This window comes from Chaetodon auriga, chromosome 3 (assembly GCF_051107435.1).
Source record: "Chaetodon auriga isolate fChaAug3 chromosome 3, fChaAug3.hap1, whole genome shotgun sequence".
NCBI lineage: Eukaryota > Metazoa > Chordata > Actinopteri > Chaetodontiformes > Chaetodontidae > Chaetodon > Chaetodon auriga.
This window is the reverse complement of record NC_135076.1, coordinates 11218242-11501307: the sequence shown is the minus strand read 5'-3', so window position 1 is coordinate 11501307 and position 283066 is coordinate 11218242. Positions and strand designations below refer to the sequence as shown.

General features: G+C 42.5%; 5 protein-coding genes across 11 annotated transcripts; 1 reads left to right on the top strand and 4 right to left on the bottom strand.

The window, feature by feature from the left end:
- Positions 1 to 13867: 13867 nt before the first annotated feature.
- On the bottom strand, positions 13868 to 54709 carry dnajc6 (DnaJ (Hsp40) homolog, subfamily C, member 6). 7 transcript variants are annotated; one of them, XM_076724231.1, is made up of 19 exons: positions 54401 to 54709; positions 48343 to 48487; positions 40335 to 40470; positions 31943 to 31992; positions 30581 to 30729; positions 29101 to 29223; positions 27343 to 27476; positions 26858 to 27052; positions 26613 to 26730; positions 25978 to 26057; positions 25608 to 25801; positions 23763 to 24140; positions 23188 to 23256; positions 21791 to 21892; positions 21468 to 21605; positions 21044 to 21379; positions 20577 to 20725; positions 19963 to 20139; positions 13868 to 16927 (listed from the first exon to the last, which is right to left on the bottom strand). In XM_076724231.1, the coding sequence occupies exons 2-19, from the start codon at positions 48353 to 48355 to the stop codon at positions 16826 to 16828; spliced, it is 2643 nt and encodes an 880-aa protein (XP_076580346.1). In that variant the 5' UTR covers positions 48356 to 48487; positions 54401 to 54709; the 3' UTR covers positions 13868 to 16825. The 7 variants fall into 7 exon arrangements, with proteins under 7 accessions (XP_076580346.1, XP_076580345.1, XP_076580347.1 ...); XM_076724230.1 differs by having other exon boundaries at positions 23113 to 23256; positions 54401 to 54657; XM_076724232.1 differs by having other exon boundaries at positions 21044 to 21376; positions 54401 to 54657.
- A 1569-nt stretch (positions 54710 to 56278) lies between these two features.
- Positions 56279 to 63707, bottom strand: ak4 (adenylate kinase 4). The gene is made up of 5 exons (XM_076727110.1): positions 63126 to 63707; positions 62140 to 62259; positions 60260 to 60432; positions 59064 to 59182; positions 56279 to 58496 (listed from the first exon to the last, which is right to left on the bottom strand). The coding sequence occupies exons 1-5, from the start codon at positions 63265 to 63267 to the stop codon at positions 58370 to 58372; spliced, it is 681 nt and encodes a 226-aa protein (XP_076583225.1). The 5' UTR covers positions 63268 to 63707; the 3' UTR covers positions 56279 to 58369.
- A 7160-nt stretch (positions 63708 to 70867) lies between these two features.
- jak1 (Janus kinase 1) lies at positions 70868 to 107336 on the top strand. Its single transcript, XM_076724239.1, has 25 exons — positions 70868 to 71157; positions 78173 to 78384; positions 79328 to 79451; positions 82661 to 82814; positions 83227 to 83381; positions 84233 to 84501; positions 85290 to 85405; positions 86145 to 86327; positions 86980 to 87137; positions 87479 to 87593; positions 88709 to 88907; positions 91285 to 91394; positions 92197 to 92349; positions 92515 to 92602; positions 92697 to 92824; positions 92993 to 93131; positions 95257 to 95408; positions 95544 to 95694; positions 96439 to 96527; positions 96746 to 96938; positions 97523 to 97647; positions 98098 to 98270; positions 98554 to 98671; positions 99249 to 99359; positions 99738 to 107336. The coding sequence occupies exons 2-25, from the start codon at positions 78180 to 78182 to the stop codon at positions 99855 to 99857; spliced, it is 3528 nt and encodes a 1175-aa protein (XP_076580354.1). The 5' UTR covers positions 70868 to 71157; positions 78173 to 78179; the 3' UTR covers positions 99858 to 107336.
- An 880-nt stretch (positions 107337 to 108216) lies between these two features.
- raver2 (ribonucleoprotein, PTB-binding 2) lies at positions 108217 to 185609 on the bottom strand. Its single transcript, XM_076724240.1, has 16 exons — positions 185037 to 185609; positions 170098 to 170164; positions 142823 to 143130; positions 141840 to 142004; positions 131013 to 131204; positions 125819 to 125939; positions 121499 to 121581; positions 121303 to 121401; positions 120390 to 120501; positions 117862 to 118214; positions 116171 to 116279; positions 115180 to 115361; positions 114316 to 114423; positions 113826 to 113927; positions 112256 to 112474; positions 108217 to 110389 (listed from the first exon to the last, which is right to left on the bottom strand). The coding sequence occupies exons 1-16, from the start codon at positions 185454 to 185456 to the stop codon at positions 110249 to 110251; spliced, it is 2781 nt and encodes a 926-aa protein (XP_076580355.1). The 5' UTR covers positions 185457 to 185609; the 3' UTR covers positions 108217 to 110248.
- A 10095-nt stretch (positions 185610 to 195704) lies between these two features.
- Positions 195705 to 276846, bottom strand: cachd1 (cache domain containing 1). Its single transcript, XM_076724237.1, has 27 exons — positions 276311 to 276846; positions 245129 to 245191; positions 237998 to 238146; positions 230236 to 230342; positions 224400 to 224526; positions 222935 to 223079; positions 222543 to 222759; positions 222187 to 222336; positions 218475 to 218759; positions 217518 to 217667; positions 214321 to 214444; positions 214054 to 214171; positions 212149 to 212317; positions 211863 to 212005; positions 210853 to 211034; positions 210105 to 210215; positions 208465 to 208587; positions 207708 to 207807; positions 207446 to 207562; positions 206743 to 206903; positions 206379 to 206465; positions 205253 to 205369; positions 204541 to 204692; positions 203803 to 203964; positions 202827 to 202904; positions 202559 to 202660; positions 195705 to 197365 (listed from the first exon to the last, which is right to left on the bottom strand). The coding sequence occupies exons 1-27, from the start codon at positions 276557 to 276559 to the stop codon at positions 197115 to 197117; spliced, it is 3939 nt and encodes a 1312-aa protein (XP_076580352.1). The 5' UTR covers positions 276560 to 276846; the 3' UTR covers positions 195705 to 197114.
- Between the last annotated feature and the right edge of the window lie 6220 nt (positions 276847 to 283066).

Here is a 283066-nt window from a genome sequence, read left to right as displayed (position 1 = left end):
ATCTGCCATTCTGCAAACTACAAAACCTTTACGGTCTCGTCAGATTTTGTGAAATAAGCCTGAACGAAGTGGTTATATGGTGAAAGTACAAACTAGACTCAGTTACATCTACTGGTCATGTGACCACATAAGCTAACATTCAGAGCACTGACACTTGAATACATTCAGACAGTTTGTTGCTCTCTCAGTCTCAGTCCCCAGAACAAGAATGTACGTATCCAACCACATTCATATCTTCTCCTTGCTGTTAATTATTATTTATTATTTATATTACCACTCTACATACAGTATGTACATTACTCTGCACTTTACTGCTTTTTGCACGTGTGGTTTGATGTGAAACTGCATTTTGTTGTCTAAGTACTATCTAGTGCACAGTGATTGGCTGAGAACAAAATACACTCATCCTTAAAGATGAATATCGTGATAATAAACAGACCTAAGTGAGAAAGGTTTCAATTGCTTTTCCATGTGTGATATAAAAAGTCCATTTTTGCACGTCAGCACAGAAACCGAGGGTTTCCCACTCGCTCCCATGCTCAGATTTCTTGGTGACAGCACTTTGCGGTCACTCTGTCTCAAGACAGTGAAGCCTAAAGAGTTAAATTCATATTTTGTCTTACAATATTGGAAACAAGCTGTAAATATGGTACTGTCATATCATCATATTGTTACCTTCCTTTAAAGTTAATATAGCAAACTTGTTAGCAAACAGCTGCTTATTTATACATCCAACAGTTACAGAGCAATATTAGCTTTCATTTAGAATTGTGTTTGTGGCCACCTGACAAATGTCAAAAGATACTCCCTCTGTTTTAGCTTGGTTTTTGGCCGCTACCACCTCCCGAGGGAAATATGGCTCTTTAGCAGCTCAGTGCTACCTGTGTCTGCCTGCTGTCTGTTGCTGACCATTACTTTATTTTATCAAAAGAAAGGAAAAATGGTAGATATTGTACTTTTCCACAGTTCAGGGGCTGTTTATTGAATTGCGAGAAAAGATTTCCAGCTGCAGAGCTGCACAGGAGATGCAGCACCTGCCAAACACCAAGTCCTGTGAGAGACGAGACAGCCGGAGAAAGTGTCAGAGAAGCAGAGGAAGAAAAAGGGTGAGTCAAGGTAGCATGTGCCCAAACTGCCATATGGCAAAGAAACATTCAAACCGTCCACATTTACTGACATTTACATGTGCTGCTTTGTTTTTTTACTGTTTGCAGGAAAGGACAAACCCTTTCGTACACTTAGCCTTTTGTCTCAGTTTGCCTCTTATTTTTCCACCCATAGTCCTCTTTGTCCAAAAGATTAGTTGATTAAAATTGGCCCAAACTAAAGCAACAATAATTTGGACATTTGATTACTCATTATCAAGCAAATAACGTTTCTCTGTTTTACATCACTAAAACCTGATTATCATTGAGTTTGGTGCCTTTTGGGCATTTTAAATTCATCGACTAAACAATCATGAATTGAATTAAACTTGAAAAATAATCAGCATTTGGACATTTGGAGCCTTACTTTACTCTTTACTTTCACTTGTCTTTCCCCTTTTCCCTCCTCTTTCTCTGTTTCTCTAGAAGTTTGCCTTTGTGTCGCAACACAGCTGGAGCCGAATTGAGGTTATGTGCGCACTTATGACACAATTAACTGATCCGATCCAACCACTGTGTGTGTGTGTGTGTGTGTGTGTGTGTGTGTGTGTGTGTGTGCGTGTGCGTGTGCGTGCGCGCATGTGTGAAGGCAAAAATGGCACTCACAACAGTTAACGAGACAGCCGCAGCTAATAGCTTTAATGAGTGTCATTATTAACAGTACTTAAGAGCTGGCACAACTCCGAGTCTGAGAACACAAGGAGCTGCATTGTTGGGGTTTGTGGATGCGCAACATGTGAACAACACACATTAGTGCCAGATGTGAGTGGATAACATCTGGAAGTGACACCAGCATGGCTTAAAGATGAACGTTTGTGGGGTAACGCTGAGCACCAGACACCAAAGCAAAGACCCTGAGGGCTGAGATGAGCACTTCTTATTCATCTTGTGGTTCCTTTCTTTCTCTCTACCCCGCATGAACGCACGTCAGCACAGTGTGCAGCAGTGTGTGTGTGCGGTGATGTGATGGAATGACAGCACTGTCTTGACTCTCAGCTTGTTCTCTGCGCTGCTATAATCATATCATCAAAGTGTGATGGAGTCACTCATAAAGCCACAGTCACAGTCTCTCCCTGGGATACAATCTCCACCTTGTTGTCATCTGCACACACACACGCACACACACACACACGCACGCACACACACACACACACACACACACACACACACACACTCAAACATTCGACTGCTCTGTCACGTATTCCACACCAAGTAGATTATGTGCTCATACACTCACACAGCTTTCCTCTCGCTTTCTCCTTTGAGAGACGAGTGCAATTAGAAAGGAGCACCTCTCGTATTTCCATCTTCCCAGGGAAAAAACAAATATGGAAAGAATTAGAGAGAAAGGCTGAAAGAGAGAAAGTGCTGAGGCGTCCCAATGCCAAGCATGTGCGTCATCAGATTTTATTATCTAAAACCTAGTGAGCCATCCTCCCCCAGCCGGCACAATAAAGCGATCGTTAGGGCGTAGGGGGCTGTCATCTGGTGGCAGATGGAGGCTGTGTTTGCTCTGCTATCACCTTGCTAGAATTTTGTGACTGCTTTGAGACAAATCAAGCTCTTGGAGGAAATGATGGACAATTTTAACTAATTGCTCCTTCCTGCTGCTTTGAGATGCCCTCAGAGAACCAAGACATTGATACGGTGGTGTAGATCTGTCCCAATCCACAGTATATGTGACAGATCAAGGAGCTGGTCATTTATAATACATGTATCAATTGCTGTAGATTATACTCACATCAGTCTAATCCTAATACACACTAAGGAGCAGAACCTGAACCACGGAATAAACTACAGTGGGACTGTACTTGTTGGAGCGATAAATGCTTTTAAGATTGTTCTCTGAAATGTCTTGGATGAATTATGATTGACGGGCAGAAGTAGGGGAAGTGAACAGATGCAGACACGTGGGAGTTTGGTTTCAGATCAAGCCGCTGGGAGTCTCACATGTCCCTGACCACCGACATGTCTCCGTGCATGAGTGGATGTTTTCACTCAGTGCCCACTCATTCTGAAGCAGTCTGCATGAATCAAGCCACAGACAGTAACGCCGAGGCAGCGGCTCTCTCTTTACGTCATACCCCTGTTCTCTTAATGTCTCACTGCGTCTTCACAGCAGTGGAGAGAGCGTTAGTTTGACAGATCAAATCATAAAAATCCTCATATTTTTCCAAATGAATCCTCTGAGGTCATAAAGCCTGTTGGGGAAGGATCATTTGAACATACTTGATCTCAGTTTCTGACAGTGTTCTTGTGAATGAAACCGCTCCACCTGCTCTCACTGAATCATACTCACCTGACTGAGGACATAGAAACACCTGTTTGTTTTGTTTATTTTCCATTCCAATGTTTTCTGAGCAAGCCTGCTTGTAAATGTGGTTTCAGTTGTTTGTTTGTAGCCTGAAGCCATTTTTGCTTATTTTCTTCCTAATAAAGGTGCTTCATCACCACGGCTCACTGCGGGGCTTGGAGACATTTCAGTCTCCTACATTAAACTTACATAGTTAAAAACTGGGATTTAAAAAGTTAAAGTGCAGTGCAGTCCAGCCATACTAATGGCATTAGTTCATCTTGTGTTTCTCAAACAGCCTTGTTTGTTCAGCCTTGTTTTTCCCGCTTTTCATTCCTGCCACATTAATGCAGCTTGACCTTCAAACACAGCACTGATTGAGGGGCACTCTGTCATGTGTATGTGTGCAACTACATGTACATGTGTGCATTTCTGTGTGTTTCCATGCTCTTTAATAAAACAGTTTGCCACAGGAAACAAAACAAAACACATAATGAACCTGAAGCTAAATGGTAAGTAAGGGTGAATTAGTGCAGGAGAAATGGGAATAGTGAGAGTGCTTGTATGTGGAGGATAAACAAAGAGGTAAACAACAGAGAGGACAGCCATAATGACGGAAAATGGAAAATTTGATTTCAAGTACACGATGCAGATATTTTCCAATAAGCATACAATAGGTCAAGTCTAGAATATTTGCACTGCTGCACCTCTAAAAGCATGATTATCATAAACCACAAAGCAACAAGGGAAGTAAGTAGTTTGTTGACAGACCCATAGCTCCAGTACATTTGGTCATGATGTGCTCATTTAGCTTGTACATGTTGAGAATCCAAGCTGGTGATTCACAGGGGAGCAGACAGGCTGACAAACAGCCAGTTGGTTGAAGTGATCAACATACTGCACAAAAACATGAAACACTCATGCACAGTTTGGCCTTTAGAGGCCCGTGTACGGTTGTAGTTCAGGTTGGAACTCAGTGAAGTTGTAAAAGAAGACACTTGTACAACCCTGAGCTCAAGGTCACTGTGGCATTACATGGAATCTGTTGCCTGGGGTAAAGTGCAGTGAGACCAAGGCCACGGAGCCCAAAGAGGGAACTTCAACTCATCATGTGTTCATCTGTATGTTGTCAGATCACTGTGATCTTGAATAGCAATAAGCATGTATAGAGATTGGATGGACAGACCTAGTTACTGATTAAAGCTTTCTTCCCCCCTTCCATTTAGCAAAAACCAGCTTGTCTAAGATTTGACTGGAATTCCAAAACAGCATCTGATTTTGTACCTGCAGACAGAATTTTAAAACCACTAACCACTCATTTTTAACGTGCAGACAGACATGTAACATACACAAGAGTGGGGTCAATCTCAGCAAACTCTCAACAACAAAGCAAGAAAGTGTATTTCCAAAAAAACTTTCCCTTTAAATATAGCCTAGTAAGCATTCACAGTGTAAAGTCTGTCTAAAAAATACACACCATGTTCAAGTTTTTAACTGTAAACTTCACCCCAGGTTGCTGAAGCCCACAAATTCCAGGAAAAATCCTGAGATCTTAGTGTCCTTAGTTGAAGGTACAGCCTGCCTTGAGTGTGAACATGAGAATCAACTGGATTAGCACAGGTTAAAGAATCATTTACACTTTTAGCTCCTGTGTAAATTCAGCCCTAGAGGTCCAACTGAGCAAACAGCACAGTACAGACGCCCCCCATCACCATGGAGATCTCTGTGATCATAATCACACCTGTTGCAGTCCTCGCTTAAAGCAAATGGCCAAATGTGCAGCAAAATGCCCGCTGCAAAATGAGCATGTCTGTTAGCTCTGACACAGATTGAAAAAGCAGACTCTACGTCTGAGAATTCAACACCGGACCGTCGATCGAAGCCGGCCTGGTCATCTTTAGCCCGAGGCTCGTCTCAAATGTGTCTGTGGCCAAAGCACCTGGTGTCAGCTCGCTGTCTTTAGTGAAGCCTCAGACACTGCAGTCTGAACACGAGGCCTGTTTTCACTGTTGTGGATCGATGGCTTGTTTTGAACTAAAGCACAGACCTGGAGTACATGTTACTGTGAGAAGAAATGTTTTCAATTTTAGATATGAAGAGTGGCTACAATCATACGGGTATATTGCTGTTGTTTTTCAAAGACAGAATATTTCTGATATCGACTGAGGTATGGCAGAAGACAGAAGGCTGGACCAGATTATTATCTGATCATCTGAGCCAGCAGGGGGCTAGCTTAACCTGGTTCTGTGCAAAGGTAAAAATCAAAATTTTTAAGACCCTCAGTTAGGTGTCATGGTTTACTGGTTAGGTACAGGTTACTGGTTAGGTACAGCAGAAAAAATATGTATAAGTATAAGCTCCTTTTCATTTATTTAGACAGTAGTTTAAGTGTCAACAAGAGACCAGCTACTAATTTGTATAACTTTCATTTTGAAAAATCCCAGCGTATTATTTCACCGCCCACAGCAAGGTTTAAATTGCCTGCTCCGGTGAGATTTGCATTGAGTCCTGTGTTATCCACAGGTAGCGCTCCACTACCAGAAGCCCAAACTGTTCTCAAACAATTGATTTAAAGAACGCAGCAGGTCTTCAAGCTCCGGCGATTGATTTGCCAGTTGTGCTAACCTCAGCACATGTTGCGTACAGTGTAAGGCTAACAGTTTCTGGCAGAACTCGCACTTGTGAAGTGGTCCATCATTACATGCATCAGTCTACATACTGCGTAGATCCCTGTGTCATGACGATGAGGCAGGAATACATGAACAGTTACAGTCCTAACCGATTAGACAAGACAAGATACAATGTTAAGTAGTCGACTTCAAAGTTGTTGGGAGACCTATTTTTGAACTTTGGAGAGAGCTAGGCTACATGTTTTCCCTGCTTCCAGTCTTTACGCTGAGCTGCACTAAATACATCCTAAAACTTGAGACCCCCCCCCAGTTTTATGACTAAAAGAAACGATACAATATTGTCAGCACAGGCATTAACATTTAAAGCAAAAAATATAGAGGTGGAGGAACAATGTAGATGGAGGAAGCAGTCGATAGACATTTAATCACAACAACAAGGAGTTCAGGGTGATTCGTCAGAGAAAGGGAGACATATAGAAAGACTGTAGGAGGCAAACTGCTGTTTCAAAATGACAGAAGACACACAAACTGAAGAGAAACACACGGTTGAGCTTGTACTGTTTGACAGTTATTATCACCATTGCCTCCACTGACTCAGTGTTAAAACAGTAAGCAAACTAACAATGTTTTGATCCTCAACTGCAGTGTGAGTCACTGTGGGCAGCTTGCGTAGGGTCTCATTCCTCTCAAAGCTTTTGTTCCATGTCTTATGAATTGTTGTCATATTGAGAAGAATTACTCACCAGCTGTGCCACGCCAGCCGATCCTCAGAAGTACAACATGGAGAATAAAGTTCACCTTCCTCCTGATATCCTGATCGCCTGTAATAGCAGACTAAGAACTGACATGTTGAAGTCCCACAGACTGAGAGCTTTATGTGGAGCAGTGTGTCTCTGGGCATGACTGGCTATTTCGGATACATGGTGTCAGAATACACACCAATCACCCACAACACGGCACACACGCCAGGATGTGCATGCATGTGTTCGCAATAATCTCTATCTGCAGGTGTGTATGCACTGTATGTGTACATGGGGATTAGACTCTACTGGATAGGAGCCGTTTCTATTTTCGTGTGCATGTACATGGACTGATGTGTATATTCAAAGCTGTGGGCACAAAAGGATTTGACAGAACCCTTGAGAGCTTAGTGACAAGCCTAGCCTCTGTCAGTAACCACCTCAAATTTTCCCCTCTAGTTGAGGTACAGAGGGGTTTTCTGTGTGCCCGTGTGTTTGTGCATGTGACGAAGGATATTTGATCCCGTAATTCCTCTGACGCACTGTAGCCAAGAGCTGCCTTTGGGATGCAATGCTGCACCATTTACAGCAGCCCCTTCCTTGACCGCATTGATCCTGACCAGGCAAAGCAAACTTTCTGGGATAAAACCCTGTTCGTTATGCCTCTGTGCCGGTGGCAGCTGTGGTCAGAGGTATGTTTTCGGGTTGTCCATCTGTGCGTTCGTATGTCTGTACGTGTCCCCCCGTGCAATTCTTGTAAACATGATATCACAGGAATGCCTGGAAGGGGGTTTCTGCAAATTAGATAACCAAAGGTGGATGGTCAAGGTCACTGTGAAAACACATTTTTGGTCATAACTCAAGAATTCATATGTTAATTATGACAACTTTTCACACAAATGTCTCAAAGGATGAAGTGATGGCATTTATAACCAAAAAGTCAAAGGTCAACTTCACTGTGACGTCATAACGTTCTGCAAAAACACTTTTCTGGTCATTATTCAACACCATAACTCAGAGGCAGAAGGAGAGACTGTGACCATGTTTCACATTTGGTCAAATACTGAGTTGGTTACTCTAATCTTGGGTGTCCACCTTCAAACTGTGCTGATTGTACAGATTTTCTGTAGTCGTAGTCTGTAGTTCATTGTAGTCGACCACAAGCTCATTGGTTCTGCTCATATTGAGCTGCAGGTGATTGTCGTTGCACTATGTAATGAAGCTCTCAATCAGTCCTCTGTCAGTGAAGACAGCATGTTTGTCACTGGAAATCATTCACTCGAATCAAACATGTCAATATGGTGATCATTTCCATTTCACCAAAAAATACACTTAATACATTTTCTTAAATTCCTTCAAAGTCTTCAGCACATATGAGTCTGGACAGACATGGATGTAAACCGCAGCTTGACTGGATGGTGGAGGCAAACAACAACAAGGTGGTTCTAGTTAACTAACTGGGGAACATAGTGGAGCCACATATTTCCCTCAGTAACTGGTGGAGACCAAAAACAGAGCTAAAAAAAAAAGAGTGCCTATCAGACATACATTGATCTTGTGGCAGGAAATATGGCAAATTGCAAGTAGCAACAAACCCCAACAACAGCCATTCTATTATTAACAGCTTTTAAATGCCTGTAAAAGTTATTATTGTAGTGCCATTGTTAGTTTCCATCACAGCTGCAGTTACATTTAACCCATGCTCATTAAAGTGGCAGAGCCAAAGGGGTTGGGAGGGGAGGGGGCACTATTTTTAAACTGCCAGTAAGATACCAAAACTCTGCTGACTACTGCAAAGTTGACCTACATGACACCTGAGGTGGTTTGAAAACACTAAACAGCTTTAACTGATTTGCATGTGTTGTGCCTAACACGCCTTCAGTCTTCAGTGCTTAATTACCACTGATTGAGCTATAAAATCAAATAACATCAACTATTTTCAGATGTCAAAACGTTACTGTTAAAACTAATCAATATCCTTCACATGGGTATGTTTCACATAGTCCACCATTGTTGTCAGAAATACAGCATTGTTTTGTGGAAGTTCATACCCTCTGAGCTAAAATCATCACACTCGTGCTCCTACTCATGTCATGTCAGCTCCTCCAGGAGGGCCCTGTGGCTCACGGGTAGCTCCTGCTTCTCTCTGCAGAGAGGAAGCTGTCTAGTGTGCTAGTTTTGGAATGGATTTGTCGGTCCAGCCCTCATTCTGAGTTTGGACTCTCCTCTGCACAGAATGCCTGGAGGACTGTCGAACAAACAGTGACCTCACGTGGGCCCATCCACTTCACAAAAACCAGTGGGTCATCACCTGATGGAGCCAAGGTATCGCCATTGCTGCTGTCAGTCAACACAAAGACACCCCACCTGGTTGACGTGACTTTCATGTATTGTGTCACTCCAGTGCCCACCTTTGCCACCACCGTCCTCTCATCTCATCTCATCCTGAAAGGTTCTTCCAGAGGTGTTGAAATGCTTTGCAAGAATGTCTGATGTTGTTCATGAGGAGCTTCTGTGTGAGGAGTTGCCGCTTTGTGATAATTTGAATTATGTTTATTTTTTAATACTTTGAAGGATGTTAGTGCTGTGCTGCTCAGTAAATCAGCTCACAGTCTGTCTTCTATAGGAAGGAAGCAGCAAAGACAACTTTGAAACTACATCAAATGTTCTGTTTCTGCTTCCTGTGTGAATCCGCACACCCAACGGCATCTGTGTCTTGGCATGCAAGACGTACATTCCTATTCAGTACGCACAAACATGCACACACACACACCCACACACACAAATACCAGTATCCTTAACTATTATTGCATCACAGAGAGCAGTAGAAAAATGCTCCCTTCTGTCAAGTCACTACATGCAGTGAGGAGAGTTAAGATAGTAGTTTATGCTGCGAAATCAGAGCACTTGACAGTGTAACAGATGTGTTTAAAGCATGGCAGAGGAAGTCTATTCAATTGTGTGGAAACATATACTGTCAGTGGGTTATTCTGCAGCAGTATTAAAACTATTATCTTTTAAAACATAATAAAAGCTTTCATCTTCAAGAGTTTTACAGAGCTATGAAACCCCAGGAAATGCAGGTCATGGACACATAAATGCAATGTCACCGAGGTGCTCCAGCATGTGGAAGCCAGAGAGGACTCTGAAACACATGGTATGGACTCCTGCCTCCTGATAACCATAATGAGAAGTATGTTTGATAGCAATAACTTAAAGCAATGGACTTTAAATGAGGCTGTTTTCTTGTTTATCCCACGGTGTTGGTGCCTTTGTATCAAGCCGTCCACGAGAAGCTCTGTGGCAATGTTGGAAATTTATGACGTCCATAAGGTGAACCCTAATGACTTTGATGATCCTATGATTTTACCTCCAGCAGGTCAAAGTTTCCACTTATCCAACATCTACTTAATGGACTGGCACAAAATTTAGTACAGACACTCGTTGCTCTGAGATGATGACTCCTCCTGGTGTTGGTGATTCCCTGACTTTTCCAACAGCACCACTCTGAGATAACATTTTTGGTTTTGAGTGAAATATCTCGACAGCTATTGGAAGGATTACATTAGGAACACACATTCATGTCGCACATAAGAAATCCTAATGATTTTGGTGTTCACTTATTTTTCATGTGGTGCCATCATCAGGTCAAAGTTTTAATTGATGTATGATAAAACACCTTTAAACAAAGTGTATTCTCATCAGCAGAGACCCGAGAAAGAATCCAACACCAAATAACCAGAAATGTAAGTATTTCTTTTAACGACCAGCATTCACTGGAGAAAACATGTTTATTTATGTTCCTGCTGAGTTCCCAGACTGGAGCAGCATCTCTGGAGACGTGTATTTCCCAGCCAGTCAGCTGACTTTAAAATAACAAAAATACAGTGTGCTCGTACAACAACTCTTTTTAAAAACTCTTTGTGTTTGTTTTTATATTCTTAAAGTAAGCCAAGCAGTCTTGTAACTGTTTCGGTGACGTGCTCGGTTTCACAGGAACACAGTTTAACACAGTCAGTCACAGCAGGTCTTTTATCTGGTGACCAGTGAAGCACTTGGGGGTTAAGTGCTTTCATGGATAAATGGACAGTAGTGCTTGACAGAGCGAGTCATTATTTATTCAGTGTCTACCTCCACGACTTCAGAAATTTTCTCAGGCAGCAGCCCTGATGCTTAAAAGCAATGTTCTCTTGGTTAAACACCATCTGCCATTTTCTGAACGCAAGGTTCCCACTATCCTTGAATTTATTCAAAATACACTGCCTCTTCCAGTAGCTGCAGCAAGTCAGTCTTTAGCTCGGCTTTAAATCCGACCCCTTATTTTAATTTAAGATAATTCAAGATGCTTCTTGATAAGGATTTTCCTCAGATAAGTGACAGATTCATGCCATGAGAAAGATTTGGTTTAATTCGGCTTCAATATGGCAAAACTTTGCTTAAAAGTCAATTAATCAACCCTGCAAGGAGACCTTCCTCTCTTGATGTCAAAGCATTGAAAATCAACTTTGTTTCACACCCTTTAGGACGTATGATATTCTAAATGAAAGCATGTAGTGCAAAATGAGAATAATTTCTCATTCACTGTATGTTATCTAATATAATCAGAAGACTAACAAACACAAATGCTTCCCTCAGTGTGCAGGTTCAGCGATCGTCACAATCCAGCTTCTTTGGACAAATTGGTAGAATCAGGTGCATTTTTTTGTTTCAGACTCACCTAAAAATGGATTCAATTCATTTTTTCATCAATCTACACACAATACTCCACAATAACAGACCAAAGAATGGGTTTTTGGGGGTGTTTTTTTTTTTTTTTTTTTTTTTTTTTTTTGCTTTGACACTCTGGTGCATCCTACCTCTACCAACAGTCCTTAAGCTGCCTCTGCAACTTGATTGGAGTCCACCTGTGACTAATTGTATTCATTGGACATAATTAGGAAAGGCACACCTCTGCCAGTATAAGGTCTCACAGTTGGTGGTGTATGTCAGAGTGAAAAGCAAGCCATGAGGTTGAGAGAATTGTTCATAGAGCTGTGTTACAATACAAGCACTGAACTGAAACTCCACAAAGGTGTGGAGGAAACCAGGCCCTGTGCATCACCCAATTATTGCCAGCATCATGCTGTGGGGATGTGTTTGTGTGACAGGAACTGGGAGACCAGTCAGGTTAGAGGGAGAGATGGATGCAATAAAACAGAACAATCCTCAGTGAAAACCTTTTCCAGAGTGCTCAGGCTCTCAAGCCGGGGCGAAGGTTTACATTTCAATGAGACAAAGGCCCAAAACATACCTGCAAGAAAATACAGGAGTGGCTTTGTGAAAACCCTGTGAAAGTCCTGGAGTGGCTCAGAGTCCAGACCTGAACCCAATAGGTCATCCCTGGAGGATCTGAAAATGGCCGTGCACTGACGCTCTCCATCCAGCCTGATTGCTCTTTAATGAATCTGTCAAGAAGAATGGGAGAAACTTGCAGAAGAAAGGTGCTTTAGGTGTTTTGTTGAAGCACTGCTGACAACAGTTAACTAAATGAAGTGTACTTATGTAAATCTGATATTTCAGTGGTTTTAATTAAACAACAAAACTCCAAATTTTGTGTGTGTGTGTATAGCTTGAGGAAAAAATGAACTGAATCCATTTAAGATGAGTCTGAAACATAAAATATGGAAAAAAAAATGGATCTGAAAACTAACTCCCTGTGCCCTGTTTTTCATAAATGGTATTATCCTCTTAGACATTTTATCTTAAGTGTGGCAGTTAGCAGCAGCTGCACTTTTTAATCTTTTGAGGTAGCAACCATGAACATGTTTATGTACCTGACTACTTTTGACTTGTCCCCAAAGGACATCCATGTCCCCGCTGATGATCAGGCTGCTTATTTCAAACTGTGTGCTTGTTCTTTCTACATTTGTGAAATTTCAGCACCGGAAGCCCAGTCACAGCGTGGGGGGTCTGACAACTTTGTCTTAGGTAAGTCAACAAGAAATGAATGCAATTCTATGTAATGTCACAAGTGATGGTGTGTGTGTGTGTGTGTGTGTGTGTGTGTGTGTGTGTGTGTGTGTGTGTGCCATCTTGATGTCTAGATGAGACTTGTGGTCTAATGGTGTAAAATACCATGAAAAATAAAACATCTTCCTGTGCGTCAGCAGAGCGAGCTAGAGGAGGGAAAAACTGAAGAGTGCAGCGGTAACCTTATTTCACAATGAATCACTGATTGGGGGGGGGGGTTGGGGGGGTTCAATTACCCCAAATTTCCTTCTGGATAGTCAAACACTGACACTGCAGTCCTGCTTTTCCCGGCTCTGAGCCCCAAGGGAAAACTTATCAACCCCATAACTGCTCACATATGAGAGGATGTGTTGATGTAGTGAACAGCAGCATGTAGTTAGAATCTAGTTTCATTACCATCAGTGTTAAAACGCTGCATCTCCCCTGAAACCACCGAAATAACAAAGCAAGACAGCATTGTAGTGTCTGGCTGGGGCCTTTGTCACATTTCAGATGTTTTTAGCACTTCCACCCAAGTGGGATTTCCCTCTCTCAACGTCTCAGATGGTGTCATTTCAATAATGATGAGAGGCTTAAAGAAGCAAAATTATCCAGTGTTTGGGTTTGTCTTTTTCTTCATGCGCCCTCCCTCTTGTGACACTATGAAAGGGGCTTGATGTTAGTAGCTCACCTAAAACATCCATCAGAATAAAGTAAGACTGGCTCCAGCACTAGCAAAATGATGCATCGCTGTGTCAGTAACAATCTAATAATGACACAATATATAAGTCACAGGGCCAGTTTTACACAGGGTCAACTACTTTTACTTTGATACTTTTAATGTTTTTTGGTGATAATACTTCTGTACTTTTTCATATGAAGGGCTTTTACTTGTAATGGTGTAGTTTTTAGATTGTTGTACTGCTACTTTTACTTCAGTAAATGAACTGAGTATCCACTCGTGAGCAGACCGCACACCTCATTTAAGACAATACTGTGGTTGATGTGTTACATGCTGCTGCCCTCTAGTGATCAAAATGAGAAGCACAGAGACACCCAGAGCCTGCTGAATGCTGCCCACCCCTCCTGTTTTCTGTTTACTATTTATTTTTGTGCACTGCACTTGATCATTATGTACATCCTGTAACGGTAAACAGAACTGAAAAGGAGCACATGAACAGAACTTTTACACAATTTAGTAATACTTGAACAGCAGACAGGCAAACACATAACATACAGTAGTCTGTATCCAAATCTGATCACTTCCATACATACCACGACTTCAAACAACACACATCCATTGACTACAATATAGAGGTTAGCTTCGTAACATAGCCGCAAGATTGCAGATAGAGAATTCAGTCGGCGAGGGAGCTAATGAAGATTATTTCACATGTAAGTCCTCAGTGTAAATAGAGAAGCACACACTACACACCTCCTGTGTGTGGTAAGTCACCAAAGAAAGCAGTAGCCTCTAGATCAGAGTTCAGCGTCTTGTTCAGGGATGTGATCCGTTCTGGGTCCCAAACCAGCTGAAGAAACAGCGCTTTATAGTAGGCATACTCTTTTTCCACAGCATCCAGTCTTCAGTGTAGATGACAAAAGTGGGAATACTGGGCAATAATGAAGTCCAACAAAGGGGAAGAAACCATGATGTTAACCAGGATTAAAGACAGCAAAAATCATTTAATCCTTCATCTAAAACTCCAAACCAGAGTGAGAGAGCATGAAAGCAGTAATGATATTAAGAATTCAAGCAGTTCATGAGCATGTGAAACGTGTTGAAATTGACTTTAAACACATCTTTGAACTGATAACGCATCAGAATAAAACAGCTCTTCCTGGTGTGACAGTAGAACTGTCAGAAACACAAAGCTGGAAGATGAGGAGGTTATAGGATCATATTAGTGTCCAGTGAAACATCAAACTCCTTCAGTTTCCGCTTGCTAATAAGTAAATATATATTTTGTTCTTGCATATGTTTGTCTTTGCCTGCAGACTTCATCCCAGGACTATGAAATACTTTTTACACAAGAAGAAAATGTCAATTTCCATCATACAGAGGAACAATCGCATCAGTCAGCATATCAGTGAAATTACATGGAGAGAATTAACATCTGTTCTGGATTCAGACTATTAGAAACACCACCTTCAACATGTACAGCTCCTGAAAAAAGGCTGACTTTGAGCCACGTGTGTGCTATCTCACTCTTGATATGAAGTAGTGTCTTCCAGACAGATAGCTGCATGATCATTATAAATAAAAGCGGTATGACAGAAATGTCTCACAAACGTAAACAAATTCTATGAATAGATTAAAAAAACATGTTGCAATCGCTGCAAATCAGTGTTTCGATAAAAGCAATGACAGCAGATATACAGCAGATTTATGCTGGATCTGAGTGAAATTAGAGATAGGAAGCAGCGAGATGCTGTAAAGCACATTACTTCACTCTTCAGCCTTACACTTCTCACATCATCTTATGAGAAAAAAGGTATCCGCAACCTCAACCCACAACACGTCTATGGGGTCAGTAGAAATGTCAGATGTGCAGCACTGCAGTGTTGAAGCACATGAAGTGCCATTTCAGTGAGTTAGAAACAGATATTGCAGACTGTGAAAGGCTATACACACAAAAACTGTGATGTAGCCTTTCAAATGATTCCCTGGTTGTGCTAGCTCATCAGCCAGTTGATGAGTTAATGGCCCAAAACCCCTGAACACATCATTTACATACACTAGCTGATGACGTGCAGTTTGTTCAAACCAAAATGCACCAGGTCGGACACACGAAACAACACAATGAAGTTAATAAATAAATAACAATGGCTTTCCCTTCAAAGCTGCACCGAGGAAAGTTGTCAGTTTGTGCTTTCACAGAGCTCCCGTGGAAAAAATACACGTTCCTGTACGAGTGAGTACGCACGAGGCCTCAAGGTGCTTCATATATGGAACTGTACATGTGCTGATCCTAAAATACAGTATACAATCACCACTTCCCTGCAATCATGGAAACACACAAGGCTTAATTACACCAGACACACCAATGATAAATGACATGAAGTCAGGAATTTCAATGGTAGCAGCCTTCTAACCTGTGTTCTCACTGCCTTTCTTCAGTTTAGTTTTTCATGTTCAGCTATCCTCAGCAGACTAAATCCTAAGGCTAATGGAGATGAAGCCAACCTGTAATCAGAGTTACTGTCTAAAGCAGTCCTAGCAGTTGGCTTTCATTCTCTTTGCACTTTCATAACACTTTTAGACAGATTGTTACCTCCAAACAGCCTATTTTTGACTAAGAAAAGGTTTGGCTTCGGTTCACTTTCACTTCTATCAGTGAAAAACATCCAGGACTTGATATGACAGAACTCATCGTGAGTCCGCTTTTCACACTACATACATATCAAAATCTACTTCCCCAACAGAGTGTTTGTGGGTAAATAGCATGATCGCTGTTAAATGCTTTTTGTGCCTTACAGACCCTCTGGCGCTCTGAATGCTGTATTTAGAGCAGTCTGTGAAATGCTTTTCAGTTTACTCCCTGATGTGTTTTTCTCTTATCTGTCTTACACGTCCATCGTCTCCGTGCTCTCTTTTGATCTGAATCCTCTGAATCAAGCCTTTCTCTGTTTTTCCAGACATCCCGGTGACGTCTGCTTTGATTGGTGGGTTGCTTCAGGGCTAAGAACACTCGACAAGAAGGACAATGTTGCACCACATACATACAGTAGGTAGGTACATTTGAGCTACGGGGAGTCATTAGTTCAGTTGCTGTTGTTGTTTTCTGGGCACTGGAGTTCTGTAGTCTTTTGCCGTCTTTGCAGATCAACTGGATGTTCTGTGTTGTGTGTGTGCATGTGTGTGTGTGTGTGGTGAGAAGAGAAGTACAGGTCAAAGCACGAGTATGAAGGCAGATGTTGTCGGGTGCAGCTGTAGTATGAAGACCAGAGGTGGTGACAGATTTTTAGAATTCGATGGGAGAATCAGCAGGGACGGCCGCTCCTCGCTCACTTCCTCTCGCTATTTACTCAGTAGAGGGGTTTTTGTCCTTGGCTTTCAAATTCTGACCAGGCGTCATTTAGTTCCATGAAAATCATCTTGGCATATTGTTCATAGGGCTGTCCTGTCGCCTGTGAGGGAAGACAGAACGATGCATAAAGTTTACATTTCAACAGCTGCAATATCAAGAAATATGTGCTTCTGTCCGTTTACTTGGCTGCAGTTAAAAAAAAAAAGGAAAAACAAATCATATACACACACGCATATTATCAATGCATTGAGTCACACACAGGTGAGGAAGCGCTGGAAAAAAAAAGGTAGGCGACGAATGAACTGTGGTCAAAAGCAAACAGCTCAGAGACAACAAGCAGCAGCTCTGAAAATGGATTCCCAAACAAACAAACACACACAAAAAAGGAGTTTGTCAATTACAGACAGACTCTTCAGCTCAGATAAGTGACTCTTATTCACTTGAATCTATTCCTTTATTACTTCTGTATTGTGTTTCTATTTCATGTGTTGCTTTTATTGTGACGCTACTAATAATGATGATGATCTTTATTTCCTCTTAACAATAATCAACATCTATGTGTGTTTAAATATTGGCCTTCTGGAAGTACATGCATGCCTCTGTGTGCATCTACTGCAGTGTATCAGGAGAAGACCGTTTTTATGTCTTATATTTCTATTCATCTACCTTCGGCTGTCCTAAACAAAGGTGTTTCTCTGGGATTATGCAGCCAAGTCACATCTGATATAAAGTTGCCTCTCAGTCTGCCTGTTTTGATGATTGAAAGCTGCCACATTGTAATGTTTAATCAGTGGGTATTGATCTTGTGATTGATCATGCACCCCTGGATTTTGGGCTGTGCCTACACTCTGATAAAAGGGAGGGCGAATAAAGGGGTGAGAAGTCTTGCACTTTCTGATCTCACAACAGATCTCAGAGCCATAACCTGAATCCTCTGACAGTCAGAAGAAAAAGGCTGCCCTGAAGACTGAAACCACAGGTGAGGCCATTTTACAAGCTGCTGTTATGCTCGCCTTTCCCTTGCTTTGCCATTTGTAAGGCCAACCTAGCTTGCTGTGCCTTTGTGAGTCATTCTCTGTTCACTGGATTCTTTTTCACATCTGCGAACAACCTTCCAGACTCCTGGTGATGGTGCTGATGTTCTGCTAGAGGCCGCTGACTCGCTCTGCATGACAGAAACACATCTGCAAAACTGCTCTGGACTCCAACTGTGAACATCCAGAGCCAGATATTTTCGCTCCATGGCTCCCACTGCAAGAATGCCCCTGATCCCACACCTCCTGACACTGATCTTAGTGGCGTCGACCATGGGAGCGCCACAGGGCAGGAAAGCACCAGACGTGGTAGATGATATCAATATTTTTCTGACAATGGCATGGCAGGTAGCCAGCCACATACACCCGAATTCCAGCTGTTATGTCTGTGGCCTAATGCCCTTCACAGCTGGAGAAGGTTTACCTCTAATGGCCTTACCTGCTTCTGACTGTGACACCTGCCACCTGATGCATATTCCCATGTCTCAGTCTTATTCTCACCCTGATTGTGCCCGAATGTCCAAAATGAGACCACTTAACTGTTCTGGAGGACATGCAAACTGCTACAGATGTCTCAAAACCCCCAAACCTGTTCCCATACTGATGATTCCACAGCCGTTCCCTTGGTGTCTGCAGAATGACGGCGACACCCCCGTGGGAGAATCGGACTGCCTTCGTACATTCAAATGGGACCCAGAACAAACCAGTTTTGACTTTAAATCAGTGGATTCTGCACCTCAGCACTGTTTGGAGACAGCAGGCCAGGCTCGCCTCAGTGCTCTTGCTCACCGCACTGCTAGCTGCTCCATCTCCTCTCCTGTAGGAATGTACTGGGTATGTGGGAACCTGGCATACCCATATCTTCCTGTGGACTACAAAGGACGCTGTGGCTTAGCATATGTCGTCCCGGCTATGAGAGTGGCTCACTCCCTGCCTCAGAAACCTCTTCTCAAACGAGCACGGCGTGGAGTTTCAGATGTCTTTGGAACTCATCATCAATCCCCTTTCAAGAATGCACTTGGTCCCCTTCTTCCTTTTTACGGAGTCATGTCGGCGTTAGATCAAATTGCCGATCTGTCTCATGCAATAGAAGTTATAGCTAATGAAACTGGTAAGGCTCTCATGCTGATATCGAGTGAACTCGCCTCTGTTAGACTCCTAGCTTTACAAAACAGAGCAGCTTTGGATTTTCTATTAGCAGCTCAGGGAGGAACTTGTGCTGTTATTGGTTCTGAATGTTGTACCTTTGTGCCTGAATATAATGCAACGATTGGTGATATAGTAAATCACCTTCGAGATACTGCTAACTCTGTACACCAGGACAGCAGTTCTTTATTTGACTGGTTGAGAACTACTTTTGGATCACTGAGTTATCCTGTTATTATGGTGATGATTGGGTTGGTTTTATTCATTGTATTACTAGCTTTGTTAATTTCATGTGTGAAAAAGTTCCTGTTCAACTGTTAACCGGCATTACTGATCCTTCAGGGACACATTTTACACTGTGTCTATGCGTGTCTGTATTTGGCTGTCTTTTCTCAGTTTGATGCTTTTTTTTCTACATGCTGTGCATGCGTTGTCAAATTGGTGAAATTTCTTAATTTGCTTGGGTTGCGTTATTTGCATGTGTTTTCCGTGGCAGCAGTGCATTGAGCTCTCAGGGCCACTGTAGTAATGTCACCATGTTGGCGAACAAATCTTCTTTGAAAATGATATTTTGCAAACAAAGGGAATGTATAGTGTATATAACATATAAAACATTCAATATTTTCCCTCACTAGCACCGCTTTATGGTCATTTTGTGCCAAAGAGAGGGGTTACCACTTCAACACTTCTCTACATGTCGTATTTTAGTATTAAGAGAAGAAGAAAAGAAAAGAACATTTGACCGGATAGAAACTGGATAGAAATTTGAATTATTCTTACTGCTTTTAACACATTTACGGGGACCCCAAACACTGAGGAAATGAAGGCAATACAAACAAAACACAAGCGTTAACAAAAGAGAAGTTGTTCGATGCAGGGACAGACACGCCTTGTTTTCTTGCCCTTCATGCATAAAGACCCTCATTTCCAGTCCTCCAGTCTTTATCTGTCTCACCTTATCTGGGTGGACAACCAGGACTGCTTTGCGGTAGACCTTCTTGACCTGGTCTGGAGTAACCAGGTCAGCCATGCCCACAGGCTTCCAGCGCGTCTCTCCCTCCCACAGCACAGTATGCATGGTGGACAGCAGGGCACGGATGTTACGCTCTTTCCCCTCAATCCAGTCCAGAATCTGGGTCACAAACAGGAGAGCGAGTGAAGTAGAACCATTAGCCAGTGATGACCAGATTTGGAACAATATTATAATTAGCAGAAATGCTTTCAGTGAGTTTGGCTCTGATGAAATGTTTTAAAGGAATAATTAGAGGAACCAAAGTTTGGTCATGGAAGACCTACATTGGTTGCTTCATTAATTCTGGAATAAACAGAGAGGCTTTAACAGCCAAAGGTTTTTGAGTACACTATCCTTCGTCTGGGAATCACTGAACTGTTTCTATTGTGCAGCACTGAATAAACAGAGGACAAAAACCCAATGAAATGATGTCAAACTGTAACTCTACTCAGATGTAGTGATGCAAGAGTCATGGGACTTTGTGCTGTTTCTCACAGAAACTTCAACAGCAACCTACTCTTATTAGTACACAGATGTTACCAGAAAACAGCCCCTGCCTTTAGTTTCTCGGGGTCCATCTCTTTGGCCATCTCCTCCTTCCTCATCTCTGCTATAGTCCTGGGCCCTTTCTTCTCTTTGGCCCCTGCAAAGCCTTGACCAGACAGCAGGTCATCAAAGTTGGCATCCGAGGCCTTGGGCTTAGAAGCTGGCAGAGAGGGACACAAACACAACGAGAGAAAACACTTTTTAAAGCTACTTATCTTCCTGCACTACTGGATGAAATGTGCTGTGAACAACTGACTGAGAGACACATCTGTTCTCCACTGAAGAATGAATGTGTCTACACAAACAAAAACCTGTACGGGAATATAAATATAGTGATTGGCGTGATGATATTGGGAGAATATGAAAAATCCTTGAAATATCCAGGTTTTGTCAAAGAAGAAACAAAATCAACTGAATACTGAAATCTGGCCAACATTTAACAGAGAACACCAAGTCTAATTCCACATCTCTTGCTCACCCATGCTAGCCTGTGCTTTGCCCCCTGCGCTGGGCGAGCCCCCTCCCATTGCAGAGAAACTGACGTTGTAGTTGGGTCGGTTCTGGGGCGATGTGTGAGACATGGGGGTGTGGCTGGGGCTGGGCTTTGGCTGCGAGGCAGGGCCCTGTCCTTGGGGCTGCCATCCTCCACCGCCTCCAGCACCTGGCTGCCATGAGGGGAAGCTGGCTCCTGCGTGGGACTGCCACCCTTCTGCGTGCTGGGGAGATGGAGGAGGTCGCGATGGGGAGCCCATGGGAGGGATGGAAGGTGTAGCTCCGGTAGGTGTGGTGGGTTTGCTGGAGAAGCCAGAACCTGCTGAAGGAAAGGACAGAGATTATGACACAATGTATGGTGGTGAAAATAACAAAGACTCATGTACTTCAGAAGATTTCCAGTGCCTGACCTCCAAGGCTTCCCCCGAGGTTGCCTATGTCAGCAAACGGGTCCAAGGTGTTTGGCTTGGTTTGGTGGGTGGGGGTGCTGTGGAGCGAGCCTGTGGGGCTGGTCGTAGCTGACCGACTGCCCATACCAAAGCCTGCTCCTGGATTAATCAGCAAACAGCAACAACAGGAGAAAACACTTCTAGTTCTTTTGATCTTTAACATCAGATTCCACTGATACACACAAAAAGTTGTACCTGGTTCCCGAATTAAAGTACGAGAGAGACATTCAATGTTGTTTGTCTTTCTGTTAGTGTGTGCGTGTGGTCGGGTTACTGCTCTCTACCTGTGCTCGTGGTAGCAGGTCTGTTCCAGTCCCATCCTCCCATGGCGTTTTGCTGCTGAATGTTGACAGTTGGGGTGGTGGGTGGGACAGGGGAACTCCGGCCTATTCAAGCACATAAAGGTTTGTCAGAGACTGAGCAGTCTGAGCCCACACAGCCAGAGAGAAGAATAGCAGAGTTGAGCTCATGAGAGGCGTTAGAGAGGCTGTTGGATGTCTAAATGGATCTAGCTGTTAGTTCTTGGCACTATATTTACTGCTGATATCTCGTTGCCTAAAAGGTACTAAGGTAAAGGGCACAGGTCATGTACATTTTTTTTTTTTTTACAGATTCAGACCTGTTTTCACAAGCAGTACTGTGAGCTCAGACTGGGTTCAGGCCAGCAACAAGCATAAAATAAATATATATAAAAATAAATGTTACTCTCAATTTAAAAATGAGTAACACTGATTATGCATGCACACACTGCTCTGCAAAGGTATAAAGCAGTGGTGGAGGAAGTATTCAGATCCTTCACTCCTTCACGTAAAAGTACTAATACCACACATTAAAATACTACTGTTAAGTAAAAGTCATGTATTGTGAGTTTTACTTTCGTAAAAGCAAGTTTAATCAGGAAAATGTGCTCAGTGCAGAGAAATGTCCCCTGTGACTGTTAAATATGGATTAATGTAAAAGCAGATAAATGTAGTGGAGTATAAAGTTTAATATTTCCCTCTGAAAAGTAGCGGGGTAGAAGTCAAACGTGGCAAGAAAAGAAAAAGTAAAGTACAAGTAGCTCAAATGTACTGTATTATACTTATGCACAGTATTTGAGTGTATGTACTTCCTTACATCCGACCACTGAGTCTAAAGAAATGTGGAAATGTAAAGCAGCAGTATTTCCCTGCCGTGTTTGAAGTTACAGTACGGGCTGTGGGATGAGCTCAGGCTGAAAATGTTGCTGGAGGTGAAATATCAAACCCATGCAACCCATGTGCAATACTAATCAGAGAGGCTGCAAATACTCATGATACCCACTCAAACCCATTCACCGCCAAAAACATAGGACAGCAATACAAAAACGACTTCTCTTGCAAAGCAGGTGTGTGAGGAAGCAGTACGCAGAGCAAAGCCAAGAAAATGCAGGAACATATGAAAAACATGGTGCAGTTGAGTGAATCTTAGGAAAATAAATAAATGAACAAACTGCATGTTTATGTGCGAAGGCGTGGCAGCAGACTTTCATCCCGTCCAGTATAGCATGCCTTACCCTGATGTGGACTCTTTCAAAGGCTCTATTACATCCAAAATGCTGTGAGAGAGCAGTAGCAGCATGCCTTACCCAAGCTTGTAGGCTGCAGGGTGGGTGATGGAGAGCGAGCAGCATGCAGGAAGGGGTCTGGCTGCCCCACGTTACCTGGTCCAAGGAATGAACCCATCATGTCCTGAGGTTTAGGCATGGGACCCGCCCCAAAGGGATCAAACGCTGAGGGAAACAAACATAGCCACTGTCTCGCTTGTTTCATCCTTATTTCTTTGGGAACACGCTCATTTTTTACCCTTAAGATGACGCAATTTGAAGTGCTGGACTGATCAGACAGAACTGTTAACTCATTACACTCATTACAACTCTACTGGCAGGGTTTGTCTGCATTTAAAAATCATGCACTTACATACTAAATTTGGTGTAAAGTGGCAAATGTAAATTTTCACGTTTCAGGTTTCAGATTTTATAATATACACATGTTTTTACCTTGACATATTTACAGCATGAATTCTTGTTTATGCATTTATGTTTTAAGATGCAGAGATTTAACTGCATATCATCTGATGAAAGTAAGTGGACCTTGAGTTGAGACTGCTTTGTCAGACTACTGTTTGTGAGTTCAAGTATAAGCTTTCATGCTTAATTAACTATATCAGTGTTTCTAAAACTACTGAAACATACATACATTGTGCAACATCACATGTGGATGTTTTGTTTTATCTCACCTGGTGGCGCAGGAGAGGGACATGGCGAGGCAGTGTTTGGGACTACTTTATGTGGTGTGGACTGGGCAGATGACGGCCCACTGGTTGGCTGGGGTGGCGCCCCGAACAAGTCTCCTAAGAGGTCAGTGGTTGTGGCTGCAGTAGACAGGGGCTGAGACGAAGGACGCGGGCAGTTGATCGCCTCCCCATCGAGGCCAAGAAGATCCACTTCCTCGGCGGGTGCATGGGCGGCAGGCATTGGAGCAGGGGGGTCGGGTTTTTGGGGGGCCGCGCTGGCGTTGCTTCGCTGGCTGGAGAGAGAGAGCATCTCATCATCCGAGGGCTCGCTCTCTTCGCAGTGGCCCCGGCCGTCTGGACCTCCATGGGGCCGGCTTGGCTCTGCAGCAGGATGAGACAGAAATAGAAGGAAAGAGGTAGAGAGAGAAAGAGACAGAGGAAAAATGTAGGGAGTTACCAAATGAAACAGCCGCATTCAAAGTGGAGAAAGTAGAGCGTGGAAGAAATAACAAAGCAGGGAATTAATTGGGGCAAAGCAGGCGGAAATACAGAGTAGGTTAAGAGAGAAAGGGACAAGACTGGAGTAGGGAATAATGGGCAACTACGTAGGTCATCTCTGCTACAAGCACCACCTATTCTCCTGATACTGTGTGCTATAATACACTATGCTGCACACTTTGCAGTTTGGTAGCTGCTTTCAGCTCAAGTGATTGGAGGCGATAACTTCTCAAACATCATGATAGATATATTTACAGGAACCCAATCAATAAAATATAGAGTATGCTTTTAAAGAAGGGTTGGGACATACGGTTTGAGTGCAAACCTCACACAGTCTGAAGCAATAGTTCGCTTTGGTAGAGCATTTTTAATTTGGACCACTTGCTTTAGCTGCACTTTGCTTCCTCTAGCTATTATGACTGGGATGCTTTTTTCCCCAGTTCTCCTTATTAACAAAGATTTCATAAAAACATTTCTCTGGATACGGGGGAAAAAATCCACTGGTCTCCAGTAGTCATTTATTCTGGGAGGTGTGTTATGGGAATTACTTGCACAGGCAATTTATTCAGGCCCCCAGATGACTGATATTTATGCCAGAGATACAGTAGATTAAAATCATCCACCAAACTGATATGTCACTGCATAACAAGGATGTGGTTGGCTTAAATTCAATCAGTACAGATCGCAAATGGGAAAAGCCCAGTGATTTTCCAATAACAGAAGATAAAATTGTCAATATGGTTAATGAGTATGATTGAATTAAACCAAATCCTGGTTAACTACTGTCACTGTGCAGCTCTGCAGTCTCCTCTACTGTCTTACCCTCCAGATCCAATCCCTCCATCTCATCTTGCAGGGACAAAAATGAGAGTTAGTCCATTAGTTTGTTCCTGTGTCTGCATGTAAACATATGTGAATGTGTTTTTGCATGGCAGCACTTGTGTACCATCTGCAGTGGTGGAAAGTAACACCACCGCAGATGGTACCCAACCGTATACAGTAGTACTTCAAATTAGCAGCCAACTTATGACACTAAAGTACCACTAACATATTAATTCATCAATAATGATCCAATGATATAATAGTGAGGGGGACTTTTCTGCATTATGTGTACTTCTACTATGACACTCTGAACACTTTGTTTTACGTCTAATAGAGTGTGTTTTAACTTGTTTGTGGATATGTACTTGTTTCCAAAAAAAGACTTTCAGAATAATGACTGTTTGTATATAATGACTATAATGACTTGGGTATACATTTACTTTAGGTTTATGATTGTTTCTAAGACAGGCTAAATAGTGAGCTGTTAAAGAATTTGGTAAGAGCTAACTGTTCCCGTCCCCACAGTACCAGCTATGGCCAGTGCGTCCTGATGCTCCTGGTGGCAGGAGAAGAGCACGTTGGGGCTGAGGTCTTTACAGGGGAACTGCTCCCACGGCGGCGTCAGGTCTTTTTGCTTGTCCACACCCTCCACCTCCACATCCAGTATCACATGGAAAAGCTGGGGATACTTCTCAGGAGAGTCACATGCATCCAGCTCTGGTCTGAGAGGAAAGATTATGTTTACGAGAGGGAAAATATGTGTGTTACAGTGATAGGCAGAGAGAAGGGAAGTAGACTTGAATTGACAGGACTGTTTTTAAAACATGTCTCTAAAAATCATGATTTCAGTTTTTCTGCTGCACTCACACAAGCTGCTAAATAGAAGAAATGTCCTTACTTGTTAAACTTTAGCATGGTGGTACCAGGAGCAATGAAGCCAGTGTGGAACTGGATTTGGAAGATCTGGGTGTTGGACACCTAACAACAGTAAAACATGTAAGTTTGGATGATGTGATATTTCAGTGTATCATGCTCAAGTGCATCAATAGTCAAATAGTAGTAGTGTCTTATTGCATGACTGTAAGCACAATGATCTGAAGAGTCTGAGTGGTATCAAAAGGCACATCAGCAAGCAGTCAGTCACACTGTAACCCATTTACCTGAATGGATTTATGGTTGAAAAAGAAGGTGAACTGTCAAGTTATTATCTAAGCTATCTGTTGTGAAGGTCAGTTAGATTTTAGCAGCTTCTGCTTTGACTTACTGTAAAAAGTATTAAAAACCTGCCTGCAACATGTCACTTCTTGCTTCTTCTTTGCTCCTCACATTTTCTGGGTTTCTGCTTGGAATCAAAATAGGCTACAACCACACCCTGACACACCCTGAGATAGTTCAGTATGATCTAGTGCCAAGATTTTTCCAACTTTGCTGTTTTTGTCGAGATTGATTAGGATGTTGACTTTACCAGCACACATGCATGGTTTGTAGTTTGGTCCCTCAACAGTTGCATACAGCAGATCAAATGAAGTTTACCTTGGCCTGCAGACGCCCTCCAATGGTCGACCTCATGTGATAGACTGAAACAACGACATCTCCTTGCACACTCACACCCAGAGGGAAACCTACTTTACCCTCCTGGAGCCTGTGCTCTCTGGACACAGCAGGGAGAAACATGAACGTTATTACAACAATGTCACATAATCAGTGAATGTGGTCGACATGAAAACAGCAACTGTTAATCTCACTGTGTCTGAGTGATTTAAATGTCCCCATCCTACCTCATCCTCTCGTACTCCTGCGCAGTGGTGAAGATCTTCGTCTCTCCGATGAGGACGTCGCAGAAGGGCCGACAGCCGCTACGCTGCTTGTTGAAGCAGGGGACCGGACTCATGGTGAGGGCCTTGATCACCAAGGGCTTGGAGTGGGGTAGACTGGGCTTCTCTGATACCATGCTACACACATAGCCTATGTACCTGCATTTATAAAGGAAAGGATCCTTTTTTATCCTAAAGTGAGAAATGATGTATATATACAGCAGCTGCATCTACAAGCAGAAGCTCAGCAGAGTTAGAGGAAGACGATCACATACTTTGAACAATGTCCACAATTATTCTATTGCTGCCATTCCCATAAACTCTCAGTCAACTGGGACTGAACTCTGAAATTGAAGTTTTCTGTCCTGTCTTTCTGTCTCACTTCCCGTCTTCTCTTTCTCACTCTCTGTCACACACACACATGCACGCACATGTTCAGGGATGCAAACCTGCGGTGTGAGGGCCAGAGGCCAGAACCTGGTCTCTTGGCGCTGAGCAGCTGCATGGCAGGAATCGGGTTGTTGAAGAGGTGGCAGAAGCAGAACATGGCACAAACCAAAACACCCGACGGAGCGCGACCATCCTGAAACACGCACAGCAAAGGAGACACTGAGACAATTTATGACAGGCTGAGCTGTTTTATGTTTTAAAGCTACACCAATGTACTTTTTGGTCTTGTCTGCCATCCATGTTAACTCCTGCACTGCTTTCACTGACAGCTCAGCCTGACAGCCATGACAGTATCAAACATGAACATGTGTAGATGAGTGACTCAAACTGTCTGAAAGCTTGCTGTAGATCCACACTATAACTCAGCTCCAAGGTGAACTGTTAAAGTAGCCAAAAGCTCCCTCACTTACTACAAGTCAAGATGTGTAAATGCATGTAAAAACTTCTCCATTCAATTCAAGTACACACACAAACACACCCGCTCACAGACACATAGCACACGGCCGATAGCGTTAATATGACAGCAGGGCTGATGTTAGTGTAAATAGAGATCATACAGTATAACCAGATTGGGCTAGCTCGCCTACTTGTAAACAAGGAAAAGCAGTCAGTGATTTGGGTTCTCAGCCAAATTATGTGACTGTTCTTGTGATCTGAAGCAGAGAAAACAGTTTTTAGAAGGGAACTGTTTGGTGGAGGTTATGCAAGATGGAGCAATTTGCCAAGCCACAGCCAAACCGCAGTAACTTGGCAATAACATGCTCTGCCACATGCCAGTGTACAGAACCGCTTCCACTGAATTAGAACAGGCCGAAAGGCCTAGTTTTAGTGAATTCTTCGGGGGCGACTCTATTCCAAAACATATGTAGTGCAAAGTATTTTGTGTTATATTTGTGCTTGAAATATTGCTGACATTATCAAAGCCTTAGTGTGTCATCATATGTCTACTAAAAGTGCAAATGGTTGCCCAGGAAACTTTCTTGAGTTTTCCAAACCGATCTCTGTCAAGCAAAATGCATGTAAGACTTGATATCTATCCCTGTCACTGTAAAATCTCTTCTACCAAACACTTAGAGAATACATCAGAGAGTAGCCACCTATCCTCTCTAATTCTCTGACCAACACACTGAAACATGACTCACATCCACACTTGCACTCAATTTGAACCTCCAAGGCTAACACACTGGAATAAAAAGCTCCTCTCTTCCACTTTGTCAAGGACTAAATTCTCTTTTCAATACAAAGACCAACTACAAAGCAAAAGCAGAGGTAGAGAAAGTGTCAGCGCTGATAGGAACTAAACAGACATGATGAGAGCAGTTTGACAAGCTCCAAGCCGTGCTTCACTGTAAAAACAAGGCAGACCAACATTGCCACATCCAAGGCTGGCAACAGGGAGAGGAGGGAGAGCAGAGAAGTGGGGAGAGGCTAAACGTGGAGTCCCTCTCACTGAAGGTGTCCCCTATGTCGTAGGAGACACCGAGGGACTTTGAGTGTGTTTCAATTTGTCTTTAGCATATTAGGAGTGCGGTGCAGAGACTTAAAACTGGGTAACATGACAATTAAAACACAACTCCAAAAACTTGATGTGATGTTGGACAGCCAAAGCACCACCGTGAGACATGGAGGATTCAGTTGGATGCAGTCTGCAACCTCACCATGAGATGCCACTAAACCCCACACACCGGACCTTTACATCAACTATCACTGCACAGGGATGAATATGATGAAGGTACTGGATGTGAGTGTCTTCTTACCGAGCAGGTGATGACACACACATTCTTGGGATTCTGTTTTAGCCAGTTGTGCATGTTCTTACACACAGCAAACAAGTTGTGAAGGCTGGGAGCCTGGCGAGAAGGCCAATTACACTCTGAAACCTGGAAAGGAGTTGGCACAAGAAACAAGAGAGGGAGGAAATCAGGGAGCGGCACGGAAACAGATAAAGAGGAATGGTAGAGAAGAGGCAGCTTGCAAATGAAAAAGAGCGAAGGCAGAGAGACAGAGGAGCGAGGAGAGAGGTTGAGAAACAGAAAGGTTTTGAAAAACAAAAAACAGACATAAGAGCAGGAGGGGAGAGGAGAGGTGGAGGTTAGCAACAGCACTGCAACAGCAGAGCAACACAACACACCAGTTGCCACGATGAGTCATCTGCTAGAGATACAACGACTTCCACAAGCAGACAGGGGGCCATCTTGGCCAAGTTAACTCCACAGCTTGACTCCTCAGCTTTCCTGGATGTTTCTGTCTTAAGGTGGCAGCCTTTTATCTATCGATCCCACGTGTGCCTTCACTTGAACACGAATCCAAATTCTGCTCTATGAATGGTTTGAATTCAGATGGGACAACCGGATGAGATTACATGTTATATTTAAAGACATCTCCGGTCACAAGCGGTTATGGCTGTAGTGAAGGATGTATAACGTACACTGTTGTTGAATCACTGCTGTTACATCATCAACATTCATTCAACTTCATCTGTACCGTCAGGAGTTCAGATGGTGTCTGTCTCAATGAAGCCTCCTTTTTGATGCCAATCGAAAAGGAGGTTGGGGTGGGAAGACGTTGTAAACACAACACAGCATGACAAGATATATTATTAGCTTTTGTATTGATATTAACATTAGTATCAATTTGGAGCTGCAAACACAAAATTGACCAAATATTAATTATAAAGTTGATCGGGCAAGCGTGTTTTTAACTCATCTTATTGGTCCACACCTGCTCCTGAGGGAAACATCTGGCTCTTTGGCAGCTACATGCTTCACTATGTTCACCAACTTTGTCTGTCTCAAGTAGCGTACAGCGGCTTTACCCCAACATTATCTGAGCCGCTGAAAATAGCTGCCACTGGAAGCAACACTGGTGAAAGTGATGTGTGAACCAAAACTGAAGCTGCAGGTCATAAGACCGAAACAATAAAAAAGACGCTGCGGGGAACTGCAGAGTCTGGTCAGGAGACACATGACTTACTGCAGCTTTAATGACAGAGGCCCAACTGGGGAAATCAAATTAGAGGCTCCACTCGGTGTGTTTCCACAGTTCAGGAGCACATGTGGCGATAGACCCCACTTAAAATGCTGTCAGATGAGGATCAAATGTATGAAGCGAACTGTACATAAGTCCTCACATCTCACTTTAGTGTTGTAATAATGCAGCAACCACTAACAGCTAGGTTCAAACGAATACTCCTGCGACAGCTTCACCTGTAGCTTCATGAGGCAGAGCCACACTCACCCTGCTGGAGAATTTGGCGCCGCGGTAGTTGCGCTGTGATAGATTGAAGACAGTGTAGTGGTCGGCATGGCGACTGTCGAGGAAGGAGCGGATGTCCTCTACGTGGTTCTGGTAGCCAATCTGCACTGACTCTGCTGGGTAGGTCATCACTGGAAAATAAATCCATTATTCAGCTGCTGGGTGAGACGTGTTCAGGTTGAATTGGTCGATGTTCGTGTGCACAGTGTGTTTAATAGGTTCACGCTCCGACTGTGTCCTTTACCTTCAGCCCTCTCTGCTTTTATTCAGCCGTAAGTGAACTGAAATCTGGTGAGCAGTTCCACATGTAGGGCCCTCAGGGGGCAAATGTCCAGCTGATGTGTTCTCTGAAGGACACACTGCTGAGACCTGAGGGTGCAGGTGTCTATTCATCTGTATGCGTTTGTGTTATGTGTATAATAATACAAGTATAAGCCCTACTCACATCAGACGGTCACCAGGGGGCCTCATGTGATTGAGGCACATTCGCACAGCAAATTTGTATTTTCCTCGAATGTACTGACATCATCCCACAGATATGATGTCAAGGTGCAATCTGCTTACAATGAGCCTCCAGAATTTGCACCGTCAAAACGTTCATTTATACTTGCCAATGCAGTCTCTGTAATTCTCAATCAGGACAGAAGCAGCAAAAGGCATGAACAGAACAAAAAAAACCTCAAGAAATTCTTTTTAAATACAATTACAAATTGCCAAGATGCCAATTCGCACTAATATTATCACATGATAATACAGACATGCTCTGTGTTTGGTGATACGCACTAGGTTAGATCACAGACGACCTCCACAATTATTGCAAATCACTAGAGGTCCACAGGTAACACCAGTCCCATGCAGTCCTTTTAGGAGCACACATGAACTTCCATTACGGCGGCATAACGCACTCTAACCTTCACATCTGTAGAGTTTTGTAAGAAAACCACTTCCCTCACCAGCTTCTTCCCCTGAGCGCTGGGACATGAACACATTACTGCCAGCTCTGTATTCTCATGCACCAATCAGGATTTAGCAACGCTCACATTTTCATCTATTGGTGGTTTTTGGGTTGTTTGGACACTGTCAATCAAATCTGATCAGAAAGCTGATTAGTGAGTGTTAAATGCTAAATACATAATAACTTAATGCATTAGATTGTTGTCTTTTTAGCCATGGGTGAGTTTTTAATGTCATACAGAATCACTCAAGACTTGAAGCTTTTTAATTGTGGGTTTTGGACACTGTGCACCAGACAGATGTTTGTCTAATTAATTTTTTATTTTTCCATCTAGAAACACAATTCACACATGCACACAAAGTCCATTCACTCCAGCCTAGTGTGTTTACCTATGATCCGTGATGTGATGTAGGCAATGTCCAGCTCTCCTTTAGTGTACCTGTAACACAGAAAGTAACCTTTGAAGATTATTTCAAACATTTTTTCAATGAAATTCTCATGACACATAGAAAGAGAGAGCAAGAAGAAGAAAAAAAGATTAGAAGCAAAAGCTCTGATGACCTTCAGCTATATTAGCAACACAAATAATGTGTGAGTCTACCGAAAGCCAAAAAGATTTGCTCAGAATTTTTGAAATCTGTTGTATTATAGGTATACTTCTTAGTTATTCATCCATTTATATCATGTTTGCATTATGAGGAGCACAACAGGACTACAACCTGCAGTTTATTGTACAACCCTGTGTTACAGAATGATAAATAAACAGACCTTGTACCTCGAATACTATTAGATACGGCAGGCGCAAGTGTCGATGATTTTCAGACAGGCATTTAGTCAGCAGAGGGAAAAGATTCCCCACTCCTGAAAAATATCCAATCATTAAAAAGAGATCGATACACGACTGTCCAGCATCCAAAAAGCTGATCAACCTCTCTGCCTCTCGCTGTCAAATGCATTAGGCTGCATGTCATGCATATCCAAGTCATTAGACTTTATAGGCTTCGGAGCAGAGGCTTCCATGTGTCTGGCTGTGGGGAAGTTGTCTTTCTCGGGCTCACCGCTCTCGGTTGAACTGCTCCAGATCAAAGGAATACCATATGTGAATTCTTCAATTGAGCATCGTTGCCTTTCATTGCCAAATTTAGCTATTCCATATGGAGATTTACTTCCACTCAGCAGCTGCAGTGCACACACACATACAGTAAATCCACTACTGCTGCACCATGGAAGTGCTGGAAAACGGGGTGTTAATGAATAGGGCTGTGGCGAATAGTTGGAAGCTGCGTAGCCTCATTCATAACATTGACATTTGAATTCTAGATCAATACTCGAATGGTGCACAGCTTTTGTTCTCCATGTCTATTCATTCTCTTTAAAGCTGACATTTCTGCAGAGTTGCAGATAAAGATTAGGCTACAGCAATATTATCAGTAAATAAAAACTCATTCAATCCAATTAATCACTTTCGTCAAATTGCAGATTTTGTTCATTTTGGAGCTTGGATAGAAGCACGTCCATATGACAGTGACATCACATACTGGTCCTTGTCTCGTGCCTATAACATCTCAGTACACACAGCTCATCATTGCATCTACCAATGCAAGTTAATACTCTACCACACAAAGCAAAAGCCAAACATCAACCACATCCAGAAAGGCTGCCGACTCATCTGAGATGGACTGACATTTCAAATTGCTTTGGACATCATGGATATCATGTCCTCCAGGCTATAGTGGAAAAGATCCATCCAGATTGTTTCCAGAACAAAGGTCAAAAGGCAGTGTTGGTATGGGGGTGTGTCAGTGCCCATGGCACCGGTGCACATCTGTGAAGACACCATGCATGCTGAACGGTACATATGGCTTTTGGAGCAACATATGCTGCCAAGTAGACAACGTCTTTCTCAGGGACATCCTTGATTGTGTCAGCAAGACAATGCACATATTACAACAGCATGGCTACGAAGTAAAAGAGTCTGGGTGCTAAACCGACCTCCCTGCAGTCCAGATCTGTCTGTCAGTGAAAACATGTGGGATATTATGAAGAGCAAAATATGATGGCAGAGACTCCGAACTGCAGCAAGTAGCATATCAAGAAAGAACGGCACAGAAGTTCACTTTCAACAGTTAGTGTCCTTGGTTCCCAAACACTTGCTAAAAGCTGATGGAACACAGTGATGAACATAACCCTGTCCCACATTTTTTGGATTCAGAATAATGTGTATATTCACAAAAAACATTTCTTGTCTTGTCTGGCAACCTTTTTGCATCTTGGATTAGAAAATATGATTTGATCACCCAAAAGTAAGAGCTGATGTGAAGAGTTACTTCCCAAAAAAAATGCTTTTACCGAACAGCAAGCAAGAGACAGCTCAACTACCCACTGCACTGTGGGTAACACAGTAGTAGGCTAATGTGTATCAGACTGACTTGAGTTGTTGCCTACTGTGAAAATCCCCCAAGCAGGGCTGATCTGGGGCAGTCATCTCTGTGTGGTCATGGAGGAGTGCCATATGGCCCTGATGCAATCCTAGACCTGGTTATGTAATGTAGTGCTACTCAACTGGTCTGCTCTGAAGTGAGAGCAGGCGAAGTGCGTCTTGGGATTTTCTCTCGTGTTCTAGATAAATGCATTTTTTTTTAGATACTTTTTAATTGTTGAAAAAGCAGACTCGGTAAAATAAAAGACAAACAACCTGAGTTAAATCCATCTTAGAGAGAGGGGGGAGGAGACTGTTGTTGTGTCTTTAAGCCTGGATAATGAAGTAATTGGACCACAGTTCAGGTTTCTATTTTCATGCAGTTGTGTGTGTTTATCCCTGAGTCTAAATGCAGAATGCAGGTTCCACAGTGACGTGAAAAGTGAGTATCTGGACTGTATACTGCCATTAGGCCAGGATACAGATTACTTTTTTTTATGCTTAATGTGAGGTTGTGAGAGCACAAGTTGTTTATTAACTTTCAAAAGAAGAGGAATGCTTTAAGAATGCATGAATTTCTACCATTCGAGCGATTAGTTGTCTGCAGGATACTGTCAATGTAGTGAGTAAATCTGTGGTTTCACCTGCATCCTCCCTCAAATAGCTAGTTGGCTAATAGAGGAGAGAAGTAGGTCAGGTGTAAGGTTTAAATGGTCATGGCCAATAGCCATGCAGTATGCAAATAAGCCATCTTCCTGACCTCTTGAGGTTAGAACTGCAGCCAATTAAAATGTACAGCAAGGTGTGCTACAGAGAATGAATGAGGGGAAGGACACCGCTGAAAAAGACCCTGCCACTGGGGAATTTTCTTCCTTTTTATGGAAATTGCTCAGTAAATGTTGTCCACCTCCAATATGATGGATGACATGCAGAATAATGAGTAGAATTTAACACTAGACTGGTTTTCTATTGGCTGTGTACTTGGATTTCAATGGATAAACTCTCAGAATTAAGATTATAAACAGCAAAATAATATTCATCCTCCCATTTTTACCATATGTAGCTTTCTAGCCAGCTCACAATCAAATGCTTTGCAGGTCACATTTTGTGGCATAATCAAACATTTTCCCTCACTGACGTTTGAAGAGTTCTACATATTTCTTGTCTGGCTCCACAAAAACTGACAGAAAGCGAAAAAGTACGAAGTTTTGGATAAAAAGCATCTAGTTTTAAATACTATATGACTCAGTATCAAGTGACCTGTGTTTGTATAACATGTGTTTATACAGTTGGATATTCTGACACCAGCAGTTGGTTTCATTAGAACACGTAGCGACCTCTGCCAGCACAGACCTATTTCAGCACTGAAAACACTGACACGCACCTTTCATTTACAAGCCCAGTTCCAAAAGAGTTGGGATGCTGTGTAAAACATAAACAATACAGAACGCTGAATTTGCTAATCCATTCTGACAACTGAAAACGGTACAAAAACAACATATTTAATGTTTGACCATTTCAAACAAGTTTGGAGAGGAGCAGCTAAAGACTGGGAAAGTAGTGGAATGCTCCAAAAACACCTGTTTGGAACATTCCACAGGTAATCAGGTTCAGTGGTAACAGGTGATAGTGTCATGATTGGGTATGAAAGGGGCATCCTGGAAAGGCTCAGTCGATCACAAGCGAGGATGCAGAGAGGTTCACCACTTCATGAACACATGATTATATAAAGGAGATTACTACACAGGCTCAGGAAGACTTTGCAAAACATCTTGTTCTAATTGAATCGCTATAATTTAATTTGTTGTCCACTTCTGTTTTCACAGTTTCATAATTGCTTTCAGTAAAAACCTCAAAGTTCAACTACTGTCTTCAACCTTTACTGGAAGTGTGTTTAGCTCACTGCATAGCTGTGCGCTGACACACATAGTGAGGACAGAAGAGCGACGACAAACACACACACAGATACCCACAAGCACCAGCACCGACAGTGCCTGTTGTTTATGTTTCCTACTGGAGAGTAAACATCTGGAGCACAAATTTTAGGGCAGATTATATGAGTGGAGAGGTGCTCTGACGGAGTCTCCAGCGACTATATAGTCTCACACAGACAGACACACACATACATCCAAACAAACACAGTGTAAGTGGGTTAGATCCCAATGGATATTAGATTTGGCTTTTCTACATTCCCTCCATGCTCCTCTCCAAAATTCTCTTTCTGACAGCCCTTTTGTCTTTTTGAACACATTCTTATAGCATCTGCGTCATAATGGATATCAAGCAGAATAAGTGCTAACAGAAAGGCACTGGATATATAATGTTTGCACTGCAGCCCGCTGACTCCAGGGCCTGATTTAACGTGTTTGTTTCCAGCAGGAGATGCCTTCGTGTTATGATTTCTATAATTTAGCCACTGGAAAAAGACAGGAAAACAGTTACAGAGACATAATGCCAACGAGACATGAGAGACAAAAACGAATAGAAGAGAGAGAGAGGGTGGATGAAAACCAGTCAAAGTGAGCAGAAAAGACAGATGAATGTGTGTCTGGAGGGGGATGGTGGGGTGAGGGTGTGGGTGTGGGGGAGGGCGGGGGCAGTCTGGGTGCAGACCAAGGACACTGTGCCTTTCACAAACCCAGATCAGGCAGCCAGACTCCACCGCCGTTGTGTCTCTCACAGATAGAGGAGCACGGGGTTGATGCTCGTTGCCAGATAGGTTTCCCTGCAAGATTCCTCTTCAGTCAGGTAAACAAACAAGCAGGCTGCTTTCAATAATTCAGCAACAGCCTTTTGCCTTGAATATAGATTAGACAGGAGCAGCAGAGAGCAGCCAATCAAGTCCAGTTTGATGTGTTAAAAGAGGGCCGGGTACTCACAGGAGGTTCTGCCTTATATTAAGCTTGTTCAGAGGAATTTCTACTGAAGTGTTCCAGCAGTCAATGAACTGAGGAGGAAGAGGTCACACATGGTCAGCCTTTGGCAGAAATTTCTACTTTTTCTCCTACAAAAAAAAATTCAGGCTGCAACAAAAAAAAATCCCCTTCTATAAAAGCAGAAGTCAATGGGGTGAACAAAAATGGCAAAAGATTCAGTTCAACTAAAATAAAAATCAGGCCACCTGTTCAGAAAGGCTTCGGAGTTATTATGCTCTTATTTGGTTACGTCTAATTTAAACCTGCAAACCTTGAGTTGTGTTTTTTGGCCACTTTGGGGAAGCGCAAAAAGCTATCAGCACGAATGGTGTAGTTGCAAACTTTGTTGTTTGCTGTTTGGTGCTGAGCAGAGTGAGTGCAGCTGGAAGCAGGGTTGATGAGAGCAGTGAGACTGGATCAAAACAGTAAAGTCACTCACTGTAAAACCGAAACTTGGAGCCGAGGGAGAGAGTCAGATGATAATGTTCTGTGGCTTTCAGCAACCTCTTTCACATTTGATCCATTGTATCAAAAATATTGATGACTGACTCAAGTACAAAATATATGTATTTGCAATGTTGTTTTTGTCTTGCCTAGTTTTTACGCCGGTTTAAAAAGGTTAGGGTTAGAGGTCGAGGTTAGGGTTAGAGGTCAGGGTCAGAAGGTTGGGGTTAGTATATGAGGATATGAGTGTCACAACTATGCAGTCCAAGCTTCAGACTATTTTGTCAGTTCTAGCTAAAAATAAAATAAAAAAAAATCTTATTAAGAAAAATCAAGAGCAGTTACCTTGAAAAGGGTTTAATGGCCTAAAGCAAATGGTGCTTGGTAAGATTATCTATCTTGCATAAGAAAAATATGATTTAATGGTCCTAAAATAAGTCATTATGACTTCCATGAATTGCCTTTTTTCAGGGTGAAATAGAGCAGCCGACCTCTCAGGGATACATCGTTAGATCCTGCAGCTCTTTATTATTTCTCTCTAATTAACTGTTGGCTTCGTCTCCAAGATTCACCCTCATGGGGTAACACGGGGAAAACACCGATGATGATCAATGGGCAACAGGATGCAGAAAAACATCGTGTAAAGTTCCCCATCATGCTTGAAACAGCTCTGTATATCTACTATACTAGACAGTCAGTTGTATAGCTCAGTTCACAAGGTCTTTATTTATTCATGAGGGCAATAAACCATAAAGTACACTCTCAACCTTGGGAAATCACTCGTGTTGTCACAGCCATCTATTCTGTTCTCCTATTTCTAAATGAATCTATTCAATGCTACACATCCAACAGCAGAATGAGCTTGTCAGTGTGGCAGACTGCAGCAGGATAGCTGATGCTGACAAGTGTACGCTGCTAAACTGGCACGTCAGCGTACCTCCATCTACCTTTCCTTTCTGAGGCTTTCTGCCGGTTGCCACGGTAGCCTGCCTCCCACTGCCCCATTATCCCAAACACCCACTCATACATGCATATACAGAAGGCACAAACACACAGCAGCACACGCAGGGCCCTGATGAAATGAATCCTTCTGTATCAGCAGCGCACTGGCCATTTGGCACAATGAACTCCCATGAATAATTCAGCCGGGAGAGGAGCGATAGACGGCGCGGTGAGAAGAGGAGAGGACGGGAGAGGACAGGAAGGTGGAGCCGAGAGGAGGGGGGAGTGGCGGCCGAAAACTCGAGGGAACGACAGGACAGGAGGAGTGGGAGCTTGCCAAGATGTGAGCAGCAGAGGAGGGGAGACACAAGGGAGGAATAATCACCATCAAACTTGCTGAGTCAATAGTGAGAGAGGAGCTGTGTGTTTCTGACAATACAGAGGCCCCTTTGTGCTGCCCTGTGCAGATGCCTGAGCACAAACACACTGGGCCGGCCGAGCCGTGCCAGACTCTGCTGCCTCCCTCTTTCCTCCCTCCACCCACACTGCTCTGTTTCACTTGGAAAGCTGTCGGAGACTCACTTCACATTGTAATCAACAGCTGAAACAACTTTTAACCGATAATACACTAGTTAGATGAACATATCCCAAATCCAGCTATTTTAATATTTGAGCAAAGTTTCTGACAAGCATTCATTGCTCAGCATAATCATAATTATTCAATCAATCTACAGTGTAAGTAGAAAAAACAGATGCTAGCAGCGACATCATGTCATTAGCTCATCCATCAGTACTTCTCTCCTGCTTTGTGGTGTGGACTTCAGGGCAAATATGTCTCTCAACGGTAGCATTGCACTAGCTCACCAGTGGATTCTGGTCATTTCATGATACATTCTCATTGTTTGCTCTGGGAATGTGGGCTGTAGCAGCTGTCACATTGTGGGATATTGGTCTTCAATTTCTGACACTGTTAGGTTGTTGACGCAGGCTGTCCCTGGTCACCAAGGCTCCAAATTAGCTGTCAGTGTACAAGTCTCACAGTGCAATCTAAGACCACCCTATCCAACTGACAACCAAAGATTTGACAACACTTGACGGGAGACAGGCCACAATCATCAATTCTCATCCACAATAGTATCTTTGATATGAAGAAGGTGAAACCAGGCCCAAACGATATCATCCATTTGCAGAACCGAAGCTTTCAGATCTGCACTTCTGGACCTACACATCCTTTCCAACCTGTGCCATACAGGCAAGCAAATTGCAGGCGATAGCAGCAACAGTTTAGAAATACAAATGCAGCAATTTGCACCATCAGCAGGCAATGAGTGTCAACCTGTGTCCTTTGTCCTCTCACGCTGTTGAAGAGGAAAGGGTGAGAGGACGGAGATCGTGACCAGATTTTATTCATCTGAAGGAAAAAGGCGATAGGGATGAAGAGGCAGGAAGAAGAAAACACAAGAGGATGCAAGGTAGGTTGATGATATGTGTTTGAAGCTTAAAGCCATGTGATCACAGCTTTCACCTCTTCAGCATGCAGTTATCTCTAGATTAGAGCCCTCAGTTACAAAGCAGCAGGTTGAATCGTCAGAGGCATTTTTGTTTACAGTCTACCTGAATGAAATGTTTGTTTAAAATCACACATTTCCACATACTATGTCTCATTTTCTCTTATCACAACAGCAAATATAGGTAAGGCTCCTGTCCGGTGCACAAAGTGTACAACTTATACAGCACAGAAGAGCAGAGTCCGTCTAGAGTTTGAACCAATGCTACTGAAAAACCTGGCACAGTTTTTGGAAATATTGGATTTGAATGTAGGAACTCACTTCTGTAACATACAAAGTGCCAGGCCACAAGCAGGGCTTTGTCATCCCATATCATCCAAAAATATCTCCAAACCTCTGTCATTCAAAGCAGGAGCAATCATACAATAAGAAGATTGGCAGCATTTGAATATAGCAGCAGTCGATACTGTAGCTGCAGTGCAACAAAAACACAGTTGGGTGCTGTACTACAGTATTACAGTACATCATGCGTATGTGTGCAGAGGGAACTTACGTGGCAACCTGATGCATGACCTTAGTGGACGTGTCTTTCAGCGTGTCCTTCAAGTTGTCCTTGAAGTTGCTGAAGAACTTCCCGGCTCCTCCCTTCACCATGTCCAACAGTCCTCCGCCATAATTGGCATCCATATCTGGGGACAGAGGACCTTAAACCAATCAGAATCCAGAGGGGCACAAACACAGTGCATATACTGACGAAGCCAACAGAGAGGCACACTTCCATGTACATTCACACAATCATCCTATCTTACCTACTTTGTCAACAGAAAAACCATTGCTGCTGCAGATGATAGATTTCTATATTCATATGATGTCCACTGAATAAACATGATGGTCAATTTTTAACTAATTTAGAGGTTTTTATTTGACTTCAGTGATGAACAGATGACTCACTGCACAACACACCAAGTAAACACGTGTGTAGGTGTAAAGGAATGATGGACAAGGACGCAAGAGACAAGACACACAATGAAATGCATACCATCTGGAGCTGTGTATTGCTGTGAGTGTGTGTGTGTGTGTGTGCCCATGTATTACTCACGTTGTGGGGCTATAAATCTGTTTACACAGTCACAGTTGTGGGGACTCGCCATACTTGTGGGGACAAAATGCAGGTCCCCATAATATAAATCATTAAATTTTAGGGTGAAGACTGGGGATAGGGTTAGGTTAGGTTTAGTGTGTGTGTGTGTGTGTCTGTGTGTGTGTCTGTGTGTGTGTGTGTCATATCTTAGTCAGCGTGCCTCTGGTGATCTAAGAGTGCCTCTCCCTCCTCTCTCCCTCTTTCTCCATCTCTTCCCTTCATATATCCACACACAGCAACATGACTTGAGATGTAAGCTGGCAGTGCTGACAAATTTGCAGACAAAAGACATTTTCAGCATTTCCAGCTGGTGCACCTGGGTGCATCAAGAACTTCTTGTTCTCTTGTCCACAGGAAACAACCCACATACCAACCATCAATCAATCATGCTGTGCTCTAGCTTATCATGTGACATGGATAGAGCGGTTCTCTGAAGCCGTGCTTCTCACAGTCAGGGCCTTGAGTGTAATGTCCTACTGCCTGACAACAGCAGGTCTCGAAAAAGGAGCAAGTTTCCAGTTGGGACTGGACCATTTAGTTATAGACAGCTGTTTGCTAAGACAGGATGTAGCTATTTTCCAACATAATTACATTTTCTTTGGCCTGTGGCAGTTTGTGTGAAAGCAGGGTATTTAATGCTAAACGGTAGAATATAAAGAGACACAGGGAGTGCACTATGTGTCGCATTAGCCTGGAAGGCTAAATCTGGATTTCTGACCAATGGATGGGACTTACACCTTTTGATTTATAGTTCAGCGTCTCATCTTAGCTGCTGATAGCAGCAGATGTATCATACATGTTCTGTATCATGCTTTAAGTATATTACAGAAACACAAGCAGCCCAGTCTGACCACAGTATCTCTGTGGCGTACTCTGCACGGCTGTGTGTGTCGGCTTCCTAGCTAATGTACAACTTTGAATGAAGCTTACGATCAGTAATGGAAGGAATTAAATTAAACCTTGTTCAAATGGACCTTCTCAAAATCCCAAATTATCCAAGAGGCGGCTTCTTCATTGTGGTGACATTGTGACCTTGTCCTGGTTGAAATATCAACTTCAGCTGGGAGGTCTGAGTGTATCAGCCATGTTCATCCAGCCAATACTGAGAGTATGAAATCAATGTGAGGCAGATGGTTCATTGCGATGACACAGTATCGTGTCATTAGCTGGTAGTTGGCTGCAATTTCTGTGATGTATTTCCACTGAAAACATTACAGAAGAAGAATAGCTAATAGTCTGTTAGAGGCCATTCTTCCTTTATGCTGGTGGGTCGCTGTGCCTTATTCCACCAAGAGGTATTAGTATTATATCATGACCCCCTCCAGAGTAGAGTAATAGTTTTTTCAATTCAAGTTATAGTGTGTCCAGGTCAGGCCAGTGCAGGCTGGGTTCTGGTCTCTGGTTCATGTCCATGGTATCCCCTCACATACAGCGCTAATGTGATCAGCTGGATCAATAACTAGAGCTAGACAACATTGCTGGTGGAATGAAGGCGCACACTTTTCATTGATTTTAACAGCAGACTTTCACACTTACGCACAAACTCACATTTCAAAGACTGTCTCTGAGGATATCTGTCTCGAGAGAAATGCCGGCTGCTGAGACAGTTTCCTGATTAATCACAAACAGTAGCTGCTTTATATTTTCTCCCTCCTTACTCCTTCACCAACATTACTTGTCTACTTTTGATCCCGCTTTCCCTCTTGTCTGGTTTACTGACTCCATCCTGTCCCGCCCCCCCCCCACCCCCCACCACACGCAATTCTTCACCAAATTCCAGATTTAGACTTTTCATCTCCGACTGCAGAGGCTTGAAATGTGTGACAGGGATTTATTTCTGGTAAAGAATAAAGCTCCTGCTTGTTGAACTCATACAGCATATCATCCACAGAAATTTCCAAAAACTCGAACAGAACTTTACACACGGCAATCAAAACAGATGTTGTATCTGTTTAATGAACCGAATTGCAGATTTTAACTATAACTTTTAACTTTTATTTTAACTGAACGGGCACTTGCTGCATTAAAAAAAAGTTGGGATATAGAGTTTGAAAGACTTAATAAAAGTGTATTGGTAAATCGAGTAATTAAAAAACTTTGAGCTTGGGGTAAACCTGAAGACTAGTTGAAACCTGCAAAGACTGGACAGATGTTTTAGTCTCTCACAGTCAGGAAGGACCATAAAGCTTCAGCTGAGTAAATGCACTAGATCACTGATTCTCAATTGGTGGGTCGCTGACCCGTTTTCAGTGGATCGTGGGCCTTTCCATGGGCAAAAAAAAATGTTACAAAAAAAATCCTGTGCTTTTATTTTGGAGGGGATTTTTACTTAAAATAAAATTATATGATTCTATCAGCTGATGATCAGCACTGATCAGTCAGGTCCGATCAGTCGTCAAATCATGTTCATAATCAGCTCAACCACCGTGATGTCTCCCCGTCTTCATCCGCCCAAGGTCATTAAATCTCTTCAGCTGACATGAATATCTGGAAACCACTAAAACTATTATTACTATTATAGTTATAGGATTCTCACATGAAAGCACGAGCATTGAAACCCAACATAAAAGGACTGAAAAAGAATTAAAGTCAAGTACCGCACTACTGACATTATCACATCTGTGCCTTTCAACCTTGCAAGCTTTTATCTGACAGCAGGCCTGTTTTTTTTTTTTACATCCTGATGTACTGTCCTCAGCTTTTTGTGGTGAAGGTTTTGTGTGAGCGTATGCCATTTCATCTTTACTCATCTGTACAGCAACACACAGAAAAAGAAAGGCAGGATAACGTGCAGCAAAGGCTGAGTGGCCTAATATACAGAGAATAACCCCGTTAACTCTGCTGCTGACTGAATTAACTTCGAAATCATTTAATTTGTTGCTTGTATCCTGGGCTAACATCATACAATTACCAATTAACCTTCATCTAAAGGAATAGTGCTACAAGCTGAAATGTGTTTTTTTTTTTCTTTCTTGCCAGAGGTTAGATTAGAAGATCAATATCACTCTCATGTCTGTGCGCTAATATGAAGCTACAGCCAACAGCTGGTTAGCTTAGCAAACAGGCTGCAAAAAGGGAAGAACAGCTAACCGGCCTCAGTCCAAAGGCAACAAAATCTACCTTCAGACTTAATTTTTGTATGGATTAAACAAACAAGATAAAGCATGTGAACTCTTGATCTTTAGAGCTTTAGAAATACCTATTTCCTGCTGTCTCTTTGCTAAGCTAAGCTAACCAGCCGCTGGCTGAAATAGGTAGCCTGGCTCTGTCCAAAAGTAACAAAATCAATTAGAACTACAATTAGTCATTCGGCAGACGCTTTTATCCAAAGCGACGTACAAATGAATTCACACACCGATGGCGCAGCATCTGGGTCAGTTTTGGGGTTCAGTATCTTGCCCAAGGATACTTCGGCATGTGGACTGCCGAGGTCAGGGATCGCACCACCGACCTCCCAACTGGCAGATGACTGCTCTACCTCCTGAGCCACAGACGCCCAAAATCCACTTACCAGCACTTCTGAAGCTCTAAAGCTCACAAGTTCACATCTTATATCTTGTTTCATTCTTAACCTCCAACTAAACAAATTTCCCAGCCAGTGAATCTGACAGGATGTATGGGCAAAACCTGGATCCTGCTCCACCTTGAACTCACAAGCTATATGAGATCTGCCAATCATGTTTAGAGGCTTGCACAGGTAAGGAAACATATGTCATGATTAAGGAAAAAATGTGCTTGGAAGACATCTCACTAGCCTACAGGGAGAGCTGTTCCATGAAAACAGGACCAGGCCAGTAGCTCAGCCCTCCTCCCTCCCCAACCGCCCCCCCATCACTTTCTCAGAGTCAACCAATAGAAGCGGAGAGAGGGAGGGAGAGAGAGATGACTGAAGAAAAGAGAAAGACAGTTCTAGTTATGTCCACAGGGATCAGTGGGCTGTCTGAATATGTCTCCCTCCTCCCACAGCCCCAAACCGTTCTCCTTCAATATCTGGCTGGTGTGAATGACACAGATGGACGCATACACACAACAATGAAGCTTGACAAGCAAACACACTGCGCTGCACTCCGTCTCAGTGTTACTACACCATGCTGGGCCTCGTCGTGTCCTGGTCCTGAATGACTGTGGCGTAAACCCGGACTCTAATCTGCTTAATTATAGATGCTGCTGATGAGTCAAGAAGTGTATGATTAATCATCTACTATTCAGCTTCACCAGGGGAGAATGACACTGCTCTGAATGGCAAGGAAGCTCTTACAGGCAGCTAAAAGCATAGTACCTCAGTAAAAAGCTGTAATCTGCAGGTGCACGCTGACAGCTGAGTAGTGAAACAAAATTTTGTATAAAAGCTCTGAAATTTTTAACTAACTCTGTGCCTGAGCGTAGTTCTGTAGCATCCAAACAAGCGCATAAATGAGTCTATGTGTAAACAGGTATTGCCTCTTTTTTAGTTCTCGCCATCAGATGTGACAGGTCTGATTAATTTGTGTTGACAAAGTGACAGCAGCAGCATGACAGGGAATGAGGGAGGAGAGAAATGGAAAACAACATGCAATAAAGGCTCCCAGACGGACTTGAACCAGTCATATTGTGGTTCGTGGTGAGTGCCTTAACCCCAACAGGCCACCAGGGCGCCACAGCGCTGCAGTCAGGGTATGTGAGTCGCTGCATAGCAAACAGAGTCCATCACTTTGAGAGTCAGACTGGTTTTACTGCTATCAATCAAAATCCAAATAAAGCCACTGGCAGAGGAGACACCTGATCATGTTGAATGAAGCCATATCTAATTACTTTTATCACTTATCTTCAGCCTCTTCTTTAAAACTGTGTTTTCATAACACAGCTCTGTAAGAGACCATGAATCCTCTTTGAACAAGCAGACACAGCTAACAGCTATCTGTAACTGTTAGCTGTGAGAACTGCTGCTCTATACAGGATTAGACTTAACTGTTTGGAGACAAATATAAACTAGACATATAAAGTAGTTAGCTGCTAACTTGTTAGCATTAGGCTATGAATGTAAAAATGAGGTCATACGCCATCATCAATGTTTCCTTCAGTTCCACTGCCAAAGCAATGGGTTTGAACTTGAGTAACTGGCTTCTATCTGATCATCTCTAAACAATATCAGAGATTAAATCAGGTGTTTGTTTATTTACTTTTTAATGCCAAGGCTGTTTTTATAAATGGTGCTGTATAAATCAGTTATGTCTGCAGTGTGAATGAACCACACCTTTGCTCCCTAAATCTATGTCCTCCTGTACATCATATGCTTTATATCACTTCTATTTCTCGGCATATCTGTGTGAATCTTGCCTATCTAGCGGTGCTAGCTGGTCTGTGTGCCTCTGTGTCTGTGGCCAGATGGATGTGGGAGTGTGCAGACTGGTGCGCCAGCTACAGTGACAAACCTCGCTGATACAGACACCAGAGGAGGCTCTAATATGGGCTCCATCAGGTGAATACAGCAGCAGAGAGCCCAGCCGCTCACAGAAAGACAGAGCGGGGCACCTACAGAGCCCAGAGCTGCTGGCATTGGCAGGAAGATCAATGGTTTGTTTGAATGTGTCTCCCTCCATCTAGAGTGCCAACCTTTAGCCCTCACTATCAGGCTGAATGAGACAGACGGACACACAGACACACACAGGCAGGGACAAGCACATACGCACACACACACACACACACACACACACACACACACACACATAAAAGAGACCATCCATAAGGCCTGGCAGGCCAGACAGACATCTGACACTGGAGCCCATCCCCCCAGCCCCCCCACCCAGCCTCCCCAGCAACAATCCCAATCCCCTTTCCTCACTGACCCCTCCACCCTCCTCATCCAGCTTCTTTAGTTTCACACAAGTGTTCATCCCTGGAGGCTGGCTGACTCCACAGAGCCCTGCAGTGAGGTGAAGACAGGGCAGGTCCCACAGACTTTAAACTTGACTTTAAACACCCACAGTAACAGACTTCCCCATTAACTTTCACTTATTAAAGCAAACAATCACTGGTTTATGTTGTAATATTAGCAGCAATAGTTGTAGTGCTGATTGTATTGGACTATTGTCCGTTTGCCTGGAATCCGCACAATGCTTTGAGAGAAAAAAATGAAACTGATTTTGTAAACATGGATGATACACAAACACTGAGTCAGCTGTTTCCTGGAGATGAGAAAAAAAAGCTGTTTATAAGGATAAACTTAAGACTTGTGCCATTTATTTTCTCTCTCTATCACTATTCAATGTACAATTTCCTAGAAAGAAGAATCACATAAAGATGTTATTTGAATCTCTATAGACTTACATGTTGTACATGGTGATAATGACTTTAACGCTTGATGTGTATTTGTGACGTGTAATCTCATGTAGCACAGGCCAAATGTTTGGCATGATATATAAATAAAGACTAACTCAGTAGTAATAGCAGTTACAGTTACTGCAGTAGTATGATACTTGTAGCAGCAGCAGAAATGGTCTCCGCAGCAGTAGTAACATAAACTGTCACCATAAAACTTTACTCTTCTCAAGAGGTTCTGTGACAGAGGACACAATTGATCTCAGTGAGCATAAAGCGTCGGAGCAAATGACTTATGGCTCGATTCAATAAAGCACGTAGAGGATTTATCACCAGATTAATGAGAAACAGATGGATTATAGCATGTGCCTCTATCATCATGAGGACCATGTTTTTTTGTTTTTAATTGGATCCATGAGCCTTACAATCCATCATTCACAGCTGGCCAGATGACTAAACTTTGAAACTGAAAGAATTTTGTGCTTCTGCTGCCCGAAACTGAAGTAAGACGTATTCTTCTGACTATACAGTTTCACATTTAAAGCCCACATGGAAAAGTAAATCAACTATAAAATGTGGTTATTGTGGTAGATATCTCTGAAAATTGGCTGAAATGAGTTTTTATACATACGCTTCCATCTTTCATAGGTTTTAAATGTATTATGGACACTAGAGATGAGTATTGTGTGCTAATAAACGTATGTAGTGTGCTGAAAATACTATGGCAGTCTTTGCACACTTTTTGATACTTTGCACATCTAAAGCGTACCATTACCTTTTAATCCAGTCTGAGCTCTATCAGTACCTTCCCTACAGGAACATGTGCAGGACTGGGCAGCACCTAATGCAAACGATTTAACACAAAACCAACGGCACTAGGACACGTCTTCATCTGTCCTGCATACAGTAGCCCAATATAGCATTTAGGTGGGGTCTGGGAGCCACTCTGAGCCCAGGAGGGGACTCCAGGAGGTGCACAGCCACACTGCATACTTTCACTATTGTTAGCCATTGTGTTACAGGCTACCTTAATACTGTCTAAAGTCATCCCGTCTTACTCAAACACTCTCCAGGTCAGCGTACAATCGCCATCCCGGTTGCGGAAGGCGGTGAGGACTCTTACCTGAGCTGTCCATGGTGCTGCAGTCCTCCTCTCTCAGCGGGCCTGCCTTCGGTCCAAGGGTGGCCGCTATGGAGCCTGCGAGTGTGCTGCCGCCGCTGCTGCTCCCTCTGCCGACACTGAAGCTATCTCCGCCGCTATCGACCAACTGCAAAGATTCATAGCCATCGTAACTGGTCTTTTTCTTGTATGCCCCCAGCAAGCTCATTACCGAAGGACACACACGCACACGAAACGAAGAAATTAAAGACAAAAGAAGCCCCAAAGACGTAGCAGGCTACGCCGCGCCGTCGCCGCCGCCACCGCCGCTGCCGCCTGTGCTGCCACTAGCTTACTGCTGCTGGGTGCACCACATGTCCGCGGAGGAGAGGACGAGCGGTCTCCTCTGTTTTCTGGTGAAAGGAATATTCTGCCGGGAGGTCTCTCTCTCTCTCTCTCTCTCTCTCTCTCTCTCTCTCTCTCTCTCTCTCTCTCTCCCCCCCTTTCCCCTCCTCTCTCTCTCTGCTCTCTCTGTCTGTCTATCGCCTCCTCTTTTCTCAGCAGCACCGCATTTTACTACGACGCTGCTGCTGCTGCTGCTGCTGTAGTCCCCGACTGAGTAAGAGGGAAATCCACCCCAACACACAATCCTCTAATGTTATTGCTGCATCTATTATTCACACACTCTAATTGTGAATACGCCTAGAGGCCTATTTTTCCTCAAGCTCACCAGTACACAACAATTTCGGGTAAAAACTACAAAAATAAGGTCATGTAAAAATAGATTGGAATATAACAAAGTTAAAAAAAAATGTCAGTGAACTCACCATTGAGCGCCACTGGCATACGACAATCACTGGTGGGATGTCACTTATTTTTACTCGGGTACAGTCTTGAAGTATTTGTACATTACTTGAGTATTTCCATTTCATGCTACTTTATACTTCTACTCCACTCCATTTTGAATGCAAATATTGTGCTTTTTACTCCACTACATTTACCTCACAGCTGCATAACGTACTTTGCAGATTTAGATTATTAATATAACACATGAAGCTAACAATAAATTAAGAAATTAAAGGTAAACTATCCAGCATTATAAAAGTAATTAAAACTATCCCCACCTTTACCATTAAACATTAAAGTGATGAACATATTGATGCATCACTACATAATGAGTACTTTGGCTTTTGGTACATGAAGTTTATTTTGATGCAGATACTGTAAAATTCTCCATGTAGGAATTTGACTTCTGAAAGAGTATTTTTCTGCTTTAAATTTGAAGCCACCTTAAGTGATGTCATTAAATTTACTCACATGCCCCCATGTAAAAAGGCTGGGATCCCAGTTTTATTGTCTGTGTGGATTTCCCCTTTCAAGGCTCTTTTCAAAATGTCTGTGGGTGTCCAGCTGATTCTGATTGTCCTATGAAAGAGGTGGAAGGCAAGTGTTTCATCCTGCACAGTTGTTTCCACTAAATATTTGCTGGGTTAAATACAATATTTGCAGAATTAAGTAAGCTACACAAAGATTTTCATAATCAATTGATCTGCTGATTATTTTCTTGTTTAGTTAATCATAATGTCTCTAAAATGTCAGAAAATTGTGAAGAATCAATGTTGCAGAGTTAAAGTCTTAACATTGCTCATTTTGTGCAATGAAAATCAAATCATCAATCAAAGAAGATATTAAATGTGCAATAATATAAGACAAAAAAGCAGAAATTACTCACTGGTACCAGAAAATGTTTGACATTTTAGCTTCAAAAGTGACCCAAATAATTTATCAATAATCAGGTTGCCAATTGACCAGTGTAACCGATTCACTTAAATGCAGGACAGATGCACCATAGATGTAGAATGGATGGAGTCTGTTGTAACCATGACTGTGCACGGTGAACAGGCACAGCTGATAATGGCATTAAGTGTTCTATGAAGTAAAATTTGCAGCGTCATCTATTAAAGTATGACCTCAGGGAGTAGAAAGATATAAGAAATCTTGAGTTAATTTAAAGAACCTCTTGTTATGACCTGCTTTGTTGGGTATAAATAAGAAGCAAATTAAGAGTCTGGGCCCATGATAGAGCAAATCCCTTATTTGAGTCCTGTGCTGAAAATAAGCACAGACCCTTGGCCTTGTCATAGTTAAAGATTCAAATAAGAAGTGTCTTGTATTGCAGGACAACAGCACCATGCTTTGTCAGAAAAGGGAAACTCACTCTGCATCATGGGGAATTTTCTCAGCCTCTACTCAAGCAGCAGCTTTAAATGTTAATAGGCTCTTTGTAATTTCAATCCAACAGATTTTTAATTTTAGCTCCAAATTTGTCATTTTAGCTTCAATTTTGGGGTAATGACCCTGGCTCCATGCAGGACAAAACACTGACCACTGATGGCATGCTTCCTCCCTTGGCCTTGTCCCCTGGCAACAGAAACCCTGCATGGTTCTGAAAAGAGGACATGAGCCTGGGAAACTCTTTTAGGAGAGCAGACGGGAGCTCAAAGCCCAGCGGGAACGGAATGTCCAAAACGGAGGAACGAAACCCCCGCCATACCGGACGCAGAGCGCTGCCGCTCCATTGTAGCAATGGAGCTTCCTGTCTTGCTCCTAACTGTGTCTACCAGTATTTACCCCTTCTGAATGTGACTGCTCAGGATACAGGCAGCAGGTGCAGAAAGGACATCACAATCTCTGCCATGATCAAAGGTTTACACAGGAAGACACAACAAGTCCAATCAAACACTTGAATTGAGCTGAAACGATTAATTGATTAATTTTTTTTTTTGAGCCCATTAACTATTTTGTGAATCGATTAATCATTTCAGTCATTCTTCAAGCAAAATTGGCCGACATTCATTCCAGCCTCTCAAATGTGAAGATTTGGCTCTTTGTCACCTGAGCTCTGGGAAGTTAAAATGATCATATTAAAGATTAATCAATTAATTGAGAAAATAATCAGACTATAAGAAATGAAAATAATTGTTAGTTGCAGCCCTGAAAGAAGATATTGAAAGAATTATATCTTTCAGCTTGAGCTACACTGCAGACTTTGCATAAAAAAGCATATAAAACAATATCTAGGCCTATATCACACCTCTGATATAAACCACATTTCTAACCTCTATGGGTGTTGGCCAACCATTGCATAAATATGGGCACCTGGCTTACCATAAAAAGTTAATGTTCACAGTGCACCACTTGGCTGTGTGACCTGTAGTGATAACAGGGACAGCTGATACCTGCAGGTTGTATAATTCTAAGAAGAGACCACCTGATGACTTTTGAGGCATTCATTTATATCCCCCTTTTAAGAACTCCTGAGAAGCCTTCAAATGCAATGCAAAGTGCCATTTTTAATGTTTTATGACACCAGTGTAACGTGAAACTGACTGTGGCCTTGTATCATAAAAGACATATCACCATTTCCGTTGGTTTTACCACCATTCTCAATGAAGGATTAAGGATTAATGATTATCCTCATAACAGTTAAAGCAGAATCCAGGAATCTGCTGGATCAGCTGTAGGACTCACTTGACAAGACACCCAGTGGACTTGAATCTGTGGCTAAGTCTGTGAGACTTTAGCTCCTGTAATCCAAGGATTCCTGTTCTCTGTGGTGAAAACTGAAACAACGCAGATACACACTGGATTCATGTGTCTTCATAGAAAACAGCAGCATCCATGCTGCCCTGGTTTTATCGGTGAGCTGGCAGGTGGCCTACTTTAGGGACTGAAAACTATCCCATCTATCCTGGTGAAGGGCTGAGCATGACAGATTCTCTACCTGTTTACTTAGTCTAATTCTCTGCCTTCAACCATTAGAAAGGCTTAAACCCCTTGTGTGCCTGTTCTTTTAAATGCACCATAAACAGAAGCATTACAAAGAAAATAATCTATCCATGTAGTAGTGAAGTTCTATGCTTTAAAGACACAGTGAAATTAAAAATACATTTTCCAGGCTCTAATCCAATACATTAATCTTTCACTGGATCTTGTTATGCATCCTAAATATGTGTCAAAAATTATTATTTTTTGACTCTTCTTAGATTGAAATGTCATTAGTACAATTTTGAGGTACAAGGACTTTCTTTGGGTATTTCAAAATTCTGCTAGCTAATTTTTTTTTTCTACTCCACTAGAATTCAGAGGTGAATATTGCACTTTTTACTCCAAAACATTTATTTGATAACTTCAGTTACTTGTTCCATTTTTTGTTAGCATTTGGCATTTTTGGTACTTTAATCATATTTTCATGTAACAGTTTTGTATTTTTAGTTAGGTACAAAATGAATATTACCCTTCCTTGTAAAAACACTATTTCTTCACAGTGAAATTTTAAGTACTTCTGCAGCACTGCATAAAAAAGCTAACTGTTAGCTAGTGTGGTTAGCCAGCAGAGCATTATCGTAAAAGGTGTGTTTAGCTGGAAAAAACTTTGGTAACATATCCAACGGATAAGGTCGAGCAAGGTCTGATTTAACAATTTAACCCTGCAGGTGAATGAGGTTGGTGAAGGTTAACGGTGATGTAGCGCCACGCTACATCTCTCAGCAACTAGCTAAGGCTTATTCACTATGTCACGCCCACTTCTGAGTGGCCCAATGGAATGTGTTGGATAACTAAACCCCACCCACTCATACCACTGGATATATGTCACATTAAAGAAGCTAAACACTCTGACCTCACTTTCACTGGGACTTTAAAGTGAAAAAGAAACAGACAGCCCATTAAAAAATCACTTCCTGTATCTGTCTCAAATGGGTGTCACCACAGACCCGCCCCTTTAGGAAGCTAACAGCTGGTCCTGACTCTGTTCACTCCAATGGGAAAACTGAACATGAGCAGAGCAAATTATGACCCATTTCTGTCACCACAATAAATATTTGACCCATGTTTCACAAGCTGCATCTCCTCCCAACATTCTGACACCTAAATTTAACTTTTCAAATCAGGAGGGCAACACACTCTCCTGACAAGCAATAATCCATCAGTAATGCACTAACATTAAAAATGCCCTATGGGGATGGGTTTAGAGGTGACCACGCCCACTGAGAAGACAGGAAGTGCATACATTTTCATACCACTGGCGGAGCTTCTGAGGCATCATCCCATGTTACAGAGCATCTTTGATGAGGTGTCCGCCTACTATGTCAGCTCTTAATGCAGCAGAGGCTGTTGACTGCACAACACAGCAAAATGTGACTCAGAGCCTCAGATCACAACATGAAACCACACCAAGCTGTGTTAAGCTGCTCACGTGATGTGCGTGACGCTGGTGGTGATGTGACGATCGCTATTGGTCAAAACAGGAGAGGAGCTGTCCTCTCGCTGTAGAGCCAGCCCTGGGTGATGAAGACGGCGATTTAGATAATACTGATATTCAAGATCGAGGAAGAGGAATCAGTCATGTCCGAATGCTGACAAGGCTGTGTTTAAAAAAAAAAAGAAGAAGAAGAAACAAAACACCTGTCCTGTGGAAATAAAACACTGATTTGCGTACAGGGTGTTGTGTGCCTTTAACTGGTATCCTGTCATGCCGTTACCGAAATCATCATCTGACAGAAAAATCCACATGAAGTGACAACCTTCATGCTGTTAATTCAATCTGATCGGGTGATGTCATCAACCACAAGACTAAAGAAACAGCAGCAATAATTATCAGGAAAGATCAAACGTCTCGTTGTGTGACGGGAAAAAAAAATCGACACCTGAACAAAAATAACTCAAATGATGTCATTCATGATGCTCGTGTGCGTATCTAGCCACATACAGGCCCCGAGGACAGGGACAAGTTTGTGATTTTAGATTAATTCGTATCCAGAGTGGAGACAAACGGAGCATTTACCCGTGGAACAAGTGCATGTTGATGATAACCTCTCAGGCCACCGTGCAAAGATGCACTGTGGGGGGGAAGTGGTGTGTGATTTCCAGAGGTAGCCTGACATTATGTAACATCCACACACGGAACACGATGCTCTCTCTCCTTCTCTGGCTGTTAGAGGTGTAAGAAAGGGCCAGTAAAGCATGCCTCATGAATGACATCAAACTGAGCACAAACAGAAAATGCTGCGGATGACTTTACCTGTCAGAGCGCCTTCTACCATTCTCCCAGGCGCGCCGTCTTGTGCCGTGCTGGAGATGCGCTTTGAACCCCGGCTCTGCTCACAGACTCCGACCTTTGATTTGTCATTCGCTGCCAGTCAAAGGTCGAAGCGTTCAGCGTCCTGTGAGACACACTGTCCTGAGAAGATTCGCCGGCAGCTCCCAGTTGACCCGTTGATAAATTTGCTGAGGCAGCACCAGGCTACGGCATCATCATATAATCACATTTTGGCATATGAGCAACAAAACAAGGTCCCGCGATGGCGATGTGTAGATCTGTAGAACATGTGGATGAGCCTAAACGAGTTGATACAAGGGAAGGTGGATGTGGATGAATGTGTAGAGTGCAGCAGAAAGTGCGCCGCTCAGCGCATCTGCCTGCGCCGTCAGTGAGGCTGAGCCAGTCTGGTAAAACCTGGGCTGGACTTAAGAAACAGGCTGAATGTTAGGAGAGTATGCGGATTTACTGCAGGAAACTAGTCTACTCATAAGGACCGCTGCAGTAGCCAGGAAACCAACACAATGATTATTATGGAGATTAAAAATATTGTTAATTATTCTTTATCAGGCCTCAAAACGGCTGAGCACAGCTTCCCTACAGTAGAGGTCCCCATCAGATTAAAAATCCCTGAAACGCAACACCAGTTGTGCTGCAAGTGAGGCCTCGGACGCACTGAGATAATAGATTTCTTGTTATGCAAGTGAGAACTTAAACCTGCACCGTAGTTCATGCATGCACAAAGCACATCGCTGCACTTTCTGTCAAAGGTGGAGAGCAGATGACACTGTAATCCGTGACAGTGGAGCGAGAGCTCCAACCAGCTCTAACGCACATGGGGTTTATTTACAGATCTGAGAGGATTAGACAAGAGAGGAGACGATATACACAGCATTCCCATTTATATGCATGTGTATATGTGAGTGTGGTCATGTACTCACATTGTGGGGACATAAATCCGTTTTTACAGTTACATTGTGGTGACTCGCCTTCCTTCTGGGGACATTAGCAAGTCCCCATAATGTAAATCATTAGATTTTAAAATATAGACTTGGGTTAGCCACAGATTACAGTTAATATCCAGAGATTCTTTAAAGCTGTTGAAGTAAGTTTTGTATAGTTTCAGCCAGGCAGACCACCACTAAAAACCCCAACTGGACTTATCTGAAAGAACTGCCATTTTAATTATTTCAACACAAGTTTTGTATAAATCTTGATATTATAATGCCTAAACTTCAAGTGTTCAGCTTTTTGTGCTTACACCGCCCTCCTGCCTACAGAAATAGAACTAAGTAGATAGAAATAAATGTTAAAAGCATTTACGAATTAAATTAAATGAAAATCTGTGTACACCCAACCAAAATAACTGGAACCTGCTGGTAGTCTTCCACAAAGAGTGGTGGAAGAAGTGTTCAGGTCTTTTACCTGAAAGAAGCAATACTACACTGTATAAATACTCTGCTACAAGTAGAAGTCCTACATTCAAAATCTTATTTAGATGCAAAAGCATCATCAGTTATATAAAGTACAAAAAGTTAAAGTACTCAGTATACAGAATGACCCATTTCAGAATCATATATGTTATATTACTGGGTAATAATTACTGATACATCCATGCATGTGTTCATCACTGTAATGCTTCAGCTGTTAAAGGTGGGGCTAATTTTTATTCCTTTATGCCAACTTTAATATTGTGTATTTTGTGTTAATTATCTAAATTTGTGAAGTAAGTAGTAGCTAAAACCTGTCCTTAAATGCAGTACTTGAGTACTTAGTTACTTTCTACGGTCAGATCTTAAGACAGTATAAATGAATAATACAGCTGTGAGCATGTAGGGACATTAATCTCATACAAAGACTGTGAAAGCAGTGATGCGAAAATAGTTTTATTGTTCCTGGAATCTAACAGCATGGTTTGAAAATAGGGGAGAAAAAAATCCACTGTGGTGTTACAGAGCAGCAGTGGGCTGTGGTCACATACTGTACAACTTAAAGCGTTCAGACCATGCCCATTCATTCGACAGCACACGCTGAGCATTCAGACCCACTGTGCTAAATGAGAGGCTGTAAGAGAGGCAGCTCCTACAGACACATGCCCACCTTACCAAATCAACATCTACACACTTCATACTTCAGCTGAGTACACTGAGACAGGGACAAGTTGCTGACATCTTATTCTAATGTCACATCTGCAAAAAACATTATTGAGCAAAAGAATAAGAGTGTTTCCACCAAAAAAAACAAGGCAAGGCAGTTTTAGCCTCATGAAAGAATGATTAAAAAAAGGTTATTTTACATGTGATTGGTGACTTCTGGCCAATCCCTGATTCTGATGGTCATTCATAATGAATTTAGCTGATAACATGCTATGATTAAGTTTGGAAATGGCAGAGCCAGCATTGATACAGCTGGAAAATACAATCATAGTCTATGTGTTGGTCTTTATTGCACAGGTTAGTCACTAGTGTGCTTACTGAAAAGGCAAACTCGTGCAATGTTGTGCCATTGGGTGACAATAACGAAAAAAAAAGAGGCTATTCTGGCGGATGACAAAGTATTACAAACCTTTACCAATCACTTCCAAAATAAAAATTCTAGAAAGTTAACAGTTTACAGGTTGTCCACCCTGCAACAATGACTTATACAAACAGTAAGAAAAATAAAACTACATAAAAGTGACCTGTTACTTGCCGACATTATATCCAGCAGTGTTTAAAAAAATCGAACAAATGCTGCAAATCTGTACATTCAACAATCTGTGGCGTTCTGATGAATAAAATCTCAAGGCAACCTTTTGCATATATTTAAAGGAATGTAACAACACTGAAGGCACTCTATATTCTGTGCACTGGTCTTCATCCCACCCACAGAGTGTGCTGCAGAGTGACTGTGAGGGCTTCTTGAATCAGTCCAGCTCCCGCCAAGTAGATTCTCCTGCATGTTAACAGATACAGATTGCATAGTATTCTGCAGCATTTCAGTACAACTAGTAAAGAATAGCAGTTAATACAGTGAACAGCCTCTCTGTAATTGATGGATATATTCTTGAAACACTGAGCTGATCAAAAACTGTTTCTGCACAACAACAACAGGTACATTTGTAACAGCTGTCTCGTAGGCATTATATATAGCATATTAAACAGCACCCAGGCTAGAACAGGCTTCAACTTTTTAGAAAAACTGACCCAAATAATGACTGTCAAAGGCTGATATTGGCTTTCGATACGACCCATCGTGTCAGGACTGCCCTCAATTAATATGTCAATTAAGGCTGAGTGAGAAACTACAACTCCACTTGCACACAGAAGGGTAACAATATAAGGGTTTCAATCAACAATCAGCATAATCATTGAGGCAACAATTTGATATTGTTTGCGTGATTACAAAAATCAAATGCAATTAATCAAATGTTGCCGTAAGACACTTAATATTTTGTTTTTGGTTTAATGTTCTTGGAGCTATGTTACCCCTCTGTTGCAGGTTTCTGGTTGTAAAATAGTTATAATGAATCCCTTCTATGTATAATTTACTTTTTCCTTTGCTTTTAATCTCTGGTTTTACCACGGCTTCCCTGAATGAGCTAAGTTTTGAATTCAATGTGACAGAATAGGAACAGATAAAAAAAAGACTTTTAAAGAACTGCTTGGTGGTGAGTGCTGGTGTAAAATTGGAATTTACAAAAAAAAAAGATCAGCTGTAATATTCCTTCGAAGGATCTAAACATTTCACTGATAATACAGAAATCAACACAGCAAAGCTTTGCACACAACCATCCATGTGAAGAAAACAAGTGATCAAATCCCAAACTTGTTGGACGACTACAGTTTTGATCAGTGTCTTTGTCCATCACTCTAAACTTCAGAATCAACGAGACCATCATGTGGACACATCGCTCCACCTCCTCTGGCGACTCCCTGATGTTTCCCTGTGGTCTTTTCATTCAGAGCAGTGTCATGGTGTCTGTGTTTGGAAGGCATCTGATGGCTGTGTGTCCATCTTGGTGCTGAGGAGAGAGTTGATGTAAGGCCAGATCCGGTCTGTCTCTGTTCCGGAGAATGAGTGCAGGATTCCCTGTGACCTGAGTGAAGAAATAAGAGATCAAATAAGAAGCAAGTCTGGGGAAAGCTGCATTACCCACAATGCAACTCAACCGCCAGAAGTTCAGTCGGAGATTTGGAGGCACCATGTTCAATGTGGCTAATGTAGCCTTCAGCCATTAGCTTCATAGCATCAGCCAGCCAGGATTTTTTCAGGGAATGTTGAGACCGCATATTTTCATCAGCCTGCCAGAGGCTCAATCACTGTTGTGTTAATTCATTCAACGATATTATAACTCAACAGACATTTATTTAATCGTGTGTTCCCTGTGCTGTTTGCTCCCTTTCCTCTCCTGCCCTCTCCAGCTCTATCCAGGTGTGCTACATCTGACACTGAATCAGGTGCACCTGACCTAGGACTGAAGAGCTTAAAAGCTCTTGTGCCAGCATCAGATGAGAGGCTTCTGGTGTGGGGGTCAGCTGGTCTGGACCGAAGGGTGGGTTGTAATACTATAAAATAAATTGTTGATCACAAGAAAATATCTAAGGCTTGAGAAATCCTGAGAAGAGATACTGAGTATAGACATGAAAGGAATACATTTACTGACTTGTATAAGTCTATAACAGGCTTGGCCACATCTTTGTAGTGTCTCAGTCTGGCCATCAGAGCTTCTGGTTTGTCATCATCATGCTGAATCAGTGGCTCACCAGTGATGTCATCCTTACCCTGAGGAAGGCAACACAAGGTCACACATGCAACAACGCAACAAAGGTCAGCTCCAGACGATGCACTGAAATCTTCTGGCATCGAGGATTACAGCACACAGTGACATAAAAAGTCATGCTGCAGGTAGACACACATCTGCAGTCATTTCAATATCAGAAAAATGAGCTCAGTAAAGATAACAAGAGGATAAGTTCAACATTGGCTGTGAAATTTGGTAGAGAATTCCAGTTGGTGGTTGAACTTTGATCTTTCCAGCCACTGGAAATGCAAAATGTTACAGTCAATATAAAGTTCTATCATGTGATGCTGAGATCTTGGTTTTGAATGCCTTCAGTGTCACATGCAGTGTCCTCCCCTTTTTTTTCTGCATTTCTTTTAATTAAATGAAAAAATGTGAGGCCTTGTAAACCGGTGCCAGTGGTACACGCACTCAAGTAGCAAATAAAGGCTTTTACTGTTACCTAAAGCTTTGGACTGGCCTTCACTGAATATGAGGTGAGCATCATCAGCATCCTCTTTTAAAACTCCACTACAGACTTATTCACACAAATTCAATCAGCAAGTTAAAAAATTTTCAAAAGTTTCAAAAGTTAAAGTCTTTTTTTTTTACGAGTTTCTCCTCTTTATGTTTATAATGTATGTTCTGCATATTTGTATGTTCATTGTTTTATCAGCTCTTGTGTCTGTGAAGCACTTTGTAAACTTGTTTTGTGCCATATAATTAAAGGTTTACTAGACTGCATTACCATACTACTGTTAATAGATTTTGGTTAAGAAGGATAACAACACTGAATAATAAATGAAGTCAGTGTTATAACAAGGACCTTGTAAAGCCAAATAACAATAGGGTGGGATAGTGAATTAGGAGATTGTCCTTCATCTTGTTGCAATCTCTCATTCAGACAAGCTTCCACCCTGACATTAAATCCCGACCAACTCCAAAACACTGACACAAATCATTGCAGAGGAAGCTGAAAGGACGAAATTGTCCTCCAGAAAATAAAGTGCCACAAAAAACGTAAATCTCAAGCAGGACATTTTAAGCACTGTGACAAAACACTGGTAGACTTTTAAGACCTGCACTCGTGGCGGGTTGAAGCCCATGTTGTAGACTCTACCACTGGCTGGGTGGATCCAGCGGTCACTCAGTCTCTCCCTCAGAGTCTCGTAGGGGATGTTGAGGCTGATGACCAGGTCGAGCTGACACAGATTGTTCAGGGCTTGGGCCTGCGCCAGAGTCCGAGGAAAACCTAGACAGGGCGCAGAGGGAGCAGGAGGAATGAGCGAGGCATCGTCAACCTGGAACAGTTCATGTTTAGTGTTAAAAGCTGATGTATGACCTTTTTTTTTTTCATCAACTGCATTCAAGATTACAATACATGTGCTTTAAGCCATGCTGAACAATGTGAGTTAACGGGATGGAAGACATGCTGTGTATGAGTAATGGGCCACTTGACTTCATTTTCATTCCGACAGTCAGGGTAGCTAAAAAAAAAAGTATTAGATGGACAGAAGCACAGTTAGAAATAGTACATTGTAGTCTTCTATTTCACTTTTCTTGTGAGACTTTCCTCTTGCCCCACTCACCAGGAGAGGAGACGCCAGGTGGCCTACACAGCAGCAAACAGCACCAGTGAGGTCTTCAGTGCTCAAGGATACTTCAGCATGGCACGCTAACTGTGAACGTAGTTCCTTTCGTTAAGTCCGCTGTCTCTTGCAAACCACATAACTTTTTTTCCTTTTTTTTTTTTTGCTTTGGTATGCAAAAAATCCGCCTTGTCTTCAGCTTACTGCTTCCTTATATGTGGCCAGCGCAAAGTGGCACTGACATATACATAACTCTGTAACTTGGTTAAGAGCTGTTAAATCTCTCTAACCACCAGAGTAACATGCTGCCCACAAATGAGCGATGGGAGGGCACCAATTAAAGGGAGAGCGAGAAAGAGTCCGAAAGCCGTCAAGAAATTCTGTCTTTCTTCTAGAGTATATTCTCAGAGGATATTTACCAAAATGTGAAAAATGTGAAAAACACCATGCAAAAAAAATATGCCGTGGGCACTGACAACTCAGCCTGTCAGAGTCATGAGATAAACATGATGAACTGAGATAAATGCAAGCACGTGTGTGTGTGTGTGTGTGTGTGTGTGTGTGTGTGTGTGTGTGTGTGTGTAACCTTGTTTTGGCTGCTCTTTATTCTTGCTACATCACATTTATTTGTTTAGTGACCATGTTTAAAGGTTAAAAGCGTAAAACCAACCAGTTTGCTTCATCAATGTTTTGCATCTCCCGTGAAGATCATAGATAATATTCAACTTGGACGAAAGACATTTCATAGGTCACTAATGGCTCAAACTAAATATGTTACCAGCTAAGACATAAAAAAAACATGCAGTTTTGTATTTTACCACTTCTTTGACCATTTCCAACCAGTACTTGAACATGTCATCTGTTATCTTTGCTCTGACCTTTGATTTTGAATCTGATGTTAATCCTCCATGATGACTGAAGGTTGAGTAACAGTCGAGAGCATGCACAGATCTGCTGGTACTAGATTACTTACTGACTACCCACAGATGAAGGATAATGTAGAGAGGATTTTTCTGCTTTCTGTAAAGGGGGCACCACACACAGCACTTTGGGGGTCATGTTTCTGAATGTGCAGAGGTGTAAAAAAAAGAAAATAAAATGAGAAATGCTGGTCTCATGGCCCTGCCTCTAACATGGCTACAAGTCTGGGGATTTTGGGGGTGGCACCTGTAGTGGCCAATCAGATTTAAGGGGTGGCTGACAGTTCCCACCTCTGGCCATGACGCTGCATTATGAAGAATATTTTCCCTCACTACAAAGGAAGACAAAGGATGGAGGCTGCTGCCAGAAAAGACTGCAAAGCTGGTGCATCAGTAGATTGAAGTACAGAGCATGTACTTGCATAAAAACAAACCCTCTATTTTTCATACCATCCAACAGCCAGCTGTGGCCGCTCAGCTGCTCCAGCCTGGGCAGCATCAGCCTGGTCATCACATGGTCAGGCACCAGCATGCTTCTTTCTACGTAGGTGTTCACCAGCAGACCTGCCTCTGATACACAACAGACAGGTGAAGATAGTCAATGCATGTCTATTCAAAAAAACAACACAGGACAGAGACTGTTGAATTATCCAAGCTCAGAATAATAATAAAAAAAGCACTTCAGAGGCTCTTGCTAGTGTAACTATCTGACCAAAGATCGGAAATAGTTACAATTGTCAGTGCAAACTCCTGCCTGTAACCTCGCCTATCTTGCTGATTTAAAATGACACTCTTGTTGTGGATAATTAAATCGCTGAATTAATTATAAGTCACTGCATCCATCAAATAAGCACACCTACTGAACTCACTGGTTCAGAGATCCGAGATCTTGTTTATAGAAGCTTATAGAAAAAAGGCTTGGTTCCCCTTGTCACTACATCCCATCTTAACCGTAATGTTTCAGTAATGGCAACCAAGCACACATGTTTTTACTTAAGCTCTCTGCACCGAACTCCAATGTTATTATCAGTGGGCTACACGTAGAGATGGCACATTCTGGGATTTAAATTAATTCCAGTTGTGTAGCTACAATGAGGAAGTTGTAAGAGACACGATGCATGATTTTAAGTGTGTGTTTGGGAAAATAATAATAGTACAACGCTTGATTTAACTGGAGTAACGGTGAGTCACTGTGGGGTTGGACACTTACGCAACTTTGGTCTCTACACTAGATTGAAATCAAATCAAGAAAAACGTTAGTTTGCTTATTTATTAGTATAATGATATTAAGGGGAAGAAAACTGTGCAATCGTCAAACTCACACATTCTGCACAGACAATGACGCGTTGGATCAACTTTTCTGCAGACCTCTTCCTGTTGGCACCGCAGTCTTGATGTTAGGGCAGCAGAACATGAGCAGCTGCACAGTATCTTACCTGTATTTGCCGCTATGCTCTCTCGTAGAAAGTGGCCGCTGGACAGATACTGCAGGCCAAAGCTTTGCGCAATCCTCTTGGATATCGTTCCTTTCCCTGATCCTGGTGGGCCCATGATTGCAGCTCGGAATAACTTGGCCATGTCTTCCTCAAACTCAGGCTCCAACGGTAAAATCCCTGGGACGCACAAATGTTGTTCCTGTTTGCGCGCAAGGAGACGAACTACCTCTTAATTAAAACCCTCACCAGATGCGCGCATGAGCAGTCGAAAAGGCTTGGACGTCTTAGAAATTTGTCTAAGTAGAGTAAATTTTAGCCTATTTCTGGAGTCTGGTTCTTTACGCAGAGCCCACTCTCTGCGCACGCGGGGGCTATCCTGCTACGATCAAGCCAAAACGCGTCTTTTCTTTCTTTTTTTTCCTTCCAGTTCTCTTATGGGTACGTCACGCTCGTCTACGTCTTTAAGGACAGATACTTTTTTTTGCAAATGAATGAAGGAGTCGCCACAACGCCCTATTTTCCTGCGCACATCATCCAGAAAAAATGCGGATGACTGATCCACACGAACCTTGCGGGGAAAACTGGTCACTGTAGTTTTTAATGTACAAGTGGCGTACAAGAACTGTAGTCTGTTACTGACTGACTGTTTCCCTTAAGAGAAGGAAAATTGTGAAAAGGTCCCAAGGAGAATATTATATTTATCTAACAAAGGGAGCAGCAGGAGGAGGAGTAGGAGGAGGAGGAGGAGGAGGAGATGTTTTTAGGAATTTATCATAGAAAGACCAGAATGTTTTCCTTCATGTTGGGAAGCAAAAACAAAAAATAAATCAAATTAAATTGCGCTATCAACTCAATTCAGCACAACATATTCGTGGTTTAGCACAGTAAGGCAGTAAGGGAATGCCTTAGAGCAGGTTAAGACAAAATCTATATCAAGTTACATCGATGTGCATCTGGAAAATCAGATAATCCCGCCTTCAATACACGTTGTGGCTTGTGTTACATGTTGGTGCATATGGACACTGGCCAGACTGTGTGTGTGTGTGTGTGTGTGTGTGTGTGTGCTTCCTGTGCAGGCCCAGGTTCAGGCAACAGCTCATCAGTGGCACACAGCTGCGACTCTTCCGGTTCCTGACTGTCATACAGGATTTAACCACGGGGTGGAGCGGTTGACCAACACCTACACCCGCTCACCCTGTAACAGCTCGTTTCAAAGATTTTCTGGTGACAAAGTGTCATGCCATTAATTTAATACAGACCAGAAAAAGGCGCGGTCAGCTGAATGTCGTCTGACACCATCAAAATAGTGATAGTGGGTTTGCAATTTGCGAGTACATCATTTACAGCGATAAACTCTGGAAATGATGCAAGAAAAGTTGACATTTCTGTTCAGTTGTGCAACAAATATATTACAGTGAGAGTTACTGTGCATCGTGCATGTTACCCCACTAAGAGATAAAGTGGGCATTTCTTGCATTCCACCACTTGTTGACAGCATTTCTTTCGGGTCAGTGCTTCAAACATTTCTTGTGCTTCATGAGGGCTGGTATTCCCTGTGTTTCAGCACTGCTGGCAGCGGGCGCAGAAAAGCACATGAGTCGCTGTCATTCTGCGCAACGTTTGCGGACGGGAGGAACCGAGTGAGTACTTGTTGCGAACCATACGGCGGCGGCAGCGTCCCGGAGCTGTCAAATATTGCGCACAGCCTTCAGTCAGTGGAGTAACCAGACTAATCCATCAGACAAACAACTCGGAAGATTAGCCTTTTTCTTTCTTTCTTTTTTTTTAGCCTCGCGAAACTAGTTTTTGCCTCCACACCCGGAAGCCTGCTTTTAAAATCATTATCAATTTGTCACATGGCTTTGGAGAATTCAATAACAACAAAAAATGGCGACAATCACGTTGCTCTGTGTGGTCTTGCTGCGTCATTAAAAATATTCATGTAAACACGGGGGATTAAACGGGAAAATTGCAGGTGAGTGAGCCAAATATGTGTTGTATATTTAATGCGGACTGAACGCAATTAAGAATAAATGATTATATTTGGATCTTAGAGCATGCAGTTTGTTTTCGCCTGGGAAAGGGGTGTGTATGCTACGCTGGGCGTCAACGTTCGGCTGCACAACATTCAATACTAACATTGCATTTATATTTTACCCTCGGTCGCTTTTTGTAGAGCATATGTCGCCTAATTAAAGCAGGTGCGCATGTTATTGTGTAGCGACATAAATACCAGCGCTGTTTCGATTTGGCCAACTTTTGTTTATTTGTAGAAAGCAGCAACAAGCTTTGGCACAGCTTTCACTTCTGCTGCTGTCGTTATTCTCTGTATCGGAGCCATTGCCTGTTACCCCCACTGTCAGGTTATAAGCCAGTCCTCAGTTATTTACATTGAGGGTTGATGCAATATGGACGCGCTTTCTTCACGGGGTCTCTGTTTTTTACAGACATTCGTGACAGCTAACGGGCTATTGAGCGCCGACACTGTGTTTGTCCTCCGCCCTGTTTAGTTATAACACATGTTGCTTTGCTTTTCACGTCTGTCGGGGACATTTTTGGCTAGAGCCCTTGGCAGCGGGGCTAATAATGGAGTTGTTTACATGAAGAGCGGAGGGCGGACTGGCGAGGAGGCGGAGCCGCGACCTGCTCGAGAGGCTGCTCGCGCCGAGGGAGGCGGAGCCCGCGTGGAGAATCATAACAAGTCTGACGTCACTCGGCCTTGTGGTTGGTATGAATAACATACAGTAGTTTGTCTCCACCGAGTCCTAGCAGGAAAAGAGGCAGGGGCGGGGGGATCTTTGTACCCGTAATTGTTTTATGGGATGAGGCATTAACGAGGCCTCTGTGCAGGAGCAGAGTGGAAGAAACGAAATACTTTGGAAACAGACTGCAAAACATGCCCCTCATGATGACATGCGCAAGACTTGTAGAGCAAGCATCCTCCTCCCGTTTCCAAGAATTATAGTGTTGTTTGTAATGACAGATTCCCATCCAGCAGGCCTTTGAGTTCAAATTACACATGCAGCAGGGTTGTGCATTATTTACTGCCCACCAGTCAGACACAGGTAGGAGTTTCATCATATTCTGTGCAGCATAGTCCGTGTTTGCAGGGCAGAATCAGCCACTTTTACAATTGTCCTGATTGGAGTGTATGTGGGAGCCGACTCCAACTTCCAAAACTTACTGCTCATTCACTTTCACCGAATCTGGACTTTTGTGACACAAACAGTAGCATGGTGTACACAGGAAACCTGCATAATCAAAAGAAGGCATGAGGACTGATTTAACTTTCCCCTGGTTTGTCCAGGACTCACATCCTCTTTTGAGGGGACTCTGTTTAGTTCTGTTCCCCTAATCAAATTATGAAATATAGTTTATGTTTTGTTCCCATTTTGTTCCCACTCTAACTTTGTTGATTTATTTTCTTGTGGTTTTATTGTATATCCAAAAAAAAAAAAAAAAAGCAGATGTATGGAATTTTAAAGGTTTGGATCCCATTGTTCGAGGACAAAAGACTTCCTGCTTGTGACCAATGGTGGGAAGGATAATTCAACAACTATTGTATTCAAATGAAGCCTTTTTTTATTGACATGACTATATTACTCTGTAGATTTATCAGTCATAGTATTAGATACTTTTTCTTACTTAAAATAATTTGTGTTCAAATCAATGCTGGAAATGCAACTTGTGAATGTTTTGTATGAGATATCAACAAATACGCTTTAAAAAATGCCAAAGGAAAACTTTGTTATCTTTATACCTGTTGACATTATGGGTGGATGACAAATGGAGCAAAGGCCTGGACTGCTAGATTTGACAGGCTGCCCTGGTTCAGTTATCACAGTGCTGATGCTGTCCCCATCGAAGGTACAGTACTGTGATAACTGAAGGATGGCTGCCAACTTGACACGAATGCAGCGAGTCAGAGCATATTCTGCTAAACGAGCCAGAGGACCAAAGAGAAGAAAGACATGATTGCGGTGTGTTGATTTAGTAACGTTTGATGGGATGTCCAAAAGTCTGTGTGTTTTTATTGCCAAATAGTTGAGTCTGTACATAGATTGCACCTTGGTCAATGATAAATCTATGAGGCTATTTTTGTGTGTTTAAGAGACATTCAGCTCAAACTCTGTATATTACTATTATTTTCACTACTCATATAACTTCTGCTTAACTGTAAGAAATAAAGGAACATTTATTTGAATGTCTATGTACTTTTATTTATCTCTGCTTTTGAAAATTCAGTGGATGCTACGTGCACAAGGTTGCACCCATAAAACAGTCAACTACTGGGAGACTGAAGTTTTATATGGCTGTAAAACTAATGTTGTCATGCAAGCTTATCCACATTCATTTCCTGCTTCCTTAGCCTCATATTTCTAATTGCAACATACGTCCTAGTGTCTTATAGATATGAATTTTAGAATAAGGTGGTGTTCACTGAGTTTTTTCTTGATTTAGCTATTAAGGATTAGGATCTTCACTGGGCTGTACCTCACTGGGGGCTGACCAGGAGCATTATTCTATAAGCTGAAGTAGAAGACAGTCCAAATGGTTGTTCCACATTGTTATCAAAAGGGGGAGCTAAAGGTCTATTACTGATGTGCTTTGTGGTCTGAATAGCTACGTGTACAACTCTGTGTAGCCTGTTTCTGAAATGTAAATAATGAATATGTTGATGGCAAAGTTAATCAAAAAAAAAAAAAAAAAAAAACCTGCTAATTTGTCCCATTCATGTTAAACATAGTTTTGACAACACAAAAGAAGAATATCCAATTCATGGTATTTCAGTTCAAGCCTATGTGAATAAGAGCTTTTTCCAGTTAAACAGACCAGCTGATTCAAGACATGGACAAAATGTATAAATCACACCACCAACAGCTGCAGCCTCCATTTTGATACAAAATGATGCAATGTCATTAATGTTTTAGCCAATCGTAGGTCATGTTCAATGTACAATATCAATATATCACAGATCAAAGCACACACATACCGTGATCTGTGATGTCAGTATGCTGAAATAAATCATATTTTTCAGAGCACTGTTCTGAATAATACATACGCGGTTTGAGTCATGTCTGATGAATTACAGGTCACTCTGCACCTGTCCTTAGAATGTTTCATTTAAAGGGTACATGCTGCGGCTGCTGTGGAAATCCCCAAAGAGTCATGATACATATTTTGTTTTTGTCTCACTCTAACCTCAACCTGCTCAGCTCGCCTTGATTCACATGTGTTTTTCTGACTCACCCTGTGATATCTACATGTTTGTTGCTAAGCATATTTTTTAATGATAAACTGAAAAGTTTAATGAGGTTCACACGTCATGAAATACCTATTTTTTAACTCATGTTCAAATCTGTTAAATTTCATAACAGTATACTCAAGTACCGTTGACACTGACGGCCATGATCATGGGGTCAGACTTCAGTAATGCAGGGCAGCAAATGATAACTGGGATGTGGTACGGCAGGTCCCTCCCTTAAAATCCCCCCTTTTTTGTCTTCATGTCTGGTCTTTGATTGCAGGAACAGGAGTAGATTTCCATTGTATCACCACAGCTCCATGTCTATCCCCTAAGCTGCTCGAACAATAGACGAAGTGACTAACAGATGATAACTGCAGCAGTGATGTGATTTGGAACTGAAGGCCAGTCAGCAGTGCTGACATCAGTCATTCACAGCTTTGACAAGAACTGTCGCAGAGACTGACCACAGCAAGCTGAGGACTGATGTGAGAAAAAAGTGTGAGAAAAAACTAAAATACCAAACTAAACTTGGGAACACTTTACTGCAATAAAGTATGTATTTTGCTTTTATAAGCAGAATATAAACATTTAGCAAATGGTGTATAACATGCTGTAAATGTAGTTATAGTTGAGAAGTAGTTCTAAAGAAGATTAAGTATTTTAACAACCATATTTTAAGTTATGCTTAAATGGAGACATGAAATGACACTGAAAGACTTTTGTGATAACATAAAAGATCTGTAACTGTCCCAAAATTGCATAAAAATGATCGTGAGCTCTTTACCATTAAATGTTGGTCCTATGTTACAGAATTGTGAGTAATTAGACTTGAATGTAGCAGCTCGGGGATGCTGCATCTAGCAGACCTTGACTTTACTAATGATGATCAGTGATGCATAACTCATCTGTTTGATCTGTTTGTTTTCTTTCCACATTCACAGAACTATTCTTAGGTCATGAAATATGTCAATATCTACACCTGGTGTCATCGTTTGATTGTATGCTGTCAGTGGGGAAACTCCATTATATGTTTTTGTGGTGACATCATCTCGAGAGTTTGCTGACCCCTAGTTTTAAGCTGAGAATTTGCCACATATTTTTACACATTTCTTGGACTGATATTTACAAGGTTTCTGATTTCGCGTTTGTTACAAAATTCCCTTCAAAAGCAGAAACTGAGGAATCACTTGCAACAGAATCTCTTGGAATTCGATATAACATGTGGAATGTCAAAGCGCATTTAGGATATTGCTACTTGAATGCACTGTTTCCAGTAAACGGCATCATCTGAAAGGACAGTTATGCAAATTTGCGAGAGATGGAGCAGTGCATTTACAAACGTAGGCAATGACTGCATGTCGCCAGGCTTTGGAAACACAATCACAAATATGTTTTAAATATTGTAGCTTAAACAAAGACCTGGGAGGAACTACCTACACTTCTGCCACCTTCAGAATGACAAGGATGAATGAAATGCTCCTTGCTACAGTGTTAACAAAGTGTGTACAAATGTGAAGTCCATGAGAGTGAGAAGTCCTTATTTGTTCCCCTGCTTTATGCCTTCTTATTGTCCCTTCGGAATACATTGAGTTACATTCATTCCCTGGAGGCTTTCCTTAATCTACGCCCCCCAAAAGTGTTACTTCACTGGAGTGTTTGCCCTTCATATTGTACTATTAGGTAGATGCAGAGTTTGATGCTAAAAGGCTGTGTTCAAATTCACCAATTAAGGCTTCATTTTGTGACATCACAGCTGGTTCAGAAACCAGCCACGGTCCAATGTGAAATCTAGAAAAGTGTGACGTGCTGATGTAAAACCTCTGGTGCACATACACTGAGAACTGACGTCACAGACAAACGCGACACATCGTGTGTCACACAGAATCTTCAAAATTATAGATTTTCCAATGAAGGAGAATGAGAAGTTGTAATTTGAGTTTATTGAGCTTTTTGGTGGAAAAACCACACCAGACCCAAATAATTATTCAAAGTCCACTCTTTTAGGTCTAAAAAAAATGTTTAAAAAAATTGTATTGAAATTGGGAGTTTAGTATTGCCTTGGAGACAGTTGACAAAAACAATCTCACAACAGCGTCCACTGAGTAGATGATCTCGAGCTTTCGTATCGGTCATTTCACAGTCTTCAGCAGACTGAGTGGTGCAGTCATCATGGTAATGTTGCTGAACTTTCTGTCTATCTATCATATTTTTTGGCGGCTTTAAAGACCTCTAACCATGTTGGATTAAAATTTGAAACAGAATGTTCGTTTTTGACCAAGGAAACTGACTTAAAAAAACAAAACAAAAAAAAACATAATTTGCGAAGAAAAGTCTTACATTGTCCCCATTGAGTGAATACATTTGCAATCCTACAACATGGACAATACACGTAAAAAGGAACACGCCCCCCTCAGTGTCGAGACAACGACGGGTGGCGTCATCATACTGACTGACGGGCTAAGCAGCCAATCAGCTGCCGTATTCTACACAAGGCCACTGCGTAGTTTTCGGGAAAGGGGACGCTGCTTGTCAGGAAGGCTCGGAAAGAACAGAGGTGGACTGTGTCTCCGCTAAAGCTACCAACTATCAACAAATTCTGTGGAATTAACCCTATATTTATCTTTTTTCTGGATACGAGATATTTTTCCTCTGGCAGTTTTGGAATCAAATAGCCGACTAGCGATACTTCTACTCCTTCGAGCGAGGAGGTCCAACTTGGTTGACGCGTCAAATGTACTAAACGAAACGGAAATAACTTGCCAGCAGCCTGGCTAAGCTTGCTAGGTGAGTAGAGAACCGTGTATTGAATGATGCCATCGAAGAAAATGTCTGTCTTTTGGTCAGCTGAACACACACAATTGTATGTCATCTTTCTTCGTTGTTGTCAAGCGGGACAAACATCCAGCTGCCGTTAGCTTTGAGTTAGTAGAGAGGCTAAGAAGCTAATGTCAGCCAACGTCGGCATGATAGCAGCGAGTCTCCATCCATGTCCAGAGGCACAGACATAGCTGGTGGGCTGATGTACCGTGTTATTACGATTTAATCCAAATAAGGATTTACCCAAGAGTATATCCAAGTGAATAGATTGAGGATAAATTATTAGAAGATCTTGTAGTCTGATGCAATCTAATACAACAACGTCATCACAAAGACGCTGCCTTTAAATTAAAATAAAGTTTGACCACATCGAAGGACGGCGATGACTTACAAGATTCACAAGGACAATATTTGTTTCATGAATATTTTATTTGACTGGATGTGTTAGAATTTGTCCACTTAAACCAAACTGTCCCGACAGTCCTCAAAACTGAAAGTGGAGCAAGCGAAAAATATCCCATCACTTCGATGTGCTTTGACAAGAAAACTGCTGGTAGTTTTATATCTGAGCGGGGGGGCCACTGGGACCCTGCCCGACACAATAGAGATGGGTTAAGCAAGTTAAATTATTCTGTTCAAGAATAAAGAAGTTAATGGTTTGATTTAATGATGGTTTTGTTAACTGGAATTTAACACATTAACAGAATAGACGGACAGCGGCTCTTCCTGCTCCAGGGGTCACTTTTGTGTCCCTCACCGTCACAGCTGTGACCATCAGTCCATTAAACCATTAGTGTGTTTTAGTGTACTGACAGATTTCACTGGCAGTGATTTTGATAAGTGATTCGACATTTAAGGCAAACATAACAAAAATTAACTGGTTTCCTCCTCTCAAACGTGAACTTTTCTGTGTGTTTTTTTTTTTTTTAAATTACTCTTCCGTGATAATCAACTGAATATCTATGACTGTTGGGTTTTTCACTGTTGGTCTGACTAAACATGACAATTTGAACAAGTCACATTGGACTCTGGGAACTTTTGATGCCCCCCCCCCCCCCTTTTTTTGACATTTTATAGACCAGGCATCTAATTGATGAGTTGAGAAAATAGTCATAGGTTTTACTGATAGTGCCAAATCACTGTTAGCTACAGCCCTACTTGGAATACAAATAACGTACGTTCAAAATCCTGACAACGAAGGGTAAGTCAATTCACTCATTTGAGGTTGACAAAAGTAGGTGCTTCCTCCTGGGCCCAACACACACTCACACACAGTTTCTGGCTTTACCACCACTCACTCAAATTTCGCGTCAAACAGTGAGGGAAAGTGGTTTCTTGCAGCTCTACCTCAGTGTACCTTTGACAGAGACTTGAACTGTCAGACTTTGAACGTTTAAAGCACTTCAGCTACATGGTGACATTTAATGACCATTGTATTCATATCAGAAGAACAACTGGCAGTCTTATTGTATTTTTACTTCCAACAGTTGTATAGACCTAGATGTGTGGGTGTGTTTTTTTTTTTTTAACCCAGTGAACTTGGATTTCAAGTTGAGCTAGCGAACGGTAATTTTTCACCCAAATACAGGCTGTGGCTGATGTAAAATGAGTCAAAGAAAATGTCATTTGGAATTTTTTGTATGGATTAAAAATTTGAAATTCTTCATGTTCATATGATCAAAGTTGAACATTCTTCATAGTTTGATCTTCCCAAAAACTTTGAGGTTTGTTTCAGTTGAAGAAATAAGACCACTTTTCGGTATTCACCACTGTAACCTGACATTTAACATCAAAGAGCAGTAGATTATCACTTACTTGACATTTTCTTGTAATAACCAAGTGACCTCTGTGATGTTATGTCTTTGCCAGCTTGTTGTCTGTCTACTGGCACGTTGGCTTTGCTGCTTTCAAAAAGCAAAACATGGTGTACCACATATTGCTGAAATGAAACAAAATGGTCATTTTTTGGAATAAAATCTTGCCTGTCCAAGTTACAGCATTGTGTGTTTTAAGCACAGTCCTGCTACTTGAATTCTGTTTTATTTTATCAACTTCAGTGCCATGGCTTATTGAATTATTGAAGACCTACTCTGAGTTGACATTACCTTGGGAAAATGTAAAATACTATGATATTGCCTTATAACATGCCATTAAGGTAACAATTCACTAGATATTTTCACTGATTAGTTTCTGCTTTTCTGGTTTAAAATATGTAATTAAGTGAAGCTGCTTGATGATTGTGTCACAACACTGGAATTCTTAATTCATAGCCAATTCTTTACGGCAAAGTCAATATCTAAATCCTTTGTATGCTGGTTAGGGTGAAATGCCTAAAATATCAAAAGATGCAAAATGAGAGAGAGACATAATGAAGATCTAGAAAGTTTGAATCCCTAACCACCAAGCATGTATACATGCTGTTGTTAGTTTCATTTTCCTTTGCTGCAAAATAGCACAATTTAGCCAATTTAATGAACATCTTATAAAGTAGTTTGAGCTTTTGAGCGGCTGACTGTGGCTGACTTGACTTATCGACACAGGTGTACCAACAATGTATTGTCCATAAACGTACATGGGTGCTGCTGAATCATGCAAAACAGGAACAGAAAAAGTGCACTGGCAAAATAATTTATTAATGCTGAGACATTTCAGGGGATGTCCTAACTCAGCATGCATCCTTGCAACAGTGTTGCAACCAAGCACTGCTAAGTTTTATTATCTTATTTGAATGCATCAATGTAGCCATATTGCATACAAACATCATATAAACTGATGACAAAGGTGAAACGTAAGCTCATGACTGAGACTGATTGTAATATGCTCAAAATAATGATAAAATAGTATGATAATCTTCCTTTGTACCAAGATAAAAACTATAAGCATACTCCTTGTGTCTGAAAACAAACAAAATCTTTACCTTAGTCCACCATTGAGTGTAACTACATTCAAGTAAAGTATCTATTTATTCAGTGTGTAAATAACTATACTCATTATTCACCCCACTGATCGCTGTCATCTCAAACATGAGTGCAGGAGGGTGTGAAGGCTCATAATGTTTTATGAGGAATGCACTCTCAGCCATGATTGCCTGAAGCCTTTTTAATTGATCCCAGAATTTAGCTGGAACAAATGGAAACGTTCATTAATCAAATATTACTAATTAAAAAATATTTTTGTATCACAGCCTGCATCAGTTACAGGTATGGTCACAAGTCATAAATAAAAAAAAAACTGTCTACGAACAACTATCATTGCACCTGAGCAGTTTGCAGCAAACTGTGTTGGAAGGAGCAGATTTGTGATGTTTCATTGTGTTGGTCAGTGCTCAATTCACTCTGCTGGCCATTTTTGACATCTTGGACAGCATGAGAAGCTGACTGTTAGCTTGTTTGCCATTGTCTCCCACTGCTGGCCCCTTGAATCCCTGTCATTACAATCATTGCTTGATTATTTATTGTTGCGCTTTGTATGACAAAATATGTGAAATTGTTAATGACGATTTAGATGTCAGTCATGTTGCGTGTAGCTATTACTTCCAATCTACCACCATAGATTTAAAACAAAAGCTGGTGTTGCACCATTTCCACCATCATCCAACTCAGCTCCTCCCAACCACTGACAGTTAACAAGCCTTTCACCCTCATGAACAACAACTTTTGGTACTTGATAGAAGCTCCTTGTGGTTTCACAGGTTGGTCGTTTTGAGCAACCGTATACGATGCAAAACATAGGCATTTTGAGTGTTTTATTGTGCTTCCTATGTGAAAAATCATGTCCTGCCCTCCATCTGCAGTTTGCGCCACAACAAAAGAGTGACGTGATGTCATCTGCAAACAACATATTGACCAAAAGAAAAACTCAATAAACACCTAACAAACCTCTGATATGCTGTCAACCAGGGCTTTCCATGAAGACAATAAAAGTCATACGCCATTGTCTTTGCTGGAAGTGTTTTACTGTGAAAAGTAGTTACAGGAAGGAAGCTTTGTATCTGTGAGAGCAGGTCGTGATGACTAAGAGGAGGCTTGTTCAGTTTCGCTTTCTTGTTCTTCAGCTGCGCCTTGTTCTCATGGTGCTTGTGTTCAGTTTTTTTTACCTCCACTTTTTAGAATGGCTTCCTTCCACAGTATTAGATAGATGGGATGAACTCTATATTGATGCAAGAGATGCAGAAGAATCACCCACACAACTGTTCGAAGTGTCTCTGTTTGTCACTAGTTACATCATAAACTGTCCCAAGGTCTCATTTTTGTTTGGCAGAAAGAATGGTTCCAGTCATTTTAACTTCGGTAAAACAAAGGCATGCAGACAAGGCAGAGTGACGTCACTGAGGGGGAGAAGGAAGAACTACCAGAATCTTTTTCAGCTGAAGTTGACATGGAGAAGTGATGAAAGTGTGGTCTTATGATTGCAAAATGCTGCCAGTCTCAACCAGTCTTGATCATGTCATTTGTTGGAGAAACCTTTAGTGATATACCACATTAAATGTTTAAGAAGCATTGTTACATTTAACTAAATTACAAATGACATCTATAAGAGACTTTCAGTACTACATTGAATTTACGTACAAAGAGGAATGATTAACCGCAAAAGGCAGATGACTCATTGAAAATCACTTCTCAAGAAACACAGCTGCAATAAGTAAGAAATGAAGTTTAGGCTTACTGTGAAATAGGATTGGGCAGTGAAGTCATGAGGACATTGTGTTGTTACACAATATTAAAGGAAGAATGGGACTTCATGATTTTTCTTTTGTAGGTTAGTGGTGTGTTTTCTGCTCCTTGCTCCTTACTGAGCAGCAATCTGGACTGTGGCTTTGGGGCAGTTACTGGTTTTGCTGTTCTGTCCCGTGTACGACCTTGCATGCAATAAGTGATATGACAATCTGATTAACATAATATTTTGTTTGTTATTTGTTTAATTTATGTGCACTCATTTCATTTTAGCTCAGCATGAGAGACTTTGCTGTGTTTTATTCTCATTGATGGTCATATGGGCTTAGCCCCTGCACACACAGACAGGTGAAGAGACTGCTCTTTGAGTTGACGACAGCTTGTTACTGGAAGTGCAGTAAATGCTTCCCAACAAGAATCATTAATCTGTCTAAATCCAAAGATGGACATGCAAGGTTGCTTCTTAAAACTGTCACTCAGTTAGTGTGATTGTGGTGCCATGGTATTACTGGTCTGGCTTAATATCAAACCTGTTTGAAAGCTTTTACACTGGCCCAACCTTGAAGTGGAATACAGAGTTATGGTGATGAATGGCTTTCTGTGTGTGTGATTATTGTGATCTTTTCATATTGTTTTGTTCATGTATCTGAATTCAGTAGAATTCAGTGTCGACTCACTGAAAGCCTTCATCTAGACTTAGTGTTACACCAAAGTCCATCTCACCTACAGAATTTAGCAGTGCTAGTACTGCGACCGGGCTCAGAACTTGTGTGCATATTCCAATAATATCTGCCTGACATCTGCTTTCAGCTTTGGTGGAGTCTGCTTGGTGCACAGAGATAAAGGAAACATAATTCTGTCCTATGTCAGTGACCAACGTTTTCTGTGCTATGTGTTCTTTTCAAAGTTGGTTCATCTAAACCAGAAGAAGACGATGATGTCAAACTGATGATGAGTTCTATGCCACAATCTCTTCATGTGTCACTCAGTCAGTTTTTGCTGAAATGAAATGATGAGGCTGTTTGTGTCATTGGCTCACAGTATGCCACCATTGGCCTCAATGAAGAAGTCTTTGGTGGTGCTGTTACAGTACTGAGTACTGATCCCATACCAGTGTCTAATTAATAAGCTGTATGCCTTGCTAGAGCTGCAACGATCAATCAGTTAATCAGAAAGTTGTCAACTATTAAATTGATCAACTTCGTTTGAGTATTTTTTTAAGATTCCAGCTTCTTAAATGTGACATCAGCACTTTGGGCTTTGGAAAACACAGATTAACGTTTTTCACCTTTTTCCGACAATTTACAGACCAAGCACTAATCATTGAGAAAATAATTGACAGATTAATCAGCAATGAAAATAATTAGCAGGTGCAGCCCTGTGCTTCACTGTGTGGAAGAGACCAGGATGATTCTTTTATGTGGAGGTGACATCGGGCTTGACTTAAACATTGCTTTCCTAACTTTGTCAAACAAAATTCCTCAATAAATCTATTATAATAATAATTGTTAAGTCAGTTAAGTCACAAACTGGTGCAAACTTTATATATTACAGTTCATTTAAGTAGCAATCACAAGTAACATCAAGTAAGATCTACCACGTTGTCACCGATACCCAATCCAGCTGTTTCAGACTCATTGTTGTTGTGTAAGTGCTGTCAGCACCGCATTGAGCGCAAAAAAGTGGATGAATGGGTCCAGTGTGCTGATGAAGGACTCAGAGCCGCTGCTGCTGACATGCTGCTTTTGCTGTGCAGCTGGTGTAGACGGGCTATTAGACTCATCCAGTAGTGAAGCCCATATTCCTAGCAACTCCTGCGCAGCAAACATCTGTCGTCCGTGTGTCATCGGCCCAGTTGAGAGGCTGGCGTCATTTCGTTTGCACTTCGTGAGGCATCACTGTATTCTGTCTACTTTTGTGTGTTGTGGCTCTGCATGACGTTCAGTATGAGTCATCAGGTTAATGAACATTGAACTCAGATTCTCTGCTGGTGTTTGCTGAGCTCACCACACAATCAATACTTTCGGCTTACTGTAGCACACATACAGACACACTTGATTGATGTTAACTACACAGTGGTCACCCATTTCCCCAGAAAGTATTGTTTATGTAATAATATACGAGTGGGAGAAGCTAACATAAGTGTGCACTGTTGCACTGACCGTCAAAATACAGGAATTTGTGAGTACATTAGTTTACTCATCATGAAAGCCACAAAGTAACTGCTTTGAGAAACTCTGATGTTAAGGCAAACAATTAATGTGACTTTCCCACTTCCCCCATTTCTCTTTTTCACTTCTTTCATCCAGTGGCTGAATGTCAACTCTGTGGATGATGGAGTTGAGCAGGCAACTCTGTGGGAAGATGAGGAGGTCCAGTAGGAAGACTCAGTACTCCTCGTCTCCGACTTCCACTTGTGGCCTGGAGATCCATTTTTACGTGCCGGAGGTGCACCAGATTGAGTATCTCACTGGCTGCTACACTGCAGAGCAGCTCTGTGTGGATGCCGCCAAGAAATGCTGTGAGTGACTGACCTGATGACTGTTCGGCAAAATCGAAAATTGCCTGTTCTGCTGATTGATATAATCTCTGTTAATTGCACTAATGGAGGACATGCTGTACTGTAGTCTCGTACGTGGCATATAGTTGCCAAATCATTTGGGGATAACAAACCACCTGGTTTAAAGTGGAAGAGAACAAAGTCTAGCTGGCACGAACAAAAGGCAAATCAATCTGACTACAACAAATTCAATGTGGATTATTTTGCATTATAGTACACCTGATAATAAAACCCCAGGTATATTTAAGAATGTTTGAAACGCACAGATAAATTGCAGTAAAGTTGAAGTTTAGTTAGAAAAGTTAGTTAGAAAGGTTCTTAACTTCTTGCTCTTTCCTCTCTAATTAACTTCATGAAAAGGTAACTTTTCAGTGAGGAATAAATGTCAGAATATGAAACTACACTTTGACAGAGGAGAACTTCTCCCTGTCTGTCACTGATCTGAAATCCAAATGACCATTTATTACTGCTTTATCTCTAAGTGCTAACAATGAGCTGTCAACATGTGAAATAAAGTGCATTAGATTCCAATAGAGATAAACATCATGGTTGCTAGAGAATCAATGGCTCCCTTTAGTAATATCACCATAGTGCATCACATTAGTACAAACCAATAGCAACCACAGTTCAAAAGCAATGAATCATTTTCTGTAAAACTAAGGTAAGTGCCATTGTAGAGGCTCTTAGAAGAAGTGTCTCTCTCTACTCTACCATTAGTCATTTTAGCTGAGTGGTTACTCTGGTTAGCTGGGCTAAGATGAAAATCGTGTCAGTCTCTTCACATTTCAAGCATTTGAAGTCCTGCGGTTAATGCAGAAATTTGCAGTGCTCTCTAAAACGATGGTCCCAATCCAACTATTGGTCTAACTTGTTCTTTTTTCCACTTTTCTCTTTCCCTCCTCAGCAATCTCTCCCTTGTGCCATAATCTGTTTGCCCTGTACAATGAGACAACTGACACATGGTACCCCCCCAACTATGAGTTCAAGATCACAGATGAAACCAGTCTCAAGCTGAGCTACCGCATGAGGTAAGAATGGCATCACAGCAGCGGCTGACTACACTGGAGTTGAATATTATAATTTTATAGCTGCCATTTGTTTCCATGAAATCATTTCTTGGTTCGAATCACTTCAATTTAGTGTAGTTTTCAAGATATTGGAAATATTATTCCTCGGTGTGGGGAACAGTGCGTGGCAGGCAAAGGCAGGAACCTTGGCATCCTGACTCCTGACTATGAAAACTGGTTGCTGGGATGTTGAATGTCTCTTTCTGGTGGGAAGGAGCAAGAGGTGGAGCAATACCAAGCAAGCTTAAACTGTTAACCTTTGTTACCTATGTATGTTGCCTCTGTACATAGTCATTTGTATGGGAGTGTTCAGGAGAAACAGCCTCCCTGCTATGAAGGTTGGTGTGGCAATCTCAGGAATGTGTCCCTGGTTTTTGCCTAGTGGATAATGTATTTCTGTGACCTCCAGTTCACACTGGAGTGACAGCCAAGACAGTCAGAGGCCACGAAACTCTGGAGTTCGAATATCTTGGTTATCATGGTTGATGGTAACATGGCCTGTGAGTTCGACACAGATTTATGTGCTACTGTTAGTGATGTGATAGTTTGTTGAGGGAGCTGGACCTGAAGGCAAAAGGCAGAAACTGCATTCCAGCTCTCATCTTCTCATGTGGTTTAGCAGCTGTTTGAAGTGACCCAGTGCCCATTTTTGAGGATAGTCAGGAAGCAGAATCAATTACACCATTACACCTTTCAAATATTGTTAACCATTTAAACCGTCATTTTATCTGTAGGTCTTGTTCAGTTGTATACAACCATCTACTTTGTCAGTTTACCTTTTTATAAAAAGTAACCAGTGAGAAAAGTACCTATTTTGTATGGACAAATGCATGGTTTTCTAGCCAGAAATAAACTATAAACGAGTAAGAGAAGATACAGATTTGTTATATTTCTAAGACATCAGTGACAAACGGCTTCCTTCTTAGCAGCGCTTCAAACATATTGCTCCTCATCCATCACCCATCCACAAGTTCACATAACATTCTGAGGTAGAGGCAAACATCTAAAATAGAAACATACTGGTTGAAAAGGATTGGCATGATATTTGGGGATGTGGAATGAGTATGACAAAATAACTGCACCTTGTAGCCTTGTTGAGAAAGGTGCTATATAAATAAAGATTATTATTGTTACTATAGAAGGTAGTTTTAAAGGTTGCGAATACGTCATAAAGATGTGATGGATGTATGTTGTCAGTGTCAGGTTTGTAGAACGGCAGAGGTGCTGCTGAGAGAGGAACCTGCAAAATAAATAGTTGTTAGAGTTGTTGACAAGTTTGGAGGGAAAAGTTTTTATTACACAGACCAGCAGTGTCATATGTGTACTGGATCACTTTGAGTTGAGTTATGTTCCTCTTCAGAGAATCCATTGTACAAATTAGGTAGCATTTCATGCAAAGAGGAAAGAAAACATTACTGTGGTGTCAATTGCACTTCCTCTTTCGCTGTGCTCTGCTGTGACACTAGCAAGCGGAGAGAAAATTGAGTGTGCATAGAGTGTAACTGTGGTGCGTTGTGTGTGTTTTGCTGCAGCCTGCTTTGCGTACTGTAGTGCAATCTGCCAGACAGGCATGGTATTGTGGTAAAGTCTGGATATACACACAATCTTTAGCATAAACAAATGATCAGCACAACCACACACAGGGATTGAAGTACCACCAAGATGGATTCAAATCAGGTAAAAAAAACAACAACAACAGCAACAACAAAAAAACAGGAGAAATAACAAAACTTGAGAGTCTACAGCCATGCTAGCGGGTCAGCAAGTACACCAGTACTTTTTGCTTAAGGCTACCATGTGTTAGCATGCTAACATTTGTCCAGTGACAAATTCTTTAGGGGCCATGAAACTCTGTACAAAGTGTCATTGGAATTCATCCAGTAGTTGTTGAAACATATCAGTCAGACAGACCAACATTACCAACGGCTTAAAAGGAGAAAATGGACAGCATGGTGGGTCCTCATGGGTAACATTAGGTATTTTCAATTGTTTCCACACTACAAGAATTGGAAACCATGGGATTTGTTAGAACACCATTTTGAGGGATTTTTTTTAGTTCTTACTTCAGAATAGGTACTGTCCCAGCACAAGAGGAACCTTGACTGATGCAAGTGTACGTTGATTGGTCCACATGTCAGTGTGCGTTGATTGGTCCAGGTGTAAGTGCACATTCATTGATTGGACACATGAGCCAATGCAGCCCCAGAAACTGCCATTTTTAAAAACGTTTAAAACATGAGCTGTGTAAACAACAGCTTGTTAGTGGTAGCCTTAAGAAATGGAAGAAAACATGACAAATGTCCACCAAAGTTCATCTCAGGGAGTCTCCAGAACAGTTTGGGCTGAAAATGCCTATTGTTGCCCCAAAAGATCTTGGCTTCTGGTGGGCTGGGGCCTTTCTGCTTGGAGTTATTTTGTGTTTTTTATTAGCAGTTTCCCTGTCCACTGCCACATGTCTAAACAGATGTATGTGACGCTGGACAGAGATGATTTTTTCCATTGAAATACATCACCGTCTTGCTCAAATATTGCTTCATTTCTGAGTAAACAGGAAAAAAGGCAAATGCCTAAAGGGAAAAAAACTTGAATGTTGCCCAGGACTGCAATTCTAACTGACTGGGTGATACTTGAATGAAACTTGGACTTTTTAAACTTTAATCACAAAATATAATACAGGAGGCAGTAGAGCACTTCCTGTTGCATTGTTTGTCTGTGCACGCTCAGGTGCATGATGTATGATTCAGGTCAGAGTTATAAAGCTTTTGTTTTCACTCTTTTATCGTCACTACCTCATACTCGTATAGATCTTTGTTAAGTGCATAACAGTCGTTCGGCCACATGCATATAATGATCCAGGGTTCAGCTCATCTTTTCATTTTGACATTCCACCGCAAAATTCCATCAATGCGAACTCAAGGCTTGTTATTTATAGAACATCCTCATTCCTTCCAGGCAGTAATGTCAAAACCTGGTAGTGAGTTCCTGGACATGTGACATCTAAATCAGCACATTCAACAACATAATGGGTTTCTGGAATTCATTTAGCATAAAACAACCCATCTGATCTTGTAATGCCACGGTGTGTTCCACTTTTTAAAGCTGTGTGTACTTTCTTGGGTGCAGACCCTGTATAAAGTTTGTTCACTTGTCTTCTTTCTGTCTCCTGTCAGGTTTTATTTCAGAAACTGGCATGGCACTACTGAAGGAGAGTCTCCAGTTTGGAGACACTGCATCAGTAAACTCAGAGGAGGGCTTAGCCCACAGAAAACCCCAGAAGGGACACCCCTGCTGGACGCTGCCTCTCTCGACTACCTGTTTTCACAGGTGAAAAAATAATCAGTCACTAACGGCTTTCTTTGTCATGTCATGGGGACGTTTGAAGCACTGCTTTCTCAATGTTGCCTTTATAAAGAACCAAATACCTTTTTTTCTTGTATTTGCCATTCTTTTTGTTTGAAGTAGCTTTGAAAGTTCATTCTGATTAAAAGCTCAAACATCAACACAGCTCACAGCGGGGTTTCAAAATGTCAACAGCTGGGAGGAAATGTAATAATGCCAGGAAGTGCAGTTTTAAGTTCAGCAGTAGACAGGAACATAACCCCTCTGTGTAATCTAGAGCCACTGTTCTCAATTCAGCTCTTTCAGTCCATTCAAATCTAAAGTATAAAGTTTCTGCGTTTGGTGTGTCTCTCTGTTTTTCTTTTCTACTAAACATAAACACATATTGGTTGTGCAGGGCCAGCACGACTTTCAGAAAGGCGTGGTTCCACTGAGGATGTCCCAGTCGGAGGCAGAGCAACACGAGATAGAAAATGAATGTTTGGGCATGGCTGTGCTTGCTATCACTCACTATGCCACAAACACAGATATGTCCACTTCCCAAGAAATCAGGTAAAACACACACACACACACACACACACACACACACACACACACACACACACATTAGCACAATATGGCTTGTGCTTGAATCATTGATTTTCTGAACAAGTTTTGGATGGTGCAGCAGAGCAGTGGTGTTTTCCTGTTTGTAGTTGCGCTGAATTTTTAACAGTTAACCGGTTAGACTTGTTGACAGCTCAGGTGACACTGGCTCCAAGAGTTCATACGTTATACATTTTGGGAGACTTTTCAAACTGTAAACTAAGCAAATAATTGAAAATTATGAAAACATGTACTTTTTTGAGTATTGGCAACCTTAATTGGATCTCCATACATTATTATGCTCTTGTTCATGTCCTTCACTTCATAACACGCCTCATGTTCAAAGGTTAGATCAAGATCAATATTCCTTTATTTGTCCCGCGAGGGGAAATTCAAGAATACAGCAGCATCAGTTAAGATTAATATAAGAAATGCATGCAAATTAGAGACAAAAAACAGTATATACAAAAGAGTGAGGATTTAAATAAAAATAAAAAGAAAGAAATTGTAAAAAAAAAAAAAAATTGTAAGAAATTGTAGATCGTATTTACAGACTGTTATGTACATGTTTTTATTGTCCAGACTATTGCACTGATTACTTGGAGTAGCTTTTATTGTACAGTCTGACAGCTGCAGGGAGGAAGGGTTCCTGTATACACACAAAAAGACAAGTTTGGCTAAAGAGCGACAGCTACTAATGAATGCCCACTCTTTAATCCATAGTTCACCCTTACCTTCACAACACAAAGCATAGGACGTACCGAAAGAAGTTGCTCATACATTTATTTCTATCTGTCCTTCTATCTTTATCCCACCAGCTACAAACGTTTCATCCCAGAGTCGCTGAACCGTAACATTAAGCAGCGGAACATTCTGACACGTATCCGCATCAACAACGTCTTCAAGAAATTCCTCAGTGAATTCAACCGCCGCACAGTCAAGGACAGCAACATCACGCCGTATGACCTGAAGATCAAGTATCTGGCCACACTAGAGGGCCTGACCAGCGGATTCGGCAGCGAGACGTTTGAGCCCATCTCACTCAGTGTAACGCAGGAAGGAGAGCTCTGCAATGGAGGTTACTACGGTAAGATTTCAGGGAGAAAGTTCTTACACACTGTGCCTGATTTGTGGCAGCAGCTCAGGGTGGGGTTTTGTTTGAGATGTAGTTTTATTGGAATTAGAGGAGATTATAGATGACGAAAAGAGACAGCTGTTTGTTTGCCAACATAAAGCCAGTGGGAGTTGCTACAAAAACAATAGAGGAAGTTTGTCTAGGTGTTAAGCCAGGAGAGAGAGATTAAGTGATCATTATTATTAAAATTATTAGGCAAGATGAGACAAAATACAGTCCTATTGCAACACATCACAACATTTTAACCAGCTATAGTGGATTAGAGTGATCACTTTGGCATGTTTACGTTCAGAGAGCTTGTGGTGTCCCACCTTCTAAAAAAAAAACAAAAAACAAAAAAAAAACTTTGTTTACATCCAAAAAAAGAGCTTAAGCATCTTTTGTGCAGATGGTGAAAATCAAAAGTGAAAGGAACAAAGAGGAACAAGATGTTTACATGTCACTGAGTAGACCAGACTCTAGATGATTCTAACCAATGTGATATTTTTAAGCACTGATGTAAACCCAGATGGTTTAAGTAACCTGCTTAAGACCAGAACTTTCTTTCAATGTAAACACACAGTAGCCATAGCCAGCAAGATTATGTCTGCGTAATCACTACAAGAGTTTTGAAAAACAATATTGAGAAACCAACTAACTATAATTACTTGCTGTAGTCCATGTGTCCTGTAACTGCAGCATTCGTACATTTTGGCTGCATGTATAACTGCCGTAGTATAATGTTTGTTTGCTGTTTTTAGGGTACTACAACCAGAGCCAAGGGCAGAGCCAGTGTCAGAACACAGAGACAAGCCATGACATGCAGGTCCTGGTTACTGGTACCACTGGCATTTCCTGGAGAAAGAAGCCTCCTAAAGTGAGTGAAACTGTGTGAATAGGAATTCCAGATAAACTGGCAGAGATAAATCCCTTTCGTCATTACTTGGACAGCTTCTGGACAGAATTAAACATCATATAGGAAAAATGCTGCTAACTTTGTGTTGATTAGCTACAACAAAACATATGTTTCCATGTGGAAAATTAGGATTAAGGTGAGGTTGGATAAAGCCACAAAATCAAATCCAAAGTCCCTGAAGGCATGTAATAGGAATATAATACAGAAATGAGACACTTGGTGAACTAGTGCTCCTCCCCCCCCCCCCCCCCAGTTCTTGCTTGTTAACAGTGTTTTCCATCTGCATACTGCTTTCATCATCTGTACAGTCCGGCTGAATAGCGTAATGTGTGAACAATATTAAGCATAAACAAATGACCCATATCAAATGTCATGTGTAGGTTTCTTATTGTTATTCATGCAGAACTGGAGTTAGTTCAGTAAAACCTCTCAAGAAATGACTAAGATGGTTTAGTGGACACATTTTCATAATAACTGACAGAGTGTCAGTTGCTTTGGAAGATCAATATAGCTGTCTTCATTTTGTTTTTGATTCGCTCTTGAGGTAACTAGTCCACATGTGATGGTTCTGCATATTATCAAAGACAAACCCATTGCAGTATTTTCAGATGGCATCATTTGACATTATTTGAAAATGCTGATGATTCATTTTCTTACATAATTAGTGTGTGTATATGTGCTTTGTATCTCGTTAAAACAGACACCTGTTATCACTAAAGAAAAGGGCAAGTCAAAGAAGAACAAGCTGGACGGAAAGCAAAAGAACGATAGAAAGAAAGAGGTGAACGAAGGCTGGGTGGTGTTCTGTGACTTCCATGAGATCACCCACACTGTCATCAAAGAGGCAATAGTCACCATCTACAGACAGGACAACAAGAGAATGGTGAGGCAGACAAACCAACACATCAGACAGCACAGTGTTTCATGTGGGATCAACCTCCATATTGTCACTGAGACCCAAATCTGTTTAACCCCAGCAGCAATTTCACATTAATTGTGAGCAGTGGATCGTCATTTACAGCATGAGGATGTGACTGCATAGTAGAGGAGTGTCACACTGAGACAGAAAGTGTAAACGGACTCTGTTTACATGAACAAACAAGTTAATGTTTGGAATTTAGTGTGAAAATGATTTACTTTACAAAATCCCAGTGGCTTTGTTGCTGTATTTGCCTCAATACATCAAAGCAAATACCCGTGAGATGTGTCTTACAGTAATAATAGGATTACTCTTTCTCACTTATTCTAGTAACCTGGACTTCTGCCACTACTGGTTTTATAGTTAATGTGACCAACAGCAGCATTTGTTTGGATTTATCTCAAATTAAAGCAAAGCCGTTCTGCCTTCATGCTATTAGCCATGACTAATGATGATATCATACTTAATCATGAAGATGGATTTGAGTTTTGTACTCCAGCACTGCTCTTTTAGATAGCCCTCCGGAGTATTGTGGCTTTGTAAGAGCTCCTATTTTCACCGCGTCGTCCCTCCCTCCTTCACTTCATCTTTCTCTCCTCATCTCTTCTCTTTTCAGGAGTTGCAAATGGCTTCTCGGGCTGAGGCTCTGTCCTTCGCTGCCCTTGTGGATGGTTACTTCAGGCTGACAGTAGATGCCCATCACTTCCTGTGCAAGGAGGTGGCCCCTGCTTCAGTGGTGCACAACATCAACAACGGCTGCCACGGACCCATCTGGTTTGTACCGGCAGATTTGTTGTTGGAATGTGTGTGTGCTTGTTTCTTCACAAAAGCACAATGTCACTTGACACAGACGGTTTTATTACACACATTGACCATGAACCATCTGTTGTTGACCTTAATGCGTATTTGCCTCCACCCTGTCTGCCTCCTACCTGCGCAGAGATCACACACTGCTTTTAAAAGCCAGCCTAAATAAAGGGTTTCTAATAAGGGCTATCGTATGGAGATGTTTTGTGAAATGGAGCTTGTGTGGACATTTTTTGCTTTAAACCTTCAATCTGCTTTTGATAGAACCCTGTTACTACCCCCATTAATTGCATTTTCCCCCTCCCTAGTACGGAGTATGCCATCCACAAACTGCGTCAGGAGGGCAACGAGGAGGGCACCTACATCCTGCGCTGGAGCTGCACTGACTACCAGTACATCATCATCACTGTTGTCTGCAGTGAGGTAGAGTAGACTTATTCATGAGGCGTTAGGAAGCTCTATATCATTTATCCCTCCCAAAACCCCTCCAACAAACAACTATCCCATCTTTGTTGAACTCTGGAAAACTTTGGGAAATGATATGTGTCATTGCTCCATTATAGAATAAACAGTGAGTTATAGTTGTTACATGCATTAGTAGCTTAAGTATTGCAAGTATTAGTATTAGTGTAAGAGCCAAAAGCGTACAGACTGTTGTATGACTACCTCTGGATTTTAAAAGAAAATGTAAATGTAATTAAACTGAAAAATGATTTCAGTAGCCGAGCAGAAACCCAAAATGAATGTTATGTGGCTGTTTAAAAGAGGTTTTAGGGATAAACTGATGTAAACTGACATCCTCTAATGCAATCTGTGCTGTGTGGCTATCGTAAATGACAGTATGAATGAACCGTGTGGTATTAGGACAGGTAATGACTGGCATGCCAGGGGTGTCCTGGGATGGTCTTGTGTGTGATATTCACCAATCAGAGGGCATGGCACACACAAAGAGACACAGGAGCATCAAACTAAATATTGTCAGTTCGTTTTATATTGGATTACAGGGTGCTTGGATTAAGGCAGGTCACTGCAGTGCATAGCAGCTTTATGAGTCTGCATGGGTGGAAACACCCACACACATTCTCACACGTGTACACACGCACAACAAACATTCACAAAGCTGACCCACTGTTTACACACACGCTTTAGACAAGGACTGAATAAATGTTAAGGTGTTCTAGCAGTGACACATTTCTGTGGTGTTTGCATGTGTCTTTAGAGCTTAAGCAGAGCTTTCTAAATGTTTTTTTGAAAAAGAAACAGTGTCAAATATCATGATAGATTCTACAAAAGATAAACACTCTGTTTTGTTTAGTTTTTAAGATATTGACATTAGCTTTAAACAAGTTCAGTACCCTTTTCCATTTTTCCTTGGGTTCTCTCAGAGAACAGACAGAATCTCTCTGTTTGTTCCTGCTCCTCCTCATTCATGTTCAGTTTCCAGATTGCTCATTGATCTCTCCTTCAGTCTCCTGATCCTCCATATTTGCCAATTTGTTGTGTCCCAGTTAAAAACTCTCCTCTCCCTTTGCATCCAGCTCGACCTGAGGGAGTCTCGTCCTGTGCGTCAGTACAAGAACTTCCAGATTGAAGTGGCCTCTGATGGGTTCTGCCTGCATGGCACTGAGACCTTTCGTTCCACTCTCGGGGATTTGCTGGAGCACCTGGAGGGCCAAAGTCTTCGCACAGACAACCTCCACTTCCAGCTGCTGCACTGCTGCCCTCCACAGCCAAGAGGTAAACTTAGGCATAGAGAGTGCCATGGTGATCTACTACAAGGCACATGCAGTAACACCCAACACCAAAATAAAGACAGGCACACAGTTACCACACATTTACTAAGCTAGAAAAGGCTCGGAAAGTCAGAGTCCCCACTGGTGGAGTAACTGGGATTAACAAGACTAGTAACCCTCTGCGGCTGTTTATTTACACACCAAAAACAGTTTGTGCTGAACACACTACAAGCAAGTTTTGGTGAATTATATCTTTATATCCATGTAGGGTCTGCTACAATATTAAGCTGTTTAAAGCAGTTGTGGAAAAAGTATCATAAGAACTGTAATAGATATGCTAAAAGACTGGTTTTGAGGGGCACTATTAAGAGATGTGCACACACCGGGGGATAGAAACAGGCCAGAATGATTGAGATCCTGTGATGATTCACTCCTAAGTAATTGTATGTTTTACAGCAAGTAGCTTTATTAATAAATACTGAAAATGTGCATATAAAAGCTATCAGGACAGAGTGGCGTGTTTTTTACCCCCCCTGCAGTGCATGCACACTTGATTTATATAAGTGGGACATCTGTCTGTTACGATGTTTGTGAAAACATATTCCCTGAAAACATTTGCACCACATGACTAAGGTTACTTGCAAGGTCAATGCAACAAGCAACAACAAATGCTTAAGAAAAACCCTTTGACGAGTCTGCAACGTTCACACTTTTGAAACAGATAGATGCTACAGCAGACTAACAATCCGCCTTGCTCTGGCATCAAGGTGTTTGTCCTCAGTCCACACCATGTGCAGTACAGCACTGCTCTATGCACTACTTTTTGCAATGCTACATCACAGCTGGGTGTGGTAACACTCAGCTGTGGACCACACCTGACTCTTACATTGGGTGTGGTTAGAAATGAAACAGACTTGAAACTTTCAACCCATAGAGGTGAGTGAAGAAAAGCTTCTCCTCCATGCAAGATTTAGAGTGGAGTTGCTCTTGACAGTAAAAGTGTGTGTGTGTGTGTTTGTGTCTCTCACAAACTGAGATAGGAGAAGCTGGCATGAAGAACGTGCGTGTCTGGCTGTCTGTGTGAAATGGTGTCAGGGAGGAAGAGAGTTGTAAATGTGGGTTTCCGGAGCCAAACTAACACTCTTGTGTTTACCTCACTCAGGGAAAGGTGGAGCCATGTTAACATGTGTGTATGGATTTGTTGAGCGGTTCTTGTTTGTTGAGGTTGTGTGGTGTTGATTATTATCATAAGGCATGACTTTTTAGGATCAGTGTTTGGGCAATGTCTGCTTTAGAGGGAGATAAAAGACTGGAGTGCTGTATTGTTGTCCCTGTTAAAATATTTATAATGTATTATTCAACATCCTTGCTGCAACGATAACACGCTGATATGCCTACATCCTGAGAATATGATGCAGTTTGCTTTTACTTATTGTTGTTTGGGGTCTATGCATGGTTTTTATTATGAAATTATTATACATTAATCATATGATGGCATATGGGTGAAAGAAGGACTGTGTGGTTTGATAGTGGGCACTTGTGTGTCCTGGACCTAGCCTCAGACTAAATGATAAAGGTTAGGCTTGGATTGTGTCAAAGGCTTAAAGAGTGGGTGCAGTGCAGCAGTAGGTGTGGGTGTATGTTGATTTGGGTTTTGCATGGAAACACAGATTGCATGTTACTTAACAGTGCTCTTCACAGTCTTTCACGGTGATGCTGATGGAGTGCAGATACCTTTTCCCCCCTTAAACCACAGTGTGCTGGTTTTGTCACAACATTAGACACCCACAGGCACGCACACATATAGTACGGATGCAAAGACACATTCTGACTTCATCCTCCCACACAAAGCTCTGTATATACAAAAAATAAACTGAATCGGTATGGTAACCCGACCCGAATAGCTATTCACATCATTGCCACATTGACGTAATTGTTGAGAGCTCGTTTTACCACATGTAAACACAGTTTTGCTTTCATGCTGAATGCCAATGCATGTATGAGCGTTGATAGCATTCTTGCATGTTGCGAAAGACGCATTCACTTCACTGTGTGTCAACATCATTTCTGCCTTTATTGTTGTCAGAGTTCATTGTTGTCATGCAAATGTAGTGCAGATTTTTCAGATTAGTCTGAATTGCTGATGGTGTTAAATTCACATGGCCCTGACAGCATTACAAGCAGACGTGACATTTTCTGTGAGGGGTTACCAAACACACGCAATTGTCTCTGCAGCCTGATTGACAAAGAAGAATCTTGTAGCAGTATCATACTTGTGAAAATGGTCAGCTGTAATGTGAATGATATGTGCTTTGTAACATGCATAACTTCATATAAACACCCTGGTATGGCCTGCGTGTGTGTGTGTGTTTGCATTGCAGAGATATCCAACTTGCTGGTGGTCACTAAAGAGAGAGCCCCGGCCCCTCAGACACCAAAACAGAAGAGTCAGTTCAGCTTCCATCGCATCCTCAAGGAGGAGATTGAACAGGTACACCTCCTCATCTTCAAGTCTGTCTTGATGTTGTGATCATACTGCAGTTCATGTAATGCAGTTACACACTGTCTGCAGATGTGAAACTCTCCAAAGAAGTAATGAAAATGTATATCAGTATAATGTATTACAAAGTTGTTGTAGATGCCTTTTTTTTACGTGACACTTTAATCGTCCAGTGTGCAGCATGTTAGTGCTAATACCAGACCAGCACTAACTGCAGCCTCTAACCATACCACAGTTTAGTCAACACACAAACAGCTGAATTTGGGGCAGTATTGCAGGCCGTTGCATTTGCATTATCTAGGTTTCCATTTCACAAATGTTTTTACAGTATGCACATTATTTTTTTTTTCCTCACATTTGCATTAATCCACACAGTTGAATTTATGCCATTAATAGCTGATTTAATCATCTCGTTTTCTATAATTTACAGTCATTATGTGTAAAGGAAAAGGAATTCCTCGAATACAAAGGCAGCCTAGTGTCATCAGACTTGTGCTGACATTATCTTGACTCGGTGAACTTTCATGTCTCATGTATGTGTGTATAATAGACATTTGGGATGACGTATTTGCATATTTTCCTCGCAGAGCACACAGTTGAACTTACATCTATCTACCCATAAGTACTTGTCTTTTCATTTCGAAGTAGGGTGCATAAGCAGATGTTGCTTATCCTCCAGCACACCTGGAATAAACAGACTCTTTCCCAGCTTGTTCTTGTAGCAGCCACAGTTTGGATAGTGGATACAACTATTTTATGTAATGCTCTGATGTCTCTGCTCTGATTACACCAGGAGGAGCACCTTGGCCTGGGCACACGAACCAACATCTACTCTGGCACACTGAGGGTCAAGAGTGAGGAGGAGGAAGATGCCGGTTATTCATCATTCCAGGAAGTCAAGGTGGTCCTGAAGGTGCTGGGTTCTGGACACAGGGACATCTCCCTGGTGAGAGGCACTCACTTTGTAGATCTTTGTACATCACCATGGTGTACACGTCTCATGAAGACGTCCATGGTAACATCTAACCATGCTGTAAGCTAAGTTCAATCAGACCGTGGAGGTTTCTGTAGTGTGCTACGTATTGAGTCATCTTTATCTTTGTGTCGACAGGCCTTCTTTGAAACAGCCAGTATGATGCGTCAAGTGTCCCACAAACACATAGTGCTGCTGTATGGAGTGTGTGTCCACCACGAGGAGAGTAAGTGCGCGTTGAGAACTGTGTGTGTATGCATGTGTGAGCGTGTGGGTCCCTTTATGAAACCTGATGTTCTCTTTGTGCTTGCGTGGATCAGATATCATGGTTGAGGAGTTTGTCCAGCTAGGACCGCTGGACTTATTTATGAGGAGACAGCAGAGCCCACTCAGCACGCCTTGGAAGTTCCAGGTGGCCAAGCAGCTGGCCGCAGCTCTCAGCTACTTGGTGAGAAAACACTCATACACAAACACACAAACTATAGGAGTGTAAGCAATGAAGTCCTGTATGCATCCATGGATTTACCTGCACCATGTTAAGTCAGTTTTATCAAGTTAATCTGTAGATTTGTCCCTCTGATTGTGATGTAATACATTCGTTGTATCTTGTGTGTAGGAGGACAAAAAGCTGGTCCATGGCTTTGTGTGTGCTAAAAACATCCTGCTGGCCAGAGACGGACTGGGCGCCGATGAGGGGGGGCCCTTCATCAAGCTCAGCGACCCAGGAATACCAATGACAGTACTCACCAGAGAGGGTGAGTACAAAGTACAGACATGCACATACTGTCTTGTTCTCCTGGGGTTGCTAAAAGTGAAACCTAACCGTTTAGACGATAAGTACCATGGAAAATTTCTCAATAACTTCCACTTTCCTTTCCAGTCAGCTGTAAATGGCAGTGAAACCAAAATGAAAACTCAGAAAATGGCACAACTACAGACACACATAGTGACATACACTGACACTGGTCTCCCATCGGTTTGATGGTCAGGCACACCAAACTTATTTCAAATTATGCTTCTTGCTCATCTCCTGATATTTTACAGTGTTGCGCACTGCCGTGTCCGAGCTGGATTTCTGTCTTTATTTTGATCGTCTTTTTTGCTTCAATGTCATCTTCTGTACCTCGTCTCTTCTCACAAAAAAACTAAATTTAAATGAGTAAAAAAAGAAGAAGAAGAAGAAGAAAAACCTTTCTGATCAAGCAGAGGTTGTCAGTAACACGAATCATATTTGCCACATAATTAAAACACATTGGGCACATTTCCCTCTCTGACTGTAATTTGTTTAATAAAAGCTAGATGTGAGTTCAGGGTGGATGGTACAACAAGGACGTTTCTCAGATTGCTCAGTTCCCCTCAAATGGCCGCCTCATGTTTCTGTTTGTCTATTAGAGGTAGAAACTGTGTGATATAACACAGTGTGGCTGTGCAGATGGATTGGCAAACCACAGCGCGGACTGGAAATGTTTCTGTGCAAATGTCCATTGCTGCACACCCCTGGGGATGCTCCCCCTCCCCCCTTGTTCCCAGAACTCTTAACATTTCTTCTTCTGTCTCCACCACTTTGCAGAACAATCAGTCTTCCAGTTACACATTGATGTCCTTGTACATAGATTTGATTGAACATATAGTGGATAAAGTGCTGAGAAACCCACTGGGAGCCCTCTTGCCTGCTTCCCAGCAATCTCTGATCACTTTACTCCAACCCTCAAATCCATTCATCACTTCCTCACTTTCTTTCTTTTGCTTTCTTTTTTCACTCAATTATCTACTTTCTGTTCCCACTTCTGTCTCCATCTCCCCCCTTCTCCCCATTTAGCCCCCCCCCGCTCCCTCCTCTCGATACTCCTCCTCCTGTTTCCCACCAGTCAGTCATCCTGCGTGCCAGTCTGAGCTGCATGCACTTACTAACATACACTCTTCCTCTTATGGATTTGTGGAGCCGAAAAGCCAACTGCGGAGGTCAGCCAATCAGTTAGCCTGTCTTCCTGTCAGAGTAATATATTTCAGACAGCCGATGGCAAGGCTTTTTAGATTCAGGGGATGCAGTCAGTCAACATTTTAAGCCTGCTACTCGCCCAGTCAGCCTGTCAGAGCGGTACTGTATTTCACTGATGGTTCCTGGTATTTGGAGCATGGTGAATGTTGGCTCAGACCTATGACAACGCCCAACCATTACTTCCACATAGTGTTTTTTTTCCTTTTGAGAATAACAAGTCTTAGTTTGCTAATTTCTGTAAAGAACATGACTATAGATATAGATAAATATAGATGGTAAAGGCAGTTTTTGTTTAGATAGCACAAAATCACAAGTTTTCCAGTATCATTAGACCCCAAGATGTGGACAAAAAAATAGTAAACGTAAAAAGGGAGTAACCTCAGGAAGAGCAACACACAGTAGGAGGGACCCTAGACAGACATGCAATGGATGCCGTACATAACGAAAAACAACAGTATTACAAAAGAAGACTATCATATGTTGAAAAAGAATGACAATATTAGTAAAGTAAAAAGCAAACGTGGATATGAAGAATGTGGATCAGAGAAGATGTCGAGCCTCTTCAGGTGCCACCGAGCGCTGGCAGGACCTGGACCTGATGAAGACGGGGCCGGTGTGGTATCAATACAGCTTTGTGTGTGGTATCAATACAGCTTTTCATTTATCATGATATTTCAGTCTGTGGAAGGCGTTTGTGTGTAAGAAGGTCAGTGAGTACATGTTTAGGTTCACCTGTGAAGGATCCCATCACTCCGAGTGTCACTCATCACATTCTTTTCCTTCCTCTGTGTTTCACACACCTCCAGTAATCATCTTTACTGAAACAATTCTGTGCTTAATTGATGTACATTTGCTGAAGCTGACTGTGTTTGCCTCTGCAGAGTGTGTGCATCGAATCCCATGGATCGCTCCAGAGTGTGTGAAGAGCGTGTCTTCCCTGAGCGTCGCAGCTGACAAGTGGGGCTTTGGTACCACCCTGTGGGAGATCTGCTATGATGGAGAGGTTCCCCTCAAAGAGAAGAAGCTCACAGAGGTCAGGGCACACGCGAGACCTTCGGATGGCGATGACCGTATATAATCATACCTACATCCGAACTCGTGCCACACCTCTTTTATTTCAAATCTGATTGCTCTTTTTTTTTGTCCTTTTTGTCTTTGTGCTGAGCAGAAGGAGAGGTTTTATGAAACAGAGTGCCAGCTGGCCACCCCAGACTGCAGAGAGCTGGCTGAACTGATGACCCACTGCATGAACTACGACCCCAAGAAGAGACCTTTCTTCAGGGCTATCGTCAGAGACATAGACATGCTGGAGGAAAAGAGTATGTATGAGGGGAATTCATCTGCTCCACATTGTATGTTAGGTATTTTCATGGAAAGGGGTGGGTCCAATTTGTGAAGCAAAACCTCACTTTGTTTCTGCGCTTGAGCGCTTTATTGTCACTGCGTCAGCCTTTTCTGCCGTTTGGGTGTTTCCCTGAACGTTCAAATTGAGTGCACACCGAAGAACGGGCTAAAAAGCAGCTACAGGTTAAAAAATTCAAGGCTGTTGTTAACAGTTGGAATATAAACTGAAAGCTTTGCATGTTTTGTATCTCACCTGGCAGCTGCCGAGTACAGTGCAGTGCAAAGAGAGAGAGAGTTGTTTACTCAGCTCAGATGTTCATGAGGAAGTTCACTAGGTGCATTATCACTGATCTGCCCCTTGGCTGGGCCCCATGGCAGCATAATAGACTCCGTTCTTCCACCTGCTGGCCCGAGTTTGATACTGCAGTCAGACTTATTAAATCAAAAGCTTAGTGTCCTCCTTTTACCATCCTACATTAAAATCTCAAGACATCTACAAAGTCTCCTTAACTAGACTATTGATCCACTATAAGTCACACCTAAAAAAGGCTATTTTTTTGGAAACCAGAGCAAGAGAACGGTTATATAACCACAACAAATTCTGGTGAAAACTTTGACACTGCCAACCACAATGGACTTCCTATGACGCAAGTGTGCTCTTGTAGAAGAAAAGACATGTTTTACCCAACATGTCTCATGGTTCTTTTTCCATCTCTCAGACCCATCTATCAAACCCAAGCCAACACCAGAGGTGGACCCAACTGTGTTTGAGAAGAGATTCCTGAAGAAAGTCAGAGATTTGGGAGAGGTAAGCTGTTACTATTATTAAAAAATGCCACCAGGAGTATGATCCATAACCTAAAATGAGCTGTATGGTTTTAACAAAACACATTATCTACAGACCAAAGGCAAGCAAATGAACTGAAGTGATTTAGGCAACGATAAGAAACAACTGGGCCCACACAGGAAGCAGACTAGAACTCGATTGTCCAAATAACTTAAATCCGTCACATGTTCCTCATGCAGGGACACTTTGGTAAGGTGGAGCTGTGTCGCTATGATCCCCGGGGGGATAAAACGGGTGAACTGGTGGCAGTGAAGTCACTAAAGCCAGAGAACCGCGAGGAGCAGAGCACCAACCTCGCACGTGAGATCGACATCCTGAAGGCACTCTACCATGAAAACATTGTCAAATACAAGGGCATTTGTCAAGGGGAAGGTAAGAGACAAAGAGTGGATACACAAAAAGACACAAACACAAACATGTTTTTATTCAGCTGCAGACAAATTGAAAGCCACGTGTTTGTTTTCAGCAGACGTGGTGCACTGGGAGGTCATAGGCTTTTTATCCAGGGGTAGCAGTCTGCAGTGTTAACGTCATGTGCTCTTCATGTGTAAAAGGCACATGCACTCACTGATCACTCATATTTTAGTGTTAAATTAGCTGTCTGCATTCATATATTAAACAATATTATGGACAGATGGGCAAGTGTGGCCCTTAAGGGCAGGTGTCACTTGATGTGTAGCTCGGTGTCCTTTCTAGACAGGCGTTTCAGTTTCAAGTGTATTTTACTTGGATCCACTGTTTTACACACAGACCTAAATAAGCATACATGTAGTGTATAAAACTAGTGTTTCCAGAATCCTAAAAGAGTCACAGAAACATCTACATAATAAAATATTCCAAGCATGTATACACAACCACACGCACAAATACACACAACCTGTCTTTATATTAAAACACAGTGCGTACTGATGAGTTTGTGACTGTCTCTGATCACATTCATGTGTACATCTGTGCAGGTGGTCAGGCCATTAAGCTGATCATGGAGTATGTTCCACTGGGCAGTTTGAAGGAGTATCTACCCAGACACAAGAAGGATACCAGCCTCAGCACCCTGCTCAGCTACTCTATCCAGATATGCAAGGTAAAGGTTTCTTTTCACAAGATTGTCTCACGATAGCAGTCTTTAGCTGCTCCTGTCCCAGGAGGTGAACAAGGTCATTTTAGCTCCCACACTCAAACTGTTTTGAATGTTTCAACACTTCCTGTTTGGACCCTGATGGTGAACTACCTTCCAAAACGATAGTCATGTGATTGTCACGTTTTGAAATAACAGGAACCTTCAAATGGTGGTTGTGAGTTTATGGTGCTGCTGTTAGCTGTTTAAGACTCATTAGCGTATTAAAAGCTTAGAGGACGTAACTCTGTTCTGACAGGTTTGGTGAAACGGCTCATTTAAGTTCTTTATTGTCATTTGCAGAACAATCACAGTGAGGCCGTTGCAATGAAATTGTCACTCACTCATAGTTCATCTACAGTGCTCATAAAATGACTTGAAGAACCAGTTGAACAGTGACGCCATTTGTTTTTTTAGGGAATGGACTATCTGGGATCTCAAAATTACATCCACCGGGACCTGGCAGCCCGAAACGTGCTGGTGGAGAACGAGAGCACGGTGAAGATCGGAGACTTCGGTCTCACCAAGAGCATCAAGGAAAACGACGGATATTACACTGTCAAAGACGAGAACGACAGCCCGGTCTTCTGGTGAGTGGAGAGGAGCGACGGAGCTGGAAGTTATTTCTCAAAAAAATAAAAAATAAAATCTGAAATCTTTCGGAGAACATCTGGACTGTGTTGTTTTTCTGTCTGCAGTTCATACTGCACCTGAAGGTGTGGAATACTGTATTAAAACCATTAAAGCAGCATATTTCAGTAACAACACACTGAATCTGATATTTACATCGAAGTGCAGTATAAACGGTCCATTGATGCAAACACCTGCAGTGTAACAGTCAAAGTATTCATGCTAGTACGCTTTGTTTTTCAGGTATGCTCCAGAGTGTCTGACTCACTGTAAGTTCTACCTTGCTTCAGACGTTTGGTCCTTCGGGGTCACAATGTACGAACTCATCACCTACTGCGACTCCTCCAAGAGCCCGATGATGGTCAGTGCTGTACTCCCCTCATTGCAGAAATACCTCTAATCCTTTATTATTGGAAGCTTGGATAATGATTCCACAGTAAATAACACATACTGTACCAGTCTTGCAGAAATAAGAGCTGAATTTATGTCTCACACACTGAGACACACACACACACACACACACACACACACACACACACAGTCATTTGTATGAGGCAGATGGTGTTGGTCTTTGGCCAGAGCAGCAGATGACAGACTCCACCAGGAGCTGTGTCCAACCTGCAGCCTGTGCCAGCACTAAAGAGCTGAGTTTATCATGAAGATCTTTGATTTCCATCAGGCTTTTAGCTGCCACTGTAATCCCGACCCACCTGTAACCATTACTGGAAGGTGGTCAGTAATGCAAACCTGCACAGGTTAAGCGGATGTTAAAAGGACTTGATGTAACAGAAGCTGGAGAAGAAAAGCTGTTGTAGCTGCACTCGTCACTCTCTTTAGCCCATTTTCACTGGAGCTGTATTTTCATGTTTCATAAAACAGAGGCAGCATTGAACAGTGTTGCTTTCACTTGTAACCCGTCCTTGTCCTCGCCCACGCAGCTCTTCCTTGGTATGATTGGTCGGACTCATGGTCAGATGACTGTCATCCGATTGGTGAAGGTGCTGACAGAAGGGAGGAGATTGCCACGTCCTGACGGCTGCCCCGAGCCTGTAAGAAACCGTCTTCTCTGCACCAACACAACAAAGACACAGATTTGATTTAATATGTTCTGAAGAAAGACTCTCAGGTTAGGAGCAACAGTGATGGGGGAGAAGGCTGCATTTGGAGTTTAATTGCTGTGCGAGCATTATTAGATGCAAAACACCTCAGTGAACTGCCTGTAAGCTAACACGCGCTAAACTGCGCCACCTAGAGGGAAGGGAAGTTAAAGCAGCAGCCGTTTGTACTTGCAGATTTAAACATGTTGATGTCTCCAGCGACGGGCAAAGAAAGTACAAGCTGCTGTATTTGAAAACTTACTCATGAGGTTTATTTCTTTATTTCTTTTACATTTTATTTTGCAGTCTAACACAGTTTGTGTTCAACAGGTGTACGAGCTGATGCGCAAGTGCTGGGAGCAAACGCCCGAGAGGAGGATCACCTTCAAGCGTCTGATCGAGGGGCTGAGCCTCATGCAGCAACAGCTCCAGCCACAGAACGACCTTTAAACCTCAAAGCGCTGGAGGCTCTGGGAGTGAAGGCGACTCAGCGTGTCGACTTTGGACCAGATGCAGGCAGCAAAACTGACCCAGGATCAGCAACTGCTTTGTGCTGCTTCACAGTGCTGAGAGACAGCGGTGAAGGATGAGAGCTCCACACAAACCTCCTTCATACTCGCATATCAGAATCAGGATCAGATCAGAATCAGATAACCTTCCACAACTTTGTCATAAAGACTTTTAGTCCTAATCAACTCATTTTAGCCTGTCATATTTGTAACATTTTCATTTGTTGCTATTATTCTGATATTTCGTTGTTTGAGTATTTTGGATGAAACCAGTCGATCGTGTTGAATCTTGTAGCCTTCGCCGATGCTTAATGTGACCGTGTATCTTACAGAGGACTTCCAAGTGTATCTAACAGACTTTGCTCTCTGCAAACTCATGTGGACTCATCGCTCACATGATGTCTTGCCTTATAATTTTGTGGACTTTTTAAAGATATTTTATGGAGTTTTTCACCTTTATTGGGCAGAGTGAGGTGAAGAGGCAGACAGGAAATGTGGAGAGAGAGGCGTAAAATGACATGCAACAAAGGTCCCGGCACCGGTGTGGTCATATCACCATTTGGCTTCTGAGGGGCTGCGATTGTGTGGACTGCTGGCTGATGTTGCTCTCACTCATGGAAGCTTGAAAGATGGACACGGATCAGAGAAAGGACCCGTTCAACGTTCAGTTCTCCAATCTTCTTTTATGCGGTTTCATCCACTTCATATCACCTTTTACACTGTTTGGAGATTTGTCAGGTCCTCTGATTGTTTGAGTTGAGTTCATCATGTAATGAAACGGATCGTTAATGTGCAGCAGATTAGTGGCACTTCTGTCCTCATAATGCAGCACTTGTGTTAGTTGTGGAGTGAGATTCAGATGAGTACCAGTGAGAGACACTTGAGGGCAGCATCACTTCACTTTTTCTCTATACTGTTTGTAGCTTTACACTTACCTTCAAAACTGTACAGGCCCCAAATACTTGATGACATGTCAATGTACTTTACATAATGTTGCATAAAACAGCCAGTTAAAGGAGCCAGTTGCCATTGTTTCAGACTGTGTATGGAAGGACTTTAGATGGTAAACAGGGTTTGAAGTGAGAAAGAATAATCCCATGATTATTCACATGGCGTTCTATGTTCATTTGTTCTGAAACGTATAATTTCTCTTGGTGACATAACGTTTAGAATTATGTATGTGCATTTTATTTGTATTGTTTCCTTTTTAATCCTCCAATAAGCCAGAAAATGTATGAGTGTACTTTATTTGTGTGTATGTCAAACAGTTTGAACGGCCTTAAATCCATCAGTCAACATGAGCCGTCTCGCCCAGTCAGATTATCATGATTTCAGAAATGGTCAGTTTACTTAATGCAACTGAACTACAGGCTTTACTGTGATTGTTGGCACAAGGGCAAAAAAAAAAAAAAAATGAAAAAAGTGTCGACAAAGTTGTGCTTCAGTCCATGTTTTATTTAGGAATGTAAAAGACAATTCCTTCTGCTCAAAATAAGTGAAAAGAAATATATATATATATTTTTCAAAAAAAATAAGACAAAGTATGATTCATGTAAGGTAAAAGTATCCATAAATACACAATGAAAAAATAAATAAAATCAGTGTTTGTTGTGTTCTTTGTGTCAGTCCAAATGCAATATATTATTAACTACTGAAAACAGTTTGTTCTATATATTACAGTTGTAAGTAGGCATGCTAAAATTGCTCTAGAAATACCTTATTCACAGTAAAACAATAGCAATGTCAGTGTGATATAAAATTTTGCAAAATCTACAGTATAATTCAGTTCAGACAAAAATCCACATACTGAAAAAGCAAAAAACTGTTTACAAAGCAAGAAGCACAGCAAATCTAGATTTATCTACAGCCTTCAAAATGTGTCAGAAAATCAGAAATACTTGAGTATTGCAAAGCTTTGTAATCAACACACGCACGCACACGCACGCACACACACACACACACACGCACACACACAGTCATTCACTATTGCAAAATCCAGCCTCACCACCGACCTCATGTAATATGCAGGATACATCCAGGTACAATGGCAACGCACTGAAGCTAAGAGGAGGCTCCGTTTACACCAGAACAGAGAGATCTGGGTTTGAACGTGGAGTGACTCAGCTGTGTTTGTGTAAACACTACAAGCAGACAGAAATCCACAACTCTACAAGACAAAGAAGGTTTTCTGTTCTGATGTAAATGAAATAAAATCGACTGCATTTTAATATCATATTTCTCTCAACAAAAAGTCCAGCAACACTAAGCTCAGGCTGCATTTACACACAAACAGTTTGTCCTGAACTCGCTAACAGGTTACCACCGTGACACGAGACTCAAGAGCATCCTTCACTTCCTGTGTGTGGGTGTGGGGTGTGTGTGGGTGTGTGAGCAGGCTTTGCTTGTGCTGTGTTGATGTCGGGGAACCGGGCCCCTTTGTGTACAATCATCATGAGGACGTCACGTCTAGTTGGTGGCACAGAGAGGCACAGAAAAATAAGAAGCTTTTCTCCATCAGTCCAACCATCAGCTCGACAACAGTCCCCAATAAAAAGGCTCTGATACTGTACAAAGGTAACGAATCACACACGTACAAATGTTTTCTTCCCCAGCTGTACAACTATTTGTTTTACACTGAAACTGAGGGAGGCAGCTTTAGAGATCATATTGCAGTTAAATTCCACGATATATTCAGCATTTGAAGGGAAAAATAAAAAGAGTCAAGGCTTGATTCTTTCAGTATCACGTCTTAGCATGGCAGGCAGACAACGACAAAACAAAAACATCGGTGACTCGAGGCTGGTGTTCAACCAGTCACGTAAGGTGCATTGAGGGCTTGTAACGCACGTGCAACCACAGAATCACCCGTGAAAACAAACTAAGCTTGTATTTCCAAACGATCTGATTGGATGACACACGTCTGCCATGAGAAAAACATACGTGATGTGACGAACCGGCAACAAGTGTCCAGATGTTATTCTTATTCGTGCTCTGACTCACGGGCTGCCTACCTTGATGGATGTGAGTCTGGAGGGTGGTGGTGCTTTACCACACCTGGCCAGTGTTAACCGCAGTAACTTGAAAGGTGTTGCACTCAGGCCCCGCCTTCGCTTTGACACGTGACAGACTCAGGGAAACTCCAGTCTTAGATCTCTTTCTGAACACCTTACCATCCCTGCTGGTACATCCTACAAACAAAACTGGAGACTGAAAGACTGCACTGGTCGAGGAGACTGAATGAAAAAGCAGAATAAAGACTAAATCAGACGTCTGTGAAACACAGGAACAAATCTGCTCACAGCATGACAAGAAAAGGGGGCACCCACAGACACTTCATCTGTTTATGTCCAGGCTGCGAACAAGAACAAGCAGTGGAATTTATTCCTGCCTTTTCTTATTTACATCCTGCAGGGGCGCGTGAAGGGACCAGTCTGCAGGGCCATTCTGCTCACCTGGGGAGTCCTTCAAACTCAGACAGACAGAAAAGCTGTTGCTGGTAAATGTTTAGAAATACAGACTTCCGAATGAGGACGAAGCCACTGTTCATCACAGAAGCTGAACCAGCATTGATGGAGCTGTTTGGCACTGGTCGCGTCCACATCGTAGATTCATTTAAAGCAGCGCTCCCCAACCTTGTTGCGCCACGGATCGATTTCACGTAAAGCAATAATTTGCCGGACCGGCAAAGAAACGAATAAGAGGAAATTATTAAAAATACAACTCACCATGACCCTGAATGTAGTAGTTGTAATTAGTGGGAGCCCTGCGCTTGTTTCTCTTCAACGAGATGGCTTCATTGCCTCATTTGCGAGCCTGTCGCCACATATTACGCACAGCGGGCTTAGAGCGTGAGAATCACCTGAAGCGATAAACCCGTATTTTAAGCAGGACTGCTGATATTGTCTCTTAAATGCAGCGTTCTTTCTCTTGGAGGTTGTAGGCTCTTCTTCTCCTGTCATTTGGCCTTCCCCCTTTACGAAGAAGCTCTCCAAAGACGTTTGTTTTTACTCATTTTTACTAGTTTGTAGGATTACTTTTTTTTTTTTACTATCGTTTCACGTGACCGAGACGAGCGGTTTGACATGTATTCAGAGGCACAGGCGGATGCACCTGATTTTCAAAATAAAACTTCTTTCAGACTCTGATCGACAATAAAATATCTCTTGTTCAGTCTCTCTGTGCTGCCCAGTACCAAATGGCCCCGGTGGTTGGGGACCGCTGATTTAAAGGATAGATTTGGAAATACTCTATACAGCAAAATGAGGGGAGATCAAAAAGGAACAGATCTGAAAAGTGTTGCCTCTGAATCAAAAGTTTAATTCATCTTTTCTGTGCTGTAGAGCTCACTGTGCAGAAATACTGACGACGCACTAATGAGATGCTTCCTGCTGCTGCCAATTCTCATTGAAGCACCAAATATGTGTTCATCCACAGCTGAAAATAGTCCCAAACAAATTCGCTATTTCTTCCTGTTTGATTAGCCTTTGCTAAAAACTGCAGTGGCCAGCTGTTTTAGGTCGTTGGTCTCTGTGTGGGATTTGTTGACAATAACAAAAACATACAATATCATCGACTTTATCCTTTAAATGTGATTGGGGCAGATTTAGTGGGATTATTCTGCACAAAGCCGGCACATTTGCACATCCCATGACTGACACGTTCGGAGGCATCATGCCAACTGTGACCTTATGTGTCTGCATCTGAGCGTCTACAATTAGACTGCTGTCAGATATCTGTTCAGCAGGGAGGCAGGAACGATGTTTGTCAGTTGGCCTGCGGCAGAGACGCAAACTGATTGTTTTTCTCTGTTGACATCAAAGAGGCTGGATGACTTGCTCCACAGAGGAGACTAATAAGCATAAAAACAGGAGGGCAAGGATGTCTTCATATAGATTTGGATCACATCAGGAGAGCGGTGAGAGAAATGGTCTGTGAGAGTCCAACTAATACAAATACCAGAGCAGAGAGGAGACATTTCCAGTGTGTGTGTGTGTGTGTGTGTGTGTGTGTGTGTGTGTGTGTGTGTGTGTGTGACAGCTCTACAGGTATGTGAACATGCAGGAGTCTGGCACACATAATCAACAGTCTTCACTGAGTGAGCAGACAGAAGAGGAGAAAGAAAAGAAAGGAAACCTCTGCAGGCTGAGCAGCTGAAGGCAGCTGGAGTTGTTTTTCCATTCCTCTCTCCTTCTTTCAGCCCGTCTCTCCTTATCCCCATTACCTGCCAAGAGCACATTTTTAGAGAGCTACACCCACAGAAACACACACACACTGCTACAGTTCCTGCGAACCACTGCTTCCAGCACACACACTCAGAAGCAGTCCACGTAAACACCAGTTCAACTCCCGCTATCTGCAATTCAGTAACATGGAGGCTCAGAAACCAAACTACTGTGAGCGAGCGCATGAATGAATACTGCACAAGCTCTACTCGGTCTGCGAGGCAAGATGTGAGAGCAGAGGGGGTCTGATTGAGAAAGTGTAAACCTTGTTTGGAGCACAAATTTCTGATTTTGTGTATCATCACAAACAACAGCTTGAGCAGGACAGTCATATATACTGGCTGTCATACCTTCCTCACAGGAAACAAGCATGTCAAACAGCAGCTAAACCACCAGAAATCACACACACTGTGAAAGTAAAATCAGGACAACAACCTCAGGGCTGCACACAACAACAAATCCAACCGTCAGTGGGAAAAGGTCTGTATTTTCATGTGCGAGGCAGAGAGAGAGAGAAAAGGGGGAACTGTTAGTTCAATGGTGCCAACAAGTGGTTTACTGTGAGCTGCAGCTCTAACTCTACAGTGTAACTGGGTACAGTGAATGCAGCATCACTGCCCATTCTGTCAGATTCATTTGGAGAAATAAAATCACCTGAGCTGAGCTGATTTCTTGTTCACCAACCCAGTTTGTTGTGTGTGTCGCTCTGGCTGAGATTCATGTTGCACACCAATGTCCCTGTCCTTCTTCCTCACTTCAAAGAAGCCACATGGAAGTTTTATGGTGAAAAAGCAGCAGAATATGCTTTTGTAATGGTTACTTTCTCTCAGCTCTAACTTGCCCATTAGACTTGCCAGAGGCTCCGTCATTCATAAGCAAGGACAGAGTGAGGTTCACCACTTTGTGAACACATGATTGTACAAAAGGATATTACTACATGGGCTCAGGAACATTTTGGAATCAGGGGTGTAGTAGTGGCTGGACTCCACTGGAAAGAGGAAGACTCTGGCTCTGGCTTTTTTGTGTGTGTCAGCCTTGAGTGGAGCCTTGACAATCAAAGGAAGCCCTAAAGCTCATTCATGTTCAGTGACAAAGCATCAGTGAAACTCCTGATTCTGTCCTCTCAGACTCTCAAAACATCTTCTATGTAAACTTAAGTGAGACATCATGCAGAGAACAAGCTGACACATCACCACTAAAATAATTCAGGCCTTACTGGCTTTAGTACCTGAATGCACCGTGGCAGACAGTTGGAGTGGACGACAGTCAGTCAGGACGACAGACAGACGGGAAAAACAGACGAGCGGACGGCGCTGTCTGAAATCTGCTGCCTCAGCTGTTTCACCAACACACCGGCCCCATCTCTGCTCTGAACACACTCACACAGACATGACAGAGACTTATAGAGAGGTGGAGGTGAGAACAGGAAGAGAGCGCTGGAGTCCAGCCGGCTACTTTTCATCCACTCACACCAGGAAGCAAATCAAACTGTGGCTCCAGGCCAGACCACACAGCCGAGTGGTCCAGAAGAACACGTCATCATAAAGCTGATTCGGGGGGTGGGGGGGTGGGGTCACGTTGAGTGGTACAGTGTGAAGGGGGAAAAAAATCAATTAAAAGAGCTGCTGAAGAGGAGAAAAGGCAGAACGGCTTCTGCAAACAGCCACAGATGGAGAGAGAGCGACGTCATGTGACAGTAGATCTGACTGTGTGTTAGCATGCTGAGTAACTGCATCTTTCGCTTTTCCCCAAAAATGAGCCTCAGTTGCTATTTCAAGACAGAAAAATCAATAGATCAGTCTGAGAAAACAGACAGTTTTGGTGTTGGAGCAGCACAGCAGAGAAGGTGAGGAAAGGTGTGTTTAAGTTACAGACCGACGCAGCTTGACTACACACTGATATCCTGAATTACACCTGAGGTCCCAGCTGCATTTCAAATGACTGAATGTTTCTTCCATGCTCTTCCTGTAATGTGACAGTTACTGTATTCGTTAACGGGCTGAACCCAAGTCAACACTCGTACTCAGAGCAGAATCTGAGGGCTGTTAATCAAAGAAATCACTTGCTAAGATGGACTGAGAAAAATGTTGTAAGGTGATAATTTGGAGTTACACTTGTTATTTTATGTGAAGCAAAACGGTCAAATAGAAATTGATGTGACTTCAACAGTTCTGTGCAGGCCCGCAAAAAGATAAAAATCACCAAAATAAAAGCATTTCAGACAAGCTCAGTCACCAGACGTCCAACAGGAAATAGACAGCCACAATAGTGCAAATACAAGTTAGTAAAATTCAAATAAATGGAAAGTGAAGAGAGAAATACGTGCTAAATAGAAGCTTTGTGATATTCTGAAGACAAATTAGGAAGAAAAGGTAAAAGCTGATGAACTTTTACAAGGCTTATAAGCTAAATATAAGATTCATCTAATATCCAAAATACATATAGTGTACTCAAGGGAACGCAGGACACCATCAACCATCTGAATTTAGATTCTGCCTTCACCATTTAGGCAAATGTAAGGCGCCGGTGTATGAAAATGAGTGTGAAAGTAAAAACAGATGCAGACCCTCCATTAATCTGCAAAACACAGTGGAGAAGTGCCTCCCAAACAGAAAAATGATAATACAAGAGGAAAAGGGAAGGGAGCCGCTGCATGCAACAAAGTGACATGGTTCATGATGCTGAATATGTGCACACATGCAGGCAATCAATGGCACAAAGACCACACAAAAAGCAGAATAAATGTTCCACTTATTGCCATTCTTAGGCTCTTTTTCCTTTTCTGTTTCATTCACATCCTCCATAAAACATGAATGCACCGTTCAAACCGTGTCCCAGCTGCATGTTAAAAATGATTCCCTCTGAACTGACAGCGAGACATGTGACACCGGGACACACGACAGGAAAATCGAGTTAGCAAACATGTAATCGGATGAAGAGCAGACAGCTAGACAGTCGGCGAGGAGGCGATGGGGAGATGCATTGCCCTTCGTTTAATGTTCGGCCATTTTATTAGTACTTAACAAGCGTTCCTGCAGGCCACCGTACATTACCACACATTCTGTTTACAAGCAGCTGTTATCGGAAACTGATGTGCATGAATTATCTGATCTCACCTGCTATTGGGCTTCCCGGTGTGTGAGCGTGGTTGCCATGGCGACATTAGTAATATTCTGCTCCGTGATATGGAGTCAGATAGCAGAATACAAAGAGACATTTACCAAGCCAAAATAAACACCTTACATTCATCTTTCTACGGCAGAAGGAGCCTTAGTTATTGCCGGTTTGTCGGAGAAGAGGCCTGTGCACGTAACAAACCCAAAGTCCACGCCGACGCATTGAAACACAGAGCTGTCTGACAGTGATGAGCATCCATCGTTTGTTTTTCTTTTCTGCTTCCCCTAAAAACTTAAAAAGGAAATACACATGCACAGTGGCCTGTTATAGGAGCATGTGACGAGCAAGAAAATAAAACAGTGCACTCTGAGAATCGTACAGTCCCTGTGTCCCAATCTCATACTACTCACCAAATATACTTCTAAAATCTACATATTTGCATAAAGTTTTATCAGAAATGATTCAACGTGTGCAAATGTACCGTCAAATTACCACTTTGGACTATTAACCAATGAAACTTCAGAGACAGCAACATGGTTCCTGCTTCAGGTGTTCCTGGAGCCGATTCACCATCAACCACTAATTTCACCATCTGTGGGCGGCTCCTCAATTCCCATCAACAGAACACCAAAAAAGAACAAGGGTCTTTGAACGCATACTGAGTGATTTGAGTATGCAAACACGCTCAAAACCAGCTCTGAGTTAGTATGCAGTATAGATTCAGGACACGTTTACTCCTTTATGTTGTAATACTGTAATACTAATGGCAGCTGGAAATGGAAGTAAAGCTCCTGTTACAGTCCCAACACATTTTCCACAAAACGTCTGTAATGTGTTACAGTAAAGAGGAGAGGAGAGGAGGGGGGAGGAGAGGAGGGGAGGAGGGAGAAAGGACTGTGCCCTAATATTTGGCTTAAACTTTAAAAACCAAAGCAGATAACTACATGTAAGTCAACACAATCTGATTCAATATTAACAAGTGACTTGAATTGCCTTGGAATATTATTATATTACAAATAAGTAACAGCATATATTGAAAAAAAAAGATGCGTAGTTAATGTTTTCCTTTCATTCATATTGTACAACTCTGTCACCAAAGAGCTGGGAAACATCCATTAAATATGATATTGTCTGTTACGCATGGCTTTATATATTCTGTATTACACACGGTATTTACACCAGCCTTTGATTTTCTGTCCAGTCTTTCTGTGAAAGGTCCATTCACTGAGGGAAGCTATTGTAAGTCACCACAATTAAGGGCTTTGATTGGTTTTGGCCCTTTTTTTTCCTGATGTGCTCCCAAACCTCGGGATTGAAATGGCTGACGCTTCCTACAGAAACAGCATATCAACACACATAAGCACGCACGCATTCTAATTCTCCGCAGGGAGATATAAAAGAGGAACCTGGGCAGTAAAAGGAAGAGAAGCGGGAACAAACAGGATTCAGCTGGACCGATTAATCAAAGCGTGAGTGTGCAACAACAGACGCAGTTTGTCTTTTCAAAGGAGACGGACAGGGAGACGGCTGACTGTAGGACCAGTCCTAAGACAGTTTGAGCAGGCAGACAGGTGGCCTGGCTGCAAATACAAAAGCAGCTTATACGTACAGATACAGCATACTTAAGTTACATTATATTAGAAAAAATGTACAAGATAATATTAGTTAAGTACAGTTGACACACTGAGGAACAACGGTTTAAGTTAAAGAGTTAAGGCTTGAACAGGACAAAAGCAACACCGTGTGTGTGTGTGTGTGTGTGCGTGTGTGTGTGTGTGTGTGTGTGTGTGTACATAAGTGCCAGGATCAAAGAGCACTATGGCTTACTTTCACTTGAGCCATTTGCAACCCCAAATTCTATCAAACTCAATACCTACAGTAGGGATGCAAAATGGCTGCCACAGAAAGGCCACTAGAGGGAGCTGTGACATCCAGCAGACGCTGTGTGCGCCTCCCTCCGTAAGCTTTAGGCTTTAAGGTGGTTTGGTTCATACTAGAGCCTCTTCCTTTTGAAGTAGTCGGCGTACTGCCCTCCCAGGCCCTGGGAGTGCTGCCCGATGTAGGCGCCATCTGATGATGTCACTTCCTGCACCGCCAACTGAGGGTACTCCCTCTTGTGGCCCCTTGTCTGGTTCTGAGGAGGCAGGAGAGAGCGGAGTTAGAGCTTCAATGTCCACAAATGTCCCACATGCTAAAGGAACAAGATCAGCTTCTGCGGCGACGTCAGATTGTTTCACTTCATATAACCAAACAGTTTCAGACGGATAATACACCTTAAAACTTCTTGAATTTAATTCCTTTAAAGGACCAGTGTGCAGGATTTAGTGGCATCTAGCGGTGAGCTTGCAGACTGTAACCCCCCCCTGCCATGTAGAAACATGATGGGGGAGGCCGCTCCCTCTGTGGATGCAAAGAGCTCATTCTAAAGAAACGATTCTTATTTTCAGGTGATTAGACACAGATGAAAACACTCTTATTATATAGATGTGTTATTAGTTCTCTGGGGATTGAGCTCATTTCTGTCCTATTTTTAATGTTTCTTGCTTTTCTTGTGTGGATTACCTACATGAGCGTCTATAGTCAACACCTCTGCTTATTAAAATAAATAATGGCTAATAAATGTAATAGCAAAAAAGAAACTGATCACCTAACATCGTTTTCTGGTGTGCAGCATGTAACTGAAATGAGTGCACACTCACTGTAAACATCAAATGATCCAGGAAACTAAAGAATTTGAACGTCTACAGTCTGTTTTCATCACTACATTCATCGACACCTTAAACTGGAAAACTGCAGATAAACTAAAAAAGCATCCTGTGTCTGTGTGTGCTTCAGGTTTAACAGTGTGAGGTTGGGCCACAGAGGCTGTCTGCACAAACAAATGTAAATCTTTGTTGAGATGAGGCTTAGCTCAGGCGTCTGGATCCTGTCTGCTATCGTCACCGAGCTCTCTGAGTCCTTTCCTCCTCCTCTCTCCATTGATTTCACAGCCTTAAACCATGAGGATGTGCTGCAGCTCTATTGCCACGTCTCAGAAGAAACGTTGAGGCCTGTGACCCCTGAAAACAAAGCACTTCTTTCCTGGCTAGCAGCTGCCTGTGTTGCGAGCAGATCAAGCAAAGAGTCATTTTTAGACCCGAGCACAGGTCACATTTGTCCAGCAATTCACTAGAATACAAGAGCAGAAAGTCTGAACACATGAACAGAATTATGTACGGTGGAAAAAATGCTGCTTTCTTAACCCGCTCATCCTCTCACAACCTGGATGACACACAGTAAGTCTGTTGATGTAGTGATACGACATAAGCCGTCTTAAAATATGATTAAATACCGCGATAAAAACAGGAAACACCAGACATTAAGGCCTCTGACTATAATTTCCTTCTTTAAATGAGGGCCCACTTCTCTGTGCAGCGGAGGCAAATCAAACCCTGATCTCCATTTCATACCATTTCAGGCAGTAGTGCATTAAGAGCAGCCAGTGACGCAGTGAGCGCTTCCTGTTGCTGCTTCACACTGACAAACCTCTTTCTGTGCTTCTTTTATTATCAGCACAAGGTAAAACAAAGGGTGATCCTGACACTCTCGCCGAGTCTCAGTAGCTCATTTTTAATGCAAACAACAGTGTTTAACTCACCACTCACACACTCCAGAGTAACAGATGTATAAGATAATAGTCTGTACTGACATTTCTTCTAATGTTTTGGCCTTGTTAGGGTTGTTAGGACAAATAAATCCATCCGGTTATTACAAATTATTACTCTAAATTCAACAATGATCCTCTCCTTCAACTCCTCATTGTCAACAACTACTTCTGCCTACTAATATCAGAAGCTGAAAACTCAAGTCGTTAGCTGCGATATGAAATGTTTGGATTTCACTTAAGTGCACTCACTTGTGAAAAATGGAAGAAATGGAAAAAGAGATTTCCCCCAGCTTCACTCACAGATGTACTTAAAGTGTCACATCCTGTATAAGAGCATGCGTCTTCTCTACTCACATAGTAGTAGGTGTTCCAGTCAGTGGCAGCGGTGTGTGTGTGCGTGACAGGGCTTGGCGCGGCTGCCGCTGGGTGTGGCGCCCCGAGGAAGCCGGGCATTAAGGGCAGGGTGCTGTAGGCTGGGAGCACGGCGGCAGCCGGTAGGACGGCCGGTGGAGGCGCCGCGCCATTACTGACCGCGTGCAGAGAGACTCCTAGAGGCTTACACACATCTACCTCCTGGAAGAGACACATACACACACAGTGTCGTGTTTCCATCACTTTAGGGAACATTATATACACTTCCACTCATTTCCTGCAGACTTACCCAAACCATACCCAACATCTTCAGCCTAAAATTTCATGATTTATGCTATGGAATCTTGTGTTTTTGTCCCCATAAGGAAAGGCAATCCTGACCTGAAAGGCAATGTGACCATGTGGACAGATCGATACACACACACACACACACACACACTGAGCGACACATGGTTGACTGATCTTATAAGAAGGCATATTATTGTTGAAAGCACCTCTGATTTTACTCCGTCTCTTGTCTATTTATTCATTCATGTTAACCTTTCTGCCCCCTAGTGGCTATTATGAGATAGACCAACGTCGACAGGTGATACACTGAACCAGGATCACTCATTCGACTGCTGCTGTATTTTCCCTGAGGACAATCAGCCAAAACGAAATGCTACCAATCCGTGTCAGCATATTCGTAGGTCAGTTAGGTCAGGAAGAAACTCAATGTCAGAGCTCCATCGTATCATTTTCTCCAGGATATCACCTTCTCCAGTGAGCTCAGTAGACCAGAATGCAACTGGGCCATGAGCGAGATCAATGGCTGCGTCTTCAAGCAAACACTTCACACACATGCATCCAGATAAGCCTGGACCTGGCTGCTCAGGGTGTGTGGAGATGTCTGGTCTCAGCTGCTGGGCGCAGAGTGATGTGTTCCCTCTAACAGGGGTATCAGTGTCTCATAGAGAGGTCACTCTCTCCAAATAAACATGCAGGCAAACCAAATGTAAATACCGGCATGCTGCTCCGAGGGCTGCTGCTCCAGATCACTTACACTGCGCGAGCTGTTTGACTCACATTCTCTAGCTGCGTTCGAAAGAGCCTGTTTTGTATGGAGCCCCTCAGGTATCATCGATCAAATCCTCTGATAATGTGTGCGACATAATTAGTAAATGGTACGCTGGAACTTAGAACTTGTGTCAATGAATTATTGATTCATCATCTCAAACTAAATAAAGCCATAAATGTTACATATTGAATGTCTGAAAAGGGCTGTCCTGTGCTCTTTGCTGGCCATCCTCCAGCCTCTTGGTCGGCCCATGCTGGGCTCTTTAGCTTACCTGAGGCCTGGATGTACTCTGTGTGAGCGAGTGTGTGCAATTTGAGTGCAGACTTTGAGAGTGACGGCATTTTGTCTTCTGTGTTTTTGTCCCTTCGAACAGCTGATTGAGGGTTATGACTCAATCCTGGGGGTTAAGGTTAGAATCATGTTTCGGTTGGGGTTTAGTGTGCATGTGTGTGTGTGCATGTGTGTGTGTGTGTGTGTGTGTGTGTGTGTGTGTACCTTGCTGGCATAGGCCTGATTGGCTGTTGCAGGCTGGGAGTAGTACTGAGTGACCGCCTGCATGTAGGAACTGTAATCCCCATAGGTTGATGCTGGTGGAGCCTGGAACACAAGACAGTTATTTTACAAATGCTGCAGCATTAGGGTTCATTGATTCAGGATTCTACCTGTATTTGCCATAAATAATTGTAAAAATTTTGGTCCATCTGCACCATTTTTAGTGTTATCTTCCCATATATCTGCTCACTCTTTATCAGTGAGAACATATTCTGAACTGTCCTCATCACCAGAGGATCCTGTTTTCAATATGATGTTTGGAAACATAAAACACAAGAAAAATTCATTGAAACCAATCTGCGACTCTTTGGTTGAAAAAAAAACAAACAAACCACTAAAGATGATGAGCCATAATTTTGCACACACAAACACACATAACTGCACGCATCGAAACCCACACAGTCACAAATGAGTGTGTGTGTGTGCGCGTTACCTGTGTGTGCTCCTTGTAGTCTGTGGCCGTGCCGTCCTGTGGAGCAGCAGTGTTGTAGGTGTGAGCTTGTGCTGCTTGATAGTGCTGGTACCACTGCTGCATGGCCTCCTACACACACACGCACACACATCAGTAAACATCAGGTGGAGAGCGGCTCGAGCAGACGGATGAATGTTTGCTCAGTAATTTTCTTGTCTTTGCTGATTTTTTGCCTCCAACTTTCTTTCTTTGTCATTCATTAACTATTGTTCCTGCCGACGGCTCTCCCCTGTTCCCCTCCTTTGTCTGGTCTTTCCAGACAAATTAAACCGACCGTTTTATTGGTTATCTAATCATGATTCATTTGTTTGGATGATTAGATTGTAATTAACATTTAAAATTGGGTTTGTATCGCGCTGCAAATATCAGATATGCCACTTGCTGCTGGAGGAGGCAAAACTGTGACGAGAGGAACAGAGTGACAGAGAAAGAAAGGAGAGAGAGGAAGAGATGCAGACAAACAGCCAGCGGGGAGGATTCATGACTTGTTCAGAGTGGAGTGTGTAGAGAGAGGAAGGGAGTAGGGACAGATGGAAAGACACAGCGCTCTCTGCCAAATCCTCTCTCATTCTGTCTGTCCAAATATCCAAACCCATCCTCATTCTCACCCAGCTCCCTGCCTCCTGTAGATACAGCTCACTCTGTCACTGCTGCACTCATCCACTCACTCGTTATGTATCCATCCACCGCTCATCTATTCAACCACAATCCCTCTCTCTCACATTTTAGACTGACTAACACTTAAAAATCACAACTGTGAACAGACAGACCCCCCATACATGCATCCATCCTCTCTGTGCAGTGTGCCTGTCTGGGCTGCAGTACCTGTGTGTAGGCCTGGTTGTACTGGCTGTAGTCAGTGGAGGTATCAGTGCTGTATGGAGCTGTGGTTGTAGCTGTCCCGCTGTGGGAGAAGGAGCCGGAGCCCTGGGAGACAACAGGAGCAACCGAGGTGCCGTACACCGCGGAGCCAGCCTGTCCCCCCTGGGCTTTACTCCCCACTGATCCTGTGCAGCAGGGGAGGGAACCATGAAGGAGGCGCAATGTTAGATAGCATTGTGGGATAACATTTAGAGGCACTAAAATATCACAAAGGAATTTTCAACAGAAATCTATCTGCTTGTGCTCTTAAAACTTGGCTGTGGACAGTTTGTAGCTTGCTCCTTCATGACAGCTGTAATCTGTTTAGATGAACATCAGTTCATCACTGATGGAGCATGATCCCCTTCCTCAAAGCCGATCTGTATCTTCCATATGCACCAAACAATCCTCAGTCAGCCTGTGGAAGAGCTTGAGTGCTGTGAAGAGGTGATAATGTGACACAGAAGTGTATTTATCACTGCTTCTGTGTGAAGTCTTTAATATACTGAAAATACACACCAACTTTGGATGAATGAATATACTCCAGGAGGGCTTTAAAGGAAAATTTCAATGTCAGCAGTATCAAATCACTACAGGCAGTTAGTCTTTGATAGTCAAAAGACAGATTTTTGGAGGAAAATTCCTTTAACAAGAGTTATATAGTTCTATTTGTTAAATTATTATTATTAACTGAGGTGAAAGAGTTTGCACATGAGTCAGCATCACCTGTTTCCTGTGCAAAAAATTAAGAAAAAAATGAACACTGATAAATGAACTTCAGCTAAGTGAGCCTTGCTGTACTAGTGGAGTGAGCACTTCATAAGGTTCAACACAGAGAAACTGATATGCTTTTAGCAAATGGTCAAAAGCACTGAAAGAGCTTCGATAATAGAGCTGATTGCACACCCAGCTGGATGAGATAATGTCTTCATTTGTTGAGTGTTTTTCTGCTCACCTTGCAGAACCACCCCTGGCATGACGCTGGCCAGGTTCAGATAAGGATTGGAGGGCAGTCTGACTTCTTTAGGGGGATCACCCAACAGAGAGCTCTGACCACTGCTTACCTAAAGACAGGAGCAGATTCAGATGGTGTTATTCTCTGATCCATCACTTTGCATCATTTCTATCCTCACTCACAACGTGGATCTGGATCACATCTAAGGTTGCACAAAAAGTACTGTGGCCTGTGCTGCCAGCTGTGTTACTGCAAAATTTTACATCAACACACAAGCCTCAACATAAGGTTTTTAATGCTGCAAAGATTGTGTTGAAGTGCTGAAGAGGCTGTGGAAACCTGGGAGGATTGTACACTCCGTTAATTACACTTTCCCTCCATTAAACAGGCTTTAGAGAAGACAGCGCTGGGACTGGAATCAGTTCCCCTAAGAACTTCAGTGCTATGATTATCTCTGCACACTGAGTTATTGAGGATGATGATGTTAGCTTAGCAGTGCTTTATTTAAACCAGGCCCAGCCAAAGAGACAGACAAGTACTCAGAGTGTGCAGAAAGGCATACAGGTGAACAGGCAGTAAAGGCATAGGGCAGGCAGGCAGGCTGGGCAGACGGAGGCAGACAGAAGGCCGCGTACTCCATAAGTAAATAAGGCTGAGACAGAAGTGCATTATGGGATTTTCCCAAAGGAGGAGTCCTTGAGAGACTGAGGCTGTTTACACGCGATCGCTTAATGCTTGTGTGACCTGATAAGGTTAAATGAGGAATAAATATCCATCCAAAAGAGACAGTGAGGTAGAGAGAGAGAGCAGTGTGAGACAGCAGCCACCAAGTCTTCACATTGTTCATGAAACACTTTTTTTCTTTGTTTCTTTTTATCTTATTTTCTAAATTGTGTTGTCAATAAAATGCCACACCCCTCTCCTGAGTGGTGTCCATCCATCTATTGCTTATCAACTGTTTTTAGTCAAGACAGGTCTGTTGAGCTTTAGATTTCTCCACCTGCTGAAGTGGTGCATGGAGCTGCAGTAAAGAGTGACACTAATCATTTACAGCATTTGGAAGGTGGTGCATTTTTTTCTTTCCAAAACCAAAAACACAAAATCAAAAGGAATGGATGGTGTAAGGAATGGATTTCACAGCTTGTCTGTGTTAACATAAGGGCTCACTGCCTAACGACCTACAGCGGTTGCTCACAAGGCCAAGGGGCACCTCATTAAGTAAATACATTAGTGTGTGAGGTTACAGGTTAAAAAAAGCCCCATTCACAACTCGCATGCTTACCGTCTAGTATTTCCCCACGGTGTGGAAGTCACTGCTGCATGTTATCAGGATAATGTTAGCAACTATGTCCTGCTCGTTATAAATTTGGGGAAATGTATACAGAGATAGCAAACACATGGCTGAGCCTTTTCTGCTGTAACACTAAAAGTTCAACTGTTTGAAAACATAAGTATATAAGGTGAGCAGCCAACAGAGTTAGAGCGAAATATCTGGTCGAAGTCTGCTCTGCTGTCCAATGGAATATCATGCTGTTTCTTTGTTTCTATGTTTCTGAGTAGCATAAATAAATAACGACACATGGAGAGATTCAGAAGGGAATACAAACAGTGTGAAATGCAGAAGTGCAGGGGAGACAGTGGGGTCATATGGCCCGGTGCTGTGCATGTGGATTTGTGTTCACTGTGCTCACCATGCTTGCCAGGGAGCAGCCATCTGAGCTGTTGTGCTGTCCTGTCGAAGTATAAACTCCTCCAGGAGGGTTGGGTGGAGGCGGGCCAAGGCCTGAGTTACTTATACCCAAGGAGAAGCTCTGTCCCTGCGAGTGGGAGCTCACCATGGTCCCAGGAGGAGCTGGCTGCCTGTCACAGGAGGTGGAGGAGGAAGAAGAACAGGAGGAGGAAGCAGAGGCAGTTGTGGAGATAGAATGGGTGCTGTTTTGTTCTCCCCCTCCAGCTCGACCCTGGAGGTATGGCATCACTCCTGCTGCTGATACCACTACTGTGGCATTGTGGGTAGATGATGGCACAGACTCCTGGCCCAACTCTGTAAGAAGAGACAGAGAAGGAAAGGAAAACAAAATGGATAGGGGCAGGAGAAGAAAGCAAAGGACAAGAAAGGAAAAAAGGAAAAAATGAAAATGTAGGACAGACAACATAGGAAGGAGAAAGTAAGGACAGAAGGAAAGGAAGGGAAAGGAAAAGAAAAGAGGAAAAGAAAGGGAAAAGAAAGGAAGGGAAACAATAAAACAGGAAAAGGATGGGAAAGTAAGGAAAGGAAGAAGGAGGAAAGCAAAGGATAGAAAACAATGTTAATGAAACGACAAGAAAGTAAATGAAAAGAAAAGAAAAAAGAAGAGGGAAGAGAAAGTAAGAGAAGGAAAGAAAAGAAAAAAGGCGACAAAAACAAACAAAGTCAATGAAAGCAAAAAGTGGGAATGACATAAAATGCAGCACAACGGAGCGATGTATAGAATAGGAAATGAAGTTGAAGGGAAATGAAAGCAAGGGGAGGAGAGATGCCAGATAAACACATGAGATGCTTTTTACCGATGCCCATCAGTGTCTGTGTCTCCTCTGGACAGAGACGAATCACTCAGACAGCTGGAAACTGAGAGCTCAGCCCGACTGTCTCTGCAGAGCCAGTTGTAATATTTGAGAATGGCTCATAAATCATCGTGTTTATTTACAGGCCGGCACTTTGCTCCACACTCCCAATATTTCACTCACTCCAGGGTTTAATAAACACAAATACGTACACACATACATATACACACGCACAAAAAAAAAAAAAAACAACATACACAGGCATACAAGCATGAACACACATCACTTCAATTTGAACACATACTGAAAATGAACACACACACACACAAACATGCACGTACACAAAATCACACTTATTATAAATCCAATATTGCTCTGACAAATGGCCTCCACAGCACAATAAAAGAATCAGCTCTAACAAGCCTTAAGCTAACAATCCCAACAGACACATGCACTGATAAACGCCTCACGTTACACACACACGCACAAACAAACACATCAGGACACATAGACACAACTACTTGTGTTTGCGCACACACAGTCTGTGATATATCATTTCCATTTAAAACATCACAGCTTCTCTCAGCTGGAGATTTGAATTGTAAATGCACTGCAGTTTCCTGGAGGATGAGTTGTACAGTGATGATACAACTGTGACGCATTCAGGAGGCTGCAGAGGGCCAACACTGACACCTGACACTGATTCAGGGCTGCCTACATATTTTTCATCTGGATATCACTTCTTCTTCTTCTGTGTTTATATCTTTTCTTGCAGCACACATTGTTCAAAAAATATCAATACACATCAAACAAGAAATTCACACATTCAGTAAAAAGAACAAGTCCTTTTTACAGCAGTGAAAATACCTGAAAAAAACACAAATACTCTTGAGGATACTGAGGCATATGTAGTCTCTTTGCTGCTTGAAACAGGTGGTCTCAGCTTGGATTGATGCAAGATTATTCTTCAAAGTAAAATTTTGCTTTGTGTTACAGACCCGTGCAGCCTTAAGAGAGTCTTTGCTTCAAGTTGAGGCATATCCACAACAAGGAGGCTAAGAATTCCAGTTTTGGTTGACGTGAGAGGGCGAAGTACTTTAATTCCACCTACTTTACTTTGACATAAAAAAAAACCTATTTAATGGTGATATTTCTCTGTATAATGCAGTCTTGGTTCTGTCCTATGCTCACGTTTGGTCAAAGCAGTGAATGCTCTGCTCAGTGTCGGGGAAGTCTACACAAGGCTGGCCATAAGAATCCCTTAAAATACGCTTAGAATAATATCGAATGGCGTTTCAAAACTTGGGTTTTTAAGAGCTTTTAAAGATTTTACTTGAAAAAGTTCATCAAGTTTCATAAGCAATAAGGCACCACATTCATTTTGAGACCTGCACGGAGAAGCTACACAGCCACTACCAGCCCTGATCTGACATCACTGTATGAGCCAGTCGGGCCCTTTACAAGAAGTCATATGTGCTGCTTTACAGCAGTGTGGGAGATGAATGTACAGCACATATTGTAACAGAAACTGGGCACAGCACCAAGTAATCCAAAGTTTTCATATACTCTCACAATGGAAGATGACAGAATAACAGATTGATAAACGTACTGTAGGTACTGTAGGTCTCAGTTTGCAGTAATTACAGCAAATCATTTGATACTCAGCCCTGCTCACCTGTAGGGGAGTCGCCCAGGAGGCCTTTCCCCAGAGGCACAAGGCCTGGAGGCCGCAGAGACAAAGCCTTCTGCATCAGCAGTCTGGACGGGTCCCCGAGCAGACTGGAGACCTGTGGAGGAGAGAGGAGAGGCAAGAACATTATGTAAAGAAAGAAGGTGAAAGAAGAGTGGAAGGAAAAGCATTATCAAAGAAAGAAAAAAAGAGAGAAGGAGAAGAAAGAACAGAGATCAGAGAGAAGATGAGGGACAGAAAGGGACAAGAATCCAGGAGGGACAGAAACACATAATACTGTGCACCTTCAGTTTTATGAATACAAGTTATGAAACCAGCAGCCTCGCCTGTAGCAGCTGCTCAAGTATCATACATATACATGATAAGTGTATCCTCTCTCCCATTTCACATTCCCCTCTGGAGTAAAACAATTGAAAATGTATATTATTTGGAAAGCCACAGGAAAGATGAGGAAAATAAATGAAGGAGTGGAGCAAACGCAGAGTTTATAAAGAGGAGGGGTGGAGGAGGGTCGAAAAAGAAAGGAAGAAAATTACACTCAGAAGTCTCCTCCTCTGGATTCTGAACCGTCATCATCCAGTTCGTAAAACAACATCAAACACGCCGAACATTAGTCACTGTGACTTTAACTTTCACTCCAGCAATTAAAGATAACACCGGAGACATTTTAAAATATGCAGATCAACATGTGGAGGGAAATTTCAAACCTCAAGGTCCTCCTTGAAACAGAAGAGCAGCTATGAGGTTTCCTGATTTGGAGGTCATTTGGTTTCATTATGCATAAAGTGCTGAAGGTGAAAATGTAAGGGCACACATACCCACAACTACTACTTTTACTCTCACCACTAATGCAAATGATCAACACACACACACACACACACACACACAGGTGTCTTACGCTGCTGATGCGTTTGTCTTTGATGTGTAGAAGCTGCTGCTGGGCGAGCTGCATGTGCAAGAGGTTCTGGAGGACTAGTCCATTACCAAGCATCGCACTCTGCAAGGTAAAGGAAAAACAGACATCGTAACAGACACATCGACACACACACAGGCAGTAAAAAACAATCCCACACAGATGTTGGTGTTATTGTGACCTGGTGCGCTTTTCCCAGTGTGAGCAGAGCTGTGGTGAGAGGAGGTCTGAGGAACGGCAGGCTGGTGTGACGCCCGTACTTCCCTAAAAACACAGATAAACAACAAATAAAACATCAATCTGAGCTTCTCTTTGTGATTTTCTTTCATAAATTCTGTTTCCACTAATGCATGAATCAATCATCTTGTCAACAGGCGTGAACAGGCAGAATTATTAGTCAGACAACCAATCCATCAGTCATTTACAGTACATTTCAAGCAACCACACAGCCTTCTGTTTCATAACAAGCACAATATTGGGATATTAAGTTAGCACAAAGCAAATTGCCTCCCTCATAACTCGAACTTTTTCCAACTTCAAATTCCATTTTAATGTTGAAAAGAAGGAGCTCAAACAACAAATAAGAAATCGATAAGAAAACAAAAGCAGAAAAATGCAAAATTCAGACTTCTTGAAACAGTTTTTATCATGTGTCAAAGGTACTGACAGTCCACAAAAACGGCTGTAATGTAAAGAACACAGTGGCTGTGAAACATGCTGAACTATTTCATTTCATTTCTAAAGACGACAGTCACAGTGGGAACTGACGCTCCTCTCTCTGTGGTCTACCATCAGTTTCAGCTGGCCGCTCTGTGCACATAGCAACTACGAGCGAGTTTAACCGACATCATAATGTCCACCTTTGATCAGAACCGTCAAAAAGCAAATATCATCTTTTATTTGCCGCCTCTGTTGTTGGAGCATTATCTGTTTTTTTGTGTCCTCCCTCCTCTTCTCCTGCAGACAGTCAGCAGCCTTACTTTGGTTCCTCTTATGTTCCTCCATGCACCCTACAACATCCACACACTTCACTCACACACACCTCACACTGCTGACTCCACTCATACTCACACTCCGCGGCTTGTTCATGTTCACTTAAGCATTTTATTCGTTTGCTGATGTTAATAAATTACTTTTGTTAAACTGTAAAACTGGTGTGTCGCCCATGTTATACGAGCTGCTAGAGGCGAACATGTTTCAAATAAAACAGTTTATTACTGTAGGGCTACCTATTTACTTTTTTTTTTAACTTCTACTGTGTACTAATGTGAGCTTGTGTATGTTTACTCAATGAAATTATGTACTTCCTAGATCTTTTACTTAAGTAATAGTCATAATACCACAGTGTAGACAGACTATACTATACTTTAGATTTCTACTATTAAAAAATTACTATAAGTGCTCATTGTGCAGAATGGCCCATTTCAGAATACTGGACATTCTGGATACTGGATTCCAATTACTGATGAATGATTGATGTGTTGCAGCCGATGGAGCTGATTTTAACTACTTACACACTGCGAGCTTGTGAATTTCGTCCATTTTCTTATATTAAACTTTAATTATCCATTATATTTTATTCATCTGAATCTGCAAAGTAACTAGTAAATACAGTTAACAAATACATATATTGCAACATTTGTGAAATGTAGTGGAGTACTAACAGCAGAAAATGTGAATATTCAAGTAAAGTGCAAGTACCTCACAACTGTCGTTAAGTGTAGTTTTTGAGTAAATATACATAGTTGTGTTCCACCACTGACTACCTGCAGGGATTTAATGTTGCTCCTTCACCGATGATGCTGAGCGTCTTCAGACAGGAAACAATGACTTGAATTTTACAGCACGACACAGAACTGTTGTGAATCCAGCTTTCTTGCCCTGTTTTTACAAATGCTTACAGTACGCTTGGTCTACCTCTTGGTTATGGTATCTCATCATTCTCTTCATTTGTAGTCACTGTTACTGAATTCATTGTCCAGTTTTCACTGAACATCTCTCTCCATCTTTAACCGGAAGCCAGTTTAGCTCGCTGTGGAGCTCTGATGAAGACAGCCAGCTTAACGAGACATAGGATGAAATGGTTACAGCTGTGCATGTTCTGTGCACCAATAACTGTCTTTTCTTCCAAAAAAAATCAAGCAATAAACAAACAGCAGTTTCCTTCTGCTGTTCGCGCTGATCGAGCCTGGAGGAAGAAGTACGGCCAAATGCTGGCTCGTTAGCACTATTTCAGCACCCTGTGTGGTTTTCTTTTGTAGTGCTGAATAATTTGATTTGAATACAGAATAATCAATCCTCTTGCTCAGTGAATCACCATGGCAACAAGAAAAAGTAAGTTTGTTTTGACTGACGTTCATTGATTCTGACCAGTATGGTATGACTTTCTGAGCTCCAGAGTTTTATTTAATGGAAGAACCGTGTACAGATGTCCTATATTTAGTAGGGTTTGCCCACATTCACACTTTTAACACCTTTTCCTTGTTCAGGATTCATTTCAGCCAAATTGCTCGCACGGCGTTTCTCACCTTTAGGCAGTCGCCACCCTACACAAGTACACACCCCCTTTCTCTGGCTTTTGTGTGCGTGTGTGTGTGTTACTTCTATGAATTACAAGGTCTCCTCATAATAAATGTAAGCGTCAATGCTAATGGTAGCTTCCACCAGAATAGGTAGAGAAAGTTTAACATTTAATCAAGGTCCTAATTTTAGACTTTAATTGTGCATGCTCTTCTTTAAGAGAGCTCCCCCACCTCTCCCATCTTCTCTCCTTCCTGTTCTCATTTGTTCCCCTAATGTCACACGATTTCATTTTAATACGTGATTAGCCATTCATCAAATGAAGCCGTCGACAAAGTGATTACAGTATATAGGAGGGCTTAACAGAGGGACAGACTCATACAGTGGATATTTGATTATCATCAGGCCCTCAGCAGCAGAATGAACACTCTGAAGAACGAGTTCAGGGCGTTAATTTGCTTTAAAATCTCAAAGATGATTCAAAGTGTGCAGTTGAAGTTGAAAGTTTTTTGCTGTATATTACTAAAAGGGAACTGCAGGAGCTGCAAACAACACTCGTGAACAATATCCAAAAAGCATTTTGAGAGTGGTTCTGCATGTTCTCACTTTTCCACAGACAACAGGACAGGAGATTAACAACTGCGTTGGAAAAGACCTGGCTCTTTGATAAAAAGTCAAAAAGATATGAGCCTGTGTGCATAAAACCGCTGAGGGAAACGTTTAACTATCACTCCCAAGGTGCAATTTGGAGAAAAACATCCAGTCACACAGCTTAAAAGAAAAAGGTGAGGTGCCAGTACACAAAACACAATCTGCGGCTTCAATCACTTTACTTACTGGGACAATTTTGGTTGAATTCAGCAATTACAGCACTATGTTTTCTTCCCAAATTCAACAACCAAATGTTTTAAGTTTCCTTCAGCTCTGATTCTTCCCTGGCTCGTCCTCCAACAGCAACGTAAGCCAAGGCTCATGAGTACTGTCGTATTAAAACTCATCCACTCATTAAAACTCATCCACTCATCCACTGTGCCATCCACTCATTAAAACTCATCCACTCATCCACTGTGCCAAACTGACAGCTAGAACATGATTTAATAAACAAAATAAACTGAAGCCACTGGAACAGCTGGTCCTTACATACACCTATAGGGTCATAACACTATGCAGGACAGTCCAGCGTGTCTGTCTGAAGGAACATTAAAGATGTCGTTTGAAGACAAAACCAGTGTCCCCTCCCACTCCTCACCTCTATATACAGCACAATGCATCTTGGATCAGACTTGTAAACATATAAAAAGTTAATCATGTTTTATGTTATACAAAAGGTTCACAAACCTTTAACTTCAACTGGATGTGTGACATCTCCCCTTGAGCTCTGTCAACATTCCTCTCCAGTGCACCCCCATCCATTTCAGCTATTATACACAGGACCAGCATGAGATTACCACTATGCTAGCTCGAGGTCGCTGCAATTGATCTACACCAATAGCCCATGTGATGCACACTACATGGTATATGCTGATGTAAGTCATCAGGTATAATTCAGAGGGGTAAAAGAGGTGATTAATCACAGTATTGGGTATACTGTATACTTCAGAGTGCATAAAGTAACATCTGTACATCATTACACTGGGGGTTTTATTTGTAAGGCTTAAACCAAATGAAAAGCTGATCCATACAGCTGCACTTGTCAGTTGCCAGGTTTCCATCCAAATGCAGTGCAAATATGAACCAAACTTAGAGAAAATGGGTAACAGGAAATGTGATTCATCTCTCTCACCATGCAAACGTTAGATCTGATCAAGATTAACAGTTGGTGGTGGTAACTCTCCAATCAGGTGCCATTAAACCATCGTAGAGGCTGCAACGCTACTATGCAAGAGCGGCAGTCAAATGTAGATAATGTGATAGAAAAGTGGCATTTATATTTGCCTCATGTATTCATGTGAGTTACAGTGCCCTCATTTTTGTGACATACCTCCTCTTTTCCCAGTGTGGTATGGTCTCATGAGGATCTGCAGGGCAGCAGGGTTGGTCATACTGGTCAACAGCTGGGCAAGGTTGGGTTCTGGCAGGAGACCTTTCCTATTACTCAGAATCTGGAGACCAAAAATGCAGACACATACGCAAGTTAGAGGAAGAAAAGTGAGGCTGTGTGTGTGTGTGTGTGTGTGTGTGTGTGTGTGTGTGTGTGTGTGTGTGTGTGTGTGTGTGTTGTACAGTATGTGTTTTGATCTCGTCATTAGGAGTCCCTGATGGCTGTAGTAATCATTACACTAGTTTACATCATTGGGATATGTCTGCAATGTCAGCAGAGGGGAGCCGATCTGGGAGACAAAAGAAAATAAAGAAAGAGAGAGGGACTGAGCGACTTCAGAAACAGAGGCACGGTAAAAAAAAAAAAAAAAAAAAAGAAAGTTAAAAACAAGACAGAAGAAGCGTTCAGAGGAAAAAGTCGCAGCAGAAACTTGAGAAACAGTGGAGGCCATCTCTCAGACAAGAAATCATTAAAAGTTCTCTGCCAATTTCACATGTCAACATGTTTAGAAAAAAACGTGAGACATTTTTCGGTAAAAGTTGTTGCAATCTGCTGCAATCTGAAGGTGTGAAGAAAAGAAATCACACGGCGAGTAAAGGCACAAACAAAACAACCTTGTGACAATCTTACATATGACATTGTATCGTACAGCGTGCAAACCAATTTAAAGAGAAAAGCGAGTGAGACTCTGAAGCCCTTTATAACACTTTCAAATTGTGTTTCTAATAAAACTAAATACCTGTTAGCAAATTCTCCACAATCAACGCTGAGAAAAAAAACATTGTTCTGCTGTATTAGGAGTGTAATGCTCAGAATGTAAACTCAGCTAATGTCCATCATAAAGGACTGTGTGGGTGGATGGGATTTGATTGACAGTGGCCTGGCAACATAAGCAAACACCCCAACAACTGTTATCAGATTTAAATTGAAATATCGCTGAATCTCGATTGGTGCAGAGAAATATACAACATCACCTTTTCCTAACAGAGTCCCACAAACCTGAAACTACAACAAAAGCACCAAATTTAATAAGACAGATGGACCCAGAAATGTTCCAGCTTCCATACAGCAATCTAATTTCAGGACTGGACCAGTTTCCACTCGAACCAACGTAATGTAGCGCAGTCAAATATGCCACCTGTCAGTCTACAGTATGTATCGTCCTGCTTGTTTCGTGCCCAGGTTTTAGCTTCTTTGTGTTTTCCATTTACTGTGTCCCAAAATGTTGTTGTAGCTGCATGTTCTTTACAATTCTCTCCTCAGCGCACATGAGAGGCAAGTTTTACTCTCTGTGTGTTTCCCCTGTTAATAGCAAAGCCTATATTTCATTTGACATGAGCTGCATTTCCTGGAACTAAACAGATGTCTGCTGACTCGCTTTTAATCGAAAGACATACAGTAGGGCTCGTTCCCAAATAGGAATGCAATCACCCATCACGTTGCGAAATTTAATTCAGCGGACTCAAATGACATCCTGCTGAATTAGGCCGCGTCAAATCGAACGGAGCAGCCCTTGTAGATCCTCCTCAGCGCTGACAGTGTGCCGGCAGTGCTCGCCGGCTGGCCCGAAGACACGGCTATTTAAAACAACATTAGTAGGATAGTGATATTTCCTCCTCGTCTGCCCCGAGCTACGGCATGACTTCAGCTCAAGTCAACCTTGTTTCCTCCCTGTCACATCCTGAACAGAGAGCATTACTGATGGGGATGGAGTGGGTCTGACTCCAGCCTGTCAGCAAGAGAGGAAGAGGAGAGTCTGGTACACATATACAGTATGTGGATCTGTGTGGTACAGCAAGGAGAACTGGTGTGTGTGTGTGTGTTTCAGTGTTGAACAAGGCTAGTCATAGCTGACAGCGTCTTTCAAGGGAAGAGGGAGAGAGGGGAGGAGGACAGGAGGAGGAGGAGGAGAGCTCTTTCTTTTCTTTTCTTTCTGCTGGAGAAAATGTCATCATGCATCAGTCTGTTTGGCTACTGGCACAAAATCCAGCCATACACCCACGCACCAACACACACACACGCCAGGGAGGTAAGGAAACCGCGAAGAAGGGAAGGCGAGAAGTAAAGGGGGGTTGGGGGAGGAGGGAGGAGGAGGCCATCTGGTCCTCAGTGTTCACACTCACATTCACTAAGTGGAGAAATGAGCGAATCGCCTCAGAGGAGAACTGTAGCCAGGAGCAGGTCTCGATCTCTTTCTGAAGGTCTGATGTTTCTTTTACCAGCTGCTCACATTCACTGCAATAATCTTAAAGGGGCCTCGGGGCACTAACACAACCTCCTCACAGGCTCAAACGTTTCCTGTATCTCTACCTCTTCCTTCTCTTTTCTGGTCTCTTTCTCTGTGTTTAGGTCTTCCTTCTTCCTCATGTCTGCCTCATCTTCCTCTGCTAATTTATTCAGAAACACATTTTCTCTCAGCGTCTTTTCATCTTCTTTGCTGCGATTCAGACCGTTACTGCTCTGCTTTCCTACACATGACTTTTAAATCATCCATCTCAAGGCTACAACCTCTTTATCTGCACCTGATCATTTCTGCTCTGCAACAGCTGAACATAACATCGCACATATTTTTAAACAACTATCTAAAGCGGCAGTGTAGCAGTTTGAAATTTAAGAATCAGTTAATTATAGCACGCTTACTGGGCTAATGTAAGTGTTGGTTAAAGTACACACCAAATTTTGTGAAGACTGGATCGACAGTGTTGCAGTTAGGATCTTAGTTACCGACTCTGACTTCTAATTGTAGCCCTCAATACACTCAATTAGTGTAATCTAAAATATTCATCATCAGATGAGAGTAAAGCAGCCAGCTGTGATGGTTTCCCATGGCCTATGGGTAAATCATAATGAACCATAAACCTGCAATTCATATGAAAACATAATTGAGGTTTTCCATGTGACTGGCGCATTGTCGTGTTTGGTGTCTGTGGGCAGTTTAAATTACTACTGACACTGTGAAATTGTGAGTGGCACCATTAACTTTGGATTGTTAAGAGTTTACTGGTAAAGCCGTATCAAAACAAATGACAAAAACTGCTAAATGTATGTATTAATTGCAATGGCTGGCATAAGGTACTGTACATTAAATAGACAGCAGTAAGACGGTGGACAGTAATACAAGACCATCCCTCCCCAAAGGCTGCCTTTGGATAAAGATTTGTAGAGAACTCTACAAACTCTACGCACATTCAGTTAAATGCTAGCTTCCCACTCAACTATCACTACTCTCGTCTACAGAGACAGACAGAAGTGTGTGACTGTGTCAAGACTTTTAAACGCTGTCCTTGAACGTAAGACAACCACATTATCTAATATAAAATATCATCCAATATTATCTAAGATTTGGGCTTAATACGGCAGTGTTATGAAACTATTCAGTACACTGTCTGTCTCTTTCTCACTCTCTTACAGCCACACACACACACACACACACACATATACACACATACACACACCTGTCAGGGCTCAGATTTTGATTGTAAAAGCATAGAGACTTAGCGTAAAATGTTCACTTACTTTTGTATCTAAATTTAGTACCTGTGAGTACATGATTATTTATAAATCCATGTACTCAGGAAGATAGACAAGTACTGTTCCTTTTCCGCAAATGAGTGGAACTCTTCTTGTGTTTTTAAGGCTGCTGGTGTGTATCTATTTGAATGTCTCTGTGTGTGTATGTATGAGTATCATACTGTGTCGCGAGCTGGGAGTTTGGTTTATTCCAGGCAGTGGGAGACAGTGGAGGAGCCCAATCAGTCTGTAGAACTATAATTATCATGTCAGTGCCTCTGTGTTACCACAGTACTGTGTAGGAGGGATGGCACAGCTACAAACACTAGTTCAGCCAGTGTTCAAGCATGTGCACCATGTCAGATACGTGAACGCTGGATGTGCAATGACCAGTGGACACTGGCTTCACCATTAGATGCACAGTGGCTGTTTGTGTGTGTGTGCATGTAAGTCTGTGAATTCGGACGTTTTGGTGCAACAGTGTACAGACCTCCAGATTTGAGGAAATGTTACTAAGGAGAAGGATTTTTCCAAATCATCCTTATCAAAGGAATTTATGCTTGTTTTGTTTAACTGTATGTTTTTATTAGCTGGATCTACTTAACTCAGCTACAGCTTTCAGTTGTTAACAACAAGCTAACCCTGCTGTGCATGTACTACGTGTAACAGCTACCAGCTTCATGAGAGGCTATTCAGGTCTGCAAGCTTTCATGTTCACAAAGGAGATACTCTACTCAAAGCAACATAATAGTATTGTCCATGTGGCTCTGCTCATCTGCTTGCTTGATGCTACACTGCTCACCAGAAAGTGTTGCTATAATTGCAGCAATTACTTCTGTTCATACAGCATTTTCACTTTGCCTCACCTCCAAGGCACCAGCACCATCCGCCTATAGGCTCTATGACCAAGACCCCATTGGAAGGAAGTGATCATCACCTTGGCTGATGAATAAAATACTTGAAATGTGTGGACTATTAGCAAGTAACCAGAAAGTGTGAATAAGTCAACGTTAGAAGAAGATTCCCCTTCATGACATTAAAAGCATGTCTTCAGTGTGTTAAGCAAAACCGAAAAGGGCTGCAATTGTGTGTGAGGAGCTTCACATTTTTCACTTCATGTGTGGGTATGATATGAACACAGACACACAAAAAAGGCAAAAACTGTAAAATAATAATTGTGCTTTGGAGTACTTATTTAGAAAAGAACCATAAAAGTTGGATGAATGATTTATTTGGTTTATTTTAGCAGTTTGTACTATTTGTTCTGTGTGATTTGCTTGACCTTGGTGATGGCGTTGATTCTATGGATGGACGTGTTCTGGCTGATCTCTTACAGCACTGTATTAGCTATGTTGGATATTCGACTTGTGTTGTTTACTTTTTCTTGGACATTAGACACTGAAAGTCACTGAAACTGAAACTGGGACAAATTAAATAGCCTGATATCTTCTAAAATCACTCTTCGTAGATTGGCGCATCAGTCTTGTTACCAATGACCTGGGATTCTGCATGAATGTAAGAATAGACTGTAACCTTTAATAGTCTGTATTCGTGGGTATATGCAGTCTGTGCAGATATGTGCCTTTAATATCACTTGTGCTGCTCCTGAGTACATCATACTCACCATACCCTGGGCGGCGATGAGTGCAGCCAGGGTGCTTCTCCCTGAGGTGCCGGGGGTGCAGAGTGACAGACGGACCTCCTGTCCCCCCACCAGTGTTCGGTCCATCTCTATCAGCACAGCCTCTGCCTGCTCCGCGCTCTCATACTCCACCACGCCGAAGCCTCGAACAGGGCTGCCCTCATCCTGAGCAAGCTGGAAGAAACAATCAGCACTGAATTATGACAACCGTTTACTTCAGTATAGATATTCTTCAGTTGTATGTAGATAAGAATTTAAAACGTACATATTGTGAACTTAAATTTGAAACTTTAAAATGAAAAGTAAGTAAAGTAAGTAAAAATCGTGTGACAACTCATTTTACTAATTCAGCGTTTTACTGACACTAATGCTGTTTTGTCATTTGCTTTTTGCATGAGGAGCAGTAAAGGCTGAGAAGCGAGTTTTCAAGGTCAGAAATCTCAGCACACGGTGAAATAATGGGTACTGACTCGACCCCTTATATTATCTGCACATAATATACACATAATGCATTGTGGTTCTTTTGTGTCTCAGGGCAAGAAAAACTTCACTTATTGACCATTTTATTTAACCGATAAGATTATTTACGCTTCTGCAGCAGCTTTGCACCAAGAAAAGTTTTACTAAACTTTGACTTCTCTATTTCAGCTCCATTTTCTTTACCTCTGTGAGATCTGTAGTTTGATGTGTGCTGCTGGACCACAGAATAAACTCATTATTACCTGGGTTACATTCGTATAATCACAAGCACAAGCAGATGCCTTTTGTTTCTTCCTCCCCTGTTGAATTCATTAAAATGAATGATGTTGGTTGCTTTCTCTCATTTGATTGCTGCTCCTGTTAGTTCACACTATTAGGACCTTATCATGTGAACAAACAGATCTCACCTGAGAGTAAAATTCAGTTTGAATGTAAATCCTGGTTTCCCATTGGATGAGACCCACAGCTTCACTGTCGTATAACCTTTATTGTATTGTGACATTCTCCTGGTGTTGCTATTCGAAATACCTCAATCACTGTATTTGCTGCTTGTTTCTGTCTGCTCAGCACATCACACTGATTGTGGATCTCACGCCGTCAGGCTTTGTTACGTTGTTTGTTAATCTTATGCCACTGCAGTAAAGCCAGTAAGCTGCACTTTAACTGTTCAAAGATGAGAGCCACAGCTGATGAACCAGAGTTCACATGCCGGGTTTCTGGGTGATAGAGACAGTTATTGCGTGTTCCTACAGCAATTACGATCTTTTCTCCTTTCCTTTGAGTGCCTCTCCCTCCCTTTCTCTTTAACTAACCCACACACACATATCCACACACCTTTACAGGCATTCACACACATACCTTAAAGCACATATAGGTAGTAATATAACCAAGCTTTGCTCACCACCGTCTTGTGTCCAGAGACATAACATATAACATGTCTTGTGCTTCTCATATCTTTCTCAAGTCTTGCAGTTTTGAACTTCACATAGTAAAGTAAGTAAATAAACAACATTATACATTTAAAGAGCAGTTGTCTGTGATTATTTGTATGTATGTGTTGTGGTAACAGCTGGTTGTGAGGGTCAGTGCTTGGATTCAACCCTTCACTGATTATCCTTTTGAGACTGTATCCACTTGTCACTGGTCCCTGATGTCAGGGTGGAGCCCCATTATCACTTACTAATAATTTTATTGATGTGAATACAGTTATTGGTATCAATAACAATCCTTAATATCTGCTCCAGATATATAATATATAACCAAAGCCGCTCCAACCAGACAACAGGAAATATCCAAAAGTACTGAGGACTTTGAAATTCCAGGCATCAGTTACATTGATTATACCAAGATGCTACCCCACCTTTGACCAATCTCCTAACAGCAAACAAGCCCTGGGTTTGAATCTGCCAACCAGCTGGTGTTTTTATGTGTGGAGGATTCACGGTTTCCTTTTGGTTTCCATTTATCTGCCTGGTTTTTTCCCCCCTGCTGTGCTGAACTTCTAAACCTGGGTATGAACCGAACCACAGCTTGTGTGTGCCATCACACCATGAGCAGGAACAGATAATGGATGGATTATTTGAAGTGCCTCACTGGAGGTTATGCTCAGGAGTTCATGATCAAGCGCAAGTAGGCAAAATGAAACCTGCAACCACTGTGGATGTTTGTAGCAATGCCAATGGTGCTATCTGTTGCCAGCAGATGGTCCATACAAAACACAACATAAACCACTGAAGCCACAGTTAGATTGGTGAATCTTGACAAAAGACCTTAGTGCTGATTAACCGAAAGTAAAACCTAATGCCTATGCCCATTCGCTCCTTCTAGACTTCACCAGTTATCTGCAGGAATGAAAACAAACATACCACCTGAGACATGAGACTTTTTTTAATAGAATCAATGTGTTTTAGAGAGTTTTTTCTTCAATTTGCAAGAGGAAATGTACTCACTGATAACTGTAATCATCTAATATAAGCTGCATGTTGTTTAATAGAAGCCATCTTTTTTCCCCACCACAGAAGGCAAAATGTCTGGAAACAGTACTTTCATTTATTCTATCTTTTTAAATCATCAGGGGATGCAAAGGAGGTCCCTGCAAAAAGCTTCTTACTTTTCTGCATCAGGTCCAGGGCTCTATCAAGGACTAGTGACACCATTTATCAAGAAAGCTATAAAAAATATATTTGGATTCAATGGCTGAAACGCAATGTTCTCCAGGGGAGGCTATCTATGTAGCTGAAGTTACCATGGTGATGTACTCCACTCAAAAGTCACCAGCGTGAGACTGAAGCCAGTCCAAAGATGCTAGCTCATTGCTAAATCAGTCATGTTATCTCATCAGGCTTTAGGCAAGCACATGTATTCATCAAATTCACAGCAACAAGAGCTTACAGAGCGGTCAAAGTTACACTCTTACTTTGCGTGACAATCTACACACTTTGACTTTCAAAGTGTGTAGATTTGTGTTTGTGTAACTGTACACAGTAACTGACAGATGACGCTGCGCTGTGGTCTTATTGTCAAAAAGGATTTAAAAAAAAGACATCATGTAAGAGATAACATCCTCTTCCTGCACTGCTCCAGGGAGTGACTGTGCGTGTGCGTGTGCGTGTGCGTGTGCGTGTGCGTGCACGTACACACACACACACACACACACACACACACACACACACACGCACAATGGGGAGTGATCTAAACCAAACCATAATCTCCTGCTACCAATTTAATAACATGGAAAGTTGATGGGTCAATGTTCCATCAAAATGTCACATTTTCTTTATGGTTACTGGTCAGTAAACAGATCTGCCCCGTCCAGACAGCACTACTGACCAGTAACATTACTGAAGAAGATGGTCGTTTCTATCAAGAGGGTTCAGTCAATTCCAGTGTGAGAGGAGCAGCTAAATAATGCAGTCAGGCTAATAGCTTAAAGCTAATGGATGATATTGAATAATGACAATGCCTAAAAGCTAATGGTTTATGGTTAAAACACACCACTTGACCTATTGTTGGTCATGGCTGAAGCCAATTACAATACTTAAAAATTCCATGTGGAGTGCTTGACTTATGTTACCTTTCAAAGGATTTGCCCACAGTCTGAGACTGATCCGGCTATCAAGTGTCTCCGAGCTATTTTAATCTCCTCATGTCATACTTGCGTGTTTTTTTTTTTTTTTTTTGTAAATTACTAGTGAAGTGACTGACTGTACATTCTGCTGGAGACAATGATCATTAACAGTACAGCCTGATGGGTAACTTGGCTCCAAGTGCTTCACATAAAGAAGACATACAATGAACATTAAAAACAGGGATCAAAGATTAATGAAAAATAAGAGGGAGGAAAAAACACTTGATAATAACAATAATGTAAACAAAGGATGAAAATAGAAGCATCAAAGGTCTCCAAACTGTCTTATTCCTTTACTACAGTGGCAGTCAGCAATTTGAGACTTAAGAGGAGAGAGTCAGAAAGTGTTGCACACACTCTACCAGTCTTCGCCTCTGAGGTAAACAAGCATTACAGAGTCTCCCAAATTCCTGATGGATGCAGATTCACCACTGGTCTTGATTAACTGAAACAAGCCTATTTCAGCCAACCCCACAAGGTTAACCTCACTGTGGGTATTTTCTGTGTCGGGCATAGCCCTGGAAAGACTTTGACCTGACACGGGTGTATGTAGCAACTCTTAAAAAAAAAGGTAAAAATTTCTGTTTTAAAGCAAAGAAATCAGAGGTCAGAGTGACATGCACAGACAGGACGGCCTATTTATATTCCTGAATCAGAAGCTTTCTTAATATTTACATTTTTAGCAATCAAGACGCATCTCGTTATCTTCATGTTATGTAAGCCTGGGTCTGTTTGGAAATCCTTTTCCACGATTCATCTGTCAATTATCTTCTTGATTAATTGTTTGCTCTATAAAATATCAGGCAATTTGAGAAGCTTGTACCACAGAACCACTGATATTTCCATTCAAAACATTTAAACTTCAAAAACAAAATTTTTGCAGATTCATTTCCTGCCAACAATTTTCAGCTCTGAAGGATATTGTGTGATGTTAACAGCACTTACAAGAAGGAAACCTAAAGCACCATGTTTCAGAGGATTTGTGTGATTGCAACATAAAAAACATCATATAATCACACTTACATGCAAATATATCACACATTTTTATTTTAAAAATGGACAGATTACGAATCAGTGGGTGACAAATGTATTTGTACTTTCTCAGCCTGAGCGCTGATGCCTGTACATGAGAGCTCAATCAAGTGGCCCTCCACTTCCTCCCTCCCTCCCTCCCTCCCTCCCTCCTCTCATTCGTCTGCAGCTCCCTCCGGTCTGAACAGAGGATGGATGGATGGAGGGAACCATGGAGGAAAATGGATGTATGTGTGGAGGAGTAGGTCGATAGGCTATTATCATCAGCATACATTAAGCAAACTGTATGGAAATGACCTGAACCACTCTATCTCTTGAGAGATAGATGGATGGATGGATGGATGGATGGATGGATGGGGGTGGGGAGGGGATGGAGAGAAAGAGAGAGAGGAAGAGGAGAAGGAAAGAGAAGTGAAGTAGAAAAACATCAGGGATTGATGAAGCTGACGGAGGATATGAGCCAGAAAAGACAGGAGGGAAAACAGAGAAAAAACTTGCTAATCATTATTTTTTTGTGTACACACACAACAAATAAGACCAGAGCAGAAGTGGGTAAACTGCAAAACATACATTATATATGTTAAATTGGATTCAAATTGGATTGTGTGCAAATGGTATTCAAGTGATCATCAACTATGTGTCTGTGTGCATGCGTGAGTAATGATGCGAAAGCTGAGTGAGTCTCTCTCTCCTCAAATTGTTCTCAAACCACACTCACACTACATAAAATATTCCATCATTACTCAGATCTGTACAAACAATTATGTAAATCTCTATGTAAGCCTTGTATATGCCAGTTGTCTTTTGTTTTCTCTCTGTTGTGTCCATGTAGTATATGTGTGTCCTTCAAAAGTACAAATAAATGCATTTTTGCCGTCTGTCTTATTCAGGCTTCTCTTATTCTTTAGTGTGCTGGAAATTGATAAAGATTAGATATTTTCTTACATCACACTCACTTCTTTGCATCCCTGGTTCTGACAACATACTCAAACATCTCAAAGTCAAATCAGTTCAGTCAAAGTGCATTGGCACTCAGGGAGTAACTTGAATTTTAGCATAATCAACAGCAGTTGACAAGCACCTTTTTTTTTTTTGCTTGTACAGTGTGAGAGCAGAAAGACAGACACTCACTTCACAGAGATATCAAACTCTGTATGAAAAGTCTTCAAAGCTAATTTGTTGTTCTACAACACAGGGTTACACAAGGATGTGCAAGTTGTAGTCCCTTAATGCTACACAAGAAATTTTCTTTTTTTTTTTAAGGTGGAGTGTGAAGGATGAGTAGAGGAGTCTTACAGCTTGAGGAAATTAGTATTTTAGGACCAGAAGACACTATATTAATACGTTGGCCGACATTAGGAATTACCTTAATCTAACATCAGCAAGTATAACTGGTTCAACAGCAGACATGTGAAATACAAGTGAGGACATTTCACTGAAGTCAACGAGGCCAGACGGATGTTTAATCAAAGAATAAATGTGTTGTGCTGAATCTCCTCCGCACAGAAACACAAAGACAGCAGGAGTTTGAAGGAGAAAACAGTCAATGTGTCGATATTCTCTGGCTCAGTTTTGCAGGTATTGATTGCAACAATTGAAACTTCCCGATAAATGGTCTTTTCTCAAATGTATTTTGTACGGTGTGTGTGTGTGTGTGTGTGTGTGTGTGTGTGTAGAGAAACCAAAGATGCTAAACTAGCCATCAGTGTGCCTGACAGCTCTTGACCCCGAGTCGTGGTCCCCAGTCAAGAGATGCTGACTGAGTCAGTGGTAGGTCGAAAACTGTGTGGAACACCACTGTCAGTTTGTGTGTTTGTGTGCGTATGCGTGTGTGTGTGTGTGTGTGTGTGTGTGTGTGTGTGTGTGTGTGTGTGTGTGTGTGTGTGTGTTTGTTTGGCAGAGTTTAAATGGCCACATCAGCTGTCTGAATTGAGTGATGAGGTCACGACTGCCCTGTCACAGCTGTCTGTGAAGAAAGGTACATGACCTGTCACAGTGACAAGTTTAACTGTGAGCAGTGAACTGTCTTTCCCTCTCTTTCACTGTGTGTGTGTGTGTGTGTGTGTGTGTGTGTGTGTGTGTGTGTGTGTGTGTGTGAAAGTGAAGGGAAGACTCAGTGGATGAAAGTGTGACTATTATTCAAAACGATCATTTCTAAGAGGAAGACTCTAGATAAAATAAAACATTAGTTTTAATATTGGGAGATTTCAGATGAAACTAATCTATTGAATCGAAGTTGAAATTCCCCAAACATCAAATGTTCATGGAGGTTTTGCATTATCTTTGTGTGCAGCATTACACAATTAAACATGACACCTATGTTTGGAGTTTTACCTTCTTTGAATAAAACATTGAAAATACTGCGAGTTCCACCAAAGGGGGGCAATAATTGTGTCAAGCATCTAAAGATTGTACTTGGAAACACTTTCATCAGCTGTGCAACAATCAGTGCCAGTGATTGAGAGGAACATGTTCTTCAGAGTAAATCACATTACATATTCACAATGAGCTCATTTCTGCTGCATCGGAATAAAGCTGCCTACGTTTTCTGACAGCAAAATAAGGCTCATTCTGCGCTCCTCTTACAGCCTCTCTGGTTCATTGTGGAAAGGTGCTGATTTATAAGGAGGTTTATCCATCTTTTTTATCAGTTTTTATATCCATCCCATCAGTGCTCCCCTCTTCAGTCAGTGCAGAAGCATTCAGAGCCTTCACTTAAGTAAAACTACTAATACCACACTGTCAAAATCCTCTGTTACAAGTGAAAGTCCTGCATTGAAAATGTTATTTATGTAAAAGTATGCAAGTATAATCAGGGAAATAATGCAGGAAAATGGCCCCTGTGACTGTTAGATCATTATATATGATTAGATTATTGTTACTCATGAATTTATGTAAAATCAGATTTTACTTTTCTTGTCGTTGGTTGAGGTGGAGCTCATTTTGAACTATTCTGCATAGAACTGCAACTACTGATTATTTTTGTTCTAAATTAACTTGTTTATTTCCTCCATTAATCAAATGATTGGTTTGTACAAATTACCCAAAGTGACACCTTCACAATGTTTGTTTTGTCCAACCATCAGTCAAAATCTCAACATTCTTGTGCTTGTGATTTAGTTGAAATCTGTACTTAGCTGTTACTGCTGTGATGCTTTTTTTTTTGTTTGTTTTTCTGTTTTTTACTGTGCTTGTCAATTAAACATTGTCACTATTGCCATGAGAGCTGTTCTGCTACTCTGCTATCTGCTTTTTTTTTGTAATAGCTGCAGCATTACATCGATTTTAATATTCCTGTTTGGTGCATCATTGTTTATTCATTATCACGTAACATGGCCAGATAAATATTGTGCTGGTCTGTGCAGTATGTGACCATCATCTGCTGCACTAACTGTGGCAAATAGCTCCAGCTGTTGCTAAAGAAAATACAGGAAAATAAGAAAACAAATATACGAGGGGTGTCATCTGCTGTATTTGTGCTGTGCGTCACTGCATTAACATATGACATGGGCAACCTTATTGAGCCCGACAAGAGTAACGGTTTCTGCTCGGTCTGCCACTCACTCGACCTGTAGCCTGTGAAGAGTGGAACATATTCCTTTCATTAACCTGCCTCCATCCATACTCCACTTCGGTGACATCCATCCATCCTTATGTTCCTCCCCAACTCTGTGGAGCTTTTTACAGATATTAATTACCAAACTTATTATTTTTTGTCTAAAAGTAAATGTCATTTTTTAACTTGCTCTCAGCCATCATTACTACATTTACAGTTGCAAATATGCCGACAATCTTCTTACTGTGACTGACAGCCTGCCTCTCTTCACCATTTCACTTCAGTTCTCATCCCTTCCCACCTCCCTCCCTCCATCTATTAGGCCTGACACTGTCAGCCCTCTCCTCCCTCACTCCATCCTCTCTCTAATAAGTCTGGCATTCTCAACACAGCTCTCCCTCCTCCCCATCCCTCCTTACTGCCTCCATTCTGCTGTCCTTCCCTCTAATATGGTTGACATTCGTTACCTTCTCCTCCCTCCATCTCTCCTGGCTGACTCAAGCTAAAGTGCTGCCTGGAGGGCCCTTCGTGGGTAGCAGAATTATAGTGTTCAGGGCCAAGGCCACAGGTTAAGTGCACTCTGAACAGAGGTAAAGTGACAAGAGGGCTGAGTTCTACCTATGTGCACAGAGGAGGAAGAAGGTTTACATAAGACAGACTGCAGCTGACGACAGTAAGACATTAGGTAATGATCTAAGACTAAAAAACATGGAGATATCAAAGATGGCAAACTTCTGTTCAGGTATCACAACATGATACCTAACATGTATATATGGTGAGTATCTTCACCACCTAAGCCTTCACGATGCCCAAATATATCAGTCTTCATGGTGGAAAATCACCAGACAGACTGCACTAACCACAGCTGGTCATCTCTATTAAAACAGAGCCAGTGCAGTGGCAGTAACACTTTTCACACAGTAGCAGCACATACAGTCTGTTATTCTTACAGCACAGGCTTGACGAGCAGGAACAGCTAATCGTAGCACTTCACCTGAAAAAGTAGATCTCTTACATTCATTCTATTTCACATTTTATTTACCACTTTCATGTGCAGTCAAGTGTAGGGTTTTGAAAGGACAGTTTTCGAGTTCAGTTTCATATGTGAAGGATGTTAAAATTTTGCCCTCACATTTTCTTTCATTTCCTCTTATGGCACTAGCTTGATGAGAAATAACAGCTGAATGTATCAGTTTAAACAATATTGACATCTTTTACAGGCAGTACAGCAATGATGCTGCTGAAATAATACATTGATAATAACAATATATGACGTGATGTGCATTGTTTTTGGAAATGTGACTCATGATATACAGTCTCGAGAGAGGCGTATGAGTCAGCTTTTTCTCATGGTCGAGTGTTTAAAAAGCGATTGCAATAAATCATAATATCGAATGGCAGTACTTACAGTAATCACAATATTTAAGAATTGCAATATATATTGAATCACTACCTAAGTATCGTGGTAGTATCAAATTGGGATATGAGCATAACGTCTCAGCCTGAAACTCAATACTGTGAGTACTTGTTTGAATGCTACCCTGTATGTTTTCATGTCCCTCTATATGTTGTTTGTGCATCCTGTTCACTGGTGTACAGGGTTTCATAAGCTTTGTGCCTTATTCTAGTGCATACATGCTGGAGTGCAGTAAAACACACACACACACACACACACACACACACACACACACACACACACACACACACACACACACAGAGGCAAGCACATGCTGTATGGTACATAAAAAACGCTGAACCATAGGTCAAAGCCTGCTGGCTCTGCAACAGTGAAGCAACATGAGCTTAACACCCACAAAGCATCATGGGATCAGGATGATGTGGGTGTATTGATTTTTATGAGGGAGTGGGGCAGAGGGGTGGAGCTAAAACTGGAACTGCAGTAGATGACAGATACCCATTGAGTGATGCCTAAGTGGGCATGTGGGGGTGGAGTGGATGTAATGGGGCAGGGTGGTGTATAACACAGCTGAACTGAGCCAGGGGAAAAAAAAACAAACAGCAGACTGAGAGGGAGGGAGTGGAAGGGTGGGGCTGGTGTCACAGCAGCCACACCTCACCATGGAAACAGTTGCTTGGTGACACTGCGAGCTTGGCCGAGAGGAATGCCGACCCCTGAATTTTCTATCAGCACCTCTTACCTGCTGCTGTTTGATTGATAAATGTGTGCGTGAGGAAGGAGGAAACAAGTGCTAGTGTGTTGTACATATTATGAGGAACAAACAGATCCTGTCTGTGTGACTTTATCAATGAATAACATTTTCCTTGACACTACCAGGTTCTACAGGAGTGAAAAACAGAACTTGGGAACATTGAACTCAAGCCTTGGTTTCACAGCACAGACATGTTCAATGAGCCGGAACCTCTTGGATACACAATTTTGCAGATCAGATCTACGAGATGTGAAAACTAAAAGGCCCTGTCACATTTTCGTTAGGCTGTTATTATACTCGCTGCTAAATTGCCTGTCATATTTAGATGTCTTTCAACGGACTGCGAAAGAATTAATAACTTTCTGTGCAATACACTTGTAATGCAAAGAGCCCCAGAACCTGCATGTCTTCATACCCTCCCATACATACAGATACACACTCACCTGGCAGAAGACAGGTTTGTACGTTTCAGAGAAGAACTGGGCCAGTTCTTCAGAGTCACAGAGGTCCAGCGGCAGCCGGTTCACACACAGACACTTGGAGTGCAGGTTCTCCTCTTGGCTCAGCTGGTTGACGTCCATCCACTGCACCATCAATGAGCGATCGCCCTACGCAATCAAATAGTTTGATACTGAATCAGATTTTTAAGAGCCTGAACTGGTTTCAATGCTACTGCATGACATAACTAACCTCTAAATTCTACATTTATTATCAACAAATATTTCTATTGATGTACTTGCTACTAAATATTCATCCTCTTGGTTCAAAAGTGCTCTCAGCTCTTGAGCTGCGCTTCCATCTATGGTTTTTCTTTCACTGCTTGAGTTAATCACAAATGCAAGGTCAGACAAACTGTTGTATAATCTAAACTGGTGAACTAAAATTAGACTAAGAGTTTTTTGTTCATCATTTCTGCCCACAAATACTTTTTCTGTTTACAGGGAAAATTTATATTTTGACTGGCAGAACCTGTACTGGTACAGATAATCTGTTCTCCCCTGTGTGGCCACTTTCTATCTGTCATGACTGATGAATACAAGCTTCAGCCAGGCTTTGTGGAAGTAAACAACTCAATGGAAGGATGTGACAAAAGACTCAAATGTATAACTCCTTTCTGCTCACTTTTATGTTTAAATCAAATCTGGCGGCAGTTGAGTTCTAAGGTTAATTAAATCAAACAAAATAAATATGTAACCTGCTTTGTGTTGGTCAGCAGTCTAATCCAATATGATCAAATCCTACTCAGGTAACTTAAAATAAAATGTCAGGTAAAAATTATTGAGCCAATTCAAGCCAAATCAATTCAGGTTTAGTCCAGGTTTGACCCATCAAGCTAAAATGAATCTTTTTGTACTGTAAGGGTTAAAGGGGTAAGCATTTTCAAATCAAACACAACAGGATCATTTTAACAACCGCTCTAACGTACCAGCAGCCGGCCCAGCAGCTCAGATCGGGCCCGTGAAGCGGAGTCCTTCTTCATGTACTCAACAAACCCATATCCCTTGGAGTGGCCCGTCAGCTCGCTGTACACCAGGAAGGAGCGCTCGATGTTACCATAGGCGCGTACCAGCTCCTCAAACTGCTGGGCAGTGAAAGTGTGGGGCAGGTTGGTGAGGCAGAGCAGGGAGTCGGTGGGCTGCAGGGTGACGTTGATCAGGCGTCCCCGGACAGTGCTGTGATGGAGGGAGCGGATGGCATCCTGAGCCTGGTCCCCGTTCAGCAAAGTCACAAAGGCTGGAGGAGGGGACATTATGGAGACAGCGACGAGAGGAAAAGACAGACGAAGACAGGAACAGACACAAAAAAAGAGATGCACAGACATAAATGGACGGGGAAGTGTGAGAGACAAACACAAACATACATTCAAAGCAGACATTCAAAAACAGGCAGAAAGCAGTTGGCGCAGAATGCAGGATGGAGACGCACAGTCAAAAAACATGCAAAAAAACAAGCTCCATGAAAAGCAAAGAAAATAAATGACAGGCCAAAGGTGGCAAAGTGACGAAAAAATAAGAGGTAAAAGACAACACTTGGGCACGAACAACCAAAACCACAGACAGACAGTCATAAAGACAGACAGACAGATACACAGAGAGAAAGACAACACATTAGCTAGAAAGCCAATAGGGAGCCACTATGTAGGGGGAATCCACTGTGACACACATACATACACACCTCATCTCATTTAAAAAGGACAACCTGATTGGTGCACGCACATAAAATATATATGTGTATATCGTTTCCTAACATCACATTTCAAATAAACACGACTGCTTCTTCTGACAGAGTATCTCTTCCAATCACTGCCTGTGCTCCATGTTTTTCTCTTTTTTATTCACAGAAGATGATCTACGTCCCTTTCCTGAAATTGAAAACGTCAGCTGTCCTGTTTCATTTCAACCCTGTAAAGTTTATCACCTGTATAGAGGCTGTCAGTCTTTACAGCTCAGCGTTTTTCTGTAAGTCTACTGAGAGGGCTTTGATGTTTTATGTTAAGGTCCAATGCAGCCACCGAAGCCTGAGTGAGAATGTCTAATAGGCTTCCTTGTGATACTGAGCTCAAAGACGACGTGTAAAAGGCCCATTAATGAAACCACACACACATAAAAAACTTATTAGGCTGAAGGGCAGGAACAGAGGGAATGTATAGTATATCAGATGCCTATAAAGCTTCAAGCAGCCTCACATCAAAATAGCTATGGACAGATTGATGGGCTGTGAAAAGAGGCAGTGAGAAATTGATTGAATTCTGTGTGTCTGTGTGTGTGTGTGTATGTGTGAGCGTGCACGAGTCGGGATGACGGAGAAAAAGCTGTGTTAAGAGAAAAACACTATGTGTATGTGACATAAAAACAACAACAGGTACACCGAGATTTCAGACACACTCAAAAAGGCAAAACTGACCCGGACAGCTAACACTAAAGCCCCACAACAGGCAGGGAGGAAAAACTGGGATGTCTGCCCAGCCACTAGAACACACTGACCTAATACATAATGTGCACAGTGCTGAGGAGGTGAGAACACTGGACCCAACTATCTGATAAGTCAAATGTAACTTACAAGCAGATAATACTTAGCATCCTGCTGTAAAAACAGCTGTGACTTCTGACCAGAGAGTCATCGATTAACATTACAGCCAGGAAAATATGGATAGAAAGACAAATGAGACGTCTTCCCTAAACAACTTATGTTGGAGCTACTGAGCGAAGGTCAGTATAACAATGAGATTGCACTGTGCAGCTCTGAGGTTTGACTATTTAAATCAGTGGGCACTGGAGCGACAGAGCATGCGTACAAAAAAACCCTCAGCAGCTTCTGGCAACCAAAGTGTCAAAAGACTAACAGAATTCATTTGAATTGTAAACACTGAACCATGCTACACTGCTGAAAACATACAGGCCGCAGGCAAGGCCATAATAAACAAGCAAACAAATAAAAATGCTATTTGATACTGAGAAATAATGTCTGTGGTCCAGTGTGGTGATGTCATTAAAATGCTTTGTGATAAGCAACTTTTCTCAAAACCAGTGTTCAGATTTTAACTGAGTTGCATCATTTTTTAAGAAACCAAAGGAGATGAAACAAAGAGTACTACTGATTCGTGGTACAGCGGACCAGCACAAGGTTGTCTCATCGAAGTGAAACAGGAAAAAAGAGGTTTGTGTGATTTTTTTGGAGAGCTAAACTAAAGACAGCTGTGCCTTCCGCTGTGAGCTTTTGACCTGCAGGAATATCGCTGTGCCTCAGGACACTGCTGCCCGTGCGGTCAGCCCAGTGACTTTCATCAAAGCTGTGATCCTGTCTCTGAAGTCATGCACACATTGTTCTTCAAATAGCATCTTAAGAGTTTCACCACTGCACATGCAAGCTCTGTATAAATTGGCTACTGCTGTAGGAGCCATGTTTTTGTCAACAGTGTATTTGAAGCAAAACTCTAATAGAGAGATTATTTCATGATGTTTGTGACTTTGGAGCTGCTGCTTTCCACTTCCTCCCTGCATCCACTGGCTACTCAGTTGTCAGTAAGGCACGGAGCCTTCACCACGACGAAAGAAAGGTCCATCTCACACTTCCGAACAACACTGGGACAGAGGTATAGATTTCAAAATTAAACAAAACAATATTTTTGTCCAAAGGTCTCAACATTATTATACAAGTGACAGCAGAAAAATGTATCATTTCATAGTATGCATATTATTAATTCATCATTATACTGACATATATGATTCCAGTTAATAATTTCCTTTCAGAAACATGCTGTCTTCACTGAGAGACTGTTTTTACAGAGGAGCACAGAGAACAGACAGAGAGCTTCATCACATGGTGCAACAACAATCAGTAATGAGCTTGTGGCGACTACGATGCTTCAAATATGGAAGCTGCTGCAAAGAAGCTACAAACTGTAAACTGTTTCTCATGAAACATTTCTGTGAAATTTTGTCCTAACTGGCATATGAATTCTGAAAACAGTGACCTTTGACCACTAAAATCTGATCAGTTCATCCTCGAGTCCAAGAGAACATTTGGGTTATTTCATGTTCATGAGAATGGGACGGACAAAAAAACAAAAACACAAACACGACGCCCTCAGCCATGGCTGTCACTGATGCCGAGGCAGAATAGGATTTGTTTCAAAATTTACCAAAAGCGTTGTGAACAGCATTTTTTTTAGTGTTTTTCCATACTATCCTGATCAGGACTGCTGCTTTATATCCCAATTCTTCGTTCCCATAATGATGCTCCATGCTGGAAGTGAAAGAGACCCTGACAACTGGCAGCTTGGGGGGCAAGTTGAGTGTCAATTGTAGCTCTTGTCTTCCATTAGTGCTGATAAGATAGAGAAGCCAAAAACAGCAGACTGTGATAAAATTCAGCATCGTTCAGGTTGCCAAAACCAAAAACCTTCATCCTCAAATACACTGTATGCAAAAGGATATGATATGGGTATAAAATGACGGTATAGGTCATTTTGAACATTTTAAGATAATACTAGTGACTGAACATCAAGCACAAGGTGAGCTGTGCCCAGAATAGTCATCACTGTGCCACTCTGAGGCCCAAAGCAGCCCCCCCCCCAGGCCTCTGGTGCCTTTTTAAGCAGTCATCAAGGTAAAAAATGAAGGTATGCACATTTGTTTGCTTTAGCACCATCATTTATTGAGCTACAGACTAGCTTCCAGACTATACTCCAAACAACAGGTCATTTACAGCTTATACTCCTAAATGTGCATAATTGCACATGTTTGTGTTTGAGCCTGCTGAGTGTCAGTGTGTACATGTTGATATGACAACCCCAGAAACAGAAAGAGAGAAAAGACATACTCTTTGGCTACTGATCCAGGTCTTGAATCACCACAAACACCCTCAGAAAGACTCAGCGACAACAGTAACATCACATGTCTGAGCCTGAGTGCACAACAAGCAGTCCAACCAAACAGGAAATGGACTGTTGAATGCCGGACTTCACGATCCTGGCCCACAAATCACTGAGTGATTAATTGTTCATCCTTAAAATGAAAACACTGGCAACTGGTGTTTCTGCCACTCATCAGAGAGAGTGATACAGCCAAAAAAACATTAGACCTTAAGAGTGATTTCTGGTGCTAAAAAAAATGGTGCTTCAATCACAAGCAGTGCAAATCATGATTACTCAGTCGAAGCTGGTTGCATCTATGTGGCTTACAGTTCTAGACAGCCGGTTCAGCGCCTTCACAACATGAATGCACAGCAATTCAAAAGTTCAATAGAAACCTCTCCAAACAGCCCAGAGTCATAATCCACTCTTCTACCATTATCACATACGTTTGGTGTGTTGCGGTTCCAAAACAATCCTCCTTCCACCACACCAGCATTTGTCATTTCAAACAGCTTCACAGCTACGAGGAGGCAATCGCACAAGCATTGTATTTAGCTCTGTTGTGGAGAAAATGGAGTAAACTGAACATATGACTCAATGGTGGAGATGTGGATTATGGTGCAGGGGTAATTTAAGTTTTAATGAATGTTTTTGGGCCGTGACTATGAGCCATTATTGAAATCCATCCTAACTGTTGGGAATCCACGCCAACTAGAGCGACTGCTCCAACAGGAGTAAGCTACTAACTCATAGAGGCATCTTTCAAGGCTGAAACAGGTAAATCTGAGATTTTAAAATTAAGATATTTGGTATCATATTCCTTTAAAATCACAAATCAATTCATTAAGTATTTGGCAGGCTTTCCAGCATCGCACAGAGGTGTCAAACCTATACAAACCAACAAGTTTAACATCAACACAAACAAGTACAGAAAGTTCATCTGACGTTTTTATGGCATCGTGAAATAAAAGAAATTCATATTAAAACAACTCTAGAAACTATTTGTGATAGATTTGAGGACATACAACAATGCAGGTAGGACTGCAGCTAACGGCAATTTACGTTACCAGTTAATTTGCTGCTTATTTTTTGATTAATCAATTAATTGTTAGGTCTATAAAATGTTGAGATGAGACTTCACATTGCTTGTTTGCTTTGACTAAAATTCCAAAACCCAAAGATATTCAGCTTACAATGATACAAAAAACAAAGGAAAAAGAAAAAGACATCCTCACACTGAAGGAGCTGGGAACAGAGAATATGACATTTTTCCTTGATAACAAACTGGACACTGACTCAATGTGGTACAACATTGTCCCCTTTCATCTCCTGTGCAAGCTGTCAAATCCTATGTATTAAACTGTAAAACATCTGTGGGGCAGACGGGAGATCTGGAGGTATCTTAAAAACGTCTTCAATGCAGGATGCCTGCTACGGCACTCAAAAACACCTCTTTTATCTCCATATCAACCAATCCCTCAAAACAGAGATACTCAGACATGGTGTCCACAGTCTTTGGTTAAAAAATACCATACAAAAACTACAAAGCCACAGTATAACCTGCTCCTCTGCATGTACAGGAATGTGCAAATCAGGTAGGCGCTGGAGTCTTGCTTGGAAAGTATTAGCCAAAAAAAATGTTGAAATGAGCAACAATTGGGACATCTGCTCCACAGGCGTCTTAGTTTTCACAGAGAACAATCAATGTAGGTGGATCTAATGCAAGGTCAGCGTGGAGCTAACACATAGAAAATCTATCCGCACCTCTCTGTATCTCTGTCTTCATCCTGCCTGCATTTGTCTTTCTCCCGCAACTGCATCTGTATCTTTATTGATCCCTCTGTGTTGTCTTTGTGTGCCTTTTCTTCCCACCATACTCCTCTCCGACTCCCGTATTTCTTCATATCTGTTGGCTTTACGCCCGTCTGTCCTTTCGGTCTCTCTCACTACTTCTCTCCCAGCTTTTCCATCTCCATTTCCACGTCTGTCTTCAGATACCGCCTCCACCCAAATCAATTACCTCAAAGCCCATCTAATACTTTTACACATACACACATTCAAACGCACACACACTCACACACTGTAATGGATCCCTTACGCTAAGCTGAGAGTCTAATCTGGTTTTAACCCGCTAAGTATGCTACCTAACATTAGACATTACGTGGAGATGGAGTGAATATGGTTTGGGTTGCTAAAGCTCTTGCGCTTTCTATTGCCACTAATGACACAGTGCAGGCCAACAAGCAGGGGGCTGACATCAAATCCTGCTCAATATGTTCTCCAGCAGTGAAAGGGAGAATTCTAAGACTCTAAAATATCTTACAAAATAATAATTCACAGCCTGGCAATCATTGAGTGGGCTACCAAGTGAACTCTGTCAAAAAGGGAAAAGAGAAAAGCTAAGAAAAAAAAAAAAAGAATTGCACAAAAGTGCCAATGTCTTTAATTATGGGTCTCTGCTTCTGAACACGTCGATTATTCCCCATGTTCCTATGAGGAGTGTGTAGTGGCACAGGGAAAGAAAAGAAATCTTCCGTTGAAATCACCTCCAAGGCTGCAATTCTGCTGCCACGTACCCTGTTGAAGGAGCTAATTAAAAACAGGGGAGTTACAAACAGCACAGCGGACCCCTGAGACTCGAGGGGCTGGTCCTCATGCTGCGTGGAAGGTGGCCCTGCTGTTTCATCTTGGTCCCGTGGCTGAGATGAAAGTTTCAGGTGGAGAGAGCAGTCTCTTGGTAATAAACAACTCAGTGGGCTAAAAGGGGAAAACGCTCCGGAATCTAGGTTCAGTCTACGCAAGTCGTCATGACCGCTTAGTTGATCGCTTTAAAAGATGCATGGTAGCTCTTTAAATTTGAGGCTGTTGACTAGAAAAACTGCATCTAACTTTCATTGTGAGTATAATACAAATGAACAGCATCCTCCCCAACCTACATTTAAATAAACAAACCGTATTTTGACATACAAAGATGGAAACACTTCTGTCCAGACTAAAATCTCTCAACTATTGGACGGCTTTAAGGGTGTTCATTCACTGGGTACTCGCAGCATTTAAGCTTTACAAGCTGTAGCGACTGATTTGCTGTTTTCGTTGCCCAGATTTTGCCTCTCAGGCAGCAAGCTGCATTAGCTTCTTAGTGGGGGCTGTTTGGGACTGTATGCAGCTTGTGGACTGCAGACACAAACGCTTTGGTTACATCGAACACGCAACACAGCAGACTGTTCGAGGAGCATTGTGTGAGTCACAGGCAAAACAAGATGGAGAGCTTTCGTTTCGGGATCGTTTGGGATTGTGTCTTTAGTTTATGGACCCAGCACGGTGCTGTGAAACTTTTTTTTTTACTGATTTTGTGTAATATTAGCAAGACCACAGCAGGCATTGGTAAATGGACTGCATTTATATGGCACTTTTCTAGTCTACCAACCACTCAAAGTGCTTTACAACACACACAGTCACACACCGATGGTGGTGTGAATGTGTTGGGAACAATTTGGGATTCAGTATCATGTCCAAGGACACTTCAATATCTTGTCAGCTATTATCAAGCAGATAATCAGCGGATGGATGGATGGATGGATGGATGGATGGTAGGGCTAAGACATTGTGCTTGCCTACTATTTTGATACTTTCATGATACTTGGGTTCACATTCGATGTGTATTTTGATTCTATATTACAATTTATTGTGATTTCTTTTTTTTTGTTGCACTGGTTATATCCATACAGTGGAATGTAAAAGTTAGGAGGAGGATAGGATTTAAGGAGGGTAAAGTTTCTGTTACTGTGAATAGCTAAGTGAGTAAAACATGACCTGATTTCCTTTTTCCTTTCACGGTTTCAAAATAACAAAAAAGGAAAAGGGCCAGAAGGAAAAGTCTGGGCACCCTGCATGGTCAGTGCTTTAACAACTATCAATGCTACTAAAGGCTTTTTGTTGTGAGCTGAGAGTCTTTCAGCTCTCGTTTGGGGGTTTGTGCTTATTTTTCCTTTTAAAAGGCCTCTAGTTCTTTGAGATTCTTGGACTGTCTTGCATGCACTGCTCTTTTGAGGTCTATCCACAGATTTTAGATCATGTTTAGGTCGGGGGGACTGTGAGGGTCACTGCAAAACCTTCATCTTGTCCTCTAGAGGAAGTCCATTGTGGACTTTGAGGTGTGTTTAGGATCATTATTCTGTTATAGAAGCCATCCTCTTTTCATCTTCAGCTTTTTTACAGAAAGTGTGATGCTTGATTGCAGGATTTTGCTGGTATTTAATTGAATCCATTCTTCCCTCTGCCAGTGAAATGTTCCCTGTGCCACTGGCTGCAACACAAGCCCAAAGCATGATCGATCCACCCCCTTGCTTAACAGTTGGAGGGGTGTTCTTTTCATGAAATCCTGCTCCCTTTTTCTCCAAACATAACTTGCTCACTGTGGCCAAAAACTTCTATCAATCTTTCCCATCATCATCCATTCCATATGGTGTGGCACCATTTACTCTGATATTCAGTGAAATAGTGAGACCCTGGGTGTTGATTTTGTAGGCCAAGGACCAAAACGAATTAGACTATATGTCCCTGGCCTCTTATAAGCCCGTCATAGTGTACATAACCCTGACCTCCAGCCAGTTTCTAATTTGATTTTCTTCTCTTTTTTTGTCTGAAAGCTTTCCCCTTGACACAACAGGTTATTCTATCAGTGAAATTCCTCATTATGATCCAAGGGCAACACTACAGATCAATTTAAATGAGAAATTTCACCAACCACCAGCCTGGAAGTCATCTATCATCTTTCTGTGATCATCCCTTATCCCTTAAAGGCCGTCATGTAATAAATTACAATTTTATCCATTTCACAGATGCTTCCTCTCTGCTACAGGTGAAAAAGTTGCTTGATTGGTGATGTCAAAGGTTTCAATTTGCTTTAGAGATCAAAGGCAGATAAGAGGGGAGCAGGACGCAGAGGACGCTGTTTAGAAATTACATCATCATTGCAACTTCAACCTGAACTAAGGATATATTGTCTGTGTGAGCCAGGGTTGAAAGGCTGGGAAGGACGAGCTCTCTTTGGAGCTTGTTGCTCTTTATCAATCTCTCTCTCTGTCTCTCTCTCACACACACACACAAACACACACACACACACACACACACACACACACACACACACACACACTATACACAGGAACACAGGAGCGAGAGCACAGAGTCTACTGTGAATCACCCTTACAATGGAGGCCCCAAGGATGTTCTTGACTGCAAACTGCAAAGAGCATAAATCCTCAGATCAGAGCGATGGTGTACTTTGAGAGGATCACAGCTTCGATACAAAAGGCTATCAAAATATTTGCATTGTCTGAAACATGTTCATTATAAAAGAGATTTCACATAAAAAGGCAAAAACAGGACAAGAACGGAAGAATGACTTGTGGCACACAGACTGAGCCTTCTAGTCGCTGTGGTAAAACACCATTAGCAGGTATTTCTACAGATGTAACACACACAAACAGCTATGACAAAGCCACGGTTGTGCCTCCTAGCTCTGTATGAATCCTCATTCTCCTTTGCATCTCTTATATTCCTCCCCGCCGCTCTGTGCTACAGTATCTACATGAGTAAACACTTCAGACGAGCTGTATCCTCCTCTCTCCCCCAGCAGTCCTCTCATCCCCAGAGCCCTTTGTCTTCCAACACGTCGGCCCTCCCACTCTCTCCTCTCCATCATCACCACCTCCCTCTCGATTCTGTTCGCTCCCTCGCCTCTTGCTCTTTCCATCCATCAGTATCCTCACAGTCCTCCAGAATGCAGCATAATGTCCTCCAGGACTGCCGTGGAAGTGCCATGGCAGTCCTGGAGGACATTAGGGCTTAAATATTTGTTGGTTCAACAGATTAGTATTATTATGGAATATGTATGTATAAAAAATATGGATAATTGTGCAACCATGTTTCAAAAGCACAGCATGAAGCCATTTAAACAATATCAGTAAATCATTGGCACATTTATTTTGACGAGTCACGTCTTCTATTATTTCAACTGGTCTCAGTGTCATGGGTGTTTTAAGTTGGGCTGGTCAGGGTCTTGGGTACTGATCTCATCTTTTATAATTATGATCAAGGCCAGTTTGCGCCTTTTGTTTACTTGTTTGTTTTTTGGCTCCCCTCCCAGCACTGGTGACTGCTCCTGCTATAGACCGGACAAGCTGCTTTGCTGACAGTCAGTCATGTTTCACTGTTTTGTGCTTTCATTAGAGGAGCAGGTAATACTTATTTCCCATAGTGTACACAATGTGCAGAAAGGTTCTCCTAAAGTCACTCAGTCAATCATGGTTTTACTCACTAATGCAACAGTTAAGTAAATTTCCTTTAGCAAATCCAAAGAACTTAATATTAAGCCAATAATGAATACCAAACTGGCACTATTTTGTTTTTTGATCTCTGTCCTGACTTGAACACTCAAACACGACTTTATCTTGACTCAATTTCAGAACTGCTCAAGCTTGGACTCACGATCCGGTTAATTCTCAAAGAGCAAAAACTCTCAAACCTGACGAATGCTAAAAACTCTTCTTCACATATTCCCCACGGAAAAACAACTAACACACATCCTTAGTGTTAACCAGTAACATTTAACAACATTGGTATGTAGCGGGGACAGAACAACCCCCCCTTAATCATTAAGAAGGCATGCAGCAGTCTCCAAAAGGCTCATAATGACACTGGTTACCTGTTGCTTTTAGAATTGATTTCAAGACATTATTGATGACTGACAAAGCCTCGAGAGGCCTTGCCACAAGTCATTTACCAGTTGTTCCAAGGTCCAGGCTGATACACTTTCCAGTCAGGGCTCCTAGACTTTGCAACAACCTGCCTGAGTAGATCAAGGCTGCAAATTCTGTTTCATCTTTCATCCACTTTTAAAAACCCACCTTTTTCAAAGTGCTTGTTGGTCATTTCATTTTTTATGACTATGACAAATAAAACTGAGGGAACATAGAAATTATCTGATAGGACTCCACTCCAAAGATTAATAACATTAATATATATAATGTAAATATATGTAGAGACAATTCTTCCCTCCCAAAACACTAGTTGGGACATGTCCCTCCTGTGCATCGGCAAACCTGCAACCTTTATAGGCATTGAACCAGATTTGGTGCAGGGGGCTCTGGTCTCATTCAGTTCTGCAATAGCAAAAAAAACCCAGCATACACCAGGGGGCTCAAGATGCAACAAGTGTGGGCCCAATATGCAGGCAAGTTGGGAGCAAGAACTATCTTGGTATTTGAATGCAACATGAATAAATAGGTTCTGGTAATTTCCAAATGTAACAGAAGGTTAAACCACTTCTGAAACTAGCTAACTTTACAAAGGAGGATATTAACATTTAGACTATGTTGCTATAAAATCAAACATGGACAACACTGGACCTGAAAATGCTTTTTGTGTTTGTTGTTCTTGTTGTTATCAGTTGCATCAGTAATATTTACAGTAAATGTTATTGCATATATGAGGTTGGTGGGTGGTGTATCTGGTGTATAGATGGACAGAGAGATGAAGAAATGAAGGGAAGGGGGGATGAGATGCATAAGAGGCAGTGCTGAGTGGATCTAACGCTCGGCATCTCTTCAACAGCCACCCACGCAGCCGCCCACAGCTACATTGTTCCCTCAGCCGCTCTGTCCCTCTCTGAAACATTTCACTCTAAAAATGGATGATCCACAAATGTAATTCTGTGTGCTTGTATACAGTTTTGTAGTATACATATGGAAATCTGCAGTTCCAGAGGAAACATAACCATGAACTAGAATTACTGCCTCGTTGTCGCTCAAACCAACAACCAGTCAAGCTGCAGTTTACATCTGTCCAGACTCGTAGAATATATGCAGTGAAGACTTTGAAGGAATTTAATAAAAATGCTTCTTTTTTTGGCAAAACTGAAGTTATCATGATATTGACATGTATGATTCCAGTGAATAATTTGTGGTGAGAAATATGCTGTCTTCACAGAGGAGAACAGAGGACTGACAAAGAGCTTCATCACATGGTGCAACAACAATCAGCAGTGAGCTTGTGGTGACTACAATGCTTCAAATATGGGTGTTGCTGCAAAGAAGCTAAAAAACTGTAAAACATAGATGCTTCACACACATCTCCAACCCGGCAGCACAGAAGACCTACACAATCAGCACAGTTTGAAGGTGGACACCCAAGGTTAGAGTCACCAATTCAATATGTGAGTTATAATGTCGAATAATGACCAGAAAAGTGTTTTTGTAGAACATTATGATGTCACAGTGAAGTTGACCTTTGACCCAAAATGCCATCACTTGATCATTTTCTCCTCTGAGACATTTGTGTGAAAATTAGCGTATGAATTCTTGAGTCCGATTCTGGTTTAAATCTGAATTTAAACAAGTGATCACAATCAAGAGCAGATTGAAGAAGAAGTTTGTCGCCAATTGCAAATATTTTCAGGCAGTAAATAAGTGTGATTGTGTGTTGAAATTGTGCAAGTAATATCTCCCCTGCCAGCCACTGTATCATCAATTCACCATCTATTGATCCTTCCAGCAGATCATTCCATCTCTTTCACTTTTCTCTGCCATGCCCCCCCCCCCCCCCCCCCATCTCCCTTTTTACCATTTGTCTCACAATCTGTCATTTTTAAGTCAATCCTAACCTTCATCCTCCATCCATCAATTCACTTCCTCATCATCCCTCTACCACCCATTCTGCAGATGTTCTTCATCCCTTCCTTCTCTCTCTTCCTATCCTTTCTGGCCTACCTTCCCCCTCGTCCTCCTCAGTCTAACCAAACACCTTAAATCTAACCTCAAACACCAGTTTGCATGGCGTGCTGCTCGGGTATGAAAACATGCTGTCCTTCAGGTGCTCTTCAGTTTGGGGATTCTAAGAGTTTAGAGCAGTTAAAGAAGTCTGAGGCACTCACGGAGGCAGTGAATTAAAAAGCCTTTAATAATGCATGGCTATTGAATTTAAATACAGGTAAGCACATGCCTACGCGTTTCAGCCATTAGGGCCTTCTTCAGGGCAAATGAAGAAGGCCTTTCGCCCTAAACAAGCCATGCATAATTGAAGGCTTTTTAATTCAATACCTTCTTGAGTGCCGCAGATGTTTTTGAGAGTTCCAAACCTTAAATCACAGAACAGAATATTCAAAAGCAAACATGTCATTACGTGCAGATGGACACAACAACACGGACAACAGCAAAAGTCATCGTGATTTAGTCGATTAATCAATTAGCTGATTGGAACCCATTTTAATTTTAATCCTTTCAGTCACTTTTCAATCAAAAAAGGCAAACATTGTCTGGTTTCAGCTTCTTGAATGTGAGGATTTGCTCCTTTGAGAAATATGATTGATTTGGTCAGATAAAACAAGGGACTTGAACATGTCCCTTTTTTGACTTTTTATAGATGATTAATGGAGAAAATAATCGGCAGATTAATCAATAATGAAATAATCATTAGTTGAAGCCCTAATGTGATTCATTGTAATCTGCAGCTCTCACACACATTAGTGAGCCCTTGCACACGCACCTGTGACATCACACATGCACACGAGTGAAACCAGAACGAACTGCATACACTGCAAAAGGGAATCAATTCAAGATAAAGTAGCATTGGTTATTGACAAACTGATGAAAAATTTATCCTTACATTAACAGATTTAAGGTGTGTAAACTAATGCAACGAAAGAATGCTTCAATGACATTATTATAGTTCATTTGGGCTCTCACTCTCCCAACTCTTTCTTTCTCTCATGCAAAAACAATAGAGACACTGGGACAAACAGAAAAATATGCATATTCAAAATCATATCCTGACAATACCGCAGGGAGGCACGCCAAGTATTCTTCCCCTTTTAATGCTCTCTGAAGACTTAAGAGCAGCTCTGTGTGTGTGTGTGTGTGTGTGTGTGTGTGTGTGTGTGTGTGTGTGTGTGCGCATGTGTTTCTGTTCTTACCTTTTGTGTGCATTGTGTGTTCCTTAAACATAAAAAGCAATGCTGGGAGCTCTGCTAACACTGTGGCCATAACTATCAGATGAACATCATGTGATGTGTGGTGGGTGTGTAGCACACGTGCTGTATTGTGCAGTTGTAGGTTTGAGAATGAAACCGTGTGTGTGTGTGTGTGTGTGTGTGTGTTTCATGTGCATTGGTGTGAGCTGTAGATAAGACAAACCACAGACTGGTTACTGAAGAGAGACACTTGAGGGTTAATGCGTAGTAAGTGATTATGTTAATGAGACATCTGCATTGTTTGAAAAACATTCTTTCTGATTGTCACAGGGAGCTAAATAAACTGTTTATTTGCCACAGCTGGTTTGAAATTATTTACATGATTTCGACAGTAATGACGGCCCACATTTCTTTCAGTGTTCACAGTACATACCTGTACTTTTCTAGGTCTTTGTCAGCATTGCTGTTGATTGTATGAAAATAAAGAGATTCCACAATCATCCTTGAGAATTACAAAGTCATTTCTGATCACAAAGCAAAGCCCACGCTCTGCAGTGTAACGTAAGTTGACAGTGTGTTTGTGAGACCATCACTCATAGCTGTATCTGAAGCACTGCTAATGGCATAAAATAGGCAGTGCAGCCAATGGAACTGCACTGTAGCCTGAGGCCCGAGAAGGCACCATGGATAGGCATCATGGCACAGCTGGGGGAAGGCTCATTCACTCATCACTGAACACTCCAGCTACACCCAGTCCTGGTAGTACATGTTTCCTCTAGTATCTTCACCAGGCCTTCTGCTGTTGTTTTGGGACTAATTTTTACTTTTCGCAAAGTACGTTCATTTCTAAGAGGCAAACCGCATCTCCTTGCTGAGCAGCATGAGGACTGCATGCTCCCATGGTGTTTATACATCCGTACAATTCTCTGAATGAGGCACCCTCGAGCAATTTCAAATTGCTCCCAAGGATGAACCAGACTTGTGGAGGTTCATAAATCTGTTTTCTGAGGTCTCAGACAAATTCTTTTGATATTCCCATGATGTCAGGCAAAGAGTCTGAAGGTAGGCTTTAAAATTCATCCACAGGTGCACCTCCAATTGACTCAAATGCTGTCAATTAGCCAATCAGGAGCTTCTAAAGTCATGGCATCACTTTGTGGAATTTTCCAAGCTGTTTAAAGCCGGTCAGCTTAGTGCGTGTAAAACCATGACCCACTGAAAATCTATATTGTCGCTGCTGTAACACGTGACTTTCCCAGCATGGGATCAATACAATCTTATCTTACAGAGTAAATGTTGTAACCTACTTTCAAAAACTGTAGTTTGTTCACATGAAATTTGTCAAGTGGTTAAAAATTGAGTTTAAATTTAATTGAAATGTATGTGAATTTACAACTTCAACTGCATGAGCTGGAGAGTCAAAACATCTCCCCTACCTCCAACTACCAAAACTCAGTGTTTTAGTTTTTCACTCATATTAGCTGGCTAATGGCAACAGTAATACTAACACAACACATGGAGATTGAGTAGCTAAGTGGGCAATTACGACTAATAGACTAATCACGTCTGGAACTGATGACCTACTTTAGTTTAAAATGTCTGTCCTGTTGTTGTGGGCATGTCAGGGAGTCACAGACATGCCATGCCAAGTACAAGCAATTACTGCAAAAACAGCCTCTAATAACTAGTCCAGTCCATGTCCGTGGTCTGGGAGCAGTCCAGGGCCCAGGGGTTGGAAACCACTGCTCTACACAACCACACAAAAGGAAATATTTTAAGAAGAATATATAGATTGTGGAGTCAATAAATATATCAGAAAAATGTCTCCAGGTACTAAGTGGACAGAGTGCACTGCAGATTCAAGATGAACTAAGTCTTTGTCCATGACTTGTTGTTCCTACTCCTCCAAATATGAAACCAACACGACAATGCATCTCTGCATTGTATGTCTGCATCTGTCAATCATTAATGACAGGAGTTAAAGACAGCCTGATATTAAGACATGAATTGAAAATGTAGTCATGCATTGACTTTGTGGCTATGAGGCAGCCTGTTGCTATAGTGTTTCATGTTATTGACAGCTGGCTTGGAATGAACAAACGCTGGTGAGAGCCAGCCTAGGCAAGAGCAGCAGCTTCTTCCTCTTCTTCGGTGTCAAACATGAGGTTTTTTTAATAAGCCCAGGCATGTGCGTGGGGGTACTTATCACTTCATTAGCTACCCACAGTGCATTTGCTCTAATGAACGTCTTAAGAATTTAAAATAATGAACACACACACACACACACACACACACAAGGAAAGCACACACACAAACATGCAAGATGATATGACCTATTCACATACTCAGTCAACTTGACAGCAAGAGGTAAGGGGTACAGTAACGGGGCGTGTGTGTGTGCGTGTGAGAGAGTGAGTGCGTGCAATCAAAGATAGCATTTGCGTAGTCTGTGCTGATTTGCATTCAGTGATTCACAAGGAGACAGATGGACAGATGATGAAAGAGAGGGTGAAAAGAAGTGGAAGAGAGAGAGAGAGAGAGAACTCAGTGACTAGCTGCTGTCCAGGGAAGCAATTAGATGGACTCGGCTGCTGTCACTTAAGACAGGAAAAGGGAGAACAAAAAGTAGAAAACATAAAAAGAGCAGCGCTGAGTCTCATAATGGCTCTGTTAGCCAGTATGAGAACAACCCAAGAACACACACGCAAAAAAACACACACACACACGCACATCTTGACTGATATCCTAATTGAAATAACTGCTTTTAATGTGATAAAGAAGAATTACAGTCATGAGTCCTCAAAACTCTTCAGAATACTGCTCACATAAAACACATTTTTATTATTCTATAGTTCTATCATTACAAAGCAAAACTATGGATGATGACATGATGAAGGTTTGTTTAAGATATGCTTTAAATCATATTTTATTCTTAATCGGTTTGGAGATTATTGCTCATTGTTTTTGAATGGCGGGCTCATGCACTTATTTGCCTGTGTGAAGCATTTTGAATTGCCTGTGTTTGAAGTGTGCTACATAAATAAAGCTTCCTTACATAACCATGCAGGAACGTGCTGTGTGTTTATGACGTTAACACTGTAATGTTTTTGTTTTTGTTTTTGGTTAAGTAAATTAATCATGGGTGAGATCACAAATCAAGATAAATCAACTATAAATCTACCAGTTTATAGTGCCCAAAAACATTTACTTCAGCAGTAACAGGATAATGCTGCTTAATGCTTCCTACTCTTCCAAAATCATTCATTTTGGAAGAGTAGGAAGCATTATTTCATTATCTCATATTTCTGTCATGTAGCGCTTTTTCTCAAAGTCTCAAAAATAATGAAATGTACAAATGTTGTCATACTGCATAGAGTAAAATGAAAACATAGTGTCAGTGTTGGGCATCAATTTGGGTTTATTGATTCTGATTCTGCTTATAGTCTAGTTTTTTTTGTTTGTTTGTTTTTTCATCAAATCCTGGTTTAAATTCTTGTCATACTAACTAAATGAAAACCAAACAATATTCTCATATTTTCAAAGGAAAAACCACTTTAATTTCGCCAAATCAAAAAACAGCAATTTGGCAGCAGTGAAGAATATTCACTTCTGCTGCTGCTGTTCAGTGGAAGTACGAAAGCAACAATACTAATTCTGCAATATTTCTTTTAATATTTATTTTTTGAGACATGCAGAAACACCTGTGTAGAGGGAAGTGCGGTCGAACCAAAACTCTTTTTGCAATTCATCTGCAGAACTGAGACTAAGTGTGCAAATACTTGTCCTCATATGACGCTGCATGCTGCATGTAATGAGCTCAATGGTTTTTCAGACATTCGCAGAAAACCCCAGGCAGGGAAGCACAGCCATGTTCTCTGACCATCATTTTCCGTGTCCTGCTTCTAAACGGCCAAGCTAATCGACCCTTTATTCACCAGAATCGTTACCAGAAAAAACCCAAAGCAACAGGAAGTCAAAGATATTCATCTTTCTGAGGAGTGGTGAAAAAACAGAATAGGTTATTACTGTATACACCAACAGAGAAGGGAACAAGGCAGTGACAAGAACACAGAAGAGCCTTTCAACAGCGATTTAACAGCAAAGTCAAAATGCTTCTTCTTCTTTTGCTACTTCTTTGTCACTGACCCCATACTTGTCCCTTGGTTTGTATGTATTTCATCCACACTGTCTCTCTCACACACACATACACACACAAAGCGACGGGCCAATGAGCTTTTTGCCAGCATGTGTTGTCTTCATTACTGGACAGTGCAGCAACAAAGACAAAGCGCTCCACTGAAAAGCTGGGATTCCCTGGATAAACCCTGCCTTTGTATTCCCAGATCCCTGGTTCCGCAGCACTGCCGAATTAGTACACATACCTCTAGACTTGTGATGCGCTTGGGACTGCTGGTGTCATGTGGAAGCGGGCTCACTGTGGCTGGTTGGCTGGGCGGATGGATTGATGCCTGCAGATTCCAAACAGGCTGGCAGACAGCTTCATCTGCCTGTCTGTGGGTACATATGTAGATGTGTGCATCTGTGCGCCCGTCGAGCTGCCTGTCTGCCATTCCGGCTGAGGTTTCAATTCAGAGCCGAGATACATATTAGCATCAGAGACGTGCAACCAAACCAGGACGAGCCTCAAACTTCTTGCATATTAAGTCTTTCTAAAACAAAGTTTTCCCAGAGGTCAACTGTCTTTCTGACCTATGTTTTAAATCTTTAACATGTGCTCTTGAAAGAAAAATATTCTGAAGCTAAACTTCTTTTCAGCGGGTCTGTGATCTGAAATGAGGTGAGAATCTAGGTAATAAGTAGTTGATTAGAAGTGATGACATGGATCGCTGCCTAAGGCCACTGAAATGATCGGCAGTGGAAATGGATGGAGTAATCTGATAATGACGAATGAATAATTAAAACTCATTAGGGTGTGAATTTGCATATGAATTTTGGCCTGTTATGACAAAGCCTCCTGTATTAAAACTAAACATGGGCAGCGGACAGGCCAGTTTAATGAGCAACACACACCATCATTCATCAAAGGCCTATGGCAACAGGTGAGTTGGCACATTTGGGATGTGAAGCCCAAAACTGAAATCAAACATCAACAGAGTTTGAATGTGAATGTGTCAAATCTGCAGCCAACTCATAATCTGCTCTGATTAGGAGATTTTTTTCCAGCTCTGGCAATCCCAGCGCACAATAATGTGAGCATGGAGACTGATAATGATGGATGCTTAACTTTTTGAACACAGGCCATGGGCCAGCTAACAAGCTGCTGGTAGAGTGCCTCCAATTTGCTAATGGTGAGGGAAGGATGTAAGGAATGAACGAAGGAAGGAAGCAAAGGAGGGATTGAGAGGCTGGAGGCAATAAAGTGTGGGCACAGATCAAAGGATGGTGAGTGGATTAGATACTTTGGAGGGGATCTCTTGCCTACTAAGAGTGTTTTGTTAAAAAAACCATCAGGAGTACATGTAGAACAGAAGGAAGGAATTACAGATAGGAAGCGACAGAGGTGTTCTGCTTATATGTGGTGTGTGTGTGTGTTTAAGGAAAAAATCATCATTAGCCGAGGAGCTGAAGCAACAGCCCGAAGCAAAGCTGCACACACTTAAACACACACATTAACACAGATATGTGCGCTGCAGGACACACACCGACAGACACATAAACACTCCCATCAGTATGACCTAATAAGTCCAACGCGGAGGCCCGTCTCAGTGAACTGATATGGTCATGAGGTGCAGATGCATGCCAAAACTGTTCCGAGCAGTACGGTTCAATTAGAGCAGAGGTCGGAGAAGAGCCAGGAGAGGTCCCGCTAACCAGTTACCACACAAACAGTGAGAAAAACACCCCCGAGAATTACAAGACAGACAGAGGACAACAGTTTATCGTGGCAATCTCTTCTGGTACACCCAGGAAATTCAATTAGAGACAAAGGCAGCGAAAAATGGTGCAGTATGAGTAAATTACCATGGGGTCAATTACACCCACAAAAAGAATTATCTTTGCTGTAATTAACTTCTCCATCCCAGGAGAGGGTAGTTACACACACCTCAAGGAAAAGGACAGTGAAGTAACTTAATCACATTTACAAACACTTAAACAGAGGTGAGTCTCATTAAGATGACTGTTAATGAGCAGAAAATCTGCATAACAAACAAGGGGCAAGATGTTCCAAGCAGGCGGGGCAGGTCAATTGAAATTATGTTTTTAGTTGCGTCAGCTGCAACAGCTGATGTGAATAACAAGTTCTCCTTTAATTGTAGTTACAGTGCATGATACAATGAATCCACAAGGTTGATATATTGGCTCATATATCTGTACTGGAGTTAATGTTGGCCAATAAGTAACAAGATTTTGCAGTACAGAAATTCCATTATTCCATATTTTAACCTCTCAATTACACATACTTTATTGGGTATTAAAAGGTATAAAGGTACTGGCTTAAAAGTCCAGCATTGGTCGGATGAAGTGATTTCATGTGGCCAGAGGAATCGCTGAAACAAATCAAGACAACAAACAGACAGACTGCATCAACAAAGAGGAACAGAAGTCAGACCAACAAACAAGGATAGATATGATAGTGGATCATTTCTCTGAAACGAGTGTTAGCTGGTAAGTAAGATGTTTTCACAACCAATGGGAATGATGGCAAAAACTATGAAGGTCAGTCTACAGAATGTGCAATGATTCCAGTGTCCAATATGTCTAATGATCTTAGTCCAATCCTTTATATCTTCTAATGGACTCGTTGGTAATAGGAGTTTCCAAGTCTACGAACAAACAAACAAACAGACTCTCCCAAGTGACAATCTTAGCGTTTGGAAAATGTTCCAGCCCTGTGCATGCCCGACTGTGTTTTTGTATCTGCGTACGTGATACGCTCAGCTCAGGGAATATGCGTGCATTTCACACCAATTATAAAAATCTCTCTGCATACAATAACACCACGGATCACTTTTCTGTTCCCCAGGGGAATTATGCCATTCTTGATCCATAGCTCCTCCACTGCAGAGTCTGACCCATGTGGGATTCTGAAATTCCAGCTGTTTTACTTACTGTGAAAATTAGACTATGATTACAAAACTGTCCATAAATTACCATAAAACAAAAACAAACAAACAATATTTCCATATTGGGCCACATATTCTCTAATAAAGCATTAATCCCATAAACTTTGAGACATTACAGAAGATTCATTCATTTGATGGCACTAAAACCTTTGCATGAAAATCCTGAAAACAAAAACTAACTTTCATTCCCTTTGTATGATTAATATTTCATTGTACATCTATTGCAGAGCCCATGGGCCTATAACAACAGCAGAAAGATATATAAAACCAATATAAAAGCAATTTCATGTTTTAAGCTAATTTGACTGATAACGCCTGTGTTCTGCTATAGTTCTGCCTCATAATGACAACACATGGCTTCCTTAGAGTGCTGTGATGTGCAATATTCTCTCTATTAACAAAAGAATCAGTTAAGCAAATTTGGTGGGGGGGGGGGGGTTGTAAAGTCTTCAAGTGGGCACAGTTTGAATTGAATGAAGGATTATCGACCATGCAGGCAAATAATTCCACATGCTAAAAAACTTAACACTTCCATGGTTCGACCTTGCAGGGAGCTGTGAGTGAACCTGCTGACCTGTTGATCACCTCCCTTGTTTAAGCTGAACAAATAGCTTCAGAGCAGCAACGTCCTGTAAGATGAATGAACAGATTTACTGAGGCGGGCTCGGGCTAATTCCTGGTTAATTCTCTGCTGAGAGCTCAGTGATAATAAGAGCAGAGATTGATTATGCTCCCTCTGCTCATCCTGGTCCCGTGTACTCACCACCTGATGATGCAGTGAGCCAAAGTACAGCTGCTGTTCTTCACCGAGTCCTGATGGACTTCACATTTTTTGGCTTGAACGTTGCCTAAAACCCATGTTGTATCAAAATCTCTCACTCTCTCATCACCTTCTGATATTGTAAAGTGATGTTGCACTGGCAGGTAGCTCCTGTTACACGAGCATTTATTGAATTTTCATTGTCTCATTTCATGCATTACATTTGGCAAAGTACTGGAGTCTAGGCATTACCTGCAGGAAAAACAACACCAAAAACACCAGAATAAAGAGAAAAAAGAAATAAAACAATGAACGTTTTGACTTGTGGCGTACATGATTGTTACATGCTCTCAGAGTAATAACCATAATTTTATCTCTGTTGATATATGAAGAGGTATCAAGCAGTATAGGTTTCTTTATCTTAGCATATGTTGAGAGAAGGCTCAGTGAAACACATTACAAATACAAATAATAGAAGAGTGAAGCCCATTTGTGGAACTTCTGCTCTCTGTGTGAGCATTTCTCTCCCATAATAGCTCAGTGGTCTTTTTTTTTCAAGAGACAACAGTGTGTGAGTGTGTGTATCTGCGTGCGGGAGCTAAAAAAGCAATGTTTAACATTTTCAAGTGCTGTTTAGTTCCTCTTTATCAACAACTGATCAACAACTACACAAAAGCCATTCAGACACTGGTTCGTTTCCCACGAGACACTTTCTGCTTCACAGACGCAGCAGCAGCAACAGTAACTTTGCTGAAGTAAACAGAGAAAGTGCTCTTTGGTTAGCATTTGCAAAAACGCTAACAGTCCAAAAAGATGTGCCACCAACACAAACTACATCTACTCAAACTCCATGGAAAAGGAAAAGGATGGCACAGTGCTGCACACACTCTGAGACACAAGAGAGCTCTGTTCAGTGTAACTCAGAAATACCTCAGTAGTGACCTCCCTGCAAAAAAAAAAAAAAAAAAAAAAAAAGGTTTCACTCAAATAAACATCAGTGAATCAGTGAACTCAAGGATGAAGCAGAGGAGGCCTTTGAGACGCGACAGTGACGTCAAAATAATGACGTACAGGAATGCTCTCATATTCACACTCGGAGATTAATGGAACCCACAAAGACACAAATACATTACGGATACGACGCTGCCATCCTTTCCCTCCGGTACGCAATGGAAAATAAACACATCTACGTGCTGTTCAGGGCTGAGGCTCGGGGCTTTCAGAGCTATAAATTCTGAACTTTCCAACACATCTCAGCTTATTCACTTAAAACTATTTGCTAGAGTGCTCACTTCAAATTTCCCAACCGTTGCATGATGGCAGAGACAAAAAGAAAAGTAAAATCATGTTATTTTTAAGCTGTGAGACTGGAGAGGCAGTAAAGGTGAAAGAGACACTGGGAGAGAGGAAAGAGGGAGTGAGTCAGACTATAAACACTTGGTCGGGGTGATGTTATCCAGCTGTCATGAAAACTGATCCAATGGCTGGCAAGTTCAAGCTATGTCACACACACTCAAAGACACACACACACACACAGTCGTATTTCCATCACTTCTGGGGACATTACATAAACATACATTCATTTACTCGAGACTTGCCCTAACCATCACCATAACCACTACTTGCCTAACCCTAACCCTAACCTAAACTCAAGTCTTCACCCTAAAACGTAATGATAAATGTGATGGGTGATAAATGTGTTTCATCCCCATAAAGGAAGACGAGTCCCCACAATGTGACTGTCAACAAATTTATGTCCCCACATCGTGAGTAATACACATCCACGCGCACACACACACACAAGAACACTACTCAGACACGGAAACACAGCTGTACATTTGTTATGACATACATACACACACACACACAGGCATGTATACACCAGCACAAACACACCTACAGTACACACACAAAGAAGATGAGGTTGGATGGAGGTCTCTGTTTGGGGTAAGTGAAGAGGCGACAAGCCAGGGGGGTTACTGGATCAAGGCAAAATATTCAATCCTTCAGCACACACACACACACACACACACACACACACACGTACACACACACACACACGTACACACACACAGAAAGTGAAAAGCTACAGAAGCTTGAAATCAATCTTCCACACCTCCAACTGAAGCAGTCGGGGATCTCCCACCACACACTCACAGAAACACACACACTCTCTCTCTCTCACACCAGCTCAGTAGGAACAGTGTCCACCCTGCCTGCCTGCTGAGGCAGCGCCTTAAACAACCCGGTTGTTCTTATTCAATAGGGTGAAAGAGTTAATAAGCAGTGTCACTGAGTTTAACTGCTGTTCCAGCAGGAGCTTGTCCACATCGACTCCATAGAAAGCACAGAGAGCGAGCCAACAGCCCAGCGCAGCAGAGCCCATGGATTGAAATGTAAACAAATCCCAAAAAAGCTGAACATCCAAGGGCATAAAATGTTTGAGGGCACATTTGATAATAGTGGCCTTGTGTTGTACAATAAGGTTAAAAAGTCACGTGCAGCCAGTTTTCATTTCAACCAATCATCTCAGCATGTGAGCTCTGTGATTGACGAGTTCTTTGCCTCTGTTCAAAGGAGGCGGGGAGTCGTTGGGTGGAGTGACAGCCTGCAGACTGTTGGCTCTCCATGCCACATAGTTGGCCACCACTGCTGTACAGCATGAGGGTATACAGCACATAGCTGCAACATTAAAGGCATAGTTCGACCCTTTGGGAAATACTCTTATTTGCTTTTGTGAGATAAGAGGATCAACGCCACTGTCATGCCTGTCTGGTAAATGTGACACCGAAGACAGCAGCCAGCAGGCTTTACGCATGTTTTGTCTTTTTATGAATTTAACAAACGAGATATAACGTGTTGATTAGTGAGCTTCAGAGGTGCACTTAGGGGGATTGGGTTACCTTTGGATAGAGTCACATCAGATGTTTCAAATCTACTTAACTCCACTCCTTAAAAGGGGGTGGTGGTAATGCACAACCTTTGAAAGAGGAGGAAGAGATTTTACTGAATTTCAATTTTCTAGTGCTTCTGCAATATGGTCTGAAAACTGTCTGTAGTGCTGCTTCTCTGCGTGTTAATCAGTCTTCCTACTACCCCTCTGCTCTTCTATAGAATCAAAGAGAGACTATCAGCACGTTCATGAACGCTGATCAGCTTCAAACTCAACTGTGAAGGTAACAAGCTGTGAAAGCTCCCGCGCTCTTGCCTTGGAGCAGACAAAGCCTCCCACAGCCACACCTCTGCTGCAACATTCCATCTTAACAGGGTCCTCAATGCAATTCATGACGATATTACCTGGAAAAATACCTCAAAAAGAAAAACCTCCCCTTCCATCTCACTGTCACCCGAGGCCATCGAGAGAAGTCTTTGAAGACACATGTAGATTCTACTTGAACCATTCTCCATCTTAATTCAAAGAGCTAATACTGCGACTGCCAGACGTGACCACATTATGTTGTCTAACTGCTGAAATAAGTCCTTGAAATGAAACAAGTGCTACTTCACTGAACAGGAAGGAGATGGAGAAACAAAAGAGGAGGGAGGATAAAAGTGCTGAGTGAAAGGGACGGGAGAGACCGACAAAGACCGTGACAGACGGGTGGCGGTGTTCGAGAAGAGTGACGGCGGCTGACATTGAGATAAAGAGCATATAAAAGTAAATAGAGGAGAATGTGGCGCCATTGAAAATATTACTTCTTCTTTAACAGCCTCAGATGTTCTTCACGCTGGATTCTCACCACACCCCGCCCACCTCAGTACACAGGAGCCCAACACCCAGCCCCACCACGGCGGCCTAATTAGTAGTGTACCGTGGCTGCCGGTCCAATGAAGGCCTGTGTTTCATGAGGCTCTGAAACCCCATTAACCTTTTGGACGGGCTGGTGCTTTGATATCTCAGCTGTTTACAGCTCCCGTCTACTTTCTAAAAGCGTTATGTTTCAGGTGCTTGGCTGACTGCACGGACTAAATATAGGCACTATGTAAGATTTCCCTGGAAAGGGACACACTCTGGGGGCAAGGGGGGGTGTCTGCTTTGTGTGTGTGTGTGTGTGTGTGTGTGTGTGTGTGTGTGTGTACTTCTTGTATTTTCAAACTTATGAGGGCCAAATGTTCTCAGAAGGTGAGGAGGATGTGGAAAACCCTTTAAAAAGAGACACTCACTCAGATAGGATTTTGGTTAAGGATTAAAACTATAATTAAAATGTGTCTAAAATATGGTGCAAAGTTAATTTAGGTGTGAAGTGATTAAGATTAAATTTGCTATGTGTGAGTCTGTGATTGAGAGTGTGCAAAAGTGTCCCTGTTTATGTTTATATGACGTATCTTAAGTTATTCACTCATCATTTGTGCAAAAGCTGTAAAAACAGATTTCAGTTCATATTAACTCATGCACCAAGCTGATAGCTAAATTCTTTAAAACAATGACTCCATCACTGACTCCTCATGAGTCCTCTAATGCTCAAATCACCTGTCAATTTTGCAATCGCTTCTAGTAGCCAGCTCATCTTTTTTAAAGTATGTATCACTGCTGAAATCATGCAGCCTTAATCCCTGAAGTCTGTAAAGAGGCCAAGTCAATTTTGTTTGTATTGCCAAATATCACGAATTTATGTAATACAACACCCCCAATCCATAGACCCTAATTTCAGATGAGGACCCTCCTAGAAATGGAGACACACTATAAACCATACAGTATACATTCAATTGCCACTTTATGTGCTACAAATAGATCAAACTAATGCAATCTAACACAACACCTCTGCAACAAACCCAACCCTCGTGAAGTTTACAATGTTTTAAAGTGGGTTAGGTGTTGCATTAGAAGAAATCTGTTTATAGGCTTTATTTTTTTCTGTTTTTTTATAGGTAACAGTCGGTCCAAGGACCTTGTGTAGTCCTAAACCTACATGCGGCCAGTCTTGTAATCCCTATCACTGTGCTTAAAAACAAGGAAGCAGACCTTGGTCACTTGAGTCACAGGCGAAAGTATCTGCTCATCCACCTCCTGACCCCAGCACTATTTCTCCAAGATGGAGAACTCTCCCAGTGTTTCAGGGCTGCTGCTGCCTCACTCCCTCCACACTGTGGATATCAAGACTGCACTACTTTCCATCTAACTATTAATACAAATGCGTGATGACAGATATGATATGGCCCTATGTTTAGGGTTTGGTTTACAGATTCATTTGGGCAGAGATGCATGTGTGAGTGTGAGTGTGTGTGTGTGTGTGTGTGTGTGTGTGTGTGTGTGTGTGTGTGTGTCTGTGCTCTTGTATATCTATCTTTGTGAGGACAAGTCGCAGTTTCAGCTTGAGGACATTCTGGCTGGTCCTCTATTCTTCTAAGGGCTGTTTTAGGGTTAGACTTGGTTTCAGGGTCAGAATTAGGTTCGATGTGCTTGGGCATTCAGTTGTGGTGGTTAAGGTTAGGGTTAGGCAATGAGTTATGTTTGTGGAGGTCCTCACAAGTATAGGAGTACAAGCATGTGTGTATTTGTGCACCTGTGTGTCTGCTAAAGTGAGAGTTTTACCTGTGCCTTTGTTGCGGTCCACAAAGCAGTACTTCAGTTCATATTCTTTCAGAATTTCATGGACTTCCTAAAGACAGAAAGAGAAACGAGACTTGAGCCAGGAGATCATCAAAATCCAAATTTTTAGAAGCTTTTTCAAAGTACTGTACTTATTCTGACTTGTTATCAGATTTGCAGTGAATCGAGCATTACTTAGTAAACCATTTTAGCAACAGACAAAATGCATCACTTTTACCAACAACGGAACATGCAATTAAATATGGTCAGTGAACGCAACTCTGTAGCATCAGTCAGGGGGTAAGTCAGACTTTAACAGTCTTAACTATTGACACAGAGTCATGTCATGGCAGCACTAGTCCAACAGCAAGACAGTCATTAGGAACTAAACGACTGCTTCCAATAACCGAGTATTCAGACCGCCACTAGAACTTGAATTTAGATGAATCTTCGAGAAAGGACTTTTGTTCTTCACACTTTTGAAACCTTATTTTTCAACACTTGAGCAAACTCTCTTCCTTCACAATAAACACTTTGATGGCAGATTTCCCCAATTGCTGAAATCTGTCTCTAATGGGTAATTACGCTTTTTAAAAAAGTGCACTGAGATGAAAAGCTTTTAGTCCCCTGTCAGGTTTCTAATCACAGCAGCCCACCGCACTGCACTCACACACACAGACACACACATCAAAGTGATACATCTGGAATTTATCTTTAAAGTAGAGCGTAGCCCACTCTCCTGAAGAAATGTTTCAGATTGTCTCTTTGGTGACAGTATGTGATGAAGTGAGACAGGAAAGGGAGTAAAGAGATCCTCACATCCTGTCTGAGTCTGTTATGAACTCCACTGCACACTGCTAACTCTATTAGCCTTGTACCTCCCTGACGGGTCTCACTGTTACATAGCCACGCAGTCTCCACTGCACACAAAGTAAGTGACAACTGTTCAAAGCTTGGCAACAAGTGGTTTTTGTTTTTATAGATATGCACCTATAATATGAGCAACCTTTTCGATCCAGTCACAGTCAAACCTGTCCAAGAGCACAGCAGTTCCAGATCGAGCAGGAACACAGTGTAGGCGGAACGACTGAACAGTGAGCAACAGAAAAAACTGAAAAACAACAATGACAAATAAATAAATAATAAAACAACCGCAGTGCTAAAACATCCTGTGAGCCACAGTCTAAACTCTGTGGCAGTGGAAAGGTCACTTCAGCATACAGCAATTATTGTTAAGTGCCACCAGAGACAAGATGTAATGGAAAGCACAGCATGATTGCACATCAGGCAGGACTTTCAAACTGTTCTACGCTCAGGTGCAGACACACCGAATTCACCACGATCATGTCCGCATGATGTGGCCACATTCTCTTCTTCGCTTCTTCCCATCATCTCTCTCATTCTGTTCCCGTCCATTTTTATTAAACCTTTTGAAAAGCAGTGAATAAATGTGAATTGGCCGTTTCAAGAGCGGGTTTAAAGTAAATATATAGGCTTTATAAATGGGTCTGAACGTGAACAAAAGAGAAAAAAAAAAAAGGTGGGTGCAGTCTTTTAAGATCTGACTGGCATTTGGGAGGATGCGACTATTCTGTTTTGTCAGCTAATGTTGCTCAAATCCGGTGCTTTTATTCACTGTGAGCTAATGCTGGACATGTCGTATGCCTCCATTCAAAGACGAAAACAAAGAAACGCACTCTGCATTATCGCAACTCAACAACTCGCAGTGATACAACAATCACCTTTCACATGCGAGCGAAAGCAGGTTTGACACTTCCAGGACGTCGTGTGGACAGAAAACACTTCCAGTCCCATCTATCACATCAGTCCTGTTTCGACAAAACAAACACAAAAAAATCAACCACAAGTGCTCATACATTGAGTTGAAGGGAGGACGATTTCTAACATGCACATTTTTCTCTTTTCCTATCTCTCTGACCGCCATCCAGCACACTCGTACACCATGAGCAGACATGTTCCTTATCAGTGAAGGCCATGCAAGGCAGCCCACGGAGAGGGTCAACTCGCTCGCCCTTAAAATCAGAGAGCGAGCTGTAATCGCTGAGGGGACACGGAGAGACAGAAGAGAGACAGTCCTTGTTTTGGACTTTTACTCCATATTCATCCATTTCTTGATCCTGCTGCACAAAAAACTTGATTTTAGAAATAATTTCAAACAAGTTTTTTACATTGAAAGCAGGTTGGAATACTCCCTGACAGAATTTATCATCTGTTAAAGAAAATAAGATTTTAAGGATTCACTTAGAAAATGACATAAAAGACTGTTTTGTTTTGTTTTTTTCTCTATGTCGACAAAGTTGTAAGGGCTTTTCCAGACATTATAATGCCAGCACACTCGTGCCATGATAATAAAGGGCTGGATGCAATTTAACAACAATGCAAACACAGTAAGAATAAAATAGGATTAAACCCTTTAGCTCACAGCATGCCTGTACAAATGCATGAGGATATAAGAGAAGAGATTTAAAGCGTTACTGCCAACCAAACCTGTTCTATTCACTTAATGCTGCTGCTTCATTAAATGATAGTTACTGCTGTGCTGGACAGGACACCGATACTGACACTGCAGACTACTCAGTGACATTCAGACAAGGTTGAATCATGCCGCTCTGTGTCATTCTCTCTCTGCTAAAACTCTTCCCTGTGCTATTCTGTACTTAAATCGAGCTGAAAGTTTGTTTCTCACAGCACTGGCACACTGCAAGACATTTAAAGACTATTTTTAGGAGTCCAAACAGTCCTGCGTCTGTTTCTCAGCCATACAATTTAACAGTTGAGCACACCATGTTGCACTTTTTTCTATGATATTCCGGTTTGTCTCACCCTATTTCCTTTTACATTCCATGTTTTAATGATCTTTTACTTCTGCTACATCCCATCACGATGTTCCACTTTGTTTCATTGAGATTCTCACTACACTATTTCAACAGCTTTCTAATTAACACTGCCATAATAGCTAAGCGACGCTCACAAGTGTTTCAAAACTGCCACTGGGCTCTGTAAAAAGACAGTGTGACAACCCCTCCTACAGCTTTCAATTCAAAGTTACAGCAAAAACTCTACACTAAACCCACAGACTGACAATCATAAGACCCCGATTTGATATTAATATATACAGATGGAGACACAGAGCTACATTTTGTTGTCTCATCACTGCAGAGATGGATATGGTTAACATACACTTTGAGAGACTTTCAACATCATCACACATTTTGAAGAGACACCCTGACTTGCCCCATCTTCATGTCCAAGAGTGATTAGACAGAGAACCTGGACAGCATGTGGGCAGAAGCAGCAGGACACACTGCGATTGTGTTTCCTATTCAAGGCCATTCCACAGCATGTTCTGCAATGTCAAGCTGTTCTATAACTTAACTAAGCATGTCACTCTGTTCCGTGCTGTACTGCATCCTCTGTATGTCTGAACGCGTCAAGAGGCTGACATTTCCAGCAAGCCCAGTCAGTACCCAACACCAGCTTAAGAACCCAGGGTCAACTCCTGTGCGTACATGTGTGGGTGCACAGAAATTGACCTTGTGGCTTCACTTGGTGAAGGGCTGGGTGATCACCATACATGCTATCAGCGACTGGCTGAGTTGAAAAGCAGCGAAAAAAAGCATCTAGAGCTACTTGGTGTTCACATACGCACACTTGGTATTGTATTCAAACAAACTGGCCTGAGAGGATGGACTTTATCAGGAATGTGAGAGCAGCCTGGTCTGACACCTGCTAAGACGACAGCAAATGGAACTCACAGGCATAGGGTAGGTTCATGAAGGAACATGAAATCACTAGCTCCACCCAAATCAGCTGATCAGCTTCACACTTGGGTGTTGCAGGTAAGCAGAGGTTGTAGAGGTTTGCAGAGGAAAATCAAATCCAACCAAATCTCAACAACACTTACCGCGGCCTAAGTGCATCAAACGAGATTAGTTGATCCAAACCAGCCAAAAAAGGCTCATCACTCCACTCCTCCTCATTCACGTTCGTGAGGCTTTTCTTTCACCACGATCTGGAAACAAAGGATGGTATGACTAGTTACAGTCACTGCGAGGCAGGAAATCTCAATCCGAACTCTTCTCCTGCGTGTTCCCTCCGTGGTGGAGCGACTTACCAAACTCAACTTCAGTCAGCAGAATCCCTCTCTGTCTTTAGAAACTGCTTGAAGAACTGAGCCTTCGAGAGGACTTATTGACCTAATATGCTCTTGTTCTCCATCCTTTTTTCTCCCTCTGTCCCAAAACAAAAATATTTGTCATGTTTATGAAGTTAAAATCACGTGTAAGCACTCTTGATGGCTCCCCCTCGATGTACTGTGATTTGAACTGTACTTCATTTGCACGTTGCTTTGTATAAAAGCATCTGCCAAATGAATAAATGTAAAGTCAGTGTAATCGAACCTTCTGTTGGGAGGAGAGTTTGAAGTGGAAGAGAACAAAATGTTCATACGTTTGTACAAGTACAAAAGAAATATCTGTGCAGCCCAGAGAAGCAGTTCTAGCCATAACACTACTCAGCCTTGTTGCTCTCAAGAATCCATTTTTTGGCTTGCAAATGCAAATGCAAATGCAAATTGGGCAAGAAAGGTACCTTGGGCAAAGCCATTGCATCAAACCAAACTGCATTTGCCAAAGTTTTAAATTATGATTACAGTGTTTTGGATTAAAGAGCTGCTGTGTTCCTCTTCATCTTGCAAACAAAACCATACACCAGCAGCATCAAGACCATTGCAAGGACAACGCATGTTGGTGCATCAAAGATACACAGTTTAAGAGGCCTTTGGCATGGCGCAGTACACTGAAGCAGGGTCGACACTGACTTTATATACATTTCAAACAAAAAAGAGGGATGAGCTAAAAGTCAAGCTAGACACGGCAGACAAGCTTGCACCGACCACTGACTGCTGGACAACTCGCACAAAACCAAAGCTACATTACAACTATGTGAAACTACATCAATGTTGACTGGGAGATAAAAAATATTTCTGCAGTGATCCTGTCTGACACTTAGAATAACAGTCTGAGCCTGTCGGTGGTTAGAACAAGCTCTTGTAGTGGACGTACATTAACGGTGTGCAAACCACTGGAGGGAACACATTGCAGTTGCTCTCAATGGTGGACTGATTTCAGAAACTGGTGTCCTGATACAAAAACATGGTAAATCAGGTCCATAAACACAGATATTTGACCAGAATTTCTCCTCTTTGTCCAGGACACTAAACTCTTCCAGAACACAACTGACTGGTAGATGCAGTCCAGCGTGCTCCTCAGCACAAAATTAACTGTTTTTTAACCAACCTAAACTGACATCCCTCGGCTCCACTCCCAATGTCCTGCAAATAAAAAGCAAACGGACAGCAAATTGCCGTGTAGATGGTCTGTGTGTTGTTTTGACCTTTCCATCTGTCACCTTGCATGGTTTGGCAGTTTAGGTATATCTGATTCCTCTGTTGCACTCTGCTGAGTCACTTTGGAGCAATTTATATTCTATAAAGTGTAATGTGTACAAGCTAAAGTAACAGGCAAAGAAGAAAGAGAGGAGAGAAAAATGTGTTTACTCTGACACCTGTTCATTCATTTCTCACACACACACACACACACACACACACACACACACACACACACACACCATGTCCAAACACCAACAGGGCCAATGAGGTAAAGTGAAACACGGGGCTATCATTTCAGCAGTGTGTCAGTGTGTGTACGAGCGAGAGAGGCATGGAGGGAGAGGGGGATTAGGGGACAGACACATTCGGTATGGCCTCCTTACCGGCAGTCACTGTGTCCTTGACCTACTGATAGAGTGATATTTGCTACAGAGAGAGAACAGAGGATGAAGCCAAGGTCTGCCAGCAAGCTACTCACACACCTATCACTGCCATATGGTTTCAAATGATTAGCATTACAATAACATCATTATCATTATTCACATTTGTAGAGCAGCAATACTAGCACAAGTGATCCTAGTAATCCTGTACTACTGTTCAAGCCTCTCACTGAAGTACACCGACATCTTTGATATATATATTTACAAAAGCTGGATTTTGATATTTGATATTAATAATAAAAAAACACTATGATTCCACACTTGAACAGGCTTTAATGGAATACAGCTAATGTTACTGAAAACATGGAGAACAGCTGCAGCGTTAAAAAACATAGTTCAACAATTTGTTACATATTCATTGGAAATTACAACAGTGCATCCCTAATAGAAAACACTGTTTTCCATATTTGGTCTCAGCCAAGCTTGTGTCTGTGTGTGTGTGTGTGTGTGTGTGTGTGTGTGTGTGTGTGTGTGTGTTAGACTAGTTAGACACTAGGGGCTCTTTCAGTATTAACATCAACCTATGCAAAACATCATTTGTGAGGTCCTGGTTAAAGTTAGTTTTGGGTTAGGCTGTCCTCAATGGACGGAAGTCAATGAAATGTCCTAACAAGGATAGCTGCACAGCCTTGTTAGTGTGTGTGTGTGTGTGACAGGTGGTTCAAACCATGCACAGCACACATCACTGGCCTATAAAATGCCTGCCAGGACAGCGTCTTAGAAAACAGACAAGCATGAAGACACGCGAGTGCAGACATTTCTTTCTCTTGCTCTATCAAACACATTCTCAGAGTTTTAACGCCATGTGCGCTGCTTTAACACCCTTTATCTTCTCTTCATCCAGGCTCTCTCCTCCTCTTTCTCGCTGCCTCCCCTCCTACTCTTCCTCCTGGCCTTGTGGCCCCTGAAACTCCTTTCTCCACTCCCTCATTTGCATCCTCCTGCTTTTCTTTGCTCTGTTTCATTGCTGGATTAAACAATGGCTGTGTGCTTAAATGTCCATGCTGGGTTACTGTTACCATTCTCCTTCACTGACCTTTTATTTCATGTCAAAATAAGTTTCATGTCACATGAGGTTCTCTGTGGCTACATTTCAACTGATCCTTTTCCTTTCTTTTTTCATCATCTGCTTGCCTTCTTCAGACACTTTGTTAATTTCCAGTAGAGTAGAGACAGATGATGCAGTAAAGCAGCGCAGCGGGAGCAGGGATTCAAACCCGTAATCAACCTCAGCAGTCACAGGCACATGGTCCAGGAGGTGCGCTATAGCACTGGCTGCCAGACTCTTAATGTGCCAATACACTACAAACACAGCTAGAACTTGTTGAAGTGTTTGCACAGTATTCACCACCCTACAGTGCATCATTGTGTGCAAATGGTTGAAATGCAAATAGCTGCAAATTTACATATGGGCCCTGGAAACATGTTTCCAGTTTACCTGATTATATTATTTCCAGCCTGGGTAGATGGAACTAATGTCAGCCAACTTTAATAAATTCCCCAGTTGTAAAAGAATCTGTGTGAATACTTTAGGCAATTAGCTTAGCATGTACAGAAAAACGGTCACGATGCTACGTGCATACAGTCAGTACAGAATATGGTCAGTAGCTGCATTTAGTTTGGGCCTGAACCAATGTCCACGCATTAAGTACACAGTAAACCGAAATGCACAATATTTATCATAATACGAAATAAATCGTACCAGATTCATTGTATTGTGACATTTAAATGCTTTTCCATTGGAGCGTGGAATTAGCATCTATGCCATTATTCGTTTCTGAAAAACAATGTTTTGAAGGCTGCAGCTCAGCATACCATTCATCACCACCTTTACCAGCTACTAGAGTCAGAAAATCTAAATTTCAGGGAAAGAACGGGGGGCATGTGGGTGGAGGTGCCATGGCAAAAGCAACAAGCAGTCATCAGCATTACAGTATGAGTGATCGCCTCAAAGAAAACATGTCTGAAAATAGAGGCTTTTACGCCTTAATAACTCCTCAATAGAAAACTATTACTCAAAATCACTACCAAGACGCCCATTATAGGAGGTGAAATTACCTATTAAGACTTGTTGTTGGGAAAAGGTGCTGTCTGTATTTCATGTGGGAAGCTCCCCCTGTCATTTTCATACTGTCAGACACACTGATAGCGGAAGAACAGCATCTTACAAAGCAGCGCTGCCTCATGCTGCTCGGTCAAGCCCTGTCTGTTTCTTTTCTTTGTCCGTCTACATTTCACTCCAGTCTTTCACAGAGAAGCTGGTTAATCTGATCTTAGAAAGGACAGAACCAGTGGGCTGAGGGAAGCAGGTGGCTTGCCCTGAGACAGGGCCGATTCCGCTGTCGGCCAGTGTGACCCCACCTCCCTCCCCCGTCCGCACCCACCCGTCTCGGCTTGGCCCTGGCCCTGAAGCCACAGGGCTCAGATTGGAGGTTATTTTCCCCACTGAGCAGACAGTCACTCCTCCCATATCAACAGCCTCCTAAAGACATTGGGTCAAAGCCTATTTCAAGAATATTTGGTATTTTTGTGTGAGCCAGCTTGCAGTACCCAATGCGTGGGTCTTGCCACATAATATAAATTGAAATGTGTGCAGAGAAGTATTTGAGCTTATCTGCAGTCTATGCTTGTGTGAAAGTGGTGAGGTGGTAAATCCTAGCCTCCAGGTAAACTAAGATAAAACAACCTGAAAGTATTATTGAACATGTGCACTGAACATCTTTCTTTCTATCGTCATCTGTTTTCGACATGTTACAACACTTTGTCCACATTGTGGCTTTGCATTAATGTCAGAGAGCTACAGTATACGTCAGCAACTGCGGAGCTTTGTGGAGAGTGGCGGAGAAGCTCTCAGACGTAAAAGCCAAATGGCCTCTTGTAGTCATTTGTACTCCTACACCAAGGCGCCAGTGAAAGCATAATGCAAATCAACAGGCTGGATGTGGAAAGGTTAATGTCTTCTGCTGCACTTGCATTACGCACATTTGTTTGATTATGGATTTTAAACAATCAAAAGAAGCTTCACATTACTGGATTCAAAAACTAAACTTGGTCAAGTGCTCGAGCTTGAAAAATGGTAATTCATAAACACAGATTTTAAATATCATGCAAATATCACCTTTGTAATAGTTTGATTTAGAATAATATTCTAAAGGTGATAGGTGATGTGCTGTGAGGTTTTAGAGGTGAAGTGCATCAGACATGACACAAGGATTTCAACTTTGGATCTGAAAATAATTTGGCCTCCAGTAACTTGTGAGGAGCTGGTGTCATTTCACATACAGTAAAGCGATTGATAAATGGCAATATAACTGCTAGATTAACTGAACGGATAAAGTACATAAATGTTTCCGGTCAAATGACAAAATATAAAGCTTAAAAATTCTAAGACTTTGACAAACGGTATAATTACAGACTGCAGATTTCTGTTAGAAGCTGTCCTGCCAGTTAACAGAGGCATTCTGACAGGAGCACTTGATTAATGAAAGACATTTTGGGTGAGACGTTCTCTGTTCGTATTCCATAAAGGCTTACCGTAGTAACATTTTTGTCCTTCTTTTATTTTTTATTCTGACAGAATGACAGATCCCATTGTTTCTCGTGGGTAGAATAAAACTCCCGAAAGCGATTTATGAAAATAAACCACTAACTCGGAGGGGGGATTGAGGGGTTCATGCTGTTAACTCTGATTCTGCCATCAGCATCTCACCAGAGAAACTGAAATTCATCAGACGGAGCTGTGAGCAGTCTTCACACCTGGGTCATCACTTGCCAGATTTTCTGTATGCTTTTATGTTAATGGGTAACAAATTGGAACGTGGCATGGCTCACTCTTGTCTGACCTCTCATTACAGAGGTGTTTTTGGCCCCACAGAGCTGCTACTGACTGGATTTCATGCTGCTGACCCTGATGGATGAGGTCAGCTGTATCCAATTTGACAGAACCTGCACTTCTGACTTCAATGTCCAACTGTCCAAAGTCATTGTGTATCTTTCCTCGTGTCAGTCACATAACAGTGCTTTCCCCCAACTCATATACGCCCTCACTTCCAAAATCTCACTTCATTTGTGTCAAAGCATCAAACTCCAGTCCTCTGCTGTGTGGCTGCTGTAGGAACGTCAATGATCCACAACTCTAGTAAACAGGGACCAGCAGGACCCTGAACCCCTCCACCTGCTCTGTCTCATACACACAGACACACACACAGACACACACACACACACCCAATGGCAGCAGTTGTGAACAGCAGGCGTGCATAGCTTGCAAAGTGCAAACACAGTTTAAGCAGCACTGTGAGAGAAAGTCAAGAGGAGGAGCCGTAACAGTACAGAGACGGAGGACATTTTCTTATTGGAACTTAAAATTGCTCTTTTGAATGTAGATGTATCGTGGCGGTTCAACCAAGAAGGCCACCTTGCCTCAGCGCTCCCCACACACACTCATTATTTCTCCTTATGCTTTTATCCAATTAGTCTACACCACATTCTTCTCGTGCTCGTCCAAAGCATTTCACTCTCTTTCTGTGCTACTACTGAACTTCCATCCGGTCAGTGCAACTGCAGTTTGAAGCTGAAACTATTTCACCAATCATAACTTTACTGTTAATTATATGCAGCTTTTAATACTGCCTTTCAGTAGCTTATATGAACTGTCAAAATGATCTATCAAATTATCTTGCGTCGACTCCTTTATTAATAGTTCTGAGCAAACTGTAGTCACGAACTAACAAAGTTAGACTGTATTGTGTGTGTGATATAATGCATCAGTCAGGTTATTTTGCATATATCTGCTGTACCAACATGCCTTGTTAACATGCTTATTAATCTTCTGATAATGATTTCATCCATAGCACTCAGCTCTAATATTCACCACAAGAATTAGAGGTCACAGTGCTTCACAAACAAATCTCATCATCTCACAGACAGGAGCCATTGCCAAATAATGCCATATAAAAAATAAACAAATAGACTGCATCAACTTATTAGTCTGTCCTGGTTGTACTTGCAGTAGTCATTCAGACAGGTGTTTCTTGAATGCCTGCGGCACACTGTGGCACAAACATCTGCAAAACTTCGAGGTGACTAATTCCACAGTACACAGCTGAATCCCAACGTGTGTGTGTGTGTGCATGCAGGTTCACAAGTGGTGAAGGTGATGAAGGCTGCCCACTGTCAGGAGGGGCAGATTTCATGAACATCTGCTACTGACACACACATACACACATCACAGCATGCAAAGCGAGAGGAGGAAGTGGGTGGAAAGAGAACAGCTCAGGCACACGCTGCTTTGTGACATTTATATGTATTTGTGTTTACCTGTACATATGCAAACACAACTGCACACACTCACCAGCACTCTGCCTGGTGTTCAAAAAGAAACATACAAACATGTGCACATCTTGCACAAGTTTTGTGTATTTCTGAGAAACTGAATAATTCAAGAACTTAACAAGTCCTTGGAAGCACACACCACACACACACACACACACACACACACACACACTTATTTTACCCTCCAGTGCATCTGCAAATATGTTTTTACACTACGTGCTTGGATTTGATTAAACATCACTTTTATTCTTCTTGAAATTCAAAGTGGAGTCTGGGGTGCACAGTAGGGGTAGGAGCAAAGATCTTTCTCAATACCTTCCTCAACTCCTCAAGGAGATACTTGCAGTTTAGTTGTTTGTAAGTTGGAAAATGTTCAGCTTTCTGAAGTCTGATAAAAAAAAAAAAACATGCCTCAATGTGATGTCACCTGAGTCTGGACGCTACACATTTGAAAATAAAGAAAATCTGGAGGTGCAGACTTAAAAAGCACAGAGTTTACCAGATCTTCACAGCCCACTCCTCACCTCTGCTTGATGCTAGCAGCCTTTATTAGCTGCTACTAGCAGAACAATCTCCAACCGAATTGCTGGTAGTCAACTTGCATTGTGGGTAATGTAGGCACCATGTTTTGAAAAGAAAAATGAATTTTGGAAGAATCTCTAAATCTGCTGCATCAAAATTGATACTTTTTAAAATCGGTCCTTCAGCCCCACAATATTATAGAAGAAATGGTTAAAATACCACTGGCGTGGTTGATGTACTATCTTCAAAGCGGTGCATTCGACCATTTGTCAGGCAACGCCACTGTGCAGCCAAGCATTGACTGTATTTCTGTGCTGATTGTGTCTCTGCTAGTATAATCTTCCAGTTCAGCTCTCAATATTTCAAGTTTATCACATTAATGGTTCTGCATTAGTTCCTCCAAAATTAGAGCGAGTAGCGAATGAAATATAACATGGAGAAATTTGGTATGCTACACCTGTAACTGAAATGTGTCAGATACATATCAACGTTTCATCATTCCTGCTGCTCATCTTATTTACAAGTTATAGCCACAGGTAATGAAGATTAATCAGGCTGCCACACAACGCTGCAGCCGTTCTGACTTCTCTGCCAGCAAGAGCTCATTACAGATCTCAATTGGATCTTTGAGTTTTTAGTTATTTAGAAGTGTTTTAAAAGGATTTCAATTTAATAAGGGGATTCGATAGTTGATTTTACTCCGTAAAATACTGCTGAGAGCAAATCTTATTTGCTAAAATGCTATGGATAAGAGTCATTAATGGCTCATGTTTGAGGGGGATAGTGTGATCATCAAAGAGAAGAAAAAGTCTTACATCCTCATCATGCTTTCAACCAAGCGTGTCTCCCACCCTCTTTCTATTCTTTTCATTAAGACTCCTTCCTTCCTTCCTTTCCTCACTCACTCCTCTGTCTCTCCTCTTCACTCCACTGTTCCCAACCCCCCACTCCTCTCTGAGATGAGGACTGTCAGCAGGGCCATATATCTGACACAGTGCACCATGAACTACACACACTCTCACGCGCACACACACACAATATGCGATATAGTGTTCACTAATGGGGCAGTGGGTATGAGGGAAATGGAAGATGGAGCCGGCTGGGCATTGTTGAGTCCATCAGACAGGTTATAAAAGACACTTGAAGAGGACTTTCCTTCGTCATAAATCTATAAGCTTATGGAAGCTACTGTAACGTCAACAGCTCTATAAATATCACTGGATTTCTGTAAAGGACCAAACAAGAGCAGCTACAGGTTTTAAGCTCGATGCACTTCCAAGAAATTAGATCAGGTGGTGGGTGTATTCATCTCAATTAGGGCTGCTATTTGTTGGTTTGGCTGATTGATCACTTATTCTATTAAATGTCAGAATAGTGAAAAATGCCCATCACAAATTTCCCCAGGTGACATTTTCAAACTGCATTTTTCATCTAACCATCTGTTGAAAAACCAAAAATATTTCACTTGCACTTATAGAAAAGAGAGGGATGCAGTAAATCCTTACATTTGAGAAGCTGGAGTGGGAGAACATTTTGTATTTCTGTGTGATGAAAGACTTTGACGATTTATTATGAAAGTTTTCAGGGTTTTTTTTTTTTGTTTTGCATTATCCTGTCGATGGCATTATTGACTCATCATTTAAGCACTATTACTGACATATGAACATTAGCTTAGGCTACAGATCCTGTGGTTGAACATAGCAACTCTACAGCCTTTCAAACAGAGCACAGCAATTGAAGCATTTTAAAGAACAAAACACACAAGAAAATGTTAACTATCACGACAGTGTTTACCCTCATCTGGAGTGCTGTGATGTGGGTTAAAAGTTTCATTTTTGACAAGCTGACAAATTGCTGAGATACCTCTACATGTAAGATACGTGGCCTGAGCTAATTCAATTCAACAGCATCACAACGAGAACTACTCCTTTAAATGGATAAATTCATGTGGGATGTTCAGCAGGCTTCAGGCTTCATGCGGCTCTGCTCTCCGCCTGCTCTGCTCGGGCTCACTAAACATATCACACTCGTTCTGGCACATGAATAATGTGGAAAATAGAGGGAGAGAGAAACTCCGCTTCTGTCGCTTCATCTAATCCAAGTGACTGTTCCTCGCTCTCTACACTTTCCTTCTCATTTCTCACACACACCATGCAGTCGCACCCTTTCATGCTCCCTCTCTCTCGTCCTTTCTCCTCACACACACACACACACACACACACACACACACACACACACACACACTCGGACACCATGCAGAGTGCTGGTTCTGCTTGGCACCGTGCCTCTTTCTAAGAATGTTTGATGCTATAACCCTGAAGGAATACACCATCAGTGCCTTTGACAAGTCGTCTTGTGAAGGCTTGCATGCAAGTGACGAATGACATTAGGGGAAACCAACGTGTTAATCTTAAAGTTAGAAACAGTGAGGTCATTCTGTGGTCTTTGACAGGAAACATGCACACAAAGTTCTTGCATGTACAATAAACATAAAGCATTAACTGGCTAGTCTGCTTCTGCCTCCAGCAGTGAAGTGTTTACGAGAAGTCAGAAATCATGTCTTGAACACGTCATTTAACAAAATGAGGTAGCTGAAGCAGTTATTACTCTACTACAGCTTACACTGTTTAAAACAATGTTTCTACAACACAAGTGGCACGAGTGAGGACTTCAACTGTGCAATACTGTACTGTCTGAAACACACCAAGTTCAACCAATGAGCTGATTACAGCATTGATTATTAATATAAGTGTTATGGATTACAATTTATGCTGCAAAAAGTTGCAAGTGGGACAAAGAAAGGTGTATGTTCACCTCACCTTACGATGGGTAAAGCTGAGCGACAGAGGTAAGGGACTTATGTCTGTGTTGGAAGGGAAGCGACAGGCTTACAAACCACAGACAGCAATTTATTGACACTTCACGTTGTTTTGGTGTGACACGCCGCCAGTCCCCAAAATAAACTGATCAAATAAAGACCTCAAGCTTCTCATGAAGATGCGGCTTTTATGGGATTAAAAATATCCGGATCTGGGGTAAATTAATGTCACTATAGCGCATCAGACACCGGGTCTCTATCATCACCAAACAATAATGTTTATATTACTGAAAAGTGCGAAGCTGAATGCAAACTACACCAGTGAGCGCCACCGACGCACAGTACGTCTCGTTCTGCGTAAAAGCTGAACATTCAGTGAACAGCGCGACTTTTGCTCCAGTTTCTCCAGCGTAAACTCTACCTGGTTGGTGGTGTCGGGCGGCAGGTTCTTAATGAGGATTTTCCTCCTGTTGCTCAGCTCCTGGCGAGTTTTGGCCAGCCTCCTCTCGATCTCCTCCGGCTCCAGGTCCGGCAGGTCGCGGAGGCTAATCCCCGAGTCGGAGGGCTGCGCTGCCGCCGCCTCCTCATCCTCCGGCTGCCGGCTCTCGGGGCTGTCCATCGGCGGGGAAAGTGCGCTCTCCCCGGCTAGAGAAGAGTGAACGCTCGGCGGCTGGATGGATGAGGCTGCCGCCATCTTGGGTAGCTGAGTGAAAAGTGTAAGGGAAGTGAGAGAGAGAGAGAGAGAGAGAGAGAGAGAGAGAGAGAGAGAGAGAGAGAGAGAGAGAGAGCAGGTGGGAGGCGGGCGGTGATAGAGGGAAAGAGCGAGAGAAAGGTTAAGCATCCCGAATAAAATGAAAAAAAAAAAAAAAAAAGAGTCTTAGTTGGGTCAAGAAATTTGTTTCTAAATGTATATTAAGCCAGTTATTTATAAACAGGTGCAGGCATCATTCGCTTTGTTCCATCATTTATTTTGTTGCTGGTTTTATTAGAAGATACGCAGCCGCCTCGAGTGAGCGGTGAAACTGCAAACGGCGGGATTTTGCTCACATCATCACACACTTTGTTTCAAGCTGACAGGTGTAGGCCGCGGTGCCTAATGGTGAAAGTACTTGTTTCAGGGGCAGTTCAGGCCCACATGGTTTCACGCATGCCAGGCTGCACCTCGGACTCCTGGCGACCCCAACTGTCTGCTGAACGTATAGAAGCCAATTAAGACCTGTCGGTGTCACCATCGCATGAGGCTGGCGTTAGTGTCGGTGCAGGCAGCATGCAGTCTGCCACACCGCAGGGTGGCTTGATTTTTGCAGGGCATTGGTGTAGTTAACCTACTTAAATCCTGTAATCTCCAGGCAAAAACAGAAAGGAGAGAATAAATCATCAGCCTCATGTTGAGTCTGACAAGTGTTTCATGTTCTGTTAACAATGTACAGTACATTTAGACAGCAGGGATGTGGTAAATATACACTCAGCCTTAAGCACATGGGTACAAAGAGAAACTCAGCACTTATTTTTGTTCTATAGCCCAATTAACACATTTCTTCTTTTGGTCACAGACAGAGAGAGAGAGACTTTTATTGGAGAATATTTCTAAACCACCACAGCTTTCCTGTTCCCCGTGTGCAAAATGTGACCATGAATGGCTGTGTGCCTTCCCTCCTCTCTACCCAAGTCATCCGGTGAATGCCAAACTAGCAGCCAACCGTGCCTGCCTGCCTGCCTGCCTGCCTGCCTGCCCACCGTGGGTGGAAAGCTGCTCCTGGCAAACACAAAGGGAACAGAGCTCCCCGCCGAGTCCTCACAATGCCTGTGTAGCTTCCGCAGGCTGCATGAGTCGCTGACAGACACACTCACTGTATACTCGCGCTCCAAAGATGCATTCACACTCATGTAGGCCCGCAAACATGTCAGCGAGAACACATCAACCCACTGAGGAAATATTTAGAGCTGAGGCCTGTAAGAGACGGTGAAATCGGTCTCCATCATCCAACCTCCGTGTTCTCTCTCTCTCGCCATCTGTGTGAAGCGTTTCTTGGCAGATCGGAGTCCAGACAATCACAGTTGTCAGTGGGTGAAAGTGATCTCACGTTGCCAAGTGGCTGAGCCAGTATAACCGAAACACACCGACTGTATATGGCCCGTTTGTGTGAATATTTCAATCAAGGTCAAGTCCACTCTGAAGCGGAAAGGCCAAAGTGAAGAGCACCTTGTGTCTTTACAAACAGATTGAACAGAGCGCAATGAACAGCATTGTTTTCCCTATGAGAGACTCGATGCGGCATGCATCAGTTTGATTCTACTTATTATTATACATGCTAAAAAACCAAGACACAAACATGTCCTCCTGCAAACTAGAAGACGACAAACATGTTGACACCTGTATGAAGGCCATACTTTACCTCCAGATGGCAGTGATACCAGGTTAGGTAACCAACAGAATCAACTATGTTGATAATTAATTAAGCATTTCAGTCAAGCAAAAATTCCAAACATGCTCCAGCTTCTCAAAAATGCTGCTTTACTGTGCCAGATACTAAACTCAATACTGTATCTTTGGCTCTTACAATGTTGCTCTGACAAAACAGCACATTTGAGGACGCCCTCTTAGGCTCTCGGAAATTACAGTGGGCACTATTTTCTGAAATTATAGAGAAAAACTAGTACTTCATTAATCCAGAAAATAAACTGTTTGTTACAGCCCTGGTGGACAGTTTGGGAGTGAACTTCCCGGAACGTCAGGCTGTGTCTCAGAGTCCTGATCAGCAGCAGGCTGCTTTCTGTTAAGACTCTGCCACGTCCTCATATGTGGTGGAAGTCACAAACTGTCCCTCTGCAAATCAAATGTTGAGAAATGCTCCTGAGTAGAATTCATCATATATGCAAGAATGTTTTGTTTCCAATTGCACTCAGCTGGAACAAAAACACTTATTACACTTGAGAAACATTCAGGAGAAGTCAGGCTGGGAGCTCCTACAATAGTCGGCGCCTGCTGACAGATTGGGGGACATGAATCATTGAGCAGTGGCTCTCTGAAAAGACAGCAAGGACTTGCCTGTCACTTACACAGGCTGATTTTGTCGACGCATGAATCACTCCACTAAGTGCTAAACAACATTTACATGAGAGAACAATTAATTTGTTCTCTCAGTCCCCCTGGCACAAATGCATGCCAGCACCATTTTACACTTACAGACACACTCCAACACACACATACACCCATATATATTAACTCATGTCAGCCTACAGCCGCCTCACACAGCTATGCAAACTTATACGAGTTTTACCTATGTGCGAGTCAGACCCCATCATAATGGGCTATGCTTCACAAACCAAGAGAAAACGAGATGTTAGTCCCTCTCCATCTAAATCACAAGAGCCCTGCTGGTGCTTCAGCATGTCAGCCAGTGATTCACAGCCTTTTGGAGTGGGTGGGAGTAGAGAGGAGAAGAAGAAAGCAGGAAAACGTTTGCCGCTGCTGGGACTGAGAGTGTGAGGGCGTGGGTGGGCAGAGTGGCTGAACGGGCAAAGCAGGCACCTGGGATGAGCTTAGTAGGCGTGAGGATGGGAGGGGAGGAGAGGGATGAGGGGGGGGGATATGAACCCTAAATGGCAAAATGGTTCATTGTGTGTGGGAGTTGACAGTGAGCACATGCACATGTGTGTCTATTCTGTACGATTGTGCAGTGTGATTATGGATTCTCACTCTGCAATCCTGTCTGGAACGCAGGAGGAGATGTAAAAATGGACTGTAGGCTCTCCCTACATATATGAGTCGGTGCTGTGCTCTCATAAATGCATGCAGTCTGGTGGCGTGGCTTCCTTCCTTGAAGCATAGAAGAGACTAAGGGACATATGACCTACTAAAAACAGCTGACCTGAACCCACGGGAACAATATGCAAAGAGTTCCCTGCACAATTCATGTCCTAATTACAGTGGTCATAAGCATACCTCTTCACCAGTGCGTCAGGGACTGTTATGTGGCCAGCAAGTGAATCAGTAATGAGGAAGCTGCCTCTATTTTAACGTGAGTATTCCCTGTATTCAACCCGAGTACTTCTTTTTATGTCTTCATCCCTCTAAAGGCATCAATTAGATTTTTTTCTTAACAAGACAGTAATTCTATATAAAGTGGTACATGAACATTGTGATCAAATCCTCCCTTGACAGAGTTTTCTGTAAGGTTCAAGCTGTGTTGTTAGTTGTTGCCCACATTTTCTATGTTTTTAGCAAAACTCATATGATAGTACACAAAGCACTGTCTTTCAAAGTGATTTCAAAGTGCTATAAATTGCTTCCATGCAAGACTTCAGATGATTACACTGCTTAGATGCATTTGGGAAACTGGGACTCCGGACTGCACAAAATATGCTGCTGGTGCATGTCTGCTGTACCAGTTGGCAGAGCGAACACTGACTGAAATGACCCGAGGGTGCTTGGACACCGAGCTCGGTGCTCTAATTCACAGTGTTTCCTTGGCAGGGAGCAGCAAGCAGCTTGAGAGAAAGAGGGAGAGTAGAGGAGACACAGTGACAGTGAAAAAGACAGGGCCACGTGTGAATGAATGCCGACAAACTGATTGGGTTTATGGGACATGGCGACAGGCGGACAGACAGAGACCTGGGGAAAGGGCTCCTTCACCTCTCGGCAGTGCTGAACTACTTCCCCGCAGAGTAAACCGAGAGCCCAGCACGCCCCTCTCTATTTTCACTATCCACCTTAAGGAGAAACAATATACTTAGCTGCACCCTATGACCTTCTCTTAAAATAGACAGAGAGGCAGTACCTTTTCAGAAACCACCCATTCCATAAAACGTATCATCTCAAAACGCTGAGATCAAATTAATGCATCAAAGAAGACTGACCTTTCAAATGCACTGATGCTCTGTTTGAAAATCTCCAACTAAATCTTTTCCATGTGCTACCAGCAGGCTCTGTGTCTCTTTCAATATTAGAATAAACTTATCAACTGCACTGATGTCATATACTGTGGGAGACAGCAGGAGACGCACTCTGAGCAACAACTCTCTCCTGTTTCTTTAGAAGGGTCACATGGTATTCATGAAACTGAAATACACAAATTTGGGTATTTTGGTCAACCTTATCTCATCTTGGTGCACAAACCTGCAGCACAATTATTACCTTGTCCCAGTGCTGAACCGGACAATCAAACAGGTCATTACTGTTAGGCCAGAATGTCACCAGGAAAGCTAATGAAAGGTTTCTTATTGCTGACAAAGTCCCTGAAGAGGCAAACTATCACTGAATGAGTCCGTCTATTTGTACTTTCCTACTCTGTGGTACCTCGTTCCAAGCTCATTTGTTCCTACTAAAGACATAGATCTTTAAAAACGTCACAAATATATACAACGAAGCATCATTTTTAAAGCAGACTGCATTTGCCCCCACTATGCCATGCAGTGAGCGGGCTAAACATTTCCAAAAAAGGTTGACATTTGAAGTTTACACTGACAGCTAATGTGAAACCGTGACAACAGTATCAACCAGGAAACAGCAAACTGAACAATGGTGTTAACAAATCAGAAAATGAGTCAAAGCTGTTATAGTAACAAGAGACTAACTGTCAAATTGATTACATTGTCCTTCAATGCATCGTCAACAGTAATGTAACAGTTATTATGAATATTTCATTAGTGACACGTGACCATAATATTAGCATTGCTACCATTAGCATGTTAGTATGGTGGCTACCTCGGTTAGCAGTGAACAACGAAATTAACAAATCAAGTAAACCAACAGAAAATGCTCTGTTTAGGGCATCTGGGGAGTACACTTGATAAAAGCCACCTGTCAATATTTGATCCATGGCTGAGTATACAACTGTCAGCTAAACTGCTGGAGAACTGAGTCAGCAGTGTTTGCTGCTAGCAACACCATGTTCAGCTGAAACAACTGCTGGTGGCAGAACAAACCATTTCCTATAACAGCTGGTCACAGTAGTTTTTAGCTAACAGGAAATAACTGTGCCTTTATCTGGGACTATTTTCAGCTGCAGATTTGGTAGACTTAAGAGTATTTATGGCTGCAGGATGGTGTGTGTGGAACCGACGCCAAAAAAAACTACAGCGCCCATTTTGGCTGCACAGACTATACTTGTTAGAAAGATCAGAGAGTTGTCGATTTTGGTGTTTTCATGGAATTAGCTGTTTAGAATAAGAAAAATCTATTAAACCACCAGACTTATCCTTCAACAGTACAAAACTGGTTGACAGTTGGAAAGTGATGTGAAATTTAAAGTCAAATTGCATTTTAAAATGTCACTTTTTTCCTTTTGAAAAGTAGAAGGGAACCCAAAGCAAAGCAAATCAAAGCAGCAGCAGTTATGTTGTTGACTCAGAACCATGTTGTCTCTCCATCTGTGGTTGTTTCCCAGCTCCCCTGGCAGGAAACACTGTATGTACAGAAAGACTTCATAAATAACTGATAGGGTCTTCCAGGCAGTATGTACCATTATTCTTCCCCCCGCCCACAAATGGCATGACCTACTGCCAACAGCTTGGAACACACTGAAAAAACACACTCCTCTTGCGGAGCTACATAAGTGCAGGATGACCACTTACTCTGACATGCCCCATTTCTTGAAGTGTCAGTCGAGAGCTGAAAGAGGGGGGTTCTTGAGGCTTACCAAGACAGACAAAGAACAAAAGATGTGCACATTTCTAAAAAAAATTATTGTTCCTTACTACAAAAGCAATAAACCCTTGTGAACATAAAAAAGACAAATTATTCTACATGAACTGTAGAATTCAAATACATTCTTGCCATCTGTAGTTATTTGCAGAACATCTGAATTGATTTAAAAACATAATGTACACTTGCAGCAGAGAGGATCCTGGCATACACAGGTCTGTGCATCAAAACGTGCTCTTTCCAACCACTGGGTCAGACAAATACTGGCTGCCAGTTTGACACAGGAGCAGACAGTTCCACATGTCATTAAAAATACTCCCCTCTAAACAAGGCCAGAAAGCCTCTGAAGAGCAGCTTTTTGGAGTGTAGGTGTCCTAAATGTCCCTGCGTGAACCAGAGAGAATAACACAGGCTGGAGAGCCATCAGACATTATTATATGGGCCAGGTATTGAATCAACACACACAAAATCCCCTGCAGATAATCTCCCTGGCTTACAGTGTGTGAGGCGGTTTGTGGGTGACCTGTTCCATGACCTCCTGCAGTAAGAACAAAATGGCCTTACTGACAATAGAAGACAATTAACAACCTCTGGGCCTTAATGTTAACAATGCCAACTTTTACCTTAATGAGGTGCCAGCAATCCTGAATCATAACTTGTTCGAAGACTTTAGCTTGTGAGTCTGGGTGTGCTGACTTTACCTGGTTTATGGGTCTGCACAACGCACCACTGTTTGCTTCTTTGTGCATGTTTGTCAAATGCTTTTCAGTGTTACTGTATAGGTCAGCTCCCTCTGTTGTATTTTATGCAGGGGGTCAAACTAGGATTTGTGAGGAGCCATTGTCCTATGAGGTTGAATGTTGGTGGGATGGTTTCCACAGCTCACATCGTCTATGGCAGTGCTCCCCAACCTTGTTTGCGCCACGGACCGGTTTCACATCAAGCAATAATTTGCCGGACCGGCATAGAAACAAATAAAAACAAATTATTGAAAATACAACTCACCATTACCCTGAACGTAGTTGTTGTAATTAGTGGGAGCCCTGTGCTTGTTTCTCTTCAAGGAGAAGGCTTCATTGCCTCATTTGCGAGCCTGTCGCCACAAATTACGCAGAGCGAGCTTAGTGTGAGAATCACCTGAAGCGATAAACCCGTATTTTAAGAAGGACTGTTGATATTGTCTCTTAAATGCAGCTTTCTTTTTCTTGGAGGTCTTCTTCTCCTGTCATTATTTGGCCTTTTCCCCTTTCTGAAGAAGCTCTCCAAAGACATTCGTTTCTTACTCATTTTTGCTAGCATGTGGGCTTACTTTTTTACCACGTTTCATGTCCCCGAGACGAGCGGTTTGACAAGTGCGTAGAGGCACAGGCTGATGCACCTGATTTTCAAAATAAACCTTCTGTCAGACTCTGATGCTCAATAAAATGTTTTTTGTTCAGTCTCTCTGTGCGGCCCGGAACCAAATGGCCCACGGACCGGTACTGGTCTGTGGCCCGGTGGTTGGGGACCACTGGTCTATGGTAACACTGTATGCTAACTGCCCCGCTAACTGCTTACGTCACTCGCTAGCATGATTAATGTTAGCTAACATAGCTAGCGAAGAATAAAGCTAATTGAGAAGAGAGAAATTAAAACACTTTTTTTTTTTTTTTTTTTTTTTTTACTACGAGTTGCTTAACACCGAGGTAGAGATAAAAAGAGAGAGACTGGACATTCATCAAGTTGCCAAACACACGACTCCATTGCTATAATTGTGTCCCTCTCTCATCGATGTGCAAATAGGCAATTGTTGGCTAACACGTTAGCTGTGTGTTTTCTCCTCAGGTTGTCATGGAGATCTTCTGCCTACGCTGTAAGAAGTGGCTAAACACAGCTGATTTTAGCTTTAAAGTCGAAAACTACAATCTATACCCTCTCTGCTAGTGTGTGACCTTTTCATAACAGGATAAACACAGGTGTTACAAACGACATTGGCGATGGCTCCAAGTGCTCTGCTGTGTCCTTGAAGTGCCAGTGAGGAAATGGAAGTGGACCACAAGAGGGAATGGAGCCATTATTCACGTTATTTGTTACACATGTGATTTTCCATGATGCTATGATGACTAAACGTTTGTTGGAGAAAAATGTGTGCACAGAAGGATTCCGGCTTGAAGGTGAGCTGCACCTGAAGCCACACCCCCAGTCAACGATGCCAAAACAGGCGTTCAGGACCTGGTGACGTCACTCAGGTGCAGCAGTCCACATGAGCTGAGCAGCAGCACTGAAGTTTAGTTCTACATGCTGCAGTGTGGAAACCACTAAAAGAGATGGAGCAGCAATAAAGACAGAGACAATTTAAGTGTAAAATGGACTTTATCACATTCACATTGCAATAAATCTCAATTTGATAACTTTATATGATACATGAGGGGGGTGATGTACACATGTTCCTTCAGTACAATAATTAATGCTATTCAGAGTGTTCTGTATAGACACACACATACACACGCACACGCACACTCACACTCACACACATGCACACTTGTTTACAACAGCTGGTAAATACTGTTTCAAAAATCTCCAGAAAAAATGCTTTTAACAAGAAATCTAACTTGGAGAAAAATAAATTTGTCCGAACACACACACACACACACACACACACACACACACACACACACACACACACACACACACACACACCAAAATATACTGGCAAGACTGCATTTAATCTAAAAATTGCCCTGAAATGCTACAAGACTGCTCTGATGCTGAAGTGAACTGCAGTTTTGAACCATGTTACGTGGTGACAATAGAACAATTCTGAATTTTGATTTGTGTTTGTGTTAGAAATGACAGCAGGTACATAAATCCTCCAGCAGTAAATGGTCTGACAAACCTTTCTGTAATCCAAGTCTTGAGGGAATATTTAAGTCACTACACCTGCAATGAGTTCAGGCACAGCGGCGCTAAGATAATATCACTATGCTTTAATTTCTCTGCTCTAACAGGCGTCAAATTATTTAGCACTTGAAGTTGAATGAGCTCACATTGGATGTGCAAATATAAATATTCTACTGAACTGACAAACACACTAAAATAACTGTAAATGAATGCGGCTGACAGTCTTGAGTAGCAACATAAGCATAGACTCCACTACAGTCGTGTTGTTTTGGTCATTACTCAGTGAAAAGATGTAGTACCTTTTTTTTTTTTCTTTGCAAATCTAAATTAGTTCACGGAGAGATAAGCTTTCTTTAACATTCTGAAGACACATGATAAAACTTTAAAAACTAGAAGTCTCTCAAACGTAAAAAGTGTGTATTAATTTTTCCAAGTACTGACTTCCATCCAATATGGACCTAAAGAAAAACCAAACTAAAAAAAACAAAACATCCAAGGCATCAGAAATATAGTGAGACACCATGAACAGACAATTCAAAACATCAACCCGAACATCTGAGCATCATTTGAAGCGTACATCACGTCTTACCAACATAAAAAATATGGAGTGTACAGGACATTAATAGCTATTTGCGATTCTGTATTTACACTTCATAATGAACCTCAGGAAAACAATACACATTTTTGCACCCAGACATAAAGGGATGCCACACTGATGTGATCTGACCAGCTGGACTATCAAACCCACGGAGCACAGATCAAGCCAAGCGACTCTTCATCAGAATAAAAATAAGTGGATTTCTTGATCATAATAATTTCACCTATAATTCTCTAATACTATCTTGAAAAAAATACAATAATGCGTTCAATGAAAACGTTCCAGGTGAACAATCTCTCTCCAGACTCACACTCACTCTCTCGCTCACACACACACACACACACACACACACACACACACACAGTTAAACCAGAGACATTTTGTAGACAAGACATTTTGAGTGGTTAACCGCAGAGGAGCCGACAGATGGGTGAAACCTCTGTACAACGACAACAGCAGCATCTCTCCCCCTTTCACTCTCCTCGATGAGACGGAGACTCCGTCCGTGGCATCATTGGAAATTTAGCTTCAAATCCAGCACGCAACCTTAACACATGTACAGTATCAGCTCGGCCTCAGATGCAGTAAGTTGTGGTAAAACGGGAGTGTGACGGCATTGTGTACTGGTTTTTCTACTCAGGCAGACTGAGGGGACAGCACTCAGCTTCTGTGAATCTCTCAGGACCTCTGTGAGGGTCGCCAATTACCCTCACACACCAAATCCCCAGCAGCGACTAAAGCCAGGAATGCTTTTTTTTGGCGTTCATCTCTCTCTTCTTTCTCTACCCCCAGGAGGCTGCCTCCATGTCCAGAGTGAGGATGCTCCGCACCTTACAAGAACACAAAGACCCGGTGATTCACAGCTGTGACTGCAGAAAGAAAACTGTGCTGTATGTCAAAGACCACTTCCTAACTGCTCCAACACAGGGTGTGATTAAGGCTCATCGTTTTCTTTCTTTAAAAAAAAAAAAAAAAAAAAAAAAAAAAAAGATATTCACAGACAAAATACCTGGATTTTTTTTTTTTTGACAGGAGCAGCTCTGATCGTGACTCAGATGTGTAGGTCCCTGCTCATCCAAAAATATTTCCTGTTTGAAGAACACACTGTTCACCGCACTGTAGGATGAAAAATCTCTTATGGAGAGGATAGCTGAGAATATGCCTCTGGTGTTAGAAAAATGAAGGAAAATGAGCTGCTGATTATGCACCACAGTCCCTCAGTGTGAATTTTCACACTAGCTGTTACATTATTATTGTTTCTAAAATTCAAAATAAACACCACCGGTCACAGACTTCCAGGGAAACAAAAACTGAAAATAACGAGCAGTAAATCTGATGCATCGTTACAGGAAGTGGGTCGGTACGCATCACTCATCCTGACTGCTTGTTTGTTAGCCACAGCTGCTTGCCCGAAAATCTACCTCTTTAATAAATAGTAGAAAAATAATCCTTTCATCTTAAAAGTGTTTCTTCCTATATTTAAGTGAATCATTGAAGATTTCTCAGACTTTGAAGTTCACAGAAAAAATGTCCAAAAAACTTTCCCAAACCATGTTGTGTAAGTTTCAGAGACACCAAGCAGTGGAGTGTCAATCTGGAGAAGCATGGAGAGTGAAGCTGGCATAGAATCCATGACAGAATCCCACATCAGATCCCAGCCTGCGTGGAAACAACAGTATGTTTTACTCTTCATCTGAGACTTTTTCCACAAGTGTAAGGAGTGCTCTGTTCCCCTCCTGAACCTCAACACAAGTGGGCTCTCAGTGGGGGAACAACCTGTGTGGAGGCTGGGATGGAGCCCTGGGGCTAAAGGGGTCCAATTAGCATCTACATTTCTATGTTAATTCGACTATCCGCCAGTTCTAGAAAGTGTTTGCTCTGACGTTCCACATGGAAATGAAGATGATTGTCCTCCCTCAAGGACTTTTAGCTTCCACTTATGTCCTCTTCTCAATGAATGGGCTCAAACAGCGTTTTTGTCCGCTCCCAAAGGTTGTTGTGTGCTCTCACTGAATCCTGAGTGCCGAAAATTCCATCAGAAAACAAACAAAAAATCCCATTTGGATATTTATACTAGTCCAGGTCTGGAGCTTTACAGTGTGTATAACTGTGTACACTTGCCAGATAATGGACAGGGTTTGAAAAAAATACGGTTAAGATGGATATGTTGGCACAATGAGACCATGAGGCTAATACCCATATTAAGCTAAACATCCATTCATGGTGGAGGTCCAGTGGCCCAGTGACAGTGCGGGTCCCTCCATCCCTCCCGACAGTACTTACTGTCTGATCAAGCACGAGTGTTTTTAAAAATAGTCTTTAATAAAAACCGAAAAGTTTTGTCCCTGGCAGGAGGGTGAATGCTGCACTGTAGATCAGCACTCCGCGTCCACGCTGTGCACGGTGACCGCGGCCTGCAGGTGGTGTGTGTGCGTGTGCAGCGGGTGGTGGTGTGTATGCGTGTGCCGGTAGGGGTGAAACTTGTGGCTGAGCAACGCAGCCGTCTGAGGAGGCGTGTCCAAGTCGAGGTCATCATCGTGGTTGCCGACGTCGACACCGGCCGAGAGCGGGTCATTGTTTCCGGGCGGATTCTCGCTGTCCTCCTGCGGACTCATGGTGCTGTAGCCTGGAGACAAAAGGCAAGCAGAGGTTGCTATTAGTCAGCCTGTTCTCACTCTGTGAAACTGATATTTGTCTGATATCACTGTCACATGGAGCTCCTTGCATGCCAGCGTTCCACACTTACATTTTTCACTTGACACTATAGCATTAGTGGGTCGTGCTGGGTGAATTTTAAAAGGCAGCAATGGTTGAGAAACCTTGCCACAACCTCGACATGTTAACTGCTTTGCTCAATCTTTAATCTCTCCCATACTTCCAAAGGGGCTGCAAGTAATGATTATTTTAATCATCAAGCAAGCTGTTGAAACTTTTGATAACCAATTAATAATCCAATCCTTTAGTCAATAAAATGCCAATAAAAAGAATGACAACTGACAAAAGAGCTGAAGAATGAGAGGCTGCAACTAGAGAATGTTTTGCCTTTCACAGCTGGGGGGGTCATAAGACTGAAAGACGGAACGCGAGCCATAAATGTTCAGAAACGATGCAGCTGTTTAGTATAGCTGCAGAACATTGAAAAGAAATGGGAAGACACCATAAAAGAAAGCACTGAGCAAACGATGCCCTCCAGTGCGAGACGTTCAACGCAGAGAGATTCATGTGAAGACACGGTAACACACAATGTTTCTGAAAGCAGTACAGGCTCTTTGATGGCACAGTGACAACTAAATATCCCTGCTGGGCTTTTTCGCTCTGTGTTTTCAGCTTTCTCATGCAGTTTGAAAAAAAGAAGCATCCATATTTATGACCACTTTCCTACACATCGTGCACATACGTTTAGCCTGAGGAGACAGGAGCATAAGCCAACATGGCAGTTAGGATCCGCTGGTAAGTGGAGCAGTGGGAGGGCAGTAGCGCTGCCATAGAGAAAAGGGATTACTGGGTCACAGAATGACTTATTAACATAAGGAAACCAATATTTTATTTTCTACTGACGAAAAAGACGAATTAAAATTTGTACCGGGCCAAATTTACCTCCAGGTTTGTGACGACTGAGATGACTAATCACGCAGGCTTCCAGCAGCTCGTCTTCACGAGAACCTTTCAGGCTCTGGGTTTATTCCGTTTGCTTAATGTTTTCACTTGAACTCAAATTCCGCATAACCCTTCATCTACTGAGTGCGTTTCATCACCTTCAGGCCATGAAATCCATCTGAAACACATGGTCTGACTATAAAAATATATTTGGGAGTTAATCTGGAAAAACTCATTTTCCTTAATTCCTTTAGCGGCGTCTTTTTTCAGATTCTGAAGCGACACCAGCAACATGCTGCTCGATGGGAACATCAATCTGTTATTGCAGTTGAGCAAATAACCCTGGAAGCCTGAGTGCCTTGCCGATTATATTTATAGAAAAATCACAGCCATTTTGGATGATGGAACATTAAACCTCCAGAGACACTGAACCAAGTGAATTGCGAGCGTGTGTGTGTGTGTCAGCTGGGGTTTATATGTCTGTGGCCTGTAGAGAGAAGGTGTTAGGTTGAAGTATGTGTATATATTTGTGTCAGATTTATCTCCAAACATCAAACGGTTAATCATTTAAACCATCAAGTAAAGCCATCTGATCCCTCAAGATTCTGCTCGGGGCTTTGTTCGCAGTATCAAGCAGAAAGCTTGTTTTCCATTGGCCATCACCAAATGCATGCTTTAAGTCTGAGGAGTCTATAGCCATGCTAGCCGCCCCATGCAGCTGTAACTCTGCACAGCTGTGCTTTGAGATGCATTTTTACGTCCGCATGCTAACAAGCTAACAATGCTAACATGCTGTTGCAAAGCAGGTATGTTTTGTTCCCCATGTTCATTATCTCAGTTTAGTGTGTTAGCATGCCAACATTTGCAAATTAGTTTTCCGGGTATTGGTCATAAATACCAAAAACGTGGTATCATGGTTACTTAGAAATGCTGGTTTGTGCAGGATGTCTTGTGTCGCATGAGTAATCATGCAGCGCTTTCACATCACCTTTTAGCCTTTTTTTCACTTTTCGGTTCAGTTCGCTTGGAACCTCGATTGAGTTGATACCGAAAAGCACCTTGTGCCAGGTATTATTCACAATGGACAACCGAAAAAGAATAAGTAGAGTCGAGTTGAGCCGAGCTGTACCTCGCAGTTATGTGACTGAGGTCTCCTGAAACCCTGAACTACACTCAAACTGAGAAGTTTGCTCAGACATTTCCCTCCCTGATTCTCAGAAGATTAGCCGGGCTTTGATACCAAACGAAATAAAGCTGACAAAGAAAAGGACAGACAGAAGAATGAGCAGAGGGAGAGACAAGGAGACAAAAAGAGGGGGTGGCAGAGAGGGGAGAGGAAGGGAGGGATTAAAGGAACGGGAGGGATGGAGACTTCAAAGAAGTTCCAGACATGGAAGGTGCCAACTTCAGCACAGTTTATCCCTCTTTTCCCCAAAGCAAGAGGCAGACTTTCACGCAGGTCTACAGTTAACTGTGTCCTGCTCACAATTTGCAGCTGCACCAGGTGAGAAGCGCAAATCCCTCTTAATGTCAAGAGACGTGGTAAACGACCATGTTACTGCACCATGGAGACACACTCCAAATTTCTTATCATGACTGCTCCCTTGAGCTTTCTGAACACTTGGAGGACAGCTGAAGACGAGACAAGTCTAAATCCTGGGAAGAAATTCAGCTTACAGACGATTAAACGACAGCAGTTAAGTCTGTGACAAACTGAACATGTTGACTAATGCGCCTGTATTTGAAGGAATAGTTTGACGACTTAAAAACACTTAATGGCCTTCTTGCAAGAGTTAGATGACAAGATTAGCACCACTCTCATGTCTGTGAACTGAGTAGGAAACTGCCAGCGGCCAGTTATCGTAGCTTAGCATAAAGACTAGAAACAGGGGAGAAGCATTGCTCTGTCCAAAGGCTAAAGCTCACTATTTGACACCATATATCTGCTTTGTTTCATAAGTATAATGGAGGTTATGTGCTGGACTATTGCATTACTTTGCCAGGAGCAGTAACCAGCTGGGCTAAGCTAACTGGCTGCAGTCTCAGATTTAGCATTCGTACTAGGGAGTGGTATCAGCTTTAATATCTAATCTCAGCAAGAAAGTGAAAAATGTCAAACTTTAACTTGTCTATCCAAAGTAAATTTTAAAGACGGTCTGAAGACGTCTGACTTCTAAACGGGAATTTCCTTAAAAGCATGAAAGACGAAATTTGAAAATAATTATAATCTTTATTTTTGCAGCAGAAAAAATATTCAACTATAATGATATCCTCCCGTCTATATATATCAATTATATTGTACCAAGCAGTTGCAGACACACAAGCGGTATAATGTTAGGGTGAGTTGATTATATGTATGCAGTATGTGCAGTATTCATTATTAAATGAGTAGTTCTAGCTATTGCCTGTAAGCTAATATTGCAGCTGAAACCAGCTCTGCCAAACAGCACTCTGTATGTGTGCGTCACCACTTAACTGATAACGCTGTGTCTGTGTGTGTGTGTGTGTGTGTGTGTGTGTGTGTGTGTGTTTCATCATACCCTTCAGCACTATGAGTGAGTGGATTGTGGTAGGAGGGCACCTTTGACCAAGCAGAGAGGAGCAGCAACTTTGAAGCGTCAACTCAGTAATGAATTTGCTTCAATCCCTGACGTACGCACACCCCCTCTTTCCATTATTTCAAACTCATCTTCCTCGCTGTCCCTGTCCTCTTGCCCTTGCATTTCACTCTTATTTCCCCTCTTTCATCAGGTTTGCATCTCTCCACCTCTCTACTCGCCCTCCATTTTCTGTTCTTTTCTCCTCTCTCATCCCCAGTTACACAACACGTGAAACGCCTTTGATGTCCATTTATCTCCACTGCCCCTTTGAGTCACAGTGTTATGCTCTCACTTCAATTATGTTACGTCTTAATAAGACGTCCATCTGGGTGAAAAATGTCCCCCTCAAAACATTCCTTCAAAAAAATGCAGTTAAATAAAATAATTTTCTTTCGATGATTTTAATCTGTAAAAATATGTCAGGCAGCATTGATGAATTCCAGACAACATAAAACTAAAGATGACCTCTTATTAAAACTAGTTTTCCTCGTTTTTCCTGCAGCTCTATCTCACATCTCTTCATCCTCTCTGGTTTAGCAGCTTTACTGTACGAAACATGCAGCTGACAAGCTCTCACTCGTGTCTTTGTTTCACTTTAGCCCACTCTCCTCTCTTCATCCTTGTTTTCTCTGTCATCATCAGTTATGCAACAAGTACTGGAGACACTCACTGCCAGGAAGTGGAGTGATGCCATATGTAGGTGGTAAGAGCCGGTGGGTGAAGCTGTCCATCCACGCTCATCGAGTGTCAGACTCTCAAGTTCTACAAATGGTTCTAGTGAGCAAGTGAGCAACTCTTCCAGAGCCGGAGAGAAAACAAGGTTCTGAGCTGTGATATAATGAAAAGAACGAGCCAGGAGCTGAACCTCTGCCAAAGAACTGCACGCTAGCTGTGGATTTGAAACCTGAATTGAAATCTGATTTTTGATAGTGGAGCTAAATCTCATTATCTTAGTAAGGTTTCATCTTCTGTAGTGTTTTGTCATTAAAAGACAAAATAGACTGTGTTTCATGTTCTGTTGCTTCTCTCCTCTGGGCCTGGATCACTGTGGCACAGGGTTAAGCACGGTAACTTCATGTGGGACCCCCAGGTGTTCCCAGCCCAGGTGGGGTACAGACACACTCCTGCATATTCTGGGTCCACCCTGGGGCCTCCTCCTCCTCCTCCGCTGGCTGTGTCTGTAACAGTGAGCCCAGGCGACCTGCACCTCTCTCCCTGGGTGGAGAGGCGAGCCCACATGGTTGTATTCACGTCATCATTTTAAATTCACAGCTCTGCTTATGCTGCCTCAGGCCTGAGCTGAAGCTTGATAGTAGGCTGATACTGTTGTTTTATGGAGTGCAGGATGGGCCAGTTTTGTAACCAGTGAATGATTCATTTTCCAGAAACCAGATTATTTTAGTCTGAACTATCTGTTGTATAAGAATAACACGACATGGAGGCAAATATCAGTCAGTTGTTCTCAACCCACAGAGAAGCATGAAACCGCTACTAAGAAACGGGAATTACATGAAGAGCTTCGCTTTGACACAGCATCTCTGGCATTTCACATGCTCTGTTCCTCCCTCCATCGTTGCTGATGTACTGCAGGACACAATACAGCGCACACAACTGTGTCTTACCATGGTCACTCTCTGTCCCAGATCGCCCCCAGTACCTCCGTCTCCGCTCAGGAGTGTGAGTGTGCCGCTCAATCACAGCAGCAATGAATCGAGTATTACTGACTGCAAGTGGAGAGAACACACAAAGGCTTCGTTATCAAATACCTGCACCGTCAAACAGCAAGTAAAAAAACACTAATTACTTCATGTGAAGTATCTAAATCCTATGTTGAAGTGATCCGTGGCATAAGTAAAGATAATTATGAATGAGATATGAAACAGTACTCACTGATTCCTCTGTCCTCATGGCTGTCTTCATCCCTCTCGTCTCTTTCGTTATCCAGATTGGACATTCTCACTGACATTTCTGGAGCGGCATGGAGGAAAAGGGAATAAGAAAAATGCTAAGATGAGATAGATGCTACTCTTCTAATGAATGATACATGAACAGGATTCCTTTATCTAAACCAGATAAGACTTTACGAGCCAGTTCCTCCGCCTAATGCCTTGTGATAACATAGCCACACTCCACCATCTATTCCCAAACTGTTTACCAAACTTTCACACTGAGACTGACTTGGACTGGAGGGTTTTAATGAGGTTGTAATCTTGCTTGATGGTTTTGTCAATAATGCTGAGTAATTACACAAATCATGCAGCAGCAGCTACTGCCACATGATGCTAATGTCAGCTGTTCGGCTCCAGCAGCACTTAGCACACTGCTTGGTAATCATGCTGCTTTGAAACTTTGTTTCTTCCTTTGGTATTTGAAGAAATGCCAGTGTGTGAAAATGTGATGGTTTACACAAGCAGCTGCTGTTCAAGACATGTTTCCATTGTTGGAGGTTGTTTTTTTTTTGTTTGTTTTGTTTTTTATTTAATGGGCAGTCATGTTTTTATGGCATTTTATTATTTTTATAATCTGTACATAATGTACATATACATAGTTGATTTTCTATTCTGTATCCTGTATCCTTTTTATCTGGATCCTTCTGTGCCACTGTTTTTGCTTTTGTAATACTTGCTGGCTGTAACCACTTCATTTCCCCGGTGTGGGATAAAGTCTTATCTTAATCTTAACCTTACTATAGGCCAACCAGTGGCTGTAAAATACAAACAAATCCACTGCATGGGCAGAAAATGATGCTCTGGCTTTATTTTGTTCATGGTGCCAAAATGTATTAATGTCTAAATGATGTTAATTGACAGAATTTCACTGACTTCTACGTTGTACCAGTGTGTGTGTTTGTGAGACATCAGCCTACCCTGTGCTGCCAGTGGTGACATGTGCTGGTGCGACCGCCTGTGGATCTGGTGTCTATATGCATATACAGCCAACACCAACACCATGATGCATCCCATAATGCCCCCAGCGACGGGACCCACAGGGGCGCTCTTGATCATGTTCAAAGATGCCACCTCCTCATCTGTGGGGGACAGAGAGAGGAAGAAAAGGAGAGGAAAGGATGGGTAGAGGGTCGTTTAAAGTATAAGGGATTTCAGGCATCTCAAGAAGTGACAAGCCAACATGAAACAGCTGGGGCTCAGATCCTAACTCATGCTGCGATGCTGAGTCACTTCTATTCTCTCATCAGTATGAAAAGAAAAAATATTCAACTGCAGGCAGACGGCCAGCTCTCTGGAATATGATGAGAAGAATAACCGAGCTACAGACGAGCTTCAGTCAATCTGAAATGTAGGTTATCCATAATCAACAAAAGCAACATTTCTGCTGCACCAAAGACCCTGAAAATAATTACACTTTTGTCTCCTGTTTGTTTCTTGTTTGTTTCTATACTCTGCTGGCTGACAAGGTTCACTACATTACATCTACAGAAAATGTGTTTCATAACTGAGGAACCTCACTCCGCAAGGACTTTGAACCATAACTGAAAATGTACAAATCACAAAAGAAATTTTAGTCTAGAAATTCTAATAATCTAGTTGATCTATTTCTTTGGAGTGAGCACCTCTCTTGAGTTCGACATTCTACATTCACTCACCGATGAGTCCCAGGCCGTCCGCGTAGGGACTCTTGGCGCCGACGATGCCCCCGAAACACTCCTTCTGCAGGGCACAGTATGGCTTGTCGAGGTGAGTCTTACCATCACTGTCCACCATGCACCACTCACAGTCCAACACGCCGAAACAGTCACTGAAACACAGCACAGAGATCAGTGCAGGACTGTTGAAGAGATGAGCCAGATGGTAAATAATCTTTCTGAGACAAATCATTTTTCTGTTTAATTTCTAAATACTACTGTGGAAACAAAGTAAATCTGTTTAAATTTGGTCTATTCATTTTAAATCTAACAGGAATTCAGTTGTGTATTATTAAATAAATTGACAAAAGCCTGTGATTTAAGAGCTTGTGATTGCTTTCACAGAGCATTATAGTAGATTCTCTGTAATGTTTTTTAAAAATAAACATGAACTAACAATATACACATGATAAAAAGTTAATTCTATAGTGACTTACAAGTAAAGATTTAAGCACGTTACAAAGGGATACTTCCCATTTGCTACCACTTGGTGGCACTGTGCTGGTCATGTGTACCAATAACATCCTCGTGGTTGGTCATAAAACTTTATTCTAAATACACCCTCCACTTCATGATAGATTTATGTGTGTGTTGCATGTGTCTGACAGACATGCAATGGTCTATTCATTATACATGTGTACTACTGTGGATGTACGTAGTTCAGTGTGTTTACCTGCTGGTGTATCTCTGGCTACAGCGAGTGTTGATACACTGGGGCAGGGTGTCGTGCAGAGTGGGATCAATCACATTCAGACTGACGGGCTCCTGATGCACCTCACAGCTAGGATTCCTGGACGACACACACAATCATAACACACACGGGATGAAAATGCAGAAAGGCGCAGGTACAGTGCAAATTCTTGGTCCAAAACCAACATTCAGTTGACAACATTTACCCAAATCCTAGAACGAAAAATACAGTAAAGTTGACATTAAAAGAAAACCAAGCATGAGCCCTCGAAGGAATGTCTTCAGCAAATCAGTTTATGCAAAGCAGCAGCTGTAAACAGACAAACATCAATGCTGCTTGACACAAAACACTGAGGAAAATCTGACGGTGAAGAATGATAATTGCATGTCTTCCTGAAATAAAGAAGGAATTGGCATTTGAAACATTGACGTGCTTTCAAAGGCTGCTGATGGCTGATGAAAGGAGACGGATGAAACGAGAGGGAGGCGTGAGAGACACAGGATTAGGACTGAAAAAACCACAGAGAGTGAGAAAGAAAGAGAAGTGAGGAAACACCCACAAACGTTTACATGCTCCTGTAATGTTTGCACAGGCACATCCACATCTCCAATAACAGCAAGGGGAAAGGGACCTGGACATAGGTACATGTGAAGACACTATTATGGTTTTTACCTGCATGATAAACAGATTTTGAGAGGAACTTCTCATTTGTCTCTTTCCTTATACATTTTCCTTGTCGTCCGATGGAGACTGTACCCGTCCGGGCTGTGACTGACAGCTCTATTACTGCTTCATGGTGTGAGACACACACCAGGACTGGTAAATGGTGGTGTTATCATTTACATAAAACCCCGGCCTCTGTTATTCAGTGCATTAGTGGTATGTGATATGATCACAGTTCACACCTCACCACATTACTGCGACATTATCATCATACATGACTACTACTACGACAGCCCACCCTTCTTCAGAAAGGGAATCAAGCATCATCTGAAGAGCAACCTCTCCTCTGAGCTACCTTCAAAAATACTTACTATATTCCTCCATGATATTGATTTGATAAAATGTAGAATATGTGAATATAAATGTGTTACAGTTTTGCACTGACCTGTTTTCAGCATTGGTGAGGTTGCCAGTGCACTCATTGACCTCCAGGGGGCACTCACATGGACACTCACATTCATTCTGTTCCATTCTGAAAAACAGTTAAATGAGAGTGAGAAACGTCCTCATCAGAATTCACAGTCCTGGCATACCATGAGCTGCATTTAACTTGATGAAGTAAAAACTATTTTTGTACGTCTTTACTGAACTTCAGAGGTTTGTCTTGTGATCTTGTTGGAGTAACATACACAACACCAAATCGATTCTTTGGTCATTTACAACAGGAAGATCATGTCATGATAGCAATAATTTAAAGTGCCTGAGGAGTAAAAATCCCTCATGATCGTATGACTGCATGAAGGAGAGACCTGTGGCAGTTGAGACAGAGCCGGTCCACAGTGCTGCAGGCGCAGAAGGCCAGAGAGTCACACGTCTCGTTGACGATACCAGCGAAGGCGTTGGTGCCGGGGATTCGGGTCAGGCGGTATTTAGAACAATGGCTGCCATGGACCAGGTTAGTTAGGTCCCCCTGAGACAGAGACATATCATCAACACATCATTCACACTGGACATCTGGATGAAACAGTTCTCAACAACTTTATATCCTATGCAAGACAGAAAATAAAGAAACTAGAACTCCACACAATTACTCATAATAAAATAATCTGAATCAATGACAACAAACGTATATATAGAAATTAATCAGACATTAGTAAATTAACTAGAAAGGGACCAGAGGTATTTAGATGAACTTGAAAGTGGGCACGGATTACATAGTATGCCACGCTGAAAAAAATGACCCTAATAACTTTAAAATTGTGGAACTTAAAGTGGGATAATATTCACTGTAACAACACAAAACCACACTGAAGTTTTAATAGGATTATAGCATATGGCAATAATTGAAGGGTGCAACGCCAAGGATCACCACAAGGTAGCAGTGTCATACCATCACATATTCACACATTGCTTAGAAATCCTGTCAGCCTGCTTCTGAGGACAGTCTGGATGTGTGCTCCTGCAGTCATACGCCCAGTTATCTCACAGTTATCTCATGCTTTCCTGACTCACCATTATGCTCGTGTTGAACTTGTAGAAGCGCTGCACGGTGCGATCACTGAAGCTGTTGCACAGGTTTTTCTTGACAAAGTTGGGATGGTTCAGGATGTCATTAGCCACGAGCGGCTCCTGCCATCAACAAGACGGGATGACGGATGACAAATGACAGAAAAATAAATGTGAAAAGGAAGAGGAAGGAAGCTCGATGCGATTATTAAAGGGCACATTAACGTGCTTTTTTTTTTCATTGGTATATTAGCTTGTGGTCCTTTACCTTGTGGGTGATGTGCTGTTGCTCTGCAGGAGCATGACCTTTGGGGTCAATGAGAGTAGGGTGAGCAACCAGGTACCCTCTGTCCTCCATTATGAAGCACCTGGAATGCACAAAATGTTAAGACTGCAGACACAGTGAGAGGGCTGATGACAGAATATCTGTAATTTCACATTAGTCACACCAGTATTATTCTATCATTGACTACTATTTTGTAGATCCCTTGTCGTCCATTGCTTAATCCAACTTCAACCTGCATAATATGGCTCCTTTCTATTTCCCTCCATTCGTTAAACGATCTGCCAAATACTGCTCCTCTCTGCCTCGCACCCCCTTTGGGCTAATCCTGTTTTATATGGCTGCTGAACACCAACAGAGACAGAGAGAGAGAGAGAGAGAGAGAGAGAGAGAGAGAGAGAGAGAGAGAGAGAGAGAGACATAAAAGCTGGAGAAAGTATGTGGGGCTGAGACAGCAGCAGCGTCCCATCTCCAGCAGGAATGCCATGATAATCAGCTTATCTCCTCTTCCCCCTTTTTCTTTCTTTCTTTCTTTCTTTCTTTCTTTCTTTCTTTCTTTCTTTCTTCTTCTCCATCTCCTTGCAAGTTTAATTCTTGCTCAGGCTAAAACAGTTCAGCCAACCTCTGAATACATTCAGGGGGAAAAGGCAGAAGAATAAACAGAAGAAGAAGAAAGAAGGAACATTTTGCACATGGAGGTGAAAAGAGAATAAAGAAGTCAGTCCAGTCCGTCCCCTCCTACCTGATCTTGTTGCCCTTGTCCTGGTTGCAGATGGGCAGCAGGTCCAGCAGGACTTTATAGAAGTAGCGTAGGGTGAAGTCTATACCCATCACTGCAATGGCATAACCAGGAGCCATCTGAGAGCTAAAGAGAGAGGAAGACACAGCAGAAGAAGACAGAAAGAGAGAAAAGGAGTGAACAGAAAAACACCAGGAAGGTTTTTTTTTTTTTTTTTTTTTTTAATGGAGGAAAAAAGTTGAACTTTTCAGCTCCATTGTTTGCTTTGATTGTGTGTTAAGCTGTGTGCTGACAGAAGTAATTGCCTTTAAGATAACATAAATATTTAGCAACACCAACCAAAAAGAAAAAAATCCCACACAAAACACACACACACACAAACACACACTCTCTTAAAACCTGTGTTTATGCAGACTACAGGCTGTGCAATGTTATGCTCACTGAAGCAGCCATCAACACACTAATCCTGACTTATCAAACACACTGATACTGAATGTTTACACTGTACATCTGCACGGACCATGGTAAACACCTCCCATTGTACTCCTGCAGGCAGTGCTGCACCGCTAAGTTGCATTTTAAGCTCACAGAACTAGAAACATAAACAGCTAAATCTCAGCCGCAGTTCCAGGCTTCATAAGCCTCAGTCTGTGTCCAAAACATTCTGCGTTAACTTCCAGAACAATTAGCCGAAGCACAAGGGTGCAACACTCGAGCTCAAGGAGGTGGTTTGCTCGAGGGCACTCCTGAAGAGCAGATACTTCAGATAACTGTTTCTGAAGCCAGACCATTTGGTTGAGGGATATTCTGTCACTCTCTACACAGGCCTGAAGCAAAATAATGGTTTCCTTTAGCCTCCTTCAAATTGTCTCCTGTCTTCAAAGACACTGTGCTCTGCTGAAATCACTTCCGGGCCGGAAGCCCAAAGTGATATCTTGGCTCTTAACAATGAATCTGTTGATGATGATTTCTACAGAGAGCTGATCATTTTGTCGCCAAGGTGGGAAAATTCATCCAAATGTGTCAATCACGAAATGCTCAAATCTGCAAAAACTGATTTACGTTGATATAGGAAGACATTTTCACATCCAGCACTTGCAGAGCAACATTAGCATTCATTATGGTCACTGCTGACTCCTGAGGGAAAGATCTGGCTCTTCAGTGAGACTCTAAGCTGAAAACAGCACAATGAGAACAGTGAGAGTGAGCCAAAAGAGTGAAGTTGTGGGCTGGACAGCTAACAATGAGCTGAAACTCAAATACATGACGATGGCACATCCATTCTCCCTCATTTCCCCAGATTCTCTTTGTTTTAAAGGCACCATCCATAGACGACATGACTGTGTGTAAGTGGACCACCATCAAGAAAGGTGTTTACTTTTCTAATAAAAGTGTTGAAATGTAAACGTTTGATTTGCTAAAACAGGTTGCAACAGTGGCACAAATGTCACTTACACAGCAATACACATCTGACGTTTGTTAGCATTAGCTAACATTAGTCATCATAAGATCCTGGAGACAAAGTACCTCTAAGTGTATCGAACTGAGCAAAACTGAGTTTTATTCCAAATGACTTAAAACTTTCATTTAAGAGGACAAGAAAAAAATTGCTATTGTGATAAAAATCCATCTTCTCCTTTTACCTGGAGGCGTGGATGGTGTGGCTGATGGTGACGACGTAGCCCGCCCCACCCACGTCCAGGTATGGTCCCGTGAAGGTGATGAGACCAGGGTTAGCCACAGCATGCTGGTACCTGCACAACACATCACAGAGGCACGGTTATCTGAGGAAGTTAACCACTTCAAGTTTTCCTGGCTAACGAACAAGATATCTCTTCATGCTTTCACAGGTTTCACAGGCTTTATATTTTGGAGCTAACCCTCTACAAGCCTTAAAAGTGATTATTAAACTTTCAAAATCTATTCTAGGATGAACTGGGAGTCAGTGATGTGGTTTCTCCTGTTGTCAGTTGGAAAAAAACTGATGTTAAAGCAGTAAGAGTGTGACTATGAATGTAATCTCACAGAAAAGCCTTGTTCATAGAGCTCTACACAACGTGCTGATTATCATCCTAACTAGGCAAAACACAAAACTTCACAGACTAATATAACATGACTTCACTAGCTAACTGATAACTTATTACGATTCAACAGCCTGATTAGAAAATCTCATCTTCATTCAACTCAGTTATGGCTGCTGCACAAACATGCAGCTGCAGTCTGCACACATTCTCAATCCTTTTAACTCCTACCTACCCAACACCATCTCAAACCTTCTTTTGCTCCCCTAAAACACACACACAACCACCCACACCCACACACACACACACACACACACACACACGTCTTCACTCTTGCCTGCCCCTTCACACCCTCCAAAGTAAGCCTCACCATTGTCTGCGGGTCGGGTCGAAGGCTTTGTCCATCAGTGATCCTGGATAAATCCGGAGCACCCCACTGGGCGTTGCTATGTAACGGCGCACAATGTAGCAGTTGAGGCTACTCATTTCCATTAGTGTCATCCACTCATCCGTGACGTGACTGGTCGCCATAACCTCGTTCCTGACGGAGGACTGCAGAGGGGAAAGGATGGAAGGAGACAGAGTGGGGAGGGACGGTGAGGGTGGAAACGAAGGTGAAAGGAGATAGAGAAGGAGGGAGGAGGTAAACAAGGAGGGGAGAACAAAGTTGAAGGAGTAGAAAAGTAGGAGTCTTAATCTGTGGTTGGTGTGAAATAGAAGTTGGCTAAAACTTTTGGCGAGCACGCCGCCAGTCTGCCCTCAAACAAAACACAACTTCCAAATCAAACACATCGAAATTAGAAAATTTTCGAATGTATTACTGCTAAACAGAATGATACAAACAGTACCTTAGACGTATAACCGAGAAACCACAAGGCTCAGGAAACCAGCATTCAGGCTTGATTAGCCCTAAAGGCCTGAAAAATGCCCTGAAAAATCCCAACTCGGAGAGGCTTCAGAGTTTGAAAGGGCTGATGAGGTCACTGGAGGGGGCCTTTAAGACTAGCCTGGGAATCAGAGCTGGGACTAGGGCTTAGAGTTCCAACTCTAACCCCCTACTCCCCCCAGGACAGGAATGCACACAGACTGCCAAAACCACGTGTGGCTTTGACCCCTTCTTAAAGATGCAGAGCTTGATTTCAAATTTGTGAATTTTAGCTGGAATGTAAAGCAGCCTGCCAGATATTGTAGGAAATAGAATTAAAGCTGCATTTATCAAGTACTTCTATCTTGGGAGCCATTAAAATCTGATTTTTGTGTACATGTCTGTCAGCTGACGGCAGGGCTGGCTGTGTGCCATGTGTTTGTCAGGTAAACAACATTAACCCTGTATGTGCCTACAGGCTGGTGAGGTGCATCTGTGTTCCCATGCTTGTGTACCTTGAGGCCCGGGTTGGCAATGAGCCTGGTGTTATCACTCAGGTAGGCGGTGTAGTGCTCGACCATGCGCTTTGTTTCTGGCTGACTCAGATGCTCATAGGGAGAGGAGAAACTACCAGCTGCCAGCATCACTGTGGGGGACTCTGGGAAATAGGAAAAGGGGACAGTCAGAGATGCTAATCAAAGTTTTAGAGCTGACTATGGATAAAAATAAAGTTAGAGACTCATTTATTCCTCAAAGTTTTTATATACTAATCCAGAACTGTGGATTTGGGTCTTATCTTACCGACTGTGGCAAGCTGTTTGAAGTGCAGGCAGGAGCTGGGCTGACCCAGCAGGTCCAAACGATGGTACAGTAGCTTGGAGCTGGGAGCTGTGTTCAGGTTCTTAAGCTGCTTCACCGGGATCTCCGGCTGCACATACACGATGCACAGGATGAACGACGTGTCCTGAACCTAGAAGGCAAGGCAGGAGTGGAGGTTGAGGCTGATGGTCTTCAGTGTTTTTGTTCTGTAATTTCAGCAGCAGATTAGTACACATTTGGTGCACTACTGAGTATTTCCTGTGGCAGGGCCGCATATGTGGAACCAACCTGAAATAAAGTGGCTATGGTCACTGTAGACAGCCAGTGCAACAGTGTGGCTCACTGATGGCACCGATCAGACTTACTGTAGAGTCAATTTATTGGTTTTGATCTTTTCATTGGAAACTTCAGACAATGCTGCAGGATGCCAAGAGTGCAGCTAAGACAGATGACAAGCCGGCTAATAAACAAAACACTGGGAGTTGATGTAATTTAAAGACTCCACCCTTACATGCTTTATCCAAACTAGAAGCCAAAGAGACTGTGACTTAACACACAATCCCCATCCCAATCAGCTCTCTGGTTCACTGGTCAGCATCAGCCATCGCAGCCAGTGTTTAATAGGGAGCAGGTGTGTGCCCGAGAAGATAAGTGTGTCCAGTTCAACAGCTGCTTTCACACCACCGATTCTAAATGAACCATGCAGGGCTTTCCAAATTCTGCGATCTCATTGTTGAAGACCCAGGAGCTTCTGACACCTTCTTAACTCTTGTCATGATCACAAACATCAATAACAGGATATACTCACAAAGGAGCCCCTGGACTTTATTTAGATCTACAAGAAGACAGAACAGCGTATGAAACAGCAGCCTCTCCTCAGTTTTTCTTTCTGCGCTAATTTACCCTTTTCTGGCTCTGGAGAGTTCATTTTAAAAAACAGACAGCTGCCAAGCTCATGGCAAAGGTGACGTGTTTGAACTCTGGTGCCTGCATGAAAAAATAAATGTCAAAAGCTTTTAAAAAACACAAAAAGAGAAATGCCGAAATTAAGTGTGATATTTTTGCTCCTGCCAAGAATCTAAATGTCAGAACGCAAAAGACTCAATACGGCGTGATGTTATTGCTGTTCTGCTGCCATTTTTTCCTAAAACATGACACTTCTGGGCCCGAGAGGAAAAGCAGAGTGGAGGGACAGACAGTCTCTGGGTGTGGGAGCACTTGGTTTTTATTACACTGACTAATTTAAGGTGGTGGAGGTTTGGTGGAGACATAAAGACTGCGAGCATAAATCTCTATACTGCTTTCAGACAGTGGCACAGTAATGATAAAGAGCTAAAGACAGAAACAGAGGAGATAAAGTATATGAGATAGTTATTCTCCCACCACGACAATGGCTCATCGGGCCGCAGCTGAACATCGTTTGTCTCTGCTCTGACTGTGCGAGAGCTTGTTCTGCTTCAAATATACAATCCTTTTGCTCTCATTTACAACTGGCATTCGAACGAGGAAAAAAATAAGCAGTTGCCAGTTTAGAATTTTCATCTTCGCATGTGTTCAATTACAATTATTCTCTGGCAACAAAAGATTCCATCCAGCTGCATCATTTATTTGACTCCTCTTTGTAGCCCTATATCTTTTTTAACTGGGAAACTTTAAACTCATCAGAAATCATTACAGAGACATAAAGCCATGTGCTATGTATAAAGACTTAAGCATGTATGCTAGTAAGACTTGATCAGACATTAGTTTGTGTCTGCAAGTGTTGCATAGTGGGCAGAGACTTCATTGTTCAGTCTAGGCCAAAGCCGAAGTGCTGGACTGTGAAGTTAAATGTCAGCAGTGACCTCGTTTTAGTTTTAGTCTCTCAGCGGCGTACAGGACTCCTACCAGTTTCCAGGCGTAGCTGACGTTGTATGCATCTTTGCTGTTGTCTCGGAGTCGGTTGGTGTGCCAGGACAGAGAGGAGTTGACTGGCACAGCAATGACCTGACTGCCCAGAGGGACGCTGCAAGAAATACGCAGCATTAAACAACAAAAACACATCAAATATGCTCTGTGTGTGCGTGTGCAGGAGGAATTCTGGTTGGAAATGTTTTTTGAAGTCAACCTTAACACAGATGTTAATTCACGGGAGCGTTGCTCAGCCTTTCTTACCTGAGGATGTTCTGTCGGACAGCCGGGAATCCTGGGATATTCTCGTAGTGGATGATGTCAGTGTGCAGCGGAGGCTCTGTCATCAGGTAAGGCCGCGTCAGTGATGGATGCATCAGGGTGAAACCTGGGAAACAAGTTGACCACCGCAACATCATGATTAGTCCTTATATGCATACTAAAACAATAGCATTCAGAGACTCATAAAGGGAAACTGGATGTGCTTTCAGCTTTAAAACAACGATTACAGACAGGCAGGGATTTCTGTGCTCACTGTCAAGCACGAACACAAAGGAAAGTTCAGTCACAGTGACTCATGCCAGCATTACTACCGCATTATTCCATTTACTGTGCACCACTAAACATAAAAAAACAGTCTTTTAAATCATAATTTTATAGAGGAACAGAACATACAGGTCTGTTCAGCTCGTCTTGTCAGGACAAAGCCAAGTTTTGAATTTACAACAGCCATTAAACGCAACAAGGAAGGAAGTGAGGTTTGATCCCAGGAGATATAGTAGGTAGGCACTGCTCAAAGTAGCTATAAGCATATAAAAAAAAAGCTGCTGCCGGGCAAACTGACAGTAATGTAAAGATCTTGACAAATTCTCAGACCCCATAAAAATGTAAGATGCTGAAATCCTTGTTTTGCCACAGTCGACATATGCCACCACTGATATCATAATGATGTACTGCCACCAATAAGTAGATTATTGTTTCTGAATGTGGCTGAGTCTAAATGCCACTTCATGACCCATAGATCTATCCTGGCAACTTGTTTCCATATATTGAGTGAATGTGCAATAAGTTAGTCAAACCAAAAGTCTGGCCAAGCTACAGCCGCCTCTTCCTCAAACCATTTCAGTAGAAGTGTGAGCATGTATGACAGCGAGCACATTTCAAGTTAGGAAAACACAAACCTCCTGCTTGCCTACTATGTTGCAGTGTAGATTTAATCATTTTGCCATACTAGGCACATTCAGAGGCTCATACTTTTAGCCTGTCTTAAAAGCAGCTGAGGCTGGTTTTCATTTTAATGCAGCTCTCTATCCACAACCTTAAATTCCACTGAGAAAGACAACAGCATCTAAAGAAGCCCCGCATCAAACAGCGCTCCGGTGGTGCTGAGGAGCGCAGTGCTGTGATAAACACAGCAGCGGTAATCATTTCAGGAGAGACAAAAAGCCCTCAAGGTACAGGATGGAGAGCCCATCTGTTCTGAAAGGAGTAAACAAACAAAATCATGTGCTGTTGTTGTTGTTTTAAGCACAGTTCTAATACACAGTGTATTTTTGAAGAACAGAGTGTGTGGGCTTGTCAGAGAAGCAGCAGGTGTGGTGTCTCACACTCTGTATGAAGACTCCATCTGCTGCATTAGACATCTCTGTCCTCATACAGGAAGCTAGAGCAGACCAGAACATCCATACAAATCACACATAAGCATATACATAATCCAGTTTAGATGCAGGCTTCCTTAATTCCCATGCAAAAATATTTCCAAGTTGCTCACTTGCTGTTTCGCGTTGCAGGTCCAGAAGCCTCTCGTCAGCAGTGTATTTACATAATCATTTTTACCTTCTCTCTAATTGGCAGCAGACAATCTGAATGCCAGCTAATAACTTTAATGGGACTCGTTTGTTAATGTTTACTGAGTTGCTGCAGTAATAAGCGTGGCGCAGTAATAAGCTATAATTTGATGGCCTCTTTATTACAATAACAAACATTTTAGAGGGAAGAAAGAGGCTCGCTGAATGGCACCGCAGAGGAGCAGAACTCACACAGCTGCAAAAGTTCACTTGCAATAATTAGGTTCAACTTTTGAACACGTATTTGAACATCCAGGTGAGTAAATGCCAGCGAGTCTCTCTGTTTTGTTTCCACCAAACTTCACCTCACCTCCCTCCTGTTTCCCCGCTCCTTTTCTCATCACACAGCCTTTCATTTCCATTTTGTCCTGTTCCAGCTTGTTTTAATCACCCCTTCTTCATGCCTCATATTAGCATGGCACTCTCTCCCAGGCTCAAAATCATAAACACATCATGTCTGCTTATTGTGGTGTTTGTTGCCAGTCGCGTTAGATATACCTGCCCTGTCTGCCGTCTACTTCTCAACGTTTTAGGTCTAGTTTCATTTCCCTTCAGGCTTTGCACGTATTCAGTTTTAGTTCAGGTTATTTGTGTTCTGCTCCGTGTTTGTACTTGGGAGTGATGGATGATGTGAGCTTACAGAGGAGAAACAGATCTGAACAAACGCTGGGACATATCACCAATGTCACCATTCACCTGCAAATGTAAATATAAAAAAATCTCAGTTTCCATTTCACGCATATAGCTTTCATCTTTAGCTCCAAGTACCATCTTATTAGCTTGGCAGGAGGACAATGTCACTCTGAGGGGAATCGATCTGTTGTTATAGTGCCATCTAGCAAAAGCCACTCCATTAATACAGCTGCTCCTCACGACCACACAGCACAGCTTACCTGCTGTACAGCACCAGTGCTTTAAGTCAAGACCCCCTCAGCTGAGGCCAAAACAAACCAAGACCGGACATGAGCTCGACCGCCCTGCGCTGTGGCAGCGCGCTGAGGCATGGCTCAACACAGAGAGAAATGCCAAAGAAGTGCCTGCACTACCAAGAAGATGTCAATTAAGTCTAATAAGGGGTAATGGCTGTGGAGGAAGTTGAGATGGACAAAATAAAGTGGAATTCCACTTTTATGTGAAACAAGAACACCAAAATAGACTCTCCCAACCATTTCTCTAAGGCTGTGACTAATAAAGATTGATACCCTGAATACACACAGGGAGGTCTTGCAGACCGCTGGAGTCTGTTGGACCTGTAGGCCGTAAGACAACTTCTCCTGATTGTTGCTTGTATTGTTACTGGCTTAGAAATCTGAGCAACAGGCAATGAGCGGCTGATTTGTCCTGCTGATTTGTTCTGCTGTGTTTGTTTGTCTCTGACCTGTTATTCCTGCACATGGAGAAAGCTTTATTTGGAGAACATGAGCTAAAGCCTTATTTGGCTGCATACCTGCAAACACTGTTCATGTGGCTGACCATAAGTTGGAAAGGACACCATTTCCTGCACTGCGGTACACAGTCCTGCTAATTCTTATGTGATGACCATGAGACCATGGGAGTGTGTGGGAAAGTTTGAAGCCCGATTACTCCCACCTCACCTGCCCCTGTGTGACTGACCTTTGTTGTCAATGAGGAATGTGTATGAAGCCAGTGAGTCTTGATAGTAGGTGACATCCTCCAAGATGTAGGCCAGGTTCACATCCACCCCAACCACGCCAAGGAGCAGGTTACCGAAATAACACGGCCGGCTCACGGTCATGATGAACCCTGGAGAAAGACGAGCGAGAAGCAAAGTCAAGTTCATGCAACATCTCAGCCTTGTTTAAGCTCCATACGCTGAACTGATCTCTTTTTGAGCTCACTGTCTGTTTCATTCATTTCTGTGCAGAACACAATTTTAACAGTTTAGAATAGTTTGACATTTTTGGGAAATGCAAAAGCATCAGAAGATCAACAGAGCTCTCATGTCATATGAACCTAGAGCCAGAAGGCAATTAGCTCTGCATAAAGACTGGAAGCAGAGGGAAACCGCTAAGCCTGGCTCTGTCCAAAGGTAAAACCTCCAAAGCTCATTAATTAACACATTATATCCTGTTTACTTGATCTGCCCTGCCAAGTCATTGGTCCGGGCAAAAAATACTCCCAGCATGTTACTCCATGTGAAACTACAAGTTCTTGTTTTTACATTTAGTTATTTTGTACAGATTACACAAACAAAATCTAACGTAAGATGTGCTGGTAAGCTTTTTACATTTAGACAGAGCCAGGTTAGCTGCTCCCGGTTTCCAGTCTTTATGCTAAGCTAAGTGTCTGCTGACTCTACCTTTGTGGTAAGGTTATATAGGAGTTGTGTCAATCTGCTCATCAACTCATGAAAATAAGTGAGTGTATTTCCTGGAAGGTTGAACTATTCTTTCACATTTCTTGTAACTGCAATTCATATCAATCTATGATCTTTCGCTTCACTTTTATTCAATTGACCTTCACTTGTTCTGGATGAGAACCTTTGCTGTTCTGGCCACAAATGTAAATGTCATCCGATATTAGTGCAGACTCTCCGTCCAAACCACTCACCGTCTCCCATGGGGTCAGCGTAGGGAAGGCTGAAGCGGGCCAGGTCGATCATGCGATTGGGCAGATTAATGTAGAAGCGGCCCACCGTTGTCTCCAGGTTGCTCAGCTGGTTTAGTACCATCATGCTTCCCTTCACCACCGGCATCATGGCAGCTCCTGCTGATCCAGATGAGGACGCCACGGCGGAGCGGTCTCGGTCGGACATTCGGTCGACACCATATTTAACCGAATTCTGCTCCGCAAGATCCCTCAAGAAGGCGAGCTCCTTCAGGCCGGTTACTCCCTCTGAAGGAGGAGGGAATGGGATAGTGAATGAGATTAGGATAGGCAGGGAGAGTCAATGAGAGCATTTGTTTGGTTTGATCAAACAGGGATATTAAGAACAAATCCGTAACTGACGGCATGGCTACAGGCCGACTGAACGGGGTAACTGTGCAACTGCAAAGAGGAGGGAGTGGCTGACAGGAGGTAAAAAGAGTAAACAGCTCTTCACTGAAGAGCACATGACTCAAAATCCTTTTATAAAAGGCAACCCACTGTTGGCTTTGCCTGTTAAAAACAATTCCTTCAAGGAGCTGGAAAAAAATCTGCCACCAAACCTGAATTCATGAAGAATCATTGAAAAAAGAGGCGTATTTAACCTCATACATTTCAGCAAGAGGCCTGCATTAAAGGGGATCATTAATCAAAGTGCATGCTATACATTGCCACACGGATTTCCCAGACTTCATCGGCATCAGCAGCAGAGATATTTCATACATGCAGGCCCGGACTTGTGATCCCGTGTCATGATCTCTCTAAGCTTTATTCATACAATCCCCTGCGTCTGCCAAACACAATTGTCATCTGTGAAGCTCAGAGATCATAACATGAATAAATCCTTCATCACTTTAAAGAAAATGTGCAGCTGAGACGTTAACACACAGTTCAGACTCTATCTTTCCAACCCTCGCAAGGTCATTTAGAGGAGAGTGGATCACCATGGCTGTGCAGCTGTCACCTGGAACATTTGGCATCCCACAACCTATTTGGAAGGATAGAGCGCAGAATGTCTGCCACTATCCAATCATTGACTGGATTACAGCAGAATCCCTTTCTAATGCCAAGGCTCTGCTCTGCTGATCATCACGCTGGACAACTGAGGAGAGGCAATGTCGTCATGGGTGGCAATGTCAAACAAACATCAAGGAGAAATTCTGCTGACAGCACAGGTTTCTGTTCACCTTCATTCAGGATTGACTACTGGGTGTGATGACCTCTTGAAAGACACTCTGCAAAGTTTTCTTGTGTTAGTATTTCTCACTACATTTCAGTATATAGCCATCAACGCATTCTTAAAATCTGGAAACATCTTTTCCAGATAAATTCTGACTCAGCGAACATTAACTCACAAGACTGATCAGCTGAAAATGATGAAGCTGTTTCCACTGTTAAAAAATTCCTAATGACCTCTCTATTGTTTCTTGCAGATGGCAAAGTTACATGTAACTAAAGCTACATCTAAGAGAAAGTAACTGAAGAGAAACTGAATGCAATGCAACTGGCTGCCTTGAAATATCTATGAACGGGCCTTCAATCAGATCACATCTACAGAAAAGCAAATAGAGCTGAAACATTTGATCAATTGGAGGAAAATTCTGTGAATCCTGAAAGATGAATTCATTGTTTCAGTCATTCATGCAACTAAAAAGATTCACTGGTTCCAGCCTCAAAAATGCTCAGTTTTAAATAATGTAAACTTTGTATTGGTCAACCCTTTGACATGGTTCTGGTGGAGTTTAAGCATTATCATTAGCTGACACTGGCAAACTACACTTAAAAAAATCTGCTAATGAGAGTCATCAAAATCCTAAATGCTCAGCCATCAGCTATAATTGAGAGGCCTGCCTTTGTTTACCTCTGTGAGCAATCGAAGTTCAAAAATGACTGTGAACATCAATGGTTAACGTGCCACTGTTTTTTACTGATGCTTCTTACCATCACACTATCCCCTTTGCTGCTGTGACACTGCAAATGTCCGTGCTGTGGGATTAATAAAGCTTATCTTATCTTATCTTATTGTTAACGCTGTAAACTGTGTGTGCATAGCAAGAATGGTAAGATTGACAGGCATGGCAGCCATAACTAAGGAGGGTGGGGTTAAGCGAAGGGTCCACTGTGATGGGGGATTTTTCAGTATTTTGTAGACATTTAAATGTTTTAATGAATTAAAAAAAAAAAAGAAACAGCTACTACCTATGAAGGTAATGGTCAACATGTAGGGTAGAGTCCATACTCTAGCTGGCAGGAGAGCAGTTTATACAGGCTACCATACACAGACAAACAAACAACTGTGCATTATGCTGCCATGAGACTGCTGATGCTCCTTGAACAATCAGCACTTCACATTTGGCAGGGGATGCAGGGAATAAGACGCACACACCCAAAGCGGGCCTTTCAGCTGTGTGCAACAGCGTCTGCCACAAACAAATGTTTTTTTGGATATGCAATGCTAATAAACTCAGAGGATGATAGATTTCTGCATCCTTTTCATCATGGAGCTCTTAAAACAACCAAGGTCCTCTGTCAGTCACACACAGAGTGAGCAGTACAGCCTTTGAAGTCTCTCTCTCCCCTCTCTTAGATGTACCTCATTTCCATTCTCAGATGCAAAAACCATTTGTATTAATGGTGGACTAATGCATGCGCAGCAGAGGCGAGTGTGTGTGTGTGTGCATGTGTGTGTGTTGCAGAGGGAGGTGGGAATTAGAGGAGGCAGAGGAAAAGGAAGCACACGCACACCACGACAACACACGCGCATGGAAAAAAAAAAAAGCCTTTGAGGTGTCTGAGCGCCTCTCTAACCTTCAGTCTTCTCTTGAGCACACTGTACCCAAGAACACAGAGAAAATAAATGTAACACACAGAAGCAGCTCCCAGCGGAGCCAAAAGGGGGTGAAGCTGTAGATGTGTGCAAAACAAGAAAACAAATAAATCAATCAACATTAATGTGGAGAGCATGTGACTAATGCTTGGCCAAAAATGGTTATTTTGTGCTTTATTCCTAAAAGGTTTGTTTTTCTTTTCAGCAGGGCTTCTGTTCTCAGTACCCAAGTGAAGTAAAACAATTTATACAACTAAGTGTTGCAATATGGGAGATAAGCTCGAAGGAGACAGCTCTTCAGTGTTTATTTTAGATAAGATAGCACTTTATTTATTCTGGGGGAAACTGTTGTGTAGCAGCTGCCGTAAAAAGTAGGAAAGGTTGAAAATAGAACACATCAGTAAGCAGATATCCAAAATCCACAAAATCCAAATTATACACAGTGCCAAAAATTATATACAAGATTAAGACTTACATGGCATTAATAAATAAATACTGTGAAATTAAAGTCCACACTCTAAAATGCTGGTCTCACCTTAGTTCAAGAGCTCCTTAAGATCTTATTTTCAAAAACAAATCTTGGAATTTATTAGTTTGTTGTTTTTTGAGATTTAAAAAATGGTGAAATTTGGAAAGAAAAAAAAAATCAACAGTGAAATCTTGGTGATGATGGTATTCAAAAAATTATTTTCTGCAGAATTATTGTATAGGGAAATGCGCAGGTATTCTGCATTTTGTCTTCATTTTTACTTTTAATTTCAGGTCACCTGCAGCAATAGCGTCATGAACGAGAAATCACACCCAGGTGATGACCAATTAAAACCAATCCAAAAAGAATGAGTGACCCACCGTTCATAAGAGCGTAGGTGAGGATCATGACCGAGTTGTTGAGGTGTCGGTTCTCCTCTCTGACCACACTGAGCGTCGCTCTCTTCTCCTGCTCGGACGACTCTCGAGACGTGATACCAGACGACAGGTAGATGATCACCATGTCTGTGGCTGATCGAGGACAGACAATTAACTCAACACTCCTGTCAACTAATATGAAATAAAAAGACAACAGCGTGGGTTATGTTGGGAAAGGCAAAATGTGTCCCTAAAAACCTGAGCACAAGAGCTGGAACTGATCAGTCAGGCAGCACGCAGACAACTGTGCACGTTCCTAATAAGCAGCATCACCACAATTTTACAACATTACTACTCACTGGTGCTTTGTTTGCACACACTGCTGGTGTTTCGGAGCAGCTGGAAGGCCTTCTGGAAGCCTGCTGCGTGCTGTGTGGCTCCATCAGAGGCCTTGATGTTGGAGATGAAGGTGCTCATCTTCCTCTTGGTCTCACTGGTGGCTGGAGACAGCAGACTCTTATAGCACTGGTCCAGAGAACAGGAGCGAACCGTCTCTGCCACTGACAGAATAGAGATCTGCAGAGGAGCGATAATGGGATGAAATGAAAAAAACCTCTTCGTTCACCACTGATGTCTCAGAGTTTATGGCTTTTTTGAAAGCATTTAAGCACATTTGTCGCTCTGTAAACTTGTAAATATGAGTTCTAAATGTGCAAGGTTTGAGAAATCCAGTCTTTTCCCTTGCACTGACCTTGTCATGTTCATCTACGGCGTTGAGGATGACCAGTGCTGAGTCCCTGGCGATCTGAAGCTGGGTGTCTGTTACAGACGCTCCGTGGTCCACCATCACCACAATGTGTTTAGACTGAGGACGCACCGCAGACACATACACAGGCCTGCAGGACCACACACAAACACGCATGTCCAGGTCAGACACTTGACTTCTCAGTAACACATGTACAGTGATAATAAAATAAACAGGGAACCATTAGATTTATGTGCATTAACTATGGAAACATATGATGTTCTTTTGTATGACCTACAGAAAATGTTAACCACAAGCAGTGACGCGACTCTGCAACTGTCTCCCCTATCTGATAACTAAACTAACCAAAAGTCTTCTGTCTTTCTCTTTCACCTTTTCCTCATCTGTTAGCTTTTGTCAGAGCTTCATTTTTTTCTCCAGCCTGCTGTCAGCTACAGTTTTCACAAGAGATCCCCTTTCCTTAACTATTATTTCTGGTGGATGTTCAACGTTTTCTGCATTTCACGCTGTCATTTCTGAGTAATTTATCTAAAACCATGTGAGCACGGCTTCCTATGACTCCAGCGTATTTGAAAGTTACAAAAGGAATTTTACTTTTCAGTTCATGCTGACATGTTTTTGAATTATAAAATAAAAAAACTGAACATATTGAACTTGCAATGACGTTGTGATGGACCGTTTGTTAGCGACTGTTAAAAAGATAAATGACCGATGTGCAAAAAGCAGCCTGTGCTCACTGCCGCCCTGCTGTTGGCATAGACGTAGGTCGAAATGTGGTGTATGCGCTAATGTATGTATATTATCAGCTTGGTGTGGTATGGTGGGGGTGCAGAGGGTAGGGGGGTCAGCGCCTGTCTGTGTGTGGTCTGCTGGACAAGGAGACACTAACACAGGGCAGAGAAGGGGAGTGATGCACTCACAAAGCCTCATTCACACTTGAAGCAAGCCAAGAAATGTCAGTTCGCTCGTGGCTGGATGCCAGCTCACTGACTTGAACAGCAAGGGGAAAAAAAATCCAACAGACGTGATTAAAAAAAAAAAAAAAAAGTGAGAAAAAAATGCAAAAAAAGCAGGAGGGAGACAAAAGAATACAGAAAGAAAAGACGAGGGAGAGAGAGATGTCTTTCAGCCGAGGCCACTAAAAAACCCACAACACTGGAGGTGTGAAATTCCAACAGGCTTTAGTGGTACCGAGCCACATTCCTGCCAAGGGCATGTGTGGTCAGGGTGTGTGAGGGCGGCATGCCATCAGCGTGCCCTCTGGGCCACCCCACAGCAACTGACAGAGAGGAGGGGTGAGGAAGAGGAGGACAGAGAGGGAGCGCAAGGGTGAGGAGGAGGAGCACGTTTTGCAAAATGAGTGATAAATTGTGTTTGTGCTTGTCTGCAAATTTGAGTTGGACAATAAAAGAAAAGCAAACGTGAGGCAAAAGGAGAGGCTGGTCCGTACCTGCTACGGTGCTCGTAACTTCCCTTGCATTGGAACTTGTGGGCAGGGAAGACGGTGAAGATGCCCTCCTCTGAGCTGAAGTACTGCCACTTTATCCCCGGGTTAGACTTCAGGTTGTCTGCCAACACTGTTGAGGCAAGAGACAGAGAAAAAACAGCGACTATGTTAAAAAAGAGGGAGGGATAAAGGAGGAAAGACGGAAACATAGAGGAGTAATATGAGGAAGGAAAAACAAAGGCAGGAGGAAAGACAAGGAGGTAAAACAGAAGAGTAAACCAAACGAAAGCTCTGATACTCATACAGCTAACACAGATCCACTATTTTAATATGATGGTAAATCAGAAAGCAAATGTAAAACTTGAGTTGGTTCTTTATTTGTCTGAACACTTTGGCGTAAAACTGCAGTGACGTTTCAGATCAGTCCGACCAGCTGCAGCATCCCACCATGAACATATTTTCAATTAAGAGGAGTGCCAGTCAGGTCAAACGCTTCCACAGAGCTGGCCTCATGTATCCTCATCCCTCAACCCTCGCTCCTCAGAGCACTAATAAGAGTATTGGAATGTCCACTGATGGTGGAACGGAACGATTTTTAACAGTCAGACACAGGAATTGGGATGTAACCTTGAGATGTAATCACGACACCTCTAAAAATCCCTTTGAGTTCTATCTGAACACACGGTGAAAAATAATATGAGTCACTGTAAAGGACAGCTGAAAACATCTACTGTTTCACTTGGGGAATCTCAATTAATCATGTAAACGAGCTGCTGCACACATATGAGAAATGGTAACTTAATGCTATTCCGATTCTGTGTATGTGTGTGTGTGTGTGTGTGTTTCCTCATCCCACCCCTGCAGAACTCAGCGCTCCACTTGGGCCACCCCAGTACCCCACCCCACCTAAGGTATAAACATATAAATGCATTCTCCCAATTACACCTCTCACAGAATCAAATACATCCATGAAGAAAAGGCTGTTCAGCTACAGTCAAGTGTACAGTACATGTCTTTCATGTGGATACCGGATGTCAATCGCTGTGTCATAACTGTGACTGCAGTGCAAGCTGAAATAACAGTTTTAACTTCAACCTCTGCAGAGACACTGAGCAACTATTTGCTCAACACTAACAGACAGATTTCTTCTTCTACTGGGTCAGAGAGTCAACAGTATCTTCACAGAGACCCCGTCACAAAGCCGGCAACTTCCTTTCCGCAACACAAGACGGCCTTTCACAAAGAGTTGGGGGGGAGGAGGGGGGAGGGAGTTAGAGAGACACAAATAGAAACTTTTGAAAACAGAGACGGAGAGGGAAGGAAAAAGAGCATAGCCTTCAAAGCAGACTTTCCCTTAAATACCATGAAACAAAAAAGCAACTGTTAAATCGATTTCTTTTCTTAAAAAATATAGATATGCAGACCAACCGTGGCAAATCCGATCACCTCAAGTCCTCCAACAGTATACCCAAATAACTAATGCTCTACATAGATTCACTACATAGCACAGATCTTGTTCGGATGCAAATCAATTAGCAGGCTGACAGTTCAGAAGCTCCTGCTATAGGGTTAAAAAACAAACTGCAATTTCCATTTCTGCCACACAACACTACTACTTGTTTTTGTCTTGAACTGAATCTATAAAATTCAGCCCAATATAATATATTCTAAGTGGAAGTTTGGTTTGATTTGTCACGTATTACCATAAATAATTTCTTACTCCTAATAAATATTCATGGTGAATTCTGCAGGTCATTAGCAGCTGTATGCATTCACTATTTTGCCATTCAGGGACTATTTGTTATTCTTCAGATGGAGGTTTCCAGAGGCGGGGGGAGGATTTCAAATATCTTGTTAATTAGGTCTATACTAACAGCCAGTCTTGCATGTCAGCTGGGTCTAAAGAGTCTAAAAATGCGGTTCTCCGCTTGTGGTCACATTGAATTAATCACCTGTTACAGAGAACCTGTTTTGACCTTTTCCAACCCTCCAGTACTGTTACCAGCCAAAGACAAGGAAAAAAGAGTTTTTTCTCTGGGAGGGGTGAAAAATCACGTGTGAAATCTTCAACTAACATGAAAATACACAACAAAATGAATTTATTCATAATTAGTTAACTGTGAACCATCCAACTGCCAAACACTATACCAACATGCACCTCTGGAGACGTGTACTTGGAGAGAGCTTTTCTGAGGCACGGCAGGTTCTTGCACAATCATACATCATCCCTGCCTCGTCACTCCATCCATCCCAGAGGCCCATATAAACAGGAAACACTCAGTTGTGTTGACAGTGGAAGAAGGGCTCTATATACATCTGTCAGGCTACAGTGCTCCACTCTGCCACTGATGTTTAGATCTGCCCAGAAACAGATGGACAAGCCAAGACATAGGACCCAAACTGCACCTATTTCCTCCAACCATAATACTGCTATTTGTAATGATCTGCTTTGATGCATCTGCATCCACGTCCTTAAGTAAACACACCATACGTACAGCTTAAGTATGACATGTTAGGAGAAAATGATCCGGATACTGCGCAGAAATCTGAACAAGTTAGACCAAGTGCATCTTCATCCTGACCTACTTTAGAAGCTGTTTGACAGTGGTGCTCGGGGTGGCACAATGCTACATCTCTCGCTCTCTTTCATTTTACAAAAGATAGCCTGAACATGCTCCAGACTGTCATTTAAATCACAATTTCAATTAAGAAAAACTGGTGCTGGTGCTCATGTCCCAAAAGACGTCAATGTCCCGGACAAATGGGAGAAATTTCATCAGATGTTATTTGTTTATGGGCCATATTTTCCCATGTGTCTGTGTTTAAGTGACTAATGGAGACAACAGTTTTTGCTCTCAGTGTGTTACAACACTATGGAAAGGATCCCTACAGAGACAGACCTTTTTGTTAAAGATCCTTTGTGTTAAACCAGGAACAGCCGCTTTATCGCTCAGTTCAAAGCCACCACACTCCTTTTACAGAAATTCAATTACAATGGAAAACACATTTGACAAGAACCAAAAAAAACCCTTCTTGGTTTGTCTTTCCACTGTTCCACAAACAATCATCAACTCTGGTTTGGTTGAAATGAACCTTTAATTCACAGAGTTAGATGTGAAAACACAAGGAGAGGAGCAAGAAGGAGGGCAGACATCAGAGAGGCAGCGGGGGAAACATTGTGTAGAGCCAGAATACTTTCACATCCAGCTCAAGAATTATTTTTATAGCTGGAGAGACTTCAGTATGCCGGACTTCAAGAGATTTTACGGTTTAAAAATCAGTACAGTTTCCTTATTAGTGTTTTCTCCATGCATGACTGAGTGAACAACAGCCAAGCCTGCTGCTCTGTGAGACTTTGGCACAGTGGTGCTTTATTTTAAATCCTAACATCAGCATGCTCATAATGCATACATGCAGATGTTAAACAGTTATGTTATCGCTGATCTTATTTTAGCATGTTAGCATCCCAACCATGAGGATGCTACATGGAAAGCGAAGGGATCACCATAGTTGTCACAATTCAACCTGAGAGGATCATGAATGCCACGGCAATCCATTGAATAGTTGCTCAGACGTTTCACACAAAACCAGCATGGACCTCGTGCTGTCACTACAGGAGACATCTATTGGCTGGGAACATTAGAGGTCTCTATCAAATTTTGTGGCAATCCATTGAGCCATGTTGACATATTTCACAGGACCTGCTAACGGGGCTAGATGGAAGGTCAGGGGACCACCAAAGTCGTTACAATTCTTCCTCTGTGGGCCGTTAATGTCTGTACAATATTCCACATCAATCAATGAAATATTAGTTGAGATACTTGAGTGTGGACCTCAGTGCGAGACCAAAAGTCTGAGCAGTGGACCAATCAGCCAAATATAAATATGTACATAAGTGCACACACACACAATTTAGATCTGAGCAATGCAGCTTTTTGGAACCAAGACATGTGAGGGACGGGGATGAGAAGGATACAGAGAATATTGGAGGCACAATGGCAAATTGGAAGTGACATAACAACTCAACGCCAGAGAAATGGATGAAATTGCGCAGGAAGGAAGGCAGCAAATGGAAAAAATGGATGGAGGGAAGAAAATTGATCAAACTAGTCCTCTAATCACACAGCACTCCACCCCAGTCATCTCTCATCTACCTGTCGCTTCACTTCCACCTGCTGGTATCACTACTGATGCCTCCCATATCCACCATCTCTCTCCCAAAAAAAGGAAAATGGAAGATGAGAGGAGAGATGATGGAAGGAATACAATACAGTCTTGATACAATTACTCCACTTCAATCAGCTCTCGCCCCTCTTTTCTTACCCTTCATTCATCATCCTCTCCCTCTCAATTATCCCTCACTCTCTCACCCGCTCCCTCCCTCCTTCCTCTCTGTAGCTGCTTGTTTAGACTGGGCTGAGACAAATGGGAGAGAATGAATACGCTGGGAACTTGGGGGTCAAGGAGGGCTGAGTGTGAGGGACAGGGAGAGGAGAGGGGAGACGGAGGGGTAACATGAACTCGCCGTGACTGGCTTGTAAGGAAAATAAAACCCAGGCGATGGTGACGTGTTATGAATGGCAGTCATTATGAATGGTCTGCAGAGAGAGGAGCAGGCTGGGATCTCTGGAAAAAACAGGAGGGGTGGGGGCAGCAATGGGATGGCAGAAGAATAAATGATGCTGGGGGCTTCATGTAAAAAAGGAAGGAAGATGGGGGGGCAAGCGAGGGAGAAAGGGTTCAATATGCTTCATATTCCTGAAACTATTGCTGCTGCCTGTAACACCCTAATTTCCCCAGCAGGGATTGTTAGGAAGGAAGTGTTATCTTATCTTGTCTTAAACCAGTTTTGTATCAAGTGATATCTGAAGGTTAAAGTCCATCTCTTGTCTATTATTTTAGTAGTGACTTTACAATGTGTGACTGAACCTGAAACGCGGTGTCATATTTGGTGAAATACAGCCTGTTCGTGTCACAAACGCAGAAAGAACACACCATCCAGGAAGCAATGGCAACACAACAGAAAAACCAGCAGGGGAAAGTTGGCCTTTGCCCGGTTTTGAGTCAATTTGGTCCATTTTCTTCCTAATCAAATGCAGCCCGACATATGTGGCGCAGACACATGTGGGTTTTACATGGTAATATTCTGCAATGTGCTCATGCAATCTGGAGCCTCAATAAATGTATTGTGGGAGCGGCAAGAACTCAAACTGTTTTCCGTGCCTCTCTCGAGCACGACTTCTGAGGACAATGTTGAGGTTTCATGTATGCCATAACACCACGAACACGCCTGACACTGGTGACAACTGATGTGAATTCCACTCGAGGTAAAGCGAGGACAGAACTGACAGAGCCCTTAACAGCAAGACGATAAAAACATATACGACCTCAATACAATTGCAGACAGAGTTCAAAGTCAAACAGAGCGCATTTGATCTCAGGCTATAAAAATCATTTTAAAAATCAAAGGAAAGGAAAAAACAGAAGAGAGACGGAAAGAGAAAGAGAAGAACGTGTGAGTGAGGACGTACAGGAGAGACTGTAAAAACATCTCTATGGACATACACAGCTAATTATTTCCATCTCAGATCAATGTCCTCTCCTTTTAACATTTCAGAGGGTAAGAGGAATAAAAGAGATCATGCAACTTCTGAATTAAAAACTGGTTGCAATGGCAATTATTCAGCATTGAGCACACAGTCCACAGGTAAAGAAATGGATTCCAAAGCTTAAATGGTGTAAGCTTTGTCTGGCCATTTGTCGTTTGTTAAACCAGGTCAGCCTGTATACCAGCAAATTCTTGTCTGTGCTTGTGTGTGTGCGCATGCGTCTAACAAACCTGAGTTGAGGTCCCGTCCAGGGTTGAAAGCTCGGCTGTTGACGGTGGGGGAAAGTCTGTCACAGCAGATGGTCTTGGAGACGTTGGTATTGAAGTTTCCATCAAACCTAAACACACACAAACGGGCAACATTTGAGAAATTTACAGAGCGTGTCCTGCTCATTTGTTGGTGGAGCAGCTCTGACTTTTCTCTCAGCTCTAACAGATTTACTGCTCCACAGCTTTATTTCCAATAACGACAAACGCATAGGTTTGCAAATACCTCTGATTTCACGTTTTAATCAAAAAGGCTTTCGACTGAGATCAGCGCGATTCACACAAATGGTGAAGAAATATATGTGAAACCATGATGCTAATCCAATTACATGAAACATCTGTTGAAGCTAATAGACCCCGCTTGTTTCATTTGAGTTGAACTGTATTGGTGGCTATGTCATCTGTTGCCCAGACCTCATTTTAAAGCAGGAGTTATGGCAAGTGAATAATATTTTCCATGGAAACTGCATGAATTCTACTCTTCTCCCAACAAAGCCAATATCCAGCTCCCTGAATACATCTGATTGTGATTGTAGGAAGGGCTGCCCGCTCCATTTGATGATTCAAATCTTCTGTCAGGGAGCCACAACTCGCATTATCAGGCTCTATATCATTTGTTTTATTTCCCCACTCATTCCCCGTGTGTCATTTTTCAACTGAACTTTACATCAACAGCAGAAAAGCTGCAGTAGAATCACTGTTTGCTGCTGAGCCATTGCTTTCCAGTGGCTATTGTGGATATTAGTACTTGTGGATCTGAAATCTATGTGCATTAGGGATGTACGTTCAAGGATGGACTCTTTCAGAAGAGAGGAGCTCAGAGGGCCAATGCAATGACATGCTGATTCCTATTTTCTGAACAATATGTGTAAAATCGAAATGAATACAATATAGGGCTGATCCAGAATCAGAGACCGTTTGCTTGCGCTTCTCTGCTCAAGCTTGTGTGACATTGGGATTTATGCTAAATTCTAATGAGCCACAGAATTTATGCATTCACCAAACCTCCTCATCAAGCATGCTGAGAACAGCCGATAAACACATTATCTGTCTCCTTGGTGTGATTATTAATTCAATTTGGCCCTAAACAGCGATATTTTGTAACATGTACTAGATAATGTGACTGTTAGCACTGAGGATACGTCTCTGTTGGTAGCGACGCACAGGCAAAGCTTTGACAGAAAGGAGGTCAGCAATATTTCCTTCGTCTGTAATCACAATGAGCTCATAACGAACAAGTGTATTATGTTTAAAAAGGTCACGCTAGTAATAATTCCTGGCAGAGTTGCTTGCTTTGGTGTAGTGTAGATGGTGTGGCCCAGTAATGCAGTGTTGTCCTTGGACCATACACACACCCAAATGCGTTAAAGAGGTGTCAAAACAATGAGACACGTGGCAATCAGCACATCTTAAACACGTGGTTCTTCTATGAACATCTCCACAGGTATCATTTTTCAGTATTTTGTTTAAGCGTTAAGCAGCAGCATAAGTTATTTTAAAATGCCAACTGTGTGCGTGCATGTATGTGTGTGTGTGTGTGTGTGTGTGTGTGTGGTTTCTAGAGTGCACATCTCTGGAGTTAAGAGCTGACAAAAGGGGAGGTATGCAGAGGAGAAGCCTGTTCTGCACTGCACCAAACCTTGGTGCTTTGATCCTTCCACCCCACCTCCCGCCTCCCCTCCCCACAGCTTTGCAACATGCAGACACACATGTGCACACACAAACACACACACATGCTACACACTCTTTGGCTCCCCACTCTGCTTGCAGACCTGGCACTGGCCCGGTTTGATTGACAGGTGCTGTGATGTACAGGCTGCGTTTGAACTTCACTCATTTAGAGTCCCATAAGGCCAAAGTCATTACCATTCTCCTTCAACCCACTTTGCATAGAACGGGTAGGCAGGACGCTCAGCAAAATGTGTGCCAGATAAAAAATACATTTGCAGCCGCTTTGAATTCCACATCAAAAAAACATATGAGAGCGAGAGAGAGAGAGAGAGAGAGAGAGAGAGAGAGAGAGAGAGAGAGAGAGAGAGGGAAGAGGGAGCAGGCTGATCAGACATCTTAATGAGGGCAAAAAAAACCTGTTCTGCCAAAAGGCTGGACTCACCAGTCACAGGCAAAACCAACAATACAGGCTTGATTTGATTTACACAATGTAAAGAAAAATGGTCTAAAACCAAACTCTTATACACGAGTGTTCCACAGTGAATGCATGCTGCTTTAAATAATTTTACACTGTGTATGCATATTAATAAAGTATTGCAGGACTGCTTGCTTGATTACCATAACTCCCCAAAAGGGATTGTTCTCGATGCAGTAATTAAAAATGATCCTGAAGACAACTCAACAGCGACGGTAACAGGCCTTTGACTGTCCTTGAGAAACACTGAAACTACAATTTATTGATGTTTCTTTGAATTCTGACTGAAACCTGACATCGACTTTGCCTCTAACCCAGAATGAAACTGAAACATATACTGTGCATCAGCCCCGAAGAAGCAAAGGGGGTCTTGCAAGAGGGGGAAAAAAACTGATTTTCCAATTTTGGAAATACAACTCTTCACCAAGACACTGCAGAAAAGACCTGACACCCGGAGTCTTATAACACAGAGCGAAGCAGACACCTCTAAATAAGGCAGCACCTGCCGTGTTCAGCAGTTACAAGCCATCCACTGTTTATAAAACCCATTATATGACGCTGTACCCTGCAGGAGGAACCATGTACCGAATGCACAGAGGAGGCAATCACAGGCCATTCAAAAAGCCCAGTGAGTACAATTACCTTGAAGAGGCTTTCTGTTATGCGAGCTTCAACGTTAAGAGTAATACCCGTTCTAATGTGTTTGCAATCCCTCAGTGAATAGCGGCCGTACAGCGGGCAACATGTTAGCTGAGAATGGGCAGCGCTTAAAGAAAGCTTCATCCAAACTGATCGGATTGCGTTATCAATATGCAGAGTGGATTTTGTAGTCCCGTTCTCCTTCCTTCACGAGAAGTGAGACATGGGATTTTGATCCTGATTGACTGAAATAAACTAAGAGGTGTTTCTAATAATTCCACCTCCCTAAAGTGTGTAAATGTTCAAGAACAGCTTTCAAAATCACGCAATCTGAAACACTGCTACTACTTGTTTTATTGCAAAGTGACTGCACTGAATGGCACAGACTGAACAGCTTTACGTAATGAATCCATAACTCCATCGAGAAAGTTATGACAGGGGGAAAATACTTGAATGTCACAATCATAGCTGAAATAACATAACTGAGGGAGTGCTTGTTGCTATGTTATGCTGTGCCTCACAACATTGCCCAGGAATTGTATATGACTAGCTGAACTCGTTTCCATTGCCAGGTTGTCATATTTGCCTTCCCTCTTTCATTTAGACCCTCACTGCTGTGCTGTCCAGTAAGCAGGGTAAGGGAAGATCAGCCAGGACCAGAGTGAGGGTATCATGAAGGGTTGATTACAGACTGGGCGAATGGGGCTGGAGCTCAGGGTCTTCTGACAGTGGGCCTTGGCTGACCTGAGGGTGGTCCTGTAGTCAGAGGCCTAACAGCATCACAGATGTGTCATGCATGTAACCATTTGGCTCCGGTGGCACTCATAACGCCACAATGCAAAGTAAGTCAGGACTGTCAGAGGGCGCGCGGCTGCAGCCTGCTCTGAACAATCAGCTCCTTCTGTAGTTTCAACCCTCCAGAAACACACCGGTTACTCTGCCTGCAGCAGTTAGTCTCAGCTGAACATCCTGTTGCTAATAGCAACTGTTACGAGCACAGATCCACAGCAGGTTAACTGACACTGTAACATCCACCATTTTGAGACGCAAATATTAACAGACATCTTTTATCTACTGCCCGAATAGCCTTGTTGAAACAGTTTCTACGGGTACAATAGTATTACAGGTAGCCATTACACTAGCTAACTGTCTGAGGCTAATACGACGTTCTAAGTAGGCTAACTGTTCATTTCCTGTTGGGCTAACTGTTAAGCATTCCACAGTGTCACCAATTTGCTGTTTTGTGATTTGTTGATTTATGCTGCCTTCAAAAGGAACTCGTGAGCTCACCGTTACGACATGGGGAGTCAAATACATGATACGCTCAGCATTCAAGGCAACATCAACATGAATGCCAAAAGACTCCTTGTTGTTCTCGTCATTCACCACTTCTTTCCAAAACAAGTGCACATTTTTGTGCAGCAGGATCCCTGGAATAAGTTGGTTTGACTGATACAGGCCATGCCCATTTGTGCTAGTACAATTTGTCCACCATTTTGGATGTTTAAGGAAGCACGATTTTTGCTTCTTTTGGAACGTTCCATCCAATCTTCACCAAACTTGGCACATACCCTTTCATAAATATGTTGGGAAGCACAATATTAAACACTACTGTGTGGAGATTTGTCAGAAATACATATTCTGGCTAATGTATTATAGTCAATGCATTGTGCCTTTGTTTGAGATATTAGATGATAAGGCTGAATGGATGTGCAGTAACTGGGAAGAAGCCACATAGTGGACAACGAAGGACCTCCTCACTGCTTAATCTGCCCTTGAATATCAAAGGAGGAGGGAATGAAGACATCAAAAGGGAGGGATTGGAAGGCAGACGGCAGATGAAGAGGAAGGGAGTATATCAAGAAAGTAAATCAGGCTGGAAGGAGGAATAAATAAATGGAAGAAGGGAGGTTGACCTTACAGACGCATGTGGAGGGAGAGAAACAAAGTTCTGATAGTGGTCCAACATTTACACCTGTTAAGGTCACTTAAACAAACCCCCTGCCAACCTGCCCGGCATTTTGCCATCTCCATCTAATGTGCAAAGTGAGATATCATCGTCATGCTGAATGAGCAACCACAGCATCAGCTGGATCTGAAGCTCGAACTCGGAGTGGCTGCTCACTGGTGCCACATATACTCTTGATCTGGACTGTAAATCTGCCAGTAGCTCAGATAGTGAGAATTCCTCCTTAGAAACAGGAGCTATGCATTAGCACTATGGTGTCTTTAATCTTTATGTTTAATTTATGAGTGAAGCTACTGGAAATTCTGCAATATCATCCCCTCATATGATATTACTACATACGTATTGTACGGCAATCCTGTGCTACTGTAGAGTTAGGCATCAGTGTGCTGTGCAGCAACCCAAGATGTGTGCGACCCAGCATGCATATACATACTTATAATGACTCAATAATAAGTTTAGAAACCTGCAATTAATACATTAAACATTATATCACATGTATTTGTGTTGTGATACCAAAGATATGCTGCAGTTTAAGAGCTACATTTCTGAGATCTCTCCATAAGAAGCTGCTTATATCTTCTGCTGATGATATTGGGAAGTCCAGCCCTGATTGATGAAGATGGATCTGTCACAGGTAGGAGCTCGGTTTCAAAAAGAAATCCTTCTAATTGTTCTCAACATGCTAATCAAAATCTATTCAATACTTTGGTTTAGTCTTGTTGGAGAATACAAGTGCTACTGAGGCTAAGTCAGGGAGAAAAAGCTCAAACTTCGCTCTGACGTTTAACATGCTGCTCGTTGAACACTGTGATGCCGACATGCCCGCAGGCAGCTAGAACAGCCCGGCCATCCTCAGGGCCATCTTTCCATGTTTTGTTTCCCTCCTCCTCTATCTTCCTCTTCTTCTATTTTGGTGAGACAGTTGTTTGTTTTCCTCTTAAAAGACCTGCGGATCATATGAATAGCATTTTCCTGGCACAGTCCGTTTGCAGCTTATCTCTTCTGGTGAAATGAGACTGTTAAATGCCAACAGGGCTTCTCCTCAGCACACTTCTCACTTTTACAACTGCATAGCAGCAGAGCTGTTGAAATGGGCATCTGGAGATTGCATGGGAAAAATATAAACATACAAACACGCATGCACACACACCAACTCTATGAGTCACACACATTTGCTATTTTCAGGTACAGCCTGCCGTTGAGACCGTGCAGTGATTAAAGCATACCACTGGGCGCTAAGCACTGCCCTCTGTGGCCTCCCTGTGAAATGATAGCCTGCTAGCTTGACGGCTAACAGACATGGACACCCTGTGAACCACCTGATCCCCCTCAAACCGGCTGACCTGACTGAGACCCCCAGAAGCAGCTGATGCCTGAGACTAATGAAGGACACTGCACTGGACTACAGTGAGCTGAAATCCCACCCTGACCCTGTCACAGATCCCGTTCAACCTGTTTCTGTCTAGTTTCTTTTCTTCTTTCTTTCTTTCTTTCTTTCTTTGAGGCTAATACCAATATTCACATTTGGGAGTTACAAAAATCAGATAATTATATATCAGCTAATATTTATTTTCCTTAAAAACATGTGCAGACCACATTTCTTCACAGTCAAAAACTACAGTTCTTATCAGTTTTAGACATACAGTAGGATCATATCAGAACCTAAGCTAACCAAAGGACTGCTTGGTTCCTCAGCCAGCTCCCCTGATGCAGAGTGTTCCGGAAGAGAAACTGTTCTACATACTGCTCCTTGAAGTATCTTACGATCCCGCATAAACCCAAAAAATGAAAGCGAGGAAGATCCTTTGAAGTTCAGGGATCCGTCAGACTTCTGTTTGGTATGTCCATCCCTCCACCAGCCCCCTGACTCCCCCTGCATCATTCCATCCCCCTGACCTGAGTCTGATATCATCTTTTTCTCAGAAACTTCTCAAACTGTGTCTCAAAGCTGTAAATCCAGAGTTACAGACCTGTGTTTAGAGTGCACATGTCAGGACATAAATACAACATGTTTGCGTGTGAACCACTGAGTGTGTGCACAGTGTGTCCTGAGCATGTTCGGGCTACAGGTGGCCGGCAGCCTCCTCTCTGCATGGCCGAAGAAAAGACAGGTGACCTTGCAGCCTGTGAAGTCTGCAGTGCGAAAACTTCAGAGAGCAATAACTGGTTACATCGGCTGATAAATGGGAGGGAGATAGACAGAAATGGAGAGGGGGGGGTGTGGGGGGGGTGAGGGGTAGAGACAGCTGCTGCTCTGTAGATTAGAACTGAAAGCAGCTCCCTCTCTCTCTGAGCTCGGCTTTGAACTGTGTTTTTGCCTGCTGGAGTTGGTGATTGGCTGAAAAGCTGGGTCTGCATACGATCGGGCAATTTTAAACTCTGAAACACTTTTGTCGCCCTGTTCACATGTTTATGTTTTATAAGAAATACGATGAAAATCATACAGTGGAATTAAATGTTGTGTCATATCATCGACGTTTGTGTTGCAAAAGGTTTGAAATTTTAATGATGAAAGCAAAAATCTAGTGAATGTGATACAAACACTGGCACCAAACCAGGCTCCAGAAAACTTCACTCCACACAAAAGCCTGATATCTCCCAGCCTTCCCGGGCTCCAAGCACCACTAAACTTTTTAATGTGAAGGTACACAGCAGCAAGGCAACAACTGGCACAACTACTGACTGCTTGAATGGTTCTGAAATAAGGGTAGAGTTGTAAAAATGCTGCCAAATGTCAGAGCGTGCCAGCACTGCTCAGGGCTGTGAATTATGTGATGTAATCCAGTGGTGATCAAAACATGTTTAAACAAAGGACAGACATGGATTTGTGTGTGTAGTTGAAGCATGCAGCAATGTATAGAGAGCTGAGTGCAGGTGCTAACAGTGGGGGGTGGGTTTCCAGACGGAGAGTGAACCTCCTGCAGAGACGCTTGTGTGTTATGAGGGAACACGTGTCTTTGTGTGTCACTCACTCCATCATCGATGCAGGTATGGAGCAGCAGTCCTGTATCGCGGTGAGTGGAGAGGTGAGGTGAGCGGTGTACGAGGCCTCCACCACCTGTTTGTTCCTGTTCACCACATCCAGGTAGCGGTTAAACTTTTCCCGGATCTTTTTGGCCAGCTGTGCGAGGGAGACACAAACGCAGACAATGATTAGAGGTGACGCCGGAATTTATCTCTCACTACTGTTTTTACATCTGCAAGACTGATCAAGAAACCAGGCGAGATGGGATGTTATCCAGCTCCCAGTCTGCCGAGAACCTGCCAAAAATACAGGAGCCAAAAGACATCACAAGTATCACATCAAGACAAGTATGCACACACACACACACACACACACATTCAGATCAATGCTACCGATACTTTGTCTGTTACTACTGTCACTGCTCAATCAGCATTGGGATCCCATGAAAGTAGTGAAAGTGTGAATACCACAAACACGCACCACTGGCCTATGAATTATGCAGAGGAAGTCTTTCTTTAAGTTTAAAATTTCAGATTTTTTTGGAAAAGGTTACTCGGTTATATTGTTGAATAAATTATATCACAGTGAAAAACCACAATATCACCGATCGCTTATACGAGGAGACATCACTGTCATACGCACAAACACAGCGTTTCTCACAGTGTTAAAATACATTAGCTGTGTTTTCCTGTCTTTCTGGGAACCAGAACGCTTTGTTTTCATTCATTTGCTCTTTCCACCCCCCTCCCCTGTTTACTCATTCTAGCTGAATACAGAAACTCGACTCTTGTCTCATAATATAAAAGCTTTTCCTGCCTTTTGTCTTCACTGTATTTTATTTGCTGCTTAATCAATAAGGTTCTGTTTTGCTCACCCATTACTTTTCCATTTCTGTTAGAAGTCTCAGTTTATTTTACTGCTTCTATCTTGTTGCTGCCTTGTTCCCAAACAAGCTTCCCTTGCCTGTGACCGTTGCCTTCTTCTTCTCTGTGTTGTGTTTTGAATACAAATACAGCAGCTAACTTCTAAATTTAGCCCTCTTTCAGCAACAATGACGAGATGGATCGTATGGTAACACTAGATTTGTAACGAGGTGCAGGTGAAGCACACATTGCCATCTCTGTCCTCAGACTGTCAGAAATGTAACCGCTGTGAGCTTGACACACATTCAACATACACACATACACAAACACACACAATTCAATAACCACAAATGTAGCTGAGCAATATCAAAGATGCCCACACCTCAGGCTGCATTAAGTGTGAAATCCATCTCTGTTAGAAGAAGAGCTGAATGACGGATGTTTGAGGCTGCAGAACAAAAAACTCTCTCCATGTCCTAAGAGCCCACCCTTCATGCTTTGATAAGAAAATCCACCCGAAAACACAGCCCAGGGTCAGCGCACAGTGACGGCTGGGAGTGGAGGCGCTGTAAATATTTGTGGAAAAGAACAATTCCATCAAACAGTTTTTAGGTCATGGAAGTCCTGCTTTTATGTGAATGTAACTGGTTCTGCCACTTGCTATCGTGTTCAGTATATTTATGCATATTTCAGATATCACATAGAAGGTCCCTGCTAGCTCCGAGTGAATTTGCTAATTCTGTTTATGGCATAATTTACCTTTAAAATGCATGAAAACCAGGAAGCAGGATGGAGAAAATGCGTGTTTCTAAACAAAGGCACAACAGCCAATTCAATTAGTTTTTAATGGGGCCCTTAATGTGGGCCCCTGGACATGCATACATTATACTTTGTCTTTCTTTCTCTGAAGGACTGGGCTCTGGTTGAGCACACATCTCACAGAGCTCTTTCAAAATGGGGTTCCAGCTCTTTTGGGGAAACTAATAAGCAGCGCTGCAGCAGCCTCCTGGGGGACATTAATAACCAGCACACCACCAACTCTCCACAACAGGTTCCTGCTCTCGCTGTCTTCCGTCAGAATGTGTTGAAAGGGGAACTGTGGGGAACTCGTATCCATTTAACCATCACATGCGTGTAATCTGTTCCAGATTATTCTCTCAACTTCAAAGCCGTCTCATGATCCACTGGTGTACTGAAGATCTGCTAAAGAGCTAATCACCTGCCGTTACTTTTGGATTACCTCGTCATCTAAAATCTGTGAAATGTTTAAGAACTGTGATGCAGTGAGCACATAGTTGTGACGCTTTGATGTGCAGATTTACAGATGAATTAAAGTTCTGGAAAATGTAAACTGGATTCTTCTGGGGGTGCATAATAAACACAAGACAAAGCCTGACAGTGTGCGACACACCCTTCTACGTTTCAGCAGAAGTATCTCTGAGGGGACGGTCAGAGCACCTCAGTGAAGTATACACAGGGCCCGTCCAAAGTTCCATAACATAACATAATAATAATACACCTTAACTATACTGCATAACTACATACTGCTGAGTATGCTAAAACAGATTTTTTTAGTATCATAGTATGAACTAAACGTGAGGTGCGTACTATTTAGCACATTTCAGTATGCAAACACAAATATCCCACAATGCAATCTGGAATCAATTAGATCCACAACGAGTTGGTCTGTGGCTCACATTTCTTCTTAAAGATCTTCTTAATGCACGCACACATCATATTATATGATTATCGTTATTTTTATGATTGTCACTAGATAAGGGATTTTTGCAAATGCTGGGGGAGGTGAGGTTGGTTAGCACAGGTTACCATGGTGACACATCTCCAAGGAGGGTCAAGATACATACTATAATTTATTTACACTAAAGTCTGTTGAGTGATAGTAACCATACTGAGTATGTAGTGCACAGTATAGAATACTGGACGGGCCGTAGTTTCAGATGAACATTCTGCTGCTAGAAACAACCACTGCAGACATTGTCAGGTCCACCATCTTGACAGATCTGTGACCAAACAAATATGGATGAGCACTTTTTATCACCTCCCCAAAGCCCTTGTTTGGACACTTTCTGTGGACGCTCCTTTTATGACAGCTGATTTGTGATTGCCGATTAGCTAATTTAGTTTTTCTGTGATCAGTTTATTGCTAACCAAGCTAGCAATTATGGCTAGCTGTCGGTGGCTAACAACATTTTAAATAACCTAATTTACTGTTTAAGCGACTGTTCTGTATAATATGTTTTACTTTTACTCCTGTGCACTCTATACACTCTATACCCTATTACACAGCCTGTTTAAGGCGGCAATATGGCGCCGTTATTCCGTTACGCCATTTCTGTGGAAAACATGCGAACACAGAATGAGGCACTGTTGATCCATCTTTAACTAACAGGGACGACACGTCTCAATACTTCAATAGTTGTTCTGATAAAAACATTTTTTTTTGTTTGACCATTGAAAATGATTTGCTATGTAAGCAAATCGAAAGGGATAAAGCTCTATAATGTCAGCTGGTACAAGCATGATCACTCAAATGAATTTAACACAAGTGAAGTAAGTGGAGTTTCTTCTTTTTCAGATTAAAAATGTCCCAAAAAGGGGATGGGGGAGGATATATTTGTGCACTGATGGCAACAGAAACACAAAAAAATTATATAAAGGGCAGTGGTCTGAATACTCTTCCAAGCCATTGTAAGTTACCTACTCACTCCTGCTGAATACAGAAAAAAAGGCTTATTTCCACAGTAACTGGACTCCCTTTGTTCACATCCCATAATTACCGCTGCCTACAAAAGGGCTGTGATTCAAGCCAGAAACAGGGAAATGTACCACGACCCACTGACCGCTTGTACACCTAATCAGACTGCCGCTATTCCTATTAGGGGTTTAACAGGGGCCTGAGGCACAGCCCACAATTACTCGTACTCCACAAGGAACACTCACACACACTCACACACACACGCACACACACGCACACATAAAGTTTAACACCCAAACGCAATCCATCACACACACACACACACACACACACACACACACACACACACACACACACACAGTACAGTCCGTGTATGGCAGCATGGCAATTAGCTGCAGTGGACTTTGTATTAAAAAGGGCAAAATGGGCCAGTGTTCAGCTGGGGAGTGTTTCCATAGCTGGGGGGAGAGAGACAGAAGGAGAAAGTAAGACCCGACTTTTAACAGAGTGACTTAAGAGAAACCAGAAACTTCGAGCCCTGCAAGTTAAAGCTTCAGTTACAGTCTGCCACAGTGCAGCCAAAGCAAACCTGCACTCTGCAGATTAACCACACTCTCCAAAACACAGGGCTCCTCTCTCTGCTCTCTGACCCGTCCAACCAGCTTTTAGGGTTTGTAGCACCAAGTGGGGTTGGTTCAGCCGCAGAACTGGAGTGAGTGGAACGGGTGCACCCTGAAATCTTGTGCTGGGAGATTTGAGGTTTGCCAGCCGGCCTCCAACCACAGTCACTGGCAGCAGTGATTCTGGCAGGACCAAGGCTGACTTTAGAGTGCAGGAATGAGGTTAGTGCAGGGGTAAGCATGAGAGGGACACTAGTTGAGTTCTGCATAACTAAAACTGTGAGCAGGCAAGTGACTGGCCTGGTAAAGCATGCACTTGCTTCTCCTTGGATGCACAGATTGTGTTATTGAATTAGTGCATTTTTCTGGTGTGAGAACTGGACACGTTGCTTCCAATAATGGTCAAAAAGGTTTGTTAAACTTCCACACTGCCGAGCTTGTTCGCTCTGCCGGCACTGATGCCACTACTGAGCGTGATTTGATAAGGTGAGGAAATGTCTGTGATACAAAAATGGAAGAGCCTCCTGCTTACAGCTCTGTTATGAAAAGCAGCATCAGTTTACTTTGGAAGAAATACTAAAGGATAAAAGCATGATCTAAATGGAGCAGCATAGTGACACTAACATGAGAGGAACTGAGCAGTTTTGAAAAATGTGTATTATGAAAGATGAATTATTGCAGCTAAATAACAGTTTAACAGTTTATTTAATATCAAGATGGGGCTGTGGATTGTTTGTTCATTTAACGCAGTAAAAAAATTAAATGGCAAACACAACACATCAGCAGTACGGAACTGAAAAAACTGTGAAATAATCAAAATCTCCCTTTTCACTTGAATGGAACCATTTCTGGATGTCCTTTTCCTTCCATTTCTTAAATGTCACCGTCTGAAGGCTGCATGTAGCTGGGCTGCTGCTGACAGCTGCTACACTCCCAACACACAAAGCTGGAGTGGTACTACACTGAACTGTGACTTAATATCACTCTGTCAACACTGAATGTGGCTGCATCTTTAATAAACTTAGCTGAACTGGGTGACTTTTCAGTATTAAGTGTGTTGAAGTGCGCATATACTGTACAAGTGAGCATGTGTACTGGTGTTACAATTCATTACCCAGTGAGTGACCACAGATCAGCATGGCTTGACGTGTCTTCTCCAGGGTTTGTGGTGCACGGGGCAATTCATTTGTAGCTTTGCCCTGCACTTATTCCTCTATGCACTATGAAGATACCTTGGTGTCAAGCCTCACTGAGACTCAAATTCACTTTGACAGGAGTGTAGTGCCCAAGAGAGCAGTTTCATTTTACTTATTTGTCAAGTACATCTCGTGTTAATTAGTCCTGGGGTCCAATCACCCAGTCATTTTTTTTTTTAAATGGACTGTATCGGCTGTATAAAGCCTGATCCACTTTCAACTCTTCATTGTAGGTTCCAGCAGCCCTAGAAGGGGCAACTGTCAAACAACCATATCACTTTGTTAAACAACCCATCGCTACCACACATCATTGCATGCCTTTGAATGGTGGACCAGCATGGAAACACTGGCAGCCAGTAGCTTCACTCTGACAGCACACGTCAACGAGTTAAACAAGCAGAATAAATCCATAGACTGACAGAAGAGACCGCAGCAGACTGAACGACAGAGAGAGGGAGGCCTCGTGTCATTGGAGAGAGACAGATGTCTGCGTGTCTCTCTGAATAATGCATTTCCAGAGGAGGAACTTGTCTCAGAGGCCAGCGGCTCCTCTCTGTAGCCCCTTGCCCTCTCTCCCGGCCCTTTCTTCCCCAGCAGATGCACTCCTAATTGAGCCTCAACTCTGGCTCATGGACACAGCCCCTCTGCCCAGAGAGAACACGCGAGCCAACTATGCCAGAGCTGTCATCTGAATTAGTTGGCGCCTGCTTCTGAAGGGTTGCAGCTCCAATGTATGGGCACTCTATGAGCTGGCCACGGACATAAAAAGGTTATTCTATTCCAACGTGGACCCGACATGAGTCAAAGTCAGCGCTGCTCTGGGACTGGTGCTTATTAACATGCACCAAATCCAAGTGATACCAATCCAAAACCTAGGACTCAGTAGTGTAGCTCACGTTTCTGTGAAAGGAAAAGCTTTTGCCCTCAGCCTACTCCAAACAAAAATGGAGACCCACACAACAAGTTATGATTACCATGACTCTCCAAAGGCTGGAAACACGAGGAGATGTATGCTATCTTTTGTACAACAGCACAGCTTTATGGTCAATTTAAGCTGCCCACAGTAAATAACTGCAAGGTGAGAGATACTATAGAATTCACAGGCATGCAGTGACACCGATGGATACACTAGTGCACACACAGAAACACAGGGAAATGCAAACAAACATCAGCCTGTCTGTTCTTGCTGGTGGCTGTTTACCAGTCTGGTGTTTACTGTCACTCTTCCAGGATCCCCTACGCACGAGTGCAAACACACACACATACATATACACACACACACACACACGCCATGCCTGCATACAATCACGTTTGACTTAATGCCTGACGCCAGAAATTCTAAGCATAGTTTTCCTAACCTAGGACCAAAATGGCACGCAGACACTTTGACTTATGGTTTTAAGGTCATATGAAACAAATCTCCCAATTTCTCAAAAAAAATGCCTTTCTCTCCTTCTAGGCGTCTTATTCTGTCTGCCTGCAGCTCTGCACTCACACTGTGAGCAGAGAGAGAAAGACAGCCCACAGACAAGTGGAAAAACAGACAGAACTTCAAAGCCAATGAGACAGCAGCCGTAGAATTTTAATAAACCCCCGTTTCCCTCTGATGGCGAGTGCACATGTGAGTGTGTCTGTGGTCGTGTTCTGTTCAATTCAGCAGCAATGAACACACGCCAGCCATGACGCATGCATGCACAAACAGGCACGCACACACAGAGGAAAGGAAAAGCCTTTGTTACTCACCTGCTGCACTTCTGTCTCTCCGTTTGATGTCTTCTCGGTGTACACAAACGAGTTGAAAATCCTCTGCGGGGAGACAGAGAGAGGAGGCAGAGACAGTGAGGTCAGATCAGGAGGAATGCAGGAGATTCAGATCCAATAACTGAAAACCATCACCTGAGGAAAAGTATTGGCAGAGTTCCTTCATAGAGATAGATTTTGGTTTCAGGTGTTGTTGAGCAGAGCTCTTTGTTATGAACACTCTGGGATTTCATCTATAAAAAGCCTCAAAAAGACGACTGCTGAAGAACTTTTTCCCAGTGGAAGTCAACAAACTATTGCATTATTATTACAAGGTTAACGAATACTTCAAGCGCTCACACCTTCTTACGTTCGGTGCCACGACTACACTTCCTCACATTTGTGAAGTCCAGTGAAACCATTTAGAGGCTGCGTGCCATTCTTACCAATTAAGCAGCTATAATGAAGCTGCCACAGGGGCTGGGTGTTGGAGTTTGAGTGCAGCTCAAGATCACTATTTATGGCTATCACAAAGCACCAAAAGCTGGAAATAAATGCAGCAGATTCTCATTCTTCATTTATTCTTTACACATTTTTTCCTCATAATTTTATCTTGTTCTTTATTGAGGTTTTATTATTTTGAGCTCTTTATGGCCATTTCTTAAGCAATGATATTATATACACTGATGTATCTGATAAACCTGGCTTATTTTGTTCAACAATATAGGAGGAAAATCACGCAAATTCATCAAATAACCAATCAAGTAAGAGCACTGCTTCTGGAGGCCGCACCACAACAGCTGAATTAGGAGAATTTGAATGATATCTTGTCCTGGTCGGACTGTTACAAAGCTGAACATCTACAAGCAAACAAAACCAGCAACAGACACCTGTTAACCTGTTCCACTGTCATGTAAATCAACACTGTGCCCATCACACTCGATGAGTTTCTGCCAGGGTAATAACAAGTAAAGGAAGTGATGGTGCCAACCTTGTCTACACAATCTACATCCATGTCTGCCCATGTTAGCCTCTGGTTTCAGAGTTACATGTAGAAACGTGACAGTGGAACAGTTCATCATGACCTTGGTGATTGTGCAAAGAAAAGACATTTCACGTTTAAAACATATCTGTGAGCACTCTCGGCCATCCGGGTCGCTGAGTATCTAAATCTACAGACAAAGGCGACAGAGGGGAAGCATGAGAGGCTTTATATCATCAAGAATCTGCAGAAAGTTCACTCCGTTTCACTAAACCAGCACATTCACTCTGAGGAGAAAATCCAGAGTTCAAAGAATTCAGCAAACCTTACTACTAGATAAACTGTGCCAAGTGTAACTAAATACTGAAAACAAAACTTCCTTTCCAATGGCAGCGCAGGGCCTTAGTATTGTGTATTCTGGCTCACTGGCTCACTGGCACATCTGAATGTGATGAAAGCATCATTAATGTTGTTAGCCACACCTGTGCTTCTCCTGCTATGACAAGTCAAATTTTTCAATAGAGACCAGTCATATGTAATTTACAACATCGTGGCAGACGAGATATAAACTAAGCGGCTGATTGCTTCAATGATGTATTTACAGGCGGGTGGTGTTGCATTATGGTAGTGCCTAACAAAATATTTTGTGAATACAGCTAATTAACACCCAACCTGCATTCACTGCCTTCCAAGTTACCTTCTTGAGTCTAGATCCAGAGTGAGGCAGCAGACTTAACATTCGAGTGATGGATTTCTCTGCTCAGACAGGTGCATCTGGAGCCATTTTATTACTGGTCCATAGAGAAAGATAAACCTGGTGATCTGCCAAAACAACCAACCCATAGACCCAGACAGTACGGTTCTGTCATTCACATCAGCTGCGAGGTCGGGGAGGAAAATGCGTCACCTGTCTGAATCTGGAGGTCAGCCACAACACAAAATGAAGGTTTTCATGAGCCTGATGTTAAGTTTCCCCCTTCACCTTCCAGACTGAAACATTTTAATAGTCCCTGATTTATATTGTTAAGTGAATAGGAAGCAGAACGCCACATTAAGGCATGGAGAGAATGAGTCCTGGTGTGACCTCAGCCTGAACACACGCTAAGAGAAACGTTCTAAGAGCTGCCGTGCGCGCGCACACGCACACACACCACTCAGATAGTCTCCTGGGTCCCATCAGCTAAACATTCTCTTTCTTACTTCCTGACACACACACGCACACTTTCCAAACACAGGCAGCAGCACTCTGTGGCAGCTACAAACAGACTAAAACTAATGTTTGTGTTGAGGCAGCAGGTAGGCAGGCAGGTGTTTCACTGTAAGCCACCCCTCTGCACACAAAGCCTTAAATTACCTGGTTCCACACGGCAACCGTTTCCTGCTGCCTGTCCGCACCTTTTGTAAGGCACATTCCGGAGGACACCAATTACCCAGAATGCACCACATCACAACGAACCTGGAGCGGATTCACTATAGACTGTTATTGTCGAGCCTTGGCTGCACTTCAACACCTTTCAACAGATCTTTGCAAAGCATAACAAAACAAAGCAACACTGGTTTCACACAGTTAAAGGGAAAGGTGAGCAGTTCCTTAAAGACGCTGTACATCCACTGAACATCAGGAGAACCTGACAGGATGCCTAAAAAATACTTAATTTTTTATTTTTTGCACTAGCTCTTGCAAAGAAAAGCAGTTTAATGGCACCATTTGAAAGCAGGGCTAGTAATTACTGATTATTTCATTATCCATTCATTTGCCACATACTAATGGATTGATCCTTTGGTATATAAAACGTAGAAAATAATGGAAAACATACATCACAATTTCACGATCTTGTGTTTGATGAACAGCAGAAAACACACAGATATTTAGGTTCCAATAATGCGAGAAATTCTGACATTTGAGAAGCAGACTTAAACGATCACTTGATTATCAAAACAGCTGGCAATCAATGTTCTGTCAATGAAGTAATTGATTAATTGCCTGATAATTGTAGCTCTAACAGGAAGACACCTTCATAGAATAAAAGGAAATGTAAACAAACAGAGATCCAAAGTCAGGTAGTGACTGAAAAATAAACGCATGCAGCTACAAAAAAGCTACACTGAATCTCCTCACAACGCGCCCTTCTGGGCCATAATTAAGCCATTCAGCTAAGGCTCTTGATAAAGTATCAAATGTAATTTCTGAAAATTGAATTACGTCTGATTTGGCCTATAATTGCAGTTTGGCATAAGCACAAATACTGCCGACTGCCGATGTGTCTTCAGCTGAACTTCGACAAAGAGCTCAGTTTTAATCCTGTTTGTCTAAATGTCAGCAGCTCTCCTTATGACTGGTTTTGAGCACTTTCTTTCTTTTTACAGTGGCATGAGACCAACACACAAGGGCTATACAAACAGTTTCATTATGTTATTATTACAAATACACACACACACACACACACACACACACACACACACACACACACACACAGCTGCATATTTCACTACTGAGTTATTTACAAAGTGCAAAACCAAGCCCAGACTACTGTTCCACACCCTTCTTAGTGGAAAAAAAAGAGAAAGTCCAAGATGTAGGACTGTCAAATAAACAGGAACAAGCACACACAAACAGAGCTTCCACTACTGAGCAGGAAGCATGTGCTCTCAAAACACTACACCAACAAAAGAGAGGGACAATGGGGGGATATCTAGGCGCTGAAATGGAGGAATACTTTGTTTCCATTAAGCCAGCAAGTCTGAAAAATTGGCAACAAATCGTGTAGAGAGAGAAAACTCCTGTTGTTGATTAGCCACAGGTTAGCTGTCTTTCCCCCAGTGCCTCGAGTGTTTGTTGTTGGAGCTGCTTTGCGGTTTTCACAGCTATGTAGCAGCCAGTGAGGAATGCTCAGCTCTGAAACCTGAGAGGCCTGAGGCTGCCTAGGCCACCGTGGGCCCGTGGCCTCCCCTGACCCATAATCAAACACTGAAACGTACACAGTCCCATACACACCAGCACAGAGCCACACACAGACAAGTACGCAGTGTCAGGGGGTGCACTCACACTTCCCCAGACACCTTACAAGGCTGGGCAGTATAGAAGAAATAAACATGAGAGACACCAGAGGATGAGAAAAATCAACACTTCATTATCCAGTGGATGTCCAGCACACTGCTGGGGAGACAGACAGCACTTTTTAGGAGAGATCTGAGCATTCTGGTAGAAATCTGACTTTGTTAATGTGTTTCAGCGTTGTTTAGAAAAAACTATACAAGAAATCCCACAACAGCATTAGAAATAGAGACAGAGCCCAACATATAACATACTAACATCTGTATAGTGTCTAACGTGTTTGAGCAGCGGGAAGCTACCACATTTTCCTGAAGACACTCCATCTTGAGCAGCAACTGCATGAACACTTTTTGACACCTCATTTGTCAAGCTGTGGAATAAAATCATTTTGCAGCAATAACATGTCGAGTGCACATACAGTAGTGATCCAACTGGATGACTAATGAACCAAAGTTCCAAACAAGTCAGCCCAGCTCTTCACAGAAGGTCCAAAATCTGTTTTCTGTCCAATGCAAAGTCACAGGGAGCACCTTAAAGGTTCCCTGTGGACTTTTAGACGCAGGGGCACTATTCTGCTGACCTGCAGGTGGCAGAGACGTGCCAAGATCGATTTGCAGTGACTCCCGAAATGGCAAATATGATCGTTGCAGAATACCAAAGTCCTGTTGTTTGACCCATCCATGCCACCTGGATGCAAACAGGGACTTTCTTGCTCTTTATACTACATCACTCAACATCTTCCACTGCTCCTGTCATAATCACTATGGCCACAAGAGGTCACTGCCCAACAATTGACGTAAACATGGATCAAAACGAGCTGCTTGCACAGTCAACCTGTCCAGTCACTTTCTCTGGCGAGAGCAGGCTGTGCAAACAATATTGAATTTCAAATACTTTTAAAAAAGTCCACTAATTTTTTGTGAGGAGAGGAGTGCAATCGGCATGTTCCAATAGAGCTCAAGTGTACGCACAATGGGTCCTGGTGGGTAAATGAATGTAAACACAACTTCTGTTTGTTGTAAGGAAACCAAACGGGAACATTTAAGAGCCTCTGGATCCAAACAGGCAGCTCTCAACACTCAGCTCACAAGAAATGCATTCAAACTCCTGTCCACTGATCACAGAGCAGCAGCCTTTGTCTCATTAGGCCAGTGTTTAAATCCATCCACTTTGGGGTTAATCCTCGCCACCGACGACTGGTTCACATGAACGACTCAACCCGAGCAGAAGCTCAACCAGTTACAGAGATGGATCCCAGAACCTGTGTTGTTTCAGTCCTCTATTTGTTATGATGATACTGGCTTGTTGGCTTAATCCAGACTTCTGATTTAACCTGCTCCCCTCTCAATTACAGCAAAAGAAGAGGATTAAGATTGAGCAGATTTACACAAAACATGAAAACATTTGCAAACCTGTCAAGAATTAGCATCCATCATGGGCTTTAAGACATATTGTTGATGAGTCCCAGGCAAAACCACACTCATCCTTCATCATTTGTCATTCTGTCTTGGCCCCCCAGTCCTCCACTGTTATAGCGGCTTATTTCAATAGTTAGACCATGGGAACCCTCCATGTATACAGCATCCATTTAATTGGGCCTACCTCTTCAGCTCCTCTGTCAGGCTCTCTTGGGGATGCCATAAACTACCCCAAGAGGCTCTTCTCCTTTAAAGAGCCTCTTTTGTTCTTAGTGGGTCAGAGAATAAAATGCAGACAGGGGATACCAGGCCAAAGGCGGAGACTCTGAGAGTCAGTCCTGTACGTTTTTTGGGAAAAACACACACATCTAGGCATGCAGACAGAGTAAGAGAGAAGTGAGGGAAAGATGGAGCCGTCTGTGCAGAAGTGAAGAAGAGAGTGAGTGAGGAAGGAAAGGAAAAAGGAAGGCAGGAAAGAGCAAGAGAGGAAGTTGGGGCCAACTGCAGTGGTAGGCCTGAATAGGGAATACACCTATTAGCAACTCCCCCATCTTCAAAGGCCAGAGTGGAGCCGTAAACCACACTAATCTGGAACTGGACTGGAGAGCACATACACCCACACACACATGCACACACACCCATTAATCCCATCTTTAGGGCTTGTTGATCAGTGGTCCAAGGTTTATCTGTGAACACACTGGAGGGCAAAACGGGAAGATCACTTGGGTGGGGCACATCTCGAATGTGTCAGTGTGTGTGAGCAAGTCAAAGTGTCTATGTGCCCATGTGCAGACTGTGAATGTGGGCTCTGCATAGACACACACGCACAAGCGTACATATGTGGGGCTCACCGACTGCTGTCACTGCAGGCTTCTGACAGGAGGAAATTTCTATGAATGTGAACGTCTCTCTCACACACACACACACACACACACACACACACACACACACACACACACACACACACACACACTAGGCGGCAGTGTAGATGTTTTGGAGCTGTAAGGCCTGAGAGATTGGTTTCCATACAACTGACAGATAAAAGCCAAAAGCCCAAGGGAGAGTAACTGCTGCTTCCTCCATGCTGCTGGTATACAGCTCAGCTCCCTCCTTCCTTCACTGCTTTATCCCCCCCCTTGGCTTCTCCTCTCTCCCTCCCTCCCTCCCTCCCCGCCCCCAGCCAACTCTCCGCTCATTGCACAACAAAGAACTGGAGCTGGGGATGCAGCATCGGAGCTTCTCCTCTGATGTGCATGTGTGTTGTTTGGGTTTTTTTTTTTTTTTTTTTTCTTTTTTTTCCTAGACTCTTTGCCATGTCTCCATCCCCAACCTCGCCCTCCCCTCTCCATTTTTTTCCAAACACTACAAAGCAGAGTCAGGAAACAGACACCTGGGAGAGGGAGAGAGAGAGAGAGAGAGAGAGAGAGAGAGAGAGAGAGAGAGAGAGAGAGAGAGAGAGAGAGAGAGGGAGGGGGAGAGGGAGGGGGAGAGAGAGCTCAGTTTTTGTATTTTCGCAATAGAACACAAAAAGTCTGAAATAATTGCACCTGCAGTTTACAGCTCCATAACACATAGACCAGAACCACAGAAGAAAAGCGCATTTGTATTCATTCATTTGTCTGTGGAGATAAACCTGGTGAACTAACCACAGAAATGCTTTGAAAGGCTTCACTGTGTTTCCTATCAATTATAACTATGCACAACACAACCTCAGCACAGTTAGAAACCAGATAACAGATGCAATTCCACCTCTGGTGAATTTTTTCACTGGGCTCGAACACAGCGGCTCTATTGACTTTAATTTCTCTTCGCTTCAGTCAGAAGGAAGTTGGCTGAAAGCGTGGCTCTCTTTTAATCAGTGGTTAACCTTCATCAAGGTTACAGGTTTTGAAAAGGAGACTGGTCAAACTTATTGCACCATTCAGCTGTTAACCACCAGTGAGGACAACAGGATTTTGAAGCTGCACTCATCAACATTTGTGTGACTTTATGTCATACAACTCTACAACACATGGCAGGCAAATCCGGTGCAAATGTCCACAGTAGGCTTCAGTGACTGTGGAATGAATCTAAACTCATCAAGGTTAAGGCCAAAGCACCGTAAAGAAGAAGAAAAAAGAAGGGGTTTGCGCAGGAAGAGACATGTCAAACGTGGATCTCTGAATGTCACTGTAATGGCCACAGAGAAACCAAACCCTCGCTAATTAAGTGCATCTCTATTTCAACGCAGTGGAATAGGTTCGCTAATTAAACGACTAGCCGTCTGCCAACTGCTTGCTGCTGCATTTAGAGGGTGCTGGGGGTCAATTAAATTTGCTTGAATCTAACTAACGGACAACCTGAGGCAATGTCTCCAGATCCCCGGCCCACACACTGCGTTAATGTGGGGAGTGCATGCATGCGTGCAGCCTGCTAGTCAAAGGCTTGGAACTCCATGGATAGCTCTGATTTACTGTGTTCCATTTTCAATCCTCTATGCGTGCATGTGTGTGCTTGTGGATGTTCATGTGCGCTTGAAAAAGTGGCAAAAACAGAGGGGATTGCTGCCACATGCAGAAATGATTTCTCATATCTTCATGAAAACATAACTTGGTTGTCATAATAATGTGACTTCAAACTGTAATGGATAAAATGCTTCAATGTTGTTTTCTAAGGCACACTCTAGATCCCAGGCTGCATTGGGTGCTTCACAGAAAGACTGAATGATGGCACATCCATGCCTCCCTCCCACACTGCTACTGCTAAGATACTGATACGCTGATTTCAGTCAAAGTAAAACTGAGAAACAAAGTACAACGAATGCATCGTCTGTATCAGAATCTGATGTAGGACTATGAACACCTGCTGCGCCCACACCGCCTCCCAACGTGAACAATGGGCTTTGCAGGAAAGTCGTGCCACATCTGTGAGTTGCCTGAAATTTTTGAAAACGCTACAAAAATATAACCAAGCACATTGCAATTTAGTGGGCCCTGATCCAAGCACTGAGGGCGTGGTGGTGGTTTCAGCCTGCTGTCCTGGTATCCAGCTTTGAGACATAAAGTGAACTCTGGGAACCCTTTCAACATCTGACAAGTCCAAGACTTGTGTCACACTGACCACATATGATGGCTTTTCAATGTGGAGCAACTTACAAAACAGCAACAGATAACAGTTTTTCTACTGAATTCTATTTCGCATGAACAGTCATCACCCAAAATGGTTTGACGCCTTCTTGAAGAGGAATGCCATTTACAGAAGAGTGGTAACGTGCACATTTACCACTTAACTGTGTGTGTTATTTCACTTAACTGAGAGCAACAACATATTGATCTAGCTGCCAGAAAAAGCAGAGAGAGACCTGGACTATGAAATGTATTTCAAAGTTTTAGGAAATATTCCCTGATGGTGCGAAGTATAAAGACCCCACCTCTGATACAGATGTCTAACAGATGAGTCCTGATACAAACACAAACATTCAACAGAAAGATCTGTTCAGCAGCTGTATGGTTTTGGTAAGAAACTCCGGCTCACCCTTATAGTTCTGTATTAGGACTTCAATAATAAATGTGTTTTTTCATATAATCCACAGTCCAAAACCAAAAAACATTCAGTTTACTACAAGACCGTGAAGCAAATTCACACATTTTAGAACCTGGAATGATCAAATGTTTCACATTTTTGCATGAAAATACCTTAAATGATTTGATTATCAAACAGTTTTTTATTCCTTTCAATCAGCTGATTACTCTACTTACTGTTGCAGTCCAACTCTGTGCAGTTGGGGTTGCATTTCATTTGACTGGTTCCACATATTTTAACGCTGAAACCAACAACTTCAAATATTTTATTTTTGTTGCTTGTCAGATTTATTTAATTAACAAGCCTGAAAACTCAAAAGTGACTATGCTCCAAAGAAAAGTTCAAGAAAAGCCATAGCGCCGCTGTCGTACTGTACTCAACTCCCCAAAAGGAACAAAGAGAGACCTATACGTGCTTTTAACTCACATCTACAGATGGTATAGATATTATTCACGTGAAATGCTGGAGAGCAAAGACCTCTAACTGGGCCTTTCTTTATCTCCCTCTCCCTCACTCAACCAGGGTCTCGTCCAGTCCAATGTGGTGGGAGGGTGAAGCCTGTCAGCTATCGGGTGCTGTGGTTCTGAAATAACAAGACCCCCTTTTGTCCAAACAGCACTGGGGCCAAGAGAGAGAGAGTCACCGCCACGCATATCCCAACAGCCTCCCCACCACCCCTACACCTACCCGAGAGACTCTCAGCCTTGGCCTGGGATGTTTGCTCTCCCTCTCCACCAGACAGGATATAATGCTTTCCACATGTGAGAGAAAAAAGGGAGGGAATGGAGGATGGAAGAGAGAAGAAGGGAGGAGAGAGGGGACAACAGAACTGTGGAAAAGTGGGGTGGGGTCAGAGGAGAGCAGTAAAGAGAAGAGAAAGACACCAGAATCGTGGTTTGATAAGAGCTTCTCTACACCAAAGCCGAGCTCCTTGTGAATTCAGATGTAAAATCAGAATATCCTCTGGTATTTTAGCCTTTATTTGATAGCTGGTAATAAAGAGAGGCAGTAAAATCTGAGAGAAGCAGGGGAGAGGAGTGAACCAAGGACATTAGAGGTACAAATGATCCATCATGACGGATATTATGACTACTGGCATGGATCCCATAAACATTTCAATGCATTTCACTGCATTTGGTTAATGCAACCAAGCAGCTTTGCACCAGTGAAAAAGACCTTTGTATTTTTGTTGGCTGGATTTGTCTTTTTTTTTTTTCCCCCATTTGCAATTGTGAATTCAAATGAGTGTTCTGCAGCCAACTCAAGACACACAATGATGTTTAAATTAATAAAAAGATGGAGGTAAATCAAGAGTGAAAATGACTGTAGGAGACCCACGGAGCAGACATTTTACCGTCTCGTCTCTGTGAAATTCAGCGTACTTCTAGGATGTCGGCTATTGCCCCATTTAGCTCTCCTGCAGGACAAAGGATGGTAATGAACCAACTGAATTGTGGCTTCGCTTCACTCTGAAAATAAGCCATTGTGACTCAAATGAGAGACATAATCTGGCATCTTAGTGGGAGCAAATGAGGTTTCTGCCTTTCTCTCTCTCTTTGGGTCTTTAGAAACAATGAATGTTGTGGGCACTCACCATCAAACAGAGCGAACTGAGGGTAGAAAGGAGAGTGGACAGGATAACACTGATATCTTACCTAGTATATAGTGCATAGAGTGCATGTGGTAAGGGGCATAGCGTGCAGATCATTACCTTAGTTTCCCCCACACAAGGCCCTTTGATGTCAGAGGAGTTGAGTCATTAAAAGAAGGCCGCAGGCCACAGTAACCATGCACTAATCATACTCGACTAATTAGAAATACTAAAATTTAATGGGAAAAAACAAATCCTTGATAGTAGCATTCTCAATTTTTTTTAGCACTATGCAAAATTCATGATCTAAGGTACCAGACAAGCCATTTTCTATATTGGAATATACCATACACAGCTCTAAAGACATGCCAGAGTCCACACAGATTTTCTCTACTTTTTGGATTTCAGCCTGAAAGCAGCAACACATACAGCATGTAGCAGCAGTAGAGCCAAGCCAGCAGTGCATTATGGGAATAGCAACTTGCTGTTAAAGTGGAGCCAATGTGAAAACTTTCCAAAGACAGATCAAAGCCGCATACCTGAGCACCTCCATTAAGCTGATAAAATCTAGGCGTGAAGGAGGATGAAAACAAAACCTCACACACTGCTGTCAAATAAGTTCAGCACAGGAATGCAAGATAATGAGAAAATTCAGCGTTTCATAGAGGATTTGGATGTTTCTCTCCATATCAAGACGTCCATAAATGACGGTGTTTGGTTTACACAACATGACTGAGACTGAAAGGCAAAGGAGGATTGGAGTTAAACCAGCATTCACTGTGCAGCCATGCACTTTAGGTCATCGATGATGTGTAAATCTTGTAAATAACTGGGGACTCTAGCAATTAGTTGAAAGTACTGTGCTCATTTCATACGACCGACTTCACATCAAGAATGCTAGTAAATGACTGTGGGGATCGGGGTGAGGGAGTACAAACTAAAAAAGAACCTCTGCTGCAAATCATGGTTGGCTGATGTTTACTATACATTCCTTTAACTATTACTTGTGGCCTATGGTGGGCTCACGGGCATGTTTACAATGGATACTGACACGGGGGGGGGGGGGTTGGGGGGGGCAGGACAACCTCTTTCAGAATCAATGGCTTCAAGTAAGATGACAAATGACATGACTGAAGCAAACAGGCAGCACAGCACTGGAAACCAAGCAACAGTCTCACAAACACTTAACCTCTGGACTGGGCCTGAGCCATCTCAGGACCCGGTGCCAGCCTGCCAGCAGCCTCTGGCACCGCAAGTCTCAGTCACACGCTAATGATACACCCTGCCAAGGCCAAAACTTCATACTGACCCCTTGGAGATGTCAAAAAGATCAGAGAGAGTGTGTGAAAGACCGGAGACTGATAAACTAGAGGTTCAGGTCACAGAAAAGGCAGCGAAAGAGAAACACAGAGCAAAGGGCTCATCGCCCAGCGTCAATAAATCCTGAACTTTGATATACGCTTCCTGCCAAAAGAGCCCCGCTCCCAGCCAAGCGAGAGGATGTTCAGATGGGGCGCCTGCACTGTCTGCGCTGGATTATCTGCACATTCCTACGCTGTGGACTCATCTGTAAGGCTTTCACTTGCAGTTTACAAGCATCAGTACTCATCAACACATAAGTCACACTGTCGATAAATTGGTGCAAATGTAAAGAAAATAAAATGCGGCATTCACAATGTGAAGAAGATGGGGTTTTTTTTTCAACTTAAAAAAAAAAACACTTAAAAATGGGAGGTGGTGAAACCAAATTATGACCATTAGATAAGGGAAAGTCAAAAAAGAGAGAGAGGAAGAGCAAGAAGAATAAGGAGAGTAGAAACAACCAGAGCAGGTCATAAAAAGTGTGTGAGAGTTTATGTGTGTGTATCTCAGACAGGTGAGTGTGAAAGAGCAGCAGGAAAAAAAGAAGATGAAAAGACAAACAGATCGGAGATATGGGGAAGAGATAAAGAAGAGAGAGGACACGGGACAGGGAGGAAAAAAGTTCCCGGGGTGGTCTCCTTCTCAGGTTTCTGAGCATGATGTGAGATCATGTCTGGCCACTGTTAGAAGGTCTCTCTACAGACAGGGCGCTTTGTTCTACTGCATGTATTCTTAGGTCAGTTACACGCACTGATTAATAGAAGCATGGCTCGCTCGCAGAGAGGCCTAAAGCTACACGCGATACCGGCTTTGCCTTTGCCAAGCCAAACTAGTGCAGCCTGGTCCTGCTGACCCTTGTGTTGACACCAATAACCTGGAATTAACCAGCAACAGCAGTCTGGAAGAAATGGGTCAAATGTCATGTGTTTGTGTGTGAAAGTGATACGACATACACGCACACACGTTTACCAGTTTTTAAATGCAACTGCAACCCTGATTCTAAAAAGTTTGGACGCTGTAAAATATAAATAAAACAGAATGTGACAATCAGCTAATGCTTTCTGACATATAGTCTATTGAAAACAATACAAAGGCAATATAATCAATGTTTGACCTTTGTCTGCATTGCTTATTCTGAGTTTGATGCAGCAACACGTTTCAAACAAGTTGGGAGAGGAGCAACAAAAGACTGGGAAAGTTGTGGAATGCTCCAAAAACACCTGTTTGGATCATTCCACAGGTAAACAGGTTGACTGGTAACAGGTGATAGTGTCATGATTGGGTATGAAAGAGGCATCCTGGAAAGGCTCAGTCGTTCACAAGCAAGGATTTCATCTGTTTTACTAGAAATGAACATCATAAGCTTAATGGGGGCAGGGCGTATTGCAGGACTGCTGTATAGGAGCTTTCTGTTTTGCTAGCTTGGAGTATTAATTAATGCCATCAGCTAGGCTAGTTCAGTGATGAAAATGCTGATTTCGCAGGCTCTAAGAGACAGCAAGAAACATGCAGATAGTTTTTAGTTTATTTGCAAATTTTTTTAAGATATGAGAGACTTCGGCTGCCACCACCATGAATTGGAGGTAAACTGAATTTGTTTGTGCTGGCCAAAACACTGAAAAATCTCTCCAGAAACAACGTTTTCATTTCAAACGTTTTCATCTGGACTATTCCTTCAACGGAAGATAGTCCACACTGAACTCCCCCATAGACTCAGAGCATTCCCCTGACATGTGATCAGGACAGCAAGTATCAACCATAACACATTAATGACAACGTGGCAAAAAAAAAAAAACACACCTGTGACTATTACTAATATAAAATGCCATTACTGAGCACAGTAATGCATACATAGCGTAACACAGCACAGCATCAATCTTTATGACATGAGATGATTAACTGGATACAGGATTTGTGTTGGCTCCTCAGCGTGCCGAGGGAGGCAACCTGGGAGCTGTGGTGAGGAAGGAAAACATCAGCCCATGCTTGGCTAAATTACAGATATACAAGCACATTTATGTGCATTCATATTGACTCACATAAAAATGACGAACTTCAACAAATGCATCATGCATCTAATGGCAAATAACAGCTTATACAGCATGACACACTGAAAAACTTTTTCACTGTAATTTCACGTCTGACCTGTGTACATGGTCAGTGCTCTACAGCTGCATGCATGCACACACACACACACACACACACACACACACACACACACACACACACAAGTAAATTAAAAGGAGGACAGTTTATGAGTTGTGACCCTCACTTGCGGCAGGAAACCACAATGCCAAAGTACACACGTAAAATACATGCACATACACAAATCTCTCTGTGCTATCGTCCAGATGCAGTTCAGTAACTCCCAAACACAATTTGTGTCAGAGAGCTGTCTCAAAAGTCTGCAGAAGAGCCTGAGAGACACATACAGAGTAGAACAGGGTGCAAGGGAACAAAGAAAGAGAGAAAGAAAATAAAGGATGAAGAGAAAGAGGAAGAATGATGGACAAAGATCCTCTGTGTGTGTGTGTGTGTGGGGGGGGGGGTCAAAAGCAGGGAGGGAAGAGGAAAGACAGAGCGGAAAAAAGAAATGCAAACAAAGAGAGATCAGAAATATGCACCTGTTGGTTTTGGCTCAGGTGAGGCGCAGTTAGTCAGAGCTTCTGCTACAAAAAACAACACAAGGACGAATAAAATGGCTTTCAGACACACTTCGGTTCCCATCCAGGTAAGACTCGAGTATAAAGATTAACGATTCAGTTTAAGACTGAGTTCATGCAGAACAAAATGGGGCTAAATTATTGCCATGGTGCTCGCACACACAACCAAGAAGTTTCAAACAATTACAACATATTTACGACGCACTGACTCAGGGCACAAACCATTATCCAAACACAGCCCAGGTGTCTCCACCTGTGAGACAAACACCTGACAGACACAACACTGGAAAAACCTCTCCACTGCAATGTGGATCAGACACAAAGATAACGTGGAAACTGCAAAGGTTTTGGCCACCTTTCACAGCAATTTCTCATCTTTACAACAACGTAGTCATGCTGTCTTTACTCACCGCTCTGTTGTTCTGAGTTCGTCCCTTCTTTTTTTTAACAGGTCTGTTCACAGCTTCACTGACTGAACTGACTTCACAACAAAATCCAGGAAAAACAGGCTTAAAATGTGAAATGGGTGAGCTGTTTGCATCAACAGCAAATAGAAACAACAAATTAGCAAAGTAGCTAACTGGGAACAGATTTAAAAAACATTGACCTTCTTACCTCTATATGATAAAAATCTAAATTAAAGTCTGTCTGTTGTCCTTCTTCAAAGAAAGGTTTGGCTCACTCTTCTGTGAGGTGAAAAGGTCCAAACTATCTGACAAAAACTAGCTAACCTTGGTAGCTAGCAGCTATTGAGTAAGTAACAGAAACATGACTGAAGAGTCAGCAAGGTCCAGGTCTTTCTTCTGTTTAATGTGTTCAATAAAGGCTCTAGTCACTAGTTGAGTATTAATAATACATTTATCCAGCTTCATTTTTATCTGGCCTGTGTGGCTAACCAGCTAACGAGCTAGTAAGATAGCAACATTTGTGCGAACTTTAAGCAGCTGCTGTAGCCTACATGCTGTTCCTAGCATTGCAGGCTAACGTAGCAACAGTTAGCTCTTCCTGAAGATGTCATTTCCAGATGTATCTACATTTTAAGCTAGCATTTTTCCATCACAAGTGCTAGCCTGTGTGCACCTTCTTTATGTGGGAATCACATCCTTGCTTTTGCGCTGGGTTTGGGTTAGGGTTGGTAGGGGAAGCCCATCATTACAGTTATATTACTCTACTTCTTTCCTTTACTGTACCTCTTGTGGGCTGCCACAGTGCTGTGCACAAGCCTGCTTGAAGGAGTGTTTTAAATCTATAGGCATATAGGCACATTTCAGCTTCTCTTCAGTTCAAACACTAGGAAGTGACATTTGGCAAAATAAGTGCCTGGAGGACGGGTGGAGCCATGTGAGTGAACACAACTGCCAGCAAGCGCTACTACCCTCAGGAGGAAAACAAGCGCTCCTCCCCTACTAGAGAAAAAAAAACTGTGCCCTGGACCGGCTGAGTGAAGACAAATTAAAGCCACTGGCAGATTCCACTGTTTCTAGTCAAGGCTATGGAATACTACACTTTCCTGCTGCAGCCCAAAAATATGACTTTCCAAGCACGCTGTCGGCATGATAATCTAAAGATTAAATTAAATTAAATTAAATAAGTTATTTTTGCGGGTGCATTCTGCAGCTTGCACACATCAAATTTACAGAAAAAAATGAACGAGATGTTTTGATGATTCTGGATTCCCTGAGTGATTTGTGTCATTAGCCCTCCCTCATTTAACACCACACCATTAAGAACAGGGTGTTCCCCCTCACTACCGATGCAGCTTTTGAGTGAAAATAATGAATAAAAATGGCCAAAATGTATGATATACCACAATTAATTTCGTATGCAAAACCTAAAAAAAATAGAGAAAAATACATTGTTTACATTTGTTAACAAGAAAAGAAAAATAACACACACACACGCATGCACACACACACAGCGTCTGTGTTTCACAAGCGTGTCAAGCCGAGCTCTTAGACAGCAGGCACGCCTATAGGGGGTGTCAACTGAATATGCATCAGGCTTCTTTCCTATGCTGTCTAAACATCGGAAACCTCTCCTATTCAGATTCATGAGTCGATCATTGCTGTGTGCAGAAGCTCAAGCACGAGTGTTTTCAAAAGAGAGACTGTGAGAGAGGGGGAGAGAGAGGGCTCCCCAAGGACATTCACAAGTTTCTGGTATGTAAATGACGAGTGACTTTGCTGTTGTGAATCTGAGGCGAGGGGGAGCAGTGTTTCTGTTTTTAAGTAAGCAGGAGACATACTTCCCCTCTCAAAGAAGAATCTTCCGTTTGGTATTCCTGCTGTAACGGTCGATCAAAATGCCTGCGTTGGGACCTCATTAAACACTGCTCGGTAATCATACTTTCACATTCCAAGGTTGAAAAGACAACATGTCACTTTATATATTGATATATATTGAAAGCATTAAAGAGTCCTATTTTCTTTTACAGCACAAATTGCAATTCAAGGGTTCATTTTCCTTGAAATAGCTCTACTAAAACCTGAAATATTCTGGGGTACAGACAATAAAAAACTGGACTATGAAACTATGAAAGGACAGACAGAAGGCCTGTTCAACGAATAAGTGCATGGTCAATGTTTTAGTCAGTGATCTGTGTATTATGCTGTAGACAGCAAAGGTCTGAAAACGTGATTGTGAACGCTGGTTCCTGTTTTTTTACACAGCACTCTGATTCAGGAATATGAGCGTGCATGACAATAAAAACTTCATTCAACTTTGATGGAAAATCAGCTAAGAAACTATTCACTGACACAACCATCAATACAATGCAAAACGATGAAGATCTTTCATTTCATTTGTGATGCCAAAGAGAGCAGAGAGAGATAGCTCCCTCATGTGAACGTCACCACCAGTTGACGAACTGCCATTGTCTCGTTTTCCAGCATGTCGTCGTATCACTCAACCTACTCACCCACGCAGGCAAAGGAATGAAAACCAACACATTCTTACCTGTGCATACAACACACACACACACACACACACGCACACGCACACACGGGTTCCAGTTCCCACAGAGCTCAGTATCAGTGTAAGAGCCCTTTCACACATAGACCAAGTAACACTGACGGATTAACGTTTCCGGGCGGAGTAAGAGATCCGGCTCGTTCACACCACTCGTTCAAGTGAAGCATGCGGCGGTCTAGACAACAGGCCAGGCTGCTGCGTGCTTCGCTTGAAGGATTGTTCTGAATGCAACACGGCTTCACACACCATGAGATAGAGTGATTCCATTATGCTGAAATCTTCTAAACCCTGGATGCTGCTGAGCTGCCATTGTTTCAGTATTAGTAGCTACAGTATACAACAAGTGCTCGGTGTGCTTTGTGATTACTATTGATTTAATGACTCCATCACTTCTGCGGGTTCATAATGGATTTTTTTTTTACCTGTAGAGACATTACTGCAGAAACCTGATCCAGGAACTGTTGTCATCTAACAGAACAATGAATCAAATCTTCAGTGACATGAACGACATTTGAATCAGTATCTAATAATGCAAACAGAGCAAGCCAGCTTTGACACTCAGCCCGAAGATTCAACGTGTTTAAACTTACGCACAAGTTGGGCACATTTTCTGGATTTTTTCACTGTAACATCTACTGACATATGAATAAGCAAGTTCCTTAAAATGTAGAATGTGCACACAGAGTTTGTCTCCTGCCCAGCTGCCAAGAGATGCCAGCACAAACCCCAGCTGGCTGACAGTGCCAACACCAAGGCTAGACAGACTGAGAAAGGCTGGCATGGCACCAAGCAGCCAAACCTGGCAATGAGTGCGCCTTCTGCAAAGAAAAAAAAAAAAAAGTCTGGGATATGGAAGTTTGGAAGGAGAGGAGAGGACGGATAAGACCGGATAAAATGAGAATTTCGGTTTCTTGCGGAACGAGGTAACTGGGCCTCTGCTGAGGAAAAACACAAAGAGTGCTTCAGTCATAAGACAGAGCAGCATGCTGTAAAACTGGCTGAACATTAGACCTCTCAGCTAAACCAGTACTGATTTCAGTCATGCACACATACACAAACACAGACAGACAATGGGGTTTCTTTTGGACAGGAGACAGAGGGGTGAAACTGATGCTGCTGCCAGAAACATGAAGACACATTATTTCCTTGGTGCGAGAGGTTTTCCCCTGAAAATGGGACTTTAAATAGATGCGAGCAGCAGCACCATTTCAGTCTGTCCCGGTAAAGGATTGATTGCTGGTCCACACAGGGAGCCCAGTGTGTGAACCAACACTGGGACCAGACGATCTTATCTGCCTATTTAACCAAACGGCCGATTGTTTTTTTTGTAACTTAGCAAAGGAATCAAAGCGGCGGCACCACAAGAGAACCTGCACGCACAGGCTGAGACAGCCAGAGAGCAAAGTCATGAGAAACTGTCAAGTTTCTGAAATGAGAAGCCAAGATGTCAAATGTGCTGCAAGATGAATTCAAGATGGTCCCTACGCAACAAGAGCAATATGTTTTTATGAGTCTGGGACCCAGCGTGAGACATTATGGCTATCATTTGGGCACTGAGCTGAATACGTTAAAACCTAAGGACTCAGTTATTATGTCCATCCTAAATGAGCTCTCTCCTCTGCTGGGCTGACATCCCAACAAGGAGGAAATGTCTGCCGTACTGCTGCTGCTGCTGCTGCAGTCTTCAGTGAAAAACCACCACGCTCACACACTCGGAGGTGACGTAGTGCAACAGCGGCAAGTTCGCCGTTTCTCTGCATTGAAATAATTATGTCAAAATCATATTTGGAGTTCGGAATAAACTAAGATTGAAAGCAGATGATCTGAAAGAGGACGCTTTCTTCACTCCAGCCTGGAAAAACGAGCTGCGTTTTTCTGTGATCCGGAGTCGTGTTGGCATGCCAGCAGCAGAACATTTCAGCGTTAAAACAGCGAAGCCTGTTTGGCTTTCCTAATGCTCGTCTTCCATTACTTGTGAGTCAGTCCAGATCAAATAAGCCACTCGTTTGGCAAACACATAAGTGAGCTCAGAGACACTGATAGCCAAACACAGCTGCAGCCGCTCCGTACATGCAGCTTCATACGAGTCTGTGTTTATGCGAGGTGTGTGTGCGTAGGGCGAGACAGAGAGAGTGTAAGAGTGTGACTTCAGGTGTTTACATGTGTTTGGAACACCGGAAGTGTCTGAAGCAGTCTACCCATTTTTCATCTCACACTCAAAGCCCTGACACTCCTCCCTGCCTCCTAATTAGCAAGCTGCATCACATTTTCCCCCTTGCCATTTTCTCCGCGAGAATAAAAACGCTGCGCCTCTTTTCATCTCCCGACCAGCCTTGTCTTACAGAGACAGGAGCAGAAAGTCCAAAGTTCAACTCATTAGCCCAGGTCACTTCCTGACTTTTCTTCAAAGGCGGTGAACTGGCAGAAGACAAAACGCATAGGACAGCTTCACATATCACCACCCACAGACGCAATTACGCCCACGGACAGGTACGGGGAGCAGAGAAGATGAGAAGATGGTGGAGAAGACCGACAAAACCAGAAAGTGCTGTGTGACAGCATCATGTCAGACTGCTGAGAAGACCTCAAGGCACACGGGAAAACCAAAAGCAGCACAGAAACAGGTGATGATGATGATGACTTTCTCTGCCTTCTTTATCTTAAGATAATATTCAGTGTGAAAGGATATGAAGCACAGAACTTGCAAAGCCAGGCTAGCAATTTCCCCCTGCTTTCAGTCTCTATGCTAAGCTATGCTAATCCCCGCCCAACTTCAGCTGCACAGTTGGTGAACAACAGACATGAAAGGTGGCATAAATCTTCTCATCTAACTCTCAGCAGGAAACGTGGAACCATTCCTCCCATCATTATTTTTACTGTCTTTAAAAGGTTTGCAGACAGTAACAGTGAAGCCACAGTCAGTAATGCACCCATTACTAAAGAGTGAAGTATTTTACCCACGAGCCCATGAATGTTCTTCATAAACATGGTTGGGGGAAAACATTTTCCAAACCTACGCTTTCTAGGCTATATGACTAATGTTACATACTACATCATACGCTGCAACTCCACATCCGCATTCAAGCTTCCAGAGCTCAAAGCTCATCTGCCTTTAATTTGGTGCACCAATGTTCATCCTGCTCTTTGAGAAATGAATCCCCAGTTCAGCGTGCATGCAATGCAGAGCGTACTGCAAAGCGTCAGAGGGCCTGCAAATAAAGCTGCTGATTAAATCTCAGCAGCCACTGAAGCAACAGTGACTGGTCATGTTAATCACTGCTGACTACTCCTTTAATTGGCAGAAGTCATGTTTATGAATGGCTGTGAGGAGAGAAGTTAGACTAACTGAGCTGACCTCCACAACCCTGTGACCCTGGAGTTGGAGAGGCGTCATACAATTCCTCACCGTCAGAGAGAAAGATGCAAACTGCGGAGACGGAGTCTGTGCTTTGTGTGTGTGTGTGTGTGTGTGTGTGTGTGTGTGTGTGAGAGAGACTCGGCAATGAGAAACCTGCCATTTCTTGGCTGCCACTGCTGCACACAATCTCTTCCAGTCTTCTTTCATTCCCACATTTAGCACTCTTAACAGCCGTCTGCCTCGAGGAAGAACCCCAACAGCTACTGTTATATATTCCCAGTCTGACATACAACCAAAAAATGCACCCATCCTTCATTCTTTCTTTGGATCCCCATTAGCTTCCACAAAGTGGTCGCTAGTCAATCACGGTCACATAGTGTCAACAGAAAAGCACAATACAAGTCAAAGACTAGAATACTAGTGAACTGACTTTACACATGAAACAGCAAACAGTAGCAACCTACAGTGGAAAGAAAAAAACAAACTCGTCCGCTCCCAATACAAAAACACTGCAGAGAACGGAAAAATGAGCCAACTGCAGGAACAGCGCTTCTCCACAACTGTGAAGTTTGGGTTTACGGTGAGTTTATGTATGCAACACAGAGGCCTGAGAGAGAGGCACAAAAAGAGAGAGAGAGAGAGAGAGAGAGAGAGAGAGAGAGAGAGAGAGAAAAGAGGCATGAAAAACAGACTGATCTGCTTCTCCACAGTAGGAGCTCCAACTCTCTCCTCATCGAGAATGCAAAGCCTCTTCTGCATGTGTGTGTGTGTGTGTGTGTGTGTGTGCGCATTGGGAGGGGGATGGGGCCTTACGAATTCATGGTGTCTGGGGGGGGGGGACTGGTCCCTCGACTCGCCTTCAACACAAGCCCCCACCCCTTCCCTTTCCGTCTTTCTCTCTTTCAGGGGGAGTTCATTTTGAGTCTTGCCTATTGTGGCGAGTGAAGGGGCTGACTTGCTAAGGGGTGGCCTGGGGTCCCTTGGCTCACACTGCCAGGTCAGCCCTGTTGGAGCTAACTAAGTAACACTGGCAGGAATCTGGAGAAAAAAACACAAAGCCTGGATCACCAATAAAGATCCCTTTCTCTCTCTCATTGAGTGCATTTGTTATCGCTTTCTCTCTGTGTGTGTGCGTGTGTGTGCGCGTGCGTGTGGCTGTGTGAAGAAAGCCGAGGCAGAGGGGGTGATGGTGAATGAGAGAGAGAGAGTGAGAGGTAATAGAGAGAGGGAGAATCATTAAAAACAGTGAGAATGGGGTGATTAAACACAGCTAGTTAATTAGTTTTCCTGTTTAATAAGCAGAGGAAAGAGTTCGCTACTTTCTCTGAAAACCTGGAGGGCCTGGACATACCACTGATGCACAGGGCTCAGTTCAAAACACACAACATGAGCGCTGATGAATCGACAACCTTCGATGATCAATTATTGGTAGAATAAGACGGAGAGGGAAGGAGCAGACAAGAATCACATAAATATTATGGATAAATGCAGCAAATGCTTGCATTTCAGAAGCTAGACCTGCTGAGTATTTTGCATTTTGGCTTGAAAAATTACTGACACCATTAATTATTAAAATAATTAGCATTTAATTCGACTAATGAATTTTTCCCGCTCTCTACATCATTATGACACAGCGCTCAGACGCGCGCATGGATGCTCGCACCACTGCGATTTGCATCCCGATGCTCATCTCAGGTCAAACTGATAACGGCAGGATGTTTGCAACTGGAAAAAATGTTATTTTCCCTAATCTGACTGTGTTTAACTACGCTGCAGTTAGATAGCAGCCGCAGAAATGTTCAGGCGAGATTCTTAACAGGAGCTTAGCATTACAGGGCAGGTCAAAACGGGATACAGGCGAGGAGAGATTTAGAGCAAAAGCAGACAAAAAAGGTGAAGGCTGAGGAGGCTGCAAATCACTGCAAAACCAATTTCAGTCAAGGCGGAGCAGAGAGAGGCCTTCTTCGACTGGGAGATGTGGGAAACAGATCAAAAAGCGGTCAGATAAATGATCTGGCCACGACAGTACAGACAGATTTAAACCACAACAGCTGGTGCAGAAGGGGAAGAACATCAGTTTTATGCTCCGTCCCGACCGCAGTCCAGCAGGAGCCAAGAGACAGTGCACAAGGCTGTACTTAAAAAAAAAAAAAAATTAAAGGGATTTGATTGAAATGAATGGGAGTCATGTTGTCCAAAAGCTCCAGAAGGAAAAAAAAAAACAGAGCCCTGAAAATGTTTTTCTCCTCATATCTTTCCTCCAGCAGGCTTCAAGCATGGAGTAAGATATGGAAGAGTGCTGCAGGTAGATTCAAAGAAAGATGAAGCCAGACTCCAAATGATACACGACGTCTGTTCAGCTCTCTGTGGAGGTAATTTGGCAACTGTTCAAAATGGACACGGCCAGGTCAAAAGAAAGTCTGAGCAGGAAATTTCACTAAATTAACAGTGACTTGTGCCCAGAAAACCAGACAGTTGACAGTGGCTGCAGATGAAAAGAGCACATTACTAAAAAAAAAAAAAAAAGAAGAAGACACATTTCTCCCTGTTGTTAAAGTTTGGATGGCCTAGATCTAACTTTTGCTGCTGTCACTTAGGATTTAATCTCATGGCCAAACAATAAAACTGTGATTTTTTTCCGAGCTTGGGGTCAATTCACAATTTCAAGAGATTTTTTTCTTCACACATAATAAATGCAGAAATGAAACGTCAGATTTTTTGGGACTCTGATTGCAAGCTAGCTGAGCAAGAACAATAAAACACCTGCACCACCTACAAGGCTGGCATTATTCAAACAGAGACAGGTTATCCCACACAGCCACAGACTGTCAGTACCAGAGGCTGCAACGAAGCAGTGCATGGAAATCCACATCAACGATCAGCTTCAGCACAAACACACTCGTCTGCCCGCTGTTTGTCTGCAGAGAGCAGGCGAGCGAGCAGATAGGCACCGACTGAATGAAGCCAAACTGCTCACTGTTCCAGCCACTGCCGGCCTTCCTCTGCCCTCCTCTAAATGAACACGCCTCATCATCAAACACAGACCGAGAGCTCGGGTCAGTGTCTTTTTTCCAGTTTGTGCCTCATGTTGATGCAAACATTAAATTTACAAGACACAAGCCACCTGGAGTCGAAACACTCCCATAAACTGTGACAGGCACGTATAGAGAGTAACTGTTCACGTCACAGTTTAAAGGATTGTTGTGATGAGCGAATGTTAGCTAACCAGCTAACATGTGTAGTACCACTTCACTAAAGGTGACGTTAATGTATGTGGACACCATTACGACAAAACTCACCTTCAGTCATCTTTTGAGCTCTTTATGAGAATATTTGTGTGCACATCTGTAAAACCTGAGTGGTAGGAGTGATGGATGCAAAAAATGTTGGAATTATAAATCTAATATTACATCTAAGCTTTATTAGCAGTGTGTCAAGTCTATGCTGGACCTCTAAAGACCAGTTTCAACCCAGCACTGGCCCACATTTGACCCTGGTTTTCCATTGGGTAAACAGGCCTACATTGCTAGACCTTTGAGAAGCTCTGATCCAGAGTACAAATACCTTCCAGTTGTCTTCGTAAGAATCCAGAAGTTGGGTTACTGGGTAAAAACCACTGCATGGATCAGAATACATCACACAGGAGATAGTTTTCTCAGTTTTCACCACCCAATGACCCCTCGTACGAATTCAAACAATCAAGATTGACAAGTAATTCAGATTGTTTTTCTTCAACCCAGAAGTGACAGTTTCCGTGTGACAGCAGCACTTAAATCCCAGCTTTGTCCAACAAGTCTGAGGACGTCAGCGTGTCTGATGTGTGCTCAGTTTGGAGGTGGGAGACACGGCGGTGCAGAGGAGTCGGATACGAGGGGCGCCTGAGCCTCTCGCTGCTTGGACTCAGGCCAAAACATACAAGCAGCTCGGCGCTGAATGAAAACGTGGCCCTTTGCTCTGTTCCCCTCTGCATTGTGATGATAAAGGTAAGAGTCGACAGAGCGAGGTTGTTTCCCCGGCTTTTGGACGGGCCAAGAATTTTGAAGACTGATATCGAAGTCATTCCAAGTTTTAAAACATTGCAGATGTCGCCGTGGGACTCCGCAGCTGTTGGCTGAGGGCCCTGCTTTTCCATGAAAAATGGACTCAAGAAGTACAATTCTTAATTTCAATGAAACAATTTAACTTAAGAATTAAAGAAAAGTTTAATTTGAAACGTACCCAACAGCTTACCACACCAGTCTCCATGTTCATTTCACAGCTTGGATCAAAATACAACAAATCAAACGGTGCAACGCTGAAGCACGCACACAAACACAGCAGTGCAACTTGGAGTTAGAAAGCATTCATGGATCAGCATCAACTTGGGACCAAGAATCCCATAACTGTGTGGAAGAAAGGAAGTGTTAAAAAAACCTTGCTGCAATAACAGTTTGAAAACAGCGACAGTTAAAATGGAAACAGAGCTGAGGTGCAGATAGTTCAGCGCAGCCTCGTACGCTCATAAACCGCCGAGGCACATCACGATTTATGGTCGGACTAAAAACGAGGAATCGTGCTGCTGCAGTGCAATGCAAGTCTGACTAATACAAAGCACCTGTTGCTCAACCTGAACATCTCGCACATGAGAAAGGAGGTCAGAGGAACAGAGAGAGAAGAAATCCCTCCAACACGAGAGGCGGACGATGGCGTCTGCCGATGCTGTGCAAGGGTTAAAGCACATCAACCAGTCTGCCTATGCTCCTCTGTGGTATGAAAATGGTTTTATTTGCTGTTTTGGTTCATTCTCTCTGCTCTTGTCATCATTGTTTTCAGTGAAAGACCTTTAAAAACCCACTTTACACATAACCCTAACCCTAACCGGGCCAGCACCCAGCAGACACATTAGACAAAGCATTATAGCTTACACTGGTACAGAGCCACAGCTGCACACCAGGAACCAGGAGAGGAGTTCAGTTTTCCACATCATAGAGTGTGTGTGTGACAATGGTACACACAGGAGGAAACACAAGATGGTGATGGTAAATTCCAATTTATATTTCAACTGTAAAGAAATCCATTCGTTTGATTGTGATTGTTAATATTCAAATTCCGACCTATTTAAGTCTATGGAGATGTTTAAATGTAGATGGGAAAACACTCACACAATTGCACACAATTGCTGTTTTTGTGAATGGAGTCTGGTGACTTTTTAGAGGAAATATTTGTCAGTGTAATGTATAAAGTCAATCCTCCATCCAACGTATGCTCCCACATTCTGTGATTTGCAACAGGGGACTAACTAACAGGGAAGAGATCCATAATGTTATGCAACCTCTGTGCCCTGAGGGGTGGGTAACAAAAAGAGCCCCATTATCCCCCCGACAAGACAGGTGCAGGAATGTGCTTTGAGATATATTTGACACCCAAGTGTTCATTTGCCCTTTGGATGAGTGTTATTGTGAAGGAAAGTGTTCGACATGCTCTGTCCTTTCACGGAGGGTTATACACGCTATAACCTTCTATTCAGCTGAACATGCAGTCAACATCTAGGAGGCCTGTGTGCAGTGCTGCAGCATGTCAGACCGGCTGAACATGCATTTACCTTCACATTATTATTTCAAAAGAATTGTGCTTGGATATGTGCAATGCCGGGCAGCAAGAGAGAGAAAACTACAGACTCAAAGTCAAAAGAGAGAATGAATGAGAGACGGTAATAGTCCCGCATGTAGCAGAGGGCCTGCGAGGCTCATAGTAACCTTGACTGTTTGAGCACGCAGCCATGCAGGCGATGCAGTAAGAGGCAAGACGGCTTTGAAGCTGCACCGCAGAGAACCTAGCAGGAATCCTGATGTCCTGCTGTACATCCTCTAACCCTCCTGCTCCTCCTCCTCCTCCTCCCAGCCTGCCTGTCTGCCTCTGCAACTGATTCGGCGAGCAAAGGAGAAGAAACTCAACGTGAGCAGCCGAGAGAAAGTGGAGAGATGAGATTAAAATAAAAAGGCGAGACAGAAGAGAAAAGATATTCGGATATGTTAAAAAGAGCCCGACTCTATGTGTCTAGTCCAAGTGAAAAGAAGAAAAAAAAAAAAATAAAGCAGGAATGGGGGCTCTGTGACAGCCCCTCAACTCGTGTTGCCCTTGGACCAAACCCAACCCAGAAAATCACAGCTTAATGACAGCGGCCGAGCTCCTCCGGGTTTCTCTTTCCTGCACAAACCTCCACTGCCCTCAAATTACTATCAATATTCAATTAGGGGGCTGGGGACAGTGGACGAGCCAGCCTCAATAACAAACCACACTTCTCTGTGGATTAAGGCCCTTAAAACTAACACAGTGAAATCTCCTTTGTAAACAGTCTGCCAACAGGGCATAAATACCCTCCCAGTAAAGGCAGTAAAGTCAGCTGGACTATTCACACAGTGATGAGCGATCTCTTTTTGGCTTTCTCCAGTAATGACGCTGCACACATGCCGGTCCGCTGCGCCGTCAGGTTCCCTCTGTCAGTGTGGCAGGAAACATGCACCGTGGTGCTGGCTCTAGCCGGCGCCCACATGACAAGAGCAGCACAGGACTCGTGTTTTACTAACATGGAAAATGGAAAGGAGGTTGAATTTCATATTTACATCCAAAGCTAAGTCCAAACTGCTACGTGAAACCTGCTCCTGTAAGGCTCAGAAAATCTGACATGAGGGGCTCATTAGTTTAATACGTCGGAGAAAACTGTTTTCCCCAAAACCACTGAGTCACATGGCAGACATCAGTGTCATTCAGAAAGATGTCACTGTTTTCTTACTGGCAATAACTTGACAAGAGGCACACAACAGCTGTTTAAAATAAATAATAACATTAAGCACAAGGAAAATGTAATATGTGAATGATGGAGAAATGGCGGAAATCAGACGCAAAACACCTCTGAAGTGACTATCAGGAGGGTAAACTGTCCTCGACTCACTAAGCAAGATAAGACACACAAATGTAGAGAGAAACTGAAATATGTCTCGAATCCTGTGCAAAAGCTGATAATTATAAATGTTGTGTTATCAGAAAACTAGAAATATTAGCTGACAGAAGAAGATTTGGCAGCACTTTAAGGAACACATATTCACCATTAACCGGTGGCTTTTGGCATTTTGGCTCTTTATTAGTCATTACATTAATGCATGACCATATTCTACAACTACTAGACCATTCACTAAGAGCTTTCCCTCAATAATCTTCTAATTATCGCTTATTGATCGTAAGGAGGGAAGTTATGTACGTGAAATGCAAGCACAATAACAATATATTTTTTAAGAATACCTTAAAAAAACTCTACAACAGTTTAACAATGTAAACCTGCCAAACCTCCTCTGTAAACTTGACCTCCCAACTTGAAGAAAGTGTCGCCTGTGGACCCTCGTGTCCCCTGATAATTGACTAACTCAATGACAGACTGAACAAAGTTGACCCAGTGACTCAGACGCACTGACAAGGCCAGCCTCAAATTACACATCTGCCAGAGAATGAGGGGTGGAGTGGGGAGAGGTAGAGTTGCATTTTAAATGGAGATGACGGGGAGCTCGCTCGATAACAAACCCTTCAGATCTTCTCCCAAATAATACAGAGACAACTTTGCATGTTGCAAAAAAAAAAAAAAAAGCCTAGAAGACATAATGAATGTCAGCTGTGAGTCCAGACATCAGAACTTAAAGTTAACAGCGCTGTTTGGATAAAAACTAATTACAGAGAGGAAAAAAATAAATAAATCACAATGTGGAAAATCACCGCCTTCCTAACTGCACAGGGAAGAAGGAATACATGCCAAAGAGGCAGAAAGATAAAGTCAAATCCAGTTCATCTGGCACACCTGCACACTGAGAGTCAGGCCACATCTGAGCATCGGAGCAGGTGTCCACGCGGGCGGCATGGCCGACAGAGCCCCGCGGTTCTTTTCCCGGCAGATGCAGACTGTTTTTACTGGACGCACGTCGCTTACATTCACGGAAACCGCTCTGACAAATCCATGAAATGCACCGCTTCAATCAAACTCACATTAGCTTCGTGCCAAGTCACATTTTCACAGCTTGTACAACAACATGATAGCCTCCAAACTGTTTTCCCACGATACAGGGGGACGGCTCCGAACGCTTGTTTCCATAAATAATCTCAAAGGGCTGCGTGGAAGCAGAATGAGTCGTGAAAAATATTTCACATTAATTACATATTTGCGGCTGACTGTGCTGTGCACACGGAGGGAAAACGGAAATAAAGACAGGGTGATTCATTTTGACTGCTGAAAACAAACCTAACACACAGCAGAGAGCGATGGAAAGGACAGCGACGAGGCAGACACCGAGCACAGGCTGCAGCTCAGGGAGGAACGAGCGGTGACAAAGGCGGATCCGGAGGGATCAGAGGAAGCCCTCAAAGCCGACTCCCAGAGCCGGGATGAAGGCAGCTCAGCGTGGAAGCAGAGAAGATGAAACACCATTTGGGGGCAGGGCCCCCCGCTGCCTCGCCTCTGTGTTCAGGGCCTGCTAGCGCCTCTGCCTCTGAAGTGCTAAACACCCCCCTCACACCCTGCAGCACCCGGCGCTGCACCCTGCACCTCCTGCCATTTGGTGACTCAACTCAGCCCTCACGGATGGACAAGACAAACTGGGGTTTTCGCTCTGTTCATGTGTTCATGTAGTATGTTTATAATCAGGTTTGGCTGCAACAAATAATTGTTTTCATCCTCAGTTCACTGATGAATTGTTTGGCCTCAAAATGTCAGAAAATAGAGAAAAAAAAAGCATGTGACAATTTCTTAAAGCACATGATGACGTGCTCAGATTTCTTATTTTGTCTGAACAAAAACACACAGTGTTCACTTTATTATCACATGAGACAAATTCAAACAGCAGATCCTCTGAATTAAGGAGGCTGATCTTGAATGTTTGATTTTTTTTGCTTGAAAAATGACAAACTGGAAGACTTCAGTTTTCTAAACAACTGTCGATGTTGAACGATTTTCAGCTTGCCGTCACAGAATAATAAAGAAATAATGAAGAAAACCTGCAAATATTTGCATTTGATAAGATAGACGCATGATAAATCAACTGACATTTCATCAGTCATCTGACAGACCTCTAAAATCAATTTAACGTGAGGATACAAATTGGGTGTTCTGGCTCCCACGAAGAGGAAAACAGAAGGAGGCAAAGGCATGAAGCACCTCACCTCTGATGAAACCCAAAAGTCATGGCAGTCAGACAATGAACGAATGAGAAGGACAGAAAATGACTGGACAGCAGAGTCCTCGTTCCCACCAGCTCTGGGAACTTGTGATGGACATTTTTCACTGTTTTCTGGCATTTTAACAAAGCAAATAATCAATACTTCAAAAATCTAATAATACTCAGCAGCAGGTCAGCTGCAGCCCTGATCCAACCGCAGCTGATGGAGACAACGTGCGTCCATCTACAGGACCAGTTCTTGTCATACTGGGCCTGCGGGCTGCAGCCATGGCAGATGGAAAAAAAAAAAGAAAATAAAAAAAAAAGAAAGAAAAGGATTTATTCCTCGTATTCAGAGCCACTGAAGGCCAGCTGAATCATTACTGGCTTTGCATCTGCACAATGGCACGTGTCCGTCTTTATAAGCACATCCCATGACTTCTCTCTCTCACTCACACTCTCTCACACTCTCTCACACACACACACACACACACACACCCCACAGCTAATTCTGCCAAGATGGTGTTAATGATGAGGATAAATAAGATTCAGCGTTTAGGAGAAAATCCAGTGAAATGTTGCTTCATGGCTCCTCGGTGCAGGTGACAGTTTATTCACCTTTCCATTTGTCTTTTCAGCACACACACACACACACACACACACACACACAGAGAGAGTAAATGCGTTGAAATAACTGATCTTCAGTCAAATGCGTGTGTTCAGACAGATTAGGGAATAATAAAGGTGAAACACAAGCCGGCCGGAACACAAACCTCCGGCGTGTTCATGTCCCAGAAAAACGCGTCCTAACTTCAAAGCGCCTGTTGTTGCTGCAGCTCTGAGGAAAGAGCTTATTGTTTCCCTACAATTTTATCTCTTTCCCCCTGTCATTCACATCATGATGGTGTTTTTGCCCCATTTCAACAATCCCGTTTGTGCCGCTTTCAGCTCTTTAAATCCACTCCACCTCGAAGTAGAACAGAAATAAATCTTTTTTTTCTTTCTTTCTTTTACACAAAAACCAAACTTAAATCTTTCTCCTCCTTTACCTGCATAGTAAAGACTCCCAGCTCCTGAGAGGACAGCTTTTTCATCTGATCGGCCAAAACTTGCGCCTCTTCCAGGATGGAAAACTCCGTCTCGGCTCCGCAATATCCACAAGAAAGAGCCGCGCAGATGAAGACGAAGCTCCACGAAAAAGCCAACAAGCCCGTGTGAAGCCGAAGGTGTTTATCCCGGAAAGCAGCGCGCGTACTCGGCGTGAGAAGCACGGGTTGCTCCCCCGTCCGCCTCGCCATGATGGCTGTGTGCACAGACCGGAGAAACACGGAGTCTGAACTGGTAGCGGAAAAAAAAAAAAACTTCAAGGGAAACTACTTTTACAACTTTGCAGCGTAGACTGCGTGAGCCCTTTCTCTCCGGTTCGAGTCTGCACAGTTCCCAGCGGCGCAAACCACCGCAACTCCTTGAAATCCGTCAGGAGGAGACAGTAGATCCATGCGTAAAAAGAGGAGATTTTCTTTTCAGCGTTGTCGGTGTTCCGTCGTCGGTCAGTCACTCCAACTCCTGGAAGTCTGGCAAAGTGCGTGTGAGCCGGAGATTCACCACAATGGGGGTGAAAGTGGGAGGCGTGGAAACACAGGAGTCCTCCCGGCGCCTGGATCTCCGGATCAATGGATCAGGGTTTCGTGATGCCTTCAAGCGCTGCTGGGAAAAGGGCAGAGAGTGGAGAGACCTTGCTGGTACTCAAACGCGACAAGGAAATAGTTGATTTAAAATCGACCAAATGCTATATGAAGCATGTTTCTGCATGAAGCCGTCAGCAGATGGATTTTAGAAATGGCGACAAGTCCAGATCCCCTCAATGCATCCACCCACTTTCTCCACCCTCTTCAAACATTTATGACCAGACGCCAGAGGGAAAGCCTTGAAAATATAATAAAATACAGTAATAATAGTATTATGTTAATGATTTCCAAACACAAAGGTCTAAATTCAGCTTCAAAGCCGTCACACTGTCAGGAATAAAATGGTGGGCAGATACTGAATTATTTATTTACTTTTTAATTGCTGTCTTAAAAGTCAAGTCAATTTTAATCATATAGGTAAAAAAATAATAATAATAATAAATAAAAAAAAAATGAAATTTTCCTCAGATGGTTTTACAGCATACATCACCTCTATCATCAGCCCTTCTGCTCCAATAAGGAAAACCTCCACAAAGAAATCTTTAATGGAGGAAAAGGGGAAAACTGCGACAGAGGAGGGATCCCTCTTCCAGGACAGACAGGTATGGAGTTCACATTTCAACACAGTGAGTGTAAACATGTCTGGAATCAGCCAATAAAATATCCACCATGTGTCCAACATTTCTTTCCCCAGGCTGCTAAAAACTTTAAGAAAAATCCTAAAGAAAGATCCTCTGCTTTTCAGTGTTAAACTGGTAAACTGGTGATGTGAGCATGTGAGACCGTGAACATCACTGATTTCTCCAGCAGGTACAACTGTGGGAAAACAAAGTTTAGAGTCAGGAGGGACATGAATGAAAGCAGCACGCTCAGACTCCACTGCTTTATGAATCCAGTCCTGGTTTTTGTTGCAGCTTCAATTTCACTTCAGCGGCTTTGACAAAGATCAGAGCCTCCTGTATTTAGGCAATTCAAGTTTTGATTGCTGCCTGCAACATTAAAAAAACTGACAGATAGCTCATTTGTTAAAGAATCTTGCAGTCAGGGCCAATGATGTGAGGCTTTGAAGTGTGACAGCACTCCACAGCTGACCTCTAATCAGCTCTCTTTCGATCTCCCTCTCTGTGTTTCATTGCAACTGCAGAGTGTGTGACTTGCAGCTGCACAGCTGGCCTCCTCCCAGCCACTCACTGTTTCTTCTAACTCTGTGGAGATTTTCTGGTTAACCAATGTTGCATTCAGGCACAAAATATATGTTTCATGGCTGTTTGATTGGGGGAAAAAAATCAGCTCACTTGGATTTGTTCCTATTTTACAAATATCCAGGCTGATTGAGTGGGCTCGTTTCAAAGGCCCGTTTTTAAATAGTGTTTTCTGGATTCAAATTTTAAGACATTAGAGGATGTTTTGAAGACCTGCAAACTCTCTGCCCATGTAAAGTGTTAACGTCCTGAGGAGAGGGGTCGCTGTCAGCTGTGCAGCCTCTCATAAGGACAGCTTCGGGTTGATAACTTGTCACTGAACATGCCGACCTGTAGGTGGTAGAGTCAACTAGCCTTTTTCCAAATTTAAACCAGAGGCCACAGTTGCACCTTTGAAGATGTGTTCTCACTCCCACATTTCAGATTTCCACCAAAAAAGTGATTCTTTACCAAACCTATCCAGAACTTCTATAGATAGCCTGTGGAGATGGGCAGATGGATGAAATCATACCTTCTGTCCAGCTCTGGTGGTCACGTGACGAGCCCCCAGGTGGCCTTCTATTGCTTGCTTCACACTGAAGTTGACAGTAGAATCTTTAACCATTAAACTCACATCAAATGGTCATCACAGACAGTCATGGGATGCGATTAAAGAGACGTTTACCACTGATGTAGACGTGAAGCGCTCGTGCTAGAATAACCAACCTGCACTGTGTTACACAAAGGTTTGCAGTGCACATGTCTTTACCCGTCTGTGTGTCTCCAGCTTATTACAATTGGGTCTTAGACCCTGACAAGTAGTTGTAACACCAGTAAGCTGTAAGTCACTTTAGCATCAACTGTGTGATGATTATTTTTAATTTCTTCATGATGTGTCACTCGCTGAAAAGTCAACATACTGTATATAAATATCTAATTTTTCTGTTTTAGTCAGTCATTCCACCATGTTTAGTTGTGGTCTTGATAATAGTGAGTACAGAGCTACCAGCCCACCAGTATCATTTCACATCGGAGCCAGAATAACTTCAAGGTCTTTTCACTCAAATAACTTCTGTCAAATGGGAGATGTATTTTTGGTGTTTAGTGAGGAAAATCTCCCACTGTTACATGGGTTGCTATGAAGCTCAGTGTTGCAGTAGAACAAGTCAAATGTTGATATTGCAGCTGTCAGTGGAGCTTTTTCAAGATGTGCTACTCATGATATGTACCTCACCAGACTTTTCATTTGTTTCTATTTGTCCTCTCCAGGTTTAATTCTCATGGATGGCTCTGAGTGAAATACAGGTGTGATTGATGCAGTGCACCAGCGCTTTGCCAAGCAGGGATCTGCAGCAGGAACAGTTCCTGACTCCAGACTTTGCTGTGCTCCTGAATGGCTCGTCTGTCTGTGTCTCTGGCTGCAGACGCCATCAGATGTTTGCAAGGCCGTCAGATTCTTTCAGACACTTGCAAACACAAGGATGTTTGTAGAGCGGTTAGATGTAGTGCGTGCACCACATACGAGGGGTTGTTTTGTGTCGCCTTTACCTTTCAGCTCAACAGGCAAAAGTACAGCTTATTTGTAAGCTATTTGTTATTTATAAGGGCACAAATTGTAACTGTTTTTGAAGGGAAATCATTTCCTGAATTGGTTGCAATATTTGCACTGGGGAAAATATAGAAAAATCCCTGTGCAAACATTAGAAAGAATGTATAAATTTACATAATTTGACTAAAATAACTCAAAGTGAACTTAAAATGCCACAACTTTTTGAAATTAAGGGCCAATTTCTCCTCTCCTCTCCCCTCAGCCACAGAGGCAGAGCTGACCTCATCAAAGCTCTCCTGTCGATGAGAGAGGTGTTTGTGAGTTTGGAGGATTTTTAAAATCAACTCCACTCTCTCTGCTCCACACCTGTTGTGTGTGTCTGCATGTGCTCGTGCTCATGCTTCCACAGGTGTTTTCTGTGCAGAGATGTTCAGGGAAAGGAGTCAGGGACAGAAAAAGGACTCGAAATGGGGCCCCTTGCATCCTGCTTGTTTAAGGACTTGGTTAGTGACATAAATAAATGCACATCTTTCATTTTCCACAGCAAAAGTTTTTAAAGATGTGGCCACATGTTTAAATTCAAGGAAATTTACCTGCACTCATCCAAGAAAACGGACTCGATGTCATGTTTCTGATGCAGGTAAAAAATAACTAACATACATGAAACAGTGTGAAAGTGATGCCGCTGTTTGTAGTTTGGCTGTGTAATAATGTCCAAAATATAGTGACAAAGCAAGCTGGAATAATAGCTTCCACATTTCCAAACACAGCACATCAGTGTTTCCTTTGGCCAACCAAGCACATCTGCTCGGATAAAGCTGAACAAAGGTGAACCCTGACCCGTGAATATGCCAGAGCCGGCTGGAGATCACAGTCAAACAGGAAAAGCAGGCGAAAGGCTTCAACAGAAGTGAATGGAAAATGAAGACCATAGGACTGTGACCATGAGAATACATGTGCAAAATAATCCTCACTCTGTCCCTCTGTCACCTGCTCCTTGCAATCAGCTGTGCAGTGTCAGGTGAGGGATCCCTCACCAGCTTCCCACCAGGTAGGTACCACCATAAGGAATACTGGGCAAGTGGTTTGCCCCCGCACCACTGATGTGCCATGTTGAAACATTATTTTATTCCTTCCCAGTATTATTTTCCATTCCACTGTAGTGACAGGTTACTCTAGCAAATAATCATAATCAAATAATCAGTTTAATTCAGCAGAATGACAAACACCAGCCTCCAGAATTACAATAATGCTCAGTCAAACACTCTCAGACACAGTCTCAACAAAACATGAATACAATAGGCTTCATAAATATAAGAACTATTGCAGGGCTTTTGTTCTTCTGACTGTGTTAGCCGTAGCTACAGCTACATAAAAAAGTGGGAGCACAGTGTAGGAAGAAGACAGGGATTGTTCAAAAACCTGTGATGGCATTTTAACCTGGATCTTTCCTGGAAGCTTTTACTGGTGCTTCCAGTAACCACGATAATGGTGATGGTTGCAGTTCACTGTAGAGCTCATGTTTGATTTCTCAAAAAGCAACAGCAGGCACGATGACTACAACATCTCCAAATCAATCCAGCACAACAGAGATTGTTGGCTTGTAAAGTAAGTAAAATATGGCAGTATTTATGAGCTGGCAACGCTGTCGGTTCATGCCATAAAAAGCAACCGCAACACCAGTTTGACTTGCTCTCATTGTTTTTTTCACGTTATCTCTTGGATCATTTTCAGAGTGCAGCTCAGCCAATGCAGCACGTCTGTCTGTGAAATTCCTAATCCTGACTGGCTGTCTGACTGGCATATCTCTGCGGAGAGAGCGCTGCTGGTTCATTCAGTGCAAAACATTTCATCATACAAGAAAGCGGGTAGGGGTCTTCATTAACAGAGACAGAAGGATTTGTTTTACCTCATTTGCATTATTTTAATTACAGCATGGACGCACAAAGCCACCTGGTTTGGCAAGATAAAGGGGAGAAGAAGAGAAAGAGGGGCTGATTAGTCCAGGATTCAGGATTTGTGAATATATTAAATAAGATTTGGGGGTGAGGTGCAGGGTGGTCCCATTCAAAGGAAGACAGGAAGACTCACATCTGGCTACAGAGACAGCGCTGACTTAGCAAAATGTTTTATTATATGTAAACAGGAAAGTTTTGGCTCAGGATCTAATATGACCTGTTCCATGTGGAAGTCGAGACTAGATTTGAAGCTGGATTCAATGAGGTTACACAGCTTCTATTGTAAGGATACTGTGGTGTTAGGAAAGGCGTGTCTGCGTGTTGGAAGTAGACAATGTTACCACTGGATTTTCTCACGCTGTGTAAATAAAGCCAAAGCCAAATGCGACTGACTGAGCATGACAATTCCCCACTGCAATAATCAGTAAACAAGCAGGCTGATAGTGACACATGGAGGCTTGTTAGGTGTTTACAGCAACACTCCCCCTGGCAGAACAAGGCCCTTACATAACATTAGGAGGTATGGTACGCAAGCAAGACATGACAGGTAGAAATGATGCACAAGAATATCCGCTGCAGAAGTCACTCTAAAACAGCATAAAGAATCAATGCACAGAGAGAGGATGAACACAGAATCTACTGTCTGCACGGCTGCATGGCTTTTCTTGTGCACATGATGCTCTATGGTCTGTTGTAGTGTATATAGACTTCTCTAATGCTGTAGGAGGAGGACGATGCTCTCATAGAGAGCAGTAGAATTTAAATGAGTCCATACTTGCAAATTGAACAGGCATGTAAATCAAAAAGGCTTGTGTAATCACATCTTTTGACAAAGGCAGCCCAGGGTTGTTTGGTTGAACAGTTTGTGGGTTGGAGGGCACAGCAGGCAGCCGTATTTATGTGCAAAGGCACTGAAATGGTGATTTTTAAAAATTCCTTTTAACATCTGGCTGTGTCAAAATTAGATTACAAGAGTCTTTTGACATTTAAGGAAATATGCTTATTTAAAGGTCGACACCGCTCTCGTGTCTGTCTGTTAACTATGAAGCTAAAGAAGTGGTCAGTTAGCTTAGCTTTGCATAAAGACTGGAAGCAGTTGAAAGCTCACTAATTAAAGCTTTACATCACATTTGTTTTATCTTTTCACCCTCTCACTAACTAAGGTGTTATGTGCTGATTTGCAGTCTACAGGTGTGTTTCCACAGACTGTATAAATAGTGGATGGAGCTTCCAGGAAAGAAAAGTGAAGCCAAAGTGTAGAAGTGAAGTGCCTTAAACCTGCATTCTTTCTAATGGCCAGTCTGGGAAAAATATGTCTGTATTGGATGTAAACTCATGAGTTCTCACTTGATTTATTACCTCAGTAAACAGTTTCCTAATGAGTTTATGGTCTCAATCCCTAGTTTCAACTCTTCAACACAGCATGATG

Coding starts and splice junctions, on each gene's coding strand:
- raver2 (XM_076724240.1), bottom strand. CDS start 185,456: ATGCTTAACCTTTCTCTCGCTCTTTCCCTCTATCACCGCCCGCCTCCC. Junction 170,165..185,036: donor CGCCCGACACCACCAACCAG/GTAGAGTTTACG, acceptor TTCTGTCTTTAG/GAAGTCCATGAAATTCTGAA. Junction 112,475..113,825: donor ATCAGGCCTATGCCAGCAAG/GTACACACACAC, acceptor TGTCTCTTCCAG/GAGGTAGATGTGTGTAAGCC.
- ak4 (XM_076727110.1), bottom strand. CDS start 63,267: ATGGCCAAGTTATTCCGAGCTGCAATCATGGGCCCACCAGGATCAGGG. Junction 62,260..63,125: donor GAGCATAGCGGCAAATACAG/GTAAGATACTGT, acceptor GTTGTGTATCAG/AGGCAGGTCTGCTGGTGAAC. Junction 58,497..59,063: donor CCTGTTATAGACTTATACAA/GTCAGTAAATGT, acceptor TTCTTCACTCAG/GTCACAGGGAATCCTGCACT.
- cachd1 (XM_076724237.1), bottom strand. CDS start 276,559: ATGGCGAGGCGGACGGGGGAGCAACCCGTGCTTCTCACGCCGAGTACG. Junction 211,035..211,862: donor TTGCCAACCCGGGCCTCAAG/GTACACAAGCAT, acceptor TCCCCTCTGCAG/TCCTCCGTCAGGAACGAGGT. Junction 208,588..210,104: donor CACACCATCCACGCCTCCAG/GTAAAAGGAGAA, acceptor CTCTCTCTTTAG/CTCTCAGATGGCTCCTGGTT.
- jak1 (XM_076724239.1), top strand. CDS start 78,180: ATGTCAACTCTGTGGATGATGGAGTTGAGCAGGCAACTCTGTGGGAAG. Junction 87,138..87,478: donor GGCTGCCACGGACCCATCTG/GTTTGTACCGGC, acceptor CCCCCTCCCTAG/TACGGAGTATGCCATCCACA. Junction 93,132..95,256: donor GACAGTACTCACCAGAGAGG/GTGAGTACAAAG, acceptor TTGCCTCTGCAG/AGTGTGTGCATCGAATCCCA.
- dnajc6 (XM_076724225.1), bottom strand. CDS start 48,547: ATGAGCTTGCTGGGGGCATACAAGAAAAAGACCAGTTACGATGGCTAT. Junction 21,380..21,467: donor CCTCGGGGGAAGCCTTGGAG/GTCAGGCACTGG, acceptor CCTTTCCTTCAG/CAGGTTCTGGCTTCTCCAGC. Junction 16,928..19,962: donor TGGTTGTCCACCCAGATAAG/GTGAGACAGATA, acceptor CTTCCCTCACAG/GCGACAGGACAGCCCTATGA.